Here is a 256,000-nt window from a genome sequence, read left to right as displayed (position 1 = left end):
ATCAGTCACTACAAGACACTATCACTAGGCTGCACCACTCTTCACCAGACTTCCACTATGTTTGAAATTAATTTGGCAATAATCCGATACAGTAATATTTGTGTTTTAACATGTATACTCACTCTGAATATACCTGCACTGCTTACAAGTAGCAGTGATCAAAAGCAGCGTTATTCGTTGAGGCGTAGCGCTGAACTTGCAAGAGAACTTAATCAAGCAATAATATCGACATCACATTTGCAGCGCAGTTAGTTGACAGCAAGTGCTGCAGTGCAGTACAGGTGTGTCATTGTATTGTAACCGTTAGCAAAATAAATAATAACCACGATTTTTTTTTTTAAAGATTCTTCAAATTTTCTTCCTGTAGTTGCCAATGTACAGTAAAACTTCAATAGCTCCTACAGCATGAACTGTAGCTAGTAAACAAACAAAAAAAAAGGTAAAACGTTCTTTAAATTCCTTTAAATAAAAACATTCACACAAAACAAAAAATCAGTTTAAGAAATATGGTTAATTATTTAAATTGCACCACGTTTTGTAGCTGGTATGCGAGAGCGAGAAACACATAGAAATACAATCTTGCATGTCAATAATCACCACATTAATGGCCTTGAAATTACACAATGTATAAAGAAAAAAAAAACCAAACAAACCACCATATGAAAGTGGTATTTAAAATAAAACTTGAAATTAGCCATTCAACAATAGTGATTTCCCAGTACTTGTATTGCAAACTGGAAGTGTTGTTGCAGAGCTCTGCACGTCTGGATTTCAGGTGACCTTGTTTGGTGCTCCAGGAAATTGCATCAGAGGTTAAAACTGCAGTAAACAAAACATTTTTATGCAAAATCATAGCCGTATAGAACTAGACCCGCCAACGGCTGATTTCTCAGTGCAGTCAAACAAGATTTCGGTCTGCCATCTTGGATACTTATAGGTATGCCTTTGTGAGCACTGTAACCAATGTAAACAGGCAGAGAGATACACGCAGCGTTTTTCGGGGTTTACTTTATTTAGCTTCAATAAAATTGTATATTTAAACTTGGATATTAAACTATTAAATTACTCACCAACTCTTGCAATGCCTAGTTAATTTATCTATTTAGTTGCAAAAGCAAAAATCAAGATATACCTATAGCGGGCCTATGCTATGCATTAGTGCGAGGGGTCCCAGGTTCGCTGCCCGCTCTCTGCTTGTGTGTGGGTGCGCCTGCCTGTGGTTACCGAGATCGCTGCAGTGTATATTGATTTTTGCTTTTGCACACACTCGTCGGACTGTAGCCTCTTGAGCAAGTTCGGGGCACACTTGAGGCTGGCAGGGGATAGTGTAGCGTGCACAGCCCGATATACACTTCTTGCAAAGGAGCCAGCTGTTGTTTGCCATAACCTCGGATGCGAGAGGTCCAGAGTTGTCCCCCGCGTTCGGAGCCCCCCCGGGGCGGTGTGTGTGGGTGTGCCTGCCTGTGGTTACCGAGATCGCTGCAGTGTATGTTGATTTTTGCTTTTGCAACTAAATACACAAATTAACTAGACATTGCAAGATTTGGAGAATAATTTAATAGTTTAATATCCAAGTTTAAAACTACAATGTTATTGAAGCTAAATAAAATAAACCCCGAAAAACGCTGCGTGTACCTGCCTGTTTCTATTGGTTACAGTGCTCTCAGTGGCAGACCTATAAGCATCCAAGGTGGCGGATGAAAATCTCACTCAGTGTCAGCCGTTGGCGGGTCTAGTTCTGTATATGGTCTAGTTCTGTATATGGTCTAGTTCAGTATATGTGTATGCAAAACAAAGAAAACTAGTCTCTGAATGTTGGGGATTATATAGGGCCTTAAACTCACTTGGTTTACTTTGTATTTACGCGCTGGAAGAATGGCTTCAAACGAGACTAACCAATGCATCGAAATAAAGGTGAAATGTGCCCAAAACAAAGGAAAACAAAACAAAAGTAAACTTTAATTCCTGCCAATGTTTACTTTAAGAAATACCAAGCCGTTGTTCTGAGTTTATCAATTGCATCGTGTGGTGGATGTTAGTGGTTACTGCAACAATTAGAAATGTCACTTAGTCCAACTGCTGATGTATGTAAGCACAGGTAATATAACAAATCTCATTACGTTGGTAAAGTGAATGTGCAGGTTGGGCATGACTGATAGTCTTTCAAAACATTTACAAATATATAAATAAACTTAATGGAGGTACAGGAATAATGTACTATATTTATATATCGTTTTATAAATTTCTTGTTTGTTTTGTTACTTTTTGAAAATTATTATTGTATGATTACATTTATAAAAATGAGCAATACATTTTTATAGATATTGTACAATATTTACTTTTATAAGGTAACAGAAGATGCACATAATACACCTTAATTCATTCGATTACATTTTATGGACAATGTGATGTAGTAAGCAATTAAATCCACTAGATGGGGCATTTTGTTAACTAATGTTAGGATTAAATTAGCGAATAATAGGAGAATGTGAGTGTGAAGATCTGTTGGAACATGTTTTCCTCTATAATTGATGCAGTCTGTGTGCTGCATTCTTGAATGGTATCATTTTGAAACGTTTAACATCCTTCCTCTCATTAGCATTAGGACCACTGCTGCCCTTATCTTGTCTGTATTTGTTATTTACTTGACTGATTTGATTGGTTTTTGTCTGCTATCTCATCAGTGTAAGCAAATTGTAATACAAGTAATTGATGGTCCTGGATAGAGGGTCATTCTGCACTCAGTTTGACAGATAATATTTTCCATGATTATTTTCCCAAGAATTTGTTTATTTTTATTAATGTATTCATCGTTAAATTAATTTCTGTAATCCTTGCAGGTGTGCTGTCTTGCTCTGCCAACTTGCATTTGATAGTGTGCAGAAGTGCAATGTATGGAAAACTTGTGCTTTACAATACATTCCTACAGGATTGTTCATGTTTGTGAAAGGCATCTCACTAGGTTATAGTAAAAATGGTATATCTTTATGAATGGTGTACTGTGTACACCAATGTACTTTGTAAATGTGTATATTTTGTATGTTTGTAAGATCTTCTTAATTATATTGCAATTGCTTCTGCTTGTGTGTTCATTATTTTTTCATATTATACTAAAAAATAAAGGGCTAGATTCTCAAAGCTATTTACTCCAAATAGTTATTAAACCAGAAATAAACAACTAATACTTTTAACTTAGAAACTTTTTCAGAATTACAATGGTGTCTCCCCTCTCCCTCCCCATTTCAGATAAAAAATGTGCTAATGACGATTTGGAATATAGTGCTTTGAGAATCTAGGATGTAAAGTTATATTCAGTTAATCTAAACAGCGACAGTTCTTATTAGTGTGACTGTTAGATCATTAAATACTGTAGGAACTGTTGTGTACAAAAGTTTTAACAGTCAGATATTTAAAGCGCATGGCTGTATTTTGATCCAACCCCCTTGAAAGCAATTAAATAGGCCCCCTTATCTTGAAGTCATCATGAATAATTGTTTTTGTGTCCCAGATACCCCACGGGCAAAATAGGAAGCCACCAAACACTACAGGAATCCTCGGCTGACAAAATGATGCAGAACATCCAGACGAATATGATGAAATCTGAATCCAGCAGCAGAGCATTCCCAAGGCAAGTGGATTTTGACTGGCTTCCAACTAAACAGTTGTTTTTAATTGTATCAGTATGCAGATCATCTATGCAGCAATACAGTGTCTCGATTGAAAATGTGTCTTCAGGTAATGTAAAAGAGTGTTTACATGAAATGCAATTCATTGATATATAAACCTTATCATGGTTAACATTCAAATTGTCGATTTTTATTGTTGAATATTTTTACAGCATACCATGTGAGTCACATATTGTATTTTTAACAATAATGTTGTACCCTTTTGAGATCATTTTAAGTCTGATTTGTTATGTATTACATAACACTTTACAAAGTCAAATGGTTCAAAATATAGTTTACATACAGAATGTTTTACAGACCACTCCTTTTCCATATCTACTCTCCTCTTTCATATCCACTCTATTCTTCTTGCTTTCATCAAATGTTTTGTTTCTACTGGCATGTTACTTCCCCATAATGTATTGTTTAGTGTTTTTCTCTGGTTTCAGTAAAATGATGTAGCATTTTGGTGCAAATATGCAGAAAAGTAACCCAAAACTCGATGAAAGAATAGCAAATATTTCAACTGCAACTGTGTATTTTCCTGGTGAACTGACATACGCGGGTATAAAGGCTATCCATACAGCACAAAAGATGAGCATACTAAATGTAATGTATTTGGCCTCATTGAAATTGCCCGGCAGTTTCCTTGCTAAAAATGCAAGAACAAAACACATACAAGCCAAAACCCCAATGTAGCCCAATACACACCAAAATGCCAAGGTAGACCCAACATCACATTCCAAAATAATCTTTGAACTTTGATATTTAGTGTTTTTTGAAGGGAAGGGGGGCATAGCAATCAACCATATAGCACAGAAGATAATCTGAACAGAAGTGCAAGCGGAAATCATAATTCTTTGTTGTGTGGGTCCAAACCATTTCATTATATTACTGCCAGGCTGTGTGGCTTTAAAGGCCATCAGCACCACTACTGTTTTACCAAGAATACAAGATATGCACAGTGAAAAAGTGATGCTAAACACAGTGTGCCTAAACATGCAAGACCAATTAGCTGGCTCACCTATGAATGCAATGGAAGACAGGAAACACAGTGCCAGAGACAGCAGAATGAAAAAGCTGAGTTCAGAGTTGTTGACACGGACTATTGGAGTGTTTTTGTAATGAAGGAACACAGCAAGGACACCAATTGTAAGACAGGCCCCAAATAAGGCAATCACAGTTAATGTGACCCCCATTTCATCATATGTAAGGTATTCAATTTCTTTGGGTATGCATTCAGTTCTTTGAGCATTCGACCAGAAATCCATAGGGCACTGTATGCATTCTATTGAATCTGGAGAGGAAAACATCAATAATAAAACGTGGTTACAACAGTATTTAAGTTACTAATGTTTTTTTTATTTTTTTTGGTTTAGTTTTTTTTTGTCATGTATTGTTTAATGCATTATGCTACACCCCATTCAGCTGTGAATGTGATACCAGGAAAGAGGTAGAATATTATCAGGCAGTTGATTATTTGGCTTTGAGCCAGGCTGGAGAAACGGCTGTGACACAATTAATTAAACACATACCTGTCTGATTACTAATCTCGCCATCAGCACATGGTAGACAGTCAAAGCAACAAAGAGGCTCTCCTCGAAGAACCCCTTTCCTTGTACCAGGGGGGCAGCTTTCAGTGCATACTGACCTTGGTACCTTAAAATCAAAACAGGGAACAGTAAATACATTTTCAGATATCTAGTCTATAACATAATTAATCACTGGATATTTAACTCACAACACCAGTAATCAGATAATAAAGTACAGAGTGGTTAAATGCTTTGAAAGCAATATTTGCCAATGGAGGAGTAAAAGAAGGTGGTACTGTGCTTAGATAGAATGTATTTTTATAATATGGAATTATAATGCATACACTGCTGTTGCAATCATTCATTCCCACATTTATTAGTAATATTCCTTACAAAGGAATTACAAGAGGCTGTTTGCAGCTTGCCTTGGTTTGGTTGCCACTCCAATGTAATGTCTTTTCGTTTATCACAAGCTCTTTGCCCACACCTTTGGATACATCGTAAAGCCCCACTGTGACAAAGCGAATAGTTCCATCCGTGTCTCTCTGCCAGTTTATCAAATCATAGGAGGCAGGTGTGTCTCCATTGTTATCAAAGTTGATTTCTTCTCCGAGCATTGTGAATGACACCTCTTGAATGTAATGCTGAAGCTTCAAGAAAAAGAAAATACATGACGCAAATATAGTCTTTCTATTTGACACCTTGTTTTTTTTATCTAGTTGCACCCCTTTTATTACATACAAGAATCTAAAAGATCAAAGAAAAAACATTTAAATTATCAAAGAATAGTAGGATATTACACACATGCATCATCCTTACCATCAAATATTTACCTGAAAAGGTTCAATGTTTGAAATATCTGCACATGTGAAATTATCAAATGGTCCTTTGCCAGGCTTACAGTTTATCAAATTGTGCAACGAATGAGCAAAAGCATATACTGTTTTATAAACATTATAAGAGAATCTCAGACTAGATACATCTGTATATTCACTGTACTTCTCTTCTAAAGATTCATGACCAGTACACAAAGGCACCTCGCTCACAGACTGGTCAGTGGTGTTTGAAGGTTGAAATGCGCATCCAAATACAGTGCTCCAGAGGTCCTTGACTAGAACATTGTCAGGGTACAACGATGGATGAACTTGAAGCAGGAAGTCTTTTAAACCAGGAATCTCCCCCCTGCGAATGGCAAATCCAATTGTACCACCTAGTGTTGGGTAGAATTCTCTGGATGAAAACACGGAAGCTGTTATCCAGGCTTCGCTGGCTATCCACTGAATACCTGTGATATTCTGCTTTACATAGTCTGTCAGCAAAGTGGAGAGCTGCCCTAGATTAGCAAATGATATGACCACCTTTGCAGAGGACTTCTTCATTATGTCTAAAATTTCAAGAATCCTTTTTATGCTGTATACTTTAGGAATCTTTTCACAGTAGGCCAAACAGACTCCGATGTTTTTAAATTCTTTACTTAGCTGTTCAAACGCGACTATTCCATATTCGTTATCTTCATAAACTCCTCCAACCCAGGTCCAGCCAAAGTGCTTTACCAGCTGAACGATGGCTTTCACCTGGTAATAATCACTTGGAACAGTTCGAAAAAAATGTGGATAGTTGTTTCTGTTGCTTAGGCAAGCACATGTTGAGGCATAACTTATCTGCAAAATAATAACAAATAAAACAGCCTTGAATATATATTTAAAGCATGGTAACTGTTAATATCTTAACTGTTTTAACATAAAGTATTTAGTGTCCTACATTTGCAGTGTTCCCATCACTTTGGTATATTTTTCATGGTCATTTTGAGAATTTTTCTATTTTTAACAAACTTTCCAAAGTTCTTGTTGCTTTGTTTCCAACATGCTTTCACTACACTTTACTGTCCATTTATCATGGCATACAAAACTTATCAGGGAGTTCATGAGGTCCTCAGAATCAAGTGTTCTATTTAAATCAGGAAGACCCACATCAAACTTAAAAGTAACACTTACCAAGGGGATTTTAAAAGGTTCCAGTGTATTTGACACAATAGTGGAAAATGATGTAATAATGACCTTCACAGGTGAGGCTCCAGAGCACATCATACTTGAGACTTCTTTGATTCCATTAAGAACTGAAAAAGCAGCTCGCACTACAGCCACGTGTGTGTCACAGAAGTCATAAATCTTATATCCCAAAGTAATATTTGGAAGAAGACTTGGATTCTCGTTGATTTCTTTAATAGCAAATCTCATTGTCTGGGCCTGACGAAATGCTCTAGAGCTAAAACTAGATAATTAAATACATGGTTAAAAAATAAAAATACATTTTAAATCCCAAAGAAAACCTGAGTCCTGTGTGACTATAATGCATAATACTATATAGTAAACACATATACATTTGCTGGTATATTTTAGACATCTTTACTGTATTATATATGCAGCCTGCGGTTTTTAGCAATTGCTTAAGAGTTTTGAAAATCTTTGGCTTCTAAAAGACGTGACACTGTTTGTCAATTATTATTATTTTTTTTAATATACTGTGCTCCCAAAGTCTGGGAAATATAAAAATGAACCATTTATTTTGCTTTTGCTTTTAAAATAGGGGGCACTGGTCTATTTACTGAGACCTAAATGTAAAGTATGCAGGAAACAATGCCTCCTTTCTTTAAAAAAAAAAAAAAAAAAAAAAAAAAAAAAAAAAACTCTTTATTTTTATTACACAATAAAAAAAAGCTAAAATGTTAATAAAAAACGAGGCCAAAAGTCTGTTCTTACCCTTGGCACCCTAAAGCTGCAGGTCTGTGGGTATAGTTGAGTTCAGGAACCACTAACCGGGTATGTATGGGAAACAGTCCTCCAATTATAATGTCTCCATCTGAATGGAATCCGGGCAGCTCAAAGTTCCCCTGAAATGTACAAGCAGCTTCTGTAGTTTTACCTGGTGTAGGATCAACCACTGGGCTCAACAGAGCCAAGATCAAAAGAAGCTGCATTGTGGTAGCTTGTACCATACTGACCAGGCACAGCTGATAACTGCTTGTCTGATTTAGTTTACTTTATCTAGTTCATATATCTTATCATCTGATGTACACATGAGAATAGGTTGTCAAACTGAGAATACAAGACCTGTGCTAAATTAAAATCCCAGTAGATATCTATCCACAGCTTGTATTGGATAACCACATCACAAGATTTAGTTCAGAGACTTAAGGGTGGATACATTTCCTCAGAGGCATTTTAGTTCAATTAAATGCTGTTTCAGGGAGAGTGTATTTAGCAATATGCAGAATTTGTGGCTGGGGGGGATTGCTAACTTTATTATACACAACGGCAACAACAGCTGTACATTATCACAAACCTGTTAAAAAATCAAAGAGAAATATTGAGCAAATGTAAATGCTATAAGGTTGTGACACATTGATTTGACAATCTAATTTAGATTATACTAACATATGTAAATTTAGCATTCACTTGAGCTGTTTATTTTTTAAATATAGGAATAGCCCTTTGTTTTTCATATTCATATTAATATATACACAATCGTGAAGTTGCCTGACTGTCTTTTACGGGTAAATGAATTTGTGACGTTCATGGTGCTAGACTGCATTTCTCAGAAGAGTAACTGTACAGACATATTATTTTGTTCTTCATGATCTCAGGTGTCTTCCCTCAAACCATAATCATTAGGACTGCAGTATAAACCTGGGCTGCCATATTACCTTAAGCAGCTTTATGCACATGCACATCAGCTCAAATCATAAAAGGTAAAACAGTTACAAAAATGACAGTACTATTTTTCATTAACAGTAATGGTTAATTAAGGGTGAACTTTGTATCTCACAGTAATGAGGTATAACTAATAGCCTGGCTCTTTAAAGCTTAAGAATTACATTATAAAACTGAGAGCCTTAAGACTTGACTTTTGTTTTCTTTCTTCCAGGCAATTCTGTAATTGGAAATATTATTTCATCATTCGTTGACTTTGTATTTTATGCCTGATGAGTTTTTTTTCCTTTTTTTTCTGGAAAGAATAAATATAACTTCATATTTCATGGGGGGGCTGTTGGTTTTACAGCAAAATCAAAATCAGTGGCAATGCCTGTAGTCAGCCTATTAAACATGAGGAAATTAAAAAGTAAAGTTTAGTCGGTCAACAAGAGACAAATGTTATTATTACAAATGGTGCATACTAATAAACCTTAAAGGGAATATGTATAGGTCTGAAAGCTTTGAAACACGTTTTCCATTTCTCTGATGCATCACGTTGCTTTTTTCAGTATTTTCAACAATAAAAGTTCAGGCATCACCTTGCTCTTGCAATGGAAACTGAATCTTACCTTCTGGACTGTCATGGCCCAACAAAACAGTTTTTGGGAAAAAAAAAAGAAAAAAGAAAATAATACTAAACACACACACACACACACACACACACACACACACACACACACACACACACACACACACACAAGAATTCTTAAAACCGACACATTGATCAATAGAGCCCACGGAGATTTTGAAAGCCCTTTCTCATTCATTTATCAATGAAGGTATTGGTTTATGTTTAGAATAAACTACTTTTAAAATATATAAATGAATGGTAGACACTATAACTAGATTGCACCACATCACCAAACTTTCACTATGTTTCAAATTAATTTGGCAATAATCTGATACAGTAATATTTATATGTTTTTACCTGTATATTCACTCTCTGAATATACCTGCAATGGTTACAAGTAGCAGTGATCAAAAGCAGCGTTATTCGTTGAGGCCCGCAGCTGAACTTGCCCGAGAACTTAATCAAGCAATAATATTGACATCACATTTGCAGCGCAGTTGGTTGACAGCGAGTGCTGCAGTGCAGTACAGGTGTATCATTGTTTTGTAACCGTAAGCAAAATAAATAAATAAATAATAACCATGAAAAAAAAATCAGAAAAAGATTCTTCGAGTCCAGTTAAAGTCCAGGGTTTGTAATCAGGTCACTGGTTCAAATTCCTTCTCTGCCATTGACTGACTCGCTGTGTGACCCTGAGCAAGTCTCTTAGCCACCTTGTGCTCCATGCTATTGCATGTCTATTAATCACCATATTAATTACCTTAAACTTACACAATGTATAAAAGAAAACACCATATGAAAGTGGTATTTACAATGACACTTGAAATTAACCATTCAACAATAGTGATTTGTCAGTGCTCATAATACCAAGCAGTTGTTCTGAATTTATTTACCACCCTCTTGTGGATATGAGTGGTTACTGCATTATTCAGAAATGCACCTTAGTCTGACTGCTATTGTATGCAAGCAAAGGCTATATATATATATATATATATATATATACACATACATACATATACACACACACACACACACACACACACACACATATATATATATATATATATATATATATATATATATATATATATATACACACACACACACACACACACACACACACACACACACACACACACACAGAATCCAATATCGTCCCTTACATCCCTTGTGTCAGTATACAGATCATCTATGCGGCAATACAGTGTCTCGATTGAAATCAGGTCTTCAGGTCATTTAAAAGAGTGTTTACATGAAGTGCAATTCATTGATATATAAACCTTATCATGGTTAACATTCAAATTGTCGATTTTTATTGTTGAATATTTTTACAGCATACCACGCGAGTCACATATTGTATTTTTAACAATAATGTTGTACTCTTTTGAGATCATTTAAAGGCTGATTTGTTATGCATTACATAACACTTTACAAAGTCTAATGGTTCAAATTAAAGTTTACAAACAGAATGTTTTACAGACCACTCCTTTTCAATATCCACTCTCCTCTTTTATATCAACTCTCTTTTTCTTGCTTTCATCAAATGATTTGTTTCTACTGGCATGTTACTTCCCCATAATGTATTGTTTTGTGTTTTTCTCTGGTTTCAGTAAAATGATGTAGCATTTTGGTGCAAATATGCAGAAAAGTAGCCCAAAACTCGATGAAAGAATAGCAAATATTTCAACTGCAACTGTGTATTTTCCTGGTGAACTGACATACGCAGGTATAAAGGCTATCCATACAGCACAAAAGATGAGCATACTAAATGTAATGTATTTGGCCTCATTGAAATTGCCTGGCAATTTCCTTGCTAAAAATGCAAGAACAAAGCACATACAAGCCAAAACCCCAATGTAGCCCAATACACACCAAAATGCCAAGGTAGACCCAACATCACATTCCAAAATAATCTTTGAACTTTGATATTTAGTGTTTTTTGAAGGGAAGGGGGGTATAGCAATCAACCATATAGCACAGAAGATAATCTGAACAGAAGTGCAAGCGGAAATCATAATTCTTTGTTGTATGGGTCCAAACCATTTCATTATAGTACTGCCAGGCTGTGTGGCTTTAAAGACCATCAGCACCACTACTGTTTTACCAAGAATACAAGATATGCACAGTGAAAAAGTGATGCTAAACACAGTGTGCCTAAACATGCAAGACCAATTAGCTGGCTCACCTATGAATGCAATGGAAGACAGGAAACACAGTGTTAGTGACAGCAGAATGAAAAAGCTGAGTTCAGAGTTGTTGACACGGACTATTGGAGTGTTTTTGTAATGAAGGAACACAGCAAGGACACCAATTGTAAGACAGGCCCCAGATAAGGCAATCACAGTTAATGTGACCCCCATTTCATCGTACGTAAGGTATTCAATTTCTTTGGGTATGCATTCAGTTCTTTGAGCATTCGACCAGAAATCCATAGGGCACTGTATGCATTCTATTGAATCTGCAGAGGAAAACATCAACAATAAAACATGGTTACAACAGTATTTATGTTACAAGCGTGTTTTTTGGTCATGTGTTGTTTAATGTGTTATATTAACATGCTTTACTATGGTACTATTTTAGTCCCATTTTTCTTGAAAAGCCTTTCTATGCTTTACATTGTTGACTATTCATTTTATAAACATTTTTACACCCCATTCAATTGTAAATATGACACCAGGAAAGACGTAGACTATTATCAGGCGATTATTTATTTGGCTTTGAGCCAGGCTGAAGAAAAGGTTGTGACACAATTAATGAAACACATACCTGTCTGATCACTAATTTCACCATCAGCACATGGTAGACAGTCAAAGCAACAAAGAGGCTCTCCTCGACGAACCGCTTTCCTTGTACCAGGGGGGCAGCTTTCAGTGCATACTGAACTCGGTAGCTTAAAATCAAAACAGGGAACAGTAAATACATTTTGAGACATCTAGTCTATAACACAGTTAATTATTGTATATTTAATTCACAACACCAGGAATCAGATAGATTACAGAATGGTTAAATGGTTTGAAAACAATATTTGGCAATGGCAAAATAAAGGAAGGTGGTACTATGCTTAGAAAGATTGTATTTTTATAATATGGAATTATAATGCATACATTGCTGTTGCAATCATTCATTCTCACATTTATTAGTAATATTCCTTACAAAGGAGTTACAAGAGGATGTTTGCAGCTTGCCTTGGTTTGGTTGCTACTCCAATGTAATATCTTTTCGTTTATCACAAGCTCTTTGCCCACACCTTTGGATACATCGTAAAGCCCCACTGTGACAAAGCGAATAGTTCCATCCGTGTCTCTCTGCCAGTTTATCAAATCATAGGAGGCAGGTGTGTCTCCATTGTTATCAAAGTTGATTTCTTCTCCGAGCATTGTGAATGACACCTCTTGAATGTAATGCTGAAGCTTCAAGAAAAATAAAATATTGCATATAATACATGACGCAAATATAGTCTTTCTATTTGTCACCTTGTTTTTTTTACATCAAACAATCAAAAAGAGCAAAGCAAAAAATTTAAAATATCAAAAGAATATGTATATAATAGTATCCTGATGATCAAATATTTTACCTGATAAGGCTCGATGTTTGAAATATCTGCACATGTGAAATTATCAAATGGTCCTTTGCCAGGCTCACAGTTTATCAAATTATGCAACGAATGAGCAACAGCATATACTGCTTTATAAACATTGTAGGAAATTCTGGGACTAGATACGTCTGTGTATTCATTGTAGTTCTCTTCTAATGATTCATGACCAGTACACAAAGGCAGCTGTCTCACAGACTGGTCAGTGGTGTTTGAAGGTTGAAATGTGCATCCAAATATAGTGTTCCAGAGCTCCTTGACTAGAGTATTGTCAGGGTACACCGATGGATGAACTTGAAGCAGGAAGTCTTTTAAACCAGGAATCTCCCCCCTGCGAATGGCAAATCCAATTGTGCCACCTAGTGATAGGTAGAATTCACTGGATGAAAACACGGAAGATGTTATCCAGGCTTCGCTGGCTATCCACTGAATGCCTGTGATATTTTGCTGTACATACTCTGTCAGCAAGGGGTAGAGTCCACCCTCTTCTGCAAACGATATGACCACCTTTGCAGAGGACTTCTTCATTATGTTTAAAATTTTAAGAATCCTTTTTTTGCTGTATGCTTTATTAATCATTTCACAGTAGGCCAAGCAGACTCCAATTTTTTTAAATTCTTTACTTAGCTGTTCAAACGCAAATATTCCATATCCAGTATCTTCATAAACTCCTCCAACCCAGGTCCAGCCAAAGTGCTTTACCAGCTGAACGATGGCTTTCACCTGGTAATAATCACTCGGAATAGTTCGAAAAAAATGTGGATAGTTGTTTCTGTTGCTTAGGCAAGCACATGTTGAGACATAACTTATCTGCAAAAAAATAACAAACAGCCTTCAATATATATCTAAAGGATGATAACTGTTAATATCCTCACTGTCTTGTAAAGTGCTTTGTGATGTTGGCCCACTATGAAAGGCACTATATAAAATAAAGATTGATTGATTGAATATCTTAACTATTTAAACATAAACTATTTTGAGGCATCTATTTGCATAAATCTGTTTTTGTTTGCTTACTTCCAACATGCAATTTACTGTCCTTTTATCACGGCATACAAAACTTATCAGGGAGTTCATGATGTCCCCAACTCAGGTAGACCCATATAAAACTTAAAAGTAACACTTACCAAGGGGATTTTAAAAGGTTCCAGTGTATTTGACACAATAGCGGAAAATGATGTAATAATGACCTTCACAGGTGAGGCTCCAGAGCACATCATGCTTGAGACTTCATTGGGTCCATTAATAACTGACAGAGCAGCTCGCACTGCACCCACATGTGTGTCACAGGAATCATACATCTTATATCCCAAAGTAATATTTGGAAGAAGACTTGGATTCTCGTTGATTTCTTTAATAGCAAATCTCATTGTCTGGGCCCGACGAAATGTTCTAGAGCTAAAACTAGAAAATTAAATACATGGTAAAAAAAATAAAGAATACATTTTAAATCCAAATGAAAACAAAAAAAACTGAATCCTGTGACTATAATACACAATAATATACAGTAAACATATTAATGTGCTGGTATATTTTACATGTGTTCAGTATTAAGTATGAAACCTGAGGTTTGTAGCAATTCCTTAAGTGTTTTGAAAACATTCAGTATTTCTTCCTAAAATGCATGACACTGTCAGTTCATGTTTTGAATATACTGTACTACAAAAATGTGGGAAGTGTAAAAATGTCCCATTTATTTTGCAGTAGACTTTTAAACAATATGGGGCCCTCGTGTCTAGTTACTCTGACCTAAATTTCCTTTATAAAAACCCCCACAAAAAACAAGAAGTGAAAACTAATTTATTACACAATAAAAAAAAGTACAAATATAAACAAAAGTATATTCTCACCCTTGGCATGCTGAAGCTGCAGGTTTGTAGGTGTAGTTGAGTTCAGGAACCCGCACCCGGTAATGCATAGGGAAGAGTCCTCCAATAATAATGTCTCCGTCTGCAAGGAATCCGGGCAGCTCAAAGTTCCCCTGAAGTGTGCAAGCAGCTTCTGTTGTTTTACCTGGTGTAGGAGCAACCTCTCGGCTCAACAGAGCCAAGATCAAAAGAAGCTGCATTGCGGTAGCTTGTACCATACTGACCAGGCACAGCTGATAACTGCTTGTCTAATGTAGTTTCCTTTATCTAGTTCTTATATTTTATCTGATGTACACATGAGAATAGGTTGTCAAACTGAGAATACAAGACCTAAATTAAAATCCCAGTAGATATCTGTCCCACAGCTTATATAGGTAAGCACCGCACAAGATTCAGTTCAGAAACTTAAAGAGTATATGCATTTCCTAAGAGACATTTTAGTTCAATTAAAAGCTATTTCAGGGAGAGTGTATTTAGCAATATGCAGAATCGGAAAAAAATTACTAACTTTATAATACATACTAGCAACAACAGCTTTTATATAAGTATGTACATTTTCACAAATATGACACAATTTAAAATATATAGAAACGTGTAGTTGCCTGACTGTCGTTTATGGTTAAATGAATTTGTGATGTTCATGGAACCAGACTGCATTTCTCAGAAGAGTAACTGTACAGACATATTATTTTGTTCTTCATGATCTCAGGTGTCTTCCCTCAAACCCTAATCATTAGGACTACAGTATAAACCTGGGCTGCCATATTACCTTAAGCAGCTTTATGCACATGCACATCAGCTCACATCATAAAAGGTAAAACAGTAAAAAAATTACAGTGCTACTTTTCATTAATAGGAATGGTTAATTAAGGGTGAACTTTGTATCTCACAGTAATGAGGTATAACTAATAGCCTGGCTCTTTAAAGCTTAAGAAATCTTATTATAAAAAAAAAGGACCTTGACCTCTCAACTTTTTTTTTTTTTTTTCTTCCAGTCAATTCTCTAATTGGAAATCTTTTTCCATCATTTTAGGATGTTGTTGATTTCGTGTTTTATGCCTGATGGATTTTTAGCTTCTTATTTCATGGGAGACTACTGCTTTTACAACAAAGTCAAAATCAATGGCAATGCCTATGTTCAGTCTATTAAACTTGATTAAATTTGTACTTTTCGTAAAGTTAAGTCGTCAACAACAGACAAATGTTGTTATTATAAATAGTGCAAACTAATAAACCTTAAAGGGAATATTTATAGGTCTGAATGTTTTAACAAAAAAAAAAAAAAAAAAAGTTTACCATGAATGTGTTCAAGTTTTCCATTACTCCAGTGCATTGCTGGCTTTTGTCAATAGTTTGAACGTTGAATGATCATGCATCAAAATGACACATTGATGAATACAACCCACTGAGATTCGGAAAGTATTTTTTCATTAATCAATAAAGTTGGTTTCATTTGGGGGAAAAAAGTATTTGTTTATGATTAGAATACCTTTAAAATTATAAATACATGGTGGACACTATAATTAGATTTCACCACTCTTCACCACTCTTCACACTTCCACTATGTTTCAAATTAATTTGGCAATATTTATATGTTTTAACCTCTGTGTTCACTCTCTGAATATACCTGCACTGGATACAAGTGGTCAAAAGCAGCTTTGTTCATTGAAGCCAGCAGCTGAACTTGCAGGAGAACATAATCAAGCAGTAGTATTTACACTACATTTGCAGTGCAGTTAGTTCACAGCGAGTGCTGCAGGGCAGTACAGGTATGTCACTGTATTATAACCATTAGCAAAATAAATAAATAAATAATAATCACCAAAAAAAAAAAAAAAAAACAATAGAAAAGATTCTTCAATTTTTTTCCCCCAGTTGCCAATATACAGTACAATGTCAATAGCCCTTACAAATTGAACTGTAGCTAATAAGCAAATGGTAAAACTATTGTTTTGTATATGTAAGTGTGCAGAAGTGTACATTGTTAACCTTCAGATAAGAAATTAGTTTAGATGAAAACATTCACACAAAACAATAAATCATTAAGAAATATGTTAAATTATTTAAATTGCACCACTTTTTGTAGTTGGTACGCGAGAACGAGACACAAAAAATAATTTTCTATTAGAATCTAGAAATACAATCTACTTGCATATCTAATAATCACTATTAATGACCTTAAAATTACACAGTGTATAAAGATAAGAACAGCATATCAAAGTGGTATTTAAAATAAAACTTGAAATAAATAAACCGTTCAACAATAGTGATTTGTCAGTGCTTGTCAAACTGGATATGTTCTTGCAGAGCACTGCACGTAACTAGTCTGGATTTCAGGTGAAAATTCTGCTCTAAGAAATTACATGAAAGGTTAAAACTGCAGTAAACTAAACAGTGTTATTCAAAATAAAGAAAACTAGTGTTGGAGATTAGCAAATACAAAGCAGTTGTTCTGAGTTTATCAACTGTACCCTCTGGTGGATATGAGTGGTTACTGCAACATTTAGAAACGCTCCTTAGTCTATGGCTACTGATGTATGCAAGCAAAGGCAACACATGTATGAAAGGCATGACTGATAATCTTTCAAAACATTTTACAAATATATAAATAAACTTCATGGAGGTACAGGTGTAACGTACTATATTTATATATAGTTTTATAAGTTTCTCGTTTTTTTTTAACTTTTTGAAAATTATTATTGTATGATTACATTTATAAAAACGAGCAATCCCCTTTTTATAAATATTGTGCAATATTTTTTCATAAGGTAACAGAAAATGCACGTTAACTACTGGTAACAACATTGGCAAATTCATAAGATTAACAATTTATGGACAGGGTGATGTAGTAAGCAATTAAATCCACTAGATGGGGGCATTTTGTCAACTAATGTTAGGATTAAATCAGAGAATAATAGGAGAATGAGTGTGAAGATCTGTTGGAACATGTTTTTCTGTATAATTGGTGCAGCCTGTGTGCCGCATTCCTTAATGGTTTAATTTTGAAATGTTTAAAAACCTCCCTCATTAGAGCCACTGCTAAGGTGACACGATTTGGTAAGCGTAATCCTGCTTCTCTTAAAAGAAAGAACGGTACCTGACACAGGTAAAACGTAGCAGAATGCACTGAGTTGTGAGTTGAAAAGTTGTCCCAAATTATCCCGCTGAACACGGACCCATATGGTCACCTTAACCACTGTTGCCCTTATTTTGTTTGTATTTGTTATTTACTTGACTGATTTGATTTGTTTTTTGTTTGCTATCTCAGCAGTGTAAGAACATTATAATACAAATAATTGCTGGTCCTGGATTGGAGGGTCATTCTACTCTCATTTTGATAGGTGACATTTTCCACGATTTTCCACGATTTTTAATTTTTATACACCAGTGCATTGTGTAAATGTGTATATAAGGTTTTGCCGGGATAAGGTTAAAAAAATATCCCTGAAGGATCATAGTATTTCCTTTCCAATTAGGCAGGCTGACCATACCAGTGGAAATGTATTGGTTTAAATTACGCACCAGTACTGTCATGATATTCTATAGCAAGAGTTTGTAACAAGATCCTTTTTAACTCTATTGCAATTGTTTTTGCTTGTGTGCCCATTATTTTTTCATATTATCCAAAAATAAACAAAGAACTAAATTCTCAAAGCTATTTACTCCAAGCAGTTTTTTTTTCAGAAAGGAGAAACACGCACAATAAAGTTGTCAAACCAGACATAAACAAATAATACTTTTAACTTGGGAAGGTTAAGCAGTTTTGTTTTTTTAGAATTGCAGTGGTGTTTTTTTCTTTTTTTCCTTTTCAGATAGAAATTGCGCTAATAGTGATTTGGACTATAGAGCTTTGAGAATCTAGGATTAAAAGTGTTAATCTAAACAGCGACAATTGTTTTTTCTGTGACTGTTAGAAAATTAAATACGGTAGGACCTGTTGTGTACAAAAGTTTCAAATATTTACAGCGCATGGCTGCATTTTGATCCAACCCCCTTGAAAGCAATTAAATAGGCCCCCTTATTTTGAAGTCATCACGGATAATTGCTTTTTGTGTCCCAGAACCCCCCACAGGCAAAATAGGAAGCCAGCAAACACCTCAGGAATCCTCAGCTGACAAAATATCCAGACAGAGATGATGAAAACCGAATCCAGCAGCTGAGCATTCCCAAGGCAAGTGAAGTTTGACTGGCTTCCAGCTGAACACAACCAACTAAATACAGTGTCTCGATTAAAAACAGGTCTTCAGGTTATTTAAAATAGTGTTTACATTAAATGCAATTCATTGATATAAAAACCTTATCATGTTTAAAATTCAAATTGTGCAGATTTTTATTGTTGAATATATTTACAGCATACTATGTGAGTCAGATATTGTATTTTTAATATTGATGTTGTACCCTTTAAGATAATTTCAAGGCTGATTTATTATGCATTACATAATACTTTACAAAGTCTAATGGTTCAAAATATATTTTACATACAGATTGTTTTATAGGCCACACTATCCACTCTCTTCTTCCATATCCACTCTCTTTTAGCCTTTATCAAATTTTTTGTTTCTACTGGCATGTTACTTCCCCATAATGTATTGTTTAGTGTTTTTCTCTGGTTTCAGTAAAATGATGTAGCATTTTGGTGCAAATATGCAGAAAAGTAGCCCAAAACTCGATGAAAGAATAGCAAATGTTTCAACTGCAACTGTGTATTTTCCTGGTGAACTGACATACGCAGGTATAAAGGCTATCCATACAGCACAAAAGATGAGCATACTAAATGTAATGTATTTGGCCTCATTGAAATTGCCTGGCAGTTTCCTTGCTAAAAATGCAAGAACAAAGCACATACAAGCCAAAATCCCAATATAGCCCAATACACACCAAAATGCCAAGGTAGACCCAACATCACATTCCAAAATAATCTTTGAACTTTGATATTTAGTGTTTTTTGAAGGGAAAGGGGGCATAGCAATCAACCATATAGCACAGATGATAATCTGAACAGAAGTGCAAGCGGAAATCATAATTCTTTGTTGTATGGGTCCAAACCATTTCATTATAGTACTGCCAGGCTGTGTGGCTTTAAAGACCATCAGCACCACTACTGTTTTACCAAGAATACAAGATATGCACAGTGAAAAAGTGATGCTAAACACAGTGTGCCTAAACATGCAAGACCAATTAGCTGGCTCACCTATGAATGCAATAGAAGACAGGAAACACAGTGCCAGAGACAGCAGAATGAAAAAGCTGAGTTCAGAGTTGTTGACACGGACTATTGGAGTGTTTTTGTAATAAAGAAACACAGCAAGGACACCAATTGTAAGACAGGCCCCAAATAAGGCAATCACAGTTAATGTGACCCCCATTTCATCGTACGTAAGGTATTCAATTTCTTTGGGTATGCATTCAGTTCTTTGAGCATTCGACCAGAAATCCATAGGGCACTGTATGCATTCTATTGAATCTGGAGAGGAAAACATCAACAATAAAACATGGTTACAAGAGTACTTAAGTTACTTTGTTTGTCATGTGTTGTTTAATGAGTTATATTAACATGCTTTACTATTGTACTGTTTTAGCCACAGTTCTCTTGCAATGCTTTTCTATGCTTTACTTTGTTGACTATCCAGGAAAGAGGTAGAATATTATCAGGCAGTTTATATGGCTTTGAGCTAGGCTGAAGAAAAGGTTGTGATACAATTAATGAAACACATACCTGTCTGATCACTAATTTCACCATCAGCACATGGTAGACAGTCAAAGCAACAAAGAGGCTCTCCTCGACGAACCCCTTTCCTTGTACCAGGGGGGCAGCTTTCAGTGCATACTGAACTCGGTACCTTAAAATCAAAACGGAACAGTAAATACATTTTGAGACATCTAGTCTATAACACAATTAATTATTGGATATTTAAGTCACAGCAACACCAGGAATCATGCAATAGTGTACAGCAAGGTTAAATGGTTTGAAAGCAATATTTGGCAATGGAGAAATAAAGGAAGGTGGTATTGTGCTTAGAAAGGTTGTGTTTTTATAATATGCAATTATAATGTATACACTGTAGTTGCAACCATTTATTCCCACATTTATTAGTAATGTTTCTTACAAAGGAGTTACAAGAGGCTGTTTGCAGCTTGCCTTGGTTTGGTCGCCACTGAAATTTAATATCTTTTCGTTTATCACAAGCTCTTTGCCCACACCTTTGGATATGTCGTAAAGCCCCACTGTGACAAAGCGAATTGTCCCATCTGTGTTTCTCTGCCAGTTTATCAAATCATAGGAGGCAATTGGGTCTCCTTTATTATCAAAGTTGATTTCTTCTCCGAACATTGTGAATGACACCTCTTGAATGTAATGCTGAAGCTTCAAGAAAAAGAACATTTTGTATATAATACATGACGCAAATATATTCAGTGTCTTCCTAGATGCACCCCTTTTCTTATGTCAAACAATCTAAAAGAGCAAAGCAAAAAAACATGTAAAATATCAAAGAATATATATATATATATATATATATATATATATATATATATATATATATATATATATTATTATATATATATATATATCTATATATAATCCCTATGATCATGTATTTTACCTGAAAAGGTTCAATGTTTGAAATATTTGCACATGTGAAATTATCAAATGGTCCTTTGCCAGGCTCACAGTTTATCAAATTGTGCAACGAATGAGCAACAGCATATACTGCTTTATAAACATTGTAAGAGACCCTGGGACTAGATACGTCTGTGTATGCACTGTACTTCTCTTCTAAAGATTCATGACCAGTACACAAAGGCAGCTCTCTCACAGACTGGTCAGTGGTGTTTGAAGGTCGAAATGTGCATCCAAACATAGTGCTCCAGAGCTCCTTGACTAGAACATTGTCAGGGTACAACGATGGATGAACTTTAAGCAGGAAGTCTTTTAAACCAGGAATCTCCCCGCTGTGAATGGCAAATCCAATTGTACCACCTAGTGATGGGTAGAATTCTCTGGGTGAAAACAATGAAGCTGTTATCCAGGCTTCGCTGGCTATCCACTGAATGCCTGTGATATTTTGCTGTACATACTCTGACAGCAAGGGGTAGAGCTCCCCTTCTCCTGCAAATGATATGACCACCTTTGCAGAGGACTTCTTCATTATGTTTAAAATTTCAAGATTCCTTTCTCTGCTGTAAACTTTAGGAATAATTTCAAAGTAGGCAAAACAGACTCCGATTTTTTTAAATTCTTTATGTAACTCTTGAAACGCTGATCTCCCATATTCGTCATCTTCAGAGATTCCTCCAACCCAGGTCCAGCCAAAGTGCTTTACCAGCTGAGCGATGGCTTTCACCTGATAAAAATCACTAGGTACCAGTCGAAAAAATGTTGGATACTCATTTCTGTTGCTTAGGCAAGAACATGTTGCGAAATAACTTATCTGCAAAAAATAGATAAATAAAAGTTTCAGAACACTTTTTGATAGATATTGAGCCTAGAACTGATATTAAAGGGATGGTACTGTAACTGTTTCTGATGTTGTAACTTTTGCTTTTACTACACTTTACTGTCCTTTTATCACAGCATTCTAAACTTATATCTGGGAGTTCAGGTAGACACTTACCATGGGAATTTTAAAAGGTTGCAGTGTTCTTGATACAACAGTGGACTGTGATGATCCAGAGTCCCCAATGATGACCTTCATAGGTGAGGCTCCAGAGCACATCATGCTTGAGACTTCTTTGGGTCCATTAAGAACGGAGAGAGTGGCTCGTAATGCAGCCACATGTGTGGCACAAGAATCATAAATCTTATAGCCCAAAGTAATAGTTGGAAGAAAATTTGGATTCTCATTGATTTCTTGAATAGCAAATCTCATTGTCTGTGCCCATCGAAATGATCTAGAGTCAAAACTGCAAGAAAAAAATAGTAAACAATAAATAATAGATTTTATATCCATTTTTTTCCTGAATCCTGTGTATAAATGTGCTGGTATATTTTACATGGGGTTTCAGTATTAATTATGCATGTCTTATAAACAGCCTTGGTCATTAGATTTAAAAACAATGAAAACCAGGCCAGTAATCTATTCTTACTCACCCTTGGCATCCTGAAGCTGCAGGTTTGTAGGTATAGTTGAGTTCAGGAACCACTACTCTGTAATGCATGGGGAAGAGTCCTCCAATAATAATGTCTCCGTCTGCAAGGAATCCGGGCAGCTCAAAGTTCCCCTGAAGTGTGCAAGCAGCTTCTGTTGTTTTACCTGGTGTAGGATCAACCACTGGGCTCAACAGAGCCAAGATCAAAAGAAGCTGCATTGCGGTAGCTTGTACCATACTGACCAGGCACAGCTGATAACTGCTTGTCTGATTTAGTTTACTTTATCTGGTTCTTATATCTTGTCATCTGATGTACACATGAGAATAGGTTGTCAAACTGAGAATACAAGACCTGTGCTAAATTAAAATCCCAGTAGATAGCTATCCCACAGATTGTTTTAGGTAAGCACAGCACAAGCTTCAGTTTAGATTCTTAAGGGTATATTCATTTCCTAAGAGACATTTTAGTTCAATTAAATGCTATTTCAGGGAGAGTATATTTAGCAATATGCAGAATTACATTTTTTTTTAAATTTTTAATACAGACTAGCAACAACAGCTTTTATATAAGTACATTTGTACACTGTTTAAAAACCCAAGAATTATGTCTGTAACTAAGGATTGCTCACCTCACTGTGGAAATTGAATGCTGATTTTACTAAGTAAGTTTGATTGTGTTATAAAATCAAAGATAACCAATGAGTATATGTAAATGCTATCCGGTTGTAAGTGACACATTGAATTGACACAGTAACTCTCATTAAGATTATACTAACATATGCAAATATATAGTAGGATGTTTATTTTTTAAATATATCAATATGCTTTTTTTTTAATATTCACTTTAATATACAGTATACATAAACGTGACGTTGCCTGACTATCTTTTACGGGTAAATTAATTTGTGATGTTCATGGAGCCAGACTGCATTTCTCAGAGTAACTGTACAGAGATATTATTTTGTTCTTCATGATCTCAGGTGTCTTCCCTCAAACCCTAATCATTAGGACTGCAGTATAAACCTGGGCTGCCATATTACCTTAAGCAGCTTTATGCACATGAACATCAGCTCAAATCATAAAAGGTAAAACAGTTACAAAAATGACAATACTACTTTTCATTAAAAGTAATGGTTAATTAAGGGTAAACTTTGTATCTCACAGTAATGAGGTATAACTAATAGCCTGGCTACTTAAAGCTTAAGAAATACATTGTAAAAACAGAGCCTTAGGAACAATCCTATTCCCTATCTTACATGATACGCCAAACTCCTTCCTAAATTTTAAGTGATATTAGTTTTACATTTATAGTTCAATTTTAAAGAGATTATCTCAATAATGTGCAACAATTTATCCTTCTATAAGCATCTGTTGAAGCATGAGTGTAGGGTTATATTCCGATGAAGCCCAATCAGAAGAGCTCATTTAAAAGCTGTACATTAGCTTTCATTGGTCTAAAAGTTTTTTTTTTTTTTTTTTTTTTCTGGAAACAATAAATGCTGCCTGTTGTCAGCCTATTAAACTTGATGACCATTAGTCAGACCCATGGTATTACAAATAGCACATGTTAATAAATCTTAAAAGGAATATTTACTGGTCTAAAAATTTTAGAATAAAAAGTTTACCAATCAATACGTGCAAGTTCCTTTACTCTGCTGCATTGCAGTCACTTTGCTTGTCAAACTGTAGCGTTCTTGCAGAGCTCCGCACATCACACTAGTGTGGCTTTCAGGGGACCCTGTTTGGTGTCCAGGAAATTACATCACAGGTTAAAACTGTAGTAAACTGCACAGTGTTATGCAAAATAAAGAAAACCGGAGTGTTTGAATGCTAAGGGATTATATGATGATTTTAATGTTCCAACGGTCAATACAAGACAAAGCAATGCATCGAACTAAAAAACAAAGGAAACTTTAATTCCTTCTAACGTTAAGCAAATACAAAACAGGTGAATGTTAGTACAATATATTAATTTATAAATAAATCAGTTTGGCTGGAAAATGTCTGCTGTCTAATCCTGGAACACAACGCTTCCAAATTCTTCCAAATTAGTTATTTTTCAACCCTTAAAATCATTTCCTCTTACAGTATACAGTAAGTAGCATGTATAGTAAATTATTATTATTATTATTATTATTATTATTCGTATTCTTCTTCTTCTTCTTCTTATTATTTATTTGGCAAAATGTTTCCATCCGTGAAGTTATTTAATAAGTACACTGAATTACCCTAAATGTATCACCCTTTGGTACTTGTTTTAGACGGTTTCCATAAAGAAAGAACTGAAAAGGTGCATAATTCCCAAGGAAGACTTTCTGAGTTCAACTGCATCCTCTGGAAGACTTTCTGAGTTCAACTGCATCCTCTGGTGGATTTGAGTGGTTACTGCAACATCTAAAAAGTGCACCTCAGTCTGCGACTGCTTAAATCTGCAAGCAAAGGCAAAATCTCATGAAATTGGTAAAGGGAATGTACAGATTAGCTATTTTTATATGTAGATATTTTCAAATTTATAAAAGTCATGGAGGTACAGGAATAATGTAGTATATATAGTTTTATACGTTTCTTGATTTTTTGTAAATTTAAAAAAACAAACATTACAATTTTCATAAATATTGCTGAATATTTACTTTCATTTAAGCATACTACAGCAGCACAATCACTACAGACATTAAACAAAAGATGAACAGAGCACACCTTAGCGTCCGGTAACAACACTGTAAATTTAATAAAACGAACAATTTGCACGGTAATGTAAATAACTACATCCACTAGATGGGGCATTTTGTTAACTAATGTTAGGATTAAATCAGAATAATAGGAGAATAGGAGAATGATAATGTAAAGGATTGTTTTCCAATATAATTGCTGCAGCTTGTGTGCTGGTATTCTTCAATGATATACATTTCAAATGTTTTAAATATATTGTAGGCCTTGTTTGTATTTATTATTTGTTTGTCTGTTTCTGTACAGATAAACAGTACATCACTAAATTCATCTGTTACTAGTGTAACGATCAGAATTAGTGTACTAGTCTTGCGTGTTAATAGTATATTATTAGTAAGTCTAAGGAGATGTGTAAGACAATCAATGGATCATCAATATAATCAGAAAACGGTGACGAGCACAAACGAACTATCTTCCAATGAGAGTGTTTACTACTGTGATAATACGATATGCGGTAATGCCATGCATTGAGTATTCATCCCATAGACAAACAAATACAAATAAAATTGGTATTTGAAACATAAAGCTTGAAGTTCCGTGGCATTACTACCTGATGACATGGATTTAGGATTTATTTACACAATATTGGCATATAATATAAATACTTGAGGTTTAATAGTCTATTACATAATGGTATTAATGACGATGTTACGCTACAAATTTGGTCCCAGGGGACTCTGATTTCCATAGATCATTGTCCTATGAATACCCCCCCCCCCCCCCCCCGAATTATAAATTAAGAATAAAACTTTGCAAGATTAGTTTTTTCTTTTTTTTTTTTTTTTTTTAGTGTGTGTCTTGTTTCCCCTTTGTCGGAATGTGATATGCTAGGTTTAAGCATTTCATCACCGCAACCCACCATTAACCAACCTACATCTCGTTTTATCTGCCTTTTAGTTTAACTCGTTTTTAAAAAAGTCAAATCAGCTACCATTGATTTTACTCTGCTGCTGCTAATAACAAACTTTATGGACACATAATTGAAAGAACAACACTTTGATAATTTATTTCGTTGCATTGTACACGTGCTCAGGAAACCACGCAACTATGTGTATAAAGTTGTACAAACACAAAAATGAGGTCTATAAGTTGGTAATGGCTGTGGTTACAACAGAAAAAAGGTCATACATGCAATCTATATTTGTGAATGTTACATTGCATCACTTTATATAAAAAAGGCTTCTGTTTAATATTTTGTCAAGTGTCTTTTTGAGGCAGCAGTAGCGAAAACAAAATTACAGCGATTTCATAATGGGAGTACCGTTTTCCATTGGGGGGGGGGGGGGGGGGGGGGGCAGACACACAAAATTTCGCATAGGTAGGGGACGGTTCATGGGGCGGAGCAGGCTGCTCTTGCTGTATGGCCCTGTTTTCCATTAACCATGTAACAATTATTGTACCAGTATGCAATTGTCTGTATTTATTTGTATTACACAGTGAAACAGGTCATAACGATTAAGACCAAGGGAAAACAAACAGTGGAGGTAGTTACAGGCTTTGGATGTCAGGGCAACTACAGTCATTTGTTTCTGTTTAAATCTAATGTGTTTGTGGTGTTATTCAACGCATGTAATGATCTACGCCTTTCTATTTAAACCTTCAAGCATCATGGTACTGAGTTTATTTATCCATCTATTTTCTTTTAGTCTTTTATATTGTATATTGTCTAATTACATTTTTTCTAAAACTATAACATGTTATGCTTGTTCTGTGTAAAGTGCTGGTTCATTTACTTTTGTATTTTTTTTATGTTTGATAGTTGATTCTGTATGTGTTTGTATGATGTTGTACCTGCCTTGCCTACATATTTAATTGTATTACATTTTTGGCAAAATATACCATAAACAAGGTTGCTAGTTTTGCATGAGGGATTTTTTAAGATTGAGTACTTTTTTTTCTTTATTTGTGATTTCAATTTGATCTTTACAAATATGTTTGCATACCTAACATGTGCCCTTACAGGTTTGAATGCCCTATAATGTGTCTATGATCCGTTTATGTCTACTATGTACGAAAATGTCAGCTAAATTTGTATCCTTTCTAAAAGTCACAATCGGCGTTTCGGAAATATTTTTTCAATGTTCTCAGAATTATGAAGTGTACGTAAATGCTAATGAACTATTTTTGAAATGCTGGGTAATAATTTAGAATATGTAGTTATTAATTGTACTCTTTTAACTTTCTGTGCCCTTTTATTATACTCAAGTAGTTCATTTCTATTGAGTTTGTAAACTTCTAATTTCTTTCTCAATAGTCTGTTCTTTATATCCTCTTTTTAAGATTTGTTTTTAATTCCTTTCTCTGTTTTTTGTAGTCAGAACAAGAGAATGGTGAGATTCTCGACATAAAAAGTGTGTATCAGCTTCTGGACCCTCTCGTGTTTCCAACTGTTAAAAAAAAAAGGTGCAAGTAGCGCTTACTATCCCTGTCAGTAGCTGCAGCCGTGAAAGATCGTTTAGCGCTTAAGAGGTCTACACAGCTGGCTGAGAAGCACAATGGGCCAAACAGACTGCAGACTGCTTTCAACTGAAAAAAGTTGGAATCTGTGCCAGAGGATGCTGTTATTGACCGCTTTGCAAAGATGCAAAACAGAAAGTACTCGCTAACGCTTCCCGAAAAAGATGAAGGTAGGCAGTTTGCTAAGTAAAATATATGCAGTAATAAGTAAAGGGAAGCTTTGGTATTGTGTCAAATATATTTGAAATTATGTCTAATAATTAATTAGTGCCCCCAGGTTTCCGCGATCGCGGAAAAAAAATCACGCAATTAGCCTTCGATCGCGGAAGTTTCAGTTTTATCCAATTGCTTAGAATCAATTCCAAATGTAGGTGAATATTATTGTTTTATTTTTAATTATCACAACTTGCGTGTTTGTTTTGTGGTATTGGAAGGTAGCGCTTGCGTATAGAAATAAGAGATGCTTTCTAATTGGGTCAGAGTCTCAGTGCTCAATGCTCACAGCCAATCTGTCTGTTTCCAAGCTCTTCATACATGAATGGGGCTTGTGACACTGAGAGGAATGTGCTTTCTGATGCAGATATGTTTAAAGTTTGGAGGAGTTATATTTTTTGCTTTGGTAAACAAAAAATGTTTCTAAATATAGAACTGATTGGCCATTTCAAATATTGTTTTTGCTCTTCTGTGTGTTAGAAGACGTTCCATTTCTTAAATATTTACGCGTAACTTGGTGACTAGATAGCAAGGGAAGAGGTTCGAAAAATAAAAAGCGTACAGTACACAGAACAGCTCCAAATGAATCAAGCAGTCGGCTTTTCTGTTGCAGGACGTGTGCAGTGGTAACAATTTTTATTTTTTATTTTTTATCAACATGTTACATTTGTTTACAAATTAAAGATCTGAAAGGCTGCCTTGTTTAGATTTAATCAAAATACCAGATTTACACCGTTTTTCATTAAAAAGGTACACCACGGAAAATGCACTTTTTTTCTTTGCAGATTTTAGAAAATTGCACCACGGATTTCTGTGGGGACTAATAAATTGTAGGTATAAAATGTAAGTTTGCGACTTTGCAGACGTGTTTACAGACGGACACATTTTATTTGATTACTGTTGTTTGAATTCACTCACATAACTTTACTGTTATATCCACGGAACTGTCTTAAGTAGCCTATAGTTGTTGTTTTTTTGTTTTTTTTTAAAAGAGGTTAATCTTAAACACTAGTTTTTTTTTTTTTTTTTTTGTCCCTAGCGACGCCTCTGCAGTACCATATGATTAAATACACAATTTTTTCTACAGATTGTATAAACTGCGTTACATGTGCAGTGGAGGACTGGCTCAGTAAATTCAGAGACAAATGCCTCCCAGAAATATATAGTTTCTGCCCTATCATGATGTAATGGGAATAACGCTCACTGTGGTTTCAATATTTGGAGCCTGTGTTAACACTGCCATTGCGGGGGTGTTCCAGGTCTTTAGAAATACCCTGTGCAAACAATATGGAACTCAGTTTTCTTTTGTTGCTTTTGCTTGCTTTGTGCTTCCTGTGTGCTCTTGCATTTATTGGTGACCCAACAAACAGGTCTTTCATGACCTGTCACCCAGTGTTTGGAATCAGTTTTGCTTTGTGTATCTCTTGCATTCCTGGAAAGACAGTGGTTGTTCTTATAGCTTTCTGGGCCCATCCAGCAAAGAGCAAGTGTTGTTTGCACAGCAGTACAAATTGTACTTTGCATCATATGGCTAACGACCAGACCTCCATACACTGTACGAAACACCAGGCACCCGAGTGGCAAGATAATCCTGGAATGTGCAGTTGGGTCTGTCTTTGGGTTCTGGGGTGTGTTGGGTTACATTGGATTCTTAGCTTATGTGTGCTTTGTTATGGCACTTTTAGTTAGAAATTTCAGACTCTATCATACTGGTGACAAAATCTGAAACATTCAATCACTTCATTCAGGGCGGTGTCCTGGAATAAACACTGCAGTACACAATGGAAGGTTTTTTTGGTGAATTTAATTACATTTGCTTTTTAATTTAACAACATGTACAATATTGTTAAAAATGGATTCAGTACAGAGTAGTGAACAAAATAAAATGCCAGCTAAAATGGACACATATATCTGTTTTTGTCTTAGTATTTTAGTTGGTATTTAGACTGTGTGGCAATGATAAGTCAAGAGTAAATTCTGTATTGTACAAACATATAACCACATGTCCCCCTCTCACTTGCTTCCTACCCCCTGCCTACATGAAGGTCAACCCCAGTACTGATACAGGAACTCTAATTATACAAATACAATCATACCGTCATTCAGTTCATTTAAACTTGATACATTGAAAGCTGTAGAGGCCACATTTCAAACGTAGTGAAACTGATACAAATGATCAGTTAGTTGTTTTTGTTTTTATAGGTAAAATATGTTATATGATCCAAAATGAAAACATACTAAAATCTCTTTTCTGATGCTGTTTTCCCCATGAGGTGCATCTTGGTATTTTTTCTGGTTTAATTAAAATAATATAACATTTGGGGAAAAATAAACAGACCAGAAGCCCAAAGCTGGAAGACAAAATGGCAAAGGGGTACTCCCATAGGCAGGGATGAATGTGATCCACACGGCAAAGAAGATCAGCATGCTAAACGTGTTGAATTTGGCTTCATTAAAGGTGTCAGGTAGTTCCCACGCTACGAACGTCAGCGAAAAGCACAAACAAGACAGCAAACCTATACATACGAGAACAAGAGAGAAGGCCATCACAGATCCCACATCACATTCCAGAATGAACTTTGCACTTTCATGGTTTTCACTGGGGAGGGCGGTGATATTACTAACCACACAGTGCATATCAGTACTTGAATTAAAATACATAGAAAGATGACTGCTCTCTGCTGGGTAGGGCCATACCATTTCATCATGTTACTTCCTGGAAGATTGGCATTGAATGCAAGCAGCACCACTGTGGTCTTCCCCAGAATGCATGAAAAGCAAAGAACAAATGCAATAACAAAAATAGTGTGGCGCATCATGCAAGACTAAAATGAGAAAGCTAAGCTCTGAGGTATTGGCCTTTATAATGGGTGTGTTTCTGTAATCTGTAAAAACTACTGCTATGACACTCAACTGGGTCACATCAGAGTATATATTCTCTCTAGCAGCTGAATCTTCGAGTTCAATACAAAATGGCTTGCTCTCTCTCGTGTGGTTATCTCCCTTTTAAAAACAGCAACCAAAGTTTTTCTCCCAAAACTCCAGGATGAAAGGGTTCTCACTGGCAGATGATGGATTCAGCTTGAGAATAAATTCTTTAAGTCCTGGTATATCTGTCCTGTGTATTGCAAACCCTACAGACCCATATTTTGTGAAGGAAAGCAAGGTAGCTGTAACCCAGGCTTCACTTGCCATCCACTGAACCCGAGCCAGGTTCTGACGCAAAATGTCTTGAAAACACTACCACCACCTTTGAGCTGGAGGCTTTAATGATCTCCACTATTTGTGAAATCTTTCCCGGAGCATGGTTTTTAGGAATGCTTTCAGTAAAGGGAATGCAAGCCCCAAGCTGTCTGATTTGTTCGTTCAATATCTGGACTCCTAATCATCCAGAGTCATCACTCCCTGCGACCGTACCAATCCAAGTCCATCCAAAGTGTTTCACAAGTTGGGCTAATGCACTGACTTGGAAAAAATCCCTTGGTATTGTCCTCAGAAATGCAGGATATTCCTCCTTGTTGCTCAGACATGAAAAAAAAACAAAAAAAACAGCAGGCTATATAACCAGTAACTTTAACAGTGACACGCATTATTTTGTAAATAAACACAAAGCAGTCTGGACTGTGGCTTTTCAATATTATCAGCATCATATAATAACAAAACATATCACTACCCTTACAAATGTTTCACATAGTAAAGGCATGGCAGTGTAATAAAAGATAGTGACAGCATGGTAATGCATAGGTAAGCATTGTAAAGAGATATGTGGTTGAGCATATTATAAAGTGTGGAAAACTGTGATAAACTATGGTAAATGCATAGTATAATCACAGGAAAAGCACGGGGAAATGGCAAAATAACCGTGCACAATTTACCGTAGCAAACTTTTATAAGTGCACTACTGCAAATCTTGTACAAGCATATTGACTAACTCTGACTATACCTGACACCTGCCATATAGACTAAGGTAATCCTAAACAGGCAACGCAATCACAAAATACCCCAGCGTACCATGTCCTACCTGGTAGTTTTTAAAGCACTACATTTCTTTTTCAATTTATCACTCCACCCCCTCCTTCACAATGAGTTACACAAAGGTTATTTCATCTATTTGAATCTTACCTTGAACATCGTGTGGAATCAGATTTAAAGGTGAAAGACAGGTCAGGCTCCAGCATGAGAACAGCCCCACCCAGAAGAACATCCCCTTCTTTAGCAGCTGCAGGCAAAGCAAAGGATCCTGCAAGTTTGCGCACTGCATCCCGTGACTGGAGATAATAAACAGAATAACAAACACACGGCAGAACAGAGACTCGTTTTAGAGGCAATAGCAGTAAAACTGGGATCTAACAGCGAGGTCCTTTATAAATTAGCCACACTTCTATCAGTAAAGGGCTTTTTTTTCAGCATGTAATCTCAAGAGGCCTGGAAGTAATTGTTCAACTGAGAATGCTAAGGGGAGCATTAGTGACGGACAATAAACAAGTTGTTCACCCTCACTCACTGCTTTTTCTGTGCATTATAGCATGCACTGTTTCAGGTCCAGATCTCATACTAGGCCGATGTGTATGGTGCACAAAACCTATACAAGAGCCATTTCATTTGCTCTGTCTAATACAGATTTAATATTTACCTGATCTAAAGGTAAATACTGGAGGATACTGTACAATTGAACGTGTTGGTAGGTGTGGGATTTGAACTTATTTTTTTAATTAATGGTTGTTTCAGAAAACAATATCAAATTACACATTGCATTAAAAAGCTTTGAATATAAGCGTATACATGAAATAATAAAGTTACTTCCTTTTGATAGAAAATGCTTCAAATATAGAAATAAAGATGTGTCACAGCGCACTTTATTCATTAATTAATTTAATTTTTAGATTAATTGAATGCATTAGCACACAGCGAAGGTCCTTTATCTAACTGCAGCATGCTTGCATTATTGGCTTTGTTTGTTAACTTTAATGTTATCAGGAAGATCACTGCATGATTATTATTGTCATTATACAGTGCAGTAAGTAACCTATAGTCTTCTACGCCAGTGTCTTAAGGTGGATCTGCTGTGTTCTCAAGTCTGCTTGCGCTGGGATTCGAATGCAATTAAAACAGCAGTTAAATGACTAATTAAGGACTGTTTTGTATTATATCTGCTGTGCTAATGTTTAGGAACAGTTCATTATGAGACTGCTTAAGGCTGTTGGCAAGAGAGAGCTTCACACTGCAACAGCTGTTTGTTTTTTCGTGCTTGAGGCTACAGTTCTTACCTGCTAATGTGACTGAATGTACCAACTGGGAGTAGAGCGTAGAGCTGCGCTATCATCCAGTAAACCAAATTCCAAAAGAAATAGAAATAAGCCACTACTAAAACGAGATAGACTGATACTGTAGATCAGATCTGTAGCAGATAGATAAGAGACATCTGTAGCATGTCTCTTGTATTGAAGGAGTAGATATCAGGACCACTGTGGCACTGTTTATACAAAACTCTTGTATATGAAAGAGATTAGGAAAATGACCAAACTAACATTATAATACAGAAAATGATTATACACTTTAATGTCTTGTAAATCAAGCTTTGTAGCTGTAGATATATGTGTTTCACATATCATTCACAAATATTGAAATATTTCCTTATAGATATGTTAACTGATACCTTGTATGAAAGGGAACTGCACTGCAAAATAATTTTAACATAGATGTTTAATATATAGATTCTTAAAAAAAAAAATTTCCACTAAAAGCATTATGTTTTTGGAATTTGAAACTAAAAGCACTGTCAGCAGATTATTTAAATTATACAGTGGTTACTGACCATAATTCTTATGGCAGAAATTAGAGATTACCATTAACATTCCTTATTTACTGGCAGGCCATTTTTATTGGCATTTATGTTTTTTGACCTACACAGTGAATACTTACAGTATATTTTTCAATAAACTGTGGCAAAACAAATGTAGTGAGTTTGTAATTGAATGTCATTTTGTTTGATTTACTGGTTTAGATTATTTTATTGGATTGGATTTGGATTTACTCATCATGTTGAATTCCTGGATCTTTTGAACATTTGCACTGGAAATTTTTGTCATACAAGTGCTCTAAAGAAATTCCATCGACCAAAAACTATTACATTTCTGATTTAGATATTTGGATGTAAACATTTGTGAATTGTAGCAGTCCACTGTGTAAGTGACTCATTTAGTATAATTATGTTTAAACACATTTTTAAATATTTGAAACATGAAACCAATATATATTTATCGGCTTAGAAATGATTACTTGCGATCTAATGCGAGTCATTCCATTGATGTAGCATTGATACGCTCGAGCGCTTGTTGATGTACCGACAGTACTGTATGTTTGCCATTAGATGACTAAGCATCAGTTCTGCTAGGACATGAGTGGTGTAGGGAGATCACCTAATATATCCTGTTTTCTCTGAAGTTTCTGTGCTCAGTGAACTTCTCAAGGATATGTTTTGTGATTCTGGTGAGAACCTGTGCAACAGGGGTTGGACTTGCTGAGAAAGTGGTTTGACACACTCTGACATTGCAGAACTGGGATCTCAAAAAGGATGGCGTAAAATCTCTCATTCAATTACCTGGACTGCTTCTGACAAAACGGAAGCATTTGTATTGTTCTCTTAAGATCACTTGTTATTTCTTTTCTTTAAATTTCAATTGGGATTTCAGCAGCACTGGAGATACAGCATGTAGCTCTGAATTTTAGTGAAATTAGCAGCAGCTTGTTCTAGGCTTAATATGGGTAAGTTTAGACTCAAAGAGTTTTTTTTTTTTTTTTCTTACTCCAAATCATAATCATGAACTGCATTCTGGCATTCTGCAGCCATTACCTTACACAGGCAAGATTATCCTAGTAGCTGTACTTTGTCAACTCCTGTCACAAACACTTTGATAACATGATTGGCCAAAGGTCAAGGATTTCCCAATATCTTTGTGTCTATCTTTCTTAGCCTGTGTGACAATCTCTTCATGGCTGGCTTAGCTTAGAGATACAGTACTTAGTATGAAGATATAAGGAAGGTCTGAAGGCATCATTTTAATATACTGCACTTTGCTGTGCGTGGCTGCAGATGTACTCCATTTCATAAGCCCAGTTCTATGAAATATAACCTATATTCTTATCCCATTGAAGCAAAACTGGGCTGCAGCAGTGTAACCAAGGTCTAGCCTCCCTAATGCCTAAAGAATATCTAAAATACAGATTTCAAACCATTTACATAGAGAATGCAGATACCTTGGGTATAGGATACATGTATTTGACCCTAAAGGGCTCAGTACTCCCCAGTTCTTAGTACAATTATCTGTCCAGTGCAGCAGTCCATCTTCTGAATTACCTGGAGGTCACAGGACACTTGTATGTTGAGATACGGAGCAGCATTGGGATAGATGGACTGGAGGATAGGCCCTATCTGATATACACTGTACTGTAATATACAGTATGTTTCTAGTACAGAACCATCTACTGGAAACTCTGAGAAAGCTCAGACAATGGCAGCATTTATAATAAAATGAAAACAGTTGTGAAATGACAGTACAAAATTAGAACGAACCAACTCATTTTCAGGAAAATATTGTTCTGAGTAGTTTTTTGCTAGTTATTAAAATGCCTTTTGCCTTCAGACTCCGATATTAGTCATACTATAGAGTGAAGTGAGGTCTATTCAATGTACACACACATATATATATATATATATATATATATATATATATATAATGTGTGTGTGTGTGTGTGTGTGTATGTATGTAGATAGATAGATACATACATACATAGATATTCTGCTTATTTTGTCAGACAGACATTAAAGAGTTAAAAAAAAAAACCACTGTATTCATTATTTGTCCTTATAACGAGGTACTTAATTAAAAAGCTCAAGGAAGCTACTGAGGGAAAGACACTGTTGTTTACCAGCTGTCTCGGAGCCTGGCGGGAGTGCCTGTGTGCTCATTACGAGTAACCACAGCATTTGTTTTTAATCTTAAACTGCCTGCAGCCATTTTAATTTTCTTCATTACATTAGCGATGGCGTAAAGAGTTGTACAGGTAAACCCAATCAAGCAATGGAAAAGATGTACAGGAGGGGGCTGCTTTAACTTGTTGCAGAGAAGAAAGTCCAATTTATTCATAGCCTGCAGAGGGGCTCAGCTGCCTACTGGTAAAATTGCTGCTCTGAAACAAGCAGCACTATGCAGCCCTGCTAATGACACCTGAGACTGTGTTATGGGAGGGTTGCGTAGGGATTCAAACTTTAGATTTCTTCAATGTAAGCTCAGCTGTTTTATTACAAGTCAATTTATTTTGTTTCTAGAGGGCAAGTGCTGACGACTGCGCTTCTCACAAGGTAAGTGTAATGCTCGGCCACAGAGCTAATTAAAACAAAGTGTTAATAAGCATGGAATTTAGCCTGCAGGCTTATGTGCTGTGGATCTTAATATGATGTGACTTCCTTGCAGTTTTCATCATATTGACATAAAAAAAAAAAAAAAAAAACAGGTTTCAGCTGCTAAGATGCACGACGATTCTTACGTGTATATCATTCCCTCAATAAAAAAGAGTAATTTTACACGTATTATATAAACAGAAAATCAGAACATAGAACAAAACAGGTTCAGCTGCTAAGAATGCACAAGTAGATTACACTGTATATTTTCCTCAATAAAAAGAGCATAATATACATACACTTTCATGAGTATTCATGAAATTCATGAGTACAAAATCTACAAAACGCTCTAAAAGACATGATTTCTGTGTCTTCTTTATATATAACAAAACATACACACACACAAGGAAGAAGAATGTTATTTATTTATTTATTTATTTATTTACTCTAAAACATTATTGAAGTTACCTAAGTTACAGAAATAATTACTAGAATAATAAACTGTATTCTGTAGCCATTACCGTACACAGGGAAGACCATCCTAGTTTCTGTGCTGTGTCTAGTCTTAAGACTTTCAAAATAGGTGACTGGCCAAAGACGAAGGTTTTCCCAATATACTTGTATGTATATTTTCTAAACAGAGTGGCAATGTCTCCATACGTGTCTTATCTTACAGATACAATACTTAGTACAGAGATATAAGGAAGGACTGAAGGCATTATTTTAATTTGCTGCACTTTGCTTTGTGCGGCTGCAGATAATAGAAATCCGGACGTCAGTTTAAAGTTGTTTAAAGTTAAACTATTAGTTTTAGAATCTGTTTTTCTCCTTTTCATTTTTTTAATAAACATGCTAATAATGACTTGGAGTAAAATGCATTGAGTTTTTTTGCCTAAGTTAACTGCAGCACAAGCTGCAGTCAGCTCCCAGAGCACACAATGCAGTCATGTGACAAAACTCATTTACAGGCACAGAGTGGAGGAGAGGAGGTACCTGTGACTGGCAGAGCCATCACGGCTGCAAAATATAGACAATGTTACCAAATGGCAAAGCATTGTGTCAGTGTTTTTAAGTCATAAAAGGCTTGAGAAAGACTTTTAGTCCAAACATTTGTCTTTTAATTTATTCATTTTAGTTGCTACTAATCGCTTCTCACCCATATGGTTTTGCACCATTTTAGGATTGAGACATAAATAAAATAAAATAAAAAAAAAAACCTGAATATAATTTAGCTCTTTTATTTAACATCATTTAATCAAAGAAACTACAAAATGTAGTTTCTAAAGTCTACCAAAAGCTCTAATAATATCTTTATATAGCGCCTTTCACAGTGGACCACCACCATCACAAACTGCTTTACAGAGGTAGGCTGTGAACTGTGCATTATATGCAGAGTCTCTTACAATAGGGCATTGATTTTACAGGATGGAGCACAATGTGGTTAAATGAGATCACACAGTGAGTCATTCAGTAGCAAAGAAGGGATTTGAACCAGTGACGACCTGGTAAAAGGCCCTGGACTTTAACCACTGGACCACACTGCAGTGTAGATTTGGATATGTCACATTTTCCAGATTCGTATCAGCTGTTCGTTAACTATAGAAAACTACACTGCGGTATGTAGTTCAATATGTTAATGTAACATTGTTCAGCAAGTTTCATTCGACTTTATCAAGCAAAATTAATTAATTCTATAGGGTGATGGAAAACTTCTTGCCATAGCTGTACAGTGTACTTACTTATTTACTCAAATGTGTGATATAAAACAATAATGAAATACCACAGACTGCAAGCAAATATTAAGATTAACAGATTACTTGAGCACTAACTTTGGAATACTTATTTAAAACATCTCTAGAAACAGGGCCATGCTAGGCAGCTCATCATGTTTAGTGAGGTAGATAATATCGCCCCAAAGGGTTATGTAACCATAATCGTGGAGTTAGTACTTAAGACGCAACAATTGCATTGGGATGCTAAAACTGTATTTTCTTAAAATTTAAGAAACCTGATTCAAATACTCAAGATAAGAAAAGCAATTTAAAAGCCATTAAATAAAATCATCTTGCGGTTGTAATTTGAGGGAACTCCCTCAAGAGGGAGCTCCACAATAATAAAGCAAACCCTTTGCTGGCCTAGCTTTGCACCATTACCATCAGGCGCTTGGACAGGTCTTCACTACAGTAATAGGTATGGAGATGCATGGGTGAGTTCTGTGCATTGTAAGTGTACTGGTTTCGAAGTTCAAATAAACTCTCAAACTTAGTACATAGGGGGAACCCTGCAGTATCCACACAATTTGTGTGGTTGTAATATATATATAATATATATATATATATATATATATATATATATATATATATATATATATATATTTTTTTTTTTTTGCCACATTCATTTTAGAAAGGGAAAGGTTGGCCACAGTATCATTGTCATTTGCGGCCTACATCATAACAGTAAACTTTTGTTTACAGTTTTAAAATAGGAGCTGGCATATCCCCTTTCTTCTAAAACATTGATCATTGTTAGCAACCTCTCACTCAGCGGGCAGATACCCTGCGCTAACTCAATCTCTTGCTGTGCCAATATTTATCAGGGCCGTAGCCAGCCATGAAAAATGAACGAGGCACTTCGCCGTACCCCCCACCCCCCACTAAAGTTTTTCTAACTGAATAAAAAAGATATGAAGACATTATTATATGTTGTTTATTTAAATACAAAAGTTTAGTTAACAGAATTCTTTTTTTCTGAATAAGATATTATCTTAGAATTTTGAGTACCTGAGGTTGTAAAATTTGCAGGACCTGCGTGGTTTTGTACAGTGCAAATACTTAACTTTTTCTTTGCAACATTCAAATTCTGTATAAAAGAAAATAAGAAATGTAGCAATGCCAGAGTATTTGTTGTAGATACTATGCTTAGTTTTAAATCCTAATTAAAACACATTGTTTTAACAGTGATGTCATTATCCAAATAATGAGAAGATAAGGGTGCTTGCTTGCATACATAAAGGTCACTTGCTGTTTTTATGTCAAAGATCAGTACAGAGTGACATATCCACCACTGTCTGTTTTTCATGTCACACAACACTCCTAAAGTCCACCCAGTGTTCTTGGAATGGTAATGATTGCAGAAAACTACCACTGGAGAGCACAAGCCAGGTTGCAGAAGGAGAGTCCTAATGAATGAAGTTTGCCGATGCGTGCAATGCGTTGTGACAAGCTACATACTGTATGTGTTAGAGGTCCACACATGTCAGGGGCTAAGTGGTCCTACCCATTATTAAATCCATTATCAATTTGTTTAGCCAAGCAGTTCAACCTACAAGGTTCACATGGTATAAATGCTGTTCAAGAAATCAGCCACTAGAGGCTGCTTGGATTCAAGAGCGCGTTCTTAATCTCCTGAAACCTCTTGAGACTTCCCTGGATCTCTTTGAAGGATCAGTGTCTCACTGAACTGAATGCAACACTCACCCGCTTCACAGACCCTCCCAAGTTAAAAATCCAATATTGTCTAAAGCATAACTTTCCCAGGAGAAAAGAAAAGAGATTGTATTTAGTTTGTGCCAATACATTTTTTGGTTTAAAAGAAAGTAAAACAAGCAAGTTTTTCAAACATTTCATGTGCTATAGCTTTAATGTAGCACATTGTTGGATCCAGAGTATGAATATCACTGGCATAGAAAATCACATATCAACGTGTGGTTTGTCATGAGTTTTAAATGTATTCTTTTAAAGGGACATACCATATCCACATATTATAGTTTATACAGACAATTCCTTTCTAACCATCATCTTGAATAGCTTTTAGTACATGTCATTGTGCTTTATTTATTTATTTTTTACATTTGCGGAGCATGTATGAATTTAGGCGAGTGAAAGGAAGGAATCTTGTTAATTCACACTGCTTTGTCAAGCGGCAAAACAAAGTGCTTACAGCAATCCAGCTCTTAATTAAAAGGTACAGACTTTACCTTAGTGGCATTTCTTTCTGTTTTTTTGGTTGCATTGATGTGCATTCAAGCTAATGCGGTAACCCAGGCTTACAGCTCTAATGAATATGGTTTAAGGGAATACACCTGAGATCCAGGCTGAACAGTACAAATCTGCAGTGCTACTCTGTGATGAACACGATCATTCAGGTTCTATGAACATCACATTAATTCAGTTACCTGTAAAAGACTTCACTTGTGCTTCTTCTAATTCAATGTGTCAATTCATTTATAAACATTACAACATTTACAAACATCCAATGCAGATGGATATCAAATAGGACTAGAGGTATTCTAAGAACATTTGTTATTTATTTATTTTTTAATATATATCTTTTTAAATGATTTACTAATCCAACTGAGTGGGTCTTACTTTGTAATGGTACGATCAGCCCAATCAAGCCTTCTTATCGAAATGAACTAGATTACTTTCAACAATTTAACATTTCCATTCAGTCAATATGTGATGCTCGCAATGGAAAGATACAAAAATGAATTTCAATCAATCAATCGATCTTTATTTTATATATAGCGCCTTTCATAGTGGCCATCATCACAAAGCACTTTACAAGATGCAGTAGCAACAAGAAAATCCATAACACTTCCATTATAGCAAAATGCATAATACATGATCTACAGAAAAAAAAAAAAAGCACAATACATTAAATACAGTGGAAAGTGCATAATACATGATCTACAGGAAAAAAAAAAGCATAATACATTAAATACAGTGGAAAGTGCATAATACATGATCTACAGAAAAAAAAAGCATAATACATTAAATACAGTGGAAAATGCATAATACATGATCTACAGAAAAAAAAAAAAAGCATAATACATTAAATACAGTGGAAAGTGCATAATACATGATCTACAGAAAAAAAAAAAAGCATAATACATTAAATACAGTGGAAAATGCATAACACATAATCTACAGGAAAAAAAAAAAGCATAATACATTAAATACAGTGGAAAGTGCATAATACATGAAATAGTAGCAGCAACACAGCAGCTATTAGCAGATATCAGGATTAAAGATCATGGAAAGCTAGAGAGAACGGGTGATTTTTAAGTTTTTCCCAGCTGGATGTGCATCCTTGACATTGATTTAAATAACTAATTTTAAGAAAAAACAAACAAAAATGTGTAGTAACATTAGATAGTAATACAGTACACATTTGCTGGGTTTCCAGATCCTTTACTGTATCAAAAGGCATTCCAGCATTGGCACTCGTGGTCTCAATATGCTATTTTGCATATTTATGCACAGAGAATATGTTTCCCACGATCCGCAGTAAAACCATAAGACTCATCTCAAAGAGCCCACTATCATATATATATATATATATATATATATATATATATATATATATATATATATATATATATATATATAAAAACAACATTTCTACATGTTCAGATGAAAATAACTAATTTGCTAGTTGATTCTACTTTTTATACTGTATGTTATTAATTATATTGCACATTTGAAAGAATAAAAAAAAAAAAAAAAAAAACATTTTGGAATCACTTTGGAAACAGGAAATGAAGAGACTGCACCTCCTGTTCTGCATACAAGGCAGTGCGTTAGATATCTATTGGGATTATAGACACAGGTCCTGCATTCTTATATTAACCTATCCAAGTGTGTAAAACAAACATAAAGTACAAACAGGGCAAGTCATAAATACATAAATCAATAGTAAATAAGACAACCGGTTATCAGCTGTGCCTGGTCAGTATGGCACAGGCTACTGCCATGCAGCTTCTTTTAATCTTGGCTCTGTTTAGCCCAGGTGCAATGACAGAAGCTGCTTGCACACTTCAGGGGAACTTTAAGCTGCCCGGATTGCTTGCAGACGGAGACATTATTATTGGAGGACTCTTCCCCATGCATTACAGAGTAGTGGTTCCTGAACTCAACTACACCTACAAACCTGCAGCTTCAGCATGCCAAGGGTGAGTAGACATATTGTTCTAAGATTGATGCTTTTCTATTAAAATTAAGGTAAGAAATGTTGGGCTTATTTTCTTAGATAAAACACACGCAGTGGAATATATACCAAACAGATCTACTGTAACAGTGAATTCAAAGGGGAACAATCATTCAAAAGCTTTCCACTTGCTTTGCTTTTTCAAGTAGATTCCCAGAGACATGATCTGTAAACTAAGGTGATGAAACCTGACATGTTCATTAGCCAAGACTTAATCATTCAGCATGTTTATCTAACGTCTTAATGCTGCTGCAGCTGTACTGTACATATTTCAAAGTGAAGAGTCTGCTAATTCTATAGAGCAATGTATGATCTTTTAAAGTATTATAATTAGAACTGTGTCTGGGTAATTCCAGTCACTAGACTTAAGTGAGGCATGCAGTGATTTATTTTAGGTTGATAAGACAGGATGACATGTATGCATACAGCACATTTATTGCTTATACTGTAGGTAACTAACGTTGAATTAAGTTATTTAAAAAGTCACAGCCATAATTAATATCCAAAGCATTTTACATATACATAGAAACAAATATTTTCTTTCACAAATTAAGCACACATTAGATGCGGATTGCAAATGTGATTTACAATGATTGACAGCTTTTAAAATGGAGATCTTATGTGAGTGTAAATTCTGTTTGTATTTGTAATGAAAAATAACATACATATTTTAAGAGAATGTATAATAGGATTACACAGAGCTGTATTCATTTGTGCTACAGTATGCAGACTATAGTCTTGTGCATTTGCCAGGTTACCAGTGCTACATAATTACACAAGATTTTTGCAGCTATAAATTTATGTTTTTATTTGACAAGAAAAAGCGAGTAACAGCATTATATGTATATACATATTTTGCAGTTTTGACTCTAGATCATTTCGATGGGCACAGACAATGAGATTTGCTATTCAAGAAATCAATGAGAATCCAAATCTTCTTCCAACTATTACTTTGGGCTATAAGATTTATGATTCTTGTGCCACACATGTGGCTGCATTACGAGCCACTCTCTCAGTTCTTAATGGACCCAAAGAAGTCTCAAGCATGATGTGCTCTGGAGCCTCACCTATGAAGGCCATCATTGGGGACTCTGGATCATCACAGTCAATTATTGTGTCAAGAACACTGCAACCTTTTAAAATTCCCATGGTAAGTTACTTTTAAGTTTGACATGGGTCTACCTGAAATAAATAGAGCAGATCATTGCTTCATTGCTTAAACTGTTTTTTTTTTAATGTTCCGTTGTCACAGTATTATCAGTTTGTTTTGAAGTGTATGTCTAACTTAACCCGTTCTGTATATTATTTCTTACAGTGGTGCTGATTCCATTCCTTAAGAGGCTCAAAAAAGCAATCTCATTATGATTGGACAGATGAACAGATCTGTAGTTATCTGATTCATGTCTGAGGAGTATCAGTAATATTGAAGTTGACAGATCTATTAGTTGGCTGGTCAAAATAGCGGGTATAACTGTTTCCAAAGTGAAAATGTATATTTGTTTTTTTTCAGATAAGTTACATTGCAACATGTTCTTGCCTAAGCAACAGAAATGAGTATCCAAATTTTTTTCGAACAGTTCCAAATGATAATTACCAGGTGAAAGCCATCGCTCAGCTGGTAAAGCACTTTGGCTGGGCCTGGGTTGGCGCAGTCTCAGAAGAGGGAGACTACGGGAGATATGCATTTCAAGCGTTAATTGAGGAATTTAAAAAAATCGGAGTCTGTTTGGCCTACTATGAAGTTATTCCTAAAGTTTACAGCAGAAAAAAGATTCTTGAAATTTTAGACATAATGAAGAAGTCCTCTGCAAAGGTGGTCATATCGTTTGCTGGAGAAGGTGATCTCTACCCCTTGCTGACAGAGTATGTACAGCAAAATATCACAGGCATTCAGTGGATAGCCAGCGAAGCCTGGATAACAGCTTCCTTGTTTTCACCCAAAGAATTCTACCCATCACTAGGTGGTACAATTGGATTTGCCATTCGCAGGGGGGAGATTCCTGGTTTAAAAGACTTCCTGCTTCAAGTTCATCCATCGTTGTACCCTGACAATGTTCTAGTCAAGGAGCTCTGGAACACTATGTTTGGATGTGCATTTCAACCTTCAAACACCACTGACCAGTCTGTGAGACAGCTGCCTTTGTGTACTGGTCAAGAATCTTTAGAAGGGAAGTACAGTGTATACACAGACGTATCTAGTCCCAGAATCTCTTATAATGTTTATAAAGCAGTATATGCTGTAGCTCATTCGTTGCACAATTTGATAAACTGTGAGCCTGGCAAAGGACCATTTGATAATTTCACATGTGCAAATATTTCAAACATCAAGCCTTATCAGGTAAAATATTTAATCTGTTACTATACAGGGTATATTTAATATTGTTTTTGTATATTTAAAAACATTTTGTACAGTATACCATGGTAAAAGTACAGAAATAGTGGAAGTAGTTTGGTCAAACTATTTATTGATTTATTTCATTTCCTTAAAGCTTCAACACTACATTCAGAAGGTGTCGTTCACTAATAGCTTAGGGGAGAAAATAGGCTTTGATGAAAATGGAGACCCCATTGCATCTTATGATATTATGAACTGGCAGAGAGGTGCAGATGGAAAAATATGGTTTGTTACTGTGGGACTTTATGATGCCTCTGAAGGTGCTGGGAATGAGCTGGTGATAAATGAAGAGGCTATAATATGGAATAGCGACCAGACTAAGGCAAGATGCAAACAGCCTCTTTTATATGCTTTGTAAGGATTTTTTTTTTTTTTCTAATAACATTAAAATCTGTATAAGATCATCAGCATATGTTTTCATAACAAACATAAAAGTAGTCTTAAATTAAAAAAAACAAAAAAAAACATTCACTGCATGGAATAATGATTTATGTGTTATATAAAACCTTATGTGGTTAATTTATCTTTTACATAATGATTGCTGTACTTGATATAGACTACAGTAGGTATTTACTGGTCTCTTTTTTGATTTTCAGGTACCAAGGTCAGTATGCACTGAAAGCTGCCGCCATGGTACAAGGAAAGGGGTTCGTCGAGGAGAGCCTCTTTGTTGCTTTGACTGTCTACCATGTGCTGATGGTGAGATTAGTAATCAGACAGGTATGTGTTTAATTGTGTCACAACCTTTTCTCCACAATGCTTAAGAAAATTGTGTCAATGTACTAAAATATACCATAGTAAAGCATGCTAATGTAACACGTATGAAAAAAACAAACAAAAAATCAGGATTTCTAAATGTCCCGTAACTTAAATGCCAGATTTAACCTAACTGTACTTGTTTGTGTGTTTTCCTCTGCAGATTCAATAGAATGCATACAGTGCCCTATGGATTTCTGGTCGAATGCTCAAAGAACTGAGTGCATACCCAAAGAAATTGAATACCTTACGTATGATGAAATGGGGGTCACATTAACTGTGATTGCTTTATTTGGGGCCTGTCTTACAATTGGTGTCCTTGCTGTGTTTCTTTATTACAAAAACACTCCAATAGTCCGTGTCAACAACTCTGAACTCAGCTTTTTCATTCTGCTGTCTCTGGCACTATGTTTCCTGTCTTCCATTGCATTCATAGGTGAGCCAGCTAATTGGTCGTGCATGTTTAGGCACACTGTGTTTAGCATCACCTTTTCACTGTGCATATCTTGTATTCTTGGTAAAACAGTAGTGGTGCTGATGGCCTTTAAAGCCACACAGCCTGGCAGTAATATAATGAAATGGTTTGGACCCACACAACAAAGAATTATGATTTCCGCTTGTACTTCTGTTCAGATTATCATCTGTGCTATATGGTTGATTGCTATGCCCCCCTTCCCTTCAAAAAACACTAAATATCAAAGTTCAAAGATTATTTTGGAATGTGATGTTGGGTCTACCTTGGCATTTTGGTGTGTATTGGGCTACATTGGGGTTTTGGCTTGTATGTGCTTTGTTCTTGCATTTTTGGCAAGAAAACTGCCAGGCAATTTCAATGAGGCCAAATACATTACATTTAGTATGCTCATCTTTTGTGCTGTATGGATAGCCTTTATACCTGCGTATGTCAGTTCACCAGGAAAATACACAGTTGCAGTTGAAATATTTGCTATTCTTTCATCGAGTTTTGGGCTACTTTTCTGCATATTTGCACCAAAATGCTACATCATTTTACTTAAACCAGAGAAAAACACTAAACAATACATTATGGGGAAAGCAAGTGCTAGTACAAGCAATAAAACCTGAACAATATCCTGTTCGTGTGAACTGTAAAATTGCAGGTATATACAAAGATTTTGAATTACTGTAGGTGTGTGGAAGCTGAAATTGACAGCTATGAAAATAAAGGTTTTAATTGAACAATGGTTTCAGTGAATTATTTGGAAAATAAGTTTGCATTATGGTTTGCATTATTGTACAACACAATGAAGCATCAGTCCTAATATATTATCATCCCTCACCTGTTTAGTTGGAAGGCAATCCCAACTCCCAGGGGAAGCTCAGCTGATGAATTCTGATATATATATATATATTTTTATTAACTCTGTCTGTACTTTCACCTGAGGACACTTGATGGTTTTACTGGCTTTGTCTCTGTATAGAATTACAGTTTTCATCTGTTGAGATATAACACAATGAATAAATGTGAGATTTGAAATAATCACTATCTGAATTATCAGTGTTTCTATTAACTAGTATGTTAAGAATACAAATACAATTAACATAAAACCGTAAATTCTGATTTGGTAAAGTGCTGATTAAACCCAATATATAGGTAGACTCATTTTCAACACAACTGAAAAATTCTAGGCCTTTGTAATTACAATTCATATAAAACATACACATTTTTGTTCATGTGATACTACATCTGAAACAAAAACACCAAGTTATCAAACTGCCCAGCTATTTAAAGTAGAGATATCAAAAACACAAGCCAAGTTTCAAGAAACCAAGAAACCATTGGGGCAAACCTGCCCAGCACAAAGCAAACAGGCACAACTGTAAAACCGATGGGGGCCAAGGTTGCCTCTCTGTGGAGACTCATCGAAAATTACAGGACGCCATTTGTATTTTTTGGGGGAAACAAAAACAAGTTTTGAATTACAGACAGTAATTTTAGTTTAAATATGTTGTCATTTTATTTATCAAAGTGTATTGCAGACAGTATTTTTTTTTATTTTTATTTTTTAAAGGTAACATTTATCGTAATGTATATTTATGTTTCATTTGTATTATAAATACTTTTTATCTTCAGGAAATTGCTCACTGTATTTTAGTTTTTTAACATAAATATTTTAAAAACATTACTTTGAGGGTATGTCTATGCATAGTTAACATCACTACTTGCCAATTTTGGATAGAATAGTTTCTATAAAATAGATTGTATTTCCTTTAAAAAATGTCGTTCGTGGACATGTCATACTGTGGGGTAAGCAAATAAGTGTTTAATAAGTGTTTGTAGGCTCACTTTAACAGTTACATTATTTTCAAGGTAAATTACTTGGTGACTTTGAACCTTTTCAATAAATTGAGTGGGAAAGTGGGTACAAACACTTTTGTAGAGAATAACGTTTTTCACGTTTAATCAAGTCTACGTGGGATATCTAAACCTGTTAATATAGAAAACGTACACATTTTTAGTGGAAGATGGTGTTTTAGGTGTATATATAATTTGAGAAACACACAAAACAATTGGCTTCCTATACATACTGTCCTAAAGTGCAGTTATAGTATTTCTATGAACATCTATAATCCGAGTTGACATGGTGCATGTACTCGCACAGCACCAAATACTGTACTAATAGTTCAGATAGCTCTCCAATTTAATGTAGTACCCTGTGCAAATCTCTATCCTCACTTCTACAATAAAAGTCCCCACTCATCAGTTGTTGTATTTCAGGAAAGGTAACACATCATATCACAGGTTATACTTTTTACTTATTATTGTGTGAAACTTTGTGTGAGAACTTGCTCTTAACGTTATCTGATTTGTTTTAATTCTTATGTTTTACACCAGATCACATTAATCAAACATAAAGATATCATGAATATAATGTAGCTATCATACAGCATTCATTGCATACCATACAGTAATACTTACGACTATATACATTTCTCAGTAACAAAGATATTAAAAAAATGCACTTTTAATAAAACAAAACAATACACACAATTCAAAATATACAAAACAATATATACAATATAAACAAAGGTGTAAGGGTGGGTATGGGAAGGGAAGGATTACAAAAGGTGTGGTTTAATTCCATGCTGGAGGTTTTTTTAGGAATATATCATTAAGCAAATATTAAGCATCTGATTGCGAGATAAGTGGATACCATTTCAAAACTGGCTTTCAACACTGTCTTATGACTGCAGTGTATAATTGCACATCAAAATAAATCGTAAGACAAATGCATAATGGTTTCTAATATGTCAACACATAGAATGTATACATGTATTTATTTCTCTTTCGCTGTATTATTTGTACAAAGAAAATATCTGCGGCAATTACAAATTTAAAATGACAACTCTGTTGAGAGTTTGCCATGTCTTTGTAAACTGGGAGTTAAACTTTAACACCAATTTTTAAATAATAGATAATATGTTGTATTAGAAGAGAGGGGCTCTCTCTCTAGGGCTCTAGTGGTGCGGGGCTGTCTCTTTGGGGCTCTGGCAGTGAAGGCTGCCATCTCTAGGGCTCTGCATATGCTAGGCTCCCTCTCTGGGCCTCTGGTGGCGCAGGACTCTCTCTCTGGTAGGACAGGACAGTCTCTTCCTGGCGACGGGAGGTACTCTTCTGCTGGTGTTGCTGTGCAGTCTCTCACTGGGGGCGGCACGGCATGTTCTCACTGGCAGTTGTGGAGCAGAGTTTACTGGCGACAGCTGCAGCGCAGGGTTCTCTTTCTCAGGTGGTAGCACTGGGCACTGGCAATGCTGGGCTCCCTCTCTGGGGCTCTGGTGCTGGCAGCATAGGATGCTCCCTCCTTGGCGGCACGGGGTACTCTCCATCCGGCGGCGCGGGACTCTCTCCTGCAGTGACTCGACGACCACCTGGATGACCTCATCCCACTCCCTCTCTGAGCGCCGCGGCTTCTCCTGGCACAACAGCCCGAGCTGTGCTCTCTCCCACTTGTCTGATCTGGGGATCTCTGATTCGGCAGGTGGTAGAAAGACAAATAGGAAAGAGCCACCAAATTTGAAGGCGTATGTCCCTGCCTGCGCTTTTGGTCTCCACTTTGTCATGTATGTGTTTTTAAACTAGTATTTTAAAAGGCACTGGGGTTGAAGAGGAGTACTGGAGACGGGCTGTTTTGGTTTTATTGTTGTTTTTTTTTGTGAGCTCCTTCTTCATGCAGGTATTGAGCCGCACTGCCCTTTAGTTATTGTTTTAATTAACGGGCAGTGCAAACCATGACTGTGTACTCTAGATCTGCCCTGTTTGTTAAGCATAGTTTATCACCTGTATTTAATAAAACGATGTTCATTGTCTGGTATAGTAGTGTGGTCTAGTTTATATTTTCCTTCTGGTATTCTGCCTGGCTGATCCCACCCTGATCAGAAAGAATGAGGGCCCCTCCTGGGTACTATATGTGTTCAGCAGCAATCTGCTACATAAATTAAAGTGTAATTTTTTAAAAATAAACACAATAGATGCCGGTTTTTAGCAACCCTGACAAAGACAACTTTTGGTTTTTAACATTTTCTCAGGAACCAATCCCGTCCATAGACTTTAATATAATTCTGATATTAGCAACTGCTTGCAGCTTTTTTACAACTTTATTACTAGTTGCCAGTGCTACAGAGCGCACGCACATGATTTATGTGCATACTTCATGCAGCTTTTATAACAGACTGACTATGCAACTGTATTTCTGGTGTACTGAGGCAGAAATGTGGCTTTGAAACTGGCTAAAAAGCTGCATGCAAAATTGAGATGGATTTACAGTGGGAGGTGATACATTGTAAAAAGCAGACAACGCTGGACAATTTCTTATTTTAAAAGCATGTTCTTTAGAATTGATTGTAAGTACAACACATGTTTTTACTCATTGTTAGGACAATTGTACTACATTGTTGTGTAGTACAGTATTATTTAAGCCTACTCCCTTTTTTTTGTTTCGTTTTACTCACGCATGAAGTAAACAGTTCTATGTTTGGGTATTTCGTGTTTCTCGTGTTCATTTTTATCACTGTAACATTTAAAACACATGGGATAAAAATAATAATTGGGCATTCCAAATTGGGGAGAAAACCAGGGTAAAAACCATTGGCGATGACTAAATTAAAAAAAAAAAACCCACAAATTGACTCCATCATTGAGACCAATTGTTCTAATGTTTGGAGGGCAAATATCCAGAATGCTTCTCTCCATAGTAACAAAAGTATCAAATTCCCACCTCGAGCCAGTGGACAAAAAGCCATTGAACAAAACTGATTGTGGGTGATTAATATTTTTAGTATTTACAGTATTGAAGCAGTGGACACAATGGCCACATTTAAAATTACCATCCGTGGATTAGATAACCATGTAATTGCTTTGTCCACTTTTGGATTAAATGAATGAACCAATTTTGTCCAATGTTTTGTGCACGTTTAAAAGCAATAGGAGCAGTTTATGTGTTATCGAACTCAATAATAATCACTTTTTAGTACCTGCCAATGTTTGAAAAATATTCCCTTTATATCGTATACAAATAATTAAATTCAGAGGTAAAACACATAGTTAGATCACTTTTAGTGTTTTTAACTTTCTTTTTAAGAAGTATCTCTCAGTCACAATCTTTAGCTTTGTACATAGTTTCTTTAAGAATACAGTCGTCATATCCTCGGGTACTAAATTTGGAGTGCATGTCTTCAGATTTAATTTCAAATTGTGACTCTGTGCTATAGTTTCTTCTTACCCGTAGGAATTGACCTTTAGGTATATTTCTTATCAGTGAGCGAGGAAGCTGACTTTTTACCAGTAATGAATTCTGATCCGTTGGTTTATTGAATACAATAGTTTGTAAGGTGCTATTCTTACCTTGAGATATTTATAAGTCTAAAAAATGTATTCTATCTAGATCTGATTCATAGACACATTTTAAATGATTACTTGCGGAATTAATATAACCCACAAAATGATTAAATTGAGTCTTTCATCCCAACCATATTAGTAAGACATTATCAATGTTCCTAAGCTATAGAGAGATACATGGTAAAAAGATGTTACCATTATTGTAGATTAATATATGTATATATACACACACACAGTACATATATATGCAGTTATTTGCGCAAAAGTATGTATATTCAATGAAAATGTCATTCATATCAAGTAAATTTTTTTCACATAAAAAATGTGTTTGTTACACATAAATAAAATACATTTAATTTTTTAAGTTTGAAATATAAACCGTGTGGGAATCGAACACATGCTTCTAATGCAGTTTGTAAGGCAGACACCGTAGCTTTCACGCCACAGTTTGTATTCCCAGTTCACAATGTTTGCAAGTAGTATAGCAGTAAAGTTAGAGTTTTTAACAAGATTTTGTAAATAATGATTATGTATTATCCCGATTGCATTGAAACTTTTCACTTGATTTTGCAAACTATCATAATAAGCTTGATCTGTTCATTTAGTATAGTGTAACGTTTTCATGTTTAGGAAGTAGTACTCAGAGTTGGGTTGCCACCTTTTCCACAGACCAAACCCAGACAGATTTGTCAGTCAACCTTGGTCTATCAAAACTGCAGTATACTGTAATATAGTTTAACACAAGTAAGCGGGTTAGTGATTAGCATGTCCTTACAAAAAATATGCCTTTACCATATTGTTAATGCTGTGCTCCTTTTTCCACAGCATAGTCCTTTTAGTACAGTCTCCTTAGCTTAACCGTTTAGCTGTCACTAGCTGAAGCTGATTTACAGGAAATATACAGATTCTTGTTACTGACACTTCGTAGAACAAAAGGTTTTTTTTTATTTTATTAATTTTTTTGTTTTTATCCCCGTTCAAAGTTATGATACTCTTATACCACATATGTCATATACATTGTTTTAATGGTGAGTCTATTTAACAAAAGATGTTACACATTTATATACAAACAACATAGAAATAATATGTATAATTCATATTAGTACTGTATTTTGTAACAAACTATTGAAAATGTACTTTTTCTTAATAACATGTACTGGCAAGTACATTTTCTTAAAAGGAAAAAAGAATCTTGGTCAAATCATGCCAAAGTGTGCTTGCTCACCGGGGGTGCACAGTAGGGGTCACATATTCCAAGTATCTGGCACATCATGAATGATATATTTCTAATTCCTGTGACTGGAGGTAAGAAGTTTGCTCTGTTGTGGTTGGGTGACTGCAACCCCTCACTTGGATTGTTTATATCACGTGGTATGCTCATTGTCTTCAGCATTATTCAAATGCTGGTGACAAAGTAGAATGCACAGTACTAAACAGTACATTTTTCTTATAATATAGTGGAAACTGTTTAAGCAACTAATGTATGTCAAAGAAAATATTATAGGAAGGTTGGTGTTTCTTATGTTACATCAGGGTGTCTGGGCGTATTAATTCCTGCCACCTGGACACAGATGCCAATTCCCGCACTGTCCGGTCAAACCCGGACAGGTCGCAACCCTAACTCAGGGAGACAGTGTTAAATTCTCAAATGCTGTGCAACCCCAGTAAACAACAATACGCCTTGTCTCCATTCACTAACGACGTGACCCTTCTGACCCTTCTTACATGTAACATATATAAAAGACAGACGAGTAGGCTGGAGGTCGCTGGTGAGATTCCAGGCTATTCTATTGCCGACCATAGACGGTAGCTCCCAGGGGGCAGCCCACAATTGGCCAAGCGCCACCTGGGTGGGGGAGGGGGAGGGAGAGGCTTTGGGTCGGCTACGGTGTCCGTGGCTCATCGCACACCAGCGACCCTAGGGTGTCCGTGGCTCATCGTACACCAGCGACCCCTGTGGCCTGGCTGGGCGCCTGCAAGCTGCCCAGAGCTGCGTTGTCCTCCGACACTGTAGCTCTGAGGTGGCTGCACGATAAGTCTGCAGTGTTAGGACAGCGTGTGCTTGTCTTCGCCTCTCCCAATTCAGCGCGGCGGTGGTAGCAGAGAGCTGAGCCTAAAAAATAATTGGACATGCCAAATTTGGAGAAAATAATAAAATAATTGGCAATTACTAAATTAAAAAAAGACAGACGAGACAGATAGAACAAGAACTGTTGAATATTTATTTTGGTTTCACACAGTATTAAATCTTATTGTTTATATGATAGTGAAAATAAATATCAAGATAAATAAATAAATAGTCTATGTATTCATTTATGTATTCATTTATTTCAATATTTATATTAATGTATTTAACGTTGTCCTTTTACCAAATATACAGGCTATCCTTCAGCATAGCTAATTCTCAGAAATGAATGTTCCTTTTTGTCCAGTGGGGATCACAAGCAGCATTACTCTCATCAACCAATTTCGAGAGAGGAAACCGTACTTCCTTGTGCCAATAGGGACCACAATAAGTGTTAAACTGACAGGAAACCAAAAGTTTTCAGAACTCAAGATAAAAATCTCAGAACGAGGATGATGAAGAATGACAGCTCACAAAATCCTGAGAATTCTCAGCTGGCTGACTTCATCTTTCAAAATAGTGCTTGTCTCAACTAATGGGGTAGCACTGCCAGTTAACACAACACACTTGCAAACTGAAGGGTGTAGGTTTAAATCCCGTGTGTACCAGGCTCTTATTTTATATTCATATAAAGAAAGATTTTTTTTGCAGGTAATGTTCCATTTTAAAACAGAAATAAACCATTTAATTTCAATTTAATTTATTTTTTGCCTGCAATGCGTGCGACTAGTCAATTTTAAAATATCAATAAATTGTTTAATACAAATGATACAGACGTCAAAATAAATGCGTTCCCCAGTATATTCCCATGTTGACAAAACAAGTTAATTGCCATTAAATGTGGATGTTCTGTAATATACATATGGGTGGATAAAAGTCCCTGGGGTCTGTAAAAAGACAAAGGAAGAACAAAAAAATCAAAGAGGAGATGGACATTTTTACCTTACTTTGGCGACTTCTTTCTCTTACTGTATGACAGGATTGACTTTTTTTGTTTACATTTCACCTAAGAGTGTTGGGAACTACACATTAAAAGTGGAATGGTGGTTTTGGCTTATTTAGTTTTGCCTCGCCAATACCCCGAAAATATATAAAGTATCCGTGCTGTACAGATAGTCACTGGCAGTTCTCGTGCTTCGCTGTAACTTGGCGTGAGGAACTACCGTTCCTCTCGATTTACAAGGCTACTTGCCAGTGATACTGTATTTAGAATTAACATACATCACAGATAATGTCTGCCAAATGTATTTCAATAAATAAATAAATAAATAAACAAACAAACAGCACTCCGTAATTGCTAAGTCATGAGATTCACAGTGGCTTAGCTGTTCTTTTTCCCCAGGCAGATTCATACCTTTGAGAATTACTGCTTTGGTGGGAGTAAGAAACTTACTTCATACTCACTTCATCACATGTGATTAGCATTGCACTACAGTATATATACTCAAGAAATTGTCCTACTATTAAGATATTGCATTCCTCTTAAATTGCATTTATGTTCCTAGTGCATGTCCCTTAAACCTCTGCTATTTTGCTGCTTGACTTCCATATACAATTAGGCACATTTCAACACAAATGAAAAATCCTAGGCCTCTGTAATTACAATGCATATAAAACATAAACATTTTTGTTCATGTGATATTGTATTTACAAGGTTACTTGTCAGTGAATTAACATACATCATACATACTGTCTGCCAAATAAATAAATAAATAAATAAATAAATAAATAAAAGAAGCAGCACCCTGTAATTGCTAAGTCGTGAGATTCACAGTGGCTTATGCCTAGATGATTACTACACAGCTGTTCTTTTTCCCCAGGCAGATTCATACCTTTGAGAATTACTGCTTTGGTGGGAGTAAGAAACTTACTTCATACTCATGTCATCACATGTGATTAGCATTGCACTACAGTATATATACTCAAGAAATTGTCCTATTTTTACTTTGACCAGAAAGACAATTTTGAAATGCTACTCATGGCAGTAATATTAACTGCTCTTTTAACAAGGGCAGATGAGCCTGTTTGCAGTTTGCGAGGCACACCAAATTTGCCTCAGTTTTCAAAGGATGGAGACATTACAATTGGGGGAATCTTTCAATTACATGACAATCTTGTAGATGCCAAACCTGCCTTTAAAGGACAGCCTGAACCACGAAAATGCAAAGAGTAAGTGAAAGATACAAAGCATAAATACATAAAAAAAAAACAAACAAACAAAAAAAACTTTAAACTTAAACAGTTTTAGATATTGTTATTTATAGGTTAAGGACTTAATTTTCTATGCTAAAGCACTTTGATGTTAATGTATTTTTATAAAAGTACTTGTCCAATGTTTGATTATGTCAATGAACTGTGTATATTGTTCAACAGCATCACTGCTGTTCTTAATGGCTTTTCATTCTCAACAGTGTAACATTCACAGAACTCCAATTTGCTCAAACTCTGATCTTTGCCACCGAAGAAATAAACAACAGGACAGATATACTCCCTGGTATATCACTGGGTTATAAGATATATGATGACTGTAGTTCCATAGCTTTGGCTATAAGGGCAGGGATGGCTTTAGTGAATGAACAGGAAGAAAAGCTGTACTCTAACAAATCCTGTACCAAACCATCTACTGTACTTGCCATAATAGGACCCTCTAGTTCTTCAGCAACTATAGGAATTGCGACAACAATAAGAGCTTTTCACATACCAGTGGTGAGAAATACTTCAGATTTTATAAAACTTTTTCAAAATAAGTATATAGCACCATCTTAGAGATTTATTTATAATAGTTATGTAACACATTTTTTTTAAATGTACCTTTCTTTTCATATGTGCAATCTTATGTCCAGTATGTTACAGTATATGTTGCCTTAGTACCATAAATGTATTTATTTGATGACATGTGTAAATGCATCTTTTCTGGAGGTAGGTGACTAAGTTCAAATCAATCTGAAAACCCCTCCAACCCATCTTAACAGCAAAATCAACTTGACTCTCTGTACAGTTTTATATTGAGACCCATACGATAGGCATGGCCTAGCAACTAGCATTTAAAAAGGATGCTTGTGTAACTGACTATGATGTGATAATTGCTTTGAAAAAAAAAAAAAAGTGAAATATTATAAGATCAAATTATTTAAATAACACTATATAGTTATTATTGGATAACAGCTTGGATATGTTACTATGAAGATTATACTGACTACCTTTTCAACATTCGTAGAATACTGCATTGCTTTTTAAATGCAGAAAAATGTGTTCCATGAAACCTGGTACTTGGAAACTAGCACCAGTACTAATGGATAAGGCCATGGGCTAAATTATAAATATGAAAGTATTATGTATCTGTATCATGTTCACATCAGGCAAAACTGTTTGTCAATTGTTCATGTGTCCATCAGGCATATCTTTCACAATCAGTAAACTGTTATTTTCTTCAACTAAGTGGATGTCTCCTTTCTGAAATAAAATATCTCTATTTCATTTTCTATTATTTGTTTTATATACAGATACATTTTCTTTTATTCTTGAATAATAATTAAAATATTTTTTGTTTGTTTGTTGTTGTTAATTCCAGATTAGTCACTTTGCAACCTGTGAATGTTTGAGTAACAGGAATAAGTACCCTTCGTTTTTCAGAACCATACCAAGTGATTATTATCAAAGCAGAGCCCTGGCACAGCTTGTGAAGCATTTTGGATGGACTTGGATTGGGGCTATTAGAAATGATGATGACTATGGCAACTCAGGAATGGCTACCTTTGTGAAAGCAGCCCAAGAGGAGGGGGTTTGCATTGAATATTCAGAGGCTATTTACAGAACAAGTCCAAGAGATAAACTAATTAAAACTGTAGATGTTATAAAAAAGTCATCTTCAAAGGTTATTGTAGCTTTCACTTCTTATACAGATTTAGACATTCTGGTTAAAGAACTGTTGCTTCAGAATGTTACTGGTTTTCAGTGGATAGGCACTGAAGCTTGGATTTCTGACACAAAAGACCTTGCAGCAGGAGAAAGTTTCAGAGTTCTGGGTGGGGCACTGGGTTTCACAGTCACTAATGCAGTAATTACAGGTTTGGAGGAGTTTTTACTGAATGTCCGTCCATCTGACACCCCTGGGAATTCAGGCTTAAAAGATTTTTGGGAAACTGTTTTCAGTTGCACCCTGACTACCCAAGACAAGACTGCATCGGTTAATCCATGTACAGGGTCTGAGAATTTAGCAGAGGTAATGAATCATTACACTGATGTAACTGATCTAAGAAATGCCTATGATGTATATAAAGCTGTGTATGCTGTAGCCCATTCACTACACGATCTGCTTGCATGCAAAAGTGGCCAGGGACCTTTTGCTGGTAAGACTTGTGCAAATAAGAAGAAGATTGAACCATGGCAGGTAAGCGACTATGTTTTATACTATTAGGAATTACATTCCTGTGTGAATCATTGTGATAACACCTTGTCTTTTTGTAGGTAGTGCATTATCTGAAAAACGTTAATTTCACTACCAAGAATGGAGAGAATGTTTATTTTGATGAGAATGGGGATCCGACTGCAAGATATGCATTAGTTAACTTGCAACGCAATAAAGAGAGCATCACACACTGTGTTACAGTTGGTCTCTATGATGCATCTTTACCAGAAGGACAACAGTTTATTATGAATAACGTCAGTATTGTTTGGGCAGGTGGTCAGGATAAGGTAATGTCTTCCTAATACTATTCTAACTTTATCAGTGTTGTATTATTGTTCATAGATATGTGTAGTAATATAAGTGCATAATACAGACACACAGTAGGACAGGGTAAATGACAGCCTTAGAGATTAAAACACAGTTAATGCACAGTGCATGCCCGCCTTCACTATATTCAAAACGAGCAAGGAACAAAGAGGGTCTGGTTAGTTTTAATTGCTTTTACAATCATAAAAAAATAAAATAAAATCAGGTATTATATTCTCAATATCCCTTCCATTTCCATATATCTTTTGCAATGATCTTTAATAAACATAAAACACATTCCAGTTAAAGGGCTAAATGCATACATTTTTTAAAAATAAATAACAGACAGGTCTAAAATACATGTATATCTCCTAGCAACTAATAAAATGAGGAATTTCTTATGGTGAAACAAGACAGGTGTATACAACACAGATAAGTTAAAAATGAAATAATGGCATTATGATCTCGTGCCCAAACCCCATGATAGGAACATCCTTAACACATACTCACCAATGTCTTTATTATTGAATACAGTGAGTATGCTGACAGAATGTAATACATTGTAATTGCTTTCAAGGCGCCTAAATCAGTGTGCAGTGAGAGCTGTCCTCCAGGCACTCGGAAGGCTGTTCAGAAAGGAAAGCCTGTTTGTTGCTTTGACTGCATACCATGTGCTGAAGGAGAAATCAGCAATCAGACAGGTAGGTTAAGAAGGAGCACTGAACAAATAAAACACTCACTACACTAACCTGTCATTGCATCAGTGAGGATCTGTACTTAAATGTAATAATAATAATAATAATAATAATAATAATAATTATAAAGATTTTAAATAAGATTTTCAGGTGTAACTGCAGACTTTAGAGCATGGTATTAATTGATTTTTTATCATTATTTTTCTTGCAGATGCTATTGATTGTATGAAGTGCCATCTGGAATACAGGTCGAACAACCAAAAAAACCAATGTATCTTAAAAGCCACTGAATTCCTATCATTTGGAGAAATCATGGGGATGTTGCTGATGATCCTTTCATTGATTGGGGCTTGTTTAACCACTGCTATAGCTATTGTTTTCTTTCAATTCAGAGATACCCCCATTGTTAAAGCTAATAACTCTGAACTCAGTTTCCTCCTTCTGTTTTCATTAGCACTGTGTTTCCTTTGTTCACTTACTTTCATTGGCCAGCCCTCTGAGTGGTCCTGTATGTTGCGCCACACTGCCTTTGGAATCACATTTGTCCTGTGCATCTCTTGTGTTCTGGGGAAAACAATAGTTGTGTTAATGGCGTTTAGGTCTATACTTCCTGGTAATAATATGATGAAATGGTTTGGGCCCGTCCAGCAGCGGCTAACTCTTTTTGCATTCACATTCATTCAGGCCTTAATTTGCACTCTTTGGTTAATAATATCCCCTCCGTTTCCAAACAAAAACATGAACTCTTTCAAAGACAGAATCATTTTAGAATGTGACCTGGGATCTGCAGCAGCATTTTATGCTGTGTTAGGGTATATTGGGTTTCTTGCTGCCATGTGCTTTGTGCTCGCTTTTCTGGCTCGTAACCTGCCAGATAACTTTAATGAAGCTAAATACATTACATTTAGCATGCTCATATTCTGTGCTGTTTGGATCACTTTCATCCCAGCTTACATCAGTTCACCTGGGAAGTACACAGTTGCTGTAGAAATATTTGCAATTTTAGCTTCCAGCTTTGGTTTGCTCTTCTGTATTTTTGCTCCTAAATGTTATATTATATTATTTAAGCCTGAGAAGAATACAAAAAAACATTTGATGGGAAAAGGGCCCTCGAAATCACTTTGAAAAAAAAATTAATAAAAATGTTCTAAACATGAAAACATGGTATAAAAACACATTCATTCAAGTGTTGTAGCCCTCGCATTAGGTAACGCAGGTCCTTTTATAAAGACAGCTTCAAAATTGCTCTTATACAGCGTGTTTGAAGATTCATGCTTAAAAAATAATATAATATATAAATGAAATATAAAATGGGAATTATTTCATACCATGTTAGTCATGTATACATTTTTATTAGGTACAGTATTAGATTTTATAATAGATATGTCTGTAAGCCAGCACACTGTATTATCCAGCAGCATTTTCTGTTCCCAGGTTAGTTAGGTTGTAATGTACACTACTGGATGCTAGAAATTCTGTAATACGTTTTACAAATGCTCTCTTGTTAAGGGAATTGATTGTAGGCTTCATATTTAGCTGAGATATTCATTGATAGTGTTTAGAGCTATCTTTAATTGTTTATTTCAATATTGGAATGTTTCAGGCCACTGAATGGAGTGCAGACAAAAAAGGTCACAGGAAAATAAACATTCACCTTTCCAGTTGCCCCTAAATATATTCAACATATAATGTATATTATATATTATTAGTGTGTTTAAGGTCATTGCTCTGTTATGGAGAGATATGTTCAGAAGTCAATTCCATATAAAATAAAAGGATACATGAAAGTTTGCTTATTTAGGAAACCAACCGTTTCCTCCACATCAGAAGAGCGTGTCTGTAGAGACTGTACTGATGTAACTTTTACTGAGGTTATGCATTCTCTTTCATACTAACAGAGCCTTGATTACAGCAGCGCTACTGATACCCCCTTCTGCTATGAATGCAACATTTAAACAACTGTGATAATGCATTGTATCCTTTAGATCCATTAGACACTAGAATAGATGATTGCCCGTGGGGATTTATCAGTGTTAAAGTGATTATCAAAGAGTATACCGGAGTTGGATTATAACATCTGCATTTAGCTGTTCTAATGTAATCTACATACTCATTAAAATGTGTAATGGATCTAATTGTAAACTGTGTTTATTGTTTTTCCTAGGCACAATTAAAAGGCTTTACTATTTTATTTATTGCAACCTTACACCACCTCCTAGATCTATCACTGGTGATAGGCTTCTATAGAACTTCTCTATAATGTACTGGAGGTCTCAATACTGTATAGCTATGGCCAAAAGTTTAGCATCACCTATACTTTTAAGATTGAGACATAAATAAATATGTGAATCTTTTATATAACATCATGTAATCAAACACACTGTAAAATTATATTGCAAAAGTCTACAAGAAGCCATAATAGTAGTACATTATTTCATGCTAGATTCTGAAATGTCACGTTTTTACCTTTTTTGTCAGTTTTCTGTAATTTATATGGAAAACTACAACGTGGTATGTAATAAAACATGTTAACTTAACAGTATTCACCATGTACAATTTGACTTTATGAAGCAAACTTACTTCATTCTATAGGGGGATGGAAAACTTTTGGCCATAGCTCTATATTAACACACACTATAGCATTTATATTTACTCTGCATACTACAATGATTGCAGTAAGTCAAATAGTACATTTCAAACAGGACAGTAGTTAGGCTACTAAACGCAATAGCGTATGCACCAGTGAAATACAGTACTATATTACAATATTGCATTCCTCTTAAATTGCATTTATTTTCCTAGTGCATGTCCCTAAACCCCTGCTATTTTGCTGCTTGACTTCCATATACAGTTAGGCACATTTCAACACAAATGAAAAATCCTAGGCCTCTGTAATTACAATGCATATAAAACATAAACATTTCTGTTCATGTGATATTGTATTTACAAGGTTACTTGTCAGTGAATTAACATACATCATACATACTGTCTGCCAAATCTATTTAAATAAATAAATAAATAAATAAATAAAAGAAGCAGCACCCTGTAACTGCTAAGTCATGAGATTCACAGTGGCTTATGCCTAGATGATTAATACACAGCTGTTCTTTTTCCCCAGGCAGATTCATACCTTTGAGAATTACTGCTTTGGTGGGAGTAAGAAACGTACTTCATACTCATGTCATCACATGTGATTAGCATTGCACTACAGTATATATACTCAAGAAATTGTCCTATTTTTACTTTGACCAGAAAGACAATTTTGAAATGCTACTCATGGCAGTAATATTAACTGCTCTTTTAACAAGGGCAGATGAGCCTGTTTGCAGTTTGCGAGGCACACCAAATTTGCCTCAGTTTTCAAAGGATGGAGACATTACAATTGGGGGAGTCTTTCAATTACACCACAACCTTGTGGCTGCCAAACCTCCCTTTACAGGACAGCCTCAACCACGGAAATGCGAGGAGTAAGTGAAAACATTAAGGAAAAAAAAAAAAACTTTAAAATAGTTTTAAATATTGTTATTTATAGATTACAGGGTTCTTAGTTTTCTATGTTAAAGTACTTTCATATGTAAGTGTTTTATTTGTTTTATCAAATTTACTACTGACAGGTACATTAATAACTAAACTGAAATGACACGGTAGCTGCAGTATTCAATATATGTGCTTATCACAAAATCCTACACTATGACCAGAATGACATTTACATTACAGAATCACATTATTATTTATTGTCTATGACCAGATGTATAAGTCACAAGGTATTAATGTATTGTAATCACATAAATAATTTGCAGGTATACTTTGGTCATAGATAAGCATACATAAGCATACATGTACAATGGACTGTGTGTACTTTTCATATTTTTGAACCAGTGTTTCAGTGTTGTTCTTAATGTCTTTTCATTCTCAACAGAGTAAAAATCGGAGATTTCCAATTGGCTCAAACTATGATCTTTGCCACTGAAGAAATAAACAACAGGACAGATATACTCCCTGGTAAATCACTGGGTTATAAGATATATGATGATTGCAGTGCCATAGCTTTGGCTATAAGGGCAGGGATGGCTTTAATGAATGAACAGGAAGAAAATATGTACTCTAATCAGTCCTGTATCAAACCATCTTCTGTCTACGCTATAATAGGAGCAGCTAGTTCTTCAGCAACTATAGCAATTTTGACAGCAACAAGTGCATTTTACATACCAGTGGTGAGAAATACTTCATATTTTTTAAACATTTTTGAAAATAAGTACACCATCCACTCTATATACATCGGGGTGTCGGGGTCCAATATAAATCTGCTATATATCGAGGGCCGAACAGAGAAAAACAAATAGGCTAACAAATACTGTACAACCACTCCCTTGTTTTTATCAGGAGCATCAGGGTCCAGTATAAATTCTCTATGCAACCCACTTTTTCTAATTACAGCGCAGTATAGCGAGGGCCAATATAAAGAGGGGTGGGTGTATATAGTACCTTATTAGAGGTGTACGGTATTTATAATAGTTATCTAACAAATATGTTTTAATGCCTCTTTCCTTTCACATGTACTGTCTTATGTGCAGTATGTTACAAAATAATCTGCCTTAGTAACATAAACTTTTTTTTTTAATGCGTCAACAATTTAAAAAATCTTTTTTTTTTGTTTTGTTTTGTTAATTCCAGATTAGTTACTTTGCAACCTGTGAATGTTTGAGTAACAGGAATAAGTACCCTTCGTTTTTCAGAACCATACCAAGTGATTATTATCAAAGCAGAGCCCTGGCACAGCTTGTGAAACATTTCGGATGGACTTGGGTTGGAACTATTAGAAGTGACAATGATTATGGCAACTCAGGAATGGCTACCTTTGTGAAAGCAGCCCAAGAGGAGGGGGTTTGCATTGAATATTCAGAGACTATTTACAGAACGTATCCAAGAGAAAAACTAATTAAAACTGGAGATGTTATAAAAAAGTCATCTTCAAAGGTTATTGTAGTTTTCAGTTCTTATACAGATTTTGAATTGCTAGTTAAAGAACTGTTGCTTCAGAATGTTACTGGTTTTCAGTGGATAGGCACTGAAGCTTGGATTTCTGACACAAAAGACCTTGCAGCAGGAGAAGGTTTCAGAGTTCTGGGTGGGGCACTGGGTTTCACAGTCACTAATGCAGTAATTACAGGTTTGGAGGAGTTTTTACTGAATGTCCGTCCATCTGACACCCCTGGGAATTCAGGCTTAAAAGATTTTTGGGAAACTGTTTTCAGTTGCACCCTGACTACCCAAGACAAGACTGCATCGGTTAATCCATGTACAGGGTCTGAGAATTTAGCAGAGATAAAGAATCAGTACACTGATGTAACTGATCTAAGAAATGCCTATGTGGTCTATAAAGCTGTGTATGCTGTAGCCCATTCACTACACGATCTGCTTACATGCAAAAGTGGCCAGGGACCTTTTGCTGATAAGACATGTGCAAATAAGAAGAAGATTGAACCATGGCAGGTAAGCGACTATGTTGTATACTATTAGGAATTACACTCCTGTGTGAATCATAGTGCTAACATATTATCTTTTTGTAGGTAGTACAATACCTGAAAACAGTTAATTTCACTACCAAGAATGGAGAGAATGTTTATTTTGATGCGAATGGGGATCCAGCTGCAAGATATGCATTAGTTAACTGGCAACTCGATAATGACAACATGATAAAAAGTGTTACCGTTGGTCTCTATGATGCATCTTTACCGGATGGACAACAGTTTATTAAGGATAATGTCAGTATTGTTTGGGCAGGTGGCCAGGATAAGGTAATGTCTTCCTAATACTATTTGAGCTTTGTCAATGTTGTATTAATGTTTACAGGTACGTGTAGAAATGAAGGGCAATACAGACATACAGTAGAATAGTTAATAAGCAATGTATGTCTGCCTTCACTATATTCATCACCAGCAGGGATCAATAAGTCTGTTTAGTTTTGATTCATTTTATAGTAATAATAAAAATATTATGTATTATATTCCCGATATCCCCTCCACTTCCATATAACATTAGCAATGTTTTTTTTTTTATGAACATAAAACACATTCCAGTTAATGGGCTATATGTATATGTTTTTAGTTCATAAATACCTATTTTCATGGTACTTGTGTGTTTACTTAGGTTACGGACAAACAGGTCTACAGGTCTATAGTACATGTATCAGACTTGTATTATCATATGTGTCGGCCACTGTTCTCTCATGATAACAAGCAGAGACAAAATCAAACACAACTTTTTTTTTGGTTCAATTTCTTCAACCAGTACATTAATTTTCTATTTACTGAAATTGTGTTTTTCTCCTTTTTTTCTGTTTTATGCATCAAAATGCATATTCTCTGTTGTACTTTCTAGGGACAGAAATAAGACTCTCATTGCATAGCAATTTGATCCATTCCTGGTTTCACAAGGTGATTAATAAGACACTCCTGAGCTTGTTACCTTTACACTGTGGCTAATCAAGCTCCCATTAAAACCTGGAATAGGAGTCTATTTCCATCCCTTCTTTAAAAGAATAATATGAACTTGAAAGATAAGTTGTATTTGTTGAATACGAAAATGGTCATGTGTCGATCATGTACCTCAGTTTGACCTCAAGTAATATATGCAATAATGCAAGCTGGTGTATAATGAACCTCCATTTTGCTGTTTTGTATTCCTTCACAATTTCTTATGGTGGCCGCTACTGATACAAGACAGTTGTATACATCACAGATAAGTTAAAAATGAAATAACAGAATTACAATTTAGTCTGCAAACCCTATGATACGAACATCCTTAATAGATACAGCCCAATGTCTTGATTATTGAATATTGTGAGTATGCTCACATAATGTAATACACTGTAATTGTTTTCAAGGCACCTAAATCCGTGTGCAGTGAGAGCTGTCCTCCAGGCACTCGGAAGGCTGTTCAGAAAGGAAAGCCTGTTTGTTGCTTTGACTGCATACCATGTGCTGAAGGGGAAATCAGCAATCAGACAGGTAGGTTAAGAAGGAGCACTGGACATATAAAACACTCACTACATTAACCTGTCATTATATCAATGAGGATCTGTACTTAAATGTTATAAAAATAATAATAATAATAATAATAATAATAATAATAATAATAATAATAATAATAATAAGATTTTCAGGTGTGACTGCAGACTTATTTACACCATGGTATTTGTTTATTTTTTTATTGATTTTTTCTTCCAGATGCTATTGATTGTATGAAGTGCCCTTTGGAATACAGGTCGAATAACCAAAGAAACCAATGCATCTTAAAAGCCACTGAATTCCTATCATTTGGAGAAATCATGGGGATGTTGCTGATGATCCTTTCATTGATTGGGGCTTGTTTAACCACTGCTATAGCTATTGTTTTCTTTCGATTCAGAGATACACCCCTTGTTAAAGCTAATAACTCTGAACTCAGTTTCCTCCTTCTGTTTTCATTAGCACTGTGTTTCCTTTGTTCACTTACTTTCATTGGCCAGCCCTCTGAGTGGTCCTGTATGTTGCGCCACACTGCCTTTGGGATCACATTTGTCCTGTGTATCGCTTGTGTTCTGGGGAAAACAATAGTTGTGTTAATGGCGTTTAGGTCTACACTTCCTGGTAATAATATGATGAAGTGGTTTGGGCCCGTCCAGCAGCGGCTAACTCTTTTTGCATTCACATTCATTCAGGCCTTAATTTGCACTCTTTGGTTAATAATATCCCCTCCGTTTCCAAACAAAAACATGAACTCTTTCAAAGACAGAATCATTTTAGAATGTGACCTGGGATCTGCAGCAGCATTTTATGCTGTGTTAGGGTATATTGGGTTTCTTGCTGCCATGTGCTTTGTGCTCGCTTTTCTGGCTCGTAACCTGCCAGATAACTTTAATGAAGCTAAATACATTACATTTAGCATGCTCATATTCTGTGCTGTTTGGATCACTTTCATCCCAGCTTACATCAGTTCACCTGGGAAGTACACAGTTGCTGTAGAAATATTTGCAATTTTAGCTTCCAGCTTTGGTTTGCTCTTCTGTATTTTTGCTCCTAAATGTTATATTATATTATTTAAGCCTGAGAAGAATACAAAAAAACATTTAATGGGAAAAGTGCCCTCGAAGTCACTTTGAAAAAAATAATAAAAATGATCTAAAATATGAAAAGTTAAACATTCACTGAATTTGAGTTGTATTACATTTACAACCTTGCCATGCAGGGGGTGTCATTTTAACATGGTATAAAAACACATTCATGCAAGTGTTGTAGCCCTCGCATTAGCAAACGCAGGTCCCTTTTTAAAGACATTTTCAAAATTGCTCTTATACAGCATGCTTGAAGATTCATGTTTAAAAAAACAATAACACAACATATAAATTAAATATAAAATGGGAATTAAATCATATCAAGTTTGTCATGAATACCTTTCTTTTAGGTACAGTATTACAATTTACAGTAGCTTCATCTGTAAGCCAGCACAGTGTATTCTCAGGCAGAATGTTCTGTTGCCAGGTTAGACTGGTTTAACCCGTACTACACATTATTGGATGATACAAATTCTATAATTAGATTTACAAATGCTCTGTAGTTAAGTGAATGCTATTAACATAGTTGTTGGTTTGTAGGCTTCCTATGAAAAGATTTCATACAAATTTTTTTAGCTGAGATGTTACTTGTTAGTGTTTAGAAATATTTTTATTTGTCTATTTTGATATTGGAATGTTTTCAGGCCACTGAATGAAGTGCAAAAAACAAAATGTCATAGGAAAAAAACAATTAACAAAAACTTTTTCTGTTGCCCTTAAATGTATTTAATATCTGGGTTGGGATCACAAACATAAAAAAATTAAAATAAACATTACATGTATATTATATTATCAGTTTGTTTAAGGTCATTGCCCTGTTGTGGAAACTTATGTTCAGAAGTCAATTCCATATAAAATGAAATGATATATAAATATTTGCTTATTTAGCTAATGCCAGGGAACCAACAATTTTCTCCAAATCAGAGCATGTATACTGTTCCCGATATCCCTTTTACAGAGGTTACGCATTCTTTTTAAAACCAAGAGCCTTGATTACAGCAGCGCTGTTGACATCTAGCACACTGATTGGATACCCTTCTTCTGCTATGAATGCAACATTTAAACAGCTGTGATAATACATTGTATTCTTTAGATCCATTAGACACTAGAATAGCTGATTGCCCGTGGGAATTTATCAGTGTTAAAGTGATTATCAAAGAGTAAACAGGAGTTGGATTATAACATCTGCATTTAGCTGCTCTAATTTAAACTACATATTTATTAAAATGTGTAATCGATCTAATCGATTTAGTGCAACCCTACACCACCTCATAAATAGATCACTTGTGATAGGCTTCAATATAAACTCTCTATAATGTACTGGAGGTCTCAATACTGAACATTGACACACACGTCAGCATATATATTTATTCTGCATTTACTCAACACATTTATGGTAGTAGTAGGCCAAATAGTACATTTCAAACAGGACAGTAGTTAGACAACTGAAGAAAATAGCATGCAGCTGTGAAATACAGGACTACAATACAAAATAATGTACTATGAAAATAAACATGTTAAGGAATAATAGATTAGACTTGAAAGTCTGTTTAAAACTGCATATGGAATGTGCCATATCTTTCTAATTATCCTCTTTACATAGAATGACCTCAGCTTAAAACAAATAAATAAATAAAAAAGGGCATCTTTAAATTTCAAGATGTTCTTTATTTATGGATAAAATATAATTGTGAAGTTTACACTTTTTTCTGTTCTTTTGTAGCTAGTATAGAAATTAATGAATCCCACTGTATATTTGGTTCTGTCAACTGTGCTACTATGTGCTACCATATTATCATTGGCATGTTTTATTAATAGCATGCTTTACAAAAGTATGTAAGGATTTTGAAACTCTTGCCTATGTATTGCCCTGGCCTTGTAAGGAGTAACTGGCTTTTCATAACTCAGAGCTATAATTCAGAGGGATGATAAAACCTTTGTTTCTGTTTAATAAGCTGCTTCGAGCCTATGTGCAAACCATAATCAAAACGCATAATAACACACTATTGGAACACATAGGCTTTTTCTAATAAACACACACCTTGTGTGGGGCGGTGTACACACTGTTCCAGTTACATGGCACAAGCTCTTATTGTTTCATCAGCCTTTGTTCCTTTTCATTATACAACCCATTACTTATGCTTCCCATTTAAATGATGAAGTGAGAAATCATTGAAACTGTCTGTAACGTTAAGTTACTTACCATAGCCCTGGTTCCCTAAAAGACAAGACGACCAACAACATACTTACTGGATATGCCTGCCTATTGGTAGGTATTACAGAGCTCTTTATATCAGAGCTGCCAATAGGCCCCTTCCTGGGGTGATGTCCTTGGTCCCAACTACCAAGAGATCAAAATAGTCAACCCACGGAAGCCATTCCTCTTTTTGCGTCGAACCCGTGAGGGTGACCGATGCGACCTTGCAAGGTTTGTTGGTCATCTTCTCTTTCAGGGAACCAGGATTACGGTAAGTAACTTAAAGTTCCCTTTCAATTCGAAGACGTTCAACAACATACTTATGGAAAATTATACCAGAGCAGAGGAAGACAGAATGGCAGCATATGGGGGATGCATCAGAACAGCGTAACTCAAGGTTAGTGGTTCGAGCGTGCAACCTCAACAACCCTTGTTCCTAATGAAGGCAAGAAAGGATCTATCACATTAAGGTGTCCGACCCCGCCACTTCAGCTAGGCAGGCCACAGCAGGGGGCTCCATATCGCCCATGCTGCACCCTTCCCAAAGGGAGGAGTTCCGGGCCCTGATGCAGCGCGCAGCTACTGCCACGGCCTTTCCCTGGCTGGCAGAACAGGAGGGGAAGGGGAATCGCTTCCTGAAATAGAAAGGGCACCCACAAGCCCTCCCTCTGTGTCATGACTTCATAAAGCTGGTTCGCTAATGGAGCAACCCGGTGTCCGCTCCCTCAGGCTCCAGAACAGCAGAGTCCTTGCTACACACCGTCGGAGACCAAGAAGCTGGCCTAGGCATGTTCCCTCCCATCGAGAACATGGTCATGGTGCTGGTGCAAGGATCCATCTTCACCTGAGGGGATAAGGACCCTACCTGCCCGTCAAAGCCATGCAGGACTACTGACGCCATGCTAAAAAAGGCATATGCTTCATCAGCATTGTGAGTTTGAGCGGTAAACGCAATGTCCATACTGGTGCTCTACCAGGCGCAGCTAACGTGAGGCTGCAGTAAAGGGCAATGGAGACAGACGTGGGGGAGCTCCAGGCGGTGACGGGAGAGATGACTGACCTGATGGGGGAGTTAGGTCAGGCATCAGGGAGGTCTCTAGCTGGTGGCTGCATGCTGACACCTTTGGCTGTCCCAAGCCTATGTCATAAAGACGGAGAAGGTTGCAATATTGGATGCCACTATAACACCGGGGCAGACGTTTGGAGTGACTGTTGATGTGAGCCTTGAGAGGTAGGTGGCCTTCCCAGCCTGCATCAATGGGCATGAACACCGCCCTCCACCCCAGAAAAAACAAGCAGGCACACGAAGAGTCGGCGGTAAGGGACCACCGCCGGCCACAGGTAACCAGTTCTCCGGTTGGAGTCTGAGGCCGGGGCGTGAAAAAGATCCACCCCCTCCCAAGCCCAAGGGAGACGGCTGCCATCTTCCCCCCTCACAACTGGACTGACCACTGGACACGACCCATGGCAAGGCTGCACCCAGGACTCCTGGGTGCTATTGACTATGAGACACGGTTATGCTCTGCAATTCCGCTCTGGCCCGGCACCCTTCAAGGGTGTACTCTTTACCACTGTCGAACCAGCGTGCGCGATTCTCCTTCAACAGGAGATCACCAATCTTCAACAGAGAACGCTGTGTGCTTAGCAAACCAGGAGCGAAGCCCTCAGCGGCTTCTACTCCAGGTATTTCCTGGTGCCCAAGAAGGATGGCGGTTTCCGACCTACTTTGGACCTCAACATGTTCCTCAAACAAAGGAAGTTCAACATGTTGACCGCACAGCATATCCTGCAGTCCGTCCAGCCGGGAGACTGGTTCCCATTGATCGACCTGCAAGACGCCAACTTCCACGTCCCGGGCCGTCCAGCGCACAGAAAATATCTATACTTTTCAAGGCAACGAGTACAAATTCTGCGTGCTCCCGTTTGGCATCTTTCTGGCGTCCCGCAGATTTTCTAAGTGCATCGATGCAGCACTGGCTTCACTCAAGTTGCGGATCTTGAACTACTTGGACAATTGGCTAGTTTGCACGCGTTCCAAAACACACGGCGAGTCACACACCAGAAAGGTCACAGATCAACTTGGTACCGTCTCAGTCCAGTGTTCCTGGGGATCAAACTGAACTCTGTAAGCATGCTTACCTCACTGTCGGAAGACAGGATTCGGTCACTGGAAGTCACACTCTCCCAAAATTCAGAGAGGATGCTCTTCTACAGGTCAGAATATTTCAAAGGTTGCTTGGGCTGATGGCAGCCGCCTCGAGAATCCTTACTCCAGGGCTGCTGAGAATGCGCCCGCTTCAAGCCTGGGTAAATACGCTCAAGTTGCACCCGGTCCGCGATCAATACCGGCTGGTGCAAGTGTCCAGACAATGCCGGAAGACATTGGAGTGGTGGCTCTGCCCCGGTAATCTGCGCCTCGGATCTCCCCTCGGCTCCCCTCACAGAAGGGAAGTTGTCACTACGGACGCCTCCAGCCTGGGCTGGGGAGCGGTCTGGAATGGGAGGGAAATAAGAGGTCAGTGGAAGGGACATTGGCAGCAAGCGCACATAAATGCCCAAGAACTGCAAGTAGTGGCCCTGGCGTTATCTCTGCGCTCGCCGGGCCTTCACCACGCAGTGCACAGACTCCTGTCTTGGACACAGGAACTTGCATTCCATCAGGGTGGTTTACCTCCCCGGTGTGGACAAAGCAGACCTCATATCCAGAGGAGCTCCAGACAGCTCGGAGTGGAGGCTGCACCCTCAGGTTGTGAAACAGATCTGGAAGAGGATTCGTACAGCACTTCGTATGCGTTCCCTGCACTTCCACCTGACACCTGACACTAGAGAGGATCAGGGTGGAGAGAGCCCATGTTTTGTTGGTTGCACCCAGATGGCCGAGGCGCCACTGGTTTGCTCTCCTCTCCAACATGTTGTTGGGCCAACCGTGGCAGCTCCCGCTCCGCAAGGACCTCCAGAGCCAAGCGGAGGAGTTTTTATGGCACCCAAACCCAGCCCAGCTCAAACTCCAACGGTCTAGCCGTTGAACAAAGCCGTCTATCCAGACGAGGTTTGCCAGATGCAGTGGTAGAGACACTGCAGTCTGCTAGGGCGCCTAGCACTAGAGCCCAGTATTCATACAAATGGAAAGTTTTCCAAGACTGGTCATGATCCTGTGACCTGCCCTATTGAGACAATTCTAACCTTCTTACAACACCTGTTTGATGTGGGAAAATCTGCATCTACTCTGAAGGTCTACTTGGCAGCATTATCGGTGTGCCACAAAAAAAACAAAAATGACTATGTGTCCTCTGGGGCACACTTCCTGGCAGTGCAATTTCTTACAGGGGCTTGGAGTGTTCATCCTCCGATGAAAAGCATGGTCCATAAGTGGGATCTGGAGCTGGTGCTGGGGGCCCTTATGGGTCCCCCATTTGAGCCCATGGCCTCAGCAGAGCTGCACCCTGTTTCCCTCAAAGTGGCGTTTTTATTAGCCATTACGTCTGCCAGAAGAGTAAGTGAGCTTCATGCACTGTCCATCGATGACAGATGTATGGCTTTCACTGGCAATGACTTGCGGGTAACATTAAGAACAAACCAATCCTTTTTGCCAAAGGTGGTCTCATCATTCCATATTAACCAAAAAGTGGTTTTGGAAGCTTTCAGAATTCACCCGCACGAGTCAGAGGAGGACCGTAGACAGCACATGCTCTGCCCGGTACGGGGTCTGCACTGTTACCTGGATAGGACAGCCTCCTGGAGACAGTCTAATCAGCTGTTTGTCTGCTATGGGTCCCGATCTAGAGATCAAGCCCTGTCGAAGCAACGTCTAGCACACTGCGTGTCAGATGCCATACGTTTGGCATATGAACAGACGGACTCCCCCTTGCCGGAAGACATTACGGCTCATTCTACCAGGGGCCAAGCAACTTTGTGGGCTCTCTTTCACGGCGCCCCCTTGGATGAGCTTTGCAATTCGGCTAAATGGACAGGTATTCAGACATTTGCACGTTTTTACCGCCTTGATGTTGCAAACCGAGCAAGGCCTTCTCTGTGCTCTAGGGTGTTGCAGGCGGCATGCCCTTAGGCGTCATGAGGGCTCTGAGGCTATCGCTGTGAGGCTGTACTGTCGGTAACTTGGAGCTACAACTGCTTTGGTACAGCTTCCCATTCGTTAATGGTTGTTAGCTACGTTTGTAAGCCAGCACACTGTATTATCCAGCAGAATTTTCTGTTCCCAGGTTAGACAGGTTTTACTGTACACTACTTGATGCTAGAAATTCTGTAAAATGTTTTACAAATGCTCTCTTGTTAAGGGAATGGATTGTAGGCTTCACATTTAGCTGAGATATTCATTGTTAGTGTTTAGAGCTATCTTTAATTGTTTATTTCAATATTGGAATGTTTCAGGCCACTGAATGGAGTGCAGACATAAAAAGGTGATAGGAAAAAAAAAATATTCACCTTTTCCGTTGCCCCTAAATGTATTTAATATATATTATTAGTATGTTTAAAGTCATTGCCCAGTTATGGAGACATATGTTTAGAAGTCAATTCCATATAAAACAAAAGGATACATGAAAGTTTGCTAATTTAGGAAACCAACCGTTTTCTCCACATCAAAAGAGCGTGTCTGTTGAGACTGTACTGATGTCACTTTTACAGAGGTTACCCGTTCTCTTTCATACTAACAGAGCCTTGATTACAGCAGCGCTGTGGATATCTAGCACACTGATTGGATATCCTTTAGATCCATTGGACACTAGAATAGAATTGCCCGTGGGGATTTATCAGTGTTAAAGTGATTATCAAAGAGTAAACAGGAGTTGGATTATAACACCTGCATTTAGCTACTCTAATGTAAACTACATACTCATTAAAATATGTAAATACATGCCAGTGATACTGTATTTAGAATTAACATACATCACAGATAACGACTGCCAAATGTACTTAAATAAACCAATAAATAAATAAATAAAAGCAGCAGCACTCTGTAATTGCTAAATCATGAGATTCACAGTGGCTTAAGCTTAGATGATTACTACACAGCTGTTTTTTTCCCCAGGCAGATTCATACCTTTGAGAATTACTGCTTTGGTGGGAGTAAGAAACTTACTTCATACTCATGTCATCACATGTGATTAGCACTGCACTACAGTATATATACTCAAGAAACTGTCCTGTTTTTACTTTGACCACAAGGACTTTTTTGAAATGCTACTCATGGCAGTAATATTAACTGCTCTTTTAACAAGGGCAGATGAGCCTGTTTGCAGTTTGCGAGGCAGACCAGAACTGCCTCAGTTTTTAAAGGATGGAGACATTACAATTGGAGGAATCTTTCAATTACATGAAAACGTTGTAGATGCCAAAACTGTCTTTAAAGGAGAGCCTGAACCACTAAAATGCAAAGAGTAAGTGAAACCTACAAAGCATAAAAAAATTTACAAAGAAAAAACAAAAAAAAAACCTTTTAAATAGTTTTAGATATTATTATTTATAGGTTAAGGACTTCATTTTCTATGCTAAAGCACTTTCATGTTTATGTATTTTTATAAAAAAAATTGTATCAAATACAGAATTTGCAGATACAGCTACATTAATACTGAAATTACGCTGTCGTTGCAGTATTCGATACATGTGCTTATCACAAAATCCTACACTATGACCAGAATGACATTTACATTATAGAACCAATAACATGTATCACATTATTATTTATAGTCTATGACCAGATGAATAAGTAGAAGCCACAACTGTATTAATGTATTGTAAACGGATAAATAATTTGCAGCTATATGTCCGGTCACAGGCAGACATACAGTACTTGTCCATTGTTTGATGATATTAATAAGCTGTGTGTACTTTTCATATTTTTTAACCAGTGTTTCAGTGTTGTTCTTAATGTATTTTTATTCACAAAATGTTATTCAATTACCAGCAGTGCAGAATTACCAGGGGGGCAGGGGTATTATTATTATTATTTTTTTTCAACAGTAATAGGCATGACTAGTGTCATATTCACTGATTTCGTTCCTGCATGCGGTTCATATTTTCACTACATTGTCACTATAAGAAGCTTAAAGGGCCAGTGTCAGCCTGGAAGGAACAGTTTGGATTTGATTGGAGTCAGTGGCTCCGTTGAATGTGCTCAGTTTATTTATTTAGCTTTTATCTGTATAATTATTCTGTGTATTTTTCTTACAGTTTAGATTTCAGAGAATTACAATCAGCTCAAACTCTGATCTTTGCAATTGAAGAAATAAACAACAGGACAGATATACTCCCTGGTATATCACTGGGTTATAAGATATATGATGATTGTAGTGCTATACCTCTGGCTATAAGGGCAGGGATGGCTTTAGTGAATGAGCAAGAAGAGAAACTGTACTCTAACCAGTCCTGTACCAAACCATCTACTGTCCATGCTATAATAGGACCCTCTAGTTCTTCAGCAACTATAGGAATTGCAACAACAATAAGAGCTTTTCACATACCAGAGGTGAGAACTTCGTTATAAACCTTTTATTACTGTAAAATATAAGGGATTTATTTATAATAGTTATTTAACAAATATTTTTAAATTTACCTTTCTTTTCATATGTGCAATCCTATACCAGTATGTTACAGTATATGTTGCCTTAGTAACATAAATGTATTTATTTGATGACATGTGTAAATGTATCTTTTCTAGAGGTAGATGACCCCGTTCAAATAAATCTGAAAACCCCTCCAACCTATCATAACAGCAAAGTCAACTTGACCCTCTGTACAGTTTTATATTCAGACCCATATGATAGGCATGGTCTAGCAACTAGCATTTAAAAGGGATGCTTTGTGGAACTGACTACAATGTGATAACCACTTTGAAAAAAAAAAAGAAATATTATAAGATCAAATTATTTAAATCACACTATATGGTTATTATTGGATAACAGTTTGGATATGTTACCATTAAGATTATACTGACTACCTTTTCAACATGCTTAGAATACTGCATTGCTTTTTAAATGCAGAAAATTGTGTTCCATGAAAAGTAACAGATCTGGTACATAAAATATCTGTATTTCATTTTCTATTATTTGTTTTCTATACAGATACATTTTCTTTTATTCTTGAATAATATTTATTTATTTATTTTAATTCCAGATTAGTCACTTTGCAACCTGTGAATGTTTGAGTAACAGGAATAAGTACCCTTCGTTTTTCAGAACCATACCAAGTGATTATTATCAAAGCAGAGCCCTGGCACAGCTTGTGAAGCATTTTGGATGGACTTGGATTGGGGCTATTAGAAATGATGATGACTATGGCAACACAGGAATGGCTACCTTTGTGAAAGCAGCCCAAGAGGAGGGGGTTTGCATTGAATATTTAGAAACTATTTACAGAACTTATCCAAGAGAAAAACTAATTAAAACTGTAGATGTTATTAAAAAATCATCTTCAAAAGTTATTGTAGCTTTCACTTCTTCTACAGATTTAGACATTCTGGTTAAAGAACTGTTGCTTCAGAATGTTACTGGTTTTCAGTGGATAGGCACTGAAGCTTGGATATCTGACCTTGCAGCAGGAGAAAGTTTCAGAGTTGTGGGTGGGGCACTGGGTTTCGTAGTTAGAAATGCAGTAATTACAGGTTTGGAGGAGTTTTTACTGAATGTCCGTCCATCTAATATCCCTGGGAATACAGGCTTAAAAGATTTTTGGGAAACTATTTTCAGTTGCACCCTGACTACCCAAGACAATACTGCATCAGTTAATCCATGTACAGGGTCTGAGAATTTAGCAGAGATAAAGAATGAGTACACTGATGTAACTGATCTAAGAAATGCCTATGATGTATATAAAGCTGTGTATGCTGTAGCCCATTCACTACACAATCTGCTTGCATGCAAAAGTGGCCAGGGACCTTTTGCTGGTAAGACTTGTGCAAATAAGAAGAAGATTGAACCATGGCAGGTAAGCGACTATGTTTTATACTATTAGGAATTACATTCCTGTGTGAATCATTGTGATAACATCTTGTCTTTTTGTAGGTAGTGCATTATCTGAAAAACGTTAATTTCACTACCAAGAATGGAGAGAATGTTTATTTTGATGAGAATGGGGATCCGACTGCAAGATATGCATTAGTTAACTTGCAACTCAATAAGGACAGCATCACACACTGTGTTACAGTTGGTCTCTATGATGCATCTTTACCAGAAGGACAAGAGTTTATTATGAATAATGTCAGTATTGTTTGGGCAGGTGGTCAGGATAAGGTAATGTCTTCCTAATACTATTCAAACTTTATCAGTGTTATATTATTGTTCATAGATATTTGTAGTAATATAAGTGCACAATACAGACACACAGTAGGACAGAGAGAATGACAGCCTTAGAATGAAAACAGTTAATAAGCAATGTATGCCTGCCTTCACAATATTCATCACCAGCAGGGAAAGAACTGGGTCTGGTTAGTTTTGATTGCTTTTATAATCATAAATAAATCATGTATTATATTCTCAATAACTCCTCCATTTCCATATAACTTTAGCAATGCTTTTTTATAAACACAAACCACATTCCAGTTAATGGGCTATATTTATAAGGTTTTTATTTATAAATACCATTTTTCATGGTACTTATGTGTTTCATTTAGGTTATGTAAAAAGAGGTCTATAGTACATGTATCAGACTAATATTACTGTAAGTGTAGGCTATTATTCTTTCCTAGCAACTAATAAAAGGAGGAACTGTGGCCAAGATTCCTGTCAACAGCGGAGACAAAATAAGATAAAACATATTTTTTTGTTCAATTTCTTCAAGTACAATACTTTTTTGTTTTTGTTTCTTGCATAGCAATTTGATCCATTCCTGGTTTTACTAGGTGTTTAATAAGACACACCTGAGCTTACTGACTTATTTACACTGTGGATTCAAAGCCCCTTTTAAAACCTTTAATATCTTATACTCAACATTTTCCATTCCTGCTTTAAAAAAAAAAAAAAAAAATTATATATATATATATATATATATATATATATATATATATATATATATATATATATTGTTGAATATGAAAAAGGTATATACAGGTACATGGTGTAAAAAGGTAAATGGTGTATACATCACAGATAAGTTAAAAATGAAATAACGGCATTACAATTTTGTCCCCAAACCCCATGATATGAACAGCCTTAATACATACAACCCAGTGTCTTGATTATTGAATATTGTGAGTATGCTGACAGAATGTAATACATTGTAATTGTTTTCAAGGCGCCTAAATCAGTGTGCAGTGAGAGCTGTCCTCCAGGGACTCGGAAGGCTGTTCAGAAAGGAAAGCCTGTTTGTTGCTTTGACTGCATACCATGTGCTGATGGAGAAATCAGCAATCAGACAGGTAGGTTAAGAAGGAGCACTGGACAAATAAAACTAACCTGTCACTGCATCTCTGAGGATCTGTACTTAAAGGTTATAATAATAATATAATAATAATAATAATAATAATAATAATAATAATAATAATAATAATAATAATCATTGTAAATAAGATTTTCAGGTGTGACTCTAGACTTATTTACACATGATATTAATTGATTTTATATTTATTTTTTCTTGCAGATGCTATTGATTGTATGAAGTGCCCTTCAGAATACAGATCAAATAACCAAAGAAACCAATGCCTCTTAAAAGCCATTGAATTCTTGTCATTTGGAGAAATCATGGGGATGTTGCTGACGATCCTTTCATTGATTGGGGCTTGTTTAACCACTGCTATAGCTATTGTTTTCTTTCGATTCAGAGATACCCCCATTGTTAAAGCTAATAACTCTGAACTCAGTTTCCTTCTTCTGTTTTCATTAGCACTGTGTTTCCTTTGTTCACTTACCTTCATTGGCCAGCCCTCTGAGTGGTCCTGTATGTTGCGCCACACTGCTTTTGGGATCACATTTGTCCTGTGTATCGCTTGTGTTCTGGGGAAAACAATAGTTGTGTTAATGGCGTTTAGGTCAACACTTCCTGGTAATAATATGATGAAGTGGTTTGGGCCCGTCCAGCAGCGGCTAACTCTTTTTGCATTCACATTCATTCAGGCCTTAATTTGCACTATTTGGTTAATAATATCCCCTCCGTTTCCAAACAAAAACATGAACTCTTACAAAGACAGAATCATTTTAGAGTGTGAACTAGGATCTGCAGCAGCATTTTATGCTGTGTTAGGGTATATTGGGTTTCTTGCTGCCATGTGCTTTGTGCTCGCTTTTCTGGCTCGTAACCTACCAGATAACTTTAATGAAGCTAAATACATTACATTTAGCATGCTCATATTCTGTGCAGTTTGGATCACTTTTATCCCAGCCTACATCAGTTCACCTGGGAAGTACACAGTTGCTGTAGAAATATTTGCAATTTTAGCTTCCAGCTTTGGTTTGCTCTTCTGTATTTTTGCTCCTAAATGTTATATTATATTATTTAAGCCTGAGAAGAATACAAAAAAACATTTGATGGGAAAAGGGCCTTCGAAGTCACTTTGAAAAAAATAAAAAAAAATGTCTAAGTATGAAAACATGGTACAAAAACACTTTCATTCAAGTGTTGTAGCCCTTGCATTAGGTAACGCAGGTCCTTTTATAAAGACAGTTTCAAAATTGTTCTTATACAGCGTATCTGAAGATTCACTTAAAAAACAAAACAAAAATAATAACATTATATAAATTAAATATAAAATTGGAATTATATCAAACCATGTTAGTCATGTATACATTTTTTCTAGGTACAGTATTAGATTTTATAATAGCTACGTCTGTAAGCCGGCACACTATTATCCAGCAGAATTTTCTGTTCCCAGGTTAGACAGGTTTTACTGTACACTATTTGATGCTAGAAATTCTGTAAATGTTTTACAAATGCTCTCTTGTTAAGGGAATGGATTGAGGGCTTCATATCTAGCTGAGATATTCATTGTTAGTGTTTAGAGCTATCTTAAATTGTTTATTTCAATATTGGAATGTTTCAGGCCACTGAATGGAGTGCAGACAAAAAAAAGGTCACAGGAAAATAAACATTCACCTTTTCCGTTGCCCCTAAATGTATTTAATATATATTATATATTATTAGTGTGTTTAAGGTCATTGCCCTGTTATGGACACATATGTTTAGAAGTCAATTCCATATAAAACAAAAGTATACATAAAAGTTTGCATAGAAAGGAAACCAACTGTTTTCTCCACATCAAAAGAGTGGGTCTGTACAGACTGTACTGGTGTCGCTTTTACAGAGGTTACCCGTTCTCTTTCATACTAACAGAGCCTTGATTACTGCAGCGCTGTTGATATCTAGCACACTGATACCCTTCTGCTATGAGTGCAACATTTAAACAGCTGTGATAATACATTGTATCCTTTAGATCCATTAGACACTAGAATAGCTGATTGGCCGTGGGGATTTATCAGTGTTAAAGTGATTATCAATGAGTAAACAGGAGTTGGATTATAACATCTGCATTTACCTACTCTAATGTAAACTACATACTCATTAAAATATGTAAATACATGCCAGTGATACTGTATTTAGAATTAACATACATCACAGATAATGTCTGCCAAATGTATTTAAGTAAACCAATAAACAAATAAATAAAAGAAGCAGCACTCTGTAATTGTTAAATCATGAGATTCACAGTGGCTCAAGCTTAGATGATTACTACACAGCTGTTTTTTTCCCCCAGGCAGACTCATACTTTTGAGAATTACTGCTTTGGTGGGAGTAAGAAACTTACTTCATACATATTTCATCACATGTGATTAGCACTGCACTACAGTATATATACTCAAGAAACTGTCCTATTTTTACTTTGACCAGAAGGACTTTTTGAAATGCTACTCATGGCAGTAATATTAACTGCTCTTTTAACAAGGGCAGATGAGCCTGTTTGCAGTTTGCGAGGCAGACCAGAACTGCCTCAGTTTTTAAAGGATGGAGACATTACAATTGGAGGAATCTTTCAATTACATGAAAACGTTGTAGATGCCAAAACTGTCTTTAAAGGAGAGCCTGAACCACTAAAATGCAAAGAGTAAGTGAAACCTACAAAGCATAAAAACATTTACAAAGAAAAAACAAAAAAACCCAAACTTTTAAATAGTTTTAGATATTGTTATTTATAGGTAAGGACTTCATTTTCTATGCTAAAGCACTTTCATGTTTATGTATTTTTATATAGAAAATTGCATCAAATACAGAATTTGCAGATACAGCTACATTAATAATTAAACTGAAATTATACAGTCGTTGCAGTATTCAATACATGGGTTAGCACAAAATCCTACACTATGACCAGAATGACATTTACATTATAGAACCAATAACATGTATCACATTATTATTTATAGTCTATGACCAGATGAATAAGTAGAAGCCACAATGGTATTAATGTATTGTAAACGGATAAATAATTTGCAGCTATATGTCCGGTCATAGGTAGACATACAGTACTTGTCCATTGTTTGATGATAAACTGTGTGTACTTTTCATATTTTTTAACCAGTGTTTCAGTGTTGATCTTAATGTATTTTTATTCACAAAATGTTATTCAATTACCAGCAGTGCAGAATTACCAGGGGGGCGGGGGTATTATTATTATTTTTTTTTTTCAACAGTAATAGGCATGACTAGTGTCATATTCACTGATTTCACCCCTGCATGCGGTTCATATAATCACTACATTGTCACTATAAGAAGCTTAAAGGGCCAGTGTCAGCCTGGAAGGAACAGTTTGGATTTGATTGGAGTCAGTGGCTCTGTTGAATGTGCTTAGTTTATTTATTTAGCTTTTATCTGTATAATTATTCTGTGTATTTTTCCTTACAGTTTAGATTTCAGAGAATTCCAATTTGCTCAAACTCTGATCTTTGCAATTGAAGAAATAAACAACAGGACAGATATACTCCCTGGTATATCACTGGGTTATAAGATATATGATGATTGTAGTGCTATACCTCTGGCTATAAGGGCAGGGATGGCTTTAGTGAATGAACAGGAAGAAAAGCTGTACTCTAACAAGTCCTGTACCAAACCATCTACTGTCCATGCTATAATAGGACCCTCTAGTTCTTCAGCAACTATAGGAATTGCAACAACAATAAGAGCTTTTCACATACCAGAGGTGAGAACTTCATTATAAACCTTTTATTACTGTAAAATATAAGGGATTTATTTATAATAGTTATTTAACAAATATTTTTAAATTTACCTTTTTTGTCATATGTGCAATCCTATGCCAGTATCTTACAGTATATGTTGCCTTGGTAAGCCTTAGTAACATAAATGTATTTATTTGATGACATGTGTAAATGTATCTTTTCTAGAGGTAGGTGACCCCGTTCAAATCAATCTGAAAACTGCTCCAACCTATCATAACAGCAAAGTCAACTTGACTCTGTACAGTTTTATATTCAGACCCATAGGATAGGCATGGTCTAGCAACTAGCATTTAAAAGGAATGCTTTGTGGAACTGACTACGATGTGATAACCACTTTGAAAAAAAAAAAAAGAAATATAATAAGATCAAATTATTTAAATCACACTATATAGTTATTATTGGATAACAGTTTGGATAAGTTACCATTAAGATTATACTGACTACCTTTTCAACATGCTTAGAATACTGCATTGCTTTTTAAATGCAGAAAACTGTGTTCCATGAAAAGTAAAAGATCTGGTACATAGAATATCTGTATTTCATTTTCTATTATTTGTTTTCTATACAGATACATTTTCTTTTATTCGTGAATGATATTTATTATTTATTTATTTATATTTTAATTCCAGATTAGTCACTTTGCAACCTGTGAATGTTTGAGTAACAGGAATAAGTACCCTTCGTTTTTCAGAACAATACCAAGTGATTATTATCAAAGCAGAGCCCTGGCACAGCTTGTGAAGCATTTTGGATGGACTTGGATTGGGGCTATTAGGAATGATGATGACTATGGCAACTCAGGAATGGCTACCTTTGTGAAAGCAGCCCAAGAGGAGGGGGTTTGCATTGAATATTTAGAAACTATTTACAGAACTTATCCAAGAGAAAAACTAATTAAAACTGTAGATGTTATTAAAAAATCATCTTCAAAAGTTATTGTAGCTTTCACTTCTTCTACAGATTTAGACATTCTGGTTAAAGAACTGTTGCTTCAGAATGTTACTGGTTTTCAGTGGATAGGCACTGAAGCTTGGATGTCTGACCTTGCAGCAGGAGAAAGTTTCAGAGTTGTGGGTGGGGCACTGGGTTTCGTAGTTAGTAATGCAGTAATTACAGGTTTGGAGGAGTTTTTACTGAATGTCCGTCCATCTGACACACCTGGGAATTCAGGCTTAAAAGATTTTTGGGAAACTATTTTCAGTTGCACCCTGACTACCCAAGACAAGACTGCAACAGTTAATCCATGTACAGGGTCTGAGAATTTAGCAGAGGTAAAGAATGAGTACACTGATGTAACTGATCTAAGAAATACCTATGATGTATATAAAGCTGTGTATGCTGTAGCCCACTCACTACACAATCTGCTTGCATGCAAAAGTGGCCAGGGACCTTTTGCTGGTAAGACATGTGCAAATAAGAAGAAGATTGAACCATGGCAGGTAGGCCACTATGTTTTATACTATTAGGAATTACATTCCTGTGTGAATCATTGTGATAACATCTTGTCTTTTTGTAGGTAGTGCATTATCTGAAAAACGTTAATTTCACTACCAAGAATGGAGAGAATGTTTATTTTGATGAGAATGGGGATCCGACTGCAAGATATGCATTAGTTAACTTGCAACTCAATAAGGACAGCATCACACACTGTGTTACAGTTGGTCTCTATGATGCATCTTTACCAGAAGGACAAGAGTTTATTATGAATAATGTCAGTATTGTTTGGGCAGGTGGTCAGGATAAGGTAATGTCTTCCTAATACTATTCAAACTTTATCAGTGTTATATTATTGTTCATAGATATGTGTGGTAATGTATGTGCACAATACAGACACACAGTAGGACAGAGTGAATGACAGCCTTAGAGAGGAAAACAGTTAATAAGTAATGTATGCCTGCCTTCACTATATTCATCACCAGCAGGGAGAAAACAGGGTCTGATTAGTTTTGATTGCTTTTACAATCATAAAACAAATCATATATTATATTCTCAATAACTCCTCCATTTCCATATAACTTCAGCAATGCTTTTTTATAAACACAAACCACATTCCAGTTAATGGGCTATATTTATAAGGTTTTTATTTATAAATACCATTTTTCATGGTACTTATGTGTTTCATTTAGGTTACGTAAAAACAGGTCTATAGTACATGTATCAGACTAATATTACTGTAAGTGTAGGCTATTATTCTTTCCTAGCAACTAATAAAAGGAGGAACTGTGGCCAAAATTCCTGTCAACAGCGGAGACAAAATAAGATAAAACAAATATTTTTGTTCAATTTCTTCAAATACAATACTTTTTTGTTTTTGTTTCTTGCATAGCAATTTGATCTGTTCCTGGTTTTACTAGGTGTTTTATAAGACACACCTGAGCTTATTTACACTGTGGATTACAAAGCCCCTTTTAAAACCTAGAATATGAGTTGTATTTCCATTCCTGCTTTAAAAAAAAAAAAAAAAAAAAAAAAATTATATATATATATATATATATATATTGTTGAATATGAAAAAGGTATATACAGGTACATGGTGTAAAAAGGTAAATGGTGTATACATCACAGATAAGTTAAAAATGAAATAACGGCATTACAATTTTGTCCCCAAACCCCATGATATGAACAGCCTTAATACATACAACCCAGTGTCTTGATTATTGAATATTGTGAGTATGCTGACAGAATGTAATACATTGTAATTGTTTTCAAGGCGCCTAAATCAGTGTGCAGTGAGAGCTGTCCTCCAGGCACTCGGAAGGCTGTTCAGAAAGGAAAGCCTGTTTGTTGCTTTGACTGCATACCATGTGCTGATGGAGAAATCAGCAATCAGACAGGTAGGTTAAGAAGGAGCACTGGACAAATAAAACTAACCTGTCACTGCATCTCTGAGGATCTGTACTTAAAGGTTATAATAATAATAATAATAATAATAATAATAATAATAATAATAATAATAATAATAAATAATAATAACAATCATTGTAAATAAGATTTTCAGGTGTGACTGCAGACTTATTTACACATGACATTAATTGATTTTATATTTATTTTTTCTTGCAGATGCTAATGATTGTATGAAGTGCCCTTCAGAATATAGATCGAATAACCAAAGAAACCAATGCATCTTAAAAGCCATTGAATTCCTATCATTTGGAGAAATCATGGGGATGTTGCTGATGATCCTTTCATTGATTGGGGCTTGTTTAACCACTGCTATAGCTATTGTTTTCTTTCGATTCAGAGATACCCCCATTGTTAAAGCTAATAACTCTGAACTCAGTTTCTTTCTTCTGTTTTCATTAGCACTGTGTTTCCTTTGTTCACTTACCTTCATTGGCCAGCCCTCTGAGTGGTCCTGTATGTTGCGCCACACTGCCTTTGGGATCACATTTGTCCTGTGTATCGCTTGTGTTCTGGGGAAAACAATAGTTGTGTTAATGGCGTTTAGATCTACACTTCCTGGTAATAATATGATGAAATGGTTTGGGCCCGTCCAGCAGCGACTAACTCTTTTTGCATTCACATTCATTCAGGCCTTAATTTGCACTATTTGGTTAATAACATCCCCTCCGTTTCCAAACAACAACATGAACTCTTACAAAGACAGAATCATTTTAGAGTGTGACCTGGGATCTGCAGCAGCGTTTTATGCTGTGTTAGGGTATATTGGGTTTCTTGCTGCCATGTGCTTTGTGCTCGCTTTTCTGGCTCGTAACCTACCAGATAACTTTAATGAAGCTAAATACATTACATTTAGCATGCTCATATTCTGTGCTGTTTGGATCACTTTTATCCCAGCCTACATCAGTTCACCTGGGAAGTACACAGTTGCTGTAGAAATATTTGCAATTTTAGCTTCCAGCTTTGGTTTGCTCTTCTGTATTTTTGCTCCTAAATGTTATATTATATTATTTAAGCCTGAGAAGAATACAAAAAAACATTTGATAGGAAAAGGGCCCTCGAAGTCACTTTGAAAAAAAAAAAAAAAAAAAAAGTTCTAAATATGAAAACATGGTACAAAAACACATTCATTCAAGTGTTGTAGCCCTCGCATTAGGTAACGCAGGTCCTTTTATAAAGACAGCTTCAAAATTGCTCTTATACAGCGTACTTGAAGATTCACTTAAAAAAAAAAAAAAAAAAAAAAACAATAACACTATACAAATTAAATATAAAATGTGAATTATATCAAACCATATTAGTCATGTATACATTTTTTTCTAGGTACAGTATTAGATTTTATAATAGCTACGTCTGTAAGCCAGCACACTGTATTATCCAGCAGAAATTTCTGTTCCCAGGTTAGACAGGTTTTACCGTACACTATTTGATGCTACAAATTCTGTAAAACGTTTTACAAATGCTCTCTTGTTAAGGGAATGGATTGAGGGCTTCATATCTAGCTGAGATATTCATTGTTAGTGTTTAGAGCTATCTTTAATTGTTTATTTCAATATTGGAATGTTTCAGGCCACTGAATGGAGTGCAGACAAAAAAGGTCACAGGAAAATAAACATTCACCTTTTCCGTTGCCCCTAAATGTATTTAATATATATTATATATTATTAGTGTGTTTAAGGTCATTGCCCTGTTATGGAGACATATGTTTAGAAGTCAATTCCATATACACCAAAAGTATATATAACAGTTTGCTTATTTAGGAAACCAACCGTTTTCTCCACATCAAAAGAACGTGTCTGTAGAAACTGTACTGATGTTGCTTTTACAGAGGTTACCCGTTCTCTTTCATACTAACAGAGCCTTGATTACAGCAGCGCTGTTGACATCTAGCACACTGAATGGATATCCTTCTTCTGCCATGAATGCAACATTTAAACAGCTGTAATAATACATGTATCCTATAGATCTATTAGACACTAGAATAGCTGATTGGCCGTGGGGATTTATCAGTGTTAAAGTGATTATCAAAGAGTAAACAGGAGTTGGATTATAACATCTGCATTTACCTACTCTAATGTAAACTACATACTTATTAAATGTGTAATGGATCTAATTGTAAACTATGTTTATTGTTTTTTCTAAGTACAATTAAAAGGCTTTACTCTTTTATTTATTGCAACCTTACACCACCTCGTAGATATATCAACTTAACTGTATTCAGCAGGTATAATTTGACTTTATGAAGCAAACTTAGTTCATTCTATAGGGGGGTGGAAAACTTTTGGCCATAGCTCTATAGCATTTATATTTAGTTTGCATTTACTTAATAAATTCATGGTTGTAGTACGTCACATAATACATTTTAAACAGGAAAGTAGTTGCATACGCTATTGCTTCTAAAAGCAATAGCGTATGCAACAGTGAAATACAGGACTATATTACAAAATAATGTACTCTAAAAATACATATATTAATAAATAAGATAATCAGGAATAATGGATTAAAAACTTGAAAGTTCATTTAAAACTGCATATGGAATGTGCCATATCTTTCCAATTATCCTCTATAAATAGAATGACCAGTTTCAAGTAAAAAATAATAAAACTAAAAAAAAGGATCTCTTAATTTATAATTTTCTAAAGATTTTCTTAATGTAAAAATAAAATAAAATTGTGCAAGTTTAAACTTTTCTCTGTTATTTTGTGGATTCAAAACCAACATATTCACAGTACAGAAATTATAAAAGATAACTGCAAGGTTCTCCCAGCTACCTACACACGGCCCCCTCGGGTACATAACAATTATTTTTATTTCTTTTTTATTTAATATAGTCCGCTCTCCTCAGGCGTGCTTCCTTGTCCCGTTCTCTTGCTCCATCTGCTGACGTTCTTGCCTTGCTTTATTTACACTGGCTTCCGACCCAGTGTCACTGGGTTTCCCCTATAATGTCCAACCCAATGAATAACAGAGCGGAGTTCTTATAGGTCGAGCGATCCCCCAAGGCCCGCCTCTCCACCACTCAGAGAGGGAAAGACAACACACCCTCACCCAACCACTCTGTCACTGCCATGATTGACAGGTGGATTCTATGAGTCTCTTGACCTCCCTGCAGAACAGTGTATGTGCCAGGCTGATACTGCTAAGAAACAGGAGTCTTATTTTCTCATTTATTTTCATCGTACATGTCCTAAAATCCCTGCTATTTGACTTAAATATACAGGTAGGCACATTTTCAACACAAATTAAAAATTGTAGGCCTTTCTAATTGCAATGCATATAAAACAAACATTTTTGTTCATGTGATACTATATTTACAAGGTTACTTGTCAGTGAATTAACATACATCATACATACTGTCTGCTAATTCTATCTAAATAATTAAATAAATAAATAACTAAACAAACAGCACTCTGTAATTGCTAAGTCATGAGATTCACAGTGGCTTATGCCTATATGATTACTACACAGCTGTTCTTTTTCCCCAGGCAGATTCATACCTTTGAGAATTACTGCTTTGGTGGGAGTAAGAAACTTACTTCATACTCATTTCATCACATGTGATTAGCATTGCACTACAGTATATATACTCAAGAAATTGTCCTATTTTTACTTTGACCAGAAAGACAATTTTGAAATGCTTCTCATGGCAGTAATATTAACTGCCCTTTTAACAAGGGCAGATGAACCTGTTTGCAGTTTGCGAGGCAGACCAGAATTGCCTCAGTTTTCAAAGGACGGAGACATTACAATTGGAGGAATCTTTGAATTACACCATAGCCTTGTAGATGCCAAACCTGCCTTTAAAGGAGAGCCTGAACCACTAAAATGCAAAGAGTAAGTGAAATCTACAAAACACAACTAAATTTAAGAAAAAAAAAAAAAAAACTTGTAGATATTGTTATTTATAAGCTATGGATTTCTTAGTTTTGTATGCTAAAGAACTTTCATGTTTATGTATTTTTAGAAAAAAAAGACCAAATACAAAACTGGCAGATACAGCTACATTAATAATTAAACTGAAATGACACTGTCGTTGCAGTATTCGATACATGTGCTTATCACAAAATCCTACACTATGACCAGAATGACACCAGCATGTTTCACTGCTGTTGTTAATGTCTTTTCGTTCACAAAATATTATCCAATTATTACCAGTTCAGAATTACCAGAGGGGTGGGGGTATTAGTTTTTTTTTTTTTTTTAACAGTAATAGGCATGACTAGTATCATATTTACTGATTACATTCCTACATGCGCCTCTGTTGAATGGGTATGGTTTGTTTATGTAGTTATTATCTGTATAATTAATCTGTGTATTTGTCCTTAGATTAAATTTCAGAGAATTCAAATTTGCTCAAACTATGATATTTGCCACAGAAGAAATAAACAACAGGACAGATATACTCCCTGATATATCACTGGGTTATAAGATATACGATGACTGTAGTTCCATACCTTTGGCTATAAGGGCAGGGATGGCTTTAGTGAATGAACAGGAAGAAAATATGTACTCTAACAAGTCCTGTACCAAACCATCTACTGTCCATGCTATAATAGGACCATCTAGTTCTTCACCAGCTATAGGAATTGCGACAACAGTAAGAGCTTTTAACATACCAGTGGTAAGAAATACTTACATTTTATAACCTTTCAAAATATGTATATAGTACCATATTAAAGATGTATTCATAATAGTTCTTTTTAATGCACTTGCTTTTCATATGTGCAAATGTCCAGTATGTTACAAAATCTGTTGCATTATTATCATAAACTTACTTGATGACAACTGTATCAAACCTGTTTCAAATCAATCTGAAAACCCCTCCAACTAAGCATTAAAATGGATTCTTTGTGTAAATGAATATGATGTGATAACCATTTTGAAAAAATAATGAAATATTAAAACATAAAATTATTTAAATTAGAATATATAGTTATTAGGGGTAATAGCTTTGATATGTCACAATTAAGATTACATTGACTAACTTTTCAATGTGCTTCTAATACTGCATTGCATTTTAAATACAGAATCTGGGTTCAAAGAAAAGTAAAATATCTGGTACATAAAAGATCTCTACTTCATTCACTATTATTTGTTTTCTATACAGATACATTCTTGAATAATATTTAAAATATTTTTTATTTGTTGTTGTTAATTCCAGATTAGTCACTTTGCAACCTGTGAATGTTTGAGTAACAGGAATAAGTACCCTTCGTTTTTCAGAACCATACCAAGTGATTATTATCAAAGCAGAGCCCTGGCACAGCTTGTGAAGCATTTTGGATGGACTTGGATTGGGGCTATTAGAAATGATGATGACTATGGCAACTCAGGAATGGCTACCTTTGTGAAAGCAGCCCAAGAGGAGGGAGTTTGCATTGAATATTCAGAGACCATTTACAGAACATATCCAAGAGAAAAAATAATTAAAACTGTAGATGTTATAAAAAAGTCATCTTCAAAGATTATTGTAGCTTTCGCTGCTTACATAGACCTTGAAGTGCTGCTTAAAGAACTGTTGCTTCAAAATATTACTGGTTTTCAGTGGATAGGCACTGAATCTTGGATTTCTGACAAAAACTTTGAAGTTGGAGAAAGTTTCAGAGTTCTGGGTGGGGCACTGGGTTTCACAGTCGCTAATGCAGTAATTACAGGCTTGGAGGAGTTTTTAATGAATGTCCGTCCATCTGACACCCCTGGGAATACAGGCTTAAAAGATTTTTGGGAAACTGTTTTCAGTTGCACCCTGACTACCCAAGACAAGACTGCAACAGTTAATCCATGTACAGGGTCTGAGAATTTAGCAGAGGTAAAGAATCAGTACACTGATGTAACTGATCTAGGAAATGCCAATGATGTCTATAAAGCTGTGCATGCTGTAGCCCATTCACTACACAATATGTTTACATGTAAAAGTGATCAGGGACCTTTTGCTGGTAAGACATGTGCAAATATGAAGAAGATTGAACCATGGCAGGTAAGCGACTATGTTTTATACTATTAGGAATTACATTCCTGTGTGAATCATTGTGATAACATCTTGTCTTTTTGTAGGTAGTGCATTATCTGAAAACGGTTAATTTCACAACCGAGAATGGAGTGAATGTTTATTTTGATGAGAATGGGGATCCAACTGCAAGATATGCATTAGTGAACTGGCAACTCAATAAGGAGAGCATCACACAATTTGTTACAGTTGGTCTCTATGATGCATCTTTACCAGTAGGACAACAGTTTATTATGAACAATGTCAGTATTGTTTGGGCAGGTGGTCAGGATAAGGTAATGTCTACCTATTACTATTTTAACTTTATATAATTTATATAATATTGTATTAATGTTCATAGATATGTGTACAAATGTAAGTGTGCAATACAAACACACAGTTGGGTGAATGACAGCCTTAGAGATTAAAATACAGTTAATAAGCAAGGTATGCCTGCCTTCACTATATTCATCACCAGCAGGGATAAAACAGGGTCTGGTTAGTTTTGATTGATTTTACGATCAAAAAAAAAAAAAATCATGTATTATATTCTTGATATGCCTTCATTTCCATATAAATATAAATATTGTATAAACATAAAACACATTCTAGTTAATGGAATAGGCTATATGTATTTTTATTTTTTATTTTTTCGTCCCAAACCCCATGATATGAACATCCTTAATACATACAGCCCAAAGTATTGATTACTGAATCTACTGAGCATGCTGACAGAATGTAATACATTATAATTGTTTTCAAGGCGCCTAAATCAGTGTGCAGTGAGAGCTGTCCTCCAGGCACTCGGAAGGCTGTTCAGAAAGGAAAGCCTGTTTGTTGCTTTGACTGCATACCATGTGCTGATGGAGAAATCAGCAATCAGACAGGTAGGTTAAGAAGGAGCACTGGACAAATAAAACACTCACTACACTAACCTGTCATTGCATCAGTGAGGATCTGTACCTAAACGTTAGAAGAAGAAGAAGAAGATGATGATGTTCAGGTGTAACTGCAATGGTATTAATTGATTTTTTATAATTTTTTTTTTTCTTGCAGATTCTATTGATTGTATGAAGTGCTCCTTGGAATACAGGTCGAATAACCAAAGAAACCAATGCACCTTAAAAGCCATTGAATTCCTATCACTTGGAGAAATCATGGGGATGTTGCTGATGATCCTTTCATTGATTGGGGCTTGTTTAACCACTGCTATAGCTATTGTTTTCTTTCGATTCAGAGATACCCCCATTGTTAAAGCTAATAACTCTGAACTCAGTTTCCTCCTTCTGTTTTCATTAGCACTGTGTTTCCTTTGTTCACTTACTTTCATTGGCCAGCCCTCTGAGTGGTCCTGTATGTTGCGCCACACTGCCTTTGGAATCACATTTGTCCTGTGCATCTCTTGTGTTCTGGGGAAAACAATAGTTGTGTTAATGGCGTTTAGGTCTACACTCCCTGGTAATAATATGATGAAATGGTTTGGGCCCGTCCAGCAGCGGCTAACTCTTTTTGCATTCACATTCATTCAGGCCTTAATTTGCACTATTTGGTTAATAATATCCCCTCCGTTTCCAAACAAAAACATGAACTCCTTCAAAGACAGAATCATTTTAGAATGTGACCTGGGATCTGCAGCAGCATTTTATGCTGTGTTAGGGTATATTGGGTTTCTTGCTGCCATGTGCTTTGTGCTCGCTTTTCTGGCTCGTAACCTACCAGATAACTTTAATGAAGCTAAATACATTACATTTAGCATGCTCATATTCTGTGCTGTTTGGATCACTTTCATCCCAGCCTACATCAGTTCACCTGGGAAGTACACAGTTGCTGTAGAAATATTTGCAATTTTAGCTTCCAGCTTTGGTTTGCTCTTCTGTATTTTTGCTCCTAAATGTTATATTATATTATTTAAGCCTGAGAAGAATACAAAAAAACATTTGATGGGAAAAGGGCCCTCGAAGTCACTTTGAAAAAAAAAAAAAATGTTCTAAGTATGAAAACATGGTACAAAAACACATTCATTCAAGTGTTGTAGCCCTCGCACTAGGTACCGCAGGCCGTTTTATAGAGAGCATCAATATTTGATGCTAGAAATTTTGTAAAATATTTTACAAATGCTCTCTTGTTAAAGGAATGGTTTGTAGGCCTTGTATTTAGCTGAGATATTCATTGTTAGTGTTTAGAGCTATCTTTAATTGTTTATTTCAATATTGGGATGTTTCAGGCTACTGAAAGGAGTGCAGATAAAAAAAGGTCACAGGAAAATAAACATTCACTGCTGCATTCTCTGCTGCCCATAAATGTATTTAATATATAATGTATATTATATTATTAGTGTGTTTAATGTCATTGCTCTTTTATGAAGACATCTTCAATTAAGTCAATTCCATATAAAATAAAATGATATATGAATGTTTGCTTATTTAGCTAATGTCAGGGAACCAACCATTTTCTCCAAATCAGAAGAGCGTATCTGTAGAGACTGTACTGATGTCGCTTTTACAGCGGTTACCCTTTCTCTTTCATACTAACAGAGTCTTGATAACAGCAGCACTGCTGATATCTAGCACACTGATTGGATACCCTTCCTCTGCTATGAATGCAACATTTAAACAGCTGTGATAATATACTTTATCCTTTAGATCCATTGGACACTAGAATAGCTGATTGCCCGTGGGAATTTATCAGTGTTAAAGTGATTATCAAAGAGAAAACAGGAATTGGATTATAATATCTGTATTTAGCTGCTCTAATGTAAACTACATACTCATTAAAATGCGTAATTGATCTAATAGTAGTCTGTGTTTACCCTTTTTCCTGGCACAATTAAAAAGCTTTACTACTTTATTTACTGCAGCCGTACACCAGCTCCTTGATATATCACTGGTGATAGGCTTCAATAGAACTTCTCTATAATGTTCTATAAAGTTTTAAGATCGAGTCATTTAAAAATACGCTTTTGTGAATATAATTAAATCTTTTCTTTACATTTTCTTTAATCAAAGGAACTGCTAAATTATATTGCAAAAGTCTACCAGAACCAGAAGCCGAATAGTAGTACAGTATTTCATGTTACATTTTGAAATGTCACATTTGTACATTTTTTGTCAGTTTTCCGTTAAGTATATGGAAAACTACAAAGTGGTATGTAATAAAATGTGTTAACAGTATTCAGCAGGTTTAATTCAACTTTATGAAGCAAACTTAGCTAATTCTATAGGGGGACAGAAACATTTTGGCCATAGTTCTATATTGACACACACTATAGCATTTATATTTACTCTGCATTTACTTAATGATTGTAGTAGGTCAAATAGTACATTTCAAACAGGACACTATTTAGGCTACTAAGCAAAATAGTGTATACACCTGTGAAATACAGGAATATATTACAAAATAATGTACTGTAAAAATACATATATTAATAATTAAGATAATCAGGAAGAATTGATTAAAAACTTGAAAGTCTGTTTAAAACTGCATATGCAATGTGCCATATCTTTCTAATTATCCTCTACAAATAGAATGGCCAGATTCAAATAAATAATAATAATAATAATAATAATAATAATAATAATAATAATAATAATAATAATAATAATAATAATAATAATACACATCTCTTAATTTATCATTTCCTTAATGCAAAAATAAAATATAATTGTGCATGTTTACACTTTTCTCTCTTATTTTTGTATATTCAAAATCAATATATTCACAGTACAGAAATTACAAAAGGGTAATTAATATGTACACGAGGGATAAGTCCTTTTACGTAACAAATGAAAATTAATCCCACTGCATATTCAGTTCAGTCAACTGTGCTATTGTGTGCTACCATATTATTTATTTAAACAGTTGCATTGTTGGTACCAGCAATGGTAGCCCTAGGGCCAGAGGATATATGCTTAGCAGTACTTAAAACAAAAAGGAAAAACAAAACACAGTTCAAAAACATGTAAGAAATAAAAGGTGGCCAAGCTCGGGCCGTGTGCTACTCCCGCTACACAGGGAGGTCCCGCACCAGGAACCTTCTTCCTAACATTAACTAAATAAACTGTTTTGATTAAAAATCCCCTAAAATAATCCTTAACGTAAAGTTCTTCACCTCCAGGCTGTGCTGACAAAGCACCAAACACACAAACAGCACGGCACCAAGAAGCATAAAGAAACTGGCTTTTCAGCCCTGGCATCCAATTAAACAAATTAAACATATCATTATTTACAACACAACTCAAAACCATTTGTTATTTAGAAACCCCAAAGCAAACGATACTATTTACGGGGCAGGCCTAAGCCCTGCCACAACCAGCTTTACATCTGTTTTTTTAAACATATAATTTAATGTCATTTAATCTCGAAAAATGTTACTATAAATGGCAATGTTCAATCTAATGTTTATGGCAAATAAAAAATGTACAAAATATATGTTACAATCAACATTCTTCAGGGACTATTTTTTCTCAGTGGAAGGATACATAATATATATACATTTTTTTTTCCCTTAAAAAAGTCAGTTTGTGTAATTATTTTCCCCAAAAAATGTAGCCATTTTATAACCGAAAAAACCCACTCCAGGGTGTGCGGAAAGACAATTCTTACCGCACTTCCTGGGTGGTTGAAAGCAACGCATCCAGGGCACGCGGTATGAATTGTCTTACCGCACACCCTGTTATGGGTTATTTCTTACTTATTCAAGAACACAGAATGTACAGTGGCTCTCAAAAGTATTCAACCCCCTTGGACTTTTCCACATTTTATGTGTTACAACATGGAATCAAAATGGATTTAATTAGTTTTTGCCACTGATCAACACAAAAAAAAGTCCATAATGTCAAAGTGAAAACTAAAATCTACAAACTGTTCTAAATTAATTACAAATATAAAACAGAAAATAATTGATTGCATAAGTATTCACCCCCTTTGCTACGACACACCTAAATAAGCTCCTGTGCAACCAATTGTCTTTAGAAGTCAAATAATTAGTTGAATGGAGTCCACCTGTGTGCAATTAAGGTGTTTCACATGATTTCTGGTTAAAATCACCTGTCTCTGGGAGGTCCCACAGTTGGTTAGTACATTTCCTAACAAAAACTAATCATGAAGACAAAGCAACACTCAAAGTAAATCCGAAATAAGGTTCTTCAAAAGCACCAATCAGGGGTAGGACATAAGAACATTTCCAAGGTATTGAATATCCCCCGGAGCACAGTGTAGTCCATTATTAAGAAATGGAGAGAATATGGCACAACTGTGAATCTGTCTAGAACAGGCCATCCTCAAAAACTGAGTATTCGGGCGAGAAGGGCACTAGTCAGAGAGGCCACCAAGAGGCCTATGGCAACTCTAAAGGAGTTAATCTTCCAAAGCTGAGCTGGGAGACACTGTACACATGTCAACAATAGCCCGGGTACTTCACAAAACTGGCCTTTATGGGAGAGTGGCAAAAAGAAAGCCATTGTTGAAAAAAGTTCACATCAAATCTCAGCTAGTTTGCCAGAGGCATGTGGGAGACTCTGTGACCAAGTGGAAGAAGATTCTGTGGTCTGATGAGACCAAAATAGAGCTTTTTGGCCTCAACGGTAAGCGCTATGTTTGGCGCAAGCCTAACACCGCACATCATCCTGAGAACACCGTCCCTACCATTAAGCATGGTGGTGGCAGCATCATGCTATGGGGATGCTTCTCTGCATCAGGGCCATGAAATGGCCTGGAGTGGCTTAAAAACAAAAAGGTCAATGTCCTGGAGTGGCCAAGTCAAAGCCCGGACCTCAATCCAATTGAGAATATGTGGAAAGAGCTGAAAATTGCTGTTCATATCCTCATTTTGTTGATCATTAATGAACATTTCTGTACTGTAGGTGTTGACAAGTGATTGAACAAGAAATTTTGTATTTAAATTGAAAGTGATGGTCTCGAAGAGTGGAAAGGGTCAAAGTTGAAGTATATTTTCCTCTAGGAATTATCATTTGTTGATGTCATGTTCCTTAAACCCCTTCTATTTGATTTAAATATACAGGTCGGCACATTTTCAAAACAACTGAAAAATCCTAGGCCTTTGTAATTACAATGCATATAAAGCATAAAAAAATTGTTCATGTGATACTATATTTACAAGGTTACTTGCCAGTGATACTGTATTCAGAATTAACATACATCATACATACTGTCTGCCAAACCTATTTAAATAATTAAATACATAAATAACTAAACAAACAGCACTCTGTAATTGCTAAGTCACGAGATTCACAGTGGCTTATGCCTAGATGATTACTACACAGCTGTTCTTTTTCCCCAGGCAGATTCATACCTTTGAGAATTACTGCTTTGGTGGGAGTAAGAAACTTACTTCATACTCATGTCATCACATGTGATTAGCATTGCACCACAGTATATATACTCAAGAAAATATCCTATTTTTACTTTGACCAGAAAGACAATTTTGAAATGCTACTCATGGCAGTAATATTAACTGCTCTTTTAACACGGGCAGATGAGCCTGTTTGCAGTTTGCGAGGCAGACCAGAATTGCCTCAGTTTTTAAAGGATGGAGACATTACAATTGGAGGAATCTTTCAATTACATGACAACCTTGTAGATGCCAAACCTGCCTTTAAAGGAGAGCCTGAACCACTAAAATGCAAGGAGTAAGTGAAAACATTTAAATGTAACTTAAATAGTTTTAAACTGAAATGACACTGTCGTTGCAGTATTCAACACATGTGCTTATCACAAAATCCTACACTATGACCAGAATGACATTTACATTATAGAACCAATAACATGTATCACATTATTATTTATAGTCTATGACCAGATGAATAAGTAGAAGCCACAATGGTATTAATGTATTGTAAACGGATAAATAATTTGCAGCTATATGTCCGGTCACAGGCAGACATACAGTACTTGTCCATTGTTTGATGATATTAATAAGCTGTGTGTACTTTTCATATTTTTTAACCAGTGTTTCAGTGTTGTTCTTAATATCTTTTTATTCACAAAATGTTATTCAAGTACCAGCAGTGCAGAATTACCAGGAGACTGGGGTTTTTAGTTTATTATTATTTTATAGTAACAGGCATGACTAGTGTCATATTCACTGATTTCATTCCTGCATGCGGTTCATATTTTCACTACATTGTCACTATAAGAAGCTTAAAGGGCCAGTGTCAGCCTGGAAGGAACAGTTTGGATTTGATTGGAGTCAATGGCTCTGTTGAATGTGCTTAGTTTATTTATTTAGCTTTTATCTGTATAATTATTCTGTGTATTTTTCCTTACAGTTTAGATTTCAGAGAATTACAATCAGCTCAAACTCTGATCTTTGCAATTGAAGAAATAAACAACAGGACAGATATACTCCCTGGTATATCACTGGGTTATAAGATATATGATGATTGTAGTGCTATACCTCTGACTATAAGGGCAGGGATGGCTTTAGTGAATGAGCAAGAAGAGAAACTATACTCTAACCAGTCCTGTACCAAACCATCTATTGTCCATGCTATAATAGGACCATCTAGTTCTCCACCAGCTATAGCAATTGCAACAACAATAAGAGCTTTTCAAATACCAGTGGTGAGAAAAACTATATAAACCTTTTATTACTGTAAGATAAGGTATTTATTTATAATAGTTATTTAACAAATATATTTTTTTATGTGCCTTCTTTTTCATATGTGCGATCTTATGTCCAGTATGTTACAGTATCACCGAACACACAACCACCAGTATGTAACAACGTGCATCTATATATACTATTGTGCTGGGATTCAATTACCAATTAATTATTCACTTGACATCCCAGCACGTGAACAGCTTATTTCACGGTAACCGGGGCACGAGAAGTATATGATCCCCCCTGAACTGTACTTTCCACGACACGTTAGCTACTGCGTATGTTTCCCTCTCCGTCTCCAATCCCTAGCTCCATGTGTCACCGCAACCCCAGGGCCACCAATGTGCCAGACGTGCATCTGTATATACTATGTGGCTGGGATCCTATTCATATGTGTCCCCCCTTGAACCACCGTATGCAATGGCAACCCCCACACGCAACCATAACAGGCAGGCCTAAATAGACACAGGCGTGCACTTTTTCTACAGTCAAGTCCTATCAGTGACGTATTTATTTGATGACATGTGTAAATGCATCTTTTCTGGAGGTAGGTGACCCCGTTCAAATTAATCTGAAAACCGCTCCAACCTATCATAAAAGCAAAGTCAACTTGACTCTGTACAGTTTTATATTCAGACCCATACGACAGGCATGGTCTAGCAACTAGCATTTAAAAGGGATGCTTTGTGTAACTGACTACAATGTGATAAGCGCTTTGAAAAAAAAAAAAGTGAAATACTATAACGTTAAATTATTTAAAATCAGACTATATAGTTATTATTGGATAACAGTTTGGATATGTTACTATTATGATTATACGTTTTTTTTTTTTTTTTTTTTTTTTTTTGACAAAAGTCTGACTAGCTTTTCAACAAGTTTAGAATACTGCATTGCTTTTAAATGAAGAAAACTGTGTTCCATGAAAAGTAAAAGATCTGGTACATAAAATATCTGTATTTCATTTTCTATTATTTGTTTTCTACACAGATACATTTTCTTATATTCTTGAATAACATTTATTTAAGCGGCCGATGATGGTTAAATTATTTAAAATCAGACTATATAGTTATTATTGGATAACAGTTTGGATATGTTACTATTATGATTATACTGACTAGCTTTTCAACAAGTTTAGAATACTGCATTGCTTTTAAATGAAGAAAACTGTGTTCCATGAAAAGTAAAAGATCTGGTACATAAAATATCTGTATTTCATTTTCTATTATTTGTTTTCTACACAGATACATTTTCTTATATTCTTGAATAACATTTATTTATTTTTTAATTCCAGATTAGTCACTTTGCAACCTGTGAATGTTTGAGTAACAGGAATAAGTACCCTTCGTTTTTCAGAACCATACCAAGTGATTATTATCAAAGCAGAGCCCTGGCACAGCTTGTGAAGCATTTTGGATGGACTTGGATTGGGGCTATTAGAAATGATGATGACTATGGCAACTCAGGAATGGCTACCTTTGTGAAAGCAGCCCAAGAGGAGGGGGTTTGCATTGAATATGTAGAGACCATTTACAGAACTTATCCAAGAGAAAAACTAATTAAAACTGTAGATGTTATTAAAAAATCATCTTCAAAAGTTATTGTAGCTTTCACTTCTTATACAGATTTTGAATTTCTGGTTAAAGAACTGTTGCTCCAGAATGTTACTGGTTTTCAGTGGATAGGCAGTGAAGCTTGGATTTCGGAGATTGCAGCAGGAGAAAGTTTCAGAGTTGTGGGTGGGGCACTGGGTTTTGTAGTTAGTAATGCAGTAATTACAGGTTTGGATCAGTTTTTAATGAATGTCCGTCCATCTGACACCCCTGGGAATACAGGCTTAAAAGATTTTTGGGAAACTGTTTTCAGTTGCACCCTGACTACCCAAGACAAGACTGCATCGGTTAATCCATGTACAGGGTATGAGAATTTAGCAGAGATAAAGAATCAGTACACTGATGTAACTGATCTAAGAAATGCTTATGATGTCTATAAAGCTGTGTATGCTGTAGCCCATTCACTACACGACATGCTTGCATGCAAAAGTGGCCAGGGACCTTTTGCTGGTAAGACTTGTGCAAATAAGAAGAAGATTGAACCATGGCAGGTAAGCGACTATGTTTTATACTATTAGGAATTACATTCCTGTGTGAATCATTGTGATCATATCTTGTCTTTTTGTAGGTAGTACATTATCTGAAAACAGTTAATTTCACTACCAAGAATGGAGAGAATGTTTATTTTGATGAGAATGGGGATCCAACTGCAAGATATGCATTAGTTAACTTGCAACGCAATAAAGAGAGCATCACACACTGTGTTACAGTTGGTATCTATGATGCATCTTTACCAGAAGAACAACAGTTTATTATGAATAATGTCAGTATTGTTTGGGCAGGTGGTCAGGATAAGGTAATGTCTTCCTAATACTATTCTAACTTTATCAATGTTGTATTAATGTTCATAGATATGTGTAGTAATATAAGTGCACAATACAGACACACAGTAGGGCAGGGTGAATGACAGCCTTAGAGATTAAAACACAGTTAATACGCAGTGTATACCTGCCTTCATTATAATCAAAACGAGCAGGGAACAACAGGGTCTGGTTAGTTTTAATTGCTTTTACAATCGCAAAAAATAAAATAAAAATCATGGATTATATTCTCAATATACCCTCCATTTCATTATATCTTTTGCAATGATTTTTTTAATAAAAATAAAACACATTCCAGTTAATGGGCTATATGTATACATTTTTTTTATATACATTTTTCATGGTACTTATGTGTTTCATTTATGTTACAGCGAAACAGGTCTAAAGTACATGTATATCTCCTAGCAACTAATAAAAGGAAGAATTTCTTATGGTGAAACAAGATAGGTGTACACATCGCAGATAAGTTAAAACTGAAATAACAGCATTACGACTTCGTGCCCAAACCCCATGATATGAACATCCTTAATACATACTCACCAATGTCTTGATTATTGAATATTGTGAGTATGCTGACAGAATGTAATACATTGTAATTGTTTTCAAGGCGCCTAAATCAGTGTGCAGTGAGAGCTGTCCTCCAGGCACTCGGAAGGCTGTTCAGAAAGGAAAGCCTGTTTGTTGCTTTGATTGCATACCATGTGCTGATGGCGAAATCAGCAATCAGACAGGTAGGTTAAGAAGGAGCACTGATCATTGCACCTCAGAGGATCTGTACTTAACTGTTATACTACTACTACAACTACGACTACTACTACTACTACTACTACAGATTGTACATACGATTTTCAGGTGCTGACTTATTCACACCATGGTATTAACAGATTTTATATTCATTTTTTCTTGCAGATTCTATTGATTGTATGAAGTGCCCTTTGGAATACAGATCGAATAACCAAAAAAAACAATGCATCTTAAAAGCCATTGAATTCCTATCATTTGGAGAAATCATGGGGATATTACTGATGATCCTTTCATTGACTGGGGCTTGTTCAACCACTGCTATAGCTATTGTTTTCTTTCGATTCAGAGATACACCCATTGTTAAAGCTAATAACTCTGAACTCAGTTTCCTCCTTCTGTTTTCATTAGCACTGTGTTTCCTTTGTTCACTTACTTTCATTGGCCAGCCCTCTGAGTGGTCCTGTATGTTGCGCCACACTGCCTTTGGGATCACATTTGTCCTGTGCATCTCTTGTGTTCTGGGGAAAACAATAGTCGTGTTAATGGCATTTAGGTCTACACTTCCTGGTAATAATATGATGAAATGGTTTGGGCCCATCCAGCAGCGGCTAACTCTTTTTGCATTCACATTCATTCAGGCCTTAATTTGCACTCTTTGGTTAATAACATCTCCTCCGTTTCCAAACAAAAACATGAACTCCTTCAAAGACAGAATCATTTTAGAATGTGACCTGGGATCTGCAGCAGCATTTTATGCTGTGTTAGGGTATATTGGGTTTCTTGCTGCCATGTGCTTTGTGCTCGCTTTTCTGGCTCGTAACCTACCAGATAACTTTAATGAAGCTAAATACATTACATTTAGCATGCTCATATTCTGTGCTGTTTGGATCACTTTCATCCCAGCTTACATCAGTTCACCTGGGAAGTACACAGTTGCTGTAGAAATATTTGCAATTTTAGCTTCCAGCTTTGGTTTGCTTTTCTGTATTTTTGCTCCTAAATGTTATATTATATTATTTAAGCCTGAGAAGAATACAAAAAAACATTTGATGGGAAAAGGGCCCTCAAAGCCACTTTGAAAATAATTAATAAAAATGTTCTAAATATGAAAACATGGTATAAAAACGCATTCATTCAAGTGTTGTAGCCCTCGCATTAGGAAACGCAGGTCCTTTTTTAAAGACAGCTTCAAAGTTGCTCTTATACAGCATGTTAGAACATTCACTTTATTTATTTATTTATTATATATATATATATATATATATATATATATATATATATATATATATATATATATATATATATATATATATATTTATTATATAAATATAAAATGGGAATTATAGCAATCCATGTTAGTCATGTATGCATTTTTTTCTAGGTACAGTATTAGATTTTATAATAGCTATGTCTGTAAGCCAGCACACTGCATTATCCAGCAGAATATTCTGTTCCCAGGTTAGACAGGTTGTACTGTACAATATTGGATGCTAGAAATTCTGTAATACGTTTTACAAATGCTCTCTTGTTAAAGGAATGGTTTGTAGGCTTCAAATTTAGCTGAGATATTCATTGTTAGTGTTTAGAGCTATCTTTAATTGTTTATTTCAACAGTGGAATGTTTCAGGCCACTGAATGGAGTGCAGACAAAAAAAGGTCACAGGAAAATAAACATTCAACTTTTTCTGTTGCCCCTAAATGTATTTAACAGATAAAGTATATTATATTATTAGTGTGTTTAAGGTCATTGCCATGTTATGGAGACATATGTTTAATGAAGTAAATTCTATATAAAATAAAATTATATGAATGTTTGCTACTTAGCTAATGCCAGGGAACCAACCGTTTTCTCCACATCAGAAGAGCGTGTCTGTAGAGACTGTACTGATGTCACTTTTACAGAGGTTACGCATTCTCTTTCATACTAACAGAGCCTTGATTACAGCAGCGCTGTTGATATCTAGCACACTGATACCCTTCTGCTATGAGTGCAACATTTAAACAGCTGTGATAATACATTGTATCCTTTAGAGCCATTAGACACTAGAATAGCTGATTGCCCGTGGGGATTTATAAGTGTTAAAGTGATTATCAAAGACACAGCAGGAGTTGGATTATAACATCTGCATTTAGCTGTTCTAATGTAATCTACATACTCATTAAAATGTGTAATGGATCTAATTGTAAACTGTGTTTGTTGTTTTAGGCACAATTAAAAGGCTTTACTATTTTATTTACTGCAACCTGCAAATCAGCAGGTATAATTTGACTTTATGAAGGAAACTTAGTTAATCTATAGGGGGATGGAGAACTTTTGGCCATAGATCTATATTGACACACACTACAGCATTTATATTTTTTTACTCCGCATTTATGGTTGTAGTAGGTCAAATAGTACATTGCAAACAGGACAGTAGTTAGGCTACTAAACACAGTAATGCATGAACCAGTGAAATACAGGACTATATTACAAAATAATGCCAGGGGCGGATAAATCAGTAGTCCGGGCACCCAGGACTACCAAAAATTGGGTCCGGACTACCGAACTGTAACGATGCAAAGCCCGCGGGACTACAGGTGTCTTCTATTTTCTATTTCTTTTTTAAGCAGTTAATTCAAATATCTTCTATATAGAATATCTTTGGTTACTTTGTACAGAGTATAAAACAGCTCAGTTTACTTCCCGTTTAGTACACGCCTACTCAGTTGAAGCGGTAGCTATAGTAACCAGAGGATCCAGTTGTGATTGGTTCATACCTTAAGATTCATGACATTCCTTTTTTTTTTTTTTTTAATCGCGCATTAGTTGCTTGCAAGATCACTGACATCTGAGACTTCTGAACAAACACCTGATGCGTACTTTCAAATACCCATCAGGTCCGGGCACTTGAAATACCTTCGCTTCACATTTCAGGGCAGGTTCTATGAGTACTCCATACTCCCTTTCGGCCTGTCCCTTGCTTCTCGCACCTTTTCCAAGTGCATTGATGTCATTCTGGCCCCCCTGCGGGTTAAGGGCGTTCGACTGATGCATTACCTATAAGACTGGCTCATCTGTGCTCAGTCACAGGAGCAAGCCCTGGCACATATGGCGTTGGTCACAGACCACCTCCAACGGCTCGGTCTCAGGATGAACCTGCAGAAGTGCCACCTCACGCCAAGCCAGCAATCGGATTTCCTGGGCCTCCACCTGGACTCTGTATCTATAAAGGCCACACTTCAACTCAGAGAGTTACCGCAATAGAGTCTTGCCTATCCCTATTCAGGTTGAGAGAAACAGTAAGCATGGTGCTGTGTCAGCGCATGCTGGGGTTGATGGCTGCTGCCTCGCAGGCCCTTCCTTTGAGCCTTCTCCACGAAATGCCTTACCAGGCCTGGATCAATTTGTTTGAGCTTCACCCGCAACAAGACAGACATTGCAGGCTGGTGATATACCAGTCCTGCTGGAGAACCCTGTGCTGCTGGAGGATCCCCTCCAACCTTCGTCAGGGGACAACCATGGGCCCCCTTTTTCCAGAGGGAAGTAATCACCACAGACGTCTCCAACCACGGCTGGGGCGCAGTCTGGAACGGTGTGGAGACTCGAAGAGTGTGGACGGGGCCTTGGGCCTCAGCCCACATCAATGTCCTGGAACTCAGGGCAGTAAATCTCGCCGTACAGCACTTTCTTAAGGTGATCCAGAACAAACACGTGTTGGTGCGGTCAGACAACACCACGGTCGTGGCATATATCAACCGCCAGGGTGGCCTGAGATCTCTGAGCCTTCACCGCATGGCGGTTCGGCTGTTACTGTGGTCGCAGACCTGGCTGGCTTCTCTTCGAGCAGTCCACTTACCGGGCTGATTCAACCACCCTGCAGATCTCCTCTCCAGAGGAGATCACCTGGCCTCAGAATGGCGTTTCCACCCCAGGGCGGTGGAACACATCTGGGAGTGGTTGGGCAGAGCAGATGTAGATCTCTTCACCTCGCGGAAGTGTACGCACTGCCCTCTTTGGTTCTCAATGAGAGACCTCAACAGTCCCTTAGGAGTCGACGCTCGGTCCCACGAGTGGCCAACTTGTCTCCTATGTGCCTTCCCACAGATACCACTGCTCCACGCCTTCCTAAAGAAGGTCAGGGTAGAGAAAGCTTCAGTGCTTCTAGTAGCTCCTCGGTGGCCCCGAAGGACCTGGTTTTCGACTGGTGCAACTCCTGCACGGCCAGCCGAGGCAGATTTCCCTGCGGGCGGATCTCCTCTCTCAGGCTAAGGGCGATCTGTGGCACCCGAATCCCCAGCTGATTCAGCTATGGGTCTGGCCCCTGAACGGGAACGCCTGTCAGCTCTAGGGCTGTCATCGGCAGTTACTGCCACTATTCAGAGTGCGAGAGCTCCCTCTACCGGTCACAATACGCGTATAAGTGGCAGTTATTTCAGGACTGGTGTCTGGTCCAGGGCCAGGACCCAGTTACCTGCCCCACGGCAGTTATCTTACAGTTTCTCCAGAAAATATTAGATGACAGTAGGTCCCCTTCCACATCGAAGGTGTACCCAGCTGTCATATCTGCTTGTCACATATGCATAGATGGGTTATCGCCTGGGAACCATTTCCTGGCGTCCCAATTTCTTCAGGGTTCGAGGATGCTGTGTCCTCCGAGGACATCTAGCCTCCCCTCGTGGCGCCTTGATGTGGTGCTGGAAGCCTTTACAAAAACCCCATTTGAGCCATTCCATACTGTGGATCTGAAGCTCATGTCTCTAAAGACTGCATTTTTGCTTCAGCAAAACGTGTGGGCGAGCTGCATGCACTTTCAGTGCACCCTTCTTGCACTCACTTTGCTGAACACGGGTCTAGAGTCTCCATGCGACCAAACTCGGCATTTTTGCCTAAAGTAATATCCCCGTTCCGCGGGAACCAATCTGTGGAGTTGATGGCATTCCATCCTCCCTTCCCTTCTCTGGAGGAGCAACGGCTGCACATGCTCTGCCCAGTGCGGGCATTGAGGTGCTATATTTACCGTACAAGGGGTGTCAGACACACTGAACAGTTGTTTGTGTGCTATGGTTCTAGAACGCTGGGCCAGGCATTGTCTAATCAACGTCTCTCCCATTGGATAGTGGACGCCACTGCTCTGCCTTATGAATCTGCTGGCCTTCCCCCTCCGGGACAATTGAAGGAGCATTCTACCAGGGGTATGGCGACGTCCTGGGCCCTCTTTCGAGGTGTCCCAGTGTCGGAAATAAGTGCTGCAGCTAGCTGGGCTACGCCACACACTTTCATGAGGTTCGACAGACTGAATGTACTGGATTCATCTGCTTCACTTTTTGGAGCATTGGTCTTGGATTCTATTATATTAGTGGAACAGACCACTTAGTGTTAGTCTGATTTAAACTGCTGTACTCTCTGAGTACGCTCTCCAGCTTTACCAATGTGGTAAGCGTATCCCAGTACGATATCGTACTGTTAAAGACCCTCTGTTCATAGAACAATATTAAGACACATGTCTTTCTAACCAGACGCTGAGGCGCTGTTCCGTGTATTTTTTACATGTGGACCGATCTTGTCCTACTGCCGCATAGTCTCCCTCGTGACTGTTTTGGCACACAGTACCCTTAAGTTGATGGTGTAGGGTCGCAAAATAAAGTGCATAGATGTTCAGAGACAATCAATCACACCGATTGTTGCATCAAAGGTTTATTGCAGTGGTCATCAAAATACAAAGCGCTCCGGAGAATAACAGTCACTTCATCAGTAACTAGTGTATTCTGCTGGGGTAAAGCACATACATGGGTTATATAGTTCCTACATAAAATTCCCTGCTCCTATCAGGATTTGGCACTTAGTAGACAATTCATCCATCCCTACCCCCTAAACTCATATACTCAACCAATAGAGGATAGCTGTGGGGCATGATTGCCCCCTCTTGCGGTTGTTATGTTCATTTCGGTGGTCACACCAAATATTGATTTGATGTAGATTTTTCTTCTGTTCACTCACTTTGCATTTTATTAATTGATAAACATAAACTATTAACATGTCTATTTTTGAAAGCATTCTTACTTTACAGCATTTTTTCACACATGCCTAAAACTTTTGCACAGTACTGTGTGTGTATATATATATATATATATATATATATATATATATATATATATATATATATATATATATATATATATAAATAGATGGGCTTCAGTGTTTTACAGGAAAGTAAATTCATATAGGGTTTCTGTGACATTATCACTTACTAGACCAAAGGTCGAGCAATTTATAAACTGTCACAGAAATCCGAGATGGAACTGTTTTCCTGTACTCACTAAAGAGGCCCATCTATTATTTTTTTTACAATACATGGATACCCTTGTGATGCTAATATTAAAGACGAGGTTCAGCAGTACAGTTGTTTTTCTTTTTAAACGTAGTGTTTCAGTGCTGTACAGACGTTCTATGTCATTATCCGTTTTTCCAGTTTCTCTGATGGTGTTTACAGGGCCAAGTCATGACCGTTTTCCTCACAATGTTTTGGCTGTACTTCTCAGGATTTGAGTTTCCACGTAGTTATGACTCAGGATGACAATTCGGGCCATGACAATGCAAATTATTGCAATTATAGTGATTTAGGGGAGGGTATACTTAAATGTCCCTGTCTGCATACTAATTAGGGAAAGAATGAACAAGATACATGAGTTCACATGTTACTGCGCCCATTGTGAATTACGTCGCACATTAGCTACTTGTTTGTCTGGTTACCTTTCCAACACACACACACACACACACACACACACACACACAATTATATAAAATATAACTTCGACAAGTTTACTACTTTGAATTTATATTTGTGTGTATGTGTTTGTGGAACATCTAAAAGTTACATTTCATTAACACTAGAAGCGCCTTTTAAAATACATTTTTTATTTTTTATACATATAATAAACCCCTTTATGTTTAACTGTTCATTTAAAAACATTTGAGTTGTATCCAATAATTTGTCTTGCATTTCAATAATATTGATGATGTTTAAAATGTACCGGCGGTTCTAGTGTTGAAGTAGTCCATAATGTGTGTGTGTGTGTTTGTGTGTGTGTGTGTGTGTTTGTGTGTGTGTGTGTGTGTGTGTGTGTGTGTGTGTGTGTGTGTGTGTTGGGGGGGGGGGGGGGGTGTGTGTGTCTATGTTTTCTACAATTCCTGCTTCGGTTTACATGTGTTTTTACAGCTATTTTTATAGTAAGAAAGGGATTGACCCTGCCCATAAAGTCGTGCTGACCAAAGGATATTCTTTTGTTGTTTTGCAGTCAACAGTCAATTTTCATGTGTATGTAAACCCAGCCTCTGAGATACGAATGTACCTTTGATTCTCATTTTGTTGATCATTATTGAACAACTCTGTACTGTGGGTGTTGTTGAGTGGTTGAAAACGAGACATTTTGTGTTTGAATTGAAAGTGATGGTCTCGAAGAATGGAAAGGGTCAAAGTTAAAGTAAATTTTCCTCTAGAGGAATTATAACTTTTTGACATCACTACTGTTGTATTATGCCTTTATTTTAGAATGGCTCAGGATGCAAATATAGCCTTCATCCATGTATGTTAAAACGTTTTGCTTATTTGCGTTTTATTCCTATCATTTATTTATTTATTTTGTCTTTGTTATTGTCATTGTTTATTACACATACTGTTTGTTTTTTTCCCCAACACAGCTTTTTTTCTTACATTAGAATTGTAGTAATTCAAAATATATTTTTTTTGTTAAATCCCTTTCCTACTTTCACCTGAAGAAAAGACCTTTGAGGTCTTGGAAGCTTGTGATTAATTATTGTTTAGTTAGTCCAATAAAACGGTATTGCATCTCCTTCTCTTCATCTGTCGTCTCTGAGCTGATACGACTACCATTTCATCTATGAAAAACATACTGTAATAGTATTGTAGCGTGCACAGGGGTAGGGGTCAGGGCTGGTAGATGTCGCAATCTATAATCTACATGCAGACATAAGCTCGACAACTGCTCCAGCAAGGGAGCACAGCTCTTAAGAACATAAGAACATAAGAAAGTTTACAAACGAGAGGAGGCCATTCGGCCCATCTTGCTCGTTTGGTTGTTAGTAGCTTATTGATCCCAAAATCTCATCAAGCAGCTTCTTGAAGGATCCCAGGGTGTCAGCTTCAACAACATTACTGGGGAGTTGATTCCAGACCCGCACAATTCTCTGTGTAAAAAAGTGTCTCCTATTTTCTGTTCTGAATGCCCCTTTTTCTAAACTCCATTTGTGACCCCTGGTCCTTGTTTCTTTTTTCAGGCTGAAAAAGTCCCTTGGGTCGACACTGTCAATACCTTTTAGAATTTTGAATGCTTGAATTAGGTCGCCATGTAGTCTTCTTTGTTCAAGACTGAACAGATTCAATTCTTTTAGCCTGTCTGCATATGACATGCCTTTTAAGCCCGGAATAATTCTGGTCGCTCTTCTTTGCACTCTTTCTAGAGCAGCAATATCTTTTTTATAGCGAGGTGACCAGAACTGCACACAATATTCAAGATGAGGTCTTACAAGTGCATTGTACAGTTTTAACATTACTTCCCTTGATTTAAATTCAACACTTTTCACAATGTATCCGAGCATCTTGTTAGCCTTTTTTGTAGCTTCCCCACATTGTCTAGATGAAGACATTTCTGAGTCAACAAAAACTCCTAGGTCTTTTTCATAGATTCCTTCTCCAATTTTAATATCTCCCATATGATATTTATAATGTACATTTTTATTTCCTGCGTGCAGTACCTTACACTTTTCTCTATTAAATGTCATTTGCCATGTGTCTGCCCAGTTCTGAATCTTGTCTAGATCATTTTGAATGACCTTTGCTGCTGCAACAGTGTTTGCCACTCCTCCTACTTTTGTGTCGTCTGCAAATTTAACAAGTTTGCTTACTATACCAGAATCTAAATCATTAATGTAGATTAGGAATAGCAGAGGACCTAATATGATCCCTGTGGTACACCGCTGGTTACCACACTCCATTCTGAGGTTTTTTCCTCTAATCAGTACTTTCTGTTTTCTACATGTTAACCACTCCCTAATCCATGTACATGTGTTTCCTTGAATCCCAACTGCGTTCAGTTTGAGAATTAATCTTTTGTGCGGGACTTTGTCAAAAGCTTTCTGGAAATCTAAATAAACCATGTCATATGCTTTGCAATTATCCATTATCGATGTTGCATCCTCAAAAAAATCAAGCAAGTTAGTTAGGCACGATCTCCCTTTCCTAAAACCATGTTGACTGTCTCCCAGTACCCTGTTACCATATAGGTAATTTTCCATTTTGGATCTTATTATAGTTTCCATAAGTTTGCATATAATAGAAGTCAGGCTTACTGGTCTGTAGTTACCTGGTTCAGTTTTGTTAAAAAAAAAAAAAAAAAAAAAAAAAAAAAAAAAAAAAAAAAAAAAAAAAAAAAAAAAAAAAAAAAAAAACTCCCTTTTTGTGGATCGGTATTACGTTTGCAATTTTCCAGTCTGTCGGTACCACCCCTGTGTCAAGAGACTGCTGCATGATCTTGGTTAGCGGTTTGTAAATTACTTCTTTCATTTCTTTGAGTACTACTGGGAGGATCTCATCCGGCCCAGGGGATTTGTTTATTTTAAGAGCTCCTAGTCCCTTTAACACTTCTGCCTCAGTTATGCTAAAGTTATTTAAAACTGGATAGGAACTGGATGACATGTGGGGCATGTTGTCAGTATCTTCCTTTGTAAAAACTTGTGAAAAGTAATCATTTAACATATTTGCTATTTTTTCTTCTTCCTCTACGATTTTGCCATTTGTATCTCTTAAACATTTAATCTCCTCTTTGAATGTTCTCTTGCTGTTGTAATATTGGAAAAACATTTTGGAATTGGTTTTAGCTCCCTTAGCAATGTTCATTTCTATTTCTCTCTTGGCCTTTCTAACTTCCTTTTTGACTTGCGTTTGCAGTTCTGTGTACTCTTTCTGCATACTTTCTTTTTGGTCCTTTTTTAATACTCTGTAAAGTGCCTTTTTTCGCTGAATATTTTTTTTAATTGATCTATTAAACCATTTTGGCAATTTAGTTTTACATTTAGATTTGTCTACTTTAGGGATATAATTGTTTTGCGCCTCTAGTACTACATTTTTGAAGAACAACCATCCTTCTTCTGTGGGTGTTTTCTCTATTTTACTCCAATCTACTTCTGTTAGTCTCTGTTTCATGCCTTCATAGTTTGCTTCTCTAAAATTGTAAACCTTAGCTTTAGTCTTTACTTTTGGGGATTTAAAAAACACTTCAAATGAGACCATGTTGTGGTCTGAGTTTGCCAGTGGTTCTCTGACCTCTGTTTTAGTTATTCTATCTTCGTTATTTGAAAAGACTAAATCAAGGCATGCCTCCCCTCTAGTGGGTGCCTTCACAAATTGTGTTAGGAAGCAGTCATTTGTCATTTCCACCATTTCTATTTCATCCTTCGCGCTACCCACCGGGTTTTCCCATTTTATTTGGGGGAAGTTGAAATCCCCCATTAGTATGGCTTCTCCTTTGCTACACACATTTCTAATGTCATTGTATAACAGATTATTGTGCTCACCGTCTGAATCTGGCGGTCTATAGCATGCTCCTATTATTATGCCTTTTGAAATTTTGTCTGTTATTCTGACCCATATTGATTTGGTTTTATTTTCTTTGTCCAGGTTTAACACCTGGGCTTCAAGACTGTTTATAGCGCTTGAGTACAGCAGTACCAGCACTATGCTTCAAAGCAAGAGGTCCTGGGTTCATGTCTCACCTCCGCCTGTGAGAAGACCCTGCTTGAGGGAACCGAGGTTCGCCACAGTATTAACCTGTGATCATCAGGCTTTACTACACATTTGTATCAATCAGTTATTTTCTTGGCATGTCAAGCAAATAAAACCTACTCAACTGAATGAAATACAGATCTTGAAAAGTATACCTCTCTCTGGAAGCTGTTCTTATCTCATTCCAGTTCATCCTCTACAGTACTGGCCCCTTATTCAAGAATACAAAATGTACGTCCTCTGGAACTAAAATTATGTCAGTATCCAAACCAGCTGAGTTGCATCCACTGACCTTATACATTGCAATTAATTTATACAATTATCAAAGTTAAATAAGTATGCTACAATAGAACTTTACATAATTACATATTTTTCCATTACAGGGATGGAAATAAAACTCCCATTGCAAAGCAGTTGAGCCATTTTTGGTTTTACTATGAGTTTAATAAGACACACCTGAACTTGTTACCTATAAATTAAGGATAATCAAGCAAATATTTAAAAGCTGAAATGGGTGAAACGGCTAAGAAATAGGAGTCTTATTTTCAGCCTTGCATTCCTCTTAAATTGCATTTATTTTCATAGTGCATGACCCTTAAACCCCTGTTATTTGACTTAAACATATAGGTTACACATTTTCAACACAACTGAAAAGTCCTAGGCCTTTGTAATTACAATGCATATAAAACAAACATTTTTGTTCATGTGATACTATATTTACAAGGTTACTTGCCAGTGATACTGTATTTAGAATTAACATACATCATGTCTGCCAAAGGTATTTAAATAATTAAATAAATACATAAATAAATAAATAAACAGCACTTTGTAATTGCTAAGTCATGAGATTCACAGTGGCTTAGGTCTAGATGATTACTACACAGCTGTTCTTTTTCCCTAGGCAGATTTACACCTTGAGAATTACTGTTTTCGTGGGAGTAAGAAACTTCTACTCATTTCATCACATGATTAAAATTACACTACAGTATATATATCCCCAAGAAATTGTCCTATTTTTACTTTGATAAGAAAAGCAATTTTGAAATGCTACTCATGGCAGTAATATTAACTGCCCTTTTAACAAGGGAAGATGTGCCTGTTTGCAGTTTGCGAGGCAGACCAGAATTGCCTCAGTTTTCAAAGGATGGAGACATTACAATTGGAGGAGTCTTTCAATTACACTATAACCTTATAGATGCCAAACCTGCCTTTAAAGGAGAGCCTGAACCACGGAAATGCAAAAAGTAAGTGAAATCTACAAAACAAAACAAAATTAAAGAAAAAGAAAAAAAAAACTTAAATAGTTTTAAATATTGTTATTTATAGGCCTATGGCTTTCCTAATTTTCTATGCTAAAGCACTTTCATGTTTATGTATTTTCAGAAGAAAAAAAGGTTTATCAAACACAGAACAGGGAAATACAGCTGCATTAATAACACTATGTAACACAATTTTTGTTCCTGACTACAAAAGAAATGACTACAAAAGATTTAGAAGTGAGTAGTTTTTCGAGATTTACGATTATACTGTAAATTTACAGTATAATTGTAAATCTCGAAAAACTACTCACTTCTAAATCTTTTGTAGTCATTTTTGTATTACTTTAGTATAAATACATGTTAATTTGGATTCATATGTTGTTTTTTTCTGACTTTATGTGAACGAAAAGACATATATTTGCCTGTTTTCCCATTGGAAATAGTGATATTTTGAAATATCACTGTCCTGGTCACAAAAGCAAAGTTTGTGGGGAATAATAGCCATTTTCTATACTTTTGAGGCATAAGCAATTAGGAAATAACACCTACTACCCAGGAACAAAAAAAAAAAAAAAAATGTGTTGCATGGTGTAATTAAACTGAAATGATAATGTAGCTGCAGTATTCAATACATGTGCTTATCACAAAATCATACACTATGACCAAATGGCATTTACATTACAGAACCAATAACATGTATCACATTATTATTTATAGTCTATGACCAGATGAATAAGTAGAAGCCACAATGGTATTAATGTATTGTAAACGGATAAATAATTTGCAGGTATACATCCGGTAATAGGTAAACACACAGTAGTTGTCCAATATTTGATTATATCAGTGAACCGTGCACCTTTAACTTTTTTTTAAAAATGTGTTTCAGTGCTGTTGTTGATTTCTTTTTGTTCACAAAATGTTATCCAATTACCAGCAGTGCAGAATTACCAGGGGGATGGGGGTATTATTATTATTATTATTTTCAACAGTAATAGGCATGACTAGTATCATATTCACTGATTTCATTCCTGCATGAGATTCATATTTTCACTACATTATCACTATAAGAAGCTTAAAGGGCCAGTGTAAGTCTGGAAGGAACGGTTTGGATTGGAGCCAATGGCTCTGTTAAATGGGGAGGGTTTATTTATTTAGTTTTTATCTGTATAATTAATCTGTGTATTTTTCCTCAGTTTAAATTTCAGAGAATTCAAATTTGCTCAAACTCTTATCTTTGCAACTGAAGAAATAAACAACAGGACAGATATACTCCCTGATATATCACTGGGTTATAAGATATATGATGATTGTAGTTCCATACCTATGGCTGTAAGGGCAGGGATGGCTTTAGTGAATGAACAGGAAGAAAATATGTACTCTAACCAGTCCTGTACCAAACCATCTACTGCCCATGCTATAATAGGACCAGCTAGTTCTTCACCAGCTATAGGAATTGCGACAACACTAAGAGCTTTTAACATACCAGTGGTGAGAAACACTTTATATTTTATGAACCTTTTTCAAAATAAGTATATAGTACCATATTAAAGATTTATTCATGACAGTTATAGAACAAATATTTTTAAATGTACCTTTCTTTTCATATGTGCGATCTTATGTCCAGTATGTTACAGTATATGTTGCCTTAGTAGCATAAACTTACTTGATGACATCTGTATCTTTGCTGGAGGTGTAAATGTAAATCTTTTATGTAAATGAGTATGATGTGATAACAGCTTTGAAAAAACAGTGAAATATTATAACATCAAATTATTTAAATTAGAATATTTAGTTATTAGGGGTAATAGCTTTGATATGTCACGGTTAAGATTATACTGACTAAGTTTTCAACGTGCTTAAATACAGAATCTGGGTTCAAAGAAAAGTAAAATATCTGGTACATAAAATAACTCTACTTCATTTTCTATTATTTGTTTTCTATACAGATACATTTTCTTTTATTCTTGAATAATATTTATTTATTTATTTATTTATTTTAATTCCAGATTAGTCACTTTGCAACCTGTGAATGTTTGAGTAACAGGAATAAGTACCCTTCGTTTTTCAGAACCATACCAAGTGATTATTATCAAAGCAGAGCCCTGGCACAGCTTGTGAAGCATTTTGGATGGACTTGGATTGGGGCTATTAGAAATGATGACGACTATGGGAACTCAGGAATGGCTACCTTTGTGAAAGCAGCCCAAGAGGAGGGGGTTTGCATCGAATATTCAGAGGCTATTTACAGAACATATCCAAGAGAAAAAATAATTAAAACTGTAGATGTTATAAAAAAGTCATCTTCAAAGGTTATTGTAGCTTTCACTTCTTACATAGATCTTGAAGTGCTGCTTAAAGAACTGTTGCTTCAGAATGTTACTGGTTTTCAGTGGATAGGCACTGAATCTTGGATTTCTGACCAAAGCTTTGAAGTAGGAGAAAGTTTCAGAGTTCTGGGTGGGGCATTGGGCTTCGCAGTCGCTAATGCAGTAATTACAGGCTTGGAGGAGTTTTTACTGAACGTCCGTCCATCTGACACCCCTGGAAATACAGGCTTAAAAGATTTTTGGGAATCTGTTTTCAGCTGCACTCTGACTACCCAAGACAAGACTGCATCAGTTAATCCATGTACAGGGTCTGAGAATTTAGCAGAGATAAAGAATCAGTACACCGATGTAACTGATCTAGCAAATGCCAATGATGTCTATAAAGCTGTGTATGCTGTAGCCCATTCACTACACGATCTGTTAACATGCAAAAGTGGCCAGGGACCTTTTGCTGGTAAGACATGTGCAAATAAGAAGAAGATTGAACCATGGCAGGTAGGCCACTATGTTTTATACTATTAGGAATTACATTCCAGTGTAAATCATTGTGCTAACATCTTGTCTTTTTTAGGTGGTACATTATCTGAAAAAGGTTAATTTCACTACCAAGAATGGAGTGAATGTTTATTTTGATGAGAATGGGGATTCAGCTGCAAGATATGCATTAGTTAACTGGCAACTCAGTAAGGAGAACATCACACAATTTGTTACAGTTGGTCTCTACGAAGCATCTTTACCAGAAGGACAACAGTTTACTATGAATAATGTCAGTATTGTTTGGGCAGGTGGTCAGGATAAGGTAATGTCTACCTAATAATATTTTAACTTTATCAATATTGTTTAATGTTAATAGATAGGTGTAGAAATCTAAGTGCACAATACAGACACAAGGTAGGACAAGGTGAATGACAGCCTTAGAGAATAAAACACAGTTTATAAGCAGTGATTGCCTGCCTTTACTATATTCATCACCAGCAGGGAAAAAACATGGTCTGGTTAGTTTTGAGTGCTTTTACAATCATACAAAAAAAATAAATAAATAAAAAATCGTGATACATTCTCAATATCACCAACATTTCAATATAACTTTAGCCATTTTTTTTTTTATAAACATAAAACATATTCCAGTTAATGGACTACATGTATAATTTTTTGGTTTGTAAACACCTTTTTCCACAATACCTGTGTTTAATTTAGGTTACGGACAAACAGGTCTACAGATCTATCGTATGTGTCTCAGACTTATACTACTGTATGTGTAGGCAGAAATTCACTACTGTTAACAGGGAAAGACAAAATCAAATACAACTTTTTTTTTTTTGTTCAATTTCCTTAAACCAGGACAATAATGTCCTCTTGACTGAAGTATTTTTTTTTCTCTATATTCTTTGTTGAACTTTCCATGGATGGAAATAAATATTCACATTGCATAGCAATTTGATCCATTCCTGGTTTTACAAGGTGAGACACACCTGAGCTTGTAAACCCCATGATATGAACATCTTTAATATATACAGCCCAATGTCTTGATTATTGAATCTATTGAGTATGTTGACATAATGTAATACATTGTAATTGTTTTCAAGGCGCCTAAATCAGTGTGCAGTGAGAGCTGTCCTCCAGGGACTCGGAAGGCTGTTCAGAAAGGAAAGCCTGTTTGTTGCTTTGATTGCATACCATGTGCTGAAGGGGAAATCAGCAATCAGACAGGTAGGTTAAGAAGGAGCACTGGACAAATAAAACACTCACTAACCTGTCATTGCATCAGTGAGGATCTGTACTTAAATGTAATAATAATAATAATAATAATAATAATAATAATAATAATAATAATCACATGTTCAGGTGTAAAGGCAGATTTTACAACATGGTATTAATTGATTTTTTAATTTATTTTTCTTGCAGATTCTCTTGATTGTATGAAGTGCCATCTGGAATACAGGTCGAATAACCAAAGAAACCAATGCATCTTAAAAGCCATTGAATTCCTGTCATTTGGAGAAATCATGGGGATGTTGCTAATGATTCTTTCATTGATTGGGGCTTGTTTAACTACTACTATAGCTATTGTTTTCTTTCGATTCAGAGATACTCCCATTGTTAAAGCTAATAACTCTGAACTCAGTTTCCTCCTTCTGTTTTCATTAGCACTGTGTTTCCTTTGTGCACTTACTTTCATTGGCCAGCCCTCTGAGTGGTCCTGTATGTTGCGCCACACTGCCTTTGGGATCACATTTGTCCTGTGCATCTCTTGTGTTCTGGGGAAAACAATAGTTGTGTTAATGGCGTTTAGATCTACACTTCCTGGTAATAATATAATGAAATGGTTTGGGCCCGTCCAGCAGCGGCTAACTCTTTTTGCATTCACATTCATTCAGGCCTTAATTTGCACTATTTGGTTAATAACATCCCCTCCGTTTCCAAACAAAAACACGAACTCTTACAAAGACAGAATAATTTTAGAGTGTGACCTGGGATCTGCAGCAGCATTTTATGCTGTGTTAGGGTATATTGGGTTTCTTGCTGCCATGTGCTTTGTGCTCGCTTTTCTGGCTCGTAACCTACCAGATAACTTTAATGAAGCTAAATACATTACATTTAGCATGCTCATATTCTGTGCTGTTTGGATCACTTTCATCCCAGCTTACATCAGTTCACCTGGGAAGTACACAGTTGCTGTAGAAATATTTGCAATTTTAGCTTCCAGCTTTGGTTTGCTCTTCTGTATTTTTGCTCCTAAATGTTATATTATATTATTTAAGCCTGAGAAGAATACAAAAAAACATTTGATGGGAAAAGGGCCCTCGAAGTCACATTGAAAATAATTAATAAAAATGTTCTAAATATGAAAAGATGGTATAAAAACACATTCATTCAAGTGTTGTAGACCTCGCATTAGGTAACGCAGGTCGTTTTATAAAGAGAGCATCAAAATTGCTCTTATACAGCGTGTTTGATAATTCATACTTAAAAAATAATATACTATAGAAATGAAATATAAAATGGGAATTATATCATACCATGTTAGTCATGTATACATTTTTTCTAGATACAGTATTAGATTTCATAATAGCTACGTCTGTAAGCCAGGACACTATTATTCAGCAGAATTTTCTGTTCCCAGGTTACACAGGTTTTACTGTACAATATTGGATGCTAGAAATTTTGTAATACGTTTTACAAATGCTCTCTTGTTAAGGGAATGGTTTGTAGGCTTCATATTTAGCTGAGATATTTAATGGTTTATTTCAATATTGGAATGTTTCAGGCCACTGAATGGAGTGCATACAAAAAAGGTCACAGGAAAATAAACATTCAACTTTTTCTGTTGCCCCTAAATGTAATTAATATGAATGTTGGCTTATTTAGCTAATGCCAGGGAACCAACCGCTTAAGACACATCAGAAGAGCGTGTCTGTAGAGACTGTACTGATGTCACTTTTACAGAGGTTACACATTCTCTTTCATACTAACAGAGCCTTGATTATAGCAGTGCTGTTGATATCTAGCACACTGATTGGATACCCTTCCTCTGGTATGAATGCAACACTTATACAGCTGTGATAATACATTGTATCCTTTAGATCCATAAGACACTAGCTGATTGCCTGTGGGGATTTATCAGTGTTAAAGTGATTATCAAAGAGTATACTGGAGTTGGCTTATAACATCTGCATTTAGCTGCTCTAATGTAAACTACATATTTATTAAAATGTGTAACTGATCTAATTGTAAACTGTGTTTATTGTTTTTCCTAAGCACAATTTAAAGGGTTTGTTTACTACTTGATTTACTACAACCTTACACCATCTCCTAGATATATCACTGACGATAGGCTTCAATAGAACTTCTCTATAATGTACTGGAGGTCTCATCACTCTACACCTATGGCCAAAAGTTTAAACAGTCATTTAAAAAAATAAATACGTGAACATAATTTAGATCTTTTCTTTACATCCTGTAATGAAAGAAACTGCAAGATTATATTGCAAAAGTCTACCGAAAACCGTAATAGTAGAATAGTATTTCATGTTAGATTTTGAAATGCCATATTTTGACATTTCTTGTCAGTTTTCCGTTACGTATACGGCAAAGTACAAAGCAGTATGTAATAAAATATGTCAACATTATTCAGCAGGTATAATTCAACTTTATGAAGCAAACTCAGTTCATTCTATAGGGGATGGAAAACTTTTGGCCATAGATCTATAATGACACACACTCTGCATTTACTTAACGCATTTAGTAGTAGGTCAAATAGTACATTTCAAATAGGACAGTAGTTAGACAACTAAACACAATAGGGTATCAACCTCTGAAATACAACACTATATTACAAAATAATGTACTATACAAATACAAAATAATTAAGATAATCTGATTAGATTAAAAACTTGAAAATCAGTTTTAAACTTCATAATGAATGTGCCATATCTGTCTAATTATCCTCTATAAACAGAAAGTCCAGTTTCAAGTAAAAACTAATAAGAATAAAAAAGAATCTCTTAATTTATTATTTATCAAAAAATTTGATTTTCTTAATGCAAAAATAAAATATGATTGTGCATGTTTACACCTTTGTCTGTTCTTTTGTAGATTCAAAATCAATATATACACAGTACAGAAATTACAAAAGGGTAATCGAAAGGAACGCCAGTTCCTCGCGCAAACGATTTACTGATATTTTAAAATGGACTAGTCGCACGCATCGCAAGCAAAAAGAAAACAAAAAACTTTTTTGAAGACCCCAGGCACTTTTATCCACGCATATGTATATTACAGAACTTCTGATTTTAGTGACAATTAACAAGTTTTGTCAACATGGAAATATACTAGGGAACACACTTATTGTGACGTCTATATAATTTATATTAAATGATTTATTTCTCTTTTAAAATTGAACATTTGCCTGCAAAAAAATATTTTTTTATAAATATCCGAAAGAAAAACAGATTAGAAAAGTGCCCACCCATTTAAAGTAGAGATATCAAAAACACAAGCCAAGTTTCAAGAAAGCAAACTTGCCCAGCACAAAGCAAATAGGCATAACTGTAAAACTGATGGGGAACAAGGTTGCCCCAGTTGTTTTTTCTAATTTGTATAAAAAATACAAGATAAGTTAGAAGAAACAGTTGGGGCAATCTTGGCCCCCACCGCTTTAAATGCCTGGACACTTTTGATAACTTGCCGTTTTTTCACACATTATGGGGAATAGCAAACTTGTTCAACCTATATTCAGACAGTGTATTGCTGTTTGGATAGGATAATTGTAAATAGTACCCTAGTCTGTTGAAAGGGTTAAGATGTGAATCTGTGTAGTTGTGGCAAAGTGGTTGGTAAGAGGAACAGGTGTAGCGGTGATGCGGTGCAGGAGTGATGAACAGACAACAGTGATTCAGTGGACAAGTGTTTATTTGTGCTGTTTCCAGGTCTGGCGACCGTCAAATAATAAATCCCCGGCAGTACACAACAATGTGTAAAGCGCGGGGATGGTGAAGAACACAGTACAGTCTCAAACACAAACAAAGGCACGGTCACCAGTCCTGGGTGATATTCAAACGTGCAGGTGCTCTGTGCAGTGGTGCTCTGGATAGTGCTTTACGTGGCGACAGCTCCGGAGGTGTGCGTTAACTGTCTAGTGGTGCGTAAAAGACAGACAATTATAAAAAAACAAAGACAACACACAACACGTAATACACTCTGAAAGCTCCTCTCTCAGTCCTTCTCTCCTCACTTACCCAAACAATGGAAAAGATCAGCGTTACCCTGGCCCCTATATGTAGTCCTGCATGATATCTAGGTAAATGGTTGCAGCTGCCTCTCGTTTACCTTTCAAATCAATACGGTCTTACAACAGAGTCTTGCTTTTTTCCAGGCTGACCCACTTCCCTGACCCGGAAACGAACTGTCAGGCCAGCCCTTCCAGATACTTCTCCTCTCGTTCTTTAGCGCCCTCACAGGTCGGGAAGAAGATTCATCACCAGAACTCATATTTCCGTCACAGTAGAGTAGCGGTTATGTAGTTGGAATGAAAGTATGACTAGTTAGGGCTCAAATCCTGCCATATATACACACACACACACACACACACACACACACACACACACACACACACACACATATATATATATATATATATATATATATATATATATATATATATATATATATATATATATATATACACACACACACACATACACATACATACACACACACACACACACACACAGTATATATACACACCGTATTACTTCAATTTGGTGCCACAGCGCAAATTACTGCATATATATATATATATATATATATATATATATATATATATATATATATATATATATATATATATATATATATATATGGATATAATTGTACAGGACTGAATAAAATTCCAATTGAATAAAAAACAAAAACAACTAAACTCCCTACAAGAAGATATCTTCAGCCAGCTTTCGGATAGAAACTAATTTAATTCACATGCAGGTGTACCGAGATTCCAATTGAATAACTGAATAGCATAATGTTTTTACTCACTCAGGGCTGTGTGTTCGGTAAGTGGAGAATGGATAAGAAAAAAGGAGATTTATATATAAGACAACAATTGCTATTTCACGCAAGAAGCTCCAGCACAGCACTTGTTTTTCAGTTCATCCACTGTGTCTGTCTGTCTGTCTGTCTATTTGTGTGGCCACCGTGACGTTTTGTTTTGTAATAAACCGTGCAGCAGTGCATTCATTCACCACATCACCTCACAGTACTGTGTGTTCCTTTCTGGTCTGACGTCACCACTAAAGCCAGGCTGTTACAGTGAACAAGGTGCAGTGTTGTCCGGGTTTAGTGCTGGCCTTTAGCGACAGCTCCGGACTGCGTTAGCCATGTAATAACAACAAACACACAGTTTTTAGACAAACAATCAAAACACTTACGATTACAATACAGGTCTTCTGGTTTAGCGTTTAACCATAACAAGGGACAGATCACTTCTCTACACCCCCTTTTGTACCGTCAATCATGACCCCTTGGTTCACTAGTGCAAGCACTTCTCCAATCCGCGTGTTGCAATGTCGTTTCCCTTCTGGGATGATGATTTAGGGTATCGTAGCTGCGCCACCTTTCTAGATGACCGACTTCCATCTAACCCTGGAATGAACTGTCTGGCCATCCAGTCCAGGGTAATCTGTTCCCTTTACACATATATAAAAATACATGTATGAAGGCTACATTTACATCCTGAGCCATTCTAAAAAGAAAAAAAGGCATAATACCACAGTAGAGACGTCAAAAGGTGATAATTCCTTGTCACAAAGACGACTGGAGTGGAGGACCTCAGACCAGAAACAGGTACCAGGAAATAAACAAAAGAGAGGTGGGAGTTTGGTGAAGCTGAGCAAATGTTCTCCCTCAGCATTTAATAATAAACAGACGGACAGAAAATAAAAGGTTGCAAGACAAACAAAAAACACAGGACACGGCACATTCGCCAATTAAAGAGACAAACAAAACAGACTAACACTAAACAAACAGGCTGAGCTGATATTTTTAACTATTATTATTATTATTACCTCCGTCTCCAATCCCGTTCTCCACTCACTGAACACACAACCCAGACTGAGTGAAAACATGCAGCTTTATGCAGCTGTACCGAGACTCGATTGCTAATCAATCATTCAATTGGAGTTGCGGTACAACTGCATGTGAATTAATAAAGTGCAATTTCCCGTGCTCTTATATTATTACTTTTTACTTGCACGTGAAGTGCTGTGCAATCCTCATGCCTAAATACAAATATACATTTTAAACACTCGTGTTACACAGACCCGTTTATATCTTGTGTACCAATGACTATACACCAACATTAACACACAACATACAACATAAAATACACACAGGGGCGGGCACTTTGCCACATTCCTCTAGAGGAAACTATACTTGAACTTTGACCCATTCCTCTCCTCGAAACCATCACTTTCAATTTAAACACAAAATGTCTCTTTTTCATCACTCGATAACACCCACAGTACAGAAATGTTCATTTGTGATCAACATCATCAACCAGTATCAAGAGAGGAAACTGTACTTTCTTGTGCCAATTCATATTGTACACACTTAACAATCTTATTAAACATTACTGCAATTGTCGTATTACACTAATCCTCCCGGAAGACCTACTGTCGCAGGTATAGGTTCACTTACTGAACCACTATGTCAATATATAGACTTTTATTTACAACCCTTTGTCTGCAAACTCCCTTCATTTGTTTCTGATACATGTGATGTTCTTAACCGTATTAATGAAATTAGGGTGGTCCCCGATAATATTTGTGCTGAAGGAGGGGTGCGGTGGCGGTGCAGCCGCACCGGCAACTATTCTTGTTAACTTTAGTTTATGAATAAGCATTTGCACTGCCTACAAGTAAATCATGAATCAACTGTTTCACCCAATTAGTATTGCCATGTGCATGCTGTCATTTAGTGTTTCAACCAATTAGCACTAAGCATTGTTATGCGAGGGTGAAGTTCATTGTTCCAACCTATCACTGATAGTATCAGCACCAAGCACTGTCGTGTTGAAAGACAGCGTTTACTTGCAAATGTGTCTTGACTAGCAGTTGGTTTCGCTATGATAACTGTGTGTTTAACAATGCAGGATGGCAAAACATTACAAATGAATCTCTGCAATTTCCAGAACCACATTTAAACAGTTGGTAAGGACCAGTCCACGTTCTGTATGCCACTTATTTTAATTGAATTAAATTCAACCAAAGAAATCATACTCTAAACTATTTTTAGTAGTGCTGTCTTCTCGGTCGTGTTCTTTTTTTTTATTCACTATGCCCTTTTATAACTGTTCCTGCAACAGCCCAGGCCAGTGAAGCATGATGATTCCCATTGGTAGGCTCAACTAGTACTGTATTTGGAATTTTTTTTTAGTATGGATTCAAGTAAAAAGCGACATTTTAGAATTCAGAAGAGATGTTCAATTGTTAAGGAAGGCAGATTAACAAGGCAAGCTTACGTCTGTTTTGATGGATGTATAACTGTGTTTCTTGCCACAGCATGACAAACTGCCAGTTTCATTTTTAGGTTCCAGTAGCAAATAGTTTTTACATTGACCGTTGCTGATTCTTACATTTTGAATTGACTATTTTGTAATTGGCCACAATGTAATGGGGGAGTTCCCAAATGTAAAAAAGAAATGCAAGACATATATAAAAGGATGGCAGGGAGGGATGCAAGACATGTTTAAAGGAGGGAGGGGGTGCAACTACTTAGATGAAACAATTAAAATAAAAATAAAATCTAAACAAATCAATTTACAGCAATACTGACTTACTCTAAAGAATTACTCACAGATAAAAGCAACATGACTATCTCGATTGCTAACAGGTTTATTGCTCTGTATCACCGGATTGCAATTTAAATAACGCCCCTTTTAATGCAAACACATAAGATAATTAATACTTCGTCAGTTCTTTATTAATTGTACATTTTTGCTATTTGTTAAGTTTAACAAGCCATGTGTATCCAGACAGGATATCTGTATTTTACAAAATCAGCAGTGTGTAGTGTAGTGACTACATCCTCCTCACAGTGAGAGGAAAGCCATCAGTTTTCATTAAGGAATGCAGAGCTACAAAATATTTGAGCTTGATTTAATCCAGCCCATGGTTAAACAATGCTAATTACAGCTTTATAGACAGGTAGAGAGAACAGAAATAAATGTAAAAATCTACCAATACAATATTAATAAGTAACGGTTGCAACCAAATGCCAAGCAATAGTGCACTGCCTTTAAAATTGCATCTACACAATGCATGTACAAAAGGCGGAACTTTCCCCGATTAGCATGGGTGTCTGTAACATGTTTTCAAGTCTTATCTGTGTTACGAGAGCACCACATTTTAAAATGTATGAATATACCTATTAAACGGTTTGAATAGAATGGAAGCATTTTAGAGAAGAAGATTAATGTACTTTATTTGTATTTTACTAGTTAAAAAATACTTCTAAGCACAGTACAAACAGGCCAAGTGTTTAATATGTCATTGCATTTTATTTATTCAACAGCTGATTTGCAGCGTAGTTAATACGTTGTCTCATTGCTTTGAATCTTACATAAATATTTTTAGACTCGTATTTCCGATTTTTTCACTTTGTGCCGCTGTGTCTTATTCCTTATAAAACTCACTTGGTCTGTGCATATTTTGATGATGAAATGCACACAAAAGTACAATTTTGTATATATTTAAATATTGCCCGATGGTGCCCCCCGCCTTTCATTTTCAGAACCCCCGGTTTGAAATTCGTTCCCGCGTCTCTGTATTCTTGTGTCACTTGATGTCACTAGTTTGTACACCAACATCCCACATAAAGGGGGCATTGATGATGTCACTTTCTATTTAAATTCCACACCCACTGAGGTAATTCACCCTCTCAATTAATTATAAATTTACTTGATTTGTGGATAAATTCCAATTATTTTGTGTTTGAAGGTCACTATTTTTCCCAGATAAAGGGTATAGCAATGGGTGCAGCACTTGCTCCCAATTATGCTAATTTGTACATGGGATTTTGGGAGGAGAAATTAATCTACAATAAAGATAATATCTTTTACCATGGATCTCTCTATAGCTTAGGTACATTGATGATGTCTTATTAATATGGTCGGGATGAAAGACTCAACTTGATCATTTTGTGGATTATATTATCATTTAAAATCTACACAGAATACATTTTTTAGACTTATAAATATCTCAAGGTAAGAACAGCACCTTACAAACTATTGTATTCAATAAACCAATGGATCGGAATTCGTTACTGGTAAAAAGACAACAGCCTCGCTGACTAGGGGTGAGACGACACACCAAGGTCACAATACGACACGTATCACGATACACAAGCCATGATATGATACTTATCGCAATACACAAGCCACTATACGATACAATAAGTATCGCGATACTAATGAAAAACTCATCTCTACTTATCAGACTTAAAAATAATGACAATTTCAATTATATAGACACAGATTCAGTTCAAAATAAAGTATATTTATTTCCCACAGAGTAGGAAACCATTAGTTTGAATTTAAAGACAAAGAAGTACATCAGCTAGAGTTCCTGGGATATCCATTTTAGCTGAATTAACCAAATCTCCTTACCATATTTCTGACAGAGGAAAAAAATACTAAGCAATCTATTTGAGAACTGTTAAAGTATAAACTTTGTTCATGTGTTTCTTTAGAAAAATCGAAATATGAAGTTTTTCAGCATCAAGTTGTGATCTCTAATCAATAACAAATTCAATATTTTTAAAAGTACATCAGCGTTTTAGCTTGAATCTTACTTAACTTTAACTCAATTCGAAACCGGCACACACGTATAGGTTGGGTTTTTAAAGATAGGCAAAACCACCTTGAGATTTTCGGTGAGGAAGAAGTAAATAGACGGCAGAGATTAACACCGGGTACCATAATTACATTAAGAAACGTAATACTTACAGCGCTGTTTTAAGTTTTTAAATTTAGTTTTGATTGGCAAGAGTCCTGTTTTGTCCAAGGCTAATAAACTGAAACAATAAAAGAATAATGTTTTCTATCTGATCTATAAAATTGTAAAATAAAATATGAGTGAAACTTGCTATTTATGCTTCTGTTAATACATTATTTAAGGCTATACCATATCCCAATATTTTTATACTAATTTTATATACTAACGTTACCCAATATATTTATTATTATTATTATTATTATTATTATTATTATTATTATTATTATTATTGTGTAAATATGATGGTGAAAGCCATGTTATTGTTAATTTGTATTTATTTTTAAAAATGTGTGACGGCATGCTTATTGTTTACTTGTTTTTATCTAAAAAATGTGACGGCGCAGCCGTATTGTTTATGTATGGTGTTGCAGCGTGGATGGGAAGCCCCATCCACATTAAAAAACCTTGTGGAGAAGGTGGCCATCTCCCTATTTAATTAATTGTTTAATTTATTGCCAACTGGGAAATGGTCACCTGCATAAAAGCCGGCAAAAAGGGTGTTAAAGAGAGAGAGAGAGAAAAGAAAGAGTTTAAAAGAAACTGCTAAAATATAGGAACACTGAAGGCGATTACTGTGCGAGATTTGTTTTTGTTTAAACCTTCATTTTGTTCTCTGAGCAAGTGTTTTTTGTATTTTTTTATGTGGCATATAAACAGGGCTTTCCCCTGCCTCTTTTTAATAATATGCAGGGCTCTCTCCTGCTGCCCTGCTACGTTTTGTGTTTTAAGTAAGTGGTTATATTTTGATTAAAATCTACCAGTTATAATTTCTTCTTTTTCCTTATATGCTACAGCTAACGCCTCCTCCTCCGGGGAAGTCCACTTTCTTGACATTTTGTTTAGTCTGCTTGCACGCAAAAAACAGTTACCTCCTTAGTTACCGCACACGCTGCTTAAAAATCAGATCAGTGGTGCCAGATACTGATCCGTTTAGTACAACACCTTTTCAAGATCCGGCTCCAGTGAGCCCAGATCCAATCCTGTTTTTTGATCTTGTTAGTACAACCAGCCCCTGAGCTTGTTACCTATAAACTGGGGCTCATCAAGCACTTATCAAAATCTAAAATAGGTGAAACTGTGATGCAATACAAATCTTATTTCCCACCTTGCATTCCTCTGAAAATACATTTATTTTCATAGTGCATGTCCCTTAAACCACGCTATTTGATTTAAATACACAGGTCAGCACATTTTCAACACAACTGGGAAATTCTAGGTCTTTGTAAATTACAATTTACAAGGCTTATGCCTAGATGATTACTACACAGCTGTTCTTTTTCCCCAGGCAGATTCATACCTTTGAGAATTACTGCTTTGGTGGGAGTAAGAAACTTACTTCATACTCATGTCATCACATGTGATTAGCATTGCACTACAGTATATATACTCAAGAAATTGTCCTATTTTTACTTTTGATCCACAAAGAGAATTTTGAAATGATACTCATGGCACTACTATTAACTGCTCTTTTAACAAGGGCAGATGAGCCTGTTTGCAGTTTGCGAGGCAGTCCAGAATTGCCTCAGTTTTCAAAGGATGGAGACATTACAATTGGAGGAATCTTTCAATTACACCACAACCATGTAGATGCCAAACCCGACTTTAAAGGAGTGCCTGAACCACTAAAATGCAAAGAGTAAGTCACAACATTAAATAAAACTTTTAAATAGTTTTAAATATTGTTATTTATAGGTTACTTTCACATTTATGTGTTTTTATCAAATTTACCGGTAGTACTGGGGGTTACAGCTCCATTAAGAATTAAACTGAAAATACACTGTAGTTGCAGTATTCAATACATGTGCTTATCACAAAATCCTACACTATGACCAGAATGACATTTACATTATAGAACCAATAACATGTATTACATTATTATTTATAGTCTATATAGTATAGATCAAATAAGTAGAAGCCACAATGGTACTGATGTATTGTAATCACATAAATAATTTGCAGGTATACATCTGGTCATAGGTAAGCATACAGTACTTGTCCAATGTTTGATTATGTCAATGAACTGTGTATATTGTTCAACAGCGTCAGTGCTGTTCTTAATGTCTTCTCATTCTCAACAGTGTAAAATTCAGAGAATTCCAGTTTGCTCAAACTCTGATCTTTGCCACCGAAGAAATAAACAACAGGACAGATATACTCCCTGAAATATCACTGGGTTATAAGATATACGATGATTGCAGTACCATACCTTTGGCTATAAGGGCAGGGATGGCTTTAGTGAATGAACAGGAAGAAAATATGTACTCTAACAAGTCCTGTACCAAACCATCTACTGTCCATGCTATAATAGGACCCTCTAGTTCTTCACCAACTATAGGAATTGCGACAGCAGTAAGAGCTTTTCACATACCAATGGTGAGAAATACTTTATAATTTATAAACCTTTTACTACTTTAAAATATTAGGGATGTATTTATTATAGTTACATAACAAATACTTTTTTTACTGCCTCTCTTTTAATATGTGCACTCTTATATCCAGTATGTTAGAAAATATGTCGCCTTAGTAGCATAAGCTTACTCATTTGATGAAATCTGTAGATGCATCTTTGCTTGTGGTGGGGGTTACCCTGTTTTTAATTAATCTGCAAAACGCTTCAACCTATCCTAACATATCTATCTGTACAGTTTTATATTCAGATCCATACAATAGGCATGTACCATAGCACAGTGAGTAAAAAAAGTCAAATATTATATCATACAATTATGTAAATTAGACTATAAAGTTATAAGGGGTAACAGTTTTGATAAAACTTTTCAAAATGCTTCTACTACTGCATTGCTTTTTAAATACAGAAATTTGGGTTCAAAGAAAAGTAAAATTTCTGGTAGATAAAATATCTTTATTTCATTTTCTATCATTTGTTTTCTGTACAGATACACTTTCTTTCATTCTTGAATAATATTTAAAATCTTTTTTGTTTGTTGTTGTTAATTCCAGATTAGTCACTTTGCAACCTGTGAATGTTTGAGTAACAGGATTAAGTACCCTTCGTTTTTCAGAACCATACCAAGTGATTATTATCAAAGCAGAGCCCTGGCACGGCTTGTGAAGCATTTTGGATGGACTTGGATTGGGGCTATTAGAAATGATGATGACTATGGCAACTCAGGAATGGCTACCTTTGTGAAAGCAGCCCAAGAGGAGGGGGTTTGCATTGAATATTCAGAGGCTATTTACAGAACAAATCCAAGAGAAAAACTAATTAAAACTGTAGATGTAATAAAAAAGTCTTCTTCAAAGGTCATTGTAGCTTTTGCTGCTTACACAGATATTGAATTTCTGGTTACAGAACTGTTGCTTCAGAACGTTACTGGATTTCAGTGGATAGGTAGTGAATCTTGGATTTCTGATAAAAACCTTGCAGCAGGAGAAAGTTTCAGAGTTCTGGGTGGGGCACTGGGTTTCACAGTCGCTAATGCAGTAATTACAGGTTTGGAGGAGTTTTTACTGAATGTCCGTCCATCTGACACCCCTGGGAATTCAGGCTTAAAAGATTTTTGGGAAACTGTTTTCAGTTGCACCCTGACTACCAAAGACAAGACTGCATCGGTTAATCCATGTACAGGGTCTGAGAATTTAGCAGAGGTAAAGAATGAGTACACTGATGTAACTGATCTAGGCATTGCCAATGATGTATATAAAGCTGTGTATGCTGTAGCCCATTCATTACACAATCTGTTTACATGCAAAAGTGGCCAGGGACCTTTTGCTGGTAAGACATGTGCAAATAAGAAGAAGATTGAACCATGGCAGGTAGGCGACTATGTTTTATACTATTAGGAATTACATTCCTGTGTGAATCATTGTGATAACATCTTGTCTTTTTGTAGGTAGTGCATTACCTGAAAACAGTTAATTTCACTACCAAGCGTGGAGAGAATGTTTATTTTGATGACAATGGGAATCCAGCTGCAAGATATGCATTAGTTAACTGGCAACTCAATAAGGAGAACATCACACAATTTGTTACAGTTGGTCTCTATGATGCATCTTTACCAGAAAGGCAACAGTTTATTATGAATAACGTCAGTATTGTTTGGGCAGGTGGTCAGGATAAGGTAATGTCTTCCTAATACTATTCTAACTTTATCAGTGTTGTATTATTGTTCATAGATATGTGTAGTAATATAAGTGCACAATACAGACACACAGTAGGACAGAGAGAATGACAGCTTTAGAATGAAAACAGTTAATAAGCAATGTATGCCTGCCTTCACAATATTCATCACCAGCAGGGAAAGAACAGGGTCTGGTTAGTTTTGATTGCTTTTACAATCATTAAAAAAAAAAAAAAAGTATTATATTCTCAATATCCCCTCCATTTCCATATAACTTTAGCAATGCGTTTTTATAAACATGAACCACATTCCAGTTAATAGGCTATATGTATATGGTTTTTATGTATAAATACCATTTTTTGTGGTGCTTATTTGTTTCATTCAGGTTACGTAAAAACAGGTCTATAGTACATGTATCAGACTAATATTACTGTATGTGTAGGCTAATATTCTCTCCTAGCAACTAATGAAAGGAGGAATTGTGGCCAAGATTCCTGTCAACAGAAAGAGACAAAATAAGATAAAACATATTTTTTTTGTTCAATTTCTTCAACAAGTACAATACATTTTTTTTAGTTTTCTGCAACAAAATGCATATTCTTTGTTGAACTTTTCAGGGACAGAAATAAGACTCCCATTACAGAACAACCTGATCCATTCCTGGTTTTACAAGGTGTTTAATAAGACACACCTGAACTTGTTACCTTTATACTGTGGATTACCAAGCTCCTATTAAAACATGTAACATGAGTCCTATTTCCATCCCTACCTTTATATATATATATATATATATATATATATATATATATATATATATATATATATATATATATATATTAGCTCAAAGAGCCAGCTACCCAGTGTTTCGAAATGTTGAACTTAGAAACTAAGGTGTACTTGTTGAATGAGAAATAGGTCATGTGTCGATCATGTACCTTAATTCGACCTTAAGTAATATTGCAAAAAACCCATCCTTTGCAACTTGTTATGGTGAAACAAGACAGACAGGTGCATGTCGTAAGTGAAATGATGGCATTACGATTTTGTCCCCAAACCCCATGATATGAACATCTTAATACATACAGTCCAACGTCTTGATTATTGAATCTACTGAGCATGCTGACATAATGTAATACATTGTAATTGCTTTCAAGGCGCCTAAATCAGTGTGCAGTGAGAGCTGTCCTCCAGGCACTCGGAAGGCTGTTCAGAAAGGAAAGCCTGTTTGTTGCTTTGACTGCATACCATGTGCTGAAGGAGAAATCAGCAATCAGACAGGTAGGTTAAGAAGGAGCACTGGACAAATAAAACACTCACTACACTAACCTGTCATTGCATCAATGAGGATCTGTACTTAACAATAATAATAATAATAATAATAATAATAATAATAATAATAATAATAATAATAAAATAAGATTTTCAGGTGTGCCTGCAGACTTATTTACAACATGATATTCATTTATTTTGTATTTATTTTTTCTTGTAGATTCTATTGATTGTATGATGTGCCCTACGGAATACAGGTCGAATAACAAAAGAAACCACTGCATCTTAAAAATCATCGAATTCCTGTCATTTGGAGAAATCATGGGGATGTTACTGATGATCCTTTCTTTGATTGGAGCTTGTTTAACTACTGCTATAGCTATTGTTTTTTTTCGATTCAGAGATACCCCCATTGTTAAAGCTAATAATTCTGAACTCAGTTTCCTTCTTCTGTTTTCATTAGCACTGTGTTTCTTTTGTGCACTTACTTTCATTGGCCAGCCCTCTGAGTGGTCCTGTATGTTGCGCCACACTGCCTTTGGGATCACATTTGTCCTGTGCATCTCTTGTGTTCTGGGGAAAACAATAGTTGTGTTAATGGCATTTAGATCTACACTCCCTGGTAATAATATGATGAAGTGGTTTGGGCCCGTCCAGCAGCGGCTAACTCTTTTTGCATTCACATTCATTCAGGCCTTAATTTGCACTCTTTGGTTAATAATATCCCCTCCGTTTCCAAACAAAAACATGAACTCCTTCAAAGACAGAATCATTTTAGAATGTGACTTGGGATCTGCAGCAGCATTTTATGCTGTGTTAGGGTATATTGGGTTTCTTGCTGCCATGTGCTTTGTGCTCGCTTTTCTGGCTCGTAACCTACCAGATAATTTTAATGAAGCTAAATACATCACATTTAGCATGCTCATATTCTGTGCAGTTTGGATCACTTTTATCCCAGCCTACATCAGTTCACCTGGGAAGTACACAGTTGCTGTAGAAATATTTGCAATTTTAGCTTCCAGCTTTGGTTTGCTCTTCTGTATTTTTGCTCCTAAATGTTATATTATATTATTTAAGCCTGAGAAGAATACAAAAAAACATTTGATGGGAAAAGGGCCCTCGAAATCACTTTGAAAAAAATTATAAAAATGTTCTAAATATGAAAACATGGTATAAAAACACATTCATTCAGGTGTTGTAGCCCTCGCATTAAGTACAGCATGTTCTTTTATAAAGACAGCTTCAAAATTGCTCTTATACAGCGTACTTGAAGATTCACTTTTAAAAAACATAATATATAAATGAAATATAAAACGAGAATTATATCATACCATGTAGTCATGTATACATTTTTTCTAGGTACAGTGTTACATTTTATAATAGCTATGTCTGCAAGCCAGCACACTGTATTATCCAGCAGAATTTTCTGTTCCCAGGTTAGACAGGTTGTACTGTACACTATTGGATGCTAAATATTCTGTAATACGTTTTACAAATGCTCTTTTGTTAAGTGAATGGATTGTAGGCTTCATATTTAGCTGAGATATTCATTGTTAGTGTTTAGACTTATGTTTAATTGTTTATTTCAATATTGGAATGTTTCAGGCCACTGAATGGAGTGCAGATAAAAAAAAAAAGGTCACAGGAAAATAAACATTCAACTTTTTCTGTTGCCCCTAAATGTATTTAATACATAATGTATATTATATTATTAGTGTGTTTAAGGTCATTGCCCTTTTATGGAGACATGTTGAATTAAGTCAATTCCATATCAAATAAAATTATGTATGAATGTTTGTTTATTAGCTAATGCCAGGGAACCACCCGTTTTCTCCACATCAGAAGAACGTGTCTGTAGAAACTGTACTGATGTCACTTTTACAAAGGTTACGCGTTCTCTTTCATACTAACAGAGCCTTGATTACAGCAGCGCTGTTGATATCTAGCAGTGATTGGATACCCTTCTTCTGCCATGAATGAAACATTTAAACAGCTGTGATAATACATTGTATCCTTAAGATACATTAGACACTAGAATAGCGGATTGCCTGTGGGGATTTATCAGTGTTAAAGTGATTATCAAAGAGAGATCGGGCACTGGATTACACCGTGTAACAATTATTATTTTTTTTGTTCGTGGGTAGTAAGTGTTATTTCCTAATTGCTTATGCCTCAAAAGTATAGAAAATGGTTATTATTCCCCACAAACTTTGCTTTTGTGACCAGGACAGTGATATTTCAAAATATCACTATTTCTAATGGAAAAACTGGCAAATGTGTGTCTTTTCGTTCACATAAAGTCAGAAAAAAAAACAACATATGAATCCAAATTAACATGTATTTTTACTAAAGTAATACAAAAATGACTACAAAAGATTTAGAAGTGAGTAGTTTTTCGAGATTTACGATTATACTGTATTTACTTTTGTATTACTTTAGTATAAATACATGTTAATTTGGATTCATATGTTGTTTTTTTCTGACTTTATGTGAACGAAGAGACACACATTTGCCCGTTTTCCCATTGGAAATAGTGATATTTTGAAATATCACTGTCCTGGTCACAAAAGCAAAGTTTGTGGGGAATAATAACCATTTTCTATACTTTTGAGGCATAAGCAATTAGGAAATAACACTTACTACCCAGGAACAAAAATTGTGTTACATAGTGTTATAACATCTGCATTTAGCTGTTCTAATGTAAACTACATACTCATTAAAATGTGAAATTGATCTAATTGCAGTCTATGTTTATTGTTTTTCCTATGCAAAAACTAAAGGCTTTACTGTTTTATTTAGTGCAACCCTACACCACCTCATAAATAGATCACTGATGATGGGCTTCAATATAAATTCTCTATAAATACTGATTAGTGACAGACACTTCAGCATTTATATTTAAAACACATTTATGGTAGTAGTAGGCCAAATCATACATTTCAAACAGGACAGTAGTTAGGAAGCTAAAGAAAATAGCGTGTGCAGCTGTGAAATACAGGACTATGACACAATATAATGTACTATAAAAATAAATATATTAAGGGATGATCGATTAAACTTTAACGTCTGTTTAAAACATGTAAGTGAAGTTAGCAAGCGGTTCGCAGTTCGCTATTCCAGCTCACTTTAATCCAGCTTGCTATTCCAGCCTGCAGTTCACTATTCCAGCTTGCTATTTTCCGACAAGCTAGAACCACCAAACTCGGCATGTGAGATATACTCAACGTCACCTACATTTCGGTACCATTCATATAGCTGTGCCACCTATAGGTGGCTGTGGCAAGTAGCTAACCGAATAGCTAACTGGCTTTTCTATTAAAATGTGAAACTAATGACTATTACTTAAAAGTTGTTACATTAAAATCCACTATCAAATCATTACATACAACCACCTCTATGCTGTTTTGTTTAATTCTTATTATTCTATCAGAATAATGTGCCAGAGAACTAGGTTAGGGGGGTATTGCAACAGTAACACAAGGACCCAATTACCATGTGCATTACACTCAAGCAAGTACAATGTGGGACAGTTACTTTGTTAAACTCCTTGACAATTTTAAATAAATTCCAAGCTTGAATCTTGTCTAAATCTCTTTGTATTATTAAAGTTGCTACCTCTCCCAGTTTTGTGTCGTCTGCAAATTTGCACAGTTTACTGATCATGACTTAGTCCAAGTCCAATAGCAATGGTCCCAATACTGATCCCTGTGGTACCCCATTTGTTACGTTACTCCAGTTTGATGCCTGGCCTCTAATTAGAGCTCTGCTTCCTATCTTGTAATCAGTTATTATTATTATTATTATTCATTATTTGGCCAACACCTTTATCCAAGGAAACTTACAAGTGTTAAAGAGCAATACAAGAACAATATTTAAATGCAGTAAGTTCATAGGATGTGCAAGGTATAAAATAAATACAAGATACGATGCAGTAAGTTAGGGTAAAACCTATTCATAAATATAAAGGTATGCTAGGCGGCTGTGGATAAAGAAACAGGCTTGTAAACAGCAGGACACCGGTTCAAATCTCAGCTCAGCTGTGTGACCATCACCTAGGTCCTTGTGCTCTCTCTCAGTGAAATGTCTGCTAAAATAAAAAGATTCGCTACAGCGCCCCTACCGGAATGTAGGTGACGTCGAGTACATCTCACATGCCAAGTTTGATGGCTCTACCTGGTCGGGAAATAGGTAAAAAAAAAAAAAAAAAAAAAAAGTCAGTTAGCTATTCGGTTAGCTATTTTCCAAAGTGCCCCTATAGGTGGCACAGCGATATGAATGGTGCCGAAATGTAGGTAACGTTGAGTACATCTCACATGCCAATTTGGTGGCACTAGATGGTAAGGAAATAGGTCAAAAAAGCCAGTTAGCTATTTGCTAGAGCACCCCTATAGATGCCACAGCAATGAATATCAAGTTGGAAACATGAATAGCAAGATGGTCAGGAAGTAGGCAGTGTAAATACCCCAGGCAGAACTACATTCCATGGTCATGTCTGGGGCAAACCCGAAAAGCCTCCCCTAGATTAAGAATAACATATTATATATATTTTTATATTATTATCTAAAATGGGTCTCTACTTTTTTTGTGATTGGGCGCTGCAGATAGTGAGTAGTTTACTGGTGCCCTCAAATCCTGTGCATTCAGCCAATAGAAAAGTTGTGATTCCTGCAAGCAGACAGGGAGTCTTCCCATTGGCTGTCTGGTGTGGAAACAGTGGTACAAACTGCCAGGGGCTGTAGCCTCAGTGACAGGTAAGTTACCAGATGAGATAGGATGGAGTTAGTAAAAGGTGAGCCGCTCATCATTTCCACAATGTATATTTATTTTTGTGCACAATAACTGTTAACTTAAGCAAAATCAAGTGTTCCTAATATTTACATCATAGATTTATTTTTTTTACGGTGCACTTTATAGATATCAGCTCATACATTCTCCCCCCCTTTATTTTTTATTCGTTTTCAGAAATTGGAAAACTCAAAATATCGTTTGTTATTTAAATTTTTCAGTTTTTTTCATCTACAGTTTGAAAATTGAAGAAAAAAACATCAAACCGTGGTAAAACTCTACATTGATGTTTTTTCAAAAAAACAAAAAAATCAATAGCAAGCTGTAGAAGTGAGTAAGTACGCTGGAAAAAATGAATAGCAGGCTGGACTAGCGAGCTGGATTAATGCGAGCTGGAATAGCAAATTGCAGGCACTGGAGATCAGACGGGATGCAGAGGAGAGACGGAGGGAGGCGCGCTATACGGCGCTCATTGAACGGGTAGGGCTGGCCGTTGCCGCAGGTGCGACCCCTACCGGAACATCGATGTCGGCCCCGAAGGCACGGGCCATGAAAATGATGGCGGAGGATGATCTAGAGGCATTTTTGGTGGCGTTTGAGCAGCTGGAAACTGCGGCGGGATGGCCGCGGGAGTTCTGGGCAAGCCAGCTGGGATCTTGCCTGGTCGGGGAAGCGCAGGCAGCCTACCAAGCCCTGAGCGACCAGTACGCCACTGACTATGACCTAGTCAAGCAGGCTATCCTCCGTCGTCTGAACATCACCACGGAGACCCACCGGACGCGGTTCCGTGAGTACCGGAGAGCCCCGGAGACACGCCCCAGGGTGGTGGCACAGCGGTTGTGCGACCACATGGTCCATTGGCTGACCCCAGAGAAAAAGACCGCTCAACAAATGGGGGAACCATTGTGGTGGAACAATTCTGCTATGTGGTCGGCGCCGAAACCCAGGCATGGGTATGGCACCACAACCCTGACACTCTGGAGGAGGCGGTCAGACTGGCCAAAGATTTTGAGGACTCGTTGACGTCGGCCCGGGTCGGGATCCTGTCAGTCCCTGCCTTGCTCAGGAACCAACCTCTCCCTCCCTCTCCTCCAACACCACCACCATCACCCTCGTTCCCGGCACCCAGACCTCCCAGACCGCCGACCCCGTTGGGCCCCCTTGCCTGCCCCCCCATGGAGACCGAGGTTGGCCCCCAGCTGGGGTAGAGGTGTTGCCCCTGCCCCGTTGCCCTACCAGCAGCGGGACAGATATCTAACCTATGCCCCCTCTGTCCCCCCACTCTGTTTTAGGTGTAACCAGCCAGGACATAGGGCCAGGTCATGCCCCGCTGCCATGGAGTGTGACGTGGCTGCGTGCAACTGGACACCTGGAACAGGTAAGCAGGGGGAAAACGGTTGGGAGGGGCCCTGTCTGATTGACGTGGTTTTAGGGAATGTGAAAACCCACGCGTTAGTGGACACAGGGTGTGAGCAAACCTTGATTAGGACAGCTCTCTTGGGCGGTGTGTCGTGGCGGCCACAAGGTCAGGTGGCCATCTCCTGTATCCATGGAGACACGGCGGCATACCCCACCCTAAAAGTATATTTATCGGTAGGACCGATAAAACGTCACCTTGTAGTCGGGGTGGCGGAAAGGTTGCCGCACCCAGTTATTCTGGGCCGAGACTGGCCAAAATTCAAAGAATTAATGCAAATAATGGCAGTCTCAGCCACACACGTAAACGTGGCAGAAAAAGGGAAAAAGGAACGGATTGGTGATATGTTTCCTTTTCATACTGAAATGTTTTCCCCTCTGTTCCATCCTAGAAAGACAAATAAGGAGAGACGGACCGCGAAATGGGAGGGAGCGTCTTTGAGACAAGGCTGGGGTCTGGTGGGAGAGTGCTGTAATGGTAACAAACGCCAGTCGAAGGGAGTGGGAACGCAGTGCGACCGAGAGGGCGAGGTTACTGGACCGACTAGGGCAGAGGTTATTCCAGCCCCTCTCAATGTACCGGACCCGTGGTACTCAAGCGCGGACCTAGTGTGGGGCCAAAAGAACGACCCGTCACTGGTGCACGCTTGGGGGCAGGTCCGGTCCATTGAAGGTAAGGATGTTGATGGCGCTGGGCCGCTAGTATATCCACATTTCAGTATAAAGGGGCAATTACTATATAGGGTAAACCTAGCCGCGGGCACAGGACAGCCTGTAACACAATTATTGGTTCCCCCGTCTTGTCGGACCGAGGTCATGAGGCTGGCGCATGATATCCCTTTTGCGGGGCACCTCGGAGCCGAGAAGACGAGGGAACGAATATTGGCTCTATTCTATTGGCTCGGTCTTCATACTGATGTGTCGAAATATGTAGCCACATGCCCAGACTGCCAGCGAGTAGCGCCGGGTCGAGTGCGCCCCGCCCCTTTGGTCCCACTGCTGGTTATTTCCACTCCTTTCGAGCACATTGCAATGGACATAATGGGCCCTTTGCTACCTTCTGACTCTGGGTATACACATATATTAGTAGTGGTGGATTATGCAATGCGATACCCAGAGGCAGTTCCATTGAGGTCCACTAGTGCCGCTGCAATAGCCACCGAGTTAGCGCAGATTATGGCTAGAGTAGGGATCCCCAAGGAGATTCTGATTGATCACGGAACCAATTTGTTGTCCAATACGTTACAGCAGGTGTACAGAATATTAAAAATACGTCCCATCAGGACGTCCGTTTATCATCCACAATCGGACGGTTTGGTTGAACGTTTTAATCAGACCTCAAAGTCGATGCTGAGGCGATTTGTAACACAGGAGCAGAAACATTGGGCATCGCTTCTTCCCTACCTCCTTTTTGCGGTGAGAGAAGTGCCGCAGAGTTCAACAGGGTTCTCCCCCTTTGAGCTCCTGTACGGCCGGCAGCCTCGTGACATTCTCGACCTGCTGAGGGAGGGGTGGGAGGAGCACAAAGGCTTGTCTAAAAATGTAGTGAAGTACGTGCTCCTACTACGAGATCGCCTGGATTTGGTCGGTCGTTTGGCCCAAGACAACCTCAGATCGGCTCAGCACGGACAACAGCAGCATTACAACAAAAATGCACGGAGTCAAACCTTTCGACCAGGGGACAAGGTAATGCTGCTACTTCCCTCATCAGAATCAAAACTGTGTGCTAAATGGCAGGGGCCGTATGAGGTGATTCGGGCTATAGGGAAAGTAAATTATGAAATTAGACAGCCCGATCGCCGAAATGAACGTGAAATTTATCATGTCAATTTGTTAAAGCCCTGGCAGGCAAGGGAGGTCTTATTTATAGCCCCAGGCAATATGGAGGATGATTTAGGTCCCTCTCCAGAGACCCCGAGCACAAGAGCGATTTCTATGGGGGAACAATTGGTTCCGGATCAGCAAAGAGAGCTGCGTAAGCTTATTGAGGAGTTCAGCGATGTTTTTTCTGATGTGCCCGGCAGGACAAACTTAGTTGAATATGACATTATCTCTCCACCAGGTGTCACAGTGCGAGACCGTACCGGATCCCCGAAAGTCGGCGAAGTGGCGTTCGCAAAGAGGTATGGGATATGCTCGAGCTTGGGGTGATTGAACCTTCCAGGAGCGAGTGGTGCAGTCCAATCGTCATAGTGGCTAAGAAAGACGGCACCAACCGCTTCTGTGTGGATTTCAGAAAGGTGAACGCTATTGCTAAGTTCGATGCATATCCCATGCCTTGGGTCGACGAACTTTCAGACAGACTGGGAAAAGCGAGGTTTATTTCCACTCTGGACCTGACGAAGGGATACTGGCAAATCCCTTTAACCCGCAGCTCCAGAGAGAAAACTGCATTTTCAACACCAGAAGGGCTGTTCCACTTTAAAACCATGCCATTTGGGCTACATGGTGGCCCGCTGCCTTTCAGAGACTGATGGACCAGGTTTTACGCCCACATCATGAATATGCAGCAGCGTATATTGATGACGTGGTGATATACAGCTCCACCTGGCGAGAGCATTTGGCTAGGGTTACAGCCGTTCTTCAGTCTCTAAGGGCAGCCCGGCTGACAGCTAACTTGAGGAAATGTGCGTTTGCCAAAACAGAGACTCAATATTTGGGATTTTTAATGGGGAATGGAAGGGTGAGACCTGTAGTCACCAAAATCCAGGATCCCCAAAACCAAGACTCAGGTGAGGTCACTACTGGGCTTAGCCGGTTATTACCGCTGCTTCATCCCCGAGTACGCCACACTGGTTAACCCGTTAGTCGACCTCACCAAAAAGAGTGCTCCAAATTTAATTAAATGGTCAGCTGAGTGTCAGGGGGCATTTGATACTATTAAGCGTACACTTTGCCAGGCCCCCACTCTTATCACACCAGATTTCACCAAGAGATTCATCCTCCACACTGATGCATCGGATGTAGGTTTGGGTGCAGTCTTGTCCCAAAAAGTAGCTGGAGTAGAACACCCGATATTATACCTCAGTAAAAAAATTTTACCTTGGGAACGTAACTACTCCGTAGTTGAAAAAGAGTGTTTAGCCATTAAATAGGCTACTCACTCTTTACGATACTACCTGCTGGGACACTCATTTGATCTGGTCACAGACCACGCCCCACTCAAGTGGTTAAGCACAATGAAGGACAGCAATGCCCGGATAACTCGGTGGTATCTGGCATTGCAGCCCTTCATGTACCACATGGTACACCGTGTGGGGAAAGACCACCAAAATGCAAATTATTTTTCCCGGGAGGTGGGAGTAATGGGGAAGGTAGATTTAGCCGAGTGTTCCTTCGGCTCCACTCTGAGAGGTGGGATATGTGACGGAAAGATGAGTTCTATGATGAATCTAAAGATGATGGCGCTAAAGAACGGGAGAAGTATCTGGAAGGGCTGGCCTGACAGTTCGTTTCCGGGTCAGAGAAGTGGGTCAGCCTGGAAAGAAGCGAGACTCTGTTGTAAGACTGTATTGATTTGAAAGGTAAACGAGAGGCAGCTGCAAGTAATAAGGCAGCTGCAAACGTTTATCTAGATATCATGTGGGATTACATATAGGGGCCAGGGTAATGCTGATCTTTTCCTTCATTTGGGTTAAACAGAGGGAGAGAGAAGGATTGAGAGAGGAGTTCTCAGTGTAAAGGACTTACGTGTTGTGTGTTTATTTTTGTCTGAGAGTCATTGTCTGTCTTTTTCTCACACTATTAGACAGTTAACGCACACCTCCGGAGCTGTCGAAAGAAAAGCCCTATCCGGAGCACCACTGCACACACCTGAGTCTGCACCGAGCATCTGCACGTCTGCACCTACCCAGGACTGGTGACCGCGTCTTGTGTTTTGTTCGGACTGTGCCCAGTTTTTGTTATCTCCGCGCTATACGCATTGGTGTGTATAGCCGGGGAGTTATTATTTATTGGTCACCAGATTACGAATTAAAACACCTTGTTCACTGAATCACTGTTGTCTGTTCATCACTCCTGCACCGCATCACCGCTACACCTGTTCCCCTTACCAACCACTTTGCCACAGGAATGTATCATATTTTTCTAATTATCCTCTTTATACAGAATGACTTCCGTTTCAAAAAAAAAATAAAATAAATAAAAGGGCATCTCTTAATTTCACATTTTTGGAAGATTTTCATTATTTATGGATAAAATAAAATTGTGCTTGTTTACACTTTTCTGTTCTTTTGTTATTTGCAAATGAATATATTCACAGTACAGAAATTATGAATCCCACTGTATATTTGGTTCAGACTACTGTGCTATTATGTGCTCCCATATTATCACAAGCACGTGTGATGGGGAACACCACGACCTGTGCATGTTATGTATGGTATTATTTTTGCATTTGTATTATTATTTAAATGTACTGTTTAATGTACAGAACTGGAAGCCCATAAAGGTCCTGCTGTCTACAGTTCCACAGCAGGTGGAGCCGTCACCTGCAGAGGAGCAGGATGGGCTGCCACCGGTGACAGAACAAGAGCTTTCACTGGGGAAGGAGCTGTTGCCTGAGGGGAAGCAGGGAGGGCCATCAGCGGATACTGAAGAGGAGCTGGTGAGGCATCCACCACCCCTGCAAGCCAGTCCGGCGCTGCCGAGTGTGGCCCCTACTCTCGGCATCATGGACACCTTGCCTGAATGCCCAGACCTCCCTCCAGTTGTCCTTGCTCCTAGGTCGCAGCACCTCCAGGCACAATTGTGCACAGTCCCTTGCTGCGCTCCCCCTGGAATTTGAGACGTCATGTCGTGGGCGTCGGACGTCACATTCGCACCCACTTCCTTTTACTGTGTTCCCCCTGAGTTCCCAGATGTCGCTACGCCGGTCCCGAGATGCCCACTGGAGCGTGTCGCGCCTTACTCCCGGTCACCAGCCTGCGTTGCGGTTGCTCTGGACAAGCTGTCTTGGTCCCTCCTTGCCGGTTCTTGGTTCCTACCTGAAAGTGCCGGAGGGACCGACCCACCCTCAAGCCCGCCCGTGGAAGAGGGTGAAGAACAAAGAGTTGGGATGTGAGTGTGTGTGGGTGGGTGGTCTTTTAAGGGTGGAGGGAAGTGGCCTTGGTATGGCAGTCCTTGTTACACACTTGAGGGGAAGGATGTGTACCGAGGGAGTTAAAACCCTTCCTGCTGAGAAAAAAATATGTGCAAATGCACATTCGTCTAATTGTTGTATTAGTATTTATCCCCTGCACCTGGCAATCACTGTAAATTACAGCCAGGTGCAGGGTATTTAAAGAAAGCAGCCAGTCTGTTCTGGGCTGCTGGTGTGTATACAAGTCCGCTTGATGGTGTGCTCAAGCGTAGAAAAAAGAAGTGTAAAAACCTTTTGATGTGTGAAATTGTGTGTTTTTGTTTAACAGGAAAACACCTTAGCTGTTCTGTTGGTTAGTTAGGTTCCTGTCTACGGTAGTTAATGCTCGTATAGAGCTATGTTTTTGTTTTTTATTTTGTTTATTTGCTATTATTAAAAATATTAGCGTGCAAGTGCTTTCAAAAACCTCCATCTGGGTCGGTACTTTTTAAAAGGGCGAAACGAACCCGAGCCGCAAGGCTTGTCTACACTACCTGTACACTTATTTCAATGTAGTAGACTACATTGTTTACAATACTTGGAACAATACCGATATCTTGTAATTTTTGTGTGGTTAGATTTCCCTAATTGATTATTAACAATAATCAACTTTAATAAATGGGTCATTGTATCACAAACATTTATGTCATTAGCAATAAGACGTCTCATTTGTTGACAGGGTTTATGGGAAGGCTAAAAAGCATACCAAATTGCCTTTTTTTAATCATATTTAATAAAAAACATCACATTTGTATGCTTTATCTGAAACAAATATGTACATGGCATGCAATATATATTATGCAATACCGTACGTATATTGCATATATATATATATATATATATATATATATATATATATATATATATATATATATATACACACACACACACACACACACACACACACACACACACACACACTACCAGTCAAAAGTTTGAGTACACTTGCTGGAAACTAGTTTTTTTTTTTTCATAATTGACAATGTTTATCGTTGTTGTAAATACTTGAAAATGAAAACACATGTTACAATATACAAAACATAAGGAGTATCAAAGCAATGTCGAATCTACATATATAATTTCACATGAAGTTAAGTATGTACAATAGTTCTTCTCCCTTCAAAAATAGACACATTTTAATGGACAAGCACTATCACCAGCAGTGGCACCTCAAAATGTTACAGGGGACGAATGAAAAGGTGACAATTATTTCTCATTTACCCACATTAGAGACCTGAATAGATATTCATCTCCTCAATAATTATGAATAAAACAACACCTTCCACAAGTGCAGTAGTACATCTAATTGCTGTAAAGGCCTCCTCAGGCAGATTCATACCTTTGAGAATTACTGCTTTGGTGTGAGTAAGAAACTTACTTCATACTAATTTCGTCACTTGTGACTAGCATTGCACTACAGTATATATACCCAATAAATTGTCCTACTTTTACTTTGACCAGAAAGATCATTTTGAAATGCTACTCATGGCAGTAATATTAACTGCCCTTTTAACAAGGGCAGATGAGCCTGTTTGCAGTTTGCGAGGCAGACCAGAATTGCCTCTGTTTTCAAAGGATGGAGACATTACAATTGGAGGAATCTTTCAATTACACCACAACCTTGTAGATGCCAAACCTGCCTTTAAAGGAGAACCTGAACCTCTAAAATGCAAAGAGTAAGTGAAAACATTAAGGAAAAAAACAACAACTTTAAAATAGTTTGAAATATTGTTATTTTTAGATTACAGGCTTCTTAGTTTTCTATGCTAAAGATCTTTCATATTCATGTGTTTTTTTTGGTTTATAAAATTTACTACTTACAGGTATATTAATAACTAAACTGAAATGACACGGTAGCTGCAGTATTCAATATATGTGCTTATCACAAAATCCTACACTATGACCAGAATGACATTTACATTACAGAATCACATTATTATTTATTGTCTATGACCAGATGAATAAGTCACAAGGTATTAATGTATTGTAATCACATAAATAATTTGCAGGTATACATCCGATCATAGGTAAGCATACAGTACTTGTCTAATGTTTGATTATATCAATGGACTGTGCGTACTTTTCAAATTTTTGAACCAGTGTTTCAGTGTTGTTCTTAATGTCTTTTCATTCTCAACAGAGTAAAAATAAGAGAATTCCAATTTGCTCAAACTATGATCTTTGCTACCGAAGAAATAAACAACAGGACAGATATACTCCCTAATATATCACTGGGTTATAAGATATATGATGATTGTAGTTCCATACCTTTGGCTATAAGGGCAGGGATGGCTTTAATGAATGAACAGGAAGAAAATATATACTCTAACAAGTCCTGTACCAAACCATCTACTGTCCATGCTATAATAGGACCATCTAGTTCTTCACCAACTATAGGAATTGTGACAACAACAACAGCATTTCACATACCAGTGGTGAGAAATACTTCATATTTTTTAAATATTTTTTAAAATAAGTACACCATCCACTCGATATATTTCGGGTGTCGGGGTCCAATATAAATCCGCTACATATCGAGGGCCGAACAGAGAAAAACAAATAGGCTAACAAATACGGTCCACTTTTTCAATTATAGGGCAGTATAGCGAGGGGCGATATAACAAGGGGTGGGTGTATATAGTACCATATTAGAGGTGTACGGTATTTATAATAGTTATCTAACAAATATGTTTTAATGCATCTTTCTTTTCACATATGCTATCTTATGTCCAGTATGTTACAAAATAGTCTGCCTTAGTAGCATAAACTTATTTTTTTAATACTTAAATAATTTTAAAAATCTTTTTTTTTGGTTTTGTTAATTCCAGATTAGTTACTTTGCAACATGTGAATGTTTGAGTAACAGGAATAAGTACCCTTCGTTTTTCAGAACCATACCAAGTGATTATTACCAGAGCAGAGCACTGGCACAGCTTGTGAAGCATTTTGGATGGACTTGGGTTGGGACCATTAGAAGTGACAATGATTATGGCAACTCAGGAATGGCTACTTTTGTGAAGGCAGCCAGACAGGAGGGGGTTTGCATTGAATATTCAGAGACTATTTACAGAACGTATCCAAGAGAAAAACTAATTAAAACTGTAGATGTTATACAAAAGTCATCTTCAAAGGTTATTGTAGTTTTCAGTTCTTATACAGATTTTGAATTGCTGGTTAAAGAACTGCTGTTTCAGAATGTTACTGGTTTTCAGTGGATAGGCACTGAAGCTTGGATTTCTGACACAAAAGACCTTGCAGCAGGAGAAAGTTTCAGAGTTCTGGGTGGGGCACTGGGTTTCACAGTCACTAATGCAGTAATTACAGGTTTGGAGGAGTTTTTACTGAATGTCCGTCCATCTGACACCCCTGGGAATTCAGGCTTAAAGGATTTTTGGGAAACTGTTTTCAGTTGCACCCTGACTACCCAAGACAAGACTGCACCAGTTAATCCATGTACAGGGTATGAGAATTTAGCAGAGGTAAAAAATCAGTACACCGATGTAACTGATCTGGGAAGTGCCAATGATGTCTATAAAGCTGTCTATGCTGTAGCCCATTCACTACACAATCTGTTTACATGCAAAAGTGGCCAGGGACCTTTTGATGGTAAGACTTGTGCAAATAAGAAGAAGATTGAACCATGGCAGGTAAGCGACTATGTTGTATACTATTAGGAATTACATTCCTGTGTGAATCATAGTGCTAACATATTATCTTTTTGTAGGTAGTACAATATCTGAAAACAGTTAATTTCACTACCAAGAATGGAGAGAATGTTTACTTTGATGCAAATGGGGATCCAGCAGCAAGATATGCATTAGTTAACTGGCAACTCGATAATGACAACATGACAAAATGTGTTACCGTTGGTCTCTATGATGCATCTTTACCGGACGGACAACAGTTTATTATGGATAATGTCAGTATTCTTTGGGCAGGTGGCCAGGATAAGGTAATGTCTTCCTAATACTATTTGAGCTTTGTCAATGTTGTATTAATGTTCACAGGTATGTGTAGAAATGTAGGGCAATACAGACACACAGTAGAACAGTTAATAAGCAATGTATGTCTGCCTTCACTATATTCATCACCAGCAGGGATCAATAAGTCTGTTTAGTTTTGATTCATTTTATAGTAATAATAAAAATTATAAAAGTATTATATTCCCCAATATCCCCTCCACTTCCATATAACATTAGCAATATATATATATATATATATATATATATATATATATATATATATATATAATAAACATAAAACACATGCCAGTTTATGGGCTATATGTATATGTTTTTAGTTCATAAATACCTACTTTCATGGTAATTGTGTGTTTACTTAGGTTACGGACAAACCGGTCTAAAGGTCTATAGTGTATTTATCAGACTTGTGTTATCATATGTGTCGGCCACTATTCTCTCGTGTTAACAAGGCAAGATACAACTTTTATTCTGGTTCAGTTTCTTCAACCAGTACAATAATTTTCTATTTACTGAAATTGTGATTTTCTCCTTTTTTCTGTTTTATGCAACACAATGCATATTCTCTGTTGAACTTTCTAGGGACATAAATAAGACTCTCATTGCATAGCAATTTGATCCATCCAAGGTGATTAATAAGACACACCTGAGCTTGTTACCTTTACACTGTGGCTAATCAAGCTCCTATTAAAACCTGGAATAGGAGTCTATTTCCATCCCTGCTTTAAAAGAATAATACTTTGGGGGACGCCATGTACTATATGAACTTGGAAGATAAGTTGTATTTGTTGAATAAGAAAATGGTCATGTGTCGATCACGTACCTCAGTTTGACCTCAAGTAATATATGCAATAATGCAAGCTGGTGTATAATGAACCTCCATGTTGCTGTTTTGTATTCCTTCACAATTTCATATGGTGGCTGCTACCAATAGTTGTAAATGAAATAACAGCATTACGATTTAGTCTGCAAACCCTATGATACGAACATCCTTAATAGATACAGCCCAATGACTTGATTATTCAATCTATTGAGCATGCTGACATAATGTAATACATTGTAATTGTTTTCAAGGTGCCTAAATCAGTGTGCAGTGAGAGCTGTCCTCCAGGCACTCGGAAGGCTGTTCAGAAAGGAAAGCCTGTTTGTTGCTTTGACTGCATACCATGTGCTGAAGGAGAAATCAGTAATCAGACAGGTAGGTTAAGAAGGAGCACTGGACATATAAAACACTCACTACATTAACCTGTCATTATATCAATGAGGATCTGTACTTAAATGTAATAATAATAATAATAATAACATTTTCAGTTATGACTGCAGACTTATTTACACCATGGTATTAACTGATTTTTTGTTTACTTTTTCTTGCAGATTCCACCGATTGTATAAAGTGCCCTTCGGAATACAGGTCGAATAACCGAAAAAACCAATGCATCTTAAAAGCCACTGAATTCCTATCATTTGGAGAAATCATGGGGATGTTGCTGATGATCCTTTCATTGATTGGGGCTTGTTTAACCACTGCTATAGCTATTGTTTTCTTTCGATTCAGAGATACACCCCTTGTTAAAGCTAATAACTCTGAACTCAGTTTCCTCCTTCTGTTTTCATTAGCACTGTGTTTCCTTTGTTCACTTACTTTCATTGGCCAGCCCTCTGAGTGGTCCTGTATGTTGCGCCACACTGCCTTTGGGATCACATTTGTTCTGTGCATCTCTTGTGTTCTGGGGAAAACAATAGTCGTGTTAATGGCGTTTAGGTCTATACTTCCTGGTAATAATATGATGAAATGGTTTGGGCCCATCCAGCAGCGGCTAACTCTTTTTGCATTCACATTCATTCAGGCCTTAATTTGCACTCTGTGGTTAATAATATCCCCTCCGTTTCCAAACAACAACATGAACTCTTTCAAAGACAGAATCATTTTAGAATGTGACCTGGGATCTGCAGCAGCATTTTATGCTGTGTTAGCGTATATTGGGTTTCTTGCTGCCATGTGCTTTGTGCTCGCTTTTCTGGCTCGTAACCTACCAGATAATTTTAATGAAGCTAAATACATCACATTTAGCATGCTCATATTCTGTGCAGTTTGGATCACTTTTATCCCAGCCTACATCAGTTCACCTGGGAAGTACACAGTTGCTGTAGAAATATTTGCAATTTTAGCTTCCAGCTTTGGTTTGCTCTTCTGTATTTTTGCTCCTAAATGTTATATTATATTATTTAAGTCTGAGAAGAATACAAAGAAACATTTGATGGGAAAAGGGCCCTCGAAGCCACTTTGAAAATAAATAATAAAAATGATCTAAAATATGAAAAGTTAAACATTCACTGAATTTGAGTTGTATTACATTTACAACCTTGCCATGTCATTTTAACATGATATAAAAACACATTCATGCAAGTGTTTTAGCCCTCGCACTAGCAAACGCAGGTCCCTTTTTAAAGGCATTTTCAAAATTGCTCTTATACAGCATACTTGAAGATCCATGTTTAAAAAACAACACAATATATAATTAAATATAAAATGGGAATTAAATCATACCAAGTTTGTCAGGAATACATTTCTTCTAGGTACAGTATCACAATTTACAGTAGCTTAATCTGTAAGCCAGCACAGTGTATTCTCAGGCAGAATGTTCTGTTGCCAGGTTAGACTGGTTTAACCCGTACTACACATTATTGGATGATACAAATTCTGTAATTAGATTTACAAATGCTCTGTAGTTAAGTGAATGCTATTAACATAGTTGTATGGTTTGTAGGCTTCCTATGAAAATATTTCATACCAACATTTTTAGCTGAGATAATACTTGTTAGTGTTTAGACATATTTTTATTTGTTTATTTTGATATTGGAACGTTTTCAGGCCACTGAATGAAGTGCAGAAAAAAAACAAAAAAAGAATTAACATAAACTTTTGCTGTTGCCCTTAAATGTATTTAATATCTGGGTTGGGATCACAAACATAAAAAAAATAAATAAATAAACATTACATGTATATTATATTATCAGTTTGTTTAAGGTCATTGCCCTGTTGTGGAAACTTATGTTCAGAAGTCAATTCCATATAAAACAAAATGATATATAAATATTTGCTTATTTAGCTAACGCCAGGGAACCAACCATTTTTTCCAAATCAGAGCATGTATACTGTTCCCGATATCCCTTTTACAGAGGTTACGCATTCTTTTTAAAACCAAGAGCATTGATTACAGCAGCGCTGTTGACATCTAGCACACTGATTGGATACCCTTCTTCTGCTATGAATGCAACATTTAAACAGCTGTGATAATACATTGTATTCTTTAGATCCATTAGACACTAGAATAGCTGATTGCCCGTGGGAATTTATCAGTGTTAAAGTGATTATCAAAGAGTAAACAGTAGTTGGATTATAACATCTGCATTTAGCTCCTGTAATGTAAACTGCATACTTATTAAAATGTGTAATTGATCTAATTGCAGTCTGTGTTTACTGTTTTTTCTACAAAAAAATAAAAGGGTTTACTATTTTACTTGTAAGGGTTTACTATTTTACGCGCAACCCTACACCACCTCATAAACAGACTGGTGATAGGCTTCAATATAAACTCTCTATAATGTACTGGGGGTCTCAGTACTGAATATTGGCACACACATCAGCATATATATTTACTCTGCATTTACTTAGCACATTTATGGTAGTAGTAGGCCAAACAGTACATTTCAACTATAATACAAAATAATGTACAATGAAAATAAACACGTTAAGGAATAGCAGATTAAACTTGAAAGTCTGTTTAAAACTGCATTATCTAACTAATAACTAATTATCCTCTTTATATAGAATGACCTCAGCTTAAAACAAACAAACAAACAAATAAATAAATAAATAAATAAAGGGGCATCTTTAAATTTCAATTTCTTCTAAAGATGTTCTTTATTTATGGATAAAATATAATTGTGAAGTTTACACTTTTTTCTGTTCTTTTGTAGCTTGCAAATCAGTATATTCACAGTACAGAAATTAACGAATCCCACTGTATATTTGGTTCCGTCAACTGTGCAATTATGTGCTACCATGTTATCATAGGCATGTTTTATTAATAGCATGCGTTACAAAAGTAAGTAAGGATTTGAAACTCTTGCCTATGTATTGTCTTGGCTTTATAGGGAGTAACTGCGTTTTCATAACTCAGAGTGACCTCGGAGGAATGATAAAACCTTTGTTTCTGTTTAAGCTGCTTTCAGCCTACGTGCAAACCATAATCAAACCAGTTAAAACTGGTTCTAAAACCATTTACTTTTGTTAAAAGTGATACACTATAACTTTAGGTAAGTGTCACAGAACGCATAATAACACAATTACTATTGGAACGCGAAGGCCAACCCTCTGGTAGAATACGCGGCCAGGTGGGGGCAAGCCGGCACTACAGTACGCAGTCAAGACTGTGTCCACAATCTACTGCAACAGTCGCTGCTTCGAGAGGAGTTGTCCAAGGGTCCACATACCGTGAAAGACAAAGAGCTGGTCAGAATGATGCAGAGCTCTTGTCCTATCCACGTAACACATCAATGCCCGCACCGGGCAGAGGAAGTTCAATCGCCTATTCTCCTCCGAAGAAAACAGAGGTGGGTGGAAAGACTCCAGTTCCACAGAAGTGGAAGGCTGTGATCACCTTAGGGAGGAAAACAGGGTTTGGATGTAGTGACACCCTGCTGCCATCTTTCCAAATACGCATACAGGAGTTGTGTACTGACAGCGCCTGTAGCTCACTGACCCGCTTTGCCAAGGTGATAGCCAAGAGGAACACTGTCTTTATAGACAGATACTTCAACTCTATGGAGTGTATTGGCTCAAATGGGGCCTTTATGAGAGCCTCCAGTACAATACTAAGGCTCCATTCCTTGGAGAGCTAAACAGCAAAGCACCCTTCAAAAACTGGGTCGCAGATATGGCTGCTAGGTTCACAACATAGAGGTGGATCGACCTGCCTCTAAAGGATCTTGCAGAAACTTGCTAGTGTTACTGTATTTAGAATTAACATACATCATACATAATGTCGGCCAAATTTATTTAAATAAATAAACACATAAATAAATAAACAAACAAACAAACAAACAGCACTGCAATTGCTAAGTCATGAGATTCACAGTGGCTTAGGCCTAGATGATTACCAGACAGCTTTTCTTTTTCCCTGGGCTGATTCATACCTTTGAGAATACTGCTTTGGTGGGAGTAAGAAATATACTTCATATTAATTACATCATATGTGATGAGCATGGCACTACAACACATATATATACTCAAGAAAATATCCTATTTTTACTTTGACCAGAGAGACAATTTTGAAATGCTACTCATGGCAGTAATATTAACTGCTCTTTTAACAAGGGCAGATGAGCCTGTTTGCAGTTTGCGAGGCAGACCAGAATTGCCTCTGTTTTCAAAGGATGGAGACATTACAATTGGAGGAATCTTTTCATTACACGACAACCTTGTAGATCCCAAACCTGCCTTTAGAGGAGAGCCTGAACCACTAAAATGCAAAGAGTAAGTGAAACCTACAAAGCATAACAAAATAAAGAAAAAGAAAAAAAAAAACCTTTTAAATAGTTTTAAATATTGTTATTTATGGTAACAGACTCTAAAGTTTTCTATGCTAAAGCACTTTCATGTTTATGTATTTTTTAAAATTGTATTATCAAAAACAGAACTGGTAAATACAGCTACATTAACAATTAAACTGAAATTACACAGTAGTTGCAGTAGAAGTGCTTATCACAAAATCCTGCACTATGACCAGTACGACATTTACATTACAGAACCAATAACATGTATCGCATTATTATTTATTGTTTATGACCAGATGAACAAGTAGAAGTCGCAATGTTACTAATGAATTGTAATCACATAAATAATTTGCAGGTATACATCCGGTCATAGGTAAACACATAGTACTTGTCCAATATTTGATTATCTCAATGGACTGTGTGTACTTTTCACATTTTTTTAACCAGTGTTTCAGTGCTGTTCTGAATGTATTTTCATCCACACAATGTTATCCAATTATTACCAGTGCGGAATTACCGGGGGAAATTAGTTTATTTATTTATTTATTTAATTTTTTTTAACAAAAAATGTATGACTAGTGTCATATTCACTGATTTCATTCCTGCATGAGGTTTGTATTTTTACTACATTATCACTATAAGAAGCTTAAAGGGCCAGTGTAAGCCTGGAAGGAATGGTTTGGACTGGAGCCAATGGCTCTGTTGAATGCGGAGGGTTTATTTAATTAGTTGTTTTCTGTACAACTAATCAGTGTATTTTTTTTCCAGTTTAAATTTCAGAGAATTCCAATTTGCTCAAACTCTGATCTTTGCCACTGAAGAAATAAACAACAGGACAGATATACTCCCTGGTATATCACTGGGTTATAAGATATATGATGATTGTAGTTCCATACCTCTGGCTATAAGGGCAGGGATGGTTTTAGTGAATGAACAAGAAGAAAATATGTACAATAACAAGTCCTGTAACAAACCATCTACTGTACATGCTATAATAGGACCCTCTAGTTCTTCACCAACTATAGGAATTGCGACAACAATAAGAGCTTTTCACATACCAGTGGTGAGAAATACTTCATATTTTATAAAACTTTTTCAAAATAAGTATATTGTACCATATTAGAGATATATTTATAATAATTATATAACACATATTTTTGACTGCCTCTATTTTCATATGTGTTGTCTTATATCCAGTGTGTTATAATATATGTTAGAAGCATGTTAAAAGGTTAGTCAGTATAATCTGTTGCACCTAATAACTATATCATCAAATTTAAATTATTTTGTTATAATATTTCACAGTTTGATGTTATCACATCATATCAGTTACACAAAGCATCCCTTTTAAATGCTAGCTGCTAGCTAGACCATGCCTATGATATGGGTCTGAATATAAAACAGTACTGTTGATTTGAAAGGGCTAACCCACCTCCGGCAAAACAGACATCTACAGATGTCATCAAATAAATAAATGTATAAATTAATGCATGGTCTAGCTAGCACCTAGCATTTAAAAGGAATGCTTTGTTTAACTGACTGTGGTGTGATAACATCAAACTGTGAAATATTATAACAAAATAATTTAAATTAGACGATATAGTTATTAGGTACAACAGTTTTGATATGTTACTATTAAGATTATACTGACTAACCTTTTAACATGCTTCTAATACTGCATTGCTTTTTAAAAGCAGAAACCAGTGTTCAAAGAAAAATAAAAGACATGGTTCATAAAATATCTCTATATCATTTTCTATTATGTGTTTTCTATACAGATAAGTTTTTTTGCTACTTGTGCATGTTTGAGCAACAGGAAGGAATTCCCTTCATTTTTCAGAACCATACCAAGTGACTATTATCAAAGCAGAGCTCTGGCACAGCTTGTGAAGCATTTCGGATGGACTTGGGTTGGGACAATAAGTAGTGAAAATGATTATGGCAACTCAGGAATGGCTACATTTGTGCAAGCAGCCCGACAGGAGGGTGTTTGCATTGAATATTCAGAGGCCATTTTCAGAACTAATCCAAGAGAGAAATTTCTTAAAACAGTAGATGTTATAAAAGAAGCCTCTTCAAAGGTTATAGTGGCTTTCACATCACCAATAGATCTGGAATTCCTGATAAAAGAACTTCTGCTTCAGAATGTTACTGGATTTCAGTGGATAGGCAGTGAAGCTTGGATTTCTGACAAAAACCTTGCAGCAGGAGAAAGTTTCAGAGTTCTGGGTGGGGCACTGGGTTTCACAGTCACTAATGCAGTAATCACAGGTTTGGAGGAGTTTTTACTGAATGTCCGTCCATCTGACACCCCTGGGAATTCAGGCTTAAAAGATTTTTGGGAATCTGTTTTCAGTTGCACTCTGACTACCCAAGACATGACTGCATCGGTTAATCCATGTACAGGGTCTGAGAATTTAACAGAGATAAACAATCAGTACACTGATGTAACTGATCTAGGAAATGCCAATGATGTATATGAAGCTGTATATGCTGTAGCCCATTCACTACATGATATGTTTACCTGCAAAAGTGGCCAAGGACCTTTTGCTGGTAAGACATGTGCAAATAAGAAGAAGATTGAACCATGGCAGGTAAGCGACTATGTTTTATACTATTAGGAATTACATTCCTGTGTGAATCATTGTGATAACATCTTGTCTTTTTGTAGGTAGTACATTATCTGAAAACAGTTAATTTCACTACCAAGAATGGAGAGAATGTTTATTTTGATGAGAATGGGGATCCAACTGCAAGATATACATTAGTGAACTGGCAACTCAATAAGGAGAGCATCACACAATTTGTTACAGTTGGTCTCTATGATGCATCTTTACCAGAAGGACAACAGTTTATTATGAATAACATCAGCATTGTTTGGGCAGGTGATCAGGACACGGTAATATCTACCTAATACTATTTGAACTTTGTCAATGTTTTATTAATGTTCATACTGTAGATATGTGTAGAAATGCCGGTGTGTAATAGTGAATGACAACCAATTAATAAGCACTAGATTCATCACTAGCAGGGGATAATAATTAAAGATAATGGGCTATATATATATATATATATATATATATATATATATATATATATATATATATATATATATATATATATATAAATGTTTTCTGTATGTAAATACCTCTTTTTGGCGTACTTACATGTTTTATTTATGGTACAGTATAAATTAGGTTTATGGTTTCATACTGTCTTAACCATTGTGTATATTCAGTCAACAAAAATCATACTTTCTAGTCTGTCAGCTCTTCATTTCATTTTCATGGTTCGTAAATGTAATTTGAATATTAGTTTAATTGGGTTATGTTGGATGTATAATCTTTCATCTGTCCATATGTTCTCCGTTTGTATCCTAATAATTTACGCTTGCAGAGATGTTTAGTGATTTATTATTTTTAACTATGATACTTTTGGGTGGTGCTCTGCAGAAAATTAAAAAGAGCTGACAAGTTATATGCTTTATTTGTTTGCACATTTGCACAAACAGGTCTATAGTACATGTATCCAGCTTTTATTGCTGTATGTGTAGGTTACTATCCTCTCCTAACAACTAATAAATAAAATAATTGCTATGCTATATGATTTTGTGGCCAAGATTCCTGTCAACAGGCAAAGACAAAATAAAAGAAAACATACTTTTTTGTTTATTTTATTTAACCCGTATATCAATTTCCTTTTGATTGAAATTAAATAGCAGTTTGATCTATTCCTGTTTTTACTATGAGTTTAATAAGATACACCTGAGCTAGTTACCTTTACACTGTGGCTAATCACACTCCTATTAAAACCTGAAATAGAAGTCTATTTCCATCCCTGCTTTAAATGAATAATACTTTGGGGGACACCATGTACAAAACAAACTTGGAAGATAAGTTGTTGAATACGAAAATTGTCATGTGTCGATCACATCCCTCAGTTTTACCTCAAGTAATATATCCAATAATGAACCGCCACATTGCTGTTTTGTATTCCTTCACAACTACTTATGGTGAAATAAGACATGTGCCTACATCACAGATAAGTTAAAAGTAAATAACAGCCCCACGATTTTGTCCCCAAACCCCATGATATGAACACTTAATACTTACACCCTAATGTATTGATTATTGAACCTATTGAGTATGTTTACATAATGTAATACATTGTAATTGTTTTCAAGGCGCCTAAATCAGTGTGCAGTGAGAGCTGTCCTCCAGGTACTCGAAAGGCTGTTCAGAAAGGAAAGCCTGTTTGTTGCTTTGACTGCATAGCATGTGCTGAAGGAGAAATCAGCAATCAGACAGGTAGGGAAGGAGCACTGGACAAATAAAACTCACTACATCAACCTGTTATTGCATCTCTGAGTATCTGTACTTAAATGTTATAATAATAATAATAATAATAATAATAATAATAATAATAATAATAATAATAATAATAATAATAATAATAATACTGTAAATAGGATTTTCGGTTGTGACTGCAGACTTTACAACATGGTATTAATTGATTTTTTATTATTATTTTTCTTGCAGATTCTATTGATTGTATGAGGTGCCCTTTGGAATACAGGTCAAATAACCAAAGAAACCAATGCATCTTAAAAGCCACTGAATTCCTGTCATTTGGAGAAATCATGGGGATTTTACTGATAATCCTTTCATTGATTGGGGCTTGTTTAACCACTGCTATAGCTGTTGTTTTCTTTCGATTCAGAGATACACCCATTGTTAAAGCTAATAACTCTGAACTCAGTTTCCTCCTTCTGTTTTCATTAGCACTGTGTTTCCTTTGTTCACTTACTTTCATTGGCCAGCCCTCTGAGTGGTCCTGTATGTTGCGCCACACTGCCTTTGGAATCATATTTGTCCTGTGCCTCTCTTGTGTTCTGGGGAAAACAATAGTCGTGTTAATGGCGTTTAGGTCTGCACTTCCTGGTAATAATGTTATGAAGTGGTTTGGACCTGCCCAGCAGCGGTTAAGTGTTTTTATTTTCACACTCATACAGTTAATGATATGCACATTTTGGCTAACGTTATCCCCTCCATTTCCAAACAAAAATGTGAAATCTAACAATGAAATAATTATATTAGAATGTGCCTTAGGATCTGCAGCAGCATTTTATGCTGTGTTAGGGTATATTGGGTTTCTTGCTGCCATGTGCTTTGTGCTCGCTTTTCTGGCTCGTAAGCTTCCAGATAACTTTAATGAAGCTAAATACATTACATTTAGCATGCTCATATTCTGTGCTGTTTGGATCACTTTCATCCCAGCTTACATCAGTTCACCTGGGAAGTACACAGTTGCTGTAGAAATATTTGCAATTTTAGCTTCCAGCTTTGGTTTGCTCTTCTGTATTTTTGCTCCTAAATGTTATATTATATTATTTAAGCCTGAGAAAAATACAAAAAAACATTTGATGGGAAAAGTACCCTCAAAGTCACTTTGAAAAAATTAATAAAATGTTCCAAAATATAAAAAGTTAAACATTCACTTAATTTGAGTTGTTATATTACATTTACAACCTTGCCATGCAGGGGGTGTCATTTTAACATGATATAAAAACACATTCATTCAAGCGCTGTAGCCCCCGCATTAGGAAACACAGGTCCCTTTTTAAAGACAGCTTCAAAGTTGCTCTTATACAGCATTCTTGAAGATTAACAATAACACATCATATAAATGAAATCTAAAATGGGCATTATATCATACCAAGTTTGTCATCGATATATTTTTTTTTCTAGATACAGTATTATACCGTATTTTACAGTAGCTACGTTTGTAAACCAGCACACTGTATTATCAGGTAGAATTTCTTGTCCTCATGTGATGCCAGATTTTACTATACACTGTTGGATTCTATAAATTCTGCAATAAGTTTTACACATGCCATGTTGTTAAGTGGTTGCTACTAAATTTTTCTACAGTTTGTAGGATTTGAATGAAAAATATTTCATACATATACGTATGAGTATGAGTGTTTAGAGATATCTTAATTTGTTTATTTCTGTATTGGAACATGTATTATTATTATTACTATTATTATTAATAATAATAATAATAATAATAATAATAATAATAATAATAATAATAATAATAATAATAATAATAATAAATGTCTTTCATGTTTTCTTACTTCTTTATTTGCACAAAACTTAGCATCATTATTTTGCCCTCACCCAAAAAAAAATCATAAGATGTAAACAGTTGTTTGAAGCAGTGTTGCTTACATAAATATAAATATTTAACAGAGTTCCATTTCAAGATTTTTTTTTTCTATCAGTTTGTTTAAGGTCATTGGCTTGTTGTGGAAACTTATGATCATAAGCCATTTCCATGTACAAAAGGTTACGCGTTCTCTTTCATACTAACAGAGCCTTGATTACAGCTGCACTGTTAATATCTAGCACACTGGTTGGATAACCTTCTGCTATGAATGCAACATTTAAACAGCTGTGATATTACATTGTATCCTTTAGATCCATTAGACACTAGAAAAGCTGATTTATCAGTGTTAAAGTGATTATCAAAGAGAAAACAGGAGCTGGGTTATAACATCCATATTTAGCTGCTCTAATCTAAACTTTATACTCATTAAAATGTGAACTTGATCTAATTGCAGACTGTGTTTCTTGTTTTTCCTGCAAAACAATTAAAAGGCTTCCCTGAAATTGGAATATTAACCATTACAAAATGGGTGTTTCACTTTGACACCCAAACCTGAAAACTTTATACCAAAGACTTCTTGTCAGAGCAGTGTGACGTGGCTGTTGTTCCACCCCCGACAGCATAAGTGTCCTGGACAGATGCACCCTGGAACAAAGCCCATGAAGTAACCTGACCCCTGGTGTAATGGCCTGCGAGCTTCTCTGGCAGAGGCATATTGGCCAGTTCATAATCTGTTCCTGTCAACCATTTAGACAGACGGTGCTCAGACTGGGCAAAGCGTATGGAGCTGGCTCTCTCTGTCAGATTGGAAAGGAGGGGGATGGAAAGCCTCCAATTCCACCGACTGGTTAACATGAAAAGCGGAGATGGTCTTTGGCAAAAAATCAGGGTTAGTACAAAGGGTGACCTTCGTTCTGACCTCTGAAAAGATTAGACAGGCTTTTGATACTGAGAATGCTTGCATTTTGTCCAGGTAGTTCATGACCCTAATGCCTCTCAACGGGGCCAGTATTGGTACCAGGAGCAACAGCAACTGTGTTGCAGTTACTGTTAGTGGTGTATTAACAGGGATGCCCACATGTAAAACAACCACTGGCTAACCTTCCAGTCAGTACAGACATGAGACTGGAAGCAGCCTGCTTGTAAACAAGCCTTTGTAAAAGTGTGCTGATAGCTACACTAATACAGCATCAAGCTGCTAAAGTAGGCATGCCCACAGTAGCTGCTTGGTTTCGTTTCAATCCACTCTAAGAAAAGGAGAGAGAGAGAGAGAGAAACACAATATATTCTAATAATATAAAATAATATACACTATATTACACACAACTGGAAAACAAGCAAACAGGGTTGAACATTATATATATATATATATATATATATATATATATATATATATATATATATATATATATATATATATATATATATATATATATATATATATATATATATATATATATAGTGGTTTGCAGAAGTATTCACCCCCTACAAAGTTTTCACATTTTGTTGGCACCTGAGCGTACTCTATTACACTTTCAAATTAGACTGTACATGTAGAATCTACACAAACTACTCCACATTGACAAAGTTAAAAAAATGCATATAGAATATAAATAAGTAAGATTTACAGAGAAAACCAGATTAATCTCAGTTGCATAAGTATTCAACCTCTTTGCTACTGCAGCCCTAAATCAGCTCAGGTGCAAATGATTTGTTTGAAATGTCACAAAATTAGTGAAATGGTTTCAGCCTGTGTGTACTCAAACTGGTTTAACTTGTAGATAATTTCCCTCAGGTATATAAAGACTTTCAAGCTGCAACTCATATAGTGATCCAACAAAGCAACCATGAAGACCAAGGCGCAATTGAAACAAGTCAGGGATAAAGTGGTAGAGAGGCACAGAGCAGGAGAAGGGTACAAGAGGCGCGGATTATCCCTCTCAGCACAGTGAAGTCCATCATTAAGAAGTGGAAGATGCAGCATACCACCCAGACACTACCTAGATCAGGTTACCCTCCCAAACAGAATAGCTGGGCAAGAAGGAAAACTGGTTTGGGGTGTCACTCTGAAGTCAACAATGATCTTGAGAGATCTGCAAAGTTCTATGTCTGAGAAGGGAGTCAGTGTTCACACAAAAACAATAAGCTGGTCCTTACACAAAGCTGGCCTGTACGGACAAGAAAGAAGCCATTACTCAAAAAGCCTCATCTTAAAGCATGTATGGAGTTTGCGAGAAAGCGTGTAGATGATACTGGAGACATGTGGAAAAAGGTTTTGTAGTCAGACGAGACAAAAATTGAACTTTTCAGTCTAAATTCCAAGTGTTAACGTCTGGTGCAAGCCCAACACTGCACATCACCAAGTTAACACCATCCCAACTGTCAAGCATGGTGGTGGCAGCATCATGTTATGGGGATGCTTCTCTTCTGCAGGGACTGGGAAGCTTGTCAGGATAAAGGGGAGAATAGATGGTGCAAAGTACAGGCGAATCATTGATGAAAACTTGTTTGAGTCAGCCAGACTCTGAAACTGGGGAGGAAATTCAAATTTCAGCAGGACAATGACCCGAAGCACATAACCAAAGCCACACTGGAGTGGTTGAACAAGAGAATTAATGTTCTTGAGTGGCCCAGTCAAAGTCTTGACTTGAATCCAATCGAAAATTTATGGCGAGACTTGAAGGTTGCAGTCCATCGATGATCCCAAACAAACTTATCAGAACTGGAGCAATTTTCCCGTGAAGAATGGGCAAAAATTTCACCATCCTACTGTGCAAAGCTAGTAGACACCTATCCAAAAAGACTCATAGCAGTAATTGCTGCAAAAGGTACTTCTACGAAGTACTGACTTAAGGGGCTAAATACTTATGCAACCAGTACATTTCATTTTGTACATTTTTAATCCAAGTTTTGCTGACATTTAACCTCCTCCTCATATAAGAGTGTTCAGTTTAACCACTACAGCTCTGAATAAAAAAAAAACTTATTTGACAAAATGTGCACACATTATTTGTAATTCACAGGCTTCCCACAGGGGAATAGGCCACGGCAGGACTTTACCAGCACTCGGCTGAAATACAAGAAAAGCTAGAAATAAACAATTTTTATTTCAGCTAGTTAATATTATTAATTCAGAATTTAAAAGCAAAGCTAAAAAAAATGTTACAGAAAGGTAATGTAAGTAGAAAGGTGATAATTAATATTGACACTGTCTCAAGTACTCAGCTGAAAAGGAAAATGGCATCGTTGTCAGTGTGTGTAGCTCCTTTATGCTCTCAAGGGCGGAGCAGCAGCCACCTCACACTGCTCTGACGAGAAGTCTTCAGTATAGTTTTTGGGTTTGGGTGTCTCAATGGGAAACATCCATTTTGTAATGGTTAATATTCCCTACATGAAAGGGAACCCTGTTTGCAGGCTACAAGACAGACCAGAATTGCCTCTTTTTTCAAAGGATGAAGACATTATAAATGGGGAATCTTTTCATTTCATAATAACCTCAGTGTCATGCCTCCACCACTAAAATGCAAAGAGTAAGTTAAAACTAGAAAATATTTCAAAATATGTTTGTTTTATCATTAGGTTATAGACTACTCTATACATGTATTTCTTCTGCTATAAATATTATCGTTTGTTATTATTTGTATGTACAACTTTTCAATACTGTGAAAGAAACATTGCACATTTCTTTTAATTTCTGGATATTGTTTTTACATATACTAACACACATACTTTATTCAAATAAATGACCTGGTACAGTTTTGTACTAACAGTAATGCATATTACAATTTGTTGACTTTATCTTCATTGAAAAGTTGATTTTAATAATGAAAATGACCCACAATTGCAGAGGTATCTATGTTTTCCATTTACTAACAATGCAGAATGCAAAATGACAATGTGGGATTTTTGCTGCATGCACTTTAATCACAATTGCATTAAAGGGCCAGTTGGGTTGGAGCCATACCTAATTGGGGAGGGTAGTCTTTTTTAAATCTGTATAATTATTTTGTGTATTTCCCTTATAGTTTAAATTTTAGACTGTTTTTTCATTGTTTAGTGTATTATGTCAGCCTGGGAGGTTTTTCAAACCAAAACTGATTTACAGTCAAAATAAAGCAAACAATATATATATATATATATATATATATATATATATATATATATATATATATATATATATATATATATATATTTATATATATAGATACCATATATATTACATATACATATACTGGTAGATATACTAGGCTAATATTACAGGAATGATTCAGCTTAAAGGGATTTAAAACAAGAAAATACTTTTGTTTTATTGTAGGCCTGATGCCTTTTTAATTATTCTTTTTGTACATTTTCCTTACAGTTTAAATCTAAGAGAATTTCAACTTGCTCATACTATGATCTTTGCCACTGAAGAAATAAATAAAAGTTCAGAGCTACTTCCTAGTGTTTCTCTGGGCTACAAGTTATATGATGATTGTTGTTCCACACCTATGGCTATAAGAGCAGCACTGGCTCTAGTGAATGAAGAAAGAACGGATCTCAACTCCTGCACCAAACAATCTACTGTTCCTGCCTATTATAGGACCATCTGGGTTAACACCAAGCATAGGAGTCGCAACAACTCTTAGACCTTTTCAAATCCCAATGGTGAGGACTGTATGATATTTTAAAATCCATATTGTATATAAAAAAATAAAAATGGTATAAAGCAAAACATTTGGAAATACATTATACTAGTTTAAAAACTATTTAAAGATACAGTAAACTGAAATACCTGTCAAACATCATGTTAGTGGTGACCTATACAGATATCATACTACTTTTAAAGAAGTCTCTTAACTTAGTGCAAACAAAAAGCAAGTTTGTTCATTAAAAAATATAGCACTTTAATGTAATTAAATATTAGCTGGTTAAAAAAAAAGTCAATCGGTTTTCAATTCTTATACATGTTGCTGATGCTGCAATGTGTTTAAAGATAATGCATAATAAAATAAATTATACAAGTACATGTTCCACGGATAGTCAAATTGATGTTTTTGTAGCACCTGTTATTGTTGTTAAGATTATTTGATACAAAATGTGTGTTTCCCTTTACCATTTGGCATAACAATTGCAGAATTGTTCTTTTATATGTTCCTTCAATCCAGATAAGTTATTTTGCAACCTGTGCATGCCTGAGCAACAAAAATGAGTTTCCTTCATTTTTCAGAACCATACCAAGTGATTATTATTATTCGAGTGATGACTGGTTTATATGCAACTTAGCGATCTTTGTTTACTGAATATAATTTTGCAACATAATGTCAGGCTTTCAGAAATGAGTGTACTGACTGTTGCTAAAGCAAGTTCCAGATCCTTTACGGAGGCTGATTCAAAAAGAATACTCTTTATTGAATCATTAATTGAAAACACAAATAAAGAAATGCCGACAGACATTGTTAAAAAGTTGGAATCATTGAAGAAAAGAGACACTTGTCTGTATTTGCATGGAGTTACGTTGTCTGAATATTACAGAAATAAAAAAATACCACATGGATAGAGAATCAATAAGGAACACACCATTGGACAGGAGTCTGATACTTTTTGCACCAAGTGGTGCGAGATACCGAATACATGTTCTTTGGACTTAATGTTGCTAATAACTGAACATGTTACCTCTGAATTGGATACTGTGAGATCTGAGATGGATACTGACAATAACAAAATTAAAATGGAGATGGAAATGACTGACTAAGGATCGAGTAAAAGAAATTGAAGCTAAATTGGATAATACGGTAGCTTCTACAATCGCTGGCTTCAAATCAACTCTCAAGGCCCACTTGTTCTCTCTTGCTTTCAATGCTCTTTAAGCCTGATATCTGTTATTAGCTGTTGTCTAAATTGCTATTTCAGGTTTTTCATTCCATCTTATTCTTATGATTCTGTATGACACACACATCCACAATGCTTAGAATTCATATCCTAGCCTTTCTAATACTCTATAACTTTTGCTAAAGAATACAATTAACAAGTTCACAATAGAGCTTCTCTAGATATATGTAAGACTGTATATTGTTACATGTTGCATGTCTTAACCTCCCCAGTGGGAGATAATATATTGTGTTTGGGAAAAGTTTTTTTTTTTTCCAACAAGGTCATTGTAGCAATGACTAAGTGTTCTGATTAATTGCAAGTTCATACATACAGCAAGTTTATGATTACAATTCAGTTGGTCTTCCAGATCAAAAATTGATTTCACCTTTGAGAATACACGCTTTGACAGTAAGAACTTAACTTGGGTAATTTAATCTCAGGTGATTTCACAACATACTATTTAAACTCATGAAGTCATAGTTTTGCAAGTCTGATCAGAAAGACCATTTTGAAATGCTACTCCTGCTCATTGTATTAACTGCTCTCTTGACAAGGGCAGAAGAAACTGTTTGCAGGTTACAAGGAACACACGAACTGCCTCATTTTTCAAAGGATGCAGACATTATAATTGGAGGAATCTTTTCATTTCATGACAGTTTCCTTGATGCCAAACCCACATATAATGTCACCCCTAAACCACCAAGATGCAAAGGGTAAGATAATTACAGATACATTTTGTTCTGTCATTAGGCTATAGATACTCTTTTTTTTATACTATAATTTTATTTTACATTCTGTTCCCCTTTAAACAATAGCCTGAAATTTAACAAAATGTGGGAAATAAAGAATATTAATTGATTCAAATATTAAATGGATGATGGATGATATTCACACTCTGTTTTGAATCATATAATTTATGTTTTGTTTATTGTTCGATAGAATAAATTAATTGCATTAAGTGCATTTCTCTATCTTTAGCATACATTTACCATGCGACTGCTTTTTCACTGTTTAGTGTATTATGTCAGCCTGGGAGGTTTTTCAAACCAAAATTGATTTACAGTCAAAATAAAGCAAACAAGCTAAAAAAAAAAAAAAAAAAAAATAATATATATATATATATATATATATATATATATATATATATATACTGGTAGATATACTAGGCTAATATTACAGGAATGATTCAGCTTAAAGGGATTTAAAACAAGAAAATACTTTTGTTTTATTGTAGGCCTGATGCCTTTTTAATTATTCTTTTTGTACATTTTCCTTACAGTTTAAATCTAAGAGAATTTCAATTTGCTCAGAGTATGATCTTTGCCATTGAAGAAATAAATAACAGTTCAGAGCTACTTCCTAGTGTTTCTCTGGGCTACAAGTTATATGATGATTGTTGTTCCACACCTATGGCAATAAGAGCAGCACTGGCTCTAGTGAATGGACAGGAAGAAAGAACGGATCTCAACTCCTGTACCAAACAATCTACTGTTCCTGCTTTTATAGGAAATTCTGGGTCATCAGCAAGCATAGGAGTCGCAACAACTCTTAGACCTTTTCAAATTCCAATGGTGAGTAATATATTATATTTATATGATAAATATTGTGTATATTTTTTTAGAAATAAAATATAGCATGTTATCTGAACAAGTTAAAGCGACTGACATATGTGGTAAAAGTCAAGCTTATAAAAAAATTATTTGTTTGCTACTGATAAATACATTTAATGCTATAATATTATGTTTAATCAAAGCACTAAACCTGCTGCAAAAAGAAAATTGAGTGGCACTGAAAAAGAAATGTATTTATTCAACTTACTGTAGCAATAGTGTTTTTATTTGTATCATTTAAAATAAAATGTTTTATTATATATGTTGTCCCCTTTTAAGGTTGCCTTAAGTTTTACATAATGTTTCATTTTATTTGTATATTTAAATTATTTTGCCATTTACTATTTTCCTTCTACACAGATAAGTTATTTTGCAACCTGTGCATGTCTCAGCAACAAAAAGGAGTTTCCTTCATTTTTCAGAACCATACCAAGTGATTATTATCAAAGCAGAGCCCTGGCACAGCTTGTGAAGCATTTTGGATGGACTTGGATTGGGGCTATTAGAAATGATGATGAATATGGCAACACAGGAATGGCTACCTTTGTGAAAGCAGCCCAAGAGGAGGGGGTTTGCATTGAATATTCAGAGACAATTTACAGAACGTATCCAAGAGAAAAACTAATTAAAACTGTAGATGTTATAAAAAAGTCATCTTCAAAGGTTATTGTAGCTTTCACTGCTTACATAGATCTTGAAGTTCTGCTTAATGAACTGTTGCTTCAGAATGTTACTGGATTTCAGTGGGTAGGCACTGAAGCTTGGACTTCTGCTGAATCTCATAAAAGAGAAGCAGGTTACAGAGTTCTTGGTGGGGTAATTGGACTTACTGCCAGTAATGCAAAAATAACAGGATTGAAAGAATTTTTACAGCAGGTTCGGCCATCTTACACACCCGGGAACATGGGTTTGAACACATTTTGGGAATCAATATTTAGTTGTACCTTGCCTTCTCAAGAAAAGACTGCAACAGTTAATCCATGCACAGGATCAGAGAGTTTTGAATATATAAACAATCAGTACACTGATGTATCTGATCTGAGGATTACCAATAATGTCTATAAAGCAATGTATGCTATCGCCCATTCACTACACAATCTGATTACATGCAAAAATGGACCTTTTGCAGATATGCCATGTGCAAACAATAAGAAGATTGAACCATGGCAGGTACAGTAAAGGATTATGTTTTACTACAATGTTAATACTGTCAGAAATTAAATCCATGTGTGCACTTTTGTACTGACATATTGTTTTCTTTTAGGTTCTACATTATCTGAAAACAGTTAATTTCACTATCAAGAGTGGAGAAAGTGTTTATTTTGACAAGAATGGGGATCCAGCAGCAAGATATGAAGTAGTAAACTGGCAGCTCAATAAAGAGGGCAAAACGCAATTTGTAACAGTTGGCCTCTATGATGATTCTTTGCCGGAAGGACAAAAGATTGTAATGAATAACATCAGTATTGCTTGGGCAGATGGCCAACATAAGGTGTAGTTATCAAAAAAAAAAAAATACAATTGTATAATACTTGAAATCTGTATTTTTTTTTTTTTTATAAATAATTTTTTAATTATTCGTGTGTATGTGATTTATATTATCTCTGGGATAAGATAACAAAAATCACACATTAAACTTGTTTAAATATGTAACTTCACCTACTAATGTGATAAGGTTCTCTGAATTCACACCGTTTTTAATTGTTTCCAAGGTGCCTAAATCAGTGTGCAGTGAGAGCTGCCTTCCAGGCACTCGGAAGGCTGTTCAGAAAGGAAAGCCTATTTGCTGCTTTGACTGCATACCGTGCGCTGCAACAGAAATCAGCAATATGACTGGTAAGCTAAACATGAGCAAGTGATGAATAAAAAATGAACACTTAGCTTTACAAACAATCAGTATAGAAAAACACTAGCCATTTAAACAACAGAGGGGTGGGGGTCATCTGCTTTCTTTCCTTGTCTTATTGTTTCTATGCTTCCCTATGCTAAAACAGAGCATTTGCATTCAGTAGCAGGTCGTACAGGGGTGGCTGTTTAGATGAGTCTCAGGAGGCAGGAGTCTTGTATGCATGCCTGCAGAATTTGGTAATGTTAACAAAGTGGTAAGCAAACAATAACTGGCTCATGACAAAGCAGAATGCACAGAAGACTGAACTATGGCAGAATATAGTAAACATTCACCCAGAAATCATATTTATGTGTTGATTGAACATGATTGTAGGATACTGCAATCACAGTTATTTTGTGTTTATATTTTGTGTTTATAAAAATGTATAGTTATTGTTCTAGGCTAAATAACACAAGGTTTTTTATTTTATTTTAAATGTTACCTTTTTTTTTTTTGTTTTTACTACTTTGAAGAAATATTTAAATAAATCATTGTGTAATTTGCTGGAACTATTTATGTGTTGACATGATCAGCTCTTTTTTTTGTATTTGACATTTGTTTTCCACATACTAAATAGGCACTAACTACTGAAATGTTGCTTTTACTAGAATCCTGTTAAGTGAAAAAAACAATGCCTTTTTATTTTTTGTTTGTGCAGATTCCATTGATTGTGTGAAGTGCCCTTTGGAATACAGGTCAAATGAGGAAAGAGACAGATGTATCTTAAAAGATATTGAATTCCTATCCTTTGGAGAACTCATGGGAATATTGTTGGTGATATTCTCCTTGACTGGAGCCTGTTTAACCACTGCTATAGCTATTGTGTTCTTTCGCTGCAGAGATACCCCCATTGTTAGAGCTAATAACTCTGAGCTCAGTTTCCTTCTTTTGTTTTCATTAGCACTGTGTTTCCTTTGTTCACTTACCTTCATTGGCCAGCCCTCTGAGTGGTCCTGTATGTTGCGCCACACTGCCTTTGGGATCACATTTGTCCTGTGCATCTCTTGTGTTCTGGGGAAAACAATAGTTGTGTTAATGGTGTTCAGGTCTACACTTCCTGGTAATAATATGATGAAATGGTTTGGGCCCACCCAGCAGCGGTTAAGTGTCTTTTCGTTTACACTCATACAGGTCTTGATATGCACACTTTGGTTAATACTATCCCCTCCTTTCCCTAATAAAAACATGTACTCCTTCAAAGACAGAATCATTTTAGAATGTGACCTGGGATCTGCAGCAGCATTTTATGCTGTGTTAGGGTATATTGGGTTTCTTGCTGCCATGTGCTTTGTGCTCGCTTTTCTGGCTCGTAACCTACCAGATAACTTTAATGAAGGTAAATTCATTACATTTAGCATGCTCATATTCTGTGCTGTTTGGATCACATTCATTCCAGCTTACATCAGTTCACCTGGGAAGTACACAGTTGCTGTAGAAATATTTGCCATTTTAGCTTCTAGTTTTGGTTTACTTTTCTGCATTTTTGTTCCTAAATGTTTTATAATATTACTAAAACCAGAGCTTAATACAAAGAAACACTTGTTGGGCAAAATGCCATCAACATCACATTAGAAATGCAGTAGTAGGTATACAGTAGACCACATAATACATAGAAATACATAGAACCACCATACTTATACTGTACATATATACAGAAAAGTGACCTAAAAGATCATAGTGCAAATTTCAGCATTAAACAAATAGCAAAACAATTAGAAGAGCATAAAAACTAAATTAGTGCATACATAATATCAATTAATTATTAAAAAACAATAAAACAACAAAAACATAAATTGTGACATCATAATTGAAGCATGGGTGAATTATTTTAAACAGTCCCAAATAATGTCATTTAATAACACATGTAATAAATGTACTGAAGTATGTTATTTTTCTGCATCAGTTGTGTAGAACTCTAAGCTTTTCTTCGTTGTTTGTTTTGGTTCATTAAAAACAATTTTAAAAATTGCACTTGTATTTACTGGTGTGGCAAAATAACAGAAAGTAAACTACCACTTAATTTTAAAAAAATGGTTTGATCTTTGGGGCATTTTTTTTAATGGTGAGATCTTAAAGCATTATAATCTTTTTTTTGCTACCATATATTTAAAAGTTTTTTTTGTTTTTTTTTTAAATCCATTCATTTACTGTTCAGAATATATTAAACTATAGAGTAGCCATATTTCCCCTGTTAGCCTGCACTAATTAAGAGTCCTTCATTCATACAAAAGGAAGCGGCGGGAAATTTGTCATAAACATTTTTGTGCAGACAAGCATCTGAATGCCGAATTTGTCAATGAAAGTACTTGGAAGTGTGTGTGTCTGTGTGTGTATATATATATATATATATATATATATATATATATATATATATATATATATATATCCAGGGCTGGCAATGGAGCGTGAAAAAAGCAGTGTGATTGGTTGAGCAAGGTTCCAGCTGTCTGTATATAGTAGATGGATACGGACAATTGGAGCCTTGTCATATATTCTAAATGACTTCGCTAGAATATTGGTAGCCATCTTACTTACACACTTACAGTTACAGATGTACAGCTGTAACTGTGAAACTGAGTGACCAATTACCTGCAGAAAATCCCAAAGTAGTAGACATGCTGATCTGGATGAAGAACAATTAAATGAACTGGAAGATAGCAAAACAGAAATAAATACTTTATACTCACTCACCCTGACGGACACTTTAAATAATGTATTTTTTAGCAGTTTGCAAACGCTAAAGAAAAACACAAAAAGACACTTCTGCACATTGTGCACCCCTCTCTGACAAGACCTTGAACAAATCTTTATTCCTCACATCTGTTCTGCTCAAACTGTGTGTCTACACTGAGTGACAGGATAAAAAAATAAGTCAGTGCCATCTCAACTCCGCCACCTTGTGTATTTTTTCAATGGCAATGTTCACAATATCAAAAATAAAGATGTACACATTTTTACGTTTTAATTAAATGAATTTACTCAGCTTAACTTACTGTGTAGTTCCAAGTTATACATATGACTACTTAATTGGCGTAAGGATATTTAATTAAAAAAATAATCATTTTTTGACTTAAACATTCTTCAAATCCAGTTTTACCTGGATTATAAATGCAATAAGGCCCTTCAGGGCATCTGTAAACATTGAATATACAGACTTCTCGGGGGTTGGAGGCACTCGACTTGCCTCACAACGCCTGTATATTTCAACGGGCCTTATGCTCTTTTGATACATATACCAAGTGACATTCGACAGCCCGATAAATTGTAATCGTAATCCCAATTTTTCTAACATTGCCATTATCTTGAGGTTAGGTCTAGAGAGAGTCAGTGTTACGGAAAGCAAGATTACACAGGAAGAGGGATAAATTCAGTCCATTTAGGAAAGCCTGGAATAAGGATAATGGTGAACTTTGGACCTCACTAATGAAACCTGGTATAATAATAATAATAATAATAATAATAATAATAATAATAATAATAATAATAATAATAATAATAATATTATTATTATTATTATTATGAATCTGTGTAAAAACTCAAATGACTGCATATAATAAAGTATTATATTATTAAGGGGGACATACAATATGAGCGGTATAACCGAAGAGCGTTATAAACAGGGGAGGGGGTGGGGGCGCTGAGGGACACATAACAACACACATCTGACTAAAATACAAATTAAAATAACTCCCTCTCCATGTAATCAACACTATTTCTTACAAAAATAAAATAAAACAAGGTAACATTCCCACTCATGGATAATTTTATTTAGCAGCTTTTAAACTATAAATAGCCTGGCTAAACGGCGGTCGGGAGTTCAGTCCGAAGTGACAGCCAAGCAAACCAAGTAAGAGAAGGAGAGCGGATCGGGAGAGAGGAAGAGAGAATGGGCTCACCCCAGGTTCGGCTGCTGGAGCAGGGCTGAAGCGCCTCGTCTCCCAGAGAAAGCCGCAGCTCCTCTTGCAGCAAAAAAGTAAATGTATGGGCTCCCGAGTGGCGCATCCGGTAAAGGCACTCCGATGCGCCCTATAGCCTGGAGCTCGCTGATTTGAGTCCAGGCATTTCCACTGCCAACCGTGGATGGGAGTTCCAGGCAGCGCAGCGGAATTGGCAGAGCGCTGCCTGGGGGGATGGGGTGGAGAGCCAGAGTGTCCTGGGCTCACCACATACCAGCAACCCCTGTATACTGACCGGGCGCCTGCAGGCCTGCCTGTAAGCTCTGAGGCGGCTGCATGGCGGGCCTGCAGAGTGAAAAGAAGCGGACTGCTGACGCCACAAGTAAATGCATTACGAAAGATAACCACGTAAGAGGCCTAATATGTATTTAGTTATAAAATGAATGCTGAATAAGATGTCTGTGTTATGAAGTGCCAGCCCAGCTTTTCTTCAGTTCAGATCCTGTATACTGTATCAAAAGGGAGAGACAGAAACGGCAGTTAGACTGTGAAGTTTACAGTTTGAACAACACTGGTACTGTATTTACTGTAGAAATATTGCATGACTCACTAGTATAGGGAATTGGGGGTCATGCTGTAGGAGCGTTATATCCGAGGTGCGTTGTAACCAAGAGCCTTATAGCAAGAGAGCACTTCAGTGAGTTAAAGGAAAATGATTCCATCTAGGGTTTATTTTTCTTCTTGATAATTCAGGAATGGTGAATTAAACTGGGTAGATAATGATCTGCAAAAAATAACGTATTTTTAAGGAAAATGTGATTCAATCTGGTATGCTTTTTTTAATTAGTTTTTTTAGTCGCTGTCAGAGTTGAAGATTTGTGTTGCTCGCTTGGTTGGTGCTCCCATTGGTGGAGGATGATTGTAAATCTTCACAGAGACAGATTTGTTAAAAGTGCCTAAAAAAATGTGGGTGTTGTCGAGTGATCAAATGTTGAAAGTCATTGACAGGACTGTGTTAATTTCCCGTTCCTCCAGTTTCTCTGTTATACGAATGTACCAGCTTTTTTTTTTATATCTATCTATCTATCTATCTATCTATCTCTCTATATCTATATATATATATATATATATATATATATATATATATATATAATATATATATATATATATATATATATATATATATATATATATATATATATATATATATATATATATATCAAGGCTGATCCTCAGAGTCAGCATTGCATGATAATAAAAATATAAGTTTGTATAAAATAATGTTAGAATTAATATAGATTTAAGGATATAAGTAAAAGTGATGTCACATATAGAACACCATTACATCATGTAAGAATAAATCATGGATTTGAATATAAACAATAACAAGTAGTTGTCATGCAGTCAAACACCTATAAATACCTCCAATGTTTTGATTCGAACACAGGCTCCCTTGAGAAAGATATGTACAACATATCGAAACGTTGGGCAGCTGGCTCTTTGAGCTAAAATAAATATATATATATATATATTATATATATATATATATATATATATATATATATATATATATATATATGTTAGGATATATATTATATATATTTAAAAAAATGCCTAGAGAAAAAATTTGAATTGAAAACACAACTTAACTTTCATCAAAGCTGAAGCTTACCCATTTTCAACTTCAGGATAAAATGACATCTCCTTAATACTGTAGTGATGACACGATCATACGGAAAAAAACTTTACCGAGTGCTACGAACGATACATTTTAAATATCCATATATATATATATATATATATATATATATATATATATATATATATATATATATATATATATATATATATAGATGTGTGTGTGTGTATATATATATATATATATATATATATATATATATATATATATATATATATATATATATATATATATATATAGGGATGTCAAAAAACAGTGTTAAATGCTGGTTGTGCATTATTGTTCAACTATGGACTCCACCTGTTTGGAAGCAAAACAGACCAGTAAGCACTATATAGCCAGTTAGACTTAAGTGTCCTTGTAGCTATTAATATGCATGTTAATGGGTCAACAACAAAGGATATGCTGGCTAAACTTCTTATAGCACACAAAACTTTCAGTAGGCTTCCTTTTAATTCATTGTAATCTTCAGAGACAGACAGAGGTTTGCCTTATACCTACTGGAGGTTTATTTATTTATTATTATATGCATGAAAAGATGTGACACCTGAATGCTTTTTAAAAACCACATCTAAATATCATTGAAAGAAATACCACCCTAAAGACTACATACCAGTTCTTTACCTGGCTGTCTGAGTCATAAAACAAGTTTGCACAACACAGTGTGCAACATAATTCAAGCATTAATTAATAATGGACTTGTAATTCTTAAAGCAATTAGCAAATAAACCATATTCACAATGGCACAAGCCAAGATGATTGCAATGTGGTTCTCTGGAGGCACCTAGATGAAAATTGATGCTTTGGTGTGAATATGAACTTCACCTCTTGTTAATTTAAGCACCTGTGACACCCATCATACTATAAAAAGACAACGCATATTTATGCTCGTATTTGAAATGGAAAGAACATGCTGTTCCTGGAGGTTATACTGATTGCTCTTTTTACTAGGGCACAAGAGCCTGTTTGTGTAGTACAAGGAAACCCAGAATTTCCACAGTTATCAAAGGATGGAGACATTGTAATTGGAGGGATTTTTTCACTCCACAGCAGCTGGAATGGTACAAAAACAACATTTGAAACAGTGCCTGAACCATTGGAATGTAAACAGTAAGTAAAAAAAATAAAAATAATAATAAAAAAGAACAATAATATAACACATTATTCATTTTAATATATTTATTAGCAAAACATAACATATTATGTATTTATTGTGTTTTTTTGTTTTTGTTTTTGTTTTGTTTTTTTTACTTAAATAGTACCGGTGCTAGTTAATTTTTAATATGGATAGATATACTGACTGTACTTTTCTATGACCATCTTAATATTATGGTTTATATTTGTCTTTAAAGTTTAAATTTCAGAGATTTTCAGTTTGCCCAAACTATGATATTTGCCATTGAAGAAATCAATAACAGTACAGAAATCCTTCCTAATGTTTCCTTGGGCTATAAGATCTATGATGCTTGTGGTTCTGTAACTCTGTCTATAAGAGCAGCAATGGCTTTAGTTAACGGGCAAGAAGAAACACTCACTGATAAGCCCTGCAGCAAAGCAGCTACTGTTCAAGCTATAATAGGAGAATCTGCATCGACACCAACTATAGCAATCTCAACTACAATTGGACCATTCCTAATACCAGTGGTGAGATCATTTGTAAAAAGTATTAAAAAAAAAAAAGAGATTCAACCTCTGATTCATTCTTTGTGGAAAATATTATGAAATATAAGCTACAGTGTACATACTTGCAGTTAATGTGTATTGCAGTAATAAAAAGAAACAGACAATATATACAAATGTTTTAAAGAGAGAGTTTTTGTTAATATCTTTGTATAATAGGAGTAATTTTTTTTTTCTTTACAGATAAGTCATTTTTCTACATGTGCATGCCTGAGCAACAGAAATCAATTCCCAGCATTTTTCAGAACCATACCAAGTGACTATTATCAAAGCAGAGCCCTGGCACAACTTGTAAAGTATTTTGGATGGACTTGGGTTGGAGCAATCAGAAGTGACAATGATTATGGCAACTCTGGAATGGCTACCTTTGTGCAAGCTGCCCAAGAAGAGGGGGTTTGCATTGAATATTCAGAGGCCTTTTTAAGAACTGATCAGAGAGAGAACATTCTCGCAATTGTAGATATTATAAAGATGTCCACCTCAAGGGTTGTTGTTGCTTTCACCTCTCACTTAGACATGGAGATTTTGTTACATGAGCTGGCACTTCAAAATGTTACTGGCTTGCAGTGGCTAGGCAGTGAATCTTGGATTACTGACAGATATCTGGCATCAGCAGAAGGCTATACAGTTCTGGGTGGGGCAATTGGATTTGCCATTGGTAATGCAGTTATTACAGGTTTGAAGGAATTTCTACTGAATGTCCATCCATCCGATGACCCTGACAACCCATTCCTGAAGGAGTTTTGGGAATCTGTTTTTAGCTGTACCCTGACTAGTCAACACAGGACTGATAATATAAATCCATGCACAGGGTTTGAGAATTTAAGTGAAGTAAATAACCAGTACACAGATGTATCTGAGTTGCAAATTTCCAATAATGTATATAAAGCGGTGTATGCTGTGGCCAATTCACTACACAATCTTTTTGCATGCAAAACGGGACAAGGTCCTTTTACTGACAAGACATGTGCAAGCTCGACAAAGATTGAACCATGGAGGCAGGTAGGAGCTATGTTTATATATATATATATATATATATATATATATATATATATATATATATATATTATATATATATATATTCGTATTTCAAATAGAATAATCAAGTGTTTCACATGGCTTCTTACAGGTACTACATTATCTGCAAAGAGTTAATTTTACAAGTAAAAATGGAGAGAAAGTCTACTTTGACAATAATGGAGATCCAGCAGCAACATATGAATTAGTTAACTGGCAGCTTAAAGATGGACTCACTGAATTTGTCACAGTAGGTTACCATGATGCATCTTTACCAGCCGGACAGCAGTTTACAATAAAAAATATCAGCATTGTTTGGGCAGATGGGCAGAGTCAGGTATGTTTTTGCTTCATTAAAACAAATTTCCCACTTTTACACATTGATGTCACTGACCTCAATTATCAATATTAACGGTCTACCTAATGTTGCTTTAGGTAAGGCAGTTTAAGATGAATGCTAATTAGGATCTGTGGAACCAGCCTTTCGTATGTATACTGTAGTATTCTTAACTACACTAAACAATTATATATTTGAAGGGCTAACAGTCGGATAATGGCTTAGACATTTCAAATTGAATTTTTTTTTTTTTTTTTTTTTTAACAACTTCTCTTTTGTTTAAGGGAAGGAAAGGGTTATTCAGTTGTATGTATTAAATACAGAATACGAGCACTGGTACCTGGTTACAGAGAGATTCTGCACACATGACATGCATTAGTAAACACAAGTGCTATGGGATCATACCTTAGATAAGTTTTAGTTAGTTTTAACATTTTACCAACATTGATTTTGTTTAAGGGAAGGAAAGGGTTATTCAGTTGTATGTATTAAATACAGAATAAGAGCACTGGTACCTGGTTACAGAGAGATTCTGTACACATGACATACATTAGTAAACACAAGTGCCAACGGGAAATCATTCTAGAGGCTTGATCATACCTCAGATAAGTTTTTGTTAGTTTTAACATTTTACGAACATTGATTTTGTCGAATTACATGAAATAAGATCATCTAGTACAGCAATGGTCCTTTTTCCCTTTGAAAATTATTTCACTTTTAAAAACAATACGTTAATATGAACTGCTTGTATATAGTGTAATTGGGCAATTCATTAATTTTATGATTCATCCGTGTTCAGTTGTAAAGCATGTGGGAATCAAGTACTGCATAGAACTCTGCTGGTATAATTACATGGTGGGGCGTGTGCCATTGTGCTTGTAAGTATAATTAAATAGTTTTTCTTCAGTAGCTAATATGTACATAGCTGTGTGCCTAATTAGTGCTGTTGTTGTGTAATAAATGAATGATATTCCTACCCTAATTAATCAAAAGGAACTCTGTAAACACGTACAGTGTAAATATCCAAAGTAGTTTAAATGAATGTAATTACAGTATTTTACATATCTTTTACTGAACATGTGTAAATATTTCTGAGCACCAGCTGACTTCATACTGTATGCATGTATCTCTGAATAGTAGTTAGTGCATATTATTTGAAATGCTTTAATTTTTCTTAGGTGCCTAAATCAGTGTGTAGTGAGAGCTGTCCTCCAGGCACTCGGAAGGCTGTTCAGAAAGGAAAACCTGTTTGTTGCTTTGACTGCATACCATGTGGTGCAGGAGAATTCAGTAACACAACAGGTAATTAAAAAAAAAACAACAACAACAGAAAACTATGCGTAGTTATGTAATTGTAAGATCAACATTGTACAAAGAGGGTCCCCTCGTTTTATGCCTTATTATTATAATTGTCTATAATTACACTGATTGATGTGATATTTCTAATTCCTAGACTCTCTTTCTTTTCCACAGGAGCATCAAAAGTCACACTGGGTTGCCAAATGCATTATTTAAAATGTTTAGTACTCAGAAATAGTCACCTTGCTTGTACATTTATACACCCTATTACAAAATTGTTTCCACTTGCCAATACATTAGCTGTTCTTTAGTCCTTATTCCTAATCTGAAATGTGTTGGATCAGTTGGAATAAACTTTTTTTTTTTTTTTTTTTTTTTTTTTTTCTTGTAGATTCCATTTATTGTTTTAAGTGTGATCCGGAATACTGGTCGAATGAGCGAAGAAATCAGTGCATCTTAAAGGCAATTGAATTCCTATCATTTGATGAAATCATGGGCATATTACTAATGATATTGTCATTATTTGGAGTGTGTGCAACAATAGCAGTAGTTACTGTTTTCTTTCGTTACAGAGATACACCCATTGTTAAAGCTAATAACTCTGAGCTCAGTTTCCTACTTCTGTTTTCATTAGCACTCTGTTTCCTTTGTGCACTTACTTTCATTGGCCAGCCCACTGAGTGGTCTTGTATGTTGCGCCATACTGCCTTTGGGATAACATTTGTCCTATGCATCTCTTGTATTCTGGGGAAAACAATAGTTGTGTTAATGGCGTTTAGGTCTGCCCTTCCTGGCAATAATATTATGAAATGGTTTGGGCCGGTCCAGCAGAGGTTAAGTGTTTTTGCATTCACGTTCATTCAGGCCTTAATATGCACACTTTGGTTATCACTATCCCCCCCTTTTCCTAATAAAAACATGACATACTACAAAGAAAGAATCATTTTAGAATGTGACCTGGGATCTGCAGCAGCATTTTATGCTGTGTTAGGGTATATTGGGTTTCTTGCTGCCATGTGCTTTGTGCTTGCTTTTCTGGCTCGTAAGCTGCCAGATAACTTCAATGAAGCTAAATTCATTACATTTAGCATGCTCATATTCTGTGCAGTTTGGATCACTTTCATCCCAGCTTACATCAGTTCACCTGGGAAGTACACAGTAGCTGTAGAGATATTTGCTATTTTAGCTTCTAGTTTTGGTTTGCTTTTCTGTATATTTGCTCCCAAATGTTATATTATATTACTGAAACCAGAGAAGAATACAAAAAAACATTTGATGGGTAAAATGCCCTCAAAATCACTTTGACATACATAGTGTCAATAAACCATTATATATATATATATATATATATATATATATATATATATATATATATTATATATTATATATATATATATATATTAATTACAACCCATTGTTTTAAAAATGTATTGTTTTCATTCACCTCAACTCAAAAGCTATTTGTTTTTACTTACTCTCCTGAGCCTTTCTGAAGTTATCATACAGTTGCGCTGTACCGATGAGCCCCAAAAAGGGCAAAACATGTATGCAGCTGCTGTATTTTGACTTTTAAAACGCTGTGACTGTAGAAACCGTTAGGCAACTTTCACGCGATCTGATTTGTTCTTATAATGCTTTATTTGCATATTTCCCTACAACCCATTACACACACACACACACACACACACACACACACACACCACATTATATATATATATATATATATATATATATATATATATTAGATAATATATATATATATATTTTAATTTGTTTAAACAAATATGTACATTATAAAACCTGTCTACAGCAAAACAAACAAACAAAATAAACAAACAGAAAAAAACATACAGTTAACTACTGAGACCACAAGACCTGAGGGCTAAAGCCTATGGGTTTTAGATTTTTGAACCCATAAGACTACTCCAGTTTTTATCCATACCCAGATGGGTTGATTTCATATATATCTGCAACAGTACAGCTTCTGGTTATATTTTTTCAAATGGTAACACCACAAATTGTGAAGCATCATTTAAGCAAAAGGATGTTCTATAAAAATGGGCCGATCCATTAGCTACTTCCAGCTACTTCCTAAACAGTATAGCAAATCTCCGGTGAGATTTCCGGTTTAGTAATCAAACATATTCAAATGAAATATATGCCAATTGTTAAGCCTTTTTTGATGGATGTGTACATGGTACTGTATTCAATAAACATTTACATTTATAACTAACCACAACAGATGTAGTGTTTTTGTGAACAAAAGTAATACATCACCAGGGGTATCACATAAGGGGAATGGTTGGCCTCTGACTGAACGGTTTGTAAACATGTGGAAAAATGGATACGTGACAAAAATGCATTGTGGTTAAGAAATGGGAGAAGTACTCATGTGTTTTTTTTTTATACTGGTAGCCATGTTGGGTCAAAGGTCAACATCAAAAGGTTACTGACAAATATATGGTAGCATACCAGTGTTTCTATAACTTATACAAAACATTATGTCATGTCATACAGATAAAATCTATAAAATCAAATTTTTCTTTTCTTGGATGATATCCACAATCACACATGACCAACAGAATCATAGAATACAGCAATGAATTAAATATGAAGCCAATACCTCAAAAGATTAGGCCTTTATTAACGGGACCCCCAAAATTCACATGACCAAAAAAGGCAGCTGTTTCAGGATTCTGTTAGATTTTGTCCATAGTTTTCCATAAAAGTTTATTTATTATTATTATTATTATTATTATTATTATTATTATTATTATTATTATTATATTTTAAACTGTTTATAAAGTATGAGAACATTAAAAGACATTCTTGCATGTAAATACAAAGGCTGTTACCACGCCATAGCTGTCTTAGTTGTTCAAGCACATTTTAGCCCACTGACCATCAACACTATACTGTCTGTGCACATCTGATTGGACCCACCCTAAAAAGTCATTAGCAACAGCTGAGGAGCTGAGCGGGAGCAGGCAATTTATACACCCACTCTGATTAAATAATTGAAGCCACTCCCTATTTCATGTAAAGACAATGACTTTCTCAGTTGACCAAATTTCCACAGTCTGTCTTAGAAACGTGTTGATAATATGCAAAATGTTTTATCTTCTATGCAATGAAAAAAATATGAGATCAGGATTTAAATGCAGGAAAAATTGTCAAAAAAAAATGAGTTATCCATAATAAAGTAAATTTTATAGGGCTGTCAAGCGATTTAAAAAATGAATCACGATTACAATTTTTTATCTTAGTTAATCTTGGTTTTAATTGCATATTTATGTACTGAGCATTTTATGTCAGGGCTGCTGATAGGTCCCTCCGGGGAGTGAAGTCCCGCCTACCGAGGGATTAAGTAGTCACTCTGCAGAGATTACTTTCTCTTTTGCATCGAACCCGTGAATGCGAGTGATGTGACCTCACAAGATTGGTTGGTAGTCTTCTCTTTCAGGGAACCAGGGTTACATTCATAACTGAACGTTCCCTTTCAATTCAAAGATGACCAATAACCAATACTTTTGGGAAAGTATATCAAAGCCGTGGGAACCGAAGCACGGAGTGTACAAGCACTGAGGCACCAAGGCTCTGGGGCACCACCGGTACCATTGCAGAGAGTGCTTGAACACCGAAGGCGCCAAGCAGAGGCTCGAGGCTCTGGGGCACCGAGGGCGCCAAAGCACCGATGCAGAGAACGTCTGAGCCCCGAAGGCTCCAAAGCACAGAGGCACCAAGGTTCCGAAGCACTAAAGTACAGAAGCAGCGAGGGCGCTAAGGCACAGAGCATTTAAGCAACAAGGACAGCGAAACACAGAGGCAATGAGGACACTGAGCACTGAGGGTACTGGACGGGGTGTCTGGTCTGGACTGCGTGCACTCACACAACAGGGGCAGCGCGTAGCTTGCAGTGGTGTGGAGCACTGCCTACAGACAGTAAGAAGCAAGAAAAAAAGAGAGACTTTTTTTTTTAATTAAGACCCAACGCACTGAGGTGGGTGGGCCAATGAATCCGTGGAGTCTACTTGACAGTGGGACTAGCAGAACCAGGCCCAGTGGAGGAAGCACACGTTTGTTTTTTTTAAACTGTGAGGCAGTGGAAAAAAGCACACACTCACAGTAGAAGCTGAAGGGGTAGGATTTATTTATTTATTTTTTTTTTGGGCTGCGCACACCATGAGGGTGGGCCGAGTCAACAGCAGGCACGGCAGAGCTGGCACATGATTTCAGGATAAATTTAGCAGTTCCTGTAGGTTCCCTCTGCTGGGTAGTTCAATTCAAAGCAAAGACTCAATCGTGAACACCAAGGCGTTTTCAAAAGAACTCCAGTACAAGATGTTGAAAGGCACAGATCAGGGGATGGGTATAAAAAAATATCAAAGTACTTGAATATCCCTTGGAGCATGGTCAAGATGATTATTCAGAAGTGTATGGCACCACCAAGACCATGCCTAGATAAGGCCGTCCCTCCAAAATGACCGAGCAAGGAGACTGATCAGAGAGGCTACCAAGAGGCCAATGGCAACTTTGCAAAAGCTACAGGCTTTTATGGCCAAGACTGGCCAAAGTGTGCATGTGACAAAAATATTCCAAGCACTCCACAAATCAGGCATGTATGGTAGGGTGGCAAGAAGGAAGCCATTACTCAAGAAAGCCAACCCTGAATCCCATTTGAAGTATACAAAAAAACACTGAGAAGATTCTGTACCCATGTGGCAAAAAGTTTTGTGGTCTGACGAAACAAAATTGAACTAAATGCAAAGTGTTATGTTTGGCGCAAACCTAACACAGCGCATCACCCAAAGAACATCATCCCAATTGTGAAGCATGGTGGTGGCAGCATAATGTTATGGGGATGTTTCTCATCAGCAGGGACTGTGGCACTTGTCAGGATAGATGGGAAAATGAATGGAGGAAAATACAGAGAAGTCCTTGAGGAAAACCTGCTGCCCACTGCAAGAAAGCTGAAACTGGGACGGAAGTTCACCTTTCAGCATGACAACGACCCAAAGCACACAGCCAAAGCTACACTGAAGTGTACAGTCCCGACCTAAATCCAATAAAAAATTTGTGGCATGACTTGAAGATTGCTGTCCATCAACACTCCCCAAGGAACTTGACAGAGCTTGAACAGTTTTGTAAAGAACGGTCAAACATTGCCAAATCTAGGTGTGCAAAGTTGGTAGAGACCTATCCCAACAGACTCACGGCTGTAATTGTTGACAAAGGTGCTTCCACCAAGTATTAACTCAGGGGGGTGGAGACTTATCCAATTATGATCTTTCAGTTTTGTATTTTTAATAAATAACTTTTTTCCCATAACAGTGTGGAGTATGGTGTGTAGATAAGTGAAAAAAAATCCTCATTTAAATGCATGAAGCTCTGAGGCACTGACACAACAAAATGTGAAAAAAGTTCAAGGGGGTGTAGATTTTCTATAGGAACTGTATGTGTGTATGTATATATGTGTGTGTGTGTGTGTATATATGTGTGTGCTCTGTGAAATACATACAGCTCTGGAAAAAATTAAGAGACCACTGCACAATTTAACTGCGTTAAATAAGATTTGGTTCAGGTGATCCCCTAATCAGTACCTCATTCAGTAGAATGAGGTGTGCCTGTGTTGGAATTCAACAGACACTGGAATGGAATGGCTGCCATACATGTAGAGATGCTGATTTAAGAAAAATTTGCAGTGGTCTCTTAATTTTTTCCAGCTCTCTCTCTCTCTCTCTCTCTCTCTCTCTACATATATATATATATATATATATATATATATATATATATATATATATATATATATAGAGAGAGAGAGAGAGAGAGAGAGAGAGAGAGAGAGAGAGAGAGAGAGCTGGAAAAAATTAAGAGACCACTGCAAATTTTTCTTAAATCAGCATCTCTACATGTATGGCAGCCATTCCATTCCAGTGTCTGTTGAATTCCAACACAGGCACACCTCATTCTACTGAATGAGGTACTGATTAGGGGATCACCTGAACCAAATCTTATTTAACGCAGTTAAATTGTGCAGTGGTCTCTTAATTTTTTCCAGAGCTGTATGTATGCACACACACACACACACACACACACACACACACACACACACACACACACACAGGCTCTCAAAAGTATTCACCCCCCTTGGACTTTTCCACATGTTATTCTGTTACAACATGGAAGGAATCAAAATGGATTTAATTAGGAGTTTTTGCCACTGAACAACAGAAAAAAAGTCCATAATGTCAAAGTGAAAAATAAAATCTACAAATTGTTCTAAATTAATTACAAATATAAAACAGAAAATAACTGATTGCATAAGTATTCACCCATTTTGCTATGACAAACTTAAATAAGCGCTGGTGCAACCAATTGTCTTTAGAAGTCACATACTTAGTTGAATGGAGTCCACCTGTGTGCAATTAAGGTGTTTCACATGATTTCAGGTTAAATACACCTGTCTCTGGGAGGTCCCACAGTTGGTTAGTACATTTCTTAACAAAAACTACATCATGAAGACGAAGGAACATTCAAAGCAAATCCGGAATACGGTTCTTCAAAAGCACCAATCAGGGGTAGGATATAATAACTTTTCAGAGCACTGAATATCCCCCCCGAGCACAGTAAAGTCCATTATTAAGAAATGGAGAGAATATGGCACAATTGTGAATCTGTCTAGAACAGGCCAGCCTCAAAAACTGAGTATCCGGGTGAGAAGGGCACTAGTCAGGGAGGCCACCAAGAGGCCTATGGAAACTCTAAAGGAGTTACAGTCTTCCACAGCTGAGCTGGGAGATACTGTGCATACGGCAACAATAGCTCGGGTGCTTCACAAAACTGGCCTTTATGGGAGAATGCCAAAAAGAAAGGCATTGTTGAAAAAAACTCACATCAAATCTCGGCTAGAGTTTGCCAGAAGGCATGTGGGATACTCTGAGACTAAGTGGAATAAGATTCTATGGTCTGATGAGACAAAAATAGAGCTTTTTGGCCTCAATGCTAAGCGCTATGATTGGCGCAAGCCTAATACCGCACATCATCCTCAGAACACCATCCCTACCGTGAAGCATGGTGGTGGCAGCATCATGCTATGGGGATGCTTCTCTGCATCAGGGTGGAAAGCTTGTGAAGATATAGGTCAAAATGGATGCAGCAAACAGAGAAATCCTGGAGGAAAACCTGCTGAAGTCTGCAAGACACCTGGGACTTGGGAGAAGATTAATCTTCCAGCAGGACAATGACCCCAAACATATAGCCAAAGCCACACTGGAGTGGCTTAAAAACGAAAAGGTTAGTGGAGTGGCACAGTCAAAGCCCGGACCTCAATCCAATTGAGAATATGTGGAAAGAGTTGAAAATTACTTTTCACCAAAGGTCCCCATCCAACTTGACGGAGCTTGATCAATTTTGCAAAGACGAATGGGCAAAAATTGCAGTGTCCAGATGTGCAAAGCTGGTACAGACCTATCCAAATAGACTCATGGCTGTAATTGCTGTCAAAGGCGTCTCTACCAAATATTGACTCAAGGGGGTGAATACTTATACAATAAATTATTTTCTGTTTTGTATTTAATTAATTTAGAACAATTTGTAGATTTTACTTTTCACTTTCACATTCATGATTTGATTTGAAAAAGCACCAATGTTTCGACACTTGAGCCTACTTGAAGTTAGTCATATATACATTCTGTAAGCTAAACCAAAGTAAACACACATACACATACTAAAAACAGAGGTTTTAATTAATAAAAAAAAAAACACTCCATGGCATAGACCTCCTGGTTATTACTGTTCTTTCTCCTCAGGCAGATACAGTGAATTTACCTTTGAGAATTGATGATTTAGTGATGTAAGAACTTAGTTTCAATGTAAGCACCTGTGAGACCCAATACACTATATAAACACAATAATTTGTAGCATTTGAACTATGAATAGAAAGAACATTTTGAAATGCTGCTCCTTAAGGTAGTACTGATTGCTCTTCTAACCAAGGCAGAACAGCCTGCATGTAGTTTACGAGGAGGACCAGAATCTCCTGAGTTATCAAAGGATGGAGACATTATAATCGGAGGGATCTTTTCATTTCGAACAGGCTTGGATGGTGTTTCATACACATTCAAAGCTATGCCACAACCTTCAAAATGCAAAAAGTAAGTATAACTAGATTTTTTAAATTATTATTATTTTGTAGGTTTAAAAAAAAAAAAAAATAGTTGTTGTATTAATTGGAACTTAGATCAATTCTTTGACAAACTAGAAACCTTTTAGAATAGCTGTATAGACTGAGATGAAATTCGACATATTCTGCCATTACATATGTTATTGTTTTGGAAAATATATATGAATTATTTAATCAGTTTAGAGAAAAAATTAAAAATAACATTATTATTTTTGTTATTATTTTTGTTATTATTATTATTATTATTATTATTATTACTATTATTTTTTAAACACGTTGTCTCTGATCTACTAAGTATACTATAGTGCTATATAACAATCTATTCAAGCAATTCTGGCCCATTCCACCAGTAAGTTGTTCCAGCCATGTCCACAATTTTTACTTGAACTGTCCAAAGCCTTGTACCAACTACGTCATTATTTGTTTATTTGAACCAAGAAAGGTCCATAATTGCCATAGACTTAAAGAGCTTCAGCATTTTTTCATTACTGTAAAACAGAACTTTTTTGCAGCAACTTAATTTTGCTAATGGTCTTCCAGGTCAATTTTTGCTGCAATAAATGTTGCGCTTCTTTTTTTTTTTAATCTTCGGCACATGTATGAATAATATATTTCACAGCACATTAATTTTGCAGTTTTGTAATAAACTGGTAATTTATTTGTGGATTTTTTTTTTAGTTTGAATTTCAGAGAATTTCAGTTTGCTCAAACTATGATCTTTGCCATAGAAGAAATAAATAAAAATACAGAAATACTTCCTGGTGTTTCCCTGGGCTATAAGATCTATAATTCCTGTAGTTTCTCTGACATATTAAATGCAGCAATGGCTTTAATAAATGGGCAGGAAGAAACATTTACCAACAATGTCTGCACCAAGCGATCAACTGTGCAAGCTATAATAGGACACTCTGCATCCACACCAACAATTGGAATCGCAAGAACAATTGGACCTTTTCAGATACCAGTGGTGAGAAATGTGTTATTCTTTTGTACCTGTATGTTATGTTAAGATGTTAATAGTTCCTAAAAGCATAAATCGTGGAACATATTCATAAATTAATAACTTTATAACAATTAGTTCATTAATAGCTGCTTTATTTGTTGTGTCCTCACATATTCTGTGGTTGTTTTTGTATTAATCAGGTTTAGGAGTTATTTAATCTTTAACATTAATTAATAAAACTGGATAACATGAAAATATGCAGTTTTACTCTTAACATTTACAATTTTCATACTGAATTCCGAGTCCCATATCAGTCTTTTCCACCCAATGTTACATTTCAAAGCTAAAACCTTTCCTGGGTAAAACAGAACCTGTTGTACTGTGACATGGAAAACATGGAATTAGCAATCTGCAATTATTATTATTATTATTATTATTATTATTATTATTATTATTATTATTATTATTACTGTTGTAACAGGTATTTTTTCTATTCTTAACATACTGTATTTCTTTATCATTTTGTTTCAACACAGATTAGTCACTTTGCTACTTGTGCATGTCTCAGCAACAGGAATGAGTTTCCTACATTTTTCAGAACCATACCAAGTGATTATTATCAAAGCAGAGCCCTGGCACATCTTGTGAAGCACTTTGGATGGACTTGGGTAGGAGCAGTTAGAGGTGACAATGATTATGGCAACTCAGGAATGGCTACATTTGAAAAAGCAGCTAGACAGGAGGGTATATGCATTGAATATTCAGAAGCATTTCTGGCAACTGGCCCACGAGACAAGCTTCTTAAAATTGTAGACACTATAAAAAAATCTACTTCACAAGTTATTATCGCTTTCATGTCCCATATAGAAATCAACATTTTGGTACGCGAACTGCTGCTTCAAAATGTCACTGGCCTGCAGTGGATAGGAAGTGAATCTTGGATTACAGAGAAATTACTTATAAAAGAAGGAGGTTATAAAATTATCAGTGGGGCAATTGGATTTGCAGTCAGTAATGCACACATAGCAGGTTTGAAGGATTTTTTACAGAAGGTCCATCCATCTGATTCACCTGATAGCTCTTTTCTGAAGGAGTTCTGGGAAGAGGTTTTTAGTTGTACGTTGACTACTCAAGGCAAGAATAAATACACAAATCAATGCACAGGGTCTGAAAGTTTAAGTGAAATAAATAACCAGTTCACTGATGTATCAGACTTGAGATTCTCCAACAATGTATATAAATCAGTGTATGCTGTAGCATATTCACTGCACAATCTCTTTACATGCAAAACTGGACAAGGTCCTTTTGCTAACAAGACATGTGGAAACAAGATGAAGTTTGAACCGTGGCAGGTAATGGGCTGTATTTTATATAATTCACTTTTTAATAGTAAATAATTAGAGAATTATTTACAGATTTTAAAATATTTAAAAACACAAAAAAAATTACACTATTTGATGTTGTTCCTTATAGGTACTACATTACTTGAAAATAGTGAATTTCACAACCCGGAATGGAGAGACAGTATTTTTTGATGATAAAGGGGATCCATCAGCAAGATATGAATTAGTAAACTTACAACCAAATAAAGACAGAATCATTGATTTTGTCACAGTGGGTTACTATGATAAATCTTTGCCATTAGGACAACAGTTTGTTATGAATAACGTCAACATTGTTTGGGCAAGGAATACGGAAAAGGTAAGGTTTTAATTATTCCATTGTTCCACTATCTGACTTTTCAGTTACTCAGATGTTAATATGTTTTGAGGTATCGCAATTATGACACATTTATACAAAAACCTTGAAATGCCAAGTATTTATATAAAAAACAGATAAGTTCCCATGAAATCCTGTAACTGAAGTATAAAATACAATACATGATGCTGCACAACTGGATTTCAGTGTGTAGAATGCTTTAGCAAAGTCAACTAATTGAATTGCATGTTTGTTTTTTTGAAATATGAAAATAAAATAACAGCCTCACGATTTTGTCCCCAAACCCCATGATATGAACACTTAATACATACACCCTAATATATTGATTACTGAATGTTGTGATTATGTTGACAGAATGTAATACATTGTAATTGTTTTCAAGGTGCCTAAATCGGTGTGCAGTGAGAGCTGTCTTCCAGGCACTCGGAAAGCAGTCAAGCAAGGAAAACCTGTTTGTTGCTTTGACTGCATACCATGTGCTGAAGGAGCGATCAGCAATACAACAGGTACGTCAAAAGATACTTAAATAAAAACTGTGTAAATACTGTAATAGTTTAGTGTTTCATGAACAAAGAGACCCTCAATGACTGATCTTTGTTCATTCAGCTGCTTAGTTAGTAATTTGATGGGTTAATACATTTAAAACAAGGGTTGAAAAAATCTTCAGGGCTGCCTGGCATTTTTAAATATAATACAGTACATTTACAAACACAGACTTTGTGACAAAAGTGATTATAGTGCTGAAAACTATCTAACTGTGTTTGTGATTTCCTTATAGATTCCAATGATTGTTTGATGTGCCCATTGGAATACTGGTCAAATGCACAAAGAGTTCAGTGCATCTTAAAGGATATTGAATTCTTGTCATTTGGAGAAATCATGGGAATAGTGCTAGTAATATTCTCATTGGCTGGAGCTTTTGTAACCACAGCTGTAGCTGTTGTTTTCTTTCGATTCAGAAATACCCCCATTGTAAGAGCTAATAACTCTGAACTCAGTTTCCTCCTCCTTTTTTCATTAGCACTATGTTTCCTTTGTTCACTTACTTTCATTGGCCAGCCCTCTGAGTGGTCCTGTATGTTGCGCCACACTGCTTTTGGGATCACATTTGTCCTGTGCATCTCTTGTGTTCTGGGGAAAACAATAGTTGTGTTAATGGTGTTCAGGTCTACACTTCCTGGTAATAATATGATGAAGTGGTTTGGGCCCGTCCAGCAGCGGCTAACTCTTTTTGCATTCACATTCATTCAGGCCTTAATTTGCACTCTTTGGTTAATAATATCCCCTCCTTTCCCTAATAAAAACATGTACTCCTTCAAAGACAGAATCATTTTAGAATGTGACCTGGGATCTGCAGCAGCATTTTATGCTGTGTTAGGGTATATTGGGTTTCTTGCTGCCATGTGCTTTGTGCTCGCTTTTCTGGCTCGTAACCTACCAGATAACTTTAATGAAGCTAAATACATTACATTTAGCATGCTCATATTCTGTGCTGTTTGGATCACTTTCATCCCAGCTTACATCAGTTCACCTGGGAAGTACACAGTTGCTGTAGAAATATTTGCAATTTTAGCTTCTAGTTTTGGTTTACTTTTTTGTATTTTTGCACCAAAATGTTATATTATATTACTAAAACCAGAGAGAAATACCAAAAAGCATTTGATGGGTAAAACCTCCTCAAAATCAATGTAAGAAATAGACAAGCTATTGTGTCAATCCTTATTTACATTATTGTGAAAACTGCTACTGTTGATGTTATGATTATCATTATGTTAACTGAATTATTTTGTAATATATGTCCTTAATTCAATAATACCATTTTCTTCATTAACTACACTTCTGGCAACAGAATTCTATCATATATAATAACAATTTAAAGGGAAAATTGACAGTTTATTAGTCTGTATGCAATTCAAAAATACACCTTATGTTACGATATTCAAAATGTCAACACATATGTATGTGTAATAGTTATTTTGATTGCATAGTTTATTAAATACAGTTATGTATGTTTTGGTGATTATTTTCAAATAGATTGCAATCCGCGGTTCTTTTCATTTGCAAACATTGCTTGATTTTCAAAATAGACAGAACAACACTTGCTAATACTTTACAATAGTATCATTATAATACCTTTAATTTTAAAACGACAAATTAATATATCAAAAAAAGGATCATCTTTTGACCTTTTAAAAATGTGTATGTGCCTATAACGCTGTACTTTTGAGGTTAAGTTTAGAATTCCGAGTACTGCATAACTGATTAACCTTTTAAGTAGCAAATATAGTTTTCTTCAAAAAAAATCAGAACGCAAGCTGGATTTATGTAATTTGATAGATTACATTTAGACTTATCTTTTGCTGTTTACACAATTATAGTAAGTTATCATAACAATATAGTACTGTAGGTCAGTGATAAGAACACAGATGCACAAACACATCAGTGATCAGCTTTATTGACATTGACCAATACAAGATGCCACTGCACTAGATACGAAGTTACTCACAGTCTCCACAAGACCTCACACCAAGAGGATTACAAAACAAAACATGGCACTAAAGGAGAGAGGTAGTGGGAAAGAACAGCATTCGAATTTCACATCATAGGCATCACAGAACTTCTGTGCTTTAAGCTTAAACTGCGCTTTATGTACACAGAATACAGAGAACAGTCATACTGCAGTGTGCCTGGGGAATGGCACCTGCTTACAAGGCAGAACAAGGCACATAGCTCACACTTCACACAGGTCAGTTTGATTGGCCAATGGCTGTATATATTAGCATCACAGCCAAAACAATAGGCAGCACATGGTTTAGAGTTTAATTGGCTGATATAGGAGGCTACTCCATACAAAAAACACATCAACACAGTAAGGTACTAAAAACCACATTCGCCCCAAGACGTCACAGTGACTTGCAACCTAGCTAGCAAACTGTCACATTTCCGGCTTCCAAAATGCACAATTAACTACATTGCATTGACTTTAATGGGAGAGTAACATGCTGCCACCTGTTGGCAAATCCCTGGATTGTCACAATACTGTAACACATATTCAAATAACCTCTAGAGGGGTAATTCTAGAGTTCTAATTTCCCAAAGACTATTCACAGTGAAGACCAACTGCCTCTCTCACGGAATGCAGAGATTATTACTGTACACAACAGACATAATGAGAGTATCAATGATAAAGTATCATGGTACACAATTGCAGTGCAAAAGTGACTCATGCTTCGAGTCTTTTTGCTACTTTAGAGAGCCATAAATTTGGAGGTCGAGTATCGTACTGATAACGTTCATATTTTACCTAAATTAGTTTAAGATTAGTGATAATCATGGTCTGTGAAACCAGCTTTGTGTACTGTTGTCATCTCTCATCCGTACGTCAAAGCTGATTCAATTCCACTAGAAGTTGCATGTTAATAGCCAAGTGTTTTCCAGCTTCAGCAGGTAATATCCCCATTCAACAAAACTAAATACCCATGCTCTGTTTCACACAACATTGTCTCCCAATAAAAAATCCACAGTTGGATAGGACCCAAGGTGGTTAAAGTTAAGATAATGTCCAATTAATTCTTGAACATCTTACACACGATAACACTATGTAACACAATTTTTGTTCCTGGGTAGTAAGTGCTATTTCCTAATTGCTTATGCCTCAAAAGTATAGAAAATGGCTATTATTCCCAACAAACTTTGCTTTTGTGACCAGGACAGTGATATTTCAAAATATCACTATTTCCAATGGGAAAACGGGCAAATGTGTGTCCCTTCGTTCACATAAAGTCAGAAAAAAACAACATATGAATCCAAATTAACATGTATTTATACTAAAGTAATACAAAAATGACTACAAAAGATTTAGAAGTGAGTAGTATTTTGAGATTTACGATTATACTGTAAATACGGTTGTAATAACTATTTGGAAAAAAAAACAAAAAAAAAAAAAAAAAAAAAAAAAAAAAAAACCCAGATGATGATGAAATAGCTGAAACCAAAACTAAATAGACTATTTGCTAACTAAATGGGATTTAAAAAAAAAATCTAAACAAATAACCAACAATACATTTGACACATAAGTTGCATCTACCCAGATATTCAAATTTGCAGACAACACAACATGGAAGGGGGAGCCAGCTCCCAATCAGCAGCTAATAATACAAAGAGATTTAGATTCAAGCTTGGAATGACACATGGCAAATTAAATTTTATGTGAATAAATCTAAAGTTATGCACATAGCATGCAAAAACATTACAACATGAATAGCAACGAAATAGAGGAAGCTATGTATAAAAAGAACTTGGGGGGTAGTAGTGGATGAATCTCTTAAATCAACTACACAGTGTGGATAAGCTATAAAAAAGGCAAATAGAATCTTAGGTTATATAACCATGACAGTTGAATTCAAATATGTGTACGGTTCTGGTCCCCATATCATAGGTATGCTAACAATATAGTTTTTTTTGTGTTTTTTTTTTTTTTTTTTTTTTCCCCTGGGCTGCTCATTTTTATTAACTTTGCCTTGTAAAGGTCACAACTTTATATGTGTTTGGTATAGTACATGTGAAATACAACACACAGAGAATGTGCTTATTTTTACATACTCTTTAATAACATACTAAGAGGATTACCAGTTGCCAATTAGGCAGCATGCTTTCACAGAACTGTAACTATTGTTCATAAAGTGTGTTTTTTTAACTTTATGAATTCAAATACACATCATACAGAGCATGTGCACTATTACAACACAATAGCCATGAGAATTACCAGTAAACATTTTAAAAGTAATTACGAAGGGGACCCTATTCTCAGGGCACCATCAGCCTTAGATAATAACACATGAGGCACATTCAAATACTCAGTTTACCTTTGAGAATGCTTTGCTTTAATGGAAGTTAGACCTTCATTTGGTGTTCATTTAAGCACTACCTATAAGACTATATAAATGGAATGAATATAGAATTTCACTGTGAACAAAGAACACTGTGAAATGCTATTCCTGAAAGTAGCACTGCTTGCTCTTTTGACAAGGGCACAAGAGTCTGTTTGTAGGTTTCGAGGAAGACCAGAATTTCCTACTTTTTCAAAAGATGGAACAATAACAATTGGAGGAATCTTTTCCTTCTACAGCAGTTTGGTTCGCACCACACAGACTTTCACCACCATTCCTGAACCTCTAAAATGCAAAAGGTAAGTGGAAAATGCATCATTATTATATAATAAATTGCTATTTTTTTTTTGTATACTTAACCCCAAGTTTGTTAAGTCTTGTGTTACTGTTACTTGTTTTTCTACTTTTTGTTTTGTTGTTTTAAATTAGTTTTACATGAAGAAATGAAGGTATGATAGAAAAACATTTTGTCAAAGCTCTTTTCCAATGTTTTTTTTTCCTCAGCTTAAATTTTAGAGAATTTCAATTTTCTCAAACCATGATATTCGCCATAGAAGAAATAAATAACAGAACAGACATTCTTCCCGACATTTCCCTGGGCTATAAAATCTATGACATTTGCCCTTATTTACCTCTCTCTATAAGAGCAGCACTGGCTTTATTGAATGGGCAGGAAGAAGAAATACACTACGACAACTCCTGCACCAAACTATCCAATGTTCATGCTATAATAGGACAGACAGCATCGTCTTCAACAATCAGCATAGCATCAACAGTAGGACCTTTTCGTATTCCAGTGGTAAGAACCACATTCACTACACTGTGCATCACTTTTGAATTTCAAAAAAGACTAACTACACTAGCAAATATATTTTGGAGTGGATTGAGACATTGGGCTCTATAGTACTAACAAAATGATTTATATGATCTTTGACCAGTTAAGGATAAGATGGGGAAATTTTTTTTTCAGTAAGTTTCAGTATACCATTAAGAGCATGGTAAGGCTGGCACCTTGCAGAACAGGGTATACTATCATAGCATGGAGGATCACTATTGTTCTTTGACTTATTCATGAACTGGTCCAATGACTTTTGAACCAACCAGTATATACATTCAAGATACACTTTACAGGCAAAGTTTACTTTTAAAAAGTGTAATAGGACATATCAAATATATAATTGTAAAACATAAACTTACAACAAACAGCATTATATTATAAATCAGGAATAGTAAATTGAAAAATATTTTGTAACCAGTCGCAACACACTTGAGCTTAATATGGCATTTTGTGCCCTGGGGGTAACATTGTAAATTTACAGGGATAAAAAGTATATGATTTGGTGGGGGAGGAATGAGGTGCTGGTGGGCTGGAATATGTGTCCATGTTTCTCTGACTTGATCAAGGGCAGTCCTGACAGATTTATTTTTGCAATACCCCACCAAATTTTGGAAGTAATCAATATTTTAATTGGTGCTCTGGTACTTTTAGATTTATGACTACTCCATAGATTACATATAATAAAAGCTGCCCTGTAAAAAATGTGTATGCATTCTTCTTTTATTTTTTCTCTCTACGCAGGTCAGTTACCTTGCTTCTTGTGCATGTCTGAGCAAAAGAAATCAGTTCCCTTCATTTTTCAGAACTGTACCAAGTGATTATTTTCAGAGCAGAGCCTTGGCACAGCTTGTAAGGCATTTTGGATGGACTTGGGTTGGGGCAATCAGAAGTGATGATGATTATGGAAATTCAGGAATGGCTACATTTGTTCAAGTAGCCCAGCAGGAGGGTATTTGCATTGAATACTCAGAAGCCTTCGCAAGAACTGACCTAAGAGAGAAAATACTTAGGGTTCTAGAAATCATTAAAAAGTCCACCTCAAAGGTTATTGTTGCTTTCTTGCCTCAAATAGAGATGGTAGTTTTGCTACGAGAAATGTTGCTTCAGAATGTTACTGGCTTGCAGTGGATAGGCAGTGAATCTTGGATTAGTGCCAAAAACCTTGCAGCAGAGGGAGGTTATAAAGTTCTGCATGGGGCAATTGGATTTACAATAAAAAACGCAGCTATTACAGGTTTAAAGGAATTTTTACTGAATGTCCATCCATCTCATTACCCTGATAACATTTTTCTGAAGGAGTTTTGGGAAACTGTTTTCAGTTGTACACTGACAAAACAAGACAAGATTGAAAATGTAAACCCATGTACAGGGTCTGAGAATTTAAGAGATGTGAATAACCAGTTCACTGATGTATCTGAGCTGAGAATTTCCAATAATGTATACAAAGCTGTGTATGCTATAGCAAATTCACTTCACAATCTTTTTACATGCAAAAATGGGCAAGGTCCTTTTCCTGATAAAACATGTCCAAACCACATGAAGATTGAACCATGGCAGGTAGGAGACAATGTTTGAGAACTGTTTAAGCAATAAGACTATTCTGAGAAAATTGTATTCATAGTTCAGGTCCAGACTGCACAGCAAATAAGCTGGGGGCTTCACAAAGGTTGTTGTGGTATTATAAAACCATAATAAAGTGTAGCCAATCATTCAAATCAACTAAACAGTTAATTAATAGGGAAGCGTTGGTACAACACATGCAAGAATGAAAAATCAGAGATACTTTAGCAAAGCAGTGGAAATGCATAGTAAAAGCACTTACAAAATTACAGAACAAAATTACTATGGCAAACTTTTATAAGGTTTAATTTATAAGAAACTTGGTCAAATAGAGAAACGTTTTGGCTAGTGCCTTCATAAGTTAATAAAGGAAATCTAGCCTTCTGATACCTGCAGAATGATTTAGAATGTTCGGTTATAAATAATCAGTTGGTCATATGACAATTCAGTCATTGTTAAAATGTTATAAAATGTCATTTTTATAGGTACTTCATTACATGAAAACAGTTAATTTCACAACCAAAACTGGAGAAAATGTATTTTTTGATGAAAATGGAGATCCAGCAGCAAGATATGAATTAGTAAACTGGCAGCTTAAAAAAAATGGGCAAATTGAATTTGTTACAGTTGGCTCTTATGATGCATCTTTACCAGCAGGGCAGCAATTTACAGTGGATAACATCAGCATTGTTTGGGCCAATGATCAGAATCAGGTAAAGGTTGAATGTTCTTTTATATTCTAATTGGCATGTTACTGATTAATTAAAACAAGACTTTGTTTTAATACTGTGTACAGTATATGGCATGACAGAAGTTTAAGTTTGAAAAAAAATCACTAATGCTATTAACAAAACAAAATGCTGATATTCAAATGCATTCCTGTTTTCAAGGCACCTAAATCAGTGTGCAGTGAGAGCTGTCCTCCAGGCACTCGGAAGGCTGTTCAGAAAGGAAAGCCTGTTTGTTGCTTTGACTGCATACCATGTGCTGAAGGAGAAATCAGCAATCAGACAGGTAGGTTTAAAAAGGAGGGTAAATCCACATGTTACGAATACATTGAAGCACTTTTTTTGTTACCAGTACAATGCTTTTTCATATGAAGTTTCTATTTATTTATTGTTCTCTGTCAAAAACTACCCATGGAAGGTCAAATAAAACTGCTGGATAAGAGCATAACAAACTTGTCTATAAAACAATCCTTAAGTTAAAATTTTCTTCTAGTATTATATTGTTTGAATGAGCAAACAATTGATGATGCACTTGACATTGTACCACAGAAATTTACTAAAGCCTTCTTGTTCTCTTACAGATTCCACTGGTTGTGTAAAGTGTCCTTTGGAATACTGGTCAAATGAGAAAAGAGATCAGTGCTTCTTAAAGGGCATTGAATTCTTATCATTTGGAGAAATCATGGGAATAGTGTTAGTAACATTCTCATTGGTTGGAGCTTTTGTAACCACTGCTATAGCTGTTGTTTTCTTTCGATTCAAGGATACACCCATTGTAAGAGCTAATAACTCTGAGCTCAGTTTCCTTCTTTTGTTTTCATTAGCACTGTGTTTCCTTTGTTCACTTACCTTCATTGGCCAGCCCTCTGAGTGGTCCTGTATGTTGCGCCACACTGCCTTTGGGATCACATTTGTCCTGTGCATCTCTTGTGTTCTGGGGAAAACAACAGTCGTGTTAATGGTATTTAGAGCTACACTTCCTGGTAATAATATGATGAAATGGTTTGGGCCCATCCAGCAGCGGTTAAGTGTTTTTGCATTCACATTTATTCAGGCGTTAATATGCACACTTTGGCTGGCTATATCCCCTCCTTTTCCAAACAAAAACATGACATCCTACAAAGACAGAATCATTTTAGAATGTGACCTAGGATCTGCAGCAGCATTTTATGCCATTCTAGGGTACATTGGATTTCTTGCTTCCATGTGCTTTCTGCTTGCCTTTCTGGCCAGGAAGCTGCCAGATAACTTTAATGAAGCTAAATTCATTACATTTAGCATGCTCATATTCTGTGCAGTTTGGATCACTTTCATCCCAGCTTACATCAGTTCACCTGGGAAGTACACAGTAGCTGTAGAAATATTTGCAATTTTAGCTTCCAGTTTTGGTTTACTCTTCTGTATTTTTGCTCCTAAATGTTATATTATATTATTAAGACCTGAAAAGAATACCAAAAAACATTTGATGGGTAAAATGCAATCAAAATCACTTTGAGAAATACACTTACAAGCTTTTGCATATTGTTTAATTTCTGTTGGGATTTGTATGTACTAAACATCTGTTTACAAAATGATAAAATATCACATTATCAGCAGGTTTAAAATCATTATGTCATCTGTTCAATATGTTTAATTGCCACCTTCCAGGGAATCAACCGTTGCTGCAGAGAATGATTGAATGCCATTCTGATGCTATACATTTTTACATACGTACATATCCTAAATTATATAGCCGTACATCATGCATACTATACATTAATATCTATTCAGTTGTCTGAAAGGTCTGTGAACTGCTGTTTATGTTACACTATTGTAATACGCCTATGTTATTTATGGTGTGAGCAAAAACATGTTTGGGTAATAAAACATATACATGCTTACAATCTAAATGCTGCTTATTTATGTCTTTCACTATCAGCTACTGTAACAAAATGTAATTATATTGTAATACCATACATATGAAACTTTTTTTTAACAAATCTTGGTGCAACAAAACTACTATCAAACAACTGCAGATTAACTTTAGCACTTATGGTCCAGTTCTTTTTTTTCCCCCCAAGCCTGTCCTCAAATTATTAAATTGAAATAATTAAACCCCTGACCAAGTCCTAAAGCACTTAATCAATGAATTATACCTGCTAATATTAGGATAGTAATGGAATAGCAATCCTGGATCAGTAGAGCCTACTCTTGCTTATACAGTACACACCTGCTGCTTTTTAGTGTTATTGTATATATAACACACACCATCTCTTAACTCTCACTGTCTCAATGTTCTTTTATTTATAATGAGAATTGGGAGTGTATATTTTAAATATTATTCTCTCTTTGTGTATGACTGTTTTCTGCAATTCATAGCTGTGCTTATTTAATGTTTTGTTGTAAAATTGAAACCTAAGAATTAATTTCTTACTAACTGGCTTGTAAAGGTACTTGGAAACCAGTTGCTCTTTCAATGGAGTCGCAGTAAATAGAAATCATAAAGCATCTTACAAGTAGGAAAAAAGGACTGGTTACATTTAAAAGTGCAGGTGTATAGCTGAGCAAAACACTTGTAGTGTAGATTAATTTCAACCTCAGTTTTCTCCACAACTAGAAATACTCTGAAAACCAGGCTATAAGTGGGGAGATAGTTTACAATCATGACAACTTGATAATCACCATGCATACAAACTGGAATGAAAGCACTCATCTGCTATTCCTAAGGGTGATTGTTAAACTTTCCATGTCAATACAATGGCTAGTGTCTGACATTCTGTATAAGGAATTCATTCTGGAGCACAGGGAGACACAAACATGAGTAAACCTCATCTGGGAACGCTGAATGGGCAGTTCCCAAAACTAATACTGTATGTGACACACACAAAGACTGATTGCACTAAAGAGTTTTCCAGTTGTTCTTAACCAATCAAATACAATTGCTTAAGCCAAATCCCCAGACGGGTAGTGGTCCTTTACATTTTTAAGTCAATTTAGATATTGGACTCTACAGTACTAACAAAGTGATTTATTTGATCTTTGACCAGTTAAAGATAAGACGGGGAAAAATGATAAGCGCCACAGCAATGAAACTTGGCAAGTTACAGTATAACATTAAGAGCATGGTAAGGTTGACATCTTGTAGAACAGGGTATATTATCATAGCATGGAGGATCACTATTGTTTTCTGAAGTTAAAAGCAGCATGGCACTGAAACAGTTAATGTTCACAGCACAACACCTATAGTGGAACTTTACTGAGAGAATCATAGAATAGAATTGCATACCAATTACACACTTATTGCTCTAAAAATGACAAATAGCAAACAGAAAAACAACTATGAAATGCTCCATAATTCAAATAAACTATACAACGTATTTGTCTTGTATAGTTTGCCCTGGTCAAAAACAGTAAAATTGTTAATTGTCCATGTTTTGCGATTGTATCAATTTATTTATCATATGTATTGTTTGTTTAATTATTCTGATTGTATGTTTATCATGTTGAAATATTAATATTAATAGCTGATCTCTTTCTAAAATCTGGCTTTTTGCACACATATTATATATATATATATATATATATATATATATATATATATATATATATATATATATATATATATATATATATATATAAAGCGTTGTTATCATCTACAATAAATACAACCGATGTTTAACTTTTCAAACTATTATTGTGTTATACACTTTTATTTAAAAGCATCAGAGTTGGTACGGCGTCAGCGAATTGAAGAAAAAAAAGAAGTCCCAGTTTTTTACTCTGCAAATCTGGTAACCCTACATGGACAGTGTAAGAAACTAAAGCTCTTGTAAGACACCAAAATCCAAGCCGAACAACTTGAAAACTCAAATGAAAGCCTACAGTAGAACGGGGCAGTGTTACGTAACTGAACACTGCACTATTTTCCTTCTGCAAGTCATTCAACACATGTACTGTATTCCTTAAATCTGTGAAGTGTACAGGGCCTGAAAATTTAAGATACATGAATAACCAGCTCACTGATGTATCTAAATTGAACATTTCCAATAACGTATACAACACAGTGCATGCTATAACAAATTCACTTCACTTTTTTACATGCAAAAATGGGCATCCTTTTCCTGATTATACATGTCCAAAGGGCGATTCAGACTTAAACAGGAAATAAAAGAAGATTGACAGCGAACTTGGAGCCCCGGATCTCGTCCCCCAAGGCTAGCTCAGAGTTTATGAATTTTGTAATAAAGAAAAAAAAGTAACATGCATACCCCTTTTGTTTGCAACTACAATATACCGTCTCTCTTTTACTGCTGGACCACCCACCATTTTACACCCTATTATTATAGACATAGTATTTCTAGAGCTATGTATTTACATATTTACTTATTAAAAAAACTAAAAACATTAAATGGGCACATAAGGACCTTTTTATTTTATGCTGTTACATGTTCCCATGTGTTGCTACAATTGTTTACATAAGGTGTGTGTATTGTTTTAATTTTTTTACATTTTGACCACTTTTAAATTTGATTCCATGCCTCAAGATGGCAGGGAATGCAATTGAAAAGTTTTAAAAAGTGGTCAAAATGTAAAACAAATTAAAACAATACACACACCTTATGTAAACAGTTGTAGCAACACATGGGAACACGTAACACAATAAATTAAAAAAGGTCCTTATGTGCCTCTCAATGCTTGTTTATATGTATTTTTGTCATTTGACTGGGCATATATTATTATATAGCAAAATTATTAAAAGCACTCAACTTATCAGGTTAATTAATTAACTTTCACTATATTCATTACGACAGCATGTTCTCCATTTTCACTTACACAAAGAAATGTGTTCAGCAATATTACATAAGAAACAGGAGCATTACCTGTTAACTTTTCCAAAGTGATTAGTAAGAGGATCCTATTCTTAGTGCAACTAGTTAATTGCTATTCCTCCTTAAACACAAACAAAATCAGCCTTTGAGAATCGATGCTCATTTAGGCACCCAAGAGACTTAACTACCACTATGAAGACAACAAACTGAGACTGTAAACAAAGAATCATTTGAAATGCTATTCCTGAAAGTTGTACTGCTTGCTCTTTTGATACGGGCACAAGTGCCTGTTTGTAGGTTACAAGGAAGACCGGAATTGCCTTTGTTTTCAAAGGATGGAAGCATAATAATTGGAGGAATTTTTTCATTTCATAACAATCTCGTCCTCTCCACACAGACCTTCACAGCAATTCCTGAGCCTCTAAAATGCGAAAGGTACTGTTAGCAGGAAATGGAGAAATCAATACAACATCAATATACTATTGTTACAACTGTTATGGCTAGCTTAAAATTGGGTTAAACAAAGATATATATATAGATAGATAGATAGATAGATATAGATATAGATATATATAGATATATAATTAGGTTAAATGCACACACACACATATATATATGTTTAACCTAATTTTAAAGTACTGATCATTTTTTTATTTCAGAGTTTTACGAAAAGAGAGCAAGTTAAAGCAGACAACCATTTTGATTAATGTCTTTTTCAATGCCTTTCCTCAGATTAAACTTCAGAGTTTCAAGCTGCTACAACCATGATGTTTGCTATAGAAGAAATAAATAACAGAACAGATATTCTTCCTGGTGTTTCACTGGGCTATAAGTTTTATGATGCTTGTGGTTCTATACCTCTGGCTATAAGAGCGGCGATGGCTTTAATGAATGGGCAGGAAGACGGTACACTGTCTGACAAATCTTGCACCAAACCATCAACTGCTCTTGCTATTGTAGGGCATGCCAGTTCATCACCAACCATCAGAATTGCAGCAACAATTGGAGGTTTCCATATACCGGTGGTGAGAAATACTTATATTTAATAAATATCCAGTGCTGTATTCTTTCCTCTGTATCTTAATGTGTATTATTAGTATAGGAGGCTGTGTGGTCTGATAGTTAAACCAGGAGGCCCCCGCTTCAAATCCCAGCTCACTCACTGACTCCATGTGTGACCTTGAGCAAGTCAATTCACCTCTTTGTGCTCAGTCTTTTGGGTGAGATGCTGTTGCAAGTGACTCTGCAGCGGATGCATAGTTCACACACGTAGTCACTGTAAGTCGCCTTGGATAAAGGCTTCTGCTAACTAAACAAATAATAGTATGGATAAAGGTAAACTAGACTGACAAGATCTGTGTACATGTGGTAGTTGGGTAAAAAGCAGAACCAGGTGGTTTAACCTTATAGAAAACATCACACAGAATATTGTCTTAGTTTTTCATTGTAAATAAAGAGGTATTAGAGATTTAAAAGTATTGTATTGTAAATCTAGCCTTAAATTTGGAGCACTAGCTCAAATCCACAAAGAAAAATACCCTGTTCTGCTACCTTGCTTAAGTAGAAATCAATAATTTCTCGAAACAGAACATTGTCATGAGATTATTTATTTGATTTTCCTAATCTTTGTCTTCTTTCTAGATTAGTCATTTTGCTACTTGTGCATGTCTCAGCAACAGGGATGTGTTTCCTACATTTCTCAGAACCATACCAAGTGATTACTATCAAAGCAGAGCCCTGGCACAGCTTGTGAAACATTTTGGATGGACTTGGGTTGGAACTATTAGAAGTGACAATGATTATGGCAACTCAGGAATGGCTACGTTTGTGAAAGAAGCCAGACAGGAGGGTATTTGCATTGAATACTCAGAAGCATTTCTAAGAACTGACTCAAGAGAGATGCTTTTAAGAATTATAGATGTTATTAAAAAGTCCACCTCAAAGGTTATTGTTGCTTTCCTGGCTAAAGGAGAAATGACAATTTTGTTAGAAGAATTGTTGTTTCAGAATGTTACTGGCATGCAGTGGATAGGCAGTGAATCTTGGATTACTGCCAGCAACTTTGCAACAGGAGAAGGTTATAATGTTCTGTGTGAGGCAATTGGATTCACAATCAATAACGCACTAATTACAGGTTTGAAGGAATTTTTACTCAATGTTAATCCATACGATGAGCCTGACAACATTTTTTTGAAGGAGTTTTGGGAAACTGTTTTCAGTTGTACACTAACAACACAAGACAGGACAGAAAATATAAACCCATGTACAGGGTCTGAGAATTTAAGAGATGTGAATAACCAGTTCACTGATGTATCTGAGCTGAGAGTTTCCAATAATGTATACAAAGCTGTGTATGCTATAGCAAATTCACTTCACAATCTTTTTACATGCAAAAATGGGCAAGGTCCTTTTCCTGATAAAACTGTCCAAACTTCATGAAAACTGAACCATGGCAGGTAGGAGACTATTTAATTACACTATGTAACACAATTTTTGTTCCTGGGTAGTAAGTGTTATTTCCTAATTGTTTATGCCTCAAAAGTATAGAAAATGGTTATTATTCCCCACAAACTTTGCTTTTGTGACCAGGACAGTGATATTTCAAAATATCACTATTTCCAATGGGAAAACGGGAAAATTATGGGAATATGGGGAAATGGGAAAATTAACATGTATTTATACTAAAGTAAAACAAAAATAACTACAAAAGATTTAGAAGTGAGTAGTTTTTCGAGATTTACGATTATACTGTAAATACAGTATAATCGTAAATCTCGAAAAACTACTCACTTCTAAATCTTTTGTAGTTATTTTTGTATTACTTTAGTATAAATACATGTTAATTTGGATTCATATATTGTTTTTTTCTGACTTTATGTGAACGAAAAGTCACACATTTGCCCGTTTTCCCATTGGAAATAGTGATATTTTGAAATATCACTGTCCTGGTCACAAAAGCAAAGTTTGTTGGGAATAATAGCCATTTTCTATACTTTTGAGGCATAAGCAATTAGGAAATAACACTTACTACCCACGAACAAATTTGTAATTTGTACACAGTGTTATTTAAGGAATAAGGCAATACTGGAAAGGTTTCATTTTTAGCTCTGGTCCAGTTGGGATAATGCATATGAGCTGACTAATCTTAAAGTTGGTCCAAAACTACATATAACATGAGGAAGGTGTCCTTGAAATTTTATATTCCTTTTAGAAAATAATTTTTAAGTATGTATTTTATTTATAAAAAACATAAACTTGATAGAGATGCAGCTTCAAATCTGAGAAGGAGATTATCAGTTTTCAGTTTTATTTCTTCATAGTATATTGAGTTAATGCTAAAATTGTATCTATTTTTTTTAGGTACTCCATTACATGAAAACAGTTAATTTCACAACCAAAACTGGGGAGAAGGTATTTTTTGATGATAATGGGGAACCAGCAGCAAAATATGAATTAGTAAACTGGCAGCTTAATAAAAATGGCCAAACTGAATTTGTTACAATTGGCTTCTATGATGGATCTTTACCAGCAGGGCAGTGATTTACAATGAATAACATCAGCATTGTTTGGACAGATGATACGGACAAGGTAAGGGTTTAATCACCTTTAAATTTCTAATGGAACTCACTGATTAAATTAAATCAGAGTTAGATAATTTTCTGCTTATTATATACTTTCTGTTACAACTTATTTAAAGTAAAATGTATATGTAAATGTATTTTCATTGCTAATGTGCTATGCAATCTTTTTTAAAAAGCATGTAATATATGTTATCTCCCTGTTTTCAAGACACCAAAATCAGTGTGCAGTGAGAGCTGTCCTCCAGGCACTCGGAAGGCTGTTCAGAAAGGAAAGCCGATTTGTTGCTTTGACTGCATTTCATGTGCAGAAGGAGAAATCAGCAATCATACAGGTAAGGAGTAAAGAACAATAAAACACTAACAGAGGAGTTAAAGTAAGGTATAATAATAATAATAATAATAATAATATTTATATAGCGCCTTTCATAGTAGACCACCATCACAAATCGCTTTACAAGACTAGGGTGTGTGAACTATGCATCAGCTGCAGAGTCACTTAGAACAATGTCTCACCTGAAAGACGGAGCACAAGGAGGTTAAGAGGCTTGCTCAGGGTTACACAATGACTCAGTGGGTGAGCTGGGATTTGAACTGGGGACCTCGTGGGGCCGGTTGTACTAACGGGATCGGATCCTGTATCTGGGCTCCGATCTTGATCTTGATCTCAATTGTGTTGTACTACACGGTCAATCGAGCTCAAATCTGATCTCAAATCTGAACCTGCTTTTGAGCAGGATCAGAACTTGATCCCACTTTTGAAATATGGAGGAACAAAACATAAATGTGTTTTATTCTAAACCATCAGACACGTATAGATTGCGTTTTTAAAGATAGGCAAAACCATCTTGAGTTTTTTCGTCCAGGAAGAAGTAAGAAGACTGTATAGATTAACACCACGTGCCATAATTAAATTAACAAACATAATACTTACAGCACTGTTTTAAGTTTTTAAATTTAGTTTTGATTTCCCCAAGAGTCCCGTTTTGTCCAAGGCAATAAATTGAAACAATAAATAAATGTTTTCTATCTGATATATAACATCATGGAATAAAATATGAGTGAAATTCGCTATTTATGCTTCGGTTAATGCGTTCATTTTTTAGGCTATATCATATCCCAATATTTTTATACTAATTTTATATACTAACGTTACCCAATAAATTTATTGTTATTATTATTATTATTATTATTATTATTATTATTATTGATTTATGACGGCGAAAGCCGTGTTATTGTTTATTTCTATTTATTTAAAAAAATGTGATGGCGCAACTGTATTGTTTTTGTATGGTGTTGCAGCGTGGATGAGAAGCCCCATCCACATAAAAAAATCTTGTGCAGATGGCCATCTCCCTATTTTTTAATTGTTTAATTTATTGCCAATTAGTAGCTGGTCACCTGCATAAAAGCCTACAAAAATGGTGTGTGAGAGAGAGCGAGACCTCATCAAAAAAACAAAACAAGATGGAGTGCTACACAGAACTAGATAGAGAATATTCCACTGTAAATAAAAGACAATAAAAGACCAAAATCTGAGGAAAACACTGACAATGTACAGACTCGGTGAGCACAGTCTGGTAGTGGAAATGGGTCGCTGAAGACACACCTGGAAAGCCAGAGCAGAGCAGAAATGTCTGCAATGTGAATCGGGGGAGACGACGGTTGAAGACACACCTTGAAAAAGCCAGAGCAGAGCATAAAATGTCTGCCAATGGTGAAATCGGTGGGAGATTGAAAAACCGAATCAGCACTATGCAAACTGCACTGTACAAAAAATGGTCCAAGTCTGAGATGTATTCCCCACTCTCGTCAGTCCCATACTGAGAGATATATATATATATATATATATATAATATATATATATATATATATAGCATTGCTAACGATTTTTTATATAGTATTGTTAAATAATATTGTTATTAATTGTTAGAATTGTATGTTTGTTTTTATGTAAAAGCTTTGGCAACACCGTAATGAACATGTCATGCCAATAAAGCATTGTCTGAATTTGAGAGAGAGAGAGAGAGAGAGAGAGAGAGAGAGTCAGAGAGACAATAAAAAAGTTTAAAAGAAACTGCTAAAATATAGGAACAGTGAAGGCGATTACTCAGCCTGACCTATATGGTTTTGTGTGCGAGATTTGTTTTTGTTTAAACCATTTTACTCTCTGAGCAAGTGTTTTTTATATTTTTTTAAGTTCCCATCCACGCTGCAACACCATACAGAAACAATACGTGTACGGCGTCACATATATATTTTAAATAAATGCCGTCATATTTATATAAAATTAGACATTTACCTATTGACAGCTGTCAATGTTTCCCCCCATGTTTTGTGTTTTAAGTAAGTGGTTATATTTTGATTAATTCTACCAGTTATAATTTCTTCTTTTTCTCCTATATGCTACAGCTAACGCCTCCTCCTCTGGGAAAGTCCACCTTGACAGTTTGTTTAGTCTGCTAACACGCAAAAAACACCATCACTGTATAGTTACCTCCTTAGTTACTGCACGCGCTGCTTATAAATCGGATCAGTGGTGCCAGATCCTGATCCATTTAGTACAACGCCTTTTCAAGATCTTGTTAGTGCAACTGGCCCCTGGTTACAAGCTCATTTCTTTAACCACTGGACTACACAGCCTCCCTGCAGTAACAGTCCACATACCAGGAGAGAATTTATTTTTTTGTTTGTTTTTTTTTTTTTTTATTTTGTGTATCTAAAGGTAGGAAATTCACAGCTATTTATTTCCTTTTTTAAACAAACCTTGTGAGGGCAGGGATCTAAAAACAGAACTGATTTCAGTACCTGAGGTGTTTGCTTATTATTATTCCTAGTACTATTATTACTATTTTATTATTTTTTTAAATTTTTTTAATTAAGTAAAAAATAAACCAGTAAAATGGGATGTTATTTTTGAAGATATGCAACATTTGGTAACCACTTCTGTGTTTGTGCACTGTCTATAAAGTATTGTTTTTTATTTTATTTTATGGATTTAAAATCAGACTCCACAAGTTTCCCATTGTTTGTGTGGTGACCAGACATTTAATATTCCTAATAGTTTATTATTAATTTTCTTCTTCAAGCTTGTATCAGCTTTAGAATTCATTGTTTTACATACAAATGTATAACATAATTTTTATTTACCTAAACAATCACAGATGGATGGCTAAATAAGTGTGCCACATACATTTAAAATTGTCTTTTGGTGATTTGATTGTAGATTCCAATGATTGTTTGAAGTGCCCTGTGGAATACTGGTCAAACAAGCAAAGAGATGAATGTATCTTAAAGGATGTTGAATTCTTATAATTTGGAGAAATCATGGGAGTAGTGCTGGTGATATGCTCATTGGTTGGAACATGTGTAACCATAGCTATAGCTGTTGTTTTCTTTTGTTACAGGGAGACCCCCATTGTTAAAGCTAATAACTCTGAACTCAGCTTCCTTCTCCTGTTTTCATAAGCTCTGTGTTTCCTTTGTTCACTTACTTTCATTGGCCAGCCCTCTGAGTGGTCCTGTATGTTGCGCCACACTGCCTTTGGAATCACATTTGTCCTGTGCATCTCTTGTGTTCTGGGGAAAACAATAGTTGTGTCAATGGCATTTAGAGCTACACTTCCTAGTGATAATATTATGAAATGGTTTGAACCCATCCAACAAAAGTTAAGTGTTTTTGCATTCAAATTCATTCAAGGATTAACATGCACACTTTGGTTGGCTATATCCCCCCCTTTTCCAAACAAAAATATGAAATCCCACAAAGACAGAATCATTTTAGAGTGTGACCTGGGATCTGCAGCAGCATTTTATGCTGTGTTAGGGTATATTGGATTTCTTGCTTCCATGTGCTTTGTGCTCGCTTTTCTGGCCAGGAAGCTGCCAGATAACTTTAATGAAGCTAAATTCATTACATTTAGCATGCTCATATTCTGTGCTGTTTGGATCACTTTTATCCCAGCTTACATCAGTTCACCTGGGAAGTACACAGTTGCTGTAGAAATATTTGCTATTTTAGCTTCCAGTTTTGGTTTGCTTTTCTCTATTTTTGGTCCAAAATGTTATGTTATACTGCTGAAACCTGAAAAGAATACCAAAAAACATTTGATGGGTAAAATACAATCAAAATCCCTTTGAGAAAGAATATGACAAACTTCTATATATTTTCACTTCAGTTGTTTTACAACATATTTGTTAAAGAGAACACACTTGCAGTAGAGGACACTTGCATTGTATGTAAAGTACAACTGACAACATATAGAAAACGAAAGCATACTATAGCATATACATTATTGGCATTTTAAGGTCACTTATCTGTCCAAATACTTAACGATGTATCAATATCTATATTTAATTTCCAACTGATACAGAACCAAACCTTTTGTCAAATTCAGCATCCCCAAAATAAGAGCTCTCATGCAGTGATCATATCTGTCTGTCTGTCACATTCTACCTGGTACAGACGGTAACATTCTTGAATTATCAAACTTTTTCCAAACTTTGCCATGTTCTTAGCTTCTTATAGGTGTTATATCTTTTAAGATATCTGTTGAGTCAATTCTGAACATATATATTATAAATTACAGCAATTATAAAGTACAGCATGCATTCAATCAATTCAAATGTATATTTAGTTGCCTGAATGGTTGTTTTTATAACATTGCAAAGCATTGATTTTAACTTTGTGTCCTGCAATCTTAGAAACTGTACTTGCCTGTTATAGCCCACCCTTTGATGTTCAATGAAACATACATAAAGAAAAGGTTTTAATAAAAGTGTGTATTCCTAATTCCTGATGTATTTCTTAATCTCTTTGCTCTAACCTAATCAATATTTAATATTTAGTATTTCCACTTGTCTGACAGCATAAAAAATGAATAAATAAATCACATCAACCCTAACCCTAACCTATTAATGCACCTAGAAATGTATTCAATCTTATCTACATGTACAATAAGAATATTATTGTAACTGTCAACACTTAAACATGAAGTCTGAGTAAAATTAAACAAATACTAAAATAGGTCTCACAGATTTTTCAGTACCTTTTTATATAACTAAAATAAAAAAGGGAAAGAACTAAAAAAAGAAATATTATTCAACAAAATAAAATATCAGGGGATTTTATACACTATAGTGTCTGGAGTTTGCATGAGATGTCAAGGAGATGTCAAACCACTTGCTGTAATATACATTCTAGCATCAATTTTCTCCATTAAAATGTACTTTAGTTTACAACCCTGCCTAAAAAAAAATATGTATTTGCACCGCCAGGCATGTACAGATTGTAATGGCAGTACTCACCTGGTAATCCCACGGGTGCTTGTTATATCTTCCTAGCTTCAATTAAATGCAATACATAGTACAAAACATATTGGCAGGGTTAGAAACTCATGCTCGCCTGAGGCAAATTCAATCTGATGTGGACTAGTTGATGTCGGAGTCTCAGAAGTCCTCTGGGCGAGTACATAAAACAAATGTACACATATACTCTCTCGTTCAGTCTTGCAGGGAAGTCAACTTTCTAATGAGGTGTAGCAATGGTGAATAAGCATTCACAAATAATGCTTAGAAAACAGTCAAAAAGAAAAGAAACCTCCCTTCATCTCCGCTGCAATGCCAATCCCACTTAATGATGTTTTATGTTTCTGTTCTCCCCCTGCATGGGATGCAGAGTTTATTGTTTGAATTTACTGAAACACATTGCATCTTTTTAAGTAAGAGTAAAGTCATTTTACAAAAATGTGGAGATTTATACTGAGTTACGACCCTGACTGAAGATGTCATTAGAAAAGGAGGCCGGTTGTATAAAGGAGGTCAAACAACAGGCCACGTTTTACTAAACATTTTAAAACTAATAAACAATTAACATAATGAACACTATTGTAGTATGTTGCTTAAAACACAACACAATATATTTACAATAAAGTTGAGTTCTTATCTATAAACAGTAACACGTTTAAAGCTTGGGACTCGCTGTCTGTATTATCGTTAGCATATTTTAAGTCACTGGAAGCTAAAATTACTTTTTAAACACACTTTTCTTATACCAGTACAGTACTGGTAGTTAGTTTGAAAACCAGGCTTTAATCACTGATAATACTAGGTGCACAGGAGGTGATTCTGTGAGTGCTCCAGGGCTGAAGCACCAATGGAGGAACATAAGGTCCTGCATAGTGCTAATAAATCACCTGTTCTGTCAATATATAGTGTGGATACTTCACAAGCAGGACTGTTATTGCAGCGTTTACAAATATAAAATCCATTTATATAGTCTCCCAGCTTTCTTGCAAAAAATCTGAATTTCTCTCATTTTTCTTTTGTATTTGTTATGCTCTCATTAGTATCTATGGCAGATTCTGAGTCTGTCAGTTCTGGCAGATTCTACTGTACTTGCTAGCTACCTAGATTACAATTTCATCATAAGGGCTACAGTGAAACATACTGTCTTTAAATTGGAACTTTAGCGAAGACTGCATGTGTATATGAGTTCATTATTGTAGATAGTAACTTACAGCCAGTCAGCATTTTTGTAAATAGCAACACATGTAATGTACAATAAAATAAACATTTTACTTGTATCATCTGTGTCAATTTCAGGCAGACCGTCAAGGTGACACAGATGACAGAATGTTTTTCTCTGTAATCCTGTCTGGTGCTGTTAGTATCAGTGAGTTTTTCAGCACACAGTACAGTTAGTTAGCTCATACAGATCAATCAATCACAGTACGGATGATTGATCGATCTGTATGAGCATTTACGAAGGTGCTTTGGTAAACAAAACAAAAAATTGTAAATATAAATTTATAACAGTGTTTACTTTTTAACAAAATAAAATCTAAGCCTATTTTTAAGGTCTACAACAGCTGTTGTTGATTCCAACTTAGGCACTTCACATAAGGATTAGTAAGTTTACATCACGACTACCAAGTTTCAAAAGGTACTAGTCCTTTGGACTAGTAGCACAATATTGTTAGTTTCTAACCCTGCATATTGGCAATTCATTCTGCAGCACGGGTGGGAATGCACATCGACAAACAGGTTGAAATGAAAGCCCGAATGAGCCTGAGTTTTATAATCATGAGTCATCAGGTTACAAAACAGTACTGTATCAGTTCTGAATCGGTTCGCACCAAATTGCTATCAGTGCCAAAAAGGTGTTCTTTTTAGCAAAGTTCCTGGGAAAATTTTGCTCCACCACAAGGTTGTTTCCTAAGTGTTCTCTTAGGAGGTGCTCCTATACGCGGAGACTATAACAAAATTGAAAGATTTATCATGTTGCCAGTAAATACAGCCTGGGGACTGATTTAGAGAACCAATGGGACCATATTCTGTGGATTATAGACTATTAAGTTCTATACAGTTTATTATTATTATTAAATCTATAAATTATATTTCTGGAGCTATGTTTCAAATTTACTTTTCTGGAATCACCAGTTATTTTTCTTATTTTCTCCCCAATTTGGTAACTCCAATTATTGTTTATTTCAACTTGGCTCACCACTACCACACACCCGCTGACTTGGGAGAGACGAAAAGAGAGACACACGGCCTTCGAAACGTGTGCCATCAGCCCTCCGTTTCTTTTCACTCTGCAGGCCTGCCATGCAACCACCTCAGAGCTATAGCGCCGGAGGACCACACAGCTCTTGGCAACTTTAGAGGCAGGCGCCCAGCCAGTCTACAGGGGTCACTGGTGCACGGTGAGCCGAGGACACCCTGACCAACCTAAGCAAAATAATATATATATATATATATATATTATATATATATATATATATATATATATATATATAATATATCTATGTGTAAATATTTATATATTATATAAAATATTTTTAAATAATTTCTGCTGGTTTTTTAAGCATTTTTTATCATTTCACTGGGCATTTTTTATTACACTACAAAAATATTAAATGATTTCAACCTGTCAGGTTAATTAATTAATATTCATCATATTCACTGTGACAGCTGGTTCTACATTTTCACTTACACAAAAGAAATGTGTTCAGCAGTATTACATAGGAAATGGGAGCATTACCTGTTAGGTTTTCCAAAGTAATTACTTAAGGGACCCTATTCTCAGTGCAACTGTTTAAGTGCTATTCTCCCTTAAGCGCATAAAAAAATAAACATTTGCGAATCAGTGCTTTGGTGGTAATAAGAACCTAACTTCATTTTTATTTAGGCACCCAAGAGACCGAACTACCACTATAAAAACAACAAACTGAGACTGTGAACAGAAGGAATAATTTGAAATGGTATTCCTGAAAGTAGTACTGCTTGCTCTTTTGACAAGGGCACAAGAGCCTATTTGCAGGTTACAAGGAAGACCAGAATTGCCTCTGTTTTCAAAGGATGGAAACATAATAATTGGAGGAATCTTTTCACTCCGTAGCAGCATTGTTCCCAGAACACAGACCTTCACAAACTTTCCGGAAGCTACTACATGCCATGGGTAAGTAAAAAGTATAATAATGGAACTTAATAAAAGTACGGTAAGTAGAAAATGCAAAGCAATTTCTACAATATCATTTCAATACTGTTACACTGTATGTCTACCTTTTTTTAATATATTTTTCTAAAGTTTTCAAGTACAGTTGCATGTACTGTTTTCAATTTGTTTTATCAAAATACACTAAGGCAGATACACAGTTTGACAAATGTCTTGTTCAATGTTTTCTTTCATAGATTAAGTTTGAGAGAATTTCAGTTTTCTCAAACCATGATGTTTGCTATAGAAGAAATAAATAACAGTACAGATATTCTTCCTGGTGTTTCCCTGGGCTATAAGATTTATGATGCTTGTGGTTCTATAACTCTGGCTATAAGAGCAGCAATGGCTTTAATGAATGGGCAGGAAGAAGGTACACCCCTCGACAAATCTTGCACCAAACCATCAACTGCTCTTGCTATTGTAGGGCATTCCAGTTCATCACCATCCATAGGAATTGCAACAACAATTGGAGGTTTCCGTATACCAGTGGTAAGAAATAATTATATTTAATACATATCCAGCACTGTACTCTAGCTTTCTTCTATAGCTTAATGTGTATTATTAGTATGAATAAAGGTAAACTAGACTGAAAAGATCTGTGTAAATGTGGTAGTTGGGTTAAAAGCAGAACCAAATAGTTTAATCTAATACAAAACATTGCACTTAATATTGTCTTGGTTTTTAACTGTAAATAAATAAAGATGTATTAGAGATTTAAAATGTATAGTATTGTAAATCTAGTCTTAAATTTGGAGCAGTGACTCAAACCAACAAAAAGATACCCTGTCCCGCTGTCATGCTTAATTGTTTTTTATAATTCTCTATCCTATATACCATCCATTTTCAAAAGCACTTCTCCTAAAGGCACATTGCCAGGAGAAACATTATTCATTGAAATGCTCATGATTATTTTTTTGATTTTCCTCATCTTTGTCTTCTATACAGATAAGTCATTTTGCTACTTGTGCATGTCTCAGCAACAGGGATGCGTTTCCTACATTTTTCAGAACCATACCAAGTGATTATTATCAAAGCAGAGCCCTGGCACAGCTTGTGAAGCATTTCGGATGGACTTGGGTTGGAACTATTAGAAGTGACAATGATTATGGCAACTCAGGAATGGCTACTTTTGTGAAAGAAGCCAGACAGGAGGGTATTTGCATTGAATACTCAGAAGCATTTTTAAGAACTGACTCAAGAGAGATGATTTTAAGAATTATAGATGTTATTAAAAAGTCCACCTCAAAGGTTATTGTTGCTTTCCTGGCTAAAGGAGAAATGACAGTTTTGTTAGAAGAATTGTTGCTTCAGAATGTTACTGGCATGCAGTGGATAGGCAGTGAATCTTGGATTACTGCCAGCAACTTTGCAACAGGAGAAGGTTATAATGTTCTGCGTGGGGCAATAGGATTTTCAATCAGTAGTGCAGTAATTACAGGTTTGAAGGAATTTTTAGTTAATGTTAATCCATACGATGAGCCTGACAACATTTTTTTGAAGGAGTTTTGGGAAACTGTTTTCAGTTGTACACTGACAACAGAAGACAAGACTGCAAATTTAAATCCATGTACAGGGTCTGAGAATTTAAGAAACGTGAATAACCAGTTCACTGATGTATCTGAGCTAAGAATTTCCAATAATGTATACAAAGCTGTGTATGCTATAGCACATTCACTTCACAATCTTTTTTCATGCAAAAATGGGCAAGGTCCTTTTCCTGATAAAACATGTCCAAACCTTATGAAGATTGAACCATGGCAGGTAGGAGATTACATTTAATTATTTAAGGAATAAGGCAATGCTGGGAAGGTTTAATTTTTAGTTCCGGTCCAGTCAGAAGAGCTGACTGAGCTGACTAATCTTAAAGCTTGTCCAGAACTACATATAACAGGAGGAAGATGTTATTCACATATTCAATTCCTTTAAAGAAAATGTTTATAAAAAAAATAAACCTGTTAGAGGTGCATCTTCGAATCTGAAAAGGAGACTGTCAGTTTTCAGTTTTATTTGTTCATAGTATATTGAGTTAATGCTAAAACTGTATCTATTTTTTTTAGGTACTCCATTATATGAAAACAGTTAATTTCACAACCAAAACTGGGGAGAAGGTATTTTTTGATGATAATGGGGACCCAGCAGCAAAATATGAATTAGTAAACTGGCATCCTAATAAAAATGGCAAAACTGAATTTGTTACAGTTGGCTTCTATGATGCATCTTTACTAGCAGGGAAACAATTTACAATGAATAACATCAGCATTGTTTGGGCAAATGATCAGGACAAAGTAAGGGTTTAAATCACCTTTAAATGTTTAATGATGTTCTGCTTATATACTTTTTGTTATAAAATAGATGACTGTATATGAAGATAAATGAACATGCAAATATCCACTGCTATTGTACTACTCAATCTTTTAAACAGCATTTACTATGTGTTATTTTCCTTGTTTCCAAGGCGCCTAAATCAGTGTGCAGTGAGAGCTGTCCTCCAGGCACTCGGAAGGCTATTCAGAAAGGAAAGCCTGTTTGTTGCTTTGACTGCATTTCATGTGCAGAAGGAGAAATCAGCAATCAGACAGGTAGGTTATAGGAGTAAAGGAGAAATAAAACCCTAACACAGGAGTTAAAGTAAAGTAAGTTGTGATATTCCACATAACAGGATAAGTAAGTTGCGTGATATTCCACATTTTTTTTTTTTTTTTTTTTCTGAGAACAAAACAGAGGAAATGTAAATCACAGCTATTTATTTATTTTCTTACAAGAAACCTTGTGAGGGTGGGGGATATAAAAGCATAACTGATTTCAGCAACTAAGGTGTTAACTTGCTTGCTTATTATTATGATGTGTGTGTATCTGTATGCATAGTGTATGTATGTATTTATGTAAGTATATGTATTATTTATGGATGTATAGCAATTGTTTGGAATTATTTTACTGTTGTATTGTTATTTTATTTAGTAGGATATACTTATGTCTCTCTTTGTATTGTGTTTGCACTATTAAGATGTACCTGTTCTGGCTCTGCAGGCCCAAACTAAACTAAACTAAACTAAATTAAAATAATGTATGTTTGTGTTTTGATTGTAGATTCCAATGATTGCTTGAAGTGCCCTGTGGAATACTGGTCAAACGAGCAGAGAGATGAATGTATCTTAAAGAATGTTGAATTTTTATCATTTGGAGAAATCATGGGAGTAGTGCTGGTGATATGCTCATTGGTTGGAACATGTGTAACCATAGCTATAGCTGTTATTTTCTTTTGTTACAGGGAGACCCCCATTGTTAAAGCTAATAACTCTGAACTCAGTTTCCTTCTTTTGTTTTCTTTAACACTATGTTTCCTTTGTTCACTTACTTTCATTGGCCAGCCCTCTGAGTTGTCCTGCATGTTGCGCCACACTGCCTTTGGGATCACATTTGTCCTGTGCATCTCTTGTGTTCTGGGGAAAACAATGGTTGTGTTAATGGCGTTTAGAGCTACACTTCCTGGTGATAATATTATGAAATGGTTTGGACCCATCCAACAAAGGTTAAGTGTTTTTGCATTCACATTCATTCAGGGATTAATATGCACACTTTGGTTGGCTATATCCCCTCCTTTTCCAAACAAAAACATAAAATCCCACAACGACAGAATCATTTTGGAATGTGAAGTGGGATCTGTTGCAGCTTTTTGTGCTGTGTTAGGGTATATTGGGTTTCTTGCTGCCATGTGCTTTGTGCTTGCCTTTTTGGCTCGTAAGCTGCCAGACAACTTTAATGAAGCTAAATTCATTACATTTAGCATGCTCATATTCTGTGCTGTTTGGATCACTTTCATCCCAGCTTACATCAGTTCACCTGGGAAGTACACTGTTGCTGTAGAAATATTTGCAATTCTAGCTTCCAGTTTTGGTTTGCTTTTCTGTATTTTTGGTCCCAAATGTTATATTATATTATTGAAACCTGAACAGAATACCAAAAAACATTTAATGGGTAAAATGTAATAACAAAAAAACCCCCACTTTGTTCTTACATGATTTTGCATTTTTTGTTTTACTTCGTTGTACTGCTGTTTTGGAATCACATTAACAATCATTGTCTACACAATCAGTGTTTACATGATATGGGAGACGAACTGACAGTAGAAAATAGGTTATGTGTCTGTTTAAAAAGTGTTACTTTAAGTTTTAAAGTCACTCCCCTGCTACGGAGTAAGCTAAACTGCTCAATAACAGTAATTGTATATTACTGGCATTTATTTATATTGCTAGTTCCCAAACATTTTTTGTTAAATTCAGGGAACATACTAAATGGTCTACAGCTATGGCCAAAAGCACACAATTAACTCATTTTGCTTCATAAAGTCGAATGAAAAAAAATTGACATTTTGAAATCTAACATGAAATTAGAAACTATTATGGCTTCCAGTAGAGTTGTGATGTAATTTTCTACCTTCCTTGATTACATGATGTTAAATAAAAGATCTAAATTATGTTCATATGGTTTTTTGTGGTTTTTTTGTGTCTCGATCCTAAAATTCTGCCAAGGGGGGTGGACACACACACACACACACACACACACACCACACACACACACACACACACACATATATATAAAGAAAAACGTTAGTTCATCGCTCCAAGTTATCAGTGAAGTGCGAGAACTGCCAGATTCTATACAGCAAGGATATTGGCACAGCAAAAATCAGCCAAAACCACCATTTCACTTTTAATGTGTAATTCCCAACACTCTTAGGTGAAGTTTAGAAAAAAGGTCAATACCTGTCATACAGTAAGAGAAAAGTCACCAAAGTAAGGTAAAAATTTCCTTCTTTTTCTCCCAACGTATTTTTTGCAGACCCCAGGGTTTTTTAGCCACGGATATGTATATTACAACAAATCTGAGTTTTAAGGAAATAAACTTGTTTTGTCAACATGGAAATATACTAGGAAATACACTTATTGTGATATCCATGTCAATTAAATTACACAATTTATTTCTGTTTTATATAACAGCTTCATTGAAATTTACATCATAACTCATTTGAACTAGGTGAACATTTTCCAATATTGTTTTCTTAATTTTGAATGGCTGAAAATGTACTTAAACTATAATTTAAGGCTATTTTGTCCAACTGTTAGATGTGCAAACAGTATGTAGTGCACATCGATATTATACAAATATCGTCTGGAGTTGAGGCGTATAGTGATTTTTAGCTTACCGGTAACTGCAACTGAACTGCAAGCACAGCCATTTAAGTCTGATATTTTATTTTCTCCACTAGATGCCACCATTTCCTCAATTGCCAAGTCAAAGTTTATGTTTTTGTATGCTGGTATTTCAGAAGATGGTACCAGACTGTACACTGAGCTTGGGTGTGATGTCAGAGGGAAAAGTTCTTTGACTATTGACCGATCTGTGGGAACCAGCACAAGCTATTTTTACCCAATGGAGTTCTGGGTTTAAATATAAAAGTATAATTAACCTTGCAACATAACTTAAGTAATAATTTCTCTGAGATCAATTTCAGACTCACTAGAATGTATGAAGTGCCCAGAGGAGTGCTGGTCTAATGCAAAAAAAGATAAATGCATACCCAAAGAAATTGAATTTCTTTCCTTCAGTGAAGCCTTTGGGATTACGCTAACTACAGTGGCACTGGTGGGACTATGCTTCACCATAGCCACCGCAACAGTCATCATTTACAATAAAAACACACCAATTGTAAAAGCTAACAACACTGAACTGAGCTGTCTGTTACTGTATACTTGGTCCTGCATGCTGTAACACACGTTCTTTGGAACAGCATTTGCTCTTAGCATTTCCTGTGTACTGGCAAAAATAATAGTTGTAGTTACAGCATTTAAAGCTACTCTTCTAAATAGTAATATGACAAAACTATTTGGACCAATGGAGCTGCGAATTACTGTTTGTGCTTTGTGCCTTAAACATGATAAAGAAAAGATAGGATACTCCTTAGTATTAGGCTATATCGGTATGCTGTCTTGTATATGTTTTGTTATGGCATTCTTGGTTAGAAAGCTGTGAGATGACTTTAATGAAGCAAAATATATTACTTTTAGCATGCTAATCTGCACAGTTTGGTTACCCTCCATACCAGCATATGTTAGTTAAATACAGTGGCTGCTCAAATATTGGCAATGTTGTCCTCAACGTTTGGTCTGCTTGTTTGTATGTTTGTTCCTAAGTGTTATATTACCTTGCTTAAACCTGAGAAAAATACAAGGCAATAGATAATGGGGAAAATGCCTTAATTACATCTCAGACTGTCATGACAATTTAGTTTTGGGACATTTTGCCCTTCATTCACTTTAAACTCCTTTGGCATGTATCAACAAATACATTTCACTCATTAATATACATTTAACACCCCCCCCCCCCCCCCCCCCCCAATATATGTATTTGTATGCTTGAAACACTAAATAATGATCTTCTCCAGCTATTAATTATTTTTTCTTTTTTTTTTTGTGAAGTAACACTCCAGTGGACTGTGAACTCATGTTCATGGTAAGCTCCGATCATACAGTAAATCAGATGTGCAACTGAGATATTATTTTAGCAGCTTTTTGACAGCATAAATAAAATATGTCATGCTCCTGCAAATAAATAATACACAACTGTGGCAAGTAATTTAAATTTAGCCCCCATTTAAATGCTGGCCTACCCTAACCTAAGTCCAAGAAATACATGGAATCCTTTCTGCAATTTTTCAAGTGACATTTAAGGCAGTTTCACCATGTGAATAATTCAAGCCACTAATAACAAACAACCTTGATTTGAGAAACTGGTAATTGTACAAGTTGTTTGAAAATTTTGCAGAAAGAAAGCTGCCGGAAAGTTGCCTGGTATGAAATTGCGCTTCTGACAAGAGAAAGGTTTAGTGGGCTACACTTAAGACTTACATTACACAAATCTCTCTGATGCTCTATTTAACAGACAAAGCTCAGCCCTTTGCCTTGATTCAGGATATAAGTATAGCACTTGACAGAAACAACATTAGAATTAAACTTGACTGCCTTCTGTAGATCTAACTATATATTTTAATACAGGATTAATTTGTGAGTGAATTTGTTTAATAAACATAGGGTATAAGCGTGTACGTTTATACCAATTATCTTGGAGTATTTTACCACTGCTGCATTATGTATTGTTGTTGTTTTGTTTATTTTTATTTTAGAATTTAGACAAAGCCATTTGTTACACCGTTAGACAGTAAAATCGTCAGCAACATGGGTTAAAACGGCATAATGTATCTATTGTATGGTTAATATTCTGTAGGTACAGTATAATATAATACTGGGATAAACAAAACTGAACACTGTAAGCAAATAGTCTACTCCAGTAAACATTATTTATTAATGTACTAGTACCTGAAAGACGATGTGGACACACCGGTCTGTAATCAATTTCACACGACTAGCTGAACTGCCAGGCCACACAGAACACTGAAAATTTAAGGCGGTTATGTTCACATCACGTGCCACTGCGCCACGTGACAGCGCCTGTTTTCTGCACATATTTAAAAAATTGAAATTATTAATAAACATTTCAGCATATTATTATTATTATTATTATTAATTATTTACAACTTTAAATCTAAAAGTGCTATGTAATGATTCCATACTGGTAGAACATTGCTTGAATGTTATTGTTAGGTGACCCAGCAGTTACCGGTATTTTGTATCAAGACACCTAAGGTCGAGTGTAGTGTGCCAAAATTAGTACACTTGATGCGTCTAACTAGCGGATTAAGCAGGTTTAGTCCACTTGTTTAGACTAAAATTAGTACACTTTTTAATCCCGATCGCAGTGTGCCAGACGATAACCACAACAGGTGGAACATCAACTAAATCGGACTAAACAAGGTCCTGATTACAGCAGCGTACCAAATCTGACGTGAGATTATCCTGTTCAAGTGGACTAATTTAGTACGCTTGCTCGTCCTACGTTTGTACAGCACATTTTAAAACACAGCGCCATTATTCTCTAAAATGAAGTCGAAAAACTAGTCAAAAGTGAACCCTTTGAAGCATTTGGTTCAGTAAGATTCGCTCGCCGAGTCACAGGAATATCCTTAATAAAAGTGCTAAAGAATTTACTGAAGATCTGCAGGACTTGCTAGACCGCATTTTAGTCCACTTGATGCGGACAGTCACTGGTATGCTGCAATCGACCCATACTTTCAAAAATGATGTTTCCAGATGCACAATTTATCAAGCCCAAACAGTCAAACATGCGGTTTCTGACAAGTTGTAAAGATAATAACAAGAACGCATTAAATGTTTTTAATTAAAATAAAGCAATAAAACGAAACCAGGTACAGATATCAATGAAGCACCCAAAGATCTTTGTTGTTTTTCATGAGAACAGAATGTTGATAATCCTACTTTCTACAAACCGCCCTTCAATTCAAGAGAGCTTTGACGCCATCTTGTGGAGGATCCACACACAAACTATCTTTGATTTGAAATAAATGGGAATAAAAGCAGCCTTTTGAACGTGAAGCTTCATACCAAAAATGACTGTTTCAAATTAAAATTAAAAAAAAAACAAAACAAACAAAGCTAAGTTAAATAAAAAATACAAAATAAAAAACATTTTAAAAACTGTGTAAAAATGTGAAAACAGTTACTTTCCTTTGCACATTGGCTTAAAAAAACAAACAAAAAAAACATTGATAAATCATGGCCCAGTGTTTTGATTAAGGATAATAAAAAACAAACCGTCACGCGTGAAAAGGTGATTAAAAAAAAAAAAAAAAGATTATTATCATAATTATAATTATTTTTTGTTCAATTTTTAATGTAATTCAGGTTAATAGACAGGCAAAGCCACGTTTTACTGTGGATAGTCGTTATTTAAAATAACATAAACATAACAAATAAAATAAATTGCCAAAGGCTACACATTTATGCAAATGTATATAACATCGTGTCCCTTTTGGGATAGTGTAATACCAGGTGTCTGTTTATTTGGAAGCCTATAAAACCCAAACCTTCGCTCATGTTTAGATAGATTCTGAGCATTAAAATGGGTGTTGCTTTTTGGTTCATATTCGTCTATTGTGTTTTGTTGGGAGCTGGGGAACCGCAATGCAGACTTAATGGAAAGTTCACTCCACCAGCTTTATCCCAAGATGGAGATGTTGTTATTGGTGGGATCTTCACTCTTCATTACAAGGGAGCAGTTCCACAGATATCTTACAGCACCGGTCCAAAAAATCCAGGATGCGTGGGGTGAGTGCAAGTTATTTTCACTATTGTTAGGCAAGCCAATATATAATGCTTAAACAGTTAGTCTATATTATATTTGCAAACTGATCCATCAAAACCTAGAAAAGTTGGCATTAAAGCAGTGGTTTGAATGCAAAACTTATTATTATTATTATTATTATTATTATTATTATTATTATTATTATTATTAATTGTAGTATTGTCTGTTATGTAATATGTTGCACATCTCCGATTTGTGATGTGTTTGTTTTTGTAAACAGCATAAAGGGATGAGTCAATTAAAAACACACAGTAAATTTAAGAATATTACCTTTAATCTCTTACCAGTGCTTCATTTATTGTTCACACGATGTCTTTTCCTAATGAAAGCTTATCATTTATCAGTTATTTACCATGTCAAAAAGTTTCAATTTAAGGGCTTTCCGTTGGGCACAAGGAATGATTTTTGCAATAGAAGAAATTAATCGAAATCCAAGCTTGCTTCCTAATGTAACGCTGGGCTACAGGATCCAGGACTCGTGCGCTAACCCTCCAGAGTCTCTCCGAGCAGCTCTAACTCTAGTGAACGGTGAGGATCAAACCACTTCAAACTTCACATGCAAGGAGGGCTCTCCCGTGGTCGCAGTTATTGGCTGCTCGGGGTCAACTCAGTCAATTACAATAGCAAGGCTGCTGGGGTCTTTTGGTATACCACAGGTAAGGCATGTCATGCATATATATATATATATATATATATATATATATATATATATAATGTGTGTGTGTGTGTATATGTGATAAGGTCATTACTAATAATAATATTTGAAGGTTACAGCTGTGTTTTTTAAATCTCAACTAATTATCATTGTATCCCTTGCCTCTGTTTAGCTCATTTACAAAACCTGATCACAAAGTTGTCACGTGTAACCTTGCAACCTGATGTACTGTACAGATCAATGCATGCATATTGTATTTTAAAAGGTGACCTGTTACATAGCAAGTTTTTATTTTGTCAGTTTTGAAGAAAAAACAAAAAACTTTGTCGGCAACGTAAACTTTCAATTTCAACGGGTTGATCATATTCTTTTTTTTTTTTTTACCCACAACAAATATTACTGTTTCCTACAGATAAGTTATTTCTCATCCTGCGCATGCCTCAGCAACAGACATGAATTCCCCACATTTTTCCGAACAATACCTAGTGATTATTTCCAAATAAAAGCTTGGGTGAAAGTTGTGAAGCATTTTGGTTGGACTTGGATGGGAGCTTTTGGTTCAGATGATGCATATGGTCAATTTGGAATCCAATCTTTTTCGAAAGAAGTGAAGGCCATTAATGTCTGCATCGCTTTTGCTGAATACTTTCCAGCAGTTTATACAAAGGATAAAATCATTGAACATGTAGAACTTATTAAAAAAACAAGAGTAAAGGTGATTCTTGTCTTTGCTACCGAGATAGATATTTACATATTGATAAATGAACTCGTGGTGCAGAATGTTACAGGGATTGTGTGGCTGGCCAGTGAAAGTTGGGCCACTGCCGGACTTCTATCAACCAAGGAAAAGTTTGGAACACTCGGGGGCTCATTGGGGCTAGGAATTCGGAGGGCTAATATTAAAGGATTAAAGGACTTCCTTCTCAAGATCCATCCTTCCCAGTATCCAGGAAATGTCTATGTGAAGGAGTTTTGGGAAGAAACATTTCATTGTGCTCTAAAATCTCACGACTCCTTGGATAATACTCAGTCGCTGTACCCAGAGAAGATATGCAGTGGTTTGGAGGATTTAAAAACTGCTCAAAACATTTATACAGATGTCTCACAGTTAAGAATAACATACAACACATACAAAGGGGTTTATGCTATTGCCCACGCTCTAAACAAAATCTTACTCTGTGAAAACGAGAAAGGTAACAAGACATGTCCCGACATAGGAAATATTAAGCCCTGGCAGGTATTTTTCTTTCTTTCTTTCTTTCTTTCTTTCTTTCTTTCTTTCTTTCTTTCTTTCTTTTGAGCAAGTATAGACAATTCTAGTTGATATTATTTTAATTCCAAATGTATTTTCTCTGTTAAAGGTTACACAGAGCTTGAGGGAAGTCAAATTTAAAACACAAACCGGAGAGGAAGTACAGTTTGATGAAAATGGGGACCCATTTCCGGCTTATGATATAATTAATTGGCAATTAGACACAAATGGCAACGTGCAGTACGTGGACATAGGCTACTATGATGGGTCAGCACCCCCAGGACATGAAATTGCAATAAATGAGGGTGCTATAATCTGGAATGGTGGTCAAAAGACAGTAAGGCAACCATTTAAAATACTGTAATTTAGTTATAAATATTGTTAATAGGATTAAATCACAAAAAAAAGAACACTAGTGCCACTTGTTAGTTTTTTGGGGCTCCAAATTGTTCAATATTGCTGCACTGTAAACTAGCGATATTGAAACTTTTAAGGTACATTTTTAACAAATGCAGAATTTAAACAAGGTAACCATATATATAATTATCCTTAGGTTATACGGTCTGTGTGCAGTGAAAGCTGCCCACCAGGGACAAGAAAGGCATCTCGAGAAGGAGAACCTATCTGTTGCTTTGACTGTGTGTCGTGTGCACAAGATGAAATCAGTAACACAACAGGTATGATTGTTACACTATAATTAGGATCTCAAGTGCTCCAGTTTCTAAACACTAAAATAAACCCATGACTAACAAACCCTGTTTATGCAAACTGAGTGTAGATTTGTGAACTCTACTCAGTATTGTTGTATGCCATTAAGTTGAAGTTATCACAGCTTTTATTTTCTTTGTAGATTCAATAGATTGTATACAATGCCCATGGGATTACTGGCCAAACCCAATGAAAAACACCTGCATTCCGAAAGTGATCGAGTTTCTTTCCTTTGGAGAAATCATGGGGATTATACTGTCTGTGCTGGGAGTTTTCGGAGCGTGCCTGACAGTATTTGTTGCTGCTGTTTTCTTTCATTTCAGAAGCACTCCTATTGTACGTGCTAACAATTCTGAAATTAGTTTTCTGCTCTTGTTTGCAATACTTCTCTGTTTCCTGTGTTCCCTCTTGTTTATTGGTGAGCCATCCCCCTGGTCCTGTATGTTTAAACATGCAGCATTTGGTATTACATTTGTTCTTTGCATTTCCTGTGTTTTGGGTAAAACATTAGTGGTACTGATGGCGTTTAAATCGACACTTCCAGGTAACAACATCATGAAGTGGTTTGGTCCCATGCAGCAAAGGTTGAGTATATTTTTCTTTACATTTATTCAAGTATTAATATGTATCTTCTGGCTTATAATTGCACCCCCATTTCCACAAAAGAATGCAAAGCTTTTTAACAGCAGAATTATTTTCGAGTGTGATTTAGGGTCAGTCGTAGCGTTTTGCTGTGTTCTAGGCTATATTGGAATCTTGTCTATCTTGTGCTTCGTTTTAGCATTTCTAGCAAGAAAGCTGCCGGACAATTTTAATGAGGCAAAATACATAACATTTAGTATGTTAATATTCTGTGCTGTGTGGATAACATTCATCCCTGCTTATGTAAGTTCCCCTGGAAAGTACACAGTGGCAGTAGAGATATTTGCCATTCTGTCTTCTAGTTTCGGGGTGCTGATATGCATATTTGCTCCAAAATGTTACATTATATTGCTTAATCCTGAGAAGAATACAAAGAAGCACTTAATGGGGAGGCCCAGCACAGGCAAAGTTTAATTTGTAAGAGTTTCACACTGTATATCAAATCATTGCTCTTTGTACTGTACACATGTTTATTAATGGATTTTGAACGCATTAAATAATACTCTCCTTCTGTTTTTGTATTTGTCATTTTACCAGTAGAGTGTGCTGTTTAATCAGAATGGTTGAGATGTGAGCAGGTTATGTATGAACTGAGGGCAGGGCAAGACAAGTAAATAAAAAAAAAAACAGGTTCTGAGAGAAATGGGGAGGGGGGGGGGGAGTATACAACTGTTACCAGAAAACATTTGTGTTTTGTTATGTCAGAAAATACTCCTTCATCACAGCACCCAGTGATACAAGTATAAGAATTTCAGCCTTGAAGATCTTACTGTATTAGGTTTCTAAGTTTCTTTTCAGGGAAAACAGCATTTTTCAGTAGGATTAAATCAAGTTCCAAAGCAGATATAGTCTCTTTATTTGGTAATCGTTCTTCATTATTTAAAACATATATTTATATTGAAAAGAAATGATAGAACAAAAGGAAATGATGCACCCTCTGCACACAGTGCTTGTGCCTTTAAATATTCAGATGGTTGGAACACTGTCGACAGAATTGTCAATCAAATTTAACAATAAAAGTGAAATCGTCTTCATAATAACATTGTTTTTTAATCTCTGTGGCATCTCTAATTTCTCAGTATGCACAGGATACAAAACAACATCACGCTGGTACATTACGTTTCTCACCATCCTACAGAAAAAAAAAACTGCCTGCTTCCCTTAATCAGGTTTTAAAAGGGCATGCGGTATTCCCTGATGACTCTTAAGAACCAAATATGGGAACTGTAAATGCCGCATTTAAAAACTGTAATTTGACACCCAGGCAGGGTAAGCCAACATTTAGCAAAACAAAACAGCAAGGCACCAGCATATTAACCTGCCCCTCCACAAACTCAACAGTCTAAAATCAACACATTCTCCTCTTACTTCAATGAAGATTACTAATAGGCAGTCTGAACTGAGTGTGTACCATAGAGATGTTTTAACTTTCCTGAAATCTGAAAACGTTTCAGCTTGCCAGAGAACGCTGGCTTATTTCAGGATGATAATACACTCACGCTCTCTATACATAGAAAACAGATTTCCACTAACCTCTCTCTGCCCTCACTATTCCATTACCCAGAAAGCAGAATGTGCTATTCTAATTGTGCATAACGACTCACTCTATATAGAGCAGTCTCATTTCCATAGTTCAAGGGTGGGAAAAGAATGGTTGTCATTCTGCTATTGACTGTCAGTCAAATTTAGTGCTCATTCCCCCAGTGTGTGTGCTAAAGCGTATCTGTGTGTGTTTTGGAGGGACCTGCTTCTACCCAGTTCATGGTGTAAAATCAAAAGAACCTTTCATATAGTAAGTCTGAGCTGCAATAGTACTATATAACGGAGGCCCACATTTCCTATTCCACTAAGTGGTGTATCTCACTACAGGGACCAGTAAAAAAAGCACTTACTTAATTTCTTACAGTAGGTCCCAAAGAAGACTTGTTAAGATCCAGGTGTCAGTAAAGTAATTGCATACCCTTCCCTAGAGAAATGGCTAAACAGGCTGCCGAAAAACAAAGGAACAGGTGGCTCTTCTCAGCACAGAACCTAAACAAAATAAAATTATAAAATATACTGGTTTTCCCCAAATACACTTTTCTTTTTTTTCCAGTTTCTGCTTGCTTGTCTTAAGTTTGAAACTGAAGGGCCATGCTATTTAGAAAGACATTCTATTTAGAAAGACATTTTATTTAGAAAATTCCCCAATGCGTTTCCATCCAAGGTCTACATTGTTTTAATAAACGTTATAATAGATTTAAAGAATTGATTCTGTTAACTGTGATAAACTAGCATATGCACTCTGCAGTTGCTGGGGATCTCGCCTCTGCCAGCTGCTGCAGTCGCCCAGTCACTGTCCTGCACTCCAATGCCCCATCCACTGTGCCTGGGTCCCCTGTCGCTGGGGCTCAGTCTGGGTGGGGGCACCAGACTGTGGACCAAATCTATCTCAAGAAGAGAATATAAAGGTGGACAATGTGGAACTTCAGGGTGGTTGTGTTTTAAGGGGGGGGTAAATAGTTGTGGGGGGGGGGGCAGGGGGGGACGCGAGTGGGGCAGGGGGGGAGCGACGACAGTGTGCTTCCTATCCAGCACTGGGATAGCTGTAGCTTGGGTGCCGTTTTTGGGTTTGTTCGTGATAGAGTTTGTTTAATGTAAGAGTTTTGTTTAAACCTTTCATTTGTTATTTGCGAATGAAGTGTGCCAAGGCACTTTAACTGAAGGTCCGTGTTTGCTATTTCTGTCCCTGACCAGCCTTGACCACCCATCACTACACCACACGATCTAGCTCGAAGGCATGACATTTGTTTCTATTGCTACTGGAGCAAATACGCATTGAGAAAAAGAAAAACATGTTACTTGTTTTTTGTGAAAGCCTTGGACAGCAACGTGCTCAGCTTTGTATTTGTGTTGGCCTCTGACAGAGGGTAAGGGAATTGACAGCCTTGCATCTTGATTCATGCAGACTGACAGTGAAAACTTTTCTGTGAAAGAACATATAGAGTCAAAGGTAAGTGAGATGTTGAAGAAACTATCTGCCTTAACTACAGTCTAATTGCACTGAATTTACAATGTATTCTGGTACATTTTTACCTGTCTCAAGTACCATTCTTACCTTCAAGAGAAGCAGGACTATGCTTACCAGAATGCGTTGGGTTGTGAGTTGAAAAGACTGTTCCACTGAACACGTAATACATGCAGTATTAGTTACATTGGTACAGATTTAATGGAATTGCTGTTTTAATTACATAGGCATTTGTATGTTCACTGTAAGACCAGTGTGCAATTTAGGATCTCATTAAGCACTCTTAAGTTTAACATACACTAGGATATTTAAAAAGTATTGGAGACTTGAAATGTCTAATACAATTAATTTCAGAGCATTCTCTTGGTCAAAAACAATAATTTGTATTCCAGAGGAGATAAACTTCTACCTAATGCCACACTTTGCTGCAAATTCTATGATAGATGTGGTATAGAATTTCAGTCAGTGAGGTCTAGTGGGTGTGCATCACTATTGGTCTACACAGTAACGGCACAGTATGTGTGAAACATGCATGGGCTTAATTTGGGTATATGCTGTTTTATATGAGAATGCAGTTACTCATTTGATTTGCTATATTAGTCCCATACACACCTGTGTTTGTATGTAAAGGCAATCCCTTGGTTTTAGATGCTGTATGTGCAAATTATCTTCATAAATTTGCATTATGTATACAGCCATGTGCATTGTAAAAGTAACACTGATAAAAGACGATGTTAAAGGGGATTTATATAGATTTTTAAAAAATATCCCCTCAATACAGAAGCCGATTATGTTGATTTGCGTGATTTTACAGGACAGAAAACCTTCCATCATGTGACCAGTCTCCTGAAGGGGGTGGGTTTGTTTTGGAATCCCCATCATGTACGAGGAATTGCTTGTGTTGACAGGCATTACACTAAGCGCTTTTAAAATTAAAAATCTCGATTATGCAATATCAAATAATAATATTATTTATCTGAACTGAGCAATACTGTGATTTACAATTCTCTGCAGCAGGGGGATATAAAATAATGAGAGCATGTACCATTCCAACTTAATAACCATGGAATGTTTGTAAAGTCAATAGAAATTATAACCCAAATAAAACATGGAAAAACAGTAGTGGAAAATATCTTCCTCACCACTGCATTTCAAGCTGGCTTCACTGGGTCTTCAGAGTGGGTCAGTGCTTGAGATTTCTATTTCTATTTTTATTTTTATTTTTTTAAAGCAATGTACTGTATTTATTTTTTGTTTGGTCTATTCAGATTAAAGGAAATATAAAATGATTGTAAAAAAATAAACTTTATGATGTAATATTTGAGGTTATTTAAAATAAATCCCAGCTATTCTTTTTTAAATTCAACCATTAATTCAGTATTTATTTGAATTTCAGCAGTCAAAGTGGCTTCAAGGGATGTTTCAGTTGTAACTACTGAAGGCTAGTCACAAACCTCATGGTTTAAAGGGTCAAATACATTTACAAGAATGAATCATAGTGCTTCTCCCATTGTCCTGCATTGCCTGTCCCTGTAATTCATTACCTACTGTGACACAACAGAATCACTTACTTTATCTTGAATAACTAGAATGACCCACATGTATTTTTCCAAATTAGTTTTTATTTCATTAAAACTGTAAATATCACATTCAAAGGAATTTATAGTTGTGGGATAACTTTACAACATTGCTTCAGTAAAACAATTGCTTTGTAATGCAAAGTATTTAAAAGCAAAGTACAAGTCTTCTTCATGTGTAAGCTGTGGAAAGACAAAACAAAACTAAAAATGGGATTCCTACTGTTGTACTAACATAGCCTGGCTCTTTTAGAGCAGGGGTAGCACATGCGCTCTCGTCCATCTGACCCGTCCCAAGCACAACATCACAACAGAAAAGCATTCAGAAGAAAGTAATTTAAGCTTGGGGGACTCATAAATATGAGTAGATTCAGATAAGTTACGTAATAGGAATGGGGAGCATCTGATAGAATAAAGATGATAAGGATCAAAAGAACATTGAGGTTTCACATCTGCCTTAGTTGCTCAATGGGAAAGATTGGAAAATAGCCAGTGATTCACGATAGTCCTTTTTTGCCTATTTCTTTCATGGTTTTCATGCTTCTGTAGCCTTTCATCACTATGGTAATACTTCAAAATACCCCAGAAAGATATGGTAAATATTATGCTGCAATAGACAAATAAAGACCTTTCAAAACTGTGTGTTGGCTGATCATTTACTCATCATCTGCTTTTTAGTATTCTTTTCTGGTTTTAGCAAGATAATGTAACACTTAGGGACAAATATGCAAACAAGGAGGCCGTAGCTGGAAGACAAAATAGCAAATATCTCTACAGCTACTGTGTATTTTCCAGGGGAGCTAACATAAGCTGGTATGAAAGTGATCCAAACAGCACAAAAGATGAGCATGCTGAAAGTGATGAACTTCGCTTCATTAAAGTTGTCTGGAAGCTTCCTAGCTAAGAATGCAAGGACAAAGCACATGCATGCCAGTGCACCAATGTAACCTAATACAGAGGCAAAGCCCAGCACAGAGCCAATGTTGCACTCTAGAATTATTTTTTCGCTCTGCTGGGTGTTTTTGGAGGGAAATGGAGGATATAATGTCAGCCACAGCGTACAAATCACAACCTGCACCAAAGTACAGAAAAAGATGCCTGCTCTTTGCTGCATAGGGCCAAAATACCTCATTATGTTGCTGCCAGGAAGCGCAGCTTTGAATGCCATTAGCACAACAACTGTCTTGCTTAAAACACATGAGATGCAGAGAACGAAGCTGATGCCAAACACAGTGTGTCGCAGCATGCATGACCAAGTTAAAGGCTGACCAATAAAGGTAAGCGAACAAAGAAAACATAATATCAGTGAAAACAAGAGCAGAAAACTTAACTCAGAGTTGTTGGCTTTTACAATGGGAGTGTCTTTGTAATAGAAGAAGACAGCGATTACAGCTGCAGTGATGCCAGCTCCAAATATTGCAACTACAGCTAAAATAACTCCCATAGTTTCTTCGTAGGACAGGTATTCGATTTCTTTTAGAATGCACTTGGTTTTTTGGACGTTGGACCAAAAATTGCTCGGGCATTTCTCACATTCTATTGCATCTGCAATGAAGAACATCATGCAAAAAATTAGTTTACAATCTTTTTCAATTGTAACTGCAGGTTCAGTTTTATTGCTCAAGTCCCAGAACAATTAGATGTAATCTGATGTTACCTAAAGAACAAAGTACTCTATCTTACTATGAAAAACATAGCTGTGTTTTGCCCAACAGTACGTGTTTGTTTGGAAGTCTGTAACAAGTGCTGCAGTACTTCTTTCTTGAAAAGAAAAGGAAAATATTTAACTTTGTAAATCTGAGAAATGGGACAACTATAACATAAAAGGCTTGGACAGTCTACATGTTTGTTTGTATTTTTTCATACAGTACATACCTGTTTGATTACTAATTTCTCCACCAGGGCACGGCAAACAATCAAAACAACAGACTGGCTGTCCCTTTTGAACTGCTCTTCGAGTCCCAAGCGGGCAGCTTTCTGAACATACTGACTTCGGAACCTATTGATTTACAAACACATTTGTGGTGTGAAAGATTCAGTTTCATGGAGTAGATCAGAAATGTTTACCTTTTAAACTTGTATTACATTTTATTTGTTTAGGTATTCACTGAACAGCCTCTCATGGTATTCTTTAAATACTAGAAAATGTGTGACAAAACCCAATAATTTTAAAGACAACGTGATATGCTAGGATTATAATTGTGTTTAACTGTATCCTTCATTTTTTTTCACATTTATAGAGCAAAACAGAACTGCCCTGTATCCTTACCTTGCTTTGTCCTCCACTCCAGACAATCTTCTCCTCATCAATTTCAAATTCATTTTTAGACTCCTCTGTGGCATCAAACTGGCCCACTTGAACAAACTCAACAGATCCATCTGCAGCCATCTGCCAGTTAATAATATCATATGCTGCGCTTGGATTTCCATTTTCATCAAAATGTATATATTCTCCTACTGGGCTTTTACAATTGACCTTACTGAGGTAATGGGTGAGCTTCAAAGACAGGCAAAAATAAATTAATTTAAACACTGCAAAGTTCAATGTTAAATCAGAACATTAATCACAACGCTTGTCTTTCAATGCATTGATTATTACCTGCCATGGTTGAAGGTTAGTCATGTCTGAGCATGTTCCATTCTCAAAAGGTCCATTTCCACTTTTACACAAAAGCAAATCGTGTACAGCTTGAGCTATTGCATACACAGCCTTATACACATTGTAAGTGGCTCTCAGCTGTGACACATCATTATAGATGCTTTGAATATTATTTAAGTCTTCCAAGCCTGTACATCTTGTCTTGGAAGATGGAAATGCAACAGTTTCATTTACTGAAAAGTCTAGTGAGCATCCAAACATTGTTTCCCAAAATTCTGCAATGAATGGATCAGCTGGATTTGCATGGGGATGGATTCTACAAAGGAAAGATTTCAGACCCTTGATTTCTGCTTTGCGGATCGCAAAGCCTATGGTCCCTCTCAGAGATTGTAAGTTTTCTTTGGCTGAGATCAATGTAGATGTAATCCAGCCTTCAGTTGCAATCCATTGTTTGTCAGTAATGTTTTGACGTATTACTTCCTCGAGTACTGAATAAATGTCGCCCTCAATAGCGAATGTAACAATGACTTTTGCAGTAGATTGTTTAATTGTCTGTACAATTTGCATGATCTTGTTCTTAGAATATACCTTGGGTATGATTTCAGAGAACGCAACACAGACATCTGATTTTTTTATTTCTTCCCTGAATAACTGTATTCCAAATTTGCCATAGTCATCATCACCTGCTATTACTCCTACCCAAGTCCAGCCGAACAGTTTGAGAAGCCTGGCCATTGCTCTGGCTTGAAAGTTATCACTTGGAACTGTTCTGAAAAAGGATGGAAATTCTTTTCTGTTGCTGAGACACGCACAGGAGGCAAAGTAACTAACCTGTAAAACATTAAAAACAGGTTCAGCAAATGAATGTCCTAGATAAGTTAAGAAAACAAATCAAAATTTATTAAAACAAAGAACTGAGACAGAATAACATTTATAATCTACGTACTCCAGGGAACCTCACAGCGTTTGGTTCTGTTCTCATAAGCCATTGGTGTATCAATGAATGCATAGTGCATAATTGCATTTACTGGTATACTAAGCAATTAGCTGCCTGGTTGCAAATAGAATAAGCAGTATAGTCAGTATAGTAATAAAAGTACCTATGTATCATTCAAGCACATTCATGTTATAATATGTTCAGAGCACAACCACTGTAGAAGTAGAGCCAGAAAAAAAATATTCACACATGGCTCTGATATGTTGGTTTCTTGTTTGATTCCTTCTTTATGTTTCGAACGTGGAGCTCCAATCTGTTGTTTGTGTGCTCAATAGAACTGAGCCCCAAACTATTGTTTGTGTGACCCGAACACTGAGGCAATAAACATAAGCTCCCATAGTGTTAAATGGAATTAGGGTATATATCTTACCATTGGAATTCTGAAAACTCCAAGTGTTCTGGCTATAATTATGGAAGCAGTTGAAATTGCATCCCCAATGATCACAGGCACCTGTGGGGATTCTCCACACATGGAGTTAGACACAGCTTCCTCGTCTCCAGTCACAAGTGTCATAGCTGCTCCCAGTGCATTTAGATAAGTAGCGCAGGTGTCAAAAATGGTATAGCCCAGTGTGACATTAGGGAGCAGTTCAGTGTTGTTATTTATTTCTTCAATAGCAAAAATCATTGTCTGCACCCACCGGAAAGCTCTGAAATAAAAACTAATATCAAAGAGATTAATTAAGACCTCTCTGAAAAACACCAGTAGTAGGTTTGCAGTTTTTCACATATGATATTATTACCCAAAACAATATAAATAAAATTAACAATAAAAAACAAAAAAACCAAAACAATTACAAACTTGTTACCGCTTCATATTAGTCCCAGATTGAATTAACATTTGGATACACTTGAAGCCATTGACAAGATGATATGTTCTTGTACTAATGGCTTCAAGTACAATTCCTACATACTCCATTAATGCGGTAAGTTACTTACCCTTCACATTTCGATGATTCAACTTTGGCCCTAAAAGAATGATCAGGTTCAACTACTCTGAAGTGGAGAGGGAATAGCCCTCCCAAGTTAATGTCACCCTTTTTGTATAGTCCTGTTAAAACGGGTTGCCCGTGATGCTGGCAAGTAGATTCTTCAGCTCGATATAGACATCTGTTAAAAATGAAATACAGATAAACCAATAAATACATATACATTGTTACCGTGGACAGAGGTAGAGAAAAAGACAAAGAGTGATGTCTTCTAAGGACTCTTATATAATGTTTTACCTGCAGCTAAATACAGCCCTCTCAGCAGCTGTGTAGTTTTGCATGCAGGAACGTGTAAGTAATTGGACAAGAAAACCCTCAAGGAATAAAGTTAATTGTATATCCCTTACAAACAAAGCAAAACAGAGCCATTCACATTGTGTTTTATTTCTTACACCTTATTAGCTTTAACAGAAAGAATAGTCACACAAAAAAAAAAAAAAAAAAACATTTGTGTCATTACCAACCACACAGTCAGCTCGAATACCATATATATATATATATATATAGATATATTTATATATTATATAATATATATATATATATATATATATATATATATAGCGTCAGTAACAACCAGCCATTGTGTTGTTATTTATAAATGATATAAATGAGGAAAGGCTGTTAACTACCACATGGTATATACTCTCTAATCAGGGTTATTTTTTTATTAAATACAAAGTTTTCCCATTACAGTACCTTAATCAATATGTTTGATTTAATCTGTGAGAAAAAATCAAATCTGAGTAACTGTGTATTAGTAGCCTTGGAATTAAATACACTGTTTAAGCTTTCATTTCAGTAATATCTCATGATTTACACTATGTAGAACTATCTGTAAACATGTTAAATGCCGCTGGGGAACACAGGTGAGTGTCACCTGGGTTAATAATAAAAAAGATACCATGTTCTGAACAAAGTTCACAGCTGCATGAATATCATGGGGGAAATCATATATAATTGAATAATTGCAATAACCTAAAGCATAAGATAATTTGTTTGTTTTTCACCCATATGTGTAAGATATGTTCCTAGTCATAAGCTTTAACACATTTTTATAAATTTCATTAACAGACGGAAGTCATGTTGGTAAACGCATCTGGAAGTGAGTCATACAGAGAAACCTCTCGAGATCTGAGCAGGGTCCTAGGCACCTGGGTCTGTTCTATCAGACTAATGGAAACTATACCCAGGTCAGGAAAAACAAACCATTGGATGCACAGCTGCCTGGTGCTACTGTTGAAATCTCCTGGACAATCAAAGACAGTCAAAAAAACAGGAACACTATTTATATTTACTGTGAATGAACTTTGATTTGTGTACCTTGTGTCTCTCTCATCTCTCTCATTAAGGTAATATATAATAAAAATAATATATATATATATATATATATATAAAATATATATATATATATATATATATATATTATATATATATATATACATGTATATATATATATATATATATATATATATATAGATATATATATATATATATACCTATATATATGTATATATATATATATATATATATATATATATATATATTAGTGCATGCCAAATATTCTGCACTTAAAATGACTTTGATTTGGAAAATTTCTGGTAAGGTACTTTTATACAACTAATGGTTTACAGATCTGCTGGTAACCAACTGTGAACACCCTATACACCTCTGGTAATGACAAGAAAGAATAGGCCAAAAAACATTTGACAGTTGCCATGAACTGACTGACACCACACATTACAAAGCACAACAAGCCTGAGTTATTTAACTACATTTTTTCTTAGTCTTTTTTTTTTTTTATGAATAAATAGCAATAGTTATTATATAAAGCAGTACCTTCAGAATATTTATTTATAATATTCAGGAATAATTGTGAACTGAGCTACAGACAGCTGAGCATTTTTTTTTTTTTCAAAATGGTAACACAATGTGCAAACTGTTAGTAAAGAAATGCTGTAACATTGAACTGTTTGCTGAATACTTTTGAACTGTACTGAAATAATTATGAAAGGCAACATATTCATAAGCTGTTTTTAAGTCCTGCATTCTATACATTGGATTGAGCACCATTCCATATAATAATCTGACAACATTGTCCAACATTTACACAGTTGTCATTACCACAGCTCAAATGCACTTACACTGGCAAGAAAAGTGAAGTAGTTTTGTACCAGCAGTACAACTATGAAAGATTTAAACTCAGTCTCAGTTTGTTATGTTAATAATATCATTAACATCTTCCACAAAGGATGAAATATATATAAAGTCACAAACCTTTACTCTAAATAAATGGCTAAAAATTACTTTTTATAAATAACCATGAGCCCCTTTCAGAATACATTAGGACTGGTGAAAGAAGGTTTCATTATTTTTTTAAAAAAACAGTTTTGATCAATTAAATCACATTTTCCTTTCATTAAAATTTAGGTCAACAGTTTATTCTCAGTTTTCAACTGAACTGTTTACTGGTAACCTTAGACAATGTAAAAAAAAAAAAAACACAAATATGCCTGAAAACAGTTCCTGTAGTATTCTATTTTTTATAGGGCATCAAGTTCTTACATTTACCTTAACACTGCAGAAAAGATACAGCTTCCGAAATGGCAAATCTTCCTAATCTGTTTGTCAGAATGAGACAATGCTTCTCTCACAAGGGGATAGCTTTTCATAAAGCCCAATCCTTGCTAAAATGTTCTGTACACACTGATAAGCAGCTTTCAGGAGCTGTACCAATCTGCATTGATGATATGATCTACAACAGGAATTCTGTGTACACTGTTCTGCTTGTTAGCACACTGTGATGCCCTCATTAGAAGCACAAAGATGTGACTTTTATGAATTTATACTGGCTTCATCTAGAAGTATGATAGCATATTTGGAAAGGAGAGCAGCTACATTCCACTGCATGTCTGTTTAAAGCAACATTCAGCAAAGGGTTAGCAGCTGTTGTACCATTGTTTTATAACTGGACAACTAATCGAGGGAAGCAATGGACAACATACAACTCAATTGTGACTTTCATTATTCCCAGACAGAGTCCTCTCCAGATTATCTCTTTTGTTTTGCTTTTTATTCAGTTCCTGAGTGATGCTATCTATCTATCTATCTATCTATCTATCTATCTATCTATCTATCTATCTATCTATCTATCTATCTATATCTTAAGATTTTTATATCATGATTGATCTCACTGTTCTCCTTTGATCACAGATGACTCAGGTGGTATATTTCTAAGGTTTTACAACATTTTCATAATATTCTGTAATAGTGTAAAAGTGACCTCAGCCAAGCTGCATATGTTATGCTTTCCTCACTCATGAGTTTTTCTTGTTAAAGATCAAATGAATGCCTCGTGTTTAGTTATGCCAGCCCTTCTCATGGTTGGTTGGGCCCTACACGTCACCGCCAGGGTGAAACTGAAAGAACTTTTTCTAAATTAAGTATATATTAATATATATATATATATATATATATATATATATATATATATATATATATATATATATATATATATATATATATATATATATATATATATATATATATATATATATATATATATATATATATATATACTGAGTGTACAAAACATTGGGGAACACTTTCCGAATATTGAATTGCACCCCCTTTTCCCCTCAGTACAGCCTCAATTCACCGGGGCATGGACTCTACAAGGTGACGAAAGCGTTCCACAGGGATGCTGGCCCATGTTGACTCCAATGCCTCCCACGGTTGTGTCAAGTTGGCTGGTAGTGGATCTCTACTCTGAATAGCTCGTTCCATCTCATCCCACAGATTCTCAATTGGATTGAGATCTGCTGACTAGACAGACCACTGCAGTAAGCTGAATTCACTGTCATGTTTGTGGAACCATTCCTGGACAATCCTAGGCTGTAGCATGGGGCATTATCCTGCTGAAAAAATCCATTAGCAGATGGGTACACTGCTGCCATGAAGGGATGCACCTGATTGGCAATGATGTTCAGATATCCTGTGGCATTCAAACATTGCTCCACTTTTATCAAGGGCCCCAATGTGTGCCATGAAAACACACCCCACATCATCACACCACCACCACCAGCCTGCAATGTTGACACGTGGCATGATGGATGCATCTACTCATGTGGTTTTCTCCATACCCTAGTCCTCCCATCATCGTGAATCCTCTAGTGTCCAGTGTTTTCGTTCCTTAGCCCACTGCAACCGCAGTTTCTTGTGTAGGTCGTTGGCTGCCATACCCCATTTGTGTCAAGGTACGACGAGTTGTGCATTCTTTTATGGGTCTTTTGGCACCAATGTTGTACTGGACTGTCAATCGACTAACTGTAGCCTTTGGGTGGTGGACCATCCTTGATACACACGGGAAACTGTTGAGCATGAAAAACCCTGCAGCCTTGCAGTTCTTGACACACTCAAACCGGCGCGTCTGGCACCTACTACCATACCATGTTCAAAGGCACTTAAATCTTTTGTCTTGCCCATTTACCCTCTGAATGGCACACATACACAATCCATGTCTCAATTGTGTCAAAGCTTAAAAATCCTTCTTTAACCTGTCTCCCCTTCATCTATACTGATTGAAGTGGATTTTACAGGTTACATCCTAATAACTTATAACTTTCAACTGGATTCACCTCGTCAGTCTATTTCATGGAAAGAGTAGGTGTTCCTAATGTTTTGTACACTCAGTATATATATATTATATACTGTGTGTGTGTGTGTGTTATATATATATATATGTATACCTATTATATATATATATATATATATATATATATATATATATATATATATATATATATATATATATACACACACACAACACACCAAGGCTTCATATGGATTTGAATAACATACTTTGTGTTTGTTTGTTTGTTTGTTTTTTAATATGAAAAAATGTTATAACACAAAAACAATTATGAGATCCAAGTTTTTTCAACAATAGTGTGCATACTATGTATGCTTTATATGTAAATTTCAGTAATGCAATGTACCCCAATTGCCACTACCTGTCTTATCTGTATTTATATTGCTACAACAGTATTTCACTTTTTACTTAATTTTGTACAGCTTTGTAAAGTTAGTTTAAATTGCTATAACATAAACTGGCCACAAATTACATAAAAGGTAAATGTGAGGAATTACATCTTTGTTCTTTCTTTTCTAGGTGGACATGAAGACATGTTGACAGAAATAGTAGCAGAAGGACAAGCCACCTTAAAAATATTTTAATAAGCTAAACCAAAAAGTCAAAATGCAAATCAGGATTCTACTTAACTAGTGTTTCCATTTTTGTTACCGTATTGTAAGACTACACAAGCACACCTATATTGCAGCTAGTGAAGAAGTATGAATATGCATGTAGCTTGTGAATGCTTTTACAAAGTTGTTAATTCATTTTAAGTCAAATGTATTTCTTGCATGATTGGATTTATTATAAGTGACAATTATATTATACAAAACAATAAATTATTTATTAAAAAAAAAAAAAAATGTAATTGCTTTATACCTGTATCACACTTTATATGTATCTAGAGAAACCCTTTAGCACAAGTTATCATAATCTGTTCATCTGCCATACAATTACAGAACCGCTTATCCAATAGCATGTACATTATGAGAACTTGGATCATCCAGGAGTTTACATCATTCACAAGGGTTATTTATGAACACCCATTGCATTAGTTGCATTAGGATGCTAAGAATAGCATCAATGTGTCACCTGTAATGTTTCCTACAGCCCGTAAATCTTAAGCATATTACATCAAACAGTTAGTTAAACATTACTGCTATATAAAAACAAATACAAATGTGAATGTGAGCGCCACTCCTAAAATGAGAGAACTGGTTCAATTGATATGACGATATGAATTAGGAAAGGATGTAGGCATATTTCTGTTTAAAAAAAAAAAGGTTTGATTGTTTCTGTAAAGAGAAGCTTACATTCTGATATTATCCTCTGGATTGCTTACGGGAATACAATATGTTAGAGAGCCTGATATATTTATGTGTTGGGGTGTGGTAGAGGGGTTACACTTTTCATATCAAATAAAAAATCCCCATGACACCTGTATAACTCCCATGTACCCACTTTTAAAATCAGGTTCAAGGTATGAAAGATCAGTTAAACAGGTGCAATGTGTAAGCTAGTGTATTCTAGTATTGCGATTACCAGTGGAAAGCCATGGCTCAATTCACCCTTTTCACTTCAGTGATGTGTCTCTAATATATCTCAACTGACAGATCTGTGAATCCATTCTTGGAAAGTCTTGCTTCATACACCAGGTGACATATTTTCCACTCTATTTTTCAAAGCTGTCAGTGTTTGTAGGATTGCCAAGCTATGTGCAAGGCAGTTTAAATAGCAAACCCCAGTAAATGCAAACTTAAGACACGTGGGTGTCTGTGACTTTCACAAAGTGAAACAGTTTCTAAAAAGCATGTTTGACATTGAAATCTCTTGGTAGAGCCTGTTTCAATACAAGTTAATTTTATGATGTATTAATAGCATCTATGACTTTTCTTATGCAATACAAGTCTTGAGGCTTTGCTTGATGGTCTTCTACCCCACTGTTATGGCAGATGTTAAGCCATGTCTTGTCCAACCCCTGTACATTTAAAATGGTAGGTGCTGTGATAATTAACAAGACAGGGGAGAATTTCAGTCTGACACTGCTTATTTAACCATCCATAGAAATCAGGAGTGTCTAATGTTGTCAACCCTATTCCCTTCAGGTAGGTTCAAAACCACCATGGGCACGGCAATAATTTCGGAGGCCAAAACCTGGCAGGTACTGTAACCCTAACAGCCCGCTCACAACACAGACTGTAATCCAATCACACAGGGTTTAGGGACATTGGCAGAGCAGAATGCTAAAGCTTGCACAGTGGCTGCTTGTAGAATCCCTGCTCCCAGAGGAATTCAGTAGCGTTTTCTTGGTGTATTTACAAGCACAGCAAGCTATAAAAGAAACACTGCATTTTTACAAAAAAAGGAAGAAAAAAAAAGTTGTGTATTTTCAAGCTAATATGTTTCAGTGAATAAGACCCACTTTGTCAATAAATATACTTATAAAAGTTTACTCTTACTAAGTTGTATTTACACTGGAATTGTTATACCACATTTGTAAATACAGAGTAATTACAATAATGACTCATCGTGCACAATTTCATCGAAGGTGTGTCTGTTTATTTGCATTTTTTTTTTCTTTTGTATCTGGATCATTGTTGGGGTACCTTTATATTCCATTCAGTTTTATTGAAAGTACTTTTCTTACTGCCTGTACAACATATTTTGTTCATACTTTTTGTTCTAAGGTTCCTTAACTGATGGAATATAACATTACTTTTCTATTTTTGCATGTATCTGTTACTGAAAATGAGTTGCAAAGCTCAATCTCATCTGTCAGGTTCAAAGTAATTAACAAAGGCAATTACCACCAGGCATGAGTAAAATACAAATTAAAAAATGCTTTCCCTTATTATTTATTTTTTTTAATTTTATTTTATGGTAGCTAGATATTGTCTTATAAAAAGTATTTACATTTGTATGAATGCTTTGTGTTTTGTAAAATATTCAGTTGCTGTGTTACAGGTGTGTCTACACAAGGATCTCTGCAGAGTGAAATGAGCATTTCAGAGAGAAAAGCGTCTTCATCATGTGCTCTAAGGGCTGTCAAAGCATTGTAGAACATTGCTGAACAGTGACTTAATAGACAATCTCACCAGTGTGTTGGGTGTCATTCTGTGCTTTTCCGAGTGAAAAGATAAAGCGGGTTAGTGAGAGCAATTTTATCTGCTCTTTCAACATTCATAAGATCAGGATTTAATAGGGCAAAAACAGCGTACTCTTCCATTGTGCTTATGTCAGACTAATGCACTGTCTCAACTACAGCTAACGATTTCCAATGCGCCTTTACAATTTGTAATTCTAGGAACCTTATTTTAAAAGCAAATTCTGTTTATAAGCCTCCCTCAAGTCCACTCACCAACCGTACAAATAATTTGGAGATACGTATATATATATATATATATAATATATATATATCTAATATATTATATATATATTGTGTGTGTATACCACACATATAGGGTGTATTGTATATATATATATATATAGATAATATATATATATCAGATATATATATATATATATATCACTGGTCGAGGTTCAAGTGTGGTCCACCCGCACAGTACCGTCCTATTCATGGATAGGATATATCTATATATATATATATATATATATATATATATATATATATATATATATATATATATATATTACCGCCGGATTCTTTTTTTTTTTTTTTATTTATATAGCACCTTTCATAGTAGACCACCATCACAAAGCACTTTACAAGATAAGAGACTAGGGTGTGTGAACTGTGCATCAGCTGCAGAGTCACTCACACAACATCTCACCCGATAAACGATTAAAGTGAATCAGCATGCAATTCATCATTGATTAAAACAAAACTTTATGATAAGCTGTCAAAATGTAAAGGAAATGGCACCTTAGAAAACTTTAGAGGACTATTTTGTTTTCTAGATAATAACAAAAAAAAATAAAAATACTCAAGTCTTATTAGTAAACGCAGTAGTAGTAGTGGTATATTACAGTACATAACCCTGGTAAGGACACATTTCAATCAATGCATCAGGACTGAGTGCATATGGAAAGCCACATAAAAGAGCACTGGTAACAATGTAAGCCTTGTGATTACCAAAAAGAACATTAGACACTTGGATGGTGGCTCCTGCCATCAACTCTCATCTTCCCTGCATGAAATCCATTACATGAAAAAAGAGAACCCTGAGAAAATAACAATTTTCAAAGAGACTCTGCCTCATTTTCTATGGCTTCTTGAGGGTGATTAAAATAGATGCATGCCATTCGCTCTTGATAAGTAACACGGAGGACAGCATGCCGCATGCAGAGTACACTGATCTAGTTTATAAAAGTTCAAAATCAGTGCAGCATAATAACTCATCACTAGTAAGCCACTGCTGTGTGTTAGAACTGCCATGAACAGGCAAGGTTACAACTAGCCAGTCTAATTTGGCGGTCACAGATTTAAAGCATAGATACGCTAACAATGTGACTTTTATTGAATCCCAATGTGGTTGGTATACATGTAATTCAAACAAGAACAATCAAGTCAGTCACATACTGATTTTGGCTCGCATTCAGTATCAAATAATCTTTCGCAGTATACCATACGATATCTTGATGTTGAAACTGCGTGTCTATTTTCTGTCCTATCCAAAGCTAACTCGACTATTTATTTATGTAGTTATTTATTTACACATTTAATAACAGCATTCTATATTCCTAGGTTCACCCCATTGCTGGATATTGTGTTTGTTTCCCCAGCACACATCTGCTTGTTAAACACCAGTGTTACTGCCTGCCCAACTCAACTAATGACATCATAAAACATGAATTTCCAAACAAGCAATCTGTTTTACTGGAAAGGGCATATGCATTGAAGTGTATTTATGAGAAATTTAGCAAGCCTGCAAACAATGATTTACAGTAAAGCAACAACCAATAATTGGATGAGTAATTAATGCCTGCTGCTGTGTCAAACCTGTAATTTTACTCAGCAAAGCAGAAACTAGAAAAATAAGTCACAACTTATGATAAATAACAAAACAGCAGCTTTATGTAGATAATAAACATTAATAATGACTAATAAAGGTAAGAAAATTAAATATTGTTTTTTTATATATATATATATATATATATATATATATATATATATATATATATATATATATATATATATATATATATATTTGTAACACAGAGGGGAGGGGGTTAATTCTCTTGCACAAAAAAAAAAAAAAATCTTATACGTGTTAATTATTTTTAATTGTTTTATTAGTAATTATCCCCTGCACCTGGCTATTATTGTAAATTAGAGCCAGGTGTACGGTATTTAAAGAAAGCGCGGCTGCTGTGTGAAGAGCCTGACTGTGTGTCTTAGAAACTGAAAGGTACTGTGTTAAAGTAGTACAAAATAGTGGTGTCTAATACTGTGTGTTTTGTTTTTCAGCCGGTAAACAGCCTAGCAGTCTGGTAATTAGTTTAGGTTGCCGTTTGTGTTTTGGTTAGTGTTCAAAAAAGAGCTAAGTGTTTAATTTGTTCTTGTTTCATTCTTGTTTATTAAAAACTGTGCGTCAGCACTTTTGAAAACTCAATTACCCTGTATGCTGGGTCTGTTTTAAAGGGGCAACGAACGTGAGTGGTCACTTGGATCATATATATATATATATATATATATATATATATATATATATATATATATATATATATACACACCAGTGATTGGAAATCCTGACCTGTGATTAGTTGAAACCTCATCATAGGAGGAAAAATAAATTTAACTACTGCCCTCACATCCTTACAATATTACAGTCTGTCATGTCAGTCCCGCCCCTTTTCAAAGGCGTGCCTTTCTCCCCTGCACTCTTCACAAGAGCAAATGGTTGAACACCGATTTACACTGAACGCTGAATTACAAAACATACTGCAAAAGAAAGATGCTCCAAACACTGAAATGGTGATTAAAACGTCACTGTCACTGTTTTCTGACTTTCTGAAATTCCAACAAATTCAACTCGACGATGTAAACAAATATGTCGGGCTGATATAAACTGGATTGTGCAGCAGTCAACAAACCAGACGGAGACGGACAAAATCTTTGCTACAAAAACATTTTCTGTTATTTATTTATGTTATTTATTTATTTACTGATGCTAAATCAGCTATATTGAAACAAAATATATAAAGTTGTATTTACTATCCAACCTTGCCTCACTTACTTTCTTGACTGATTCATATATTAAATATGTACTGCAGACTCAGCCACAGTGGAAAATGAAATGCCCCTTAGGAAGACTATTGTTACCTCCAGTGTGCAATGCCCTTAGCCTGCAGCAGGAATATTATTCCCTTGGGTCAATTATTTTCTACTATAGCTCTCCTCTCCAGTCCAGAGAGAGAGAGAGAGAGATTATATATATAAACAAACTGAAAGGCTGACTAAACAATAGCAAGTAGCAACTAACAGCTCCTGTAGTTTTCTACAGAGTGTCCTTGCAGTCTGTTCAAACCCATTAAAAACCTTAAATGGGATACTTCAAAATAGATGAATTGCAGAGCTCAATCAGCCACAGATGGTTCAAGAGCCATCCTTGGGACAACCATGGTGAGGGATGCTGTATGAAACAAGCTAATAGCCACCCCATTAGAGAAGTAAAACAAGCTATCTTCCACAGCAACCTATATTATGTCATGTACTTACAAAGTGGTATAATTTCCATCAATATTAGCATGATCTATCTATCTAGCTCTATCTATATATCTATCTATCCTGAGCATCAAAAGAAAAGTGTCACTTATATTTGGATAAAATTCACTACATGCAATCAAAAAATGACAGAGCAGGTGCAGTTACTTTTTATTGTGCTGATTAACAACTGACATCACGAAGATGCTGCAAAATGATCTGTTGAAATTGGGCCTCCCAGTTCGTGGCCTGTCATTGACAGTGTGTGCCTAGTTATACCGTCTCACCAGGTTTGATATTGTTGGCTGTGAGCACCTAAGACGGTGAGCCACAGTACGCTGCCCAAGTCCAGCCTCCTACATGCCAATTGCACGAAGCGCTGCTCTCTTGACAGACGTGGCATATTGTTTTTTTTCTGTGATTTTCTTTATTGCTTAAATCAGTCCATACCCAGTGTCCAATCAACTGTCTCACTAATTAAGTGATTAAGTGCATATGCGTCAGTCATAGTCACTCAAGCGTGTCATGGTCAAAAGGATGAATGAGTGATTAAAAGAAACCAAAAACATTATGTCAATGCCCATCATTTCTATACCTTATTCAAAAATAGATGTGTAATAATAGTGATGATGTTTGGTGTGTGTGTGTATATATATATATATATATATATATATATATATATATATATGATATATATATATTATATATATATATATATCTATATAATATAATATTCACTGACTGTAATTCAATAAGTATTGTATGAGAGATTGCAAAGCGTAGCGCTCCCTCATTACCCTTGTGGTCTCAAGCATGTACCAGATTTAGATGTTCAAATTACAGCTTTCATTGCATGCTGTCAGTTAAGTGCTAACAAATGTGTTTTTAATAACGTTGAAATCAACAGGGGTATATTTAACACAACACACAGAGAGCTGCAAATGCTCAAACCACATGCCCTTCATGCAGACTGTGAGGAGTGGAGGAGTTCCATAAAATACCAGGCTTTCAAATTTACAAATTAAAAGAAAAAAAAAAAACAAAAAAAAAGCAAAGATGTGTATGTATATTTTTTGTGCTAGCGTTTATTAACAAATTATTTTTGAATACGCTTACTACAAGGTATCTAAATTCAGGCATCTGAGGTGTTTTTGTTAACTTTCTAAAATCTCTGTGCTCTCCCGTACTAAAATGATTGAACTATTACCAAGTATTTAAGTCTTGTGGTTTAAGCTAATGTATTTTATTATGCATGGACAACAATCCTTTGCAGGGTGTTGACAAAACCAACACCACCGTCTAAAAAATAAATAGATGTAAATATCGGATTTTGAAAGACATTCAATCACGTGTATCGTGGAATATGGAAATGTACACATTTTCTATATCATTTTAAACAGACCTTTTTCGCGTGAGACATTAACCAACATCGTCAAACATACATACATTTGTTCAATATAAAATTATTCAGAAATCCCAAACCATCACATTTCAATAATTAAACCATTAGTCTTTTATTATTATTATTAATAATAATAATAATAATAATAATAATAATAATAATAATAATAATAGTAAAGGAACATTTAACATAATTATATGGGAAGTGAAATCAAAAATCTTTGGTGTGAACCAATATTCTACTCTGTACAATCTTTTCTCGTGAGCACCCAAAGTTTGTATTGAATAAAGCCCTCCAATTTACAGGATAAATACAGCTTATTTGTTTATTTATTTATTTTTAAGTAAAATGCATAATATTTCTGCCCCCCCCCCCCCCCCCCAAATTTAAGGAACAATACAATGCTGTTTATGCAATTACATTACTTTTGTCGACATACTACAAAAAATGTAACTATTTTATGGAAAGTGTTCATTTTTTTTCATTTATATCCATATAATGCTAATTGAACCCGGATTTTAATGGAGCATTCATATTTACATTTTTTAACGCAGGTCTAAATCGAGACAACAATATCTGAGAGCAGAAAATCGAGTTATTCTACCTTTCTTGATCAGTTATGTCCCTGCATAAAAAAACTAACAGTCTGTCATTAATAGTGGCTCTTTTTCTCCATTCTTTTTTTATCACCAAACTCGACACTTCTTCTCAGGAGCCATGTAATCATGCTTGCGACAGGAAAAGGCGTCAGCAAATTCTGGAAAGTTCTGCAATGACCCTAGAACCCTGTTATTAAAACAAAAACAAGCAAATCAGATTCATCAGACGGTGACACTGATCTCAAGCTGCACAGTGCAGTAGTTTTATTTTTAAGGCACAGCATCTTTGAGTATGATAGTGTGATACAGATATATTGTATTGATTTTTAATTTGGATTTTTACATAATTATAATATATTATCTGTGCCGTGTTGTAAGATGTTTTTTTTTATTCCACTTACCTTTATTGTGACAAATCTGCAGAAATTGGGAGGGGCTTCCTAGGATGATGAGCAAGTGTATTGTGTGTGTGTTTGTGTCTGTACCAGATAAGGCTAGCTACTTTGAGTCTACCTGCTGTTTGTGAAATAAAACATAACCCACGCAGCATACACTAACTACAGAGTTGTTACACTACGTTTACCAAAGCTTGCCCTTCTTTTATTTAAACTTCATTGAACTGACCTGAATTTGCCAGGACTGTGCGCATCAGTTTTTATAGAGTTGACAGCATACTCTGGCCTGTATGTTCCGCACCACACCTGCAATTGATGGCAAACGTATTTAGTTCTTCAGGAAATCCAAACATATGGACAGCATGACAATTGATTTAGCAGATAATTATTACTGGTACCAAAATCTAAATTGGCTTTACTGAAGGAAAATAAAAGTTCCAGTTTGCGTTGATCTAAATAAACGACACACTTAGTAGGCATCGTGGTATCCCTGAATAATTGATAATCGTACATTTAAAAAGTATTTCATAAGCAATCTGTCGCAGGACTTAATTAATTGATGACCAATGCACAATGATTGGGTTGAGATATTGATATTTCACTCCCTGTGAAACATGTTTCTACAATGATCACTGCATGGTACAGCATGGCAGAAACCCAATCGTGAAACATGTTTCTACAATAATCACTGCATGGTACAGCATGGCAGAAACCCAATCGTGAAACATGTTTCTACAATGATCACTGCGTGGTACAGTATGGCAGAAACCCATTCATGTTGCTTTTCACGCTCATACCAACAATTAGACACTTTCCAACACCAACAATTGAGTCTACAAACAACTCTTGTTGCTATAATATAACATAAGAACCAAGCTGTTCATTTACTGGGCTAAACATACACATAGTAATTATAGCTTCATTACTGCAGTGTGCACTGCAATTATATCTTCTTAGTGTATTAAGTAGCACATTATAATTACAGGGACACATATAGTAACACAATTGTCTTACAACATACAAGAATAGAAGTTCAGGCATACATGACTCAAAACAATCGTATAATTAGAGATATTACTTTAAAGAGGAGCGACTTGCAGGCATCATCTACCATTGAGATTTATAAGTTCAGCAATAAGATAGCAGGTTAGCAAACCACACATACCAAGTGACAGTGCATAGAAGTTCTTACCTGCGCAAAATTGAGGAAGAACAACTGTTTGTGGTTCAGGCCAATCCCGGGCAGCAGGTCTTCCTTGCCATGGTTGTTAATGTAATTTTGGTATGCCTGAAAATGCAGTTACAAAGTACGATTAATCAGAGCCTTTAATAGCTAATGTTCACTGGGGTATTTTAAGGAGGAAAACATAGATGAAAAGCTGGACTATAGCACCATGGAATAGATAATAAATGAATAACTTTGTTTTATGAATGTATGAAACATCAGGCTGGAGATGTGTAGGGATATATCATGATCGTATCTTCATAATGTTTTGAGTGCTTGTTTTCTTTTTAACAATAACTATAATTACAGAGATGGTAGTTGTCTCGCTCGTGTGTTGTATGCAGGGCCAAGGATAATAAGCTTGTTAGGTTATGCACATTTTTGTTCCAGCACTTTTTTTTTTTTTTCCAAATGTCAAAATGTTAACTAAGACCTGAAGGTTTGAATGAATTTCTTCACATGCAATCTCACAGCGTGTTGTTTATCCACTGTTTCAATTTATTCATTTCCATCTAGGTTCCTTTGAACTTCATCAAGCTGGCAGCTGATGCCGCTCCAGTGCAATAAATTGTATCCTGCACACTAAGGGAACTGTTCCGTAAATAAATATATGGATTTTGCTAGTTTGAAAAGTATCCTTGTGCAAGCTCATAGAGTTCTATTTACGTGCATTCTGAAACTCCAATGAAACAAAACAATGTGAATAGGAAGCAATGCTCATTTACATGATAACACACTTAAAACAATCTTTAAATAAGAATAAGAGCATGAACCACTGCACTCTAACTGTAGTGAAACTTGCTTTCGTTGCAATGGCATTTTACATAATAAAGTCCAGATAAAGAATGGCTTGGGAAAAATAAAAAGATCGTTTTTTTTATAATATTCCACGAATAGAACCAAAAAGGAGTTTGTGCCCAGGACATTTTGATCTGTTGGTCAAATACAATTTTAGGAAAGGAACTTCATACACTTTATTTTAACAGTTCACGGGTAGACTTCCCATAGGAATAGCCATACAGTAATTAGATAGATTACAGTGCATTAGTAGCCTTGCAATGTAATAACTGGGTAATTACCAATAAAAATAACCTTGTAAATACTATTTTGTTGCCTGAAGTAATGACATGGTAACACCATCACACATACCTCTTCCCAATTATAATTATTCCACCAATAGTTATTATGTAAGAGCAGAAAACGCTGGAAGTTATTCATATATTATAACATGGTTATGTATGCGCTCAATCAAAAGTGCAACCAATAATTGTAACTACATAAAACGAGCAAGATACTACTCAGAAGAAGAAACGAACATCTCCAACCCAGCAGTGTAGCTGTTTCATACTGTTTAATACCTTTACAATTGGTTTATTCCTCTCTGAAGTTGCCTTTGCTGTTGTACTTTCTTTATTTTCTATATTCCTCTATTCATTTATCTGTTTCCTACAGTAGTTACCTATTTTGGCAGTATGTCGTGGTCAATAACACTATTAGGTCAAAATGATGCCGTGATCACACTTTCTGAAATTACAATGGTATTCTCCTACTCTTAAATGACATTCACTTTCATACGGCAAGTCTCTTAAACAGGGAAACACTGAAATGAAGGGGCTGTTCCTTACCTGGTATGATTGTCTGATTCCTCCATTATCTGCAATGTTCTCTCCTAAGGTGTTGATGCCGCTGAGCTGTTAAAAGAAAGCACACCAGGTACATTAGCGTGTTCTCTATGCCCTAGTTATACAACCCATATTACTCATTCCTAGAAGCATTACAGCTTCTCTGAAAGATCCAACCAAACAAAACAATACAGGGAGTAGAAGGCTGTCTGAATTATTTACACCACTCTAACCCTTTGAGCGGATCCAATTATTGTTCCCACACCGAGAATTAAATCTTAGAGAGATTAATGCCAGATTTTGCTCCTCGGTGTGTAAGAAGGAATTCGGTGCAATGTAATGAATTTCAAGTGATCGTAACTAATTGACTCATTTACCACAATAACAGCTGTAGATCCGACAACATTTTGCTTAAAAAGAGTTTCACTTAACATGTTGCTAATCCAACAAATAATTATCAGCAAACCACAATATGAACTAACACTGAAATGTAAGTGTGGCAGGTTGGTGGTGGTTGGCAGGGACAAGGTTAATTCCTCCCTGCCAAAAAAATGTGAAAATGTGGCTGGAGCCTTAATTAGATAATTGCTAATTACTGACCTCAATTAGCCACATCCCGTAAAAGGAGAGCCCAGGACTTCATTTGGGGAGAGGAGTTTGGTGTAGTAAATTCTTACCACTCATTCATTTGAATTCAGTCTATTCTACACAGTATTTCTACCTAACCACAGTCATGTGAATTGAGTAATTATCAAACTACCAGTCTGGGTAACTCATCATGACCACACCGCCTCAGTAAAGCTTGATATATGTTGTTTTCTCTCACATCACTTCTTCTACGTTATCACTGGGTTGTAAACACATTCTTTCACATTATTACTGCCAGTCTATTTCTGCTTTTGCTTGGGGCTGGTGTATGAATCATGTTCTTGCAGTAGATACGGTTCTGTTTTTCAGGTGTGTTTACACTGCCTATATGTTTTCATCATGTTAGTAAACTTCAGTTTCCAGGGAACCTTTTCATAGTGGATAATTAAGAAAATGTCAGCATCATATCATCAGCATTATATATTGAGGTGTGCAGCTGTGTCACTGGGATTACAAACTAAACTTACATGTTGTCCTCCGGCTAGATCCCACGAAAAGTTTCCGTACTGATGCACCATGCACTGGGAAAGTTCTTTAAACCTTGTGGCAGACTGCTGGGTCCACCAGTCACTGAGATCTCCTTCTTTGTCAAAATTTCTACCTGTCATGAAAGTTTAATGGGACACTGTGTCTGGGAATTTGAACCAAAGAGCAGATGTCTTAGAATCACATACATATAACGTGATCAATTCTTCTATTAATTGAATTGGAGTGGAACAGAATGATTCTGCTTTTAGAAGCCACATTTATATTACAAATCTGCTAGCCAGAAGAAAAGTTAAGACTTTATTTTTTCAGTAAGTTAGTAAGAGGGGCAGTAAATGAAGTCTGGGTGTAAGAAGCACCCGATACATTAATATAGTTAAAGACTAGCAGTATTTAGATCCACAAGTGTTTTGATCATTACAATAGACCCCCACAGTTCTATGGTAATCACTGGTAGAATCATGTTGAGAAGATTAGTTACAGTGGAGAAGGGTAGCCTATTGGTAATGCAAGTCACATGAATAAGACAGCTGATGTTAATTAGGTACGGTACGGGAGTACTATCCTTTAAAATCTCAGAAAATGGAAATATATCAAGACATCTGGTTCTTATTAACTTTAATGTAGAAAACGATGGGTTACAGATGTAACTCTGGTTCTCTGAAAGAGAAGACAATCAACAACCAATACTTTTGGGATATGCCTGCCACAGGTCAGGTATTTACTGTCAGAGCTGCAGATAGGTCCCTCCGGGGAGCGATGTCCTCGGTCTCGC

At 36.0% G+C, this 256,000-nt stretch overlaps 20 protein-coding genes, 1 long non-coding RNA gene and 2 pseudogenes across 24 annotated transcripts in view; 18 read left to right on the top strand and 5 right to left on the bottom strand.

The window, feature by feature from the left end:
* Positions 1-4,069: 4,069 nt before the first annotated feature.
* Positions 4,070-7,449, bottom strand: LOC121327299 (extracellular calcium-sensing receptor-like). Its single transcript, XM_041271245.1, has 5 exons — positions 7,192-7,449; positions 6,031-6,858; positions 5,623-5,847; positions 5,201-5,324; positions 4,070-4,962 (listed from the first exon to the last, which is right to left on the bottom strand). Exons 1-5 carry the CDS (start codon positions 7,432-7,434, stop codon positions 4,070-4,072), a joined length of 2,313 nt encoding a protein of 770 aa, XP_041127179.1. The 5' UTR covers positions 7,435-7,449.
* A 3,611-nt stretch (positions 7,450-11,060) lies between these two features.
* LOC121327237 (extracellular calcium-sensing receptor-like) lies at positions 11,061-15,141 on the bottom strand. The gene is made up of 6 exons (XM_041271151.1): positions 14,963-15,141; positions 14,240-14,516; positions 13,095-13,922; positions 12,706-12,930; positions 12,287-12,410; positions 11,061-11,978 (listed from the first exon to the last, which is right to left on the bottom strand). The coding sequence occupies exons 1-6, from the start codon at positions 15,028-15,030 to the stop codon at positions 11,086-11,088; spliced, it is 2,415 nt and encodes an 804-aa protein (XP_041127085.1). The 5' UTR covers positions 15,031-15,141; the 3' UTR covers positions 11,061-11,085.
* Positions 15,142-19,551: 4,410 nt separating this feature from the next.
* On the bottom strand, positions 19,552-23,152 carry LOC121327283 (extracellular calcium-sensing receptor-like). Its single transcript, XM_041271224.1, has 6 exons — positions 23,070-23,152; positions 22,594-22,882; positions 21,583-22,410; positions 21,120-21,344; positions 20,697-20,820; positions 19,552-20,444 (listed from the first exon to the last, which is right to left on the bottom strand). The coding sequence occupies exons 1-6, from the start codon at positions 23,135-23,137 to the stop codon at positions 19,552-19,554; spliced, it is 2,427 nt and encodes an 808-aa protein (XP_041127158.1). The 5' UTR covers positions 23,138-23,152.
* Positions 23,153-42,679: 19,527 nt separating this feature from the next.
* LOC121326598 (extracellular calcium-sensing receptor-like) lies at positions 42,680-47,088 on the top strand. The gene is made up of 6 exons (XM_041269929.1): positions 42,680-42,819; positions 43,716-44,004; positions 44,365-45,192; positions 45,344-45,571; positions 45,846-45,969; positions 46,169-47,088. Exons 1-6 carry the CDS (start codon positions 42,752-42,754, stop codon positions 47,086-47,088), a joined length of 2,457 nt encoding a protein of 818 aa, XP_041125863.1. The 5' UTR covers positions 42,680-42,751.
* An 8,865-nt stretch (positions 47,089-55,953) lies between these two features.
* On the top strand, positions 55,954-60,518 carry LOC121327214 (extracellular calcium-sensing receptor-like). The gene is made up of 6 exons (XM_041271099.1): positions 55,954-56,153; positions 56,396-56,690; positions 57,556-58,374; positions 58,452-58,679; positions 59,276-59,399; positions 59,605-60,518. The coding sequence occupies exons 1-6, from the start codon at positions 55,954-55,956 to the stop codon at positions 60,516-60,518; spliced, it is 2,580 nt and encodes an 859-aa protein (XP_041127033.1).
* Positions 60,519-63,334: 2,816 nt separating this feature from the next.
* On the top strand, positions 63,335-67,271 carry LOC121327273 (annotated as a pseudogene).
* A 7,610-nt stretch (positions 67,272-74,881) lies between these two features.
* On the top strand, positions 74,882-80,190 carry LOC121327150 (extracellular calcium-sensing receptor-like). The gene is made up of 6 exons (XM_041270991.1): positions 74,882-75,081; positions 75,875-76,169; positions 76,817-77,626; positions 77,704-77,931; positions 78,932-79,055; positions 79,277-80,190. The coding sequence occupies exons 1-6, from the start codon at positions 74,882-74,884 to the stop codon at positions 80,188-80,190; spliced, it is 2,571 nt and encodes an 856-aa protein (XP_041126925.1).
* A 1,341-nt stretch (positions 80,191-81,531) lies between these two features.
* LOC121327217 (extracellular calcium-sensing receptor-like) lies at positions 81,532-86,831 on the top strand. The gene is made up of 6 exons (XM_041271101.1): positions 81,532-81,731; positions 82,526-82,820; positions 83,487-84,296; positions 84,374-84,601; positions 85,568-85,691; positions 85,918-86,831. Exons 1-6 carry the CDS (start codon positions 81,532-81,534, stop codon positions 86,829-86,831), a joined length of 2,571 nt encoding a protein of 856 aa, XP_041127035.1.
* A 2,561-nt stretch (positions 86,832-89,392) lies between these two features.
* On the top strand, positions 89,393-93,714 carry LOC121327186 (extracellular calcium-sensing receptor-like). The gene is made up of 6 exons (XM_041271047.1): positions 89,393-89,592; positions 90,085-90,379; positions 90,920-91,735; positions 91,813-92,040; positions 92,508-92,631; positions 92,801-93,714. Exons 1-6 carry the CDS (start codon positions 89,393-89,395, stop codon positions 93,712-93,714), a joined length of 2,577 nt encoding a protein of 858 aa, XP_041126981.1.
* A 4,477-nt stretch (positions 93,715-98,191) lies between these two features.
* On the top strand, positions 98,192-103,619 carry LOC121327211 (extracellular calcium-sensing receptor-like). Its single transcript, XM_041271096.1, has 6 exons — positions 98,192-98,391; positions 99,031-99,325; positions 100,657-101,466; positions 101,544-101,771; positions 102,404-102,527; positions 102,706-103,619. Exons 1-6 carry the CDS (start codon positions 98,192-98,194, stop codon positions 103,617-103,619), a joined length of 2,571 nt encoding a protein of 856 aa, XP_041127030.1.
* Positions 103,620-114,362: 10,743 nt separating this feature from the next.
* Positions 114,363-119,723, top strand: LOC121326494 (extracellular calcium-sensing receptor-like). The gene is made up of 6 exons (XM_041269778.1): positions 114,363-114,562; positions 115,771-116,065; positions 116,584-117,399; positions 117,476-117,703; positions 118,491-118,614; positions 118,810-119,723. The coding sequence occupies exons 1-6, from the start codon at positions 114,363-114,365 to the stop codon at positions 119,721-119,723; spliced, it is 2,577 nt and encodes an 858-aa protein (XP_041125712.1).
* Positions 119,724-129,889: 10,166 nt separating this feature from the next.
* Positions 129,890-134,935, top strand: LOC121326493 (extracellular calcium-sensing receptor-like). The gene is made up of 6 exons (XM_041269777.1): positions 129,890-130,089; positions 130,532-130,826; positions 131,412-132,227; positions 132,305-132,532; positions 133,687-133,810; positions 134,022-134,935. Exons 1-6 carry the CDS (start codon positions 129,890-129,892, stop codon positions 134,933-134,935), a joined length of 2,577 nt encoding a protein of 858 aa, XP_041125711.1.
* Positions 134,936-146,594: 11,659 nt separating this feature from the next.
* LOC121327288 (extracellular calcium-sensing receptor-like) lies at positions 146,595-151,386 on the top strand. The gene is made up of 6 exons (XM_041271230.1): positions 146,595-146,794; positions 147,259-147,553; positions 147,947-148,765; positions 148,843-149,070; positions 150,173-150,296; positions 150,473-151,386. The coding sequence occupies exons 1-6, from the start codon at positions 146,595-146,597 to the stop codon at positions 151,384-151,386; spliced, it is 2,580 nt and encodes an 859-aa protein (XP_041127164.1).
* Positions 151,387-154,437: 3,051 nt separating this feature from the next.
* Positions 154,438-160,145, top strand: LOC121327148 (extracellular calcium-sensing receptor-like). Its single transcript, XM_041270990.1, has 6 exons — positions 154,438-154,637; positions 155,426-155,720; positions 156,436-157,251; positions 157,329-157,556; positions 158,841-158,964; positions 159,196-160,145. The coding sequence occupies exons 1-6, from the start codon at positions 154,438-154,440 to the stop codon at positions 160,107-160,109; spliced, it is 2,577 nt and encodes an 858-aa protein (XP_041126924.1). The 3' UTR covers positions 160,110-160,145.
* Positions 160,146-167,194: 7,049 nt separating this feature from the next.
* Positions 167,195-181,412, top strand: LOC121326597. Its single transcript, XM_041269928.1, has 12 exons — positions 167,195-167,394; positions 167,961-168,252; positions 168,652-169,461; positions 169,556-169,783; positions 170,004-170,127; positions 170,838-171,748; positions 176,682-176,884; positions 177,127-177,418; positions 177,638-178,456; positions 178,584-178,808; positions 179,987-180,110; positions 180,499-181,412. The coding sequence occupies exons 1-12, from the start codon at positions 167,195-167,197 to the stop codon at positions 181,410-181,412; spliced, it is 5,142 nt and encodes a 1,713-aa protein (XP_041125862.1).
* A 6,648-nt stretch (positions 181,413-188,060) lies between these two features.
* On the top strand, positions 188,061-192,643 carry LOC121327170 (extracellular calcium-sensing receptor-like). The gene is made up of 6 exons (XM_041271018.1): positions 188,061-188,260; positions 188,968-189,256; positions 189,769-190,584; positions 190,706-190,933; positions 191,334-191,457; positions 191,730-192,643. The coding sequence occupies exons 1-6, from the start codon at positions 188,061-188,063 to the stop codon at positions 192,641-192,643; spliced, it is 2,571 nt and encodes an 856-aa protein (XP_041126952.1).
* A 3,296-nt stretch (positions 192,644-195,939) lies between these two features.
* On the top strand, positions 195,940-200,461 carry LOC121327049 (extracellular calcium-sensing receptor-like). 2 transcript variants are annotated; one of them, XM_041270843.1, is made up of 7 exons: positions 195,940-196,139; positions 196,345-196,639; positions 197,420-197,935; positions 197,975-198,235; positions 198,724-198,951; positions 199,129-199,252; positions 199,548-200,461. In XM_041270843.1, exons 1-7 carry the CDS (start codon positions 195,940-195,942, stop codon positions 200,459-200,461), a joined length of 2,538 nt encoding a protein of 845 aa, XP_041126777.1. The 2 variants fall into 2 exon arrangements, with proteins under 2 accessions (XP_041126777.1, XP_041126776.1); XM_041270842.1 differs by having other exon boundaries at positions 197,420-198,235.
* A 3,548-nt stretch (positions 200,462-204,009) lies between these two features.
* Positions 204,010-211,492, top strand: LOC121327328 (annotated as a pseudogene).
* Positions 211,493-215,613: 4,121 nt separating this feature from the next.
* Positions 215,614-219,838, top strand: LOC121327045 (extracellular calcium-sensing receptor-like). The gene is made up of 6 exons (XM_041270826.1): positions 215,614-215,813; positions 216,047-216,341; positions 216,798-217,613; positions 217,910-218,137; positions 218,308-218,431; positions 218,940-219,838. Exons 1-6 carry the CDS (start codon positions 215,614-215,616, stop codon positions 219,836-219,838), a joined length of 2,562 nt encoding a protein of 853 aa, XP_041126760.1.
* A 1,906-nt stretch (positions 219,839-221,744) lies between these two features.
* On the top strand, positions 221,745-230,833 carry LOC121326596 (extracellular calcium-sensing receptor-like). The gene is made up of 9 exons (XM_041269927.1): positions 221,745-221,829; positions 222,941-223,007; positions 224,954-225,091; positions 225,493-225,784; positions 226,196-227,020; positions 227,145-227,372; positions 227,589-227,712; positions 227,886-228,788; positions 230,676-230,833. The coding sequence occupies exons 1-9, from the start codon at positions 221,745-221,747 to the stop codon at positions 230,831-230,833; spliced, it is 2,820 nt and encodes a 939-aa protein (XP_041125861.1).
* Positions 230,834-230,952: 119 nt separating this feature from the next.
* On the top strand, positions 230,953-242,963 carry LOC121326636. The gene is made up of 3 exons (XR_005951489.1): positions 230,953-231,377; positions 238,626-238,744; positions 242,722-242,963. It is a non-coding gene; the product is annotated as an uncharacterized LOC121326636 (long non-coding RNA).
* On the bottom strand, positions 233,168-237,208 carry LOC121326635 (extracellular calcium-sensing receptor-like). Its single transcript, XM_041269972.1, has 5 exons — positions 236,936-237,208; positions 235,569-236,399; positions 235,239-235,466; positions 234,845-234,968; positions 233,168-234,514 (listed from the first exon to the last, which is right to left on the bottom strand). The coding sequence occupies exons 1-5, from the start codon at positions 237,191-237,193 to the stop codon at positions 233,622-233,624; spliced, it is 2,334 nt and encodes a 777-aa protein (XP_041125906.1). The 5' UTR covers positions 237,194-237,208; the 3' UTR covers positions 233,168-233,621.
* A 6,950-nt stretch (positions 242,964-249,913) lies between the features above and the next one.
* LOC121327203 (neprilysin-like) overlaps positions 249,914-256,000 on the bottom strand; it is a 27,060-nt gene continuing 20,973 nt past the window's right edge. For all 3 annotated transcript variants that reach the window (XM_041271082.1, XM_041271084.1, XM_041271083.1), the window contains exons 20-24: positions 255,207-255,340; positions 254,095-254,160; positions 252,437-252,532; positions 251,474-251,550; positions 249,914-251,036 (exon numbers count right to left, since the gene is read on the bottom strand). In XM_041271082.1, the coding sequence (XP_041127016.1) occupies positions 250,937-251,036; positions 251,474-251,550; positions 252,437-252,532; positions 254,095-254,160; positions 255,207-255,340 (473 nt within the window). In that variant the 3' untranslated portion in view covers positions 249,914-250,936. The remainder of the gene's footprint in view (positions 251,037-251,473; positions 251,551-252,436; positions 252,533-254,094; positions 254,161-255,206; positions 255,341-256,000) is intronic.

Source organism: Polyodon spathula, chromosome 14 (genome assembly GCF_017654505.1).
Source record: "Polyodon spathula isolate WHYD16114869_AA chromosome 14, ASM1765450v1, whole genome shotgun sequence".
In the NCBI taxonomy this organism is placed as follows: Eukaryota; Metazoa; Chordata; class Actinopteri; order Acipenseriformes; family Polyodontidae; genus Polyodon; species Polyodon spathula.
Note: the sequence above shows the minus strand (reverse complement) of the source record. Positions and strands in the feature narration are given on the sequence as shown.

What these genes read in the sequence shown, in the direction of transcription:
- LOC121327299 (XM_041271245.1), bottom strand. Translation starts at nt 7,434, where the DNA reads ATGAGATTTGCTATTAAAGAAATCAACGAGAATCCAAGTCTTCTTCCA. An exon ending in GGAGTGGCAACCAAACCAAG is followed by an intron (nt 5,325 to 5,622) that starts GCAAGCTGCAAA and finishes TTTGATTTTAAG; the next exon opens with GTACCAAGGTCAGTATGCAC. An exon ending in CGAGATTAGTAATCAGACAG is followed by an intron (nt 4,963 to 5,200) that starts GTATGTGTTTAA and finishes TTTCCTCTCCAG; the next exon opens with ATTCAATAGAATGCATACAG.
- LOC121327237 (XM_041271151.1), bottom strand. Translation starts at nt 15,030, where the DNA reads ATGCATTACCGGGTGCGGGTTCCTGAACTCAACTACACCTACAAACCT. An exon ending in AACCTTTTAAAATCCCCTTG is followed by an intron (nt 13,923 to 14,239) that starts GTAAGTGTTACT and finishes ATTTTTTTGCAG; the next exon opens with ATAAGTTATGTCTCAACATG. An exon ending in TGAAATTAGTGATCAGACAG is followed by an intron (nt 11,979 to 12,286) that starts GTATGTGTTTCA and finishes TTTCCTCTGCAG; the next exon opens with ATTCAATAGAATGCATACAG.
- LOC121327283 (XM_041271224.1), bottom strand. Translation starts at nt 23,137, where the DNA reads ATGCATTACAGAGTAGTGGTTCCTGAACTCAACTATACCTACAAACCT. An exon ending in CAAACATTGAACCTTTTCAG is followed by an intron (nt 21,345 to 21,582) that starts GTAAAATACATG and finishes TTTTTCTTGAAG; the next exon opens with CTTCAGCATTACATTCAAGA. An exon ending in TGAAATTAGTGATCAGACAG is followed by an intron (nt 20,445 to 20,696) that starts GTATGTGTTTCA and finishes TTTCCTCTCCAG; the next exon opens with ATTCAATAGAATGCATACAG.
- LOC121326598 (XM_041269929.1), top strand. Translation starts at nt 42,752, where the DNA reads ATGCATTACAGAGTAGTGGTTCCTGAACTCAACTACACCTACAAACCT. An exon ending in AACCTTTTAAAATTCCCATG is followed by an intron (nt 44,005 to 44,364) that starts GTAAGTTACTTT and finishes GTTTTTTTTCAG; the next exon opens with ATAAGTTACATTGCAACATG. An exon ending in TGAGATTAGTAATCAGACAG is followed by an intron (nt 45,970 to 46,168) that starts GTATGTGTTTAA and finishes TTTCCTCTGCAG; the next exon opens with ATTCAATAGAATGCATACAG.
- LOC121327214 (XM_041271099.1), top strand. Translation starts at nt 55,954, where the DNA reads ATGCTACTCATGGCAGTAATATTAACTGCTCTTTTAACAAGGGCAGAT. An exon ending in GGGCAGGTGGTCAGGATAAG is followed by an intron (nt 58,680 to 59,275) that starts GTAATGTCTTCC and finishes ATTGCTTTCAAG; the next exon opens with GCGCCTAAATCAGTGTGCAG. An exon ending in AGAAATCAGCAATCAGACAG is followed by an intron (nt 59,400 to 59,604) that starts GTAGGTTAAGAA and finishes TTTTTCTTGCAG; the next exon opens with ATGCTATTGATTGTATGAAG.
- LOC121327150 (XM_041270991.1), top strand. Translation starts at nt 74,882, where the DNA reads ATGCTACTCATGGCAGTAATATTAACTGCTCTTTTAACAAGGGCAGAT. An exon ending in AGAAGATTGAACCATGGCAG is followed by an intron (nt 77,627 to 77,703) that starts GTAAGCGACTAT and finishes GTCTTTTTGTAG; the next exon opens with GTAGTGCATTATCTGAAAAA. An exon ending in GGGCAGGTGGTCAGGATAAG is followed by an intron (nt 77,932 to 78,931) that starts GTAATGTCTTCC and finishes ATTGTTTTCAAG; the next exon opens with GCGCCTAAATCAGTGTGCAG.
- LOC121327217 (XM_041271101.1), top strand. Translation starts at nt 81,532, where the DNA reads ATGCTACTCATGGCAGTAATATTAACTGCTCTTTTAACAAGGGCAGAT. An exon ending in GAACCACTAAAATGCAAAGA is followed by an intron (nt 81,732 to 82,525) that starts GTAAGTGAAACC and finishes TTTTCCTTACAG; the next exon opens with TTTAGATTTCAGAGAATTCC. An exon ending in AGAAGATTGAACCATGGCAG is followed by an intron (nt 84,297 to 84,373) that starts GTAGGCCACTAT and finishes GTCTTTTTGTAG; the next exon opens with GTAGTGCATTATCTGAAAAA.
- LOC121327186 (XM_041271047.1), top strand. Translation starts at nt 89,393, where the DNA reads ATGCTTCTCATGGCAGTAATATTAACTGCCCTTTTAACAAGGGCAGAT. An exon ending in AGAAGATTGAACCATGGCAG is followed by an intron (nt 91,736 to 91,812) that starts GTAAGCGACTAT and finishes GTCTTTTTGTAG; the next exon opens with GTAGTGCATTATCTGAAAAC. An exon ending in GGGCAGGTGGTCAGGATAAG is followed by an intron (nt 92,041 to 92,507) that starts GTAATGTCTACC and finishes ATTGTTTTCAAG; the next exon opens with GCGCCTAAATCAGTGTGCAG.
- LOC121327211 (XM_041271096.1), top strand. Translation starts at nt 98,192, where the DNA reads ATGCTACTCATGGCAGTAATATTAACTGCTCTTTTAACACGGGCAGAT. An exon ending in GAACCACTAAAATGCAAGGA is followed by an intron (nt 98,392 to 99,030) that starts GTAAGTGAAAAC and finishes TTTTCCTTACAG; the next exon opens with TTTAGATTTCAGAGAATTAC. An exon ending in AGAAGATTGAACCATGGCAG is followed by an intron (nt 101,467 to 101,543) that starts GTAAGCGACTAT and finishes GTCTTTTTGTAG; the next exon opens with GTAGTACATTATCTGAAAAC.
- LOC121326494 (XM_041269778.1), top strand. Translation starts at nt 114,363, where the DNA reads ATGCTACTCATGGCAGTAATATTAACTGCCCTTTTAACAAGGGAAGAT. An exon ending in GAACCACGGAAATGCAAAAA is followed by an intron (nt 114,563 to 115,770) that starts GTAAGTGAAATC and finishes ATTTTTCCTCAG; the next exon opens with TTTAAATTTCAGAGAATTCA. An exon ending in GGAAATCAGCAATCAGACAG is followed by an intron (nt 118,615 to 118,809) that starts GTAGGTTAAGAA and finishes TTTTTCTTGCAG; the next exon opens with ATTCTCTTGATTGTATGAAG.
- LOC121326493 (XM_041269777.1), top strand. Translation starts at nt 129,890, where the DNA reads ATGATACTCATGGCACTACTATTAACTGCTCTTTTAACAAGGGCAGAT. An exon ending in AGAAGATTGAACCATGGCAG is followed by an intron (nt 132,228 to 132,304) that starts GTAGGCGACTAT and finishes GTCTTTTTGTAG; the next exon opens with GTAGTGCATTACCTGAAAAC. An exon ending in AGAAATCAGCAATCAGACAG is followed by an intron (nt 133,811 to 134,021) that starts GTAGGTTAAGAA and finishes TTTTTCTTGTAG; the next exon opens with ATTCTATTGATTGTATGATG.
- LOC121327288 (XM_041271230.1), top strand. Translation starts at nt 146,595, where the DNA reads ATGCTACTCATGGCAGTAATATTAACTGCCCTTTTAACAAGGGCAGAT. An exon ending in AGAAGATTGAACCATGGCAG is followed by an intron (nt 148,766 to 148,842) that starts GTAAGCGACTAT and finishes ATCTTTTTGTAG; the next exon opens with GTAGTACAATATCTGAAAAC. An exon ending in GGGCAGGTGGCCAGGATAAG is followed by an intron (nt 149,071 to 150,172) that starts GTAATGTCTTCC and finishes ATTGTTTTCAAG; the next exon opens with GTGCCTAAATCAGTGTGCAG.
- LOC121327148 (XM_041270990.1), top strand. Translation starts at nt 154,438, where the DNA reads ATGCTACTCATGGCAGTAATATTAACTGCTCTTTTAACAAGGGCAGAT. An exon ending in AGAAGATTGAACCATGGCAG is followed by an intron (nt 157,252 to 157,328) that starts GTAAGCGACTAT and finishes GTCTTTTTGTAG; the next exon opens with GTAGTACATTATCTGAAAAC. An exon ending in AGAAATCAGCAATCAGACAG is followed by an intron (nt 158,965 to 159,195) that starts GTAGGGAAGGAG and finishes TTTTTCTTGCAG; the next exon opens with ATTCTATTGATTGTATGAGG.
- LOC121326597 (XM_041269928.1), top strand. Translation starts at nt 167,195, where the DNA reads ATGCTACTCCTGCTCATTGTATTAACTGCTCTCTTGACAAGGGCAGAA. An exon ending in AGAAGATTGAACCATGGCAG is followed by an intron (nt 169,462 to 169,555) that starts GTACAGTAAAGG and finishes GTTTTCTTTTAG; the next exon opens with GTTCTACATTATCTGAAAAC. An exon ending in AAATGCCATCAACATCACAT is followed by an intron (nt 171,749 to 176,681) that starts TAGAAATGCAGT and finishes TGAAATGGAAAG; the next exon opens with AACATGCTGTTCCTGGAGGT.
- LOC121327170 (XM_041271018.1), top strand. Translation starts at nt 188,061, where the DNA reads ATGCTGCTCCTTAAGGTAGTACTGATTGCTCTTCTAACCAAGGCAGAA. An exon ending in CAACCTTCAAAATGCAAAAA is followed by an intron (nt 188,261 to 188,967) that starts GTAAGTATAACT and finishes TTTTTTTTTTAG; the next exon opens with TTTGAATTTCAGAGAATTTC. An exon ending in GACCTTTTCAGATACCAGTG is followed by an intron (nt 189,257 to 189,768) that starts GTGAGAAATGTG and finishes GTTTCAACACAG; the next exon opens with ATTAGTCACTTTGCTACTTG.
- LOC121327049 (XM_041270842.1), top strand. Translation starts at nt 195,940, where the DNA reads ATGCTATTCCTGAAAGTAGCACTGCTTGCTCTTTTGACAAGGGCACAA. An exon ending in GACCTTTTCGTATTCCAGTG is followed by an intron (nt 196,640 to 197,419) that starts GTAAGAACCACA and finishes CTCTCTACGCAG; the next exon opens with GTCAGTTACCTTGCTTCTTG. An exon ending in GGGCCAATGATCAGAATCAG is followed by an intron (nt 198,952 to 199,128) that starts GTAAAGGTTGAA and finishes CCTGTTTTCAAG; the next exon opens with GCACCTAAATCAGTGTGCAG.
- LOC121327045 (XM_041270826.1), top strand. Translation starts at nt 215,614, where the DNA reads ATGGTATTCCTGAAAGTAGTACTGCTTGCTCTTTTGACAAGGGCACAA. An exon ending in GGGCAAATGATCAGGACAAA is followed by an intron (nt 218,138 to 218,307) that starts GTAAGGGTTTAA and finishes CTTGTTTCCAAG; the next exon opens with GCGCCTAAATCAGTGTGCAG. An exon ending in AGAAATCAGCAATCAGACAG is followed by an intron (nt 218,432 to 218,939) that starts GTAGGTTATAGG and finishes TTTTGATTGTAG; the next exon opens with ATTCCAATGATTGCTTGAAG.
- LOC121326596 (XM_041269927.1), top strand. Translation starts at nt 221,745, where the DNA reads ATGGAGCTGCGAATTACTGTTTGTGCTTTGTGCCTTAAACATGATAAA. An exon ending in TGAAATCAGTAACACAACAG is followed by an intron (nt 227,713 to 227,885) that starts GTATGATTGTTA and finishes TTTTCTTTGTAG; the next exon opens with ATTCAATAGATTGTATACAA. An exon ending in AATGGGGAGGCCCAGCACAG is followed by an intron (nt 228,789 to 230,675) that starts GCAAAGTTTAAT and finishes TGCACTCTGCAG; the next exon opens with TTGCTGGGGATCTCGCCTCT.
- LOC121326635 (XM_041269972.1), bottom strand. Translation starts at nt 237,193, where the DNA reads ATGATTTTTGCTATTGAAGAAATAAATAACAACACTGAACTGCTCCCT. An exon ending in GAGTTTTCAGAATTCCAATG is followed by an intron (nt 236,400 to 236,935) that starts GTAAGATATATA and finishes AATGTTTTACAG; the next exon opens with GTTAGTTACTTTGCCTCCTG. An exon ending in CTAACCTTCAACCATGGCAG is followed by an intron (nt 235,467 to 235,568) that starts GTAATAATCAAT and finishes CTGTCTTTGAAG; the next exon opens with CTCACCCATTACCTCAGTAA.